Genomic DNA, 288358 nt, shown 5'->3' on the forward strand with positions numbered 1-288358 from the left:
TTTAAATATTATGAGGGGCTGGGAGGTCGCGAAAAAATCTCAGTGATGAAAAGGGGTCGCGACTGAAAAATTTTTAAGAAACCCTGGTTTTAAATTTAATTTGTGTTCCTTGCAGATGGTGAATGGAAAGTTTTCTTATTATATATATAATAAGATATGTATAATATATATATGCTCTCAGAATTTAAATGATATTGTAGATTATTTCGCAGCAATAATTAATGATTTATTTGTAATTCAATTTCATTTAAAATTTATTTAACTTTAAATTTGAATTTTTCCAAATAGAGAATGTTTGTAAAATTTATATATACATATATATAACTACTTGTTATGTAAATGCTTACATAATTGCTATAATAAATTTAAGTTGTAACTTGTTATATAACTGTTTGCTATGTACCTTGTTATATAACTATTCGTTTGTAATTTTTCCTATTGTATTATTTTTTGAACTGAATATTAATTACGCTTTCAGTGAGCAACAGATTGCTAAAAATAACATTAATGGATAAATAATTGAATGTAATAAGTAAGATTAATTAATTGAATGTAATAATTAAATCTAATCTAACTAATTGAATGTAATAAACTAATACTAATTGAATGTAATGCTACAACTAATTGAATGTTATAAGTGAGATTAGTAAAGAATTACGATTTTTCGCGATTACGTGTAAAGTTCTTTATAAAATTATCCTATAAGGTCATGGGTGAAAAACGTGTCTGATTTTAAACAATTTTATTGTAAAAAAGTAGGCAGCTTTTTGCAATGTAAACTTATTGCAGACTGACAAAGTAGGCAGCGTATTGCAAACTACTTTTCAATTAGCTAAGGCAGGTTATTGCAAAGTAAACACGAAAATCCAAATTTCTTACCATATGAATTCAACCCTTTGAACAGTAGCAGGATGTGTATGTTCCAACCATGGCTTCTTTCATTTCAGGGTAGGGGGATACTATCTTACATAGTTATTTTACGTAATGGTGTTTCAAGAACAGTTTATACACAAGGTGTTTCAGCACAGCGGTTATAAACAGGAGAGATAGAGTAAAACCACATAGCAATGCATGGTCGGAAACGCTTTGCTGGCGCGGTAGTGACAGCAAAAAACAGAAGAAAGGAAATACATCAACAGGGTGAGGAAACCTGTTTATTATGCTTAGTACAGCAGAAACCAAGAAATAAGTTTAAAAACAGACAACGTCATCAAAGAAGTTGTTCGAAGTCACAATCACGGACTGTGATGCAGGCCTCACGTCACCGGCGCATGGAAAATACCAGGCAGGATACCAGGAAAATACCATTTTTTGAAACTGAAACCTGAAAAAACATTATAGAAGAAGACTTTACAGAACTTACAGGATGAAAACCATAACCTGGGGACTCTACTTTAAGTTACTTGATGAATCCATCGGGTTAGGTTAACCTCGATGCAAAGATTTTTGGACTTGGAACCTCGATGCAAAGACTTTCGCTGTTAAGGGCACTCGCATTTGATCGATATCCCAGCATATCACAGTTTAAGCAATTTTCGAACATATATGCGTTTCGAAAATTCTATATGTGATAAACTATTAGTGAGAACCACGGACGGAAAGTATGCTGAGATGCACGAGTACATCTCTTGCGGGGGGTGTCATAGTGAAATGAGCCAAACGAGGTAAAATTGGCATAATTTACATGCTGCAAGCCAACTAGGGCACAAAGATACGAGCAAACAGTAGAGGTAAAACGTTCATGTGAATGCATAGTTCATCAACACAAGTCAGGAAAAAGCAAGCAGTAAAACAAATCTAAACATCATCTTGTGCCATGACATTAGGTAATTTTGGAAGCAGGCAAGATGAAAAATTAGCCGGGAATCGAACCACGGACCTCTGGAATACCGGCCCAGCGTGCAGAACCACTACACCACGAAGGCACGCTAAGAAGGCGGGAGAAATACCTTATAATCTTAAGTACAATCATTAGTGTAAAAAGGGTACAAAAAGACCTAGGCCTAACCATAAAACAAATACAAATATAACATCAATGAGATGTGAAAACACGTATGGAAGTATTAAGGAATAATATGACATAACAGGCTAATTTTGAGCCTTAAGTGATTTGGTGCACCAACATCAGTGCCTTTTTGCCCAGCGTAACCAAAATTTTGTCTTCTTGCCCGCTGACCAATGTTTTCTTTCTTAGAAATTCTACTTCTAATTGTAAAAATTGCTTTATTAACTGATTTCAAGTGCATTTGGTTTTTAACAGCATTTTGCTGTATTTTACAATTTTTAATGAAGATGCTTTAAACTTTTATGTATTTTTTCTTTGCTGAATGGTTGAACTGAAATGGTTGAATTAGAAATATATCTCTAATAAAATTCGAGGAGACAAGTTTAAATGAAACGGAGGAAAAAAAAAAAAAATGTGCATAATTTAATAAACCGTACAAGGAAGTCATGTGGTGTCCCTGTCAGGTATTTTCTCTTGAGGAATATTACATTAATAAGTTATTCTCCATTTGATTAAGGACATAAATGACTAGACAACAAATATAAAATGTATATATTAGATTAGTTATGTAATTTCATCGCTACAGAGAAGTCCAGGCTATGGTGTCGTGCACAGGGTTATTGCACGTATATAAGTTCAGTTCTATGGAAGGCAGAATGCAGCTATTATCCAAGTATAAATTTAATGTACGAGATAAAATACAAGAATAAAAAATAAATGCATCTTAAATAATACGCATATGAGAACAGTTCAAATAAAAATATTTAATCTTTTTTGCCACATGATTTTTATTATCGCGCAAGTAAACATAAAGGAGCATATGATCAGGTTGTCTGCTTGGTATCACAAAGGATTTCATATGCACTTCTTATTCACACCTTATCAGCTTCTACACAGGTGATTGAATTCATATACTTGGAATGGTCTGACAAATATCTGTGAAAAACCCTGCATTTGGTGTCAGATGATGTGTAAAGTTGTTGATACGTTATGAACAAAACCAAAATAAGAAACGTACAATAAAGGTTTGAATAAAAGTGTACCTTCTTCTAGATTAATCGATATTGTAGACATTTGAAGTAAATAATCTCGGAATCATGGAAAACTTTTGTTTTATTTTTACATCCTTGTACGAAGTAAAGGAAGTATTGTATTGTAATCGCGAATATTTTCGGGTATCATATTTCAAAGAAAATATCCATTTTGACCGCTATCGAATGCAATTTAAAAATGTTTTTACGTGACATCTGTATGCAAAAATAGAATAAAGGATTCTTTTTCCAAAAATCAGTTGGAAAAAGGATTTAAAATGGATTCAGAAGAAATTTTTTGTGACATCTGTACGTACGTGAACGTATGTATATACCTCGCATAACTCAAAAACGATTAGCCGTAGATCGTTGAAATTTTGTATATAAGGGACTCTTATACCATGCAGTTGCGGACCTCCCTTTTTGGTTGCAATCGGCTGCCAAAAGTAAACATATATATATATATATATATATATATATATCCACTCTGTTACTCGCCCGTGAGCTCAGTTTGATTTTACTCTTATATGTTGGGAAACTGTGCATTTTTTGCTTTAAAAATGATTGAATTATGTTGTTATTATCTTCAGGTTAAGATTTTTATGCCTTTAGTTATTCTGCATGGAATAGTTGTAGAATCATCCACAATTTAAAAGTTGTTTAAATGCGACTAGGCCTAATTTTTACCACAGCAGCCGTATATGTTTACATTTCAAACTTGGCAGAATAGTAAATCAAGCCAGTTTTTGCACCTTCAGTGTCTTTTTGCCGAATGGGACCAAAATTTAACTTTCAGTCTTGTGGACCAAAAAATCTGCCTTCTTGCATGCTGGCCGAATTGCTTGCTTTTGCCTAGAAACTCTAATTTTAATTGTAAAAATCGTTTTTAATTGTTTTAACTGTATTTAGTGTTTTGTATTTTTCTATATTTTTCAATTTTTAGTGAAGATCTTTTGAGATTTTATGTATTTTTACCTTGCCGCGAAGTGAGAACTGAATAAATTGAATGAGAAATATATCTCTAATGAAATTCGAGAAAATAAGTTTAAATGAAATAAAGGAAAGAATGCGTATAACTTAATACTCCGTAAGTTGGGGTCATGTGGTTTATACATCAGATATTTTACTTTAGCTCTGAATACGACTTGCTTGGGCAAAACATTGGGACACAACATTTGGGAATGCTTTTTTTCTACCCTATCAGAGAATTTTAAATTTATTAACACGTCCGGAATAAAGATGGGCAAAACCGCTGTTTCGTGGGATCGGATCAGGCACGTTCACTTACAGAAATGAATCGTCTTTTATTATGACCACCGCTCACTATCAATAGCCTTGATGAAAAAGATCGGGAATGAGGGGTAAGTGACTATTCATTTGGCTAGTGGCGCCAACATTCAGACGATAGAATTTCTGTGAGTGTTACCTTAAACAAATAACTGTATGGAGAATGACGGGAATGACGCCCGAACTTGCTGAACTGTAATATTGATCTGTCAACAATTTAGAGCAATTTCTGGCCCTTTTGAGAAACAACAAGATCGTCTTAGCCTATATGAAAACAGAGATCGCTATCACTATTGATTTGCATCTGATTATGGCAGTAAAATGCGCTATTGACAAATGTTCAATAGGACTGCTTCAATTGACAGATGCCATATAGGATCGCTTGAACTGTTTTTTTAATGTGTATCTTCAGGTCTGCATCAGTGCTTTCTTTTAGTAACATTGTAAACTTTATTACGAGAACATTAAAAAAAAGAAAACCTGAAAGGTTTCAGGTTTTAAATTACGCCCAAAGCGGCGTTTTTTTAACATTTTGTCTGTTATCTTTATTTATTAAATATCACGTTCTTCGCACTTAAACCATAAAATTCAGTTCAAGAGCAATATTCCAAAATACTTTTAAATCGAGCATATCTATAGAATTTCCGATACAGAGTCTCGCGCGCTGGAGATAATTTTTTTTTTTTTTTTTTTTTTTTTTGTACAACGTTGCCCTGGCTCGCTTTGAAATCCTCGAGTTTGTTAATCAAAAATTCGTTAAACTTTTACAAAATATGAAATCGATCATAAAACAAATTCAAATTTCAAATTTGGGCTTCCACGTGCCCATATTCGTAGGAAGATTACGTCATTCAAAATTCGATGGCTCTATGTACCGTTGTTTTATTACAATGCGAGAAATAGAGATACATTTATGCAGATTTTTCATTACTTAATTTCTTCAAATATAATGCAGGAACATTGGGTGCCAACAGTTTGAAAAGTAAAACGGACATTTATAGTGAACCAACGCAAAATCACAAAACGAAAACAGTAATCCTTCAGGGACAAAGCCCTTTCGGACTAATAATAATTTTGTAATAAATGTAAGTACGTCTAATTTCTTTCTACTTATTTATTTACGTATTATTGCTTTTCATGTGGTTTAATCTTTGGTTTCATCATGGTTCAAGTGCGATAGATCACCAGATGGATGGTGGGTCAGCATACTCGGCGCGTGTTCGAGAGGTCCGTGGTTCGAGTCCCGGCGAGGGCATTGCTCATTTTTCATCTCTCCTGCTTCAAAATAACCTAATAAATCTATAGTAGCGCTCGAACTAAAAGGTGGTGAACAATAATTTGTCACCACCAGGACAGGCGACTGGGCAGCTGAATAATACAATGAATTACCAGAGCTTAGCCTTTTTCACAGGCCTTAAAAATTTAATCGTTTTCCCGTTCCATATTTTTATTACCATACGTCGTGACATTTTTTAACACAACTCTATTTCAAACTGCACTGTGTCAGCGTTTACGCCACTTTCTCGAAGATAGCTTTGGTTGTAGTTATTCCATGCGTATTATTCAAATAATTAATTCATCAGTCACATTACTAAAGTAGTTCTCCCGCCTTCTTAGCATGCCTTCGTGGTGTAGCGGTCAGCACACTCGGCGCGTATTGAGACGTCCGAAGTTTGAGTCCCAGCGATGGCATTGCTCATTTTTCATTTCTCTTGTTTCGAAATAAACTAATGTTTCTACAGTGTCGCTCGAAATAAAAATCAGAAGGTGGTGGATGATTATTCTTCACCATCAGGATTTGGCGATTGGGTTCCCTAATCCCTAGTCGCCCTTTAAAAGGGGGAGTATATAAGGTATTAATCCCGCCTTCTTAGCTCACTAAGAAGGCGGTAGCAAGTACTTAGCGGGTAGCACATTCGGTGCGTATTCGAGAGCTCCGTGGTTCGAGTTCCGGCGAGGACATTGTTCATTTTTCTTGGCTCTCGTATTAAAAAAAAAAAAAAAAAAAAAAAAAAAAAAAAAACTGATGTCTCTACAACCTTTGAGACTTTACTTTAAAAAGGAGGAGTCCGCGAGTGTTTAATCTTGTAGATATTTTTCTTTGCCAAAAACTATTTGGCGAAAAAGGAATCGTTTTATCTGTTTTATATCGAATGGTCCACAAACAATATTAACAATAAATTGAACTGTTTGGTGAAAAAGGTATTATTTCGTCTGTTTTATATTGAATGGTCAAATCAATACGATACTGGGAACACAAACAATATTAACAATAAATTAAACAACTGTTTGGCGAAAAAGGTATTGTTTGTTTTATATTGAATGGCGAAATCAATACGCTACAGGAAACACAACAAACAATATAATAATAAAACAATTATTGCACAATTACGAGGCTTGGTTAATGTAAAATTCAATTCAGAGAGAAAAATCTGAAATAGAGATAGACTTATCCGCTGCTGTATATCTGTCGCGTGAACGATTACATCTGGCCTGATGCCAACTGACAAAGAGAAACTGGTGCTCAAGACAAGAACTGTTTCAGCGCATATGAACCTTGCAAGGCAATCTGTCGCGCGAACCAAAACAATTGGCCTGATGCCAACTGGCAAAAGGAAACTCGTGCTCGCCACAAGAACTATGTGAAAGCATATCGCTCAACAACACAAACCAGTTATTCTCGATTGAGTTTTTTCAGATGTATAATGCTGAATTATTTTCAGAAGTCTTTCCAGTAACAAATTTCTCCTGAATTACAGCATATTAATTTCACCATTCAATCAAAAACATCACAAAAATTATTTTTATTGGAGGTTTCATTAGCCCACGTCTTGGCCTTCGGAAAATTTTCATCAACTCAAACAGATGATTACTGTTTTGTTTCACGGTCATAAGCAACGCACCAAGCTTAATTCGCAAGAATAATTTTTTTGATAAGATGGGAATTGTTGTAGCTGTTGTTTCAGGTGACAGGTGACGGAAGACGGGGACGCCTGGTGTTTAACAGTGGTAAACAGGCATATGTCCCACGCCTTTCCCTGTGTAGAAGCAGCAACTTTAAATTAATAAAAGTATTTACAGTGCAACAAGAGCAGATGAGTGATTGTGTTACATTGCAGTTCAGGTTACATTAGCATGTCATAAATAGTCAAGTGCAAGACATAAAGAGAAAGGGTCTTAAATAAAAAATAAAAAAAAAAAAAAATAAAAAAAAAAACACATTAATCACATAAACATAAGGCGTAATTATATGCCAATACTCTTCACTCAATACATAAACTTAAGCATATTGCCAATGCATGATAGTGTTGTATATTGGGAATACTGAGGTATCTAGAGATTCTATACTTACTACAGGGTGTACAGACAGTGAACAAAAGCTTAGTAAAAACATGATACTTGATAAAATACAGGACAAAATACATGATACAATACATGAGACACGGAATACATTGATAAAATACAAGAGACATGAGATACATACTCACAGAACAGCACCATTTCCCGGAACCCACGAACATACCTGCCTTCCACAAGTTTATCCTTAAAAATAAAGCGGCAATCAACACAGTGTGCAAAATCGTTAACACCATTAAGGCCTACGGCCAAGACCTTTGCCTCCCATTATAAAACAGTGCTATTCATAATGGTCTCAGTGACTGCATTCTGCCTTAACAAACTGTGCAACAATACATACTACATGCTGTATACCGCTAGTGTTTCACTTGTGGGTATTGCGTACATTCTGCGCAATGTGCCTAGTACTGCCACTGTAAAGTACTTTCCCTGAAACTATACTGAACTGCCACTATAACTGTGCACCTTATATGTTTTATGTGTTTAATGCAATGTGTGTGTTTAACGTAATGTTTATATATGTTTATGCTGTTTAATGTCGTATTGTGTGTACTTTGTATCATTGTACTGTTATGTTTTGTATATTTTGTGTTGAACTGTGTTTTCTCTATGTATATTTATTTGTCATGTATTTCAAATGTGTGTGCTTAATTATGTATCATATTAATGTGTAATGTGTAGCTGTTGTTTCAAATGGCCGGACACTTGAAACATACCGTATTCGTCAGGAATGGCCAGTACCGAATGGTCATTTAGTTGCTTCATTACCAAGAGCGGGCCCACCAGCGGCCGAGCGGTAAAGTCGCTGAACACTGGTAGTTCGGTCCGAGGTTCGAATACCGCGAACGGGCTGGCTGCATGGGCGTTTTCGTGGTTTTCCCCATGTGTAACGTGTATACGAGCCAGTTTCACTTAGAAAGTCCTCCACGAAGGCATCCCTCCCCTTAGGCAGATAGCCCTAGTGTGCTTTGCCATAATTAAATACACACACACACATTACCAAGAGCATTTACCAAGATTTCTGGTGTAAATCGAGGCAACCGATTTATACCAGCTAGAACGGAAAAAATTCATTCAAAAAATTTAACGAACACTCCAAGGAGCGGGTCTATAAATCTTCCACCTCTATTCCCTCACCACCGAAGTCACAAGAGAGATCTTTCGTTTCGCCAGAATTTTCAAGTCTCCTGATGCCGCACAGACACTATACACTTATAAAATTGAAGCCTTCTCCGAGATTCGAACCCAGACCCTTTGATACGGCAACCAGTATCACTAAACATTGTACTACTAATCAGGGCGACATAAAAATCAGAATTAACATCTGCCGTTTCGAGCAAAACTAGAGACGTGCTATTCGCTTGTGAACTGATTCAAGGAACCGATTCACTTTATTGAGTAAACGATCAGTGATTTACTTAAAAAAGAGTGACGGATCTTTTAGAGTTTTCCCAGCGAGAACTCTTGTTGAAAGCGTGCCAGGAATGATAGATTCCCATTTTAGAAAAGAAGAGAATGTTTATCCTTTCGTGTTAAAATTGATTTAATTTTTATCACTTCTCAATCTGAGAAAATTTTTTGTTTCAAAATTTTATTGTAAGTTTTATTTAAAAAAGAAATCATAGAACTATGTTTGAAAGAAATCAGTGCAGAGAGTTTGTGGTATCATTAAGTTCATTAGTATATTCTCCCCGATCCCACTTCTCGTTCGATTCTTTCTGCTATTCGTTTCAACTTCACATGCCGTTCTTGATTCACTCCCAGTTCCAGATCTTATTCATCAAGTTCGTTGTTAGTGAGCTGTGAGTCGTAGAAAAGAACCGATTCCTTTCAATGACCGAACACTTCTCATCTGATTACGCAAAAGAGTGATTTCGCCCACCTATAATCATATTATTCGTCAGCAGATGTTAGCAAAATCCATGAAAGCAGACGTTCACTAGATGAAAGCAAACGTTTAACAGCATAGAAAATATAGGCGCTTAAGCAGACGATATTTACAGAACAGTAAATTGAGATGTCATAGTAATAAACTCCGTCAATTGTTATTTATCATGATTTGCTGAAATTTGTTAAATCTAGTCCTGAAATTTGTCCTGTATTTAACTTATTGCTTCATTAATCATTTCCTAGATTGAAAATGAATCTTTCCACGTATATACATTGTATGTAATCAGTAATAATATGCGCTACACACATTATAGCACATTTATTCTGCGCACGTGCGCCAAAAGCAGTGCTTGTGAGCGTCAAAAGCGAACTTTGTGATTTACCTGCGATAAGAGTATTGCTGAATAACAAGTCTTTGCCAAAAAATCATTTGTTTTTTAAAGATAAACTAATTTCGAAGGCAGTTTATTTACAAAATTCTTCTTCCGTCTCGAACCACTTGTTGCTATTTATGTTCCAAATTGGAGTGTGAGCACACAATCACCTACATTTATCACAACTTTTATGGAGGCAAAATTAGATATGTTGAATGTCAACGTTTAAAGAGATAAGATATTAAAAAAGATTTTCTCTTTTGACAAAAATAAAGAGATTTCTTTACTTCTTTCTGACTGTTCTGAATTGTTATGCAGAGTTCGCAAATCCTATTCATTCTTTGGAATATCAATTACTGTAATATCATTTTTCTTCCACACACGTATGGAGCTTCCAACAATAACCTGCTGCAGCACGATTTCCATTTTCTTTTGCAAAATGAATGACTTTGCATTTGAAACCAGCAGTTTGTGTCGTTTGTCAGGAGCCATATTTACTATTGAAAGGAACACTAGATCAACTGTATTTCAGCTAAAGGAAACGCGCTTTACTAAAGACGTTCACCTTCGACGTTCACTTCAAAATCACGGCTTCGAATGATTACAAAACGAGAAAATATCTGTTTCCTAATTCTGTTTCGGAAAATTCGGGGTCGGAAGTATATTCGTATCGCACATTACTTCCCCCTCTTCTCTAGTCTGGTTTAATAAGAACCGATTCCTTTCAATGACCGAACACTTCTCATCTGATTACGCAAAAGAGTGATTTCGCCCACCTATAATCATATTATTCGTCAGCAGATGTTAGCAAAATCCAGGAAAGCAGATGTTCACTAGATGAAAGGGATATCGCGCCGGGATATCGCGGATATCGCCGGGATATCACGCAAAACGCGATGTATTCGGCTCTGTGAATAGTTGCCATTAGGGGCCGATGACATAAGACCGTCAGGACCAACGACTAGGATGGATGGTTGAAAGGTCAAAGGTAAAGAGAAGGGAGTGACCGTGCATCACCAAGGCTTGTGAAGCCAAACTACAAGTGAGAAAGAACAATGGAGAGAAGTGCCGCGTCGAGTCTGACAGTTTCTATGAGCTATAACGGAGAAACGCGGAACTTGAAATGCAAGCACAAGTCAAAATTTTGGAATTTCCGATGGCAAGCTATTTACAATATTAATCTATATACAAAATCAAGCTATTTACAACTATATACAAACATTAATACATGTCTAAGTTTGAAAACGTACTGAAAATACCTAAGTGAATCAGTATAGAATCGTGAGAACCTAGGAGATAGATTAGGTCGGGAAGTTTAAATCCCTGGAGAGATGCCCGGCGAAGGGCCTAATATTATAATCTTCTTATAGTACGTAGTAATCAAAGACTTTAAAATATTGCATGTGTGTACAATTTTGAGCCTTGGTGAAGAAATTAGTGTTCATTCTATGCAAATAGTGGTCCACGTATTCAATCTTTAAGTCTTTATGCAGTGTCTCGTTCGAGACATAATAATGGGCACTCAAAATCTTATTTTGCAGGAATTGTAATTTTGACACATCCTTCCTAGTATAGGCATCCCAAGCTGGCGAGGCGTAGGTAAATACAGGCCTAATTATTGCAATATAAATATGTCTTTTCTTGTGCAGATCTAAGCACGAGTACTTCCCAATTAAGGCGTAAGCTGTGTCATAACGCCAACAGCTTTTCACGTTAGTAACTTTTCACGTAACCAACTTCTTTTCACGTTAGTAACGTGATGGGTTCAGGTGAGTCTATTATTAAAGGTAATGCTCAAATATTTGGCTTTTTTGACAATTGGAACTTCTGTTTTAAAAAGTTCTAATCTAGCATTTATAGGAGTTCTGGAGAATTTTCTGTGGACGATTAACAGTTGCGATTTCTGAGCATTTATAACAATGCGCCACAATGCACCGTGTTTCTATCTGTGGCATGAGATCCTGCAGTTTACGGATGACAAGCTCCGCTCTTATAGATTTGACTGCTAGCACGGTATCATCCGCGTAGCAGCCGAGAAAGTGATTATCAGGGAAATAGACCTTAGGAAAGTCCGCCAAATAAAATAAATAGATAAGCGGGCCTAAAATTGATCCTTGCGGGACGCCGGCAGTAATCCTTTTGCTGTCAGAGGTGTCCTTACCGAAACTAAGATATAATTTTCTTATAGTGTTAAATAATCGAGGAAGTAGAATGATTTCTCTGCTGAAATTCAAGTGGATTAGCTTATAAATTAGCCCCTCATGCCAGGCGCGGTCAAAAGCTTTCGCCATGTCTAGCATGAGTAAGGCAACTCATTGTTTATTGTGGATAGCTTCTCCAATAAATTCATTCAGTCTGCCCAACTGTTTAGTGGTCGAAAGTCCTTTTCGGAGCCCGAATCTTTAAGTCTTGGTTTTTAGCATTCAAGTGGCCGGCCAAAATGACAAGCTTATCTGCAGGCAGGAGTCTGGCGAGGAGATTTTCATTTAGCAAGTTTTGCGGCGTATTGTACATACATGTAAAATAAGTGATGCCATAGCTTGGGAGTAAGACAGATGCGGTGACTATTTCATAGCCGTTACCTCTTTCCTGATTAATATGACAAGATTGCAGGGAGTTCTTGACAGAGATCGCTACGCCACCACGGTGAGTTAAATGATCGCACCTGTAGCACCTAAAATTAGGAATTCTGATGCTACTGCTCGGTGTAGCATGCGTTTCCGTGATAAGTGCAATATCTATCTCGTAGGTGTTGAGGAAGTTATGCAGTTCGTGAATTTTGCTTTGAACGCTCCAAGCGTTCCAAACTATGGGAAACTAAACTTGATGGAACTCCAAACAAACTAAACTTGATGGGAGCTCTAATTATTGTGTTTTTTCCCACTAAATGAATTGTTGGAGGAATTATTTTCTTGATTGTTCAGTTGTTTCATCTGTTGCGTGAGCTGGAAGCCAGCGGTTTTAATTACGGTGGCAAGTTCGGCCGAATCGGCGAAAACTTTCTTAGCCTCACTGAGTCTGTCCGAGTAAACGCCGGCGGAAAGCGCCTGTGCGTAGCTCTTATTTTCAATAACTCTATTGGCAAACAATTTAGGTTGGTCAGCCTTTCTTTTAGGAAACTTCTCACACCTCCTAAAACCCTCTTTTCTAAACACTAGAACAGCATTTTTGTGCACATTTGCGTTGTATACAACTCACCCTCTTTGCAGAATTATTGACTCCCTCGAGCATTTTTCCTACAGCATATTGTTTCCTTATCGCTTGTCAGTTCAGTGAACAATTGTTCGAAATCTTGCGAAAAATCTTCGAATGAACGACTTCAGAAGATAACGGAATCGCATATGTATCTTTTAGGTTTCTTCGTAACGAAAAGGGTGCGTGTTATACGGCGAATGTACCTAAAAATTAAAAAGTGTAGTTTGAAATTACATGTGCGCATTATAAGCCAACATGGCAATCCCGGTTAGAAAACATTTGAGGGTGCACAGACAAGCAATGTAAGCTCATATGCTTTTCTAAAGAAAAGTGTCTGGCGCATGTTTTCCATTAACGGAAAATATTCAATAATCAAATTGATAAGAAAAGTTTTGCAATTATGAATTCTTAGTTTTTCTGAAAAAACATATATGAATTTTGTCATCTAGAAATATTGGGTGGTCCGAAAAGTTCTGCGATTTCTCAAACTAAAACCCCTTTTCTTTTAACACTTTGAAGGCCAAAACGCCCAGGATGGCCTTCATTCAAACGAATACAATCGCCCGAAACGGCCGAGATTGCGATGTTGTTTTATTCCCTTCTCTTAAGGTATGCAGTAGCGGGTGCAATTTCCCCAATTGCATAGTATGAGTTTATTGAGCATAACCAGTCCTAAAAGTCTAATGGAAGCTTCTTTATTAGGAAGTAGAAGGGATTTGAAATCTTCACACCTCTTTAGGGAGACTCGCACACCTTAAAACCGATAAGATCTTCGATTTGTGAAAGTTGCAAGAATTGGGATAACTTATTTATTTTAAAATTAATTACTTCCAACTTATTACACCTGACTACATAATATAGCTGCTTTCTGAAACAGTAATCAGAAAGTTTGTGTTGCTACAAATATTTTTTATAATTTAATCCATTTTGTGACAACATTTTTCGTCACGTTTCCATCTTGCGCGCACAGTTTAAAGCATTCTGTTGCATCATCCAATTCCATATTTAATATATAGCTTTTATAACATTTGGAAACTACTGTGAACCAAAAATTCTATGAATTTCGTGTTCAATTTTTATTTTATTTCGAGTTGAGTTTATAAAATGTATTTTATTAAAAACATCTGTAATGATTTCGTGCATCAAAATTTTTAATATTCAAATATTCATCAGATTTTTGGTTCAGTTAGAAAATAGTGCCCATATAAAGAATTCTATCAAATTTCAAGTATGTACCATTAGCCATTTTTAAAAATCATGCGCGCAAGGTGGAAACATGGCGAAAAATTTTGTCACAAAGCGGATTAAATTATAAAAATATTTGTGGCAACACAAACTTTCTGGTTACTAGTTTTCAAAGCAGCCATACTATGTAGTCAAAAATGTTGGAAGTAATTGCTTTTAAAATAAATAAAATATCTCACTTCTTGCAACAGTCACATAATTCAAAGATCATAAGGGTTTTAAGGTGTATGAGCCCTCTTAATGGACTGGGAAGGATGGAAACGGAAGAGACGAGTAATGGACGGGGACGGGCGTTTCGGTATTTTAAGCACACAGGTCAGCGAAGGCTTCGGTTTTCTATGGGTTAATTATTTTGTGAAGTGATGTTGATCGAAGCGCATGTTTAAATACAACCTTTTCTAAACAAATGGAGAATGGAGAGCCCAAGAGTTCATTTTTGTCATATTATGCTCTTTTATTAAAAACAAAAAATTTAAAAAGTACTGAGACTGCTCGTACAATCCGAAATAGTGCAGCACATGATCATTTGTAGAAGACTGGGAATGTAAGTTGCTACGATTCACGACCCAAGCATATTCACATTTATTATTCGTAATAGTTGTGCGTTTATTTAATTCGTATATTTCATTCTAATTATTTGTTACTGCTGATACGAAATGACGTCGATGTTTAAATACATCTTCTCTAGCCTCGTTAAGGATTTCTAGCGTACGTTATACCGAAAACAGTGCCTTTTTTGATGAGATAGTTTGGTTGTGGTTTGCGTTTATTAAGCATGAAAATTTTAGCCTAGAAGATGTTGCTCGCTCTGAGCGGTGATCATTTGTAAACAAGCTACCACAAATGCAAGGATAGCCCATCCTTTAGCATAGCAAAATATGATTGGTTGAGTTTCGGCATGTGATTCTTTGTTTTAAAAAAAATCGAAAAAAAAACTGAAAGCTCTGTTTTATATTGTTACGAATTTGGTATTTAAACAGCTAATGTTAATAAACTTGTAAATTAAATGGTTTTATTTCCCTCGCAGTGCAGCGCGTGACGAATATTAAAAGAAAGCTAAGCCGGAAAACTGAAAATACAAGAGCGCGTGCATGTAACATTTAATAAATATCTCTTTTTGATTTCGAGAAAGTACTAGAAAATTCTAGCGCGCGATTTTAAAATCTTATAAAAGGAGGAAAACCTCTCAGTTCGTGGTAGTTACTTAGTTTGTTGTTGTTTAGAAAACTGCTGTTGTTGACTGTAGCGAATTCGCGGATTAGCTTTCTGTAGCTGTTTTGAATTAAGTTCTCTTGAATGTTTGAGTAGTTAGAAGATAACGACTGTAATATATTGTAATACTGCACGAATATTTGAGGAAATTTAAGCATTTTTTTGTTGTGATAATAGTAAATTTGTTCATTTTTCATCGGACTTGTGCATTCAATTCAAACGAACCCGTACGCACGCAACAATATTAAGCATAAAGTTTTTTTTTTTTTTTTTTTTTTTTTCCAATTACACATACAGACACGTTTTCACAGCATTTGGGCTAATGCAAATTTTGAGCTAAAAATATTTGCAAACTGTATAGCTTCAGAATTTCCGATACAGAGTCTCGCGCGCTGGAGATAAATATATTTTATTTCATACAGTGTGTTGTCACTGCTCGCTTAGAAATCATTGAGTTTCTTAACCAGAAATTCGTTAAAGTTTTTAAAAATGTGACATAATAAAATTAATTCTAAATTCAATATTCGGGCTTCCAGGTGCCTATATTCGGGTGGAGGGCTACGTTATTCAAAATCTGATATCTCTAGGTTGCTTTTTCATAATGCGGGAAACATAACAAACATACGTACAGATTCTTTCTTACTTAATTTCTTTAAATATAATGGAGGACGATAATATTTGGTGAAAGCAATCTGAAAAGTAATACAAACGTTCATGGTGATTCAACTCAAAATGCCTTTTCCAGACTAATAGCCCATCTGTACTATCGCTCCTTTGGGCTAAAAAAAAGAAGCAAGAAGCTCCGTTTTTTAAACGACTCATCACTACATAAGAGAACCAATACTATAATGTTACAAGAAATATCTAATGTGCAAACCACATGATTTCCATGTACGGCCTATTAAATTACTCACATTTATTTCTTTGCTGCCCTTCATTTAAAGTCATTGCCTCGAACTTCATTAGATATATATTTCTCATTCACTCAATTCAGTTCACGCCAAGTAAAAAATACATAAAAACTTCAAACATCTTCATTAAAATTTGTAAAATACAGAAAAACATGAAACATCAAATACAGTTAAAAACAGATAAAAAACAATTTTAAAAATTCAAATCAGAATTTCAACGGCAAAAGAAGCTATTCAGCCAGGGAGCAGGAAAACAGATTTTTCGGTGCACAAAACTGAAAGTTTACTTTTGCTCTCACTCGGTAAAAAGAGACTTTAAGCTCATTTTTCACGTCTTCAGCATCAAAAACCATAAAGGCTCTACAAACAATTTTATTGTTGATAAGTCTACAACTATTGCATGTAGATTAACTAAAAGCTTAAAAATCTTAACTGAAACATAAGAAAAATATAATTCAACCACTTTTAAAACAAAAAATGCACGATTTACCAACATATAAGAAGAGAAATACTGAGATCATTGAACCAGATGACAAGGTCGACATATATATATATATATATATACGTTCGGTGCACAGCTACGCGTTGTAGCAGTCCCCTGCACAAAATTTCAGTGTTCTACGGTTACTCACTTTTGAGTTAAACTAGATACATATTACATGCGTACGGACAGATGTCACTAAATAGTCTATTCTGAGTCCATTTGAAATCCATTCTACAATCCGTTTTGGAAAAAAGGTTTTCCCCCCTGTCCATACGTACATATGTCACGAAAAAAATCATTCAAATTCATTCAAGAGAGGTGAAAATGGATATTTTCTTTGAAATATGATATCCGAAATTTTTTGAGAATGCAGTACTTTCTTTGCTTTGTACAAGAAGGTAAAAAGATCATCAGGTAAACCAAGACAACCTCCTTTAGTAATAACGTGACAGAATTGCATCTCCATAAAGTAATTCTCTGTGCATTATGGGACTGCAAACGAATTGTACAGAATGAATATCTTGTCAAAACTCTCTTTGAATAGTGCCACCATTTCGAGGGCTATACTGTGTTTTTAAAGCTGTATGTAATATTCTCAGCAATACATCCTGGTAGGAAAACAAAAATTACTGAATGATCACGGAGGATATTAAAGAGGCATTTCACATCAAAAATCAAATCTGCTGCAAACCTGCGGACAGTTGATCTACAGACGCCAGTTTCTATTCGTATATTACGAAGTAAACCGCATAAACGGAATATTTACAGCAGAGATACTCAAAAACTGTTGTTTCACAAATAAGTACAATTTACAGATTACAGTAATATCAGGAGTACGAAACATGGACTGTTGATCAATGTAAAGTACTGCTTAATGATGAGCCACTATTCCCAATATTCATACTATCCCTCATCTATAGATAAGTTTACGTTTGGGGCACATCCGGAAATTGCTTGGCCTTTTAGAGTAAAACATGGTGATGGTTCATTTACGCTTTGGGAAGTTATATCGTAGTTGCAGAACATAACAATTATCACGTTATAAAAAGAATAAACATCGTTGACTATGCAATCGTTGATTATATTGATACTAACGGAAGTCCCCGATGAACCCACATAAAAAATTTCGATATATATATAGAATGTTATATATATATATAGATTTTAATCGATCACACTCTTTTAGTAGCACGCACACACGGGTTTTTCTACAGATAACTATATTGTTCAAGATGACAATCAGATTCCTCAGTTGCTACTCGAAAAAAACGAAGAATGTTGAGAATGTTGATCGATGTAAACAAATATTGTAGATGTTTAAGGTCATCAATGTAAACAAGTATTGTTTTAAGATGAGCTATTATTTAAGCTGAGATCATATATGCCCCATCTATGGACATGTTTATGTGTCTGGCACATCAAGAAAATTTCCCATTCAGATTGTTTGTCTGTTTAAAGTCAAACATTGTGGTGATTGTAAGTTCTTGGGATGCAGCTCACTCTTGGTGTTGCTAAAGAAGGTTCTTTTGCTTTACTGCGAGGTCGTTTTCAATGGCTTGAACAATCACCAACTTTAAATGACATTAAAACACTTCTGTCTGTACTGGAAAATAGTGTGATATTCCGTTTTACCTTCAAGGTACTAACGAAATTTCTAATAGAAAAACGGCGTAAAATATCTGATACTACCATTCAAAAATTTTATGCCTTCATTCCGTGTGGTGTTGTTCCCTACACTATATTAAGTAAAAAATTTTTCATATTTTTATGCGCTTCTATTAATAGGGACATTCCTTGCGTTTCAGCTGCAAATATTTTCATAACTTGATTCAATGAAATTCGCATTAAATATTTGCTAATCCCTACCTAAGATAAAATTATGTCAGAAATGAAGTCGACCCATTCTCCAGTTTTATATTCACGAAAACAAGGAAGCGAGGCAAAGCTGTGACAGATTTAACTTTAACCAGAGTGCACTGCGAGGAGGTCTGTCATGTTACAGGCTATCTCCAACAACACGTCACAGGCTAACTCCAACAATTGATCTCCATCAATTAATCTGATCCTGTCAGATTACAGGCTATCTCCAAAAATAAAGTTTTCACTTCCGAACGAATTATGAATGTAAAAAGATGGCTGACTCAACACTCTGGCTGACTGGATTGTCTTGCAATGGATTCCTGCTCATTGTGGCTTCGAGCGAAATAAAAGAGCCGATTTCCTGGCAAAAAAAAAGGAACGACTATTGTACAAACCGCTAGTAATCATATGACATTTAATTCTGTTCAAAGCCAGTTGTTTCAGTATTTCCTCGTTCTGTAGCCGTGGCGTTATTTCGTCTTTTGACTGGGCACGATTGTCTGAATGCCCATCTTTTTAAAATTCGACTCGAAGACTCTTTAGTCTGTACTCATTGTAACTCTGGACAGTCCATGGATAAGGAGCATATTGACGAATGCACTGCATCTTTTAATTCTGTTGTTCTGAAGTATGAGGAAGCAAGATCAAGACTAATGGCTTAGTGGGCCAAATGTCTGGCATTTGTATAAATAAATATTGAAGAAAACTTTGCGTAAATGAAATGAATGTAAGTGACTGCTTAAAGTAAGAAATGATTAAGTAAAATATAAGTACAAGTAAAATATGCAGTATTTTAAGTTTGTATCTGAGATTCAAAACAAATGCAATAATATGCTTCCAAGCAAAGCTGATAAGATGTGTGATAAAAGTTTTTCTTAGTTTTACCCATCAATTATTGATACCTTTTAGAACTTCCAAGATTTATAACAATAAGGTTCAAGTTCCGATACTGATAAAATTAGGAAAGGTAGCAAGCAGCAACAGGAAGATGTATGATAAAAAGAAGCTGTTTTGTTTATCTAATAGGAGAAAACATATTATCATTGCTTTTGGTTGTATCTTTAGAATAAACGTAGAAATGTTAAGCCTAATTAATTAAAATTGTTTATTTACTAAAAATGTAGTAAGCAGGAATATAGATTAGAAAAGGTATGTATTGAGAGTCGAAAGCACGACATGACACCGACAGAAATTACAATCTGAGGGGAAAATAATTCGGTCAGTTTATTTAGATAGATTCCTAAGTTGTAAACTACGCGCATTTTTCTGTGAAAAGTTTATAATAAACTTGAGAAATTTTTTTTAGAACGTTAAGAATAGTCGAGAGATATGGGACGTCAAACTGATAAGGGATAGCTTTTCAGATTGTTATGCAAACGGGCATTAATTTGAGCTGATAAAATAAATCCTATAGGGAAATTTGGGGAGTTGGAAGGTCTGTGCCAGTTATGCACCCAGAATATTGACTCCAGAAGCATAGGGTTAAATGCTCTTAAGAACTACTCGCAATGATAAATGAAGGATAAACGTTTTTAATTATGGCTAGCGAAAGGAGATAAAATGTGGCTGTATAACGAAAAAGGAACCCATACTTTGGAAACACAGGGGATCTTCCTAATCCCACAAATTCAAAACCCAGAAATCTATCAAGAAGAATCTGATACATTGTTTTTTTGTGATGAAGAAGAACAATGCTTATTAATTATATGCCACATATCCCACGATACACGCATGTTCATTACACAAATGTGTTGAATCCACTCATTTGCCTGAGTTATCTCACTTGTCTGACAGTAGCATCAGCACAAGCCCACGAAATTCATCGTGGCAAGAAGTGCAAGACTTCGCCTGTCGTCGGCAAGAGCCTTGACCTCCATACAGGTGACAGTTCGACTTTGCTCCGTTAACCTTGCCCAGCCCGAGGATCAAACCCCGGACCCGTGGTGCCGCTGCGCTACGCGCTAGACACTGCGCCACCGGGACATGGATCCATTCATGTAAGCCATAAATGTAAACCCCCCTAGCTTGAACTCACAGAAGAGTGCTTGCTTTGACTGGCAATTCTGCGACACAGGAGATTCTGATTTTTCAGACTACTATTCATCAACGCGGAGATTTCTGCTTCCTTCCATCTACTGTATTTACAAGACAGGCCACGCGATTTCTCTTTATTTCCAAACCTGAAAGAATATTTGATGGTTCGCGTTACTGCGACTATGATAATTTGAATACTGAAGAAGCTGTAGAGACATTAGGTATTTTTTGGAAGCAGGCAAGATGAAAAATCAGCAATCGCCTTCGCCGGGAATCGAACCACGAACCTCTGGAATAACGGCCCAGCGTGCAGAACCACTACACCACGAAAGCAAGCTAGGAAGGTGGGAGAAATATCTTATAAAGCTACTTAAGAATTGCTTGAAACCTACGTCAAATATATTTTCTTCTATAATCCGACATTCGTTGCGCTAAGTTTGTTGAAAGTAAGTGGAATTATATAGAAAACCAAGAAATAAATTTTTCATATTTATTACTTTCTTGCATGAAGTAAAGGAAGTACTGAAATCGCGGAAAATTTTAGTTATCATATTTTCAACGAAAATATCCATTATCCATTTCCAATTTACGTAGGCGGTAGGAAGAACATCCACCCACCGAGTTAAAATGTCTATGTGCTTCGACTGATTATTCATCTTAGGTTTAGTATTAATTTTACGTTTCTATTTTGAATTGCCGTCAAAAGTATTAGTAAGGGAGGACACTAGTATGTCAACGGTACATACAGTTCTTAAGGAGTGTCAACTGCACATACGATTCTCACAACAGACACAAAATACGATAGCCTTGAATTGTTATAATATTTTGAAGCTTTATAAGTGATCTTCATCTTGTAGAGTCATTAGATTATTTTGAAAGAGCCGTGAAAAATGTGCAATGCCTTCGGCGGGACTCGAACCTGGACCTTTCGAATACGCTCCGAGTGTGCTACCATTACAACAAGAAGGCATGCTGGAAGGAGAGAGGAAATACATTATATACTTACAAAAATTTTATTATACCGAAAATTCTTTATGGTATTGGCGCATGGGGTGATCGAGTAGGGAAACTGGTCAAGACAAGGCAGAAATTAGACTCATTGCAGCGGGCCTGGACACTTGCAATTACAAGATCATTTAGAACAGGCCCGACAGAAGTTACGTACTTACTAGCTGGTGTACCGCCTCTCTCACTACAATTTAAATTTCCTTATGACAAATTTTGTCTGAAATATAATATAAAACAGAAAATACTGTATGAAGATAAAGCAGTTACCAGCGAGGCTCTCTTAGAACATCATCTGAGTTCAAGCTATCTTAGCGAATCTTACGGTATATCCTACGATAAAGACTATATTTCAGCTGGAGAAATTGAAATTTATACAGATGGATCAGGATTAACGGAGAGTGTCGGCTGTGCCTTCGTGGTATTTTCCCACTGTATTGAAACTGATTATAAAAGGTTTATTTTAAAACCAAGAAATTCAGTTTATGAAGCATAATTGTTGGCAATTCAAATGGTTTTATCCTGGATCAAAACATTATCCGTGGGGTATTACATTAATTTATACTCAGATGGCTTATCTGCTCTTATGGCGCTCTAAACGCCCTTTTCAAAAGAATAATATTGTTAATGAAATTAAGCAGATATATTTAGAACTACGAAAGAAGCATATTTTGAATTTACATTGGATCAAAGCTCACGTTCGTCGTTATGGGAATGAGAGAGCGGATGCTCTAGCGAAAGATGCCGCCCTGGGGTTTGGGACCGAAAAGGTTTCTATTCAAGATCCGAAAAAGAAGACACGTACTATAATATATGGCAAGCTTAATGGAGACTGGAAAAATCTGTGGGATCTCTCTAAAAGAAACAAAAACTATCTAAAGTGTTTAAGAATCAGCAAAAAAATGCGAATTTTAGGAGATGCAGATGTCAATCAAATTAGGCGATTCAAATTATTTCGTCGAGAACATTTGCCTGACTGGAAGTGAGAGAGAAAAATATAAATTGTGAAGTTTGAAGATTTATTTAGTAACTCTAAATTGTTTAGAAAATTTGCAAAAGGTATTATGCAAACAGTGAATGAGAATAAGAAGAATACTGGTATCGAGATATAACAAAGCAGAAAATCATTTTGAAAACAGAAATAATTGGAGTAACTTATAAGTTTAAGATGAATTTTGAATATATGAAGAAGATTTGAATAATAAAAACTAATTGAAAGTAAAACTTATAAATATTTTAAACTTAAAAGAAAACACAGAACGATACATTTATTATACTAACTTCACCGAGAGTGTTCGGAAAGTATGTGACCAAAAATGACATATGTGTAAGAAGGAATAAATGTTTCTTGGAGAACATTTATTCCTTCTTGCACATATGTCACTTTTGGTAACAAACTACACTATATTATTTTATTGCGCAGTGTAGACTTCTAAAGACTCCTTCAAAATTCGAAACGATGATTATCTGAATTCTGTTTATAGACAAGCGGATGATGAGACAGTTTTTTTTATCACTATTCCAAGGTGATATCATTGACGTCATATGAAGAGATTCCCGTTCTTTTATCTGCATTTCTGTGTGTGAATCACCTGTTCAAAATCACAAGGTTAAAAGAATGTGTTAGGTACACACAATAAAAGGTATTTTTTTTATTTAGAAAACAATAAATGAGAGTTACTGTTTCCAAATGACGCACTACGTGCTCTAACGTTAATGAATCTTAATAATGTTAATGAAATTATTTGACTTTTCACAGAACTGAAGTATTACATGCGAAAGATGTTTCCAAAGTTCTAGGAATTTGGGAATAATTTTTTTTTTATTTCGTCAGTTTTAATCAAAATTATAATGCAATTAGTCAACAAAATCCCCATTTAACTGGATACCACTGCACTGACTTTCTCGCATACACTTCTTTTATTCAAATATGGATTAAACCCCAAGCATATAGTTGCCACCAGTGCTTGTATATGGGAAATAAATTCAGTTCGTCAAGAGAAAGAAATTTGGAGAAAAAATGACGCTCTCTGTGAATTTAACCACTTGTTCACCAATCATCGTGAAAATGAACAGCGAGTATTGTATTACAGAAGCGGGAGTATTTCAAAAATGCGAGACATGTTTCAAAAGTTCTAGGAAATTCAGGCATATTTCTATTATTTCGCCAGTTTTCACCAATATTACAATGCAGGTTTTCAGTATAATCCCCATATAACCACTGGAACAATAATCAGGAAGTTCAGGGTTTTAATAGCGGTCGCAAGAGAGTAAAGATCTTAGGCAGTTGCATCTAATTTAGCATCACGAAATTTTCTCGTTTAACCCCTTTTCTGAGGAAAATTATCCAGGTCATCTACAGAGATAACGTACAGCTTAGGATATTTCGGGTGAATTGTGTAAGAACAATCATTATACGGCAAAATCAAAATTTGGGTTAGGAGATATTCAGTTGTCGCACTCGAATGGAAAACTAATTTTTTAAGCCTCCTCCAAAGAACCTTTTGAGTGTCTCTTCAATCCACCTGTTAAGTCTCGCTTAGTTCCTTAATCAATTATTTTATGTTTATTCGCTTTTCTGTCCTCCTTATTTCCACTTTCCAGCCAGAACGTGAATTTCTAACTCGCGTGATATTCAGATGAAGTAGAAAAAGAATAGTATTTAGAGGAATGTTATAGAGAGTTAATTAGTTAGTTAGCTCTAAGCACTGGCTCCCGGCCCACCTAGCAGGCGAAACCTGCCCTATGGCTATGAGGGGACAGGCCAAGCCACAAAGGCAATACAACAAAAAAAAAAAAGTAGAGTAGATACATACATTCCAAGCACTCTCGGTGAATTAGTATATAAATGCGTCGTTTCCATTTCTGTCTTTTTTCTGAAGTTTAAAATCTTTAAAAGTTTTACTTTCAATTAGTTATTATTATTCAAATCTTCTTTATATTATCAAAATTCATCTTAAATTTATAAGTTACCTCCATAATTTCTATTTTCAGAATGATTTTCTGCTTTGTTATATCTCGATACCAATATTCTTCTTATTCTCATTCACAGTTTGCATAATATCTCTTGCAAATCTTCTAAACAATTTATAATTACTAAATAAACCCTCAAACTTCGCAAATTTATATTTTTCTCTCACACTTCCAGTCAGGCAACAGTCCTCGACGAAATGCTTTGAATCGCCGAATTGACTGCAAACTTTACATATCATTTCCCTGGAGGTGGAACCTTTTTAAGTAAGCAGGGAACCTTCCATGTGCAGTGAGAATTGGATTAACATCTGCATCTCCTAAAATTCCCATTTTTTTGCTAATTTTTAAACATTTTAGATAGTTTTTGTTTCTTTCAGAGAGATCCCATAAATTTTTCCAGTCTGTAATAAGCTTGTCATAAATTATAGTACATGTCTTCTTTTCCGAATCTTGAATAAAAACCTTTTCGGTCCCAAACCCCGGGGGAGGCTTCTTTCGCTAGAGCATCCGCTCTCTCATTCCCATAATGACCAGCGTGAGCTTTGATCCAATGTAAATTCAAAATATGCTTCTTTCGTAGTTCTAAATATATATGCTTAATTTCATTAACGATATTATTCTTTTGAAAGGGTCGAGAGATCGCCATAAGAGCAGATAAGGCATCTGAATATAAATTGATGTAATACCCCACGGATAATTTCTTAATCCAGGATAAAGCCATTTTAATTGCCAACAATTCTGCTTCATAAACTGAATTTCTTGGTTTTAAAGTAAACGTTTTGTAATCAATTTCAATACCGTGGAAAAATACTACGAAGGCACAGCCGACGTTCTCCGTTAACCCTGATCCGTCTGTATAAATTTCAATTTCTCCAGCTGAAATATAGTCTTTATCGTAGAATATACCGTAATATTCGCTGGGATGGCTTGAAGTCAGATCATGCTCTGAAAAAGCCTCGCTGGTAATTGCTTTATCTTCATACATTATTTTCTGTTTTAATACTATATTTCAGACAAAATTTGTCATAAGTAAATCTAAATTGTAGTGAGAGAGGCGGTACAGCAGCCAGTAAGCACGTAACTTCTGTCGGGACTGTTCTAAATGATCTTCCAATTGTTATGGAGGGTAGATTCACGACATAATTAGAAGCTTTGGTTCAATATACGTGTCGTAAAAATAGACATAATTTTGAAAATTTGCTTAATTTCGCACACTAGTGCATATTTCTTTATTTTGGCTCACCAGTGGCAGAACGATAAATGCCGCTAAATGCTAGTAGTTTGTCAACCTCGAACATCTACTTCACCGACAGCGCATAAAACACAATAGAATAAATGCATTCTTTAAAATTTACTCGGTTTTTTTATTTTTACCATAGCGACACTCTGGCGCTAGGTTCACTTAACAGTATTATATTTCGTTCATATTATAACTCAGAATGCACAAAATTTATATCATTTAAAGAATTATCTAATCGTTGCCACATGTTCTATTCAAATACTATAATAAAGCTAGAACGATGTATAAAAGAATTTAAGCAAACAAAACAAAAAAAGAAACAGTTTTTCACAGTCGATTGAGTATTTCTCATTCAATTGATTCAGTTTTCACTTCGCGACAAGGCAAAAATACATAAAAAGTCAAAATATCTATATTAAAAATTACGAAGTAAATCTTAAACGCTTATTTTCTCGAAAAATTCCAGAAAGAATTGTGATTTAATTGGCAATAATAAATGAAGGCGTTATCTTTATTGTTGCGAAGCTAAGTTTCTCTAGATTGGCAACAAATCCGCTATCCTGCTGTTTCAAATGTAAACAAGAGCAATGGCCGCCATCAAAAAAGTTATTAGGCTTAGCGGCGCTTAAACAACTTTAAAATTGTTGATAATTCTAAACCTATTGCATACAGATTTACTAAAGGCATAAAAACCTTAACCGGAAGATAAGTATAACATAATTCAATCATTTTTAAAGCAAAAAATATACAATTTACAAATATATAAGAGTAAAGAAACGGAGATCACTGAGCCGGGTAATAGAGTGGATATATATATATATATTTATATACGTTTGATGCGGACGATTGCTACCAAAATACGAGGAGCCCATCTACATGTTATAGCAATCCTATATACAAAATTTTAACGTTCTGAGGCTACTCGTTTTCGAATTATGCGAGATACGTACGTACGTACATACGTTCGTACAGACGCGACGAAAAATTCTCTTCAGAATTCATTTTAAAGCAGTTTTATAATTTTTTGGAGAAAAAGAGTCCTTTATTCTGTCCTTACGTGCAAATATCACGCAAAAACATCGTTAAATTGCATTCGATAGCAGTAAAAATGGAAATTTTCGTTGAAAGATGCTGCCTGAAACTTTTCGCGATTAGAATACTTTCTTTTTATTTCGTATAAGAAAGTAAAAATCTAGCTTTTTTACTTCCTTGTATGAAGTAAAAAGGAAGCATTGTAATCGCGAAAAGTTTCAGGCATTATATTTCAACGCAAATATCCATTTTTCACCACTATCGAATGCAATTTAACGATGTTTTTGCTTGACATCTGTTCGTAAGGACATAATAAAGGACTCTTTTCCCCCAAAAAAATTGTAAAACTAATTTAAAATGAATTCTGAAGAGAATTTTTCGTGGCGTCTGTGCGTGCGTACGTATGTATCTCGCATAACTCAAAAACGAGTGGCCTCAGAACGTTGACATTTTTTATATAGGACTGCTATAACATGTAGATGTGCACCCGAGTTGTGTTTCAAATTTTTTTTATTATGTATTTTATATTTTGTATAATTTCAACGAATTTTTTATTAAGAAACACAACGGTTTCAAAGCAAGCAGTGACAACACACTGTGCGGAATAAAATATTTTTATCTCCAACCCGCGAGACTGTCTATCGGAAATTCTGAAGGTATGTTGTTTTTAAATAATTTTAGTTAAAAGGGGCGTTAGCCCAAATGTCTCGAAACATGTACGTATGTGTAAATGAAACAAACGGTATAATATAGAACCTGAAAGATTTCAGATTTTTTTAAATAATTCTTTCTCTTCAATTCAGAGACATAATATTATCTTCCTGAGGAAATTAGATCTATTGTATTTTGGTGGTCACCGATGTAATTTAGTTTATGCTTGAAGCTAAACTCGAATTGAGGTAAAACCTATCAATCATTTCACATTTGCTGCTATATAAGTAAGGAAATTGTTATTAGAACGGAAATAAGAAACATCATAGAAAATCAAACGAAGTGGGAAGGAGAAGGAAAAGGAAAAAATAAAGAAAAACGGCGAGGATAATATTTTCTGTGCTATTCAAGATGGACCGGAAAATATATACTAACAAAAATATTTAATAAAGAAATATCCCGTATGTAGAAATCAATTGTTATAGCGACAGAAAATTTTTGCGAACTATGGTAAACGTAAACCACGCAAATCTGATGAGATTTCGGAAACATGTGATAAGAATTTTGAGTTTTAATAATGTCTTAAAATATTTCATATGACAGACATTTTCATCGAAAACCTAGCTTTCCTAAAAACGAGATGTAACTTTAGATTTTAACGCTGATGAAAAATGTAGAAATTAAATTAATAATGTTAAAGAAAACTTCGGAACATTGGTATCTGCATTACTTTTGTTTTTTATGATTCTGCGTTTTTTTTCGTTTTTTCTGCTGTGTTTTTCTCTTTTATCTGCCTTAAGATTCTCACTGCCTCCAAATTCACCAATCAATTTTCTCCGTTTCAGGAAGTTTTCTACTTGCTAATCTGAATTTTATCTATTATTATTTTTTTATGTTCCCAAAATAAATTCTATGTTATCTGAAAAACCATTATCTATAGTGTAACCCAGAGTTATGAAAAATGACACAAGAGGACTTTAATCGTCTTTTGACGCAAGTATTATAGTTATCAGAAAATTGGCACCTTCACGATTAAAGCGACCACCTTACTCAATCGCCAATATCTGAAGGACTTAGTGCAGACAATCCAAGATTTTTTAACCTACAACTAATTTGATTCTCAGACAATTTTTTGATTGCGAATTGTCCGTGTGATGTCATCGATTCAGTAACTAATTTTTTCTCTAAAATGTAACTTATAATCAATTAGAATAAAAGCAGTAATTTTTTTTGGAAATTTATGATGTGTCACATTTTTTGTTTTCATGCTCACTTTTGACACAGTGATATCCTTCTGTCGTTGATTATTTTTACTTCTTTGTACAAAGTAAAGGACGCATAGTAATCACGAAAAATTCCGGGTATCATATTTCAACAAAAATATCCATTTTACAACTCTGCAATTTAACAATGTTTTTGCGTGACATCTGCACATAATGACAGAGCAAAGGACCTTCTTTTCCTCAAACGGATTATAAAACTTATTTAAAATTGATTGAGAAAGGATTTTTTTTTTGCGACGTATGTACATATATACGTACGTATGTATCTCCCACAACTCAAAAACGAGTAGCCTCAGAACGTTGAAAATTTGTATATAGGACAGCTTTAACATGTAGTTGTTCACCTCCCTTTTTAGTTTCAATCGGCAGCACTAAAAGTATATATGTGTACCCACTCTGTTATTCGGCTCCATGAGCTCAGCTTTTATAATCTTGTATGTTGGCACAAATTGTGCATTTTTTTGCTTTAAAAATGATTGAATTATGTTGTTCATATTTTCCGGTAAGATTTTTAATGCTTAGGGTTTCTTGTGATTAAGGTTTTATTTAGTTAATCTGCATGCAATAATTGTAGATTTATAAAAAATATTAAAAGGTTGCTTAGTTGCGGTTAAGCCTAATTTTTGTTTACAATAGCAGCCGTATTTGTTTACATTTGAAATTAAGCAGTATAGTGAATTAAAACAGTTTGTGGACCTTTAGTGTCTTTTTTGCCGAGTGGGATTAATTTTTTCAAATTTGTGCACCGAAAAATCTGTCTTCTTACCCTAGCGTAATTGTTTGATTTTGCGTAGAAATGCTAATTTTAATTGTGAATTTTTTAAAATTGTTTTAACTATATTTGGTGTTTTATGTTTTTCTATATTTCTCAATTTTTAATAAAGGTACCTTGAGGTTTTATGTATTTTTGCCTTGCCGCGAAGGGAGAACTGAATTAATTGAATGAGATGTATATCTCCAATGGAATTCCAGGAAATAAGTTTAAATGAAATGAAGCGAAAATTAGGTATAATTTAGTGTTCCGTACAAGGAAGCCATGTGGTGGACACATCAGATTTTTAGCCCAAAGGGGTAATTTCCACAGAAGGACTATTAACTTTATTTTGGCATTTTGCGTCGATTCACTGCAAGCGTTGTTTTACTTTTCAAATTGTTGCCACCAAATATTATCGCCCTGTATTGTATTTAAAGAAATTAAATAATGAAGAATCTGCATAAATGTATGTATGTCTCTCGCACTGTGATAAAATAAAGGCACCTAGAGAAATCCAATTTTGAATAACGTAATCCTCCTGCAAATATGGGCATCTAGAAGTCCAAGTTTGAAATTTGGAATTTGTTTTATCATCGATTTCCTATTTTGTAAAGCTTTAACGAATTTTTTAATTAACAAACTCAAGGATTTCAAAACGAGCAGTGGTAACGTTGTACAGAAAAAAGAAACATTTTTATATCCAACACGCGAGACTGTGTATCGGAAATTCTAAAGATATGTTCATTTTAAATATATTTTGCGATATTGCTCTTGAAATGAACTTTATGGTATAAGTGCGAAGAACATGAAATTTAATATATAAAGGTAACACAAAAAACGTTTAAAAAACGCTCTTTTTGACCTAATTAAAATCTGAAATATTTCAAATTTTTTTATTTCATATTTTGTAAATCCTTAACGATTTTTTGATTAACAAACTGAACGATTTCAAAGCAAGCAGTGGTAGCATTTTACGGAATAAAATATTTTTGTCTCCAGGGCGGGTGACTTTCTATCGGAAATTCTAAAAATACGCTGTTTCTAATATTTTGCCACTTCTGGGCTTAGTAATGACGAAAGCCTAAAATGGCTATTGCCCGCCATTAAAAAATATTCTTAGTATACTATTTGCAACTGATCTCTGTCTTACGAGCATGACGATGCAGTAAATGCATCGATAATAAATGACCGATCTTGCTTACTGATAAAAAGAGATAAAAGTTACGAATAAAAGATGTAGGAAGACTGCATTCACTGCGTGGTGTGATTTGAAATGCTCTATGCTCAAAGACCGATAAAAGTTCAAATCCATCTATTATGCAGCAACAGGTGCATATTCTCGAATCGATTTCTCCTTCTGTTCAAAAAGGAAATACACTAGAGTCCCGCAAACTCGGTATAATGTGGACTGAGAGACTGTCGAGATTCCGAAAAGTCAAGTTTTACGAAATAAGGGCTGGGTTTTTCAGAACTCTTAATATTTAATTGTAAATTACTCTAGACATTTGTAGCACATTATTGGACACGGAAAAGTATAGCATACCATTAATTTAATGTTGATTTTTTTATGTGAAGTGCTAGCATAATAGGAGTCATAAAAATAATAAATATCCTAAGATAATTGAGTAAAACACTTACATACAAAAATGAAAGAAAATTATTCGTAGTTGTTGATAAAAAAATATAGTGTGATGGTAGATTGTCTCTCCCCCTCATTACGCAATCGTGCAGATTCATTCCGTAGCCGACGGAGGAACAAAATCTGCATACCAGATGCGCCTTGTTCCTCCACGTAACGGAACATTCCTTCAGTCCTTCCCTATGGATCATCATTAGCTTTTCCGTTGGTTTCAATCTCTTCGTATTCTGACTCATCTTCATTTTATCCACAATGTCTTTTACCATTGCAACTATTTCTTCATGCCCTAAAATTTCATAGTTTTTATCTTGTCCCATCCATTTTTAAACATCGCCATCAGTAACTTCTTCGCAGCCTAGAATTTTCTTAACTATTTCACAATTTCATGTCTCTTCTCTGTTTTCGTGAAATATCATGCGCGCAAGGTGGAAACATGGCGAAATATTTTACCACAAAGAGGATTAAATTACAAAAATATTTGTGTTTCCTGAATGCTAGAGCAACTATTTAAACAAACGAATGGGACTTATCTGCTCGATTTCACTCCAAGAATGAGCTATCCATACAACAACATCCAACATATCTATTTTCTTCAGTTTCTCGATCATATCACACCTTTCCTCCATGGCTAGGATAAGAGATGAAAGAAGTTGACGTCTGTATGTTTTCGTCAATGCGTCCAAAACGCCCTGGTCCATCGCTGACACGCAGAAGTTACGTCAGGAGGCCCATATCTTCGCCTCGTAACTGTTTTGCATCAGGATGGGATGAAGCATTGTCTAAAATGAGAATCGACTTCCTATGGTATATTTTTTTATTTTAAAAACTTTTCTACCGATGGAATGAACTGCTCATGAAATCAATCATTAAATATTGTCCCATTCATCCATGCATTTGACTGATTCCAGAACCAAATAGAAACATCATGGTTGGTTTCGGTTCCATTAGCGCACTTTTTTACGTTTTTAAACGCCCGGGGATTTTTTGATTTCCCTATAAGCACTAGTTTGAGCGTAAAAAATAAAGGAAAATCTGAGAGGTTTTAGATTTTAAATTACGTCCAAAGGGCCGTTTTTTTTTTTTTTTTTTTTTTTTTTTTTTTTTTTTTTTACGTTTCATGTGTTACCTTTATTTATTAAATATCACGTTCTTCGTACTTAAACTGAAAAATTCAGTTCAAGAGCAATATCGGAAAATAGTTTTAAGGGGACTCATACACCTTAAACCCCTCATGATCTTCGAATATGTGACTGTTGCAGGAATTGGAATATTTTATTTATTTTAAAAGAAATTACTTCCAACTTTTTACAGCTGACTACATAATATAGCTGCTTTGGAAACTAGTAACCAGAAAGTTTGTGTTGCCACAAATATTTTTGTAATTTAATCCTCTTTGTGGTAAAATATTTCGCCATGTTTCCACCTTGCGCGCATGATATTTTAAAAATGGCTAATGGTACATACTTGAAATTTGATGGAATTCTTTATATGGGCACTATTTTCTAACTGAACCAACAATCTGTTGAATATTTTAATATTGAAAAATTTTATGGACGAAAACATTAAAAATTTTTTTAATAAAATACATTTTATAAACTCAACTCAAAATAAAATAAAAATTTAACATGAAATTTTTAGAATTTTAGGTTCACAGCAGTTTCCAAATATTATAAAAGCTATATATTAAATATGGAATTAAATTACGAAACAGAATGTTTTAAACTGCGCGCGCAAGTTGGAAACATGACGAAAAATGTTGTCACAAAGCGGATTAAATTATAAAAATATTTGTGGCAACACAAACGTTCTGATTACTATTTCAGAAAGCAGGTATATTATGTTGTCAGCTGTAAAAAGTTGGTAGTAATTGCTTTTAAAATAAATAAGTTAGTCCAATTCTTGCAACAGTCACCTGTTCGAACATGTTATGGGTTTTAAGGTGTATGAGTCCCCTTAAATTGAGCATATCTTTAGAATTTCCGATGCACAGTCTCGCCCGCTGGAGGTAAAAAAGTTTTTCTGTACAACGTTGCCATGTTCGATTTGAAATCCTCGGGTTTGTTAATCAAAAATTCGCTTAAGTTTTACAAAATGTGAAATCGATAATAAGACAAATTCCAAATTCCAAATTTGGGCTTCCAGATGCCCATATTCGCAGTAGGATTACGTCATTCAAAATTCGATGGCTCTAGGTACCGTTGTTTTATCACTAAGCGAGAAATATACATGCATTTATGCAGATTTTTCATTATTTAATTTCTTCAAATATAATGCAAGACTCTAACATTGGGTAGCAACAGTTTGAAAAGTGAAGTGGACATTTATATTGAACCAACCCAAAATCGCAAAGCGAAAACAATATTCGTTGAGAGACAAAGCCCCTTTTGACTAATAAAGTATATGTAATATAGTATGTATGTATGAATTGTTATGATATTTTCACGAACCCGTTTCTTACAAGCACTCGATTATCGAGGTCCCTTCACGCTCGTTATAATCGAGTTCGGCTGAATTTTCAAATCTTCGTGGTCTACCTCATCTAGGAAATAAATTAAAGCTCCGCATTTTCATCAAGTGAAGTTTTATACAGCATTGTATATGTTTTTTTAAACCCTTATCCAACATATCTTCAGCCAATTTACCTCTTCACCATTAGTATTTTTTCGTCGTCTACAAATACGTTTTCTAGTGGTTTCGTCGAAACAAAATTAACTCATTTCATTTCGTGTAAAATAAACTTTTTATGTTTTTGGCATTGTTGTATGATTGTATAATAAACTGAAGGAATATATAGTAAACTTTTTTTTTTACTAAAGTCTCGATATTTCATAACCGACAATCATTTGATAGATAAGAATGTCCAGTGCCAAAATGCCAGTGAAGGAACGAAAATTCTTATGTCATTAATAGTGTTGCCACACGTATAAAAGCAGAGAAATAATGACTCGTAATTTTTAACTAAATGTTATGTCTCATCGGAAAGTAGACGTACGCCACTTTCAAAGTAATTATATCCGTAATTTCATTAACTACGTAAATTTATATTGACAAAACGATGAAAATGTTGAAGAATTTTTGGGAGGAACTGATAAAAATTGTTACTGTTAAAGAAAAGAATCATCGATTAAAAAGCTCATAGCGGATTGCATTAATTATTATCCTTAACTAACTTTTTGTCAAAAATGGACTTGCACAATTTTCAAAGAAAACTGCTTATATTTACAGTCCATTTGTAATGAATGGACAGGCAATGATGATAACAGAAAACATTTCTGCATAGGCATGATCAAGATTTTCCTCCGTTTGACAGGTATTCAGATCAATGCTGAGTTGATTAATGTGTGGTTTCAGGTATCTCTTATGTTTATTGGCTTATTAAAGTCCGTAGATTGTATTTACTCTTCTTCTTATGAATGTGTGTTTTAGTGTAATCAAGATGAAGGAATGGCATTGTGGTTATTGACCCGGACTTTGGAGCACCGATGAGTAAAAATTCGAATCTCGGAGAAAGCAAGAATGTTTGTATGTGTATAGTAGCTGTGCGGTAAGGAGTTCTTAAAATACAAGGTGAGCCAAAAGTTCTTTCCAATGGCTGTGGCAGGAAAAGACAGGTGGAAGACTCTGAGAACCCGCGCTAGAGTATTATCCATCAAAATTGGGGCGAAGCTTAATAGTTCGCCCGCCTCGGAGATACCTAATGTACCTTCGAGAATGAGCAGGTTTTGGCCTTGCTATAGATCTGGAATAAATCTGTCTTCCAGAAAAGTTTCTGATTCTGTTTCGCGTCGATAGGTATGACAAGAATGACTCTAAATTAATGTATTATTCCACCTAATCTCGAAGCGGACTTTCCATCAAATTTTATTTGCTTTATAATTCTTAAAATTTAGTATCTCTTTTCTGATAAGAAATGCTTGGAAGTGATTATAATTCTTATCTGCAACAAAAAATGCAAAATTATCAAAATGTTGCAGTTGTAAATTTTCTCCAAACTGTTTATCTATTTGAGCTATCAAGCAGAGTGCAAAGAGATAATATATGATCTGATTAACGAAAACAATTAAACAATAGTCAGATTTTTTTTTAAAGTAAATTAGCAATAAAGTGTATATATACATATGTATATACATAAATATATATATATATATATGTATGGCGAATGATGACTTTGTATATATATATATGTGTGTGTGTGTGTCTGTGGAATAAGATGGCTTGATGAAAGTAAGTTGCAACTGATTTGGCAATGGTGAGGCTTGACTGTGTAGATAGAAAGATGACATTCGAAAGACAGACTTGCAGGTAAATTCCACACATAATTTTATTGCTTGATAATGCACATCATTACCACAGATGCGCTATGCACCCCACAATTTTATACAGCTTACATTTCTTAACCATGGACGAAATTGGAAAAGTATACTCTGAGACGCTAGCGGAAGGTGACACAGAGAAAAAAAGCAGAAAAGAAGAGCGAAAAGACGGGGAGTTGCGACGCAATTACCTTTTATACCGAATTACATTTCAGATCACATGACAGATTGATGTCCAGATGTTGGATTTCGTCGATAAGTGAGCATCAGAACTGCAGAGAGCTTAGTTACAAAATTATTGCTCTGTTATTTTCAGAATAGAAACGGAAGTTAAAGGTTATTATAAATTTATTATTAAAAAAGTAGATAGTTTATATTATTGTGTGTGTGTAAAATATAAACATTTCCTAACGATTACAATAAGAAAATAAAAGAAAACGAGTCACGGATAAAGCACTGGTAACTATCACAGTATTTCTTCAAAACAAAACTGCATTCCATTAGGAATACATAGTAATATTAGCATTCTAATATCTGACTGTAATTCATCAGAGCGTGATATGTCCAACTCCGTTATCTTGCAAAGTCCCAGGAGCACCTCACGTCAATGAGTGTTGAGCTCATTTCTAAGAGGAACATCGAAAGAACAAAGAAGGTGAAATGGAGCACAGACAGCCAGTTTCTATCCTACTACACCTTGCACAAAAAACAATGGGACAGTTTAATATCTCCCGTTCTACTGGGCCGACTGACGAAATTTAGTTAGCATTTTTCAAATCTCGATAGCGCGATCTGGGATATGTATATGGTAAATTTACATACAGCATTCTTATAACATAGTTGTTTTGAAACAAAATCGAACTTTCTCTGAAATGACATACCGATCTTTCGATGTTTTTTAATATTTCTATCCTACGATTCAAATTATGCCTAGATATCAGGGATGCTTCAAGGCATTGCTTCTTTAAAGCTATTCTAAGGGAAACTGGCTCGTACACACTTAACACATAAGGAAAACTAGGAAAATGCCATGCTGTCAGCCCGTTCACCGGAATTCGAACCTCGAACCAAAATACCAGTGTTCAACGACTTTACCGCTAGACCACCGGTTGGAAGATATTATAGAAAAGAATGTTAAAGAAGATGTTAAAGCAGGCCTCAATTATTCTTCATATTCACATAATTATGCAGCCAATTGAGCCTGTTCCTGCTATGAGGTGATGGTAACGCATGTCAATCGTTGAACTTCATCTTATGCAACTCATCAAAGTTACAACCCTCTCTAAGTTGCAACGAAAGCACAGTACAAAAAAGGAACTATTTTCTCACGCAGCTTACGTCTCGCCTTCTCTTCTTCTTATTCTATCTTCGAAGAAAATCGTAGTCGAACTGAGAGAAAGAGTATTGTTATGGGTCATCCGATAAGTTCAGCGGTTTTTCAAATCGAAGTGCATTTACTTCTAATTATTTTTATTGCTGCTCATAAGGAGTGACCTTGATCGAAGCACATGTTTAAATACAATCTTTTCTGTTTATGTCGTGTAATTCTATCATATATTTAAGCATAATTTTTGTTTCAGTGAAGTGCTAAGAATGGAGAATCCAGAAGTTCGCTCTTTCTGATGGAACAGTTCAAAGGTGGTTTGAGAAGTTTAAGCGTGGAATTCCAGCTTTGAAGATGACGCCCGCTTTGGACGATCATTCTATGTTAACAAGGATCTATTCAAAGAAGCTATAGAAGTTATCTCTGAAAATCTATCCTATACAGTTCGGGAACTATCAGACAGGCTAAACATTTCAAAAAATATAGTACACGACCATTTGATGATGTTTGGATATGTAAGCTGCGTCGATATATATAGGTGCACCATATTTTAAAACAGCAGAATATGCTCATTCGAATTTCGACATGCAGTTTTTTGTTCAAAATAATAAATCTACTTTTTTAAAACGGGTCATTACTGGAGATGGTAAGTGGATACTATGCAATAATGTTATACGAAAAAGGTCATGGGGTAAGCCAAAGGAAACTCATTTAGTAATGGTATAGAGACGGGGCATTTCTATGGTCATACTACAAAGGAATTGTACAGTATAAATTATTGTCACCAAATTAGACTATAAATTCGCAAAAATACTCTTTCCAAATGGCCATTTCAGAAGCAGAAACTGTAGCAAAGCATCCAGAACTGCCCAACTGTAGAAATGCTGTCTTCCTTCACGAAAATATTTGATCCAGGATTGAAATTAATATCAAAAACTTATTGAATATGGCTCGGATATTTTGTGTCACCCCCGCTATATTGACTAGACTTAGCCCCTAGGTTTTAATCCCTTTACGTCACTTCAAATTTTTTCGAATGGTCTGGACTTCATTTCTTTGGAGATTGTCAGACAGAACGTCAATAAATTTTTTTATGACTAGAACTAATGCCTTTTTTAAAAAAATGGAATTTTCCAGCAGCTGGAGTGATGAGAACAAATCGTAGAACAAAACAGTGCTTATGCGATTCCATGATTTTTGTTATGCTTTTAGCAGAACGTTCCGGATGACCCAATAGTTAAGTCCGAGTACATTGCCTACTTTGCCCAATAGTTAAATACTCATCATAGAAATGACTGAACTTCGCTAGTTAATTCCAAGGTATGGGCAACAGAATAGTTCTCACTCATTATCATACCGTATCTGAATAATTTTGTTACCACTCCACTGCAATTTGTGCGCCAAACGATGTTTCGAGGTCTCCCTTCCTTTGTTTCGAGAACTTTCATTACATTTGAAGCACGGCATTACAGCCCATGTCATAAACCTGTTTTATTCTTCCTCTACGAAATTATAAATCGGTTTAAAGTACAATTTCGTTTTCTACCGTATAATTAAAAGAAACTTCTTCATTGACGAAGTGAATAAATTAAGTACTTCTCTACTGTCGAAGTGAATGAATTAGAAGCCCAGCATTAGTTTTAGGCTTGTTAAACCTACACTGGTCATCAAAATTAAAGGATAATGAGAAAAATATGCTCACTAAGTTAATGTTGCAACCAATTTCCAATGCTTTAACTATTTATGTTAATTAAATAAAATTGAGTACAAAACTGCACTTCCGCATTAGTGTCGGAAGTATGCAAATTCTGTGACTGACAACATGAAGTGCTATGGACGCATGTTGGAATTCCCGTCTGTATTGCTGTTTAAAGTGCATGCGGTTTTTGAGAGTGATCAGTATGCAGTAGCATCATTTAAGTAAAGGTCAAAAGTGGCGATTGGTAGAACGAAGGGAGGTCAAACATAAATGGTGTAGAGACGATAGGTATTTTTTGGAAGCAGGCAAGATGAAAAACATGCAACGCCTTCCCCGGGAATCGAACCACGGAGCTCTGGAATACCAGCCCAGCGTGCAGACCACTAAACCACGAATGCACGCTAGGAAAGCCGGAGAAATACCTTATATACTCTCCTTTTTAAAGGACGACTGAGGTTTTTTAGGGGACCCAATCGCCAAATCCTGGGTGTAGAGAATCCTCATCCAACACCCTTTTAGTTCGGGCGCCATTATAGAGATATTAGGTACTTTTTGGAAGCAGGCAATATGAAAAATATGCAACGCCTTCGCCAGGAATCAAACCACGGACCTCTGGAATACCGGCCCAGCGTGCAGACCACTACACCACGAAGGCTCACTAGGAAAGCGGGAGAAATACCTTAGAATGGAGATTCCCCAAGATTTGAATATCCCTAATATAATAAGTGTGAATAATAAGTGTCATATCAAGAGTTTGAAGCCGCTTTCTAAGCACTGGATCAGTTGATAAACACCCTGGTCAAGAGCAACAATTGCATCAGAAGACCATTTTCTCTTGCCGTCTCGAAAAAACCGCCAAGAGACTACAAGAGATTTGGTTTTATACTTTCAGACTACCACAGGAACTGGAGTTAGCCGCTCTACTGCTGCACAAAGGCTTAACAAGGTTTGACTGTATGATAAAAAAACCAATGGTTTGTGTCTCGCTCATTCCAATTTCCGAAGGAACCTGTTTAAACTAGTGTCTTCGTCATCTTAAATGAAGCCATGACACTTTGCCGAGTATTGTTTAATGACGAATCCAGATATAGTCTGGAAAGTGATTCTAGACATGTTTGATCTCGAGAGAGGAAAAACACGCAACTTGCCTTTCCTCCTTGTCCGTGACATATCCCATTTCTGCAAACGCGATTTAATGGTTTGGGGAGGAATCATGACAAACGGCCGTATCAAACTGCATATCTTTCAAGGAGGTTCTGTAGCCTCTCAGAGATATGTGGACGAGGTACTGGAACCCCAAGTTAGACTGTTTAGGGGCGCTGTCGGCCCAGAGTTTCTGCTAATGGATGACAATGCTCGGCTTCATCGAGCATATGTAGCGTCAGAATACTGGCGAACAGAAGATGTCACTCAAATGGATTGGCCTTCTAACTCAACCGACTTGAACCCGATTGAGCATGTGTAGAATGCCTTAGGGCAGCGAATTTCAGCGCTCCAAATTCATCCCCTAACCTCCCAGGAGTTGAAAAGTGCACTTTTAGAAGAAATGCGTGCAATACCATAAGACCTGATCAACACATTGGTAAAGTCTATAAAATGAAGATATGAGGTATGCATATCTGTCTGAGGTGACCATATTAAAGAGAAGATTTTTCCACTAAACGTGACTTAACTTTTCCATTACTTTCCAATTTCTATAAATGTTGTTTTAATTTCAATGTTTCACGAATAATCAACTGGCAAACATTTGTAATTTATATTAATTCAGAGCAAAAAAAAAAAAAAAAAAAAATTATGCCAACCCTACATTTTTCAATGAACTAGCCTGGATGATGTGGAGGGCACGTGATTAAGTAGAAATGGTATTTAACTGCTGCTTGGAGAAGGTAACGAATCATTCTTGCACTTACTTTTGCGAGGGATGGAAAGGCTGCTGATCCAAGCAAATTTGATAGAGGGCAGATTGTAGTGGCCTGAAGACCCGGAACAAGTATTTCTGAAACTGCACGACTGGTAAGGTGTTCACGATCTGCCGTTGTCAGTATTTATGCAAAGTAGATAAATGACGGGGAAATCAGCTCTAGAATCCAAGGTGTTGGATGTCCATGCGTTATCAAAGAAAAAAAGGATTACGGACACTGTTCCGCTTAGTACAGCAAACTCGTAGCCAGACAGTGACTCGGCTGAGAGCCCAATACAATATAATCCAAGTGCTAGTGTTTCGGAACACACAGTTCGTTTTCCAAGCGAACTGTTGCTCCCCTTCTGTACAGCAGGTCATACACAGGCTGGTGTTAGTGGTATGATGCTGGAAGGGACGTTCTCATGGGCGGCTCGAGAACCCTTAGTTGTAGTACAACAGCCCATGAAAGCTGCAGATCAGTTGCCCCCTTACATAGAGTCTACCTTCCCAATTAAAAATGGAATCTTTCAGCAGGACAACGCCCCAAGGCTCTAATTGTGTTGGAATGGTTCGAGGCGCATACGGATGAATTCCAGTTAATGTCCTGGCCACCTGACTCGAGGGATCTTAACTTGATAGAGCACATTTGATATGTCATGGAGCTGCAGCTCACAGCTCATGTCGGAATATCTTGGCTTTAAGTGATCGCTGCCTATACATTTGGTACACCCTGTCTTCAGTCATCTACCAAGAACTTGTGGATCCATGTCAGAACGAGTTGCAGCTATTTTGCAGGCCAAAGTTCGCCGAACACGTTATTGGGTAAGTGGTCATAATGTTTTGGATTTTCAATGTATATTATGAACCTTGCGCATTTATGAAGGTCCTGTATTCTGTAAACCTTGATTGATCAAAATAATTAACGTTGCTCATTTTCACGCTCCGGGTTTTATCCGCCAGGATGGCAATACACTGAAAAGCGTTTACTTAAATGCCAAGTCAGTGGTCATCCCTAGTGGAACACAGTACCTGTTTACAGACAGCTAAAAAGGTAAAAGTGTGCCGTATTGGTGATGCCCCTAAACATCTCATTGCATACATACCAAAGGTGAAAAAAAAAGGATATAATACTATAGAAGTTCTACTGTAAGCAGAAAAACAAGACTACAAATAACCTTGTCTGATACATTCACCTGTAATTTAGATAATGAGTTTTATCACTGTTCAGATAAAGGGACTGGGAGAAAATGTAATCGTTGCCGTCGCTTCATAACGAGTGAAGAAATGCAATAGTGTTTGCATGGAAAGTCTGATTTCTTAAATGTTTGCTGATTTTTTTATAGGTAAGTATGATATTACGACCTTTCTACATTTGATAGAGAAATCCTAAGCAATCATTTGTTCAGGATTAGAAAAATATTTCTTTCTGGTGGTATAACTGTAATCTGTATATAGCTTTTAATTCAGTATATTTGTCAGATGTACATAATTTTCATATGTATACGCTTTCAGATGTAATACCTTCGACCAAATGCATATAATTTTCAAATGTATATAGTTTTGTTCAGGAGCATCCAGTTCAGTATATTTATCATATTAAATAGCTTTTAATGAATGTATAGTTTTCATAAGTATGTAATTTAAGACACGTATACTTTTCAGTTTAATATTATTGTCAAACTGTGTGGTTTTCCCATGTGTGTATATTTAATAAGATTTATGTTTTCAATTCGGTATACTTGTCAGATGCACGTAGTTTAATTTTATAGCATAGTGTATAGTTTCAGATATATGTAGCTTTCGTCATATATATATAGTTTTGATCAGGTGCTTATAGTTTTCCTATTTTCGATATGATTCGATATGATTTTTCAAATTTGTACAGTTTCATATACACAGAGTTTTTGTCATATACAATTAATTTTCATAAGTATATAATTTTGGTCAAGTATACTGTTTTTAAAGTTTGCATATTTACCAGATTTATATAGTTTTCAGAGGTATATGTAGTTTTCATAGATATATGTATATACCTTTGATCAGATGAATATAGTTTTCAATTTATTATAGTTGCCCGATTACTATAGTTTTCAGGTATATAACTTTTATCAGATTTATATAATTTTTCAAGTCGGTATATATGTCAGGTATCCACAGTTCTGATTACATGCAAATAATTTTCATACGCATATAGGATTTATCAGGTGTATGTAGTTTCCCAATTTGGTATATTTTCAGATTTATATGGTTTACAGTTGTATATATAGTTTCCATAAGCATATTGTAGAAACATTAGGATTTTTTTTTTGGAAGCAGACAAGATGAAAAATGCCTTGGCTGGGAATCGAAGCACACCGGACCTCTAGAATACCGGCCCAGTGTGCTGAACACTACACCACGAAGGCACAAAGAGAAGGCGGGAGAAATACCTTATATACTCCCCCTTTTAAAGGGCGACTGGGGTTATTTAGGGAGCCCAATCGCCAAATTCTGGGTGTGGAAAATCCTCACCCAACACCCTTTTATTTCAGGCGCCACTGTAGAGACATTAGGATTTTTTGGAAGCAGGCAAGATGAAAAATGAGCAAACGCCCTCGCCGGAAATCGAACCACGGACCTCTAGAATACTGGCCCAGTGTGCTGGCCACTACACCACGAAGCCACGCTAAGAAAGCAGGAGAAATACCCTATAATATAATTCGAAATGTATATAATTTTGATAAGATAATGCAGTTTTCTATATAGTATATTTGTCAGATTGGTATGATTTTCAAATGCACATAGTTTTTATAAGATTTATATAATTTTCAGTACGGTATATTTTTCAGATGCATATGGCTTTCAGATGCATAAATTTCCAGATGAGGTACACAGTTTATAGTTAAATAGATCTGTCACCGGATTGAAATTTGAATATAGTATAAAGTTCTGTCCTTGTATAGGAAAACATTTTTATATTTCTGCGTTATTTTCCGACACTACTCGAGAATTCTAAGCATTGTTTAGAATTTTGCCTTTCTCACTATGGCAGTAATAGTATATTAGTTTATTTGAAACTGAGATAAAAAACAGCCTTAAGTTAACGTAAACTTTAAAACTCTTGTCGATTTCTGAAGTAAACTATATGATAGGTCCTCCTTCTTTAGAAGGAGAAAAAAAAAAAAGATGGATGTGAAGAATAATGTCATCTAACGAGAAAATAGGAGAAAACAATATTCAAAACGAGAGCGAATTCGGAAAGCATTGCGAAATGTTCGATTATGTACGATTATTACGTAATTGTATTTAGTAAGTTTTTGTTTGAAAATTCAAATAATTAACTAAAAAGATGCTTAGAGGAAATAGCGAATTTCCATTAGCTGACGAAGATTTATGTATTTTCTTTTTCAAAATTTGGATAATAAGTATGAATTTTATTTTGTTGTATTATATATCGAATACTGTTGGCTGTTTCTAGGTTCTTCAATAATGCAAAATCACAGAATTTCGCTCCAAACATTTGACCAATTGTATAATACACAGTACACAGAGTGGTCATAAATAAACTTCCCCGACATATGAACTGATAGCGATCTATCGGCTCAGCTAATTTAAATATAATGTTATTTGAAGACATCAACTTTAAATTGCGATGATTTAAAACAATAGAAATCTCACGGTTACGGTACAGTTAAAAAAATCGAAATTCTCGAATGGCAACATCTATTTTTCTCTGTGTAGATTGATAATTGCATTGAAAAACCATAAATGGTGTTGGAATGATACACATATAACGAAAGTTGCTGACGCAAAACATTTTCGGGTGAATTGACGCACTTTGCGTACTTCTTTGAAGAGATCACTTTCAGAGGTATGGAAACGTGCTTTATGCAAGATGTACAGCTGCATATTTTAATAAGACATTTAAGCCAATGCAAAGAAAATATACCGTTACGAGAGGAAACATTATCAGTTCTTTTGGCGGTTCAGAAATTTCGAATTTATTTTGGGAAGGTCCCCACAAACGGTTATGCAGACCATGTGGCAGTTGTTCGTTTGTATTCTGGGAAAAACTTATTACCGAGACTCATGCAATGGGCCTTTAAATTGCAAGAATACAGTTTAATATTTATACCTACTCTCTAGAAAGAAAATATTGCAGCAGATGTTCTATCAATAACTAAATTAAATGAGAGAATGAGTTGAAATATGCAACGTTAAATTCTAGACGCTCGAGAAATAATTATGTTTGAGCTACAAGCAGACCCGGAGTTTAAAAATATTTATGCGTATTTGAAAGATCCCTACCACTCTGAATACCATATAATAAAATGGGTTTAGAAACAGAGCAACAAATTAGGAAATTATTGACAATCTTTTGTTTTACTCCAAAGCAATAAATAATAATAATGAATTAAGACTGGTTATGGCAGCGATTTAACATTAAGCATTCTTCAGGAACTGCATGATGCGCCAATTTCAGGCCTTCTCTGGATAAGAAAAATAGTTCAGTGAGTAATAGAAGCTGTGTATTTTCCAGAGGTACAAAAATTTGTTACTTAATATGTCAAGTCCTGCAACACCTTCCAGTTACTTAAAAATATTAATGACAGTCCAGGCGGGCACCTAAATAGCATAAAAGCTACTTATGTACTCTCTAATGAATTAATAAGAATTGATCTACTAGGTCCGTATCTACGTGGCGAGAAAAATAAAAATATGTATTTGCTCGTAATTGCTGATCGTTTTTCAAAGTCGATAGAAATAATTCTTCTCAAAACGCTTCCGTAACATTTCTGCAGTCATTGTTAAATGAATTTATATTAAAATATGGAGCTCCAAAATAATATGAAAACAGAAAGCAAATTATTAGTGAAAATTTTGAGACTATATGTACTGTTCTTGGCATACAACATTTCTAAAAACAGTTCCTTATAGGCCTCAGGCAAATATTGCACAGCCGGTGAGCAGTATCAGCAGCTATGTAAAACATTATCACTAAGGATAGCGATGACTGTATCAATGAATTTGTCTTGCGGACGGCTAAGCATCATACTACCATTATGCATGATACTATAATGATACTACCGGCTGAACTTTTTCTTGGCATAAAATTAATTACTCTATATTTTCTCTCTCCTTTCCGCATGCTTTTATGGTGTAACGGTAGCACACTCGCCGATTATTCGAGAGGTTCAGAGAGTCCCGGCGACGAGAGCATTCCTCATTTTTCATGTCTCCTGCTTTAAAAAAAAAAAAACTGTTCATGACTTTAAAGGTAAAACAAACTGAAACTTTATTTGCCAATAGGAACTTAGATGATGAGTAAAATCTGAGCAGTACAAAATCATGGAAACGAAAACACAAAAGAACGAAAATGTTGCGTCACCAGCCTGTTGACGCATCATCTGAACAGAACATTTCGCAAAGAATTTAATGTCGTGAATGTCCTCGCGCTGGAATGACTCTCGCTTGAAGATGCATTAAAGATCCTCGCGCTGGAAATGTCTTAGTTATTGTAAGTTTGGCAAAAAGAAAAGACGTTCGATTTTCGACCAAAATGGCAGAATTCCTTTAAACACTTCACTACAGCATATTAAATCCTGCGCTTAAGTTGGGACACCTCATATTAAACTTGGATAAAAAAAGCAACCTTTGACCGAAGTAAATTTTGAGTAAAACTCAATAGATTTCGAGAGCAATCTGATAAATTTATCTTATCTTCTTAAACAAAAGGAAGTGCCCACGTCCTCCGTCACTCACTCACTCTAGAGACATTAGGTAATATGGAAGCAGTCAAGATGAAAAATGAGCAACCGCCTTCGCCGGGAATCGAACCGTAGACCTCTGGAATACGCGCCTAGTGTGCAGACCACCACACCACGAAGGCATGCCAAGAAGGCGGGAGTAATACCTTATAATATATTCAAAATTTACTTCAATCTGAATCAATTTACTCCATACCAATTGCTTCATTTTATTTTTTAGCTATTATCATTTTGTTAAAAATCAACATGCGTTTAAATCTCTCTTTCCCACGATATGTTTATCGGAAAGCTTAACAACAAACTCTTCCTTTCAGTAGTGACGAATATCTCTGGCCATTTTACATACTCTTACTCAGCGTCTGCTCCTGTAGCTTTTAAAGAGACCCCCCTTTCGCAAAATAATGGAATCAGATGAAGGTGATGATTACAGGCGCGTACATATAGTTTTAAGGAGGTAAGTATGATGATTATATTAACTACTTAATTTAAGGAAAATATGTTTCAAAAAGTCTGAAAATTTTAGAAGTTTCTATTAAGCCCAGAATTCAGATTTTATTTTGCGGGTTTTTTTTTTTTTTTTTTTTTTTTTTTTTTTTTTTTTTTTTTTCCCATTTACAGGCGCATACACATGTCGGGTGCATTTTGGGCTATCGCTTATTGGGGTAGAAATATTTAAAATTATCATATCTTTAAAATTTCCGGCAGTCTGTCTCGCTCGCCTGCTGGAGATAAAAATATTTTATTCCGTACAGTGTTAACACTGCTCGCTTTAAAACTGTTGAGTTTGTTAATCAAAAATTCGTAACAAAATATGAAAAGATGAAATAAGATAAATAAAAAAAATTCCAAATTCGGGCGTCAAAGTGCTCATATTCGGAGGACTGCGTTACTCAAAATAGGATGGCTCTAGGTAAGGCTATTTATTCACAGTTCTAAAATACTTGTTATGAATATTACGTCCTACTTGTCTTCAAATTATCATCTATGCACTTACCTTTTGCATACATATTATGCTAATAAATGAGGAATCTGGTATGTACTGTAAGTTGCTTATTCATTAAAAGGACACTTATATCTTAATTTACATATTAATGGGGGAAAAGGATTTAATAAAAAGTGACTTTTGTCAAAATAAAACGTTTTTTTTTCCTTTAAATTTCGCTACTCAATTTTTACTTTGATGACATTATATCAAAGTAAATAATACGTCATCTCTTCTTACACTTTGGTTGTTTAGTTTCCCACTGACGACATTATGCTATAATAATTTTTTTTTTTTTTAAATTCGGTTTTCTTGAGTAGCTCCATTTCTAGTTGCAGGATATGTTTTCTATTTAGCCCAAAAGGGCTATTAATTTCGTTTTGGCATTTTGCGTTGAAAACTTTAAATGTCGGTTCACTTTTCAAACTGTTGCCACCAAATATTACAAACCTATATTATAGTTAATGAAATTAAATAATGAAGAATCTGCATAAATGTGTGTATGTTTCTCGCATTGGGATAAAACGACGGTACCTAGAGCCACCCAATTTTGAATAACGTACGTTTCCACCCAAATATGGGCATTTGGAAGACCAAATTTGGAATTTGTTTTATTATCTATTTCATATTTTGTAAAACTTTAACGAGTTTTTGATTAACAAACTCAACAATTTCAAAGCGAGCGACGGCAACACTGTACGAAAATAAAAACATTTTTTATTTCCAGGTAACGAAACTGTGTATCGGAAATTCTAAAAATAGACTCATTTTAAAATTATTTTGCGATATTGCTGTTGAACTGTTATGGTTTAAGAGAGAAGAACACAATATTTAATAAATAAAAGTAATACACAAAACGTTAAAACAACTCTCTTTGGGCGTAATGTAAAATCTGAAAGTTTTCAGATTTTTTTTTTTTTTTTTTTTTTCCCCCTGCCTTTGTTTTTAATTTCATTTTCCACTTATTTCTTTAACGTCACGCTGTCGAAATCTTATTTCATTCCTTTCTCATGCAGTAAACAATTATGGCTTCAGGTTACAAATGCCTGTCAATTTTCAAATAAAATTGCAATTAAAAAAGTTATAATTGCTTTGTAAATTATTATTTTTCAAAATTTCCAGAATTATCTGCTTTTTTCTACAACGTCTATTAATAAAACTTACTTGCTTTCATATTATTATAAGTTTTTTTTTATAATTAAATAAAATCTAGTAGGGAAAATAAAACCAGTTTTAAATAAATATACAAAATTTCTTTACTTGTAATGTTACTTAATTAGAATTTCTGTAGAATGAACAATATTGACAATTTAAAAATTCTTTCTCGTCCTTCGGAAACAGTAAATATAAATATTTATGCTAAACCTACGAAAATAACATGCGTAACAGTTGCGATGGTAGACAATTGTAACGATAAATTATTACAGGAGAAATATTTGTATATATATAATTAGAAAACATTTTATATACCATCTCAAAGGAACAGAAATTCAATTACAACCATGAATAATTACAGAAAAAAAGTTTTTTTATTAGTATTTTAAATTAGTATTATAAATTCGAAAATTATATATGTATATATAGTAATTAGTAAAGTATATATCTATATAGTAATTAGTAAATTATGTATATTATATTAGTATTATATATATATACAATAGCATATGAATAAACTATAGTATTAGTATTATATATATTATATTAATAAATTATAGTATTAGTATTATATATATTAATGTATTATTATATAATTATTTTATTAGTATCATATATTAGTATATTATTATTATATATATATATATAATAAAAGCAAAAAAGCTTATTTATATAAAGCCATGTTTTCAGCTGCTCAGTTGAAAATTATACTAGTATGTTACTGAATCTACATATAACAGAATTTAACAATAGTAATCCATGACAAGGTAATCCGTGAACTATACGTCATTGCACTGCACTTGGTAAAGGGAAACAAAAATTTGAAATTAATATTCCACATTACACAGGAATTTTCAACGTTGCGCTAGGAAATACTGCATGAGGTTCTTGCAATTTCATAAAACACAATCTTCGACACTACAACAGAATTAGAGCTTAAAAATGGCGTCTGGAGTGGTGACTTTCCTAAATCACCAGAGTTTTCCAGCGGTTATCGCCACATTCTAAAATTTCTACTCAGAATTGCACATGGACATTTTTATTTATGCTGGTAAACATATAATTTAGATTTTTGAGCTTTTATGAGAACAATTTTCGATACTATTAGAGATTTCCAAAATGGCAACTGGAATGGATGCTTGATAAAATCATCTGAATCACCAGTGTTTTGTAACGGTTGTGCTCAACGTCTGCTGATAAAAACACGATAAGAGCAATTCAAAATCTTGATAAAATTTACACTTACTTTCAAAACAACAGCGTTGCTAATAGAATCCATGAAAAACAGAAGATATAAGGAGGAAGGAAAAACATAAACATTCTTTTAATTTTACAATTTTTGTATTAAAGATTATTAAAGTCTCAGAATCAATAATTTCTTCTGAATAAAGTTTTCTATTGATATAGAATATGATATCACAAAATTATTAAGTCTGGCTTATACAATATAAATACACTTTCTTATCTAATAATCTAATTACAGTAGAATTTCTTTTAACCGGCAACAGCGAGACAGCGCTTCCAGAGAAGAGATTTGTCCGGATAATTGAACATATATTTCTAGAACATACTTGCTCATTCTAGATGATACTATCTATGGAATTCGTCATATACGATGTCCTTCAGCAATTTTTTTATCTATCGTCCTCGATTAAACAAATATTATCGAAAATAGTACAGATCATTTAAAATTAAAAAACATAACATGATTTAATTTTTCTGAAAAACAATTCATAATTAAGTATGTAGGCATTACCATGTTTATTACCACATAAAATTTGAGAATTTGTTAGTACGACGAAATATAACTTCGAATGTCCAGTTACTTGCAAAAATTCTGGCCGTCATTTTAAAATTTCGCTATATAATCAATGAAACTTCATAAGATTATGTACGGATGTAGATGAACTTTTCTCCAGAAATCTTTCAATCCTGCGTCAGCTTCCTTCCACGTAACTTTCATGCTCTGTGGGTGGAGTACATTTTCATCCTCTTCTTCCTCATCATCACCTATCCCTTTTCCCAGTACATGTCGGATTATTTCGTCGCCATCTTGAGAGAATGTGGCAAAAACATAATTGTCTATATCCGTTAGTAGCATGAAAATGACAGTTCTGCGACAGGAGGAGCTGAGGAGCTGAGGGCGTGGTCAATGACATCACAGAGGGCGGGGCCAAAGGCAACGTCATCACACTAGGAGGCGTGGTTTTGAGTGGAGTTGAGGTGTTCGTAGACTGCTGGTTGAGTTGTAGACCTCCTGCTTTTCATTTAAAGTTAGTTTTTTTTAATTTGGCAACGGAGTCATGGCGTCCTCTAGGGACGAAAAAAGAAAATAATGTATTTAGGAATTGCTTATGGCGTCCTCTAGGGACGAAAAAGTGAATTATATGTTTTAGAAATATATTTTTTAAGTCTGGTGTTAAAATTATTCAATGCGCGACTCTGAAAACAATGTAAAAGAAACAAATATAAAAAAGACTTTCCTTTAATGATAGTTCATCATGTCATGAAAATGAAATTACAAGATAATTTGTTTTTATTACTCAATTTTATTCTGATACTTTTATCCTTTCTAGTTTTAAATGAAACTTTAACTTATTTCTTAGGTTTTCTGTTCATAATAACATATTCATTTACTGTCATATTTTTTAATACTTAACACGTTTCTAATTTGTAATATTTATTTAATTTCCACATACTATTTTTTTTCATACCTTTCATAAATTTCAGCATACCCTGATTTTTAACTTATATGTTATATTTCACAAACGTTCCCGCACATGCTGTTTATTTTTGTTACATTACTTAATTTTAGATGCAATTTAACACTTTTTTTAACGTTATAATGTTCAATATATTCTGAATTTTAACTTCATTTACTTTTTTAAACCACTCTAGTATTCTATACACACTTTAACTTAGTGGTATGAAATTGTATTTAAAAAGAAACGTTTATTTTTCGTGATCTTAGTTCTTTTACTAAATTTTCTACAGAATTTCTAATTTCTTTCACGTGTTTAACAATATCTTCCTTACATTACCGAATATTTTTTAAAAAAAACTTAAGTCTATAACTGTTAATTGCTTTTCTTACGTTCATGATTTCCCTTCTGTGTTTATATTTCTTAATTCTAGCTTAACTTATTTATTATAATGTTTTTATTTCTGTCTCATCACTCGTAATTCCAACATTTTATCCCTTTTTATTCATTTTAACGATATGGATTGTTTTCATTTACTCCATATTCAAATATTTCCTTACAATTTTTATAATACTTGTTTTATTCCTCGATCATAATAGATCATCTACAGGTTTTACTCAGAAATTTCCATTCACAACTTTACAGTTTAATACCATTTATATCTAAATGTATTTCTTTCTCATATAGTTTTATGGTCTTCAAAGTTTCTAACATCATATTTAGTTTTAAATCCCGATTACCTTTAAGTGTGTTGATAATTTTCATTTCTAATTTTACAACCACGTTCAGTGTCTCATCCACACATACCAAAATATTTCTTACATTTTCTGATATTTAGTCTATGTCATATTTCAGTACTTCAAATGAATTTACACTGCTCACACTATTATTTTTTCATGTTTTAGAGACACTAACTATACTAATTTTACTATTTTTCCTGCACTAATTGCATCTATGTCAGCACTCATGCTAAACTAGCAATTGTTTTGCATCACATGCATAAAGAAATTCTTAAAACCAACTTTTTCAATATCGTACTCAAATTACTATTTTCCAGATGGGAATTACCAGTATTCTTTGGTTTTACTCTGTTACATCTTTTTAAATTTTAACATCTTACTTTTAATTCTAACATACATCTTTTAAACAGTTTTTTCTTTTAATGATAGCCTTACCTTATTTGTTCAAATTAATTCTTTCATTCACCTTCTTTACTACCTTTCAGTACCTTCATAATTCACTATGCAAACGCAATGTCTTTCACTGACATTCTGTTTAATAATACCACAAGTTTCCTTAATTACAAAACTCTCTTATTAAAAATTACAAAAAGCGAATTATTTCTCATTTCAAAATAGAACTACTATATTTTTGCACAAACATTACCTTTATCCATTCAAGCCACCCCTTAACCTGTAACTGACGTAGCGATAGGAAAGGAGATTCTTATCATATGCTCTTTCGACATTTGAGGTTTCTAGAACTTCTTTGACAAGTATATCAATACCATCAGAAAATATACTTAACACTTTTACCCAGTTTAAAGGCAACATACTGTTATAAGAATGGTTTTAGTTAAATTTATAACACAAATAAACGCATTTTGTGCTAAATAGGCATAAACATTTAGATTCAGAATATTTCTTTTTAATCCGATGTAAGACTTGAATTTCATTCATGATACGGATTGTCTCTTGATTTTCTTTTTGTTTACCTTACACTAATAGAAAATTTTTATTTTACAAGTTCAGCTTTTAATGAAATAGAAATAAAAACTACGATACACCTGCTGTTTTTAAGAAAAGGAACTTTGATATATTTCTGGAAATGTAAATGCTTTTAGAGTTTTCTTTCAATAACGTTGATTTTCATTACTTTACTAACTTCAATAATTCTCTTATTAGCTAATATGAATGAAAGAAGATTGTCAAAAATGTGACACAGTATAATTCTTACGAACATATGTACCTTTACCAGCATACAGATATTACCGATTGAAATGAAGAAAGATACAGATATTTTACTCCAATCTACATTAAATTAAAAAAAAAATATTTAAACTTTCATACATTCCAAAGAATAAACGAAACCTCAATAGATATTGTCATGTTTGTATATATGAGATAAAAATTTTATGAATGGTATCTAAAGTAATGCTTAGAACTTCATAAAAGCGAACATTCACTATGTTAATACACATATCATCAGTTATTTACATTAATCAATGTAATATTAATCATTACATGTACTATATGCATATATATTTAAAGTTTAATTGTCTTACAATTGAATAATTAACTATTGAGAGAAAGAGGTTCATATCTTACACTATTTAATTCACATGGAACAAATTTTTCCATCAACCACATTGAACCACATTTATTAAATTCGCCAAAGCTCTTTTATTTCTGCATTTTCACACTCACGACACATTTTAAATGTAACTATTGATTACCATTTCAAACACCGATATCATAACTCAGTGTAAAACTACATCATAACTCATTTTTCCCTACTAACTACAATTTTATATATTCAAGAAGTACATCTAAGACATGATCATTTTCTATGTTCTAGCAAATCGATTCAATTGCGAACATACTATTAAGACTTGCGATTTTAGAAGACTTGCATGTATTAACGATGTCAACGTTTCTTCGTTTTTGTAAGATTCGTATCAAACCATGTCGCATTCGAATGTGGTGTAAGAGATCACTTTTTCTTTTAAACACTTGTAAACAATGGATACAATTTATAAGAAGAGAAGTATCATGCTGTTTCAAAACATCATCATCAGCATATTTCTGTTTCTTTTGACACCAGCAAAATTTAAAAAAAAAAAAAAAAAAAAAAGGTTCGTGAGATTTTCTTCAAATTCTGTTTTACTTGAAAAAAATGTCCGAACATTCAATACGATGTAAAGATTCATATTGTTTTAAATTCTTATGCTCACTAAATATTTTTTATCACGATTTACTCTTAAAAGTAACTTTATAAGTTTTCATATCCTTTTAACATGAAAAGAACTTGTGATTATTCACTACAAAATTCTAAGACGAGAAGCTTCGCGACTTTTCAAACTACAAACTTAAATTTCTTAGAACATACACTACATCTGATGTTTCTTTCATGAGATTTCGAATATCTCTTCAGATTACTCGTATTCAAGAAACCTTACAAATATATCACATAAGTTCAGCGAATAATCGCTTCATAAACTCTTAAATTTTCAACACGAGTGAATCACTTGAAGCATATACTGCACTGTAAATATACAATACTTAAAAAAATTGTTATAAAAAATAAAAATACATTCATTTCACCAAGAAGCTTTTCTATTTAAATACATTTATTTATTTCCAAAGAACAAGTTTCTGTATTTTACATAAAATATACTTAGAATTTTCTTTCATTAGTTAATATCAAATTAACAACAATATCCATTTACTGATATTTGATATACATGTTTGCTTTAAAATTAAAACTAAAATTTCAATATATTTCTATTAAAAAAACATAATGAAAAAAAAAATACTCATAACATCAACCAAAGACAGAAATTTAAATAGAATAGCTGTACTTATATTAGTGCATTTTTATAATCTTCATAACATTTCGATTCAAAAAACCTATTACAAAATAAATGAAACATTTTTTTCTGCCTTAAAGAATCTCTTATATTTTTAAAATTAATACATAAAAATATATCTTCACCAATATATTTAATTCTGTCCTCAACACTTATTATAATGCAATCATGTCTTGTTTGTGAAGGATGATTTACAATGCAACCTTCGCATTTATACAGCTTTTTTATCACTGAATTTAATTCAGTTTTGATAGAGTTTATGAGTTCTTTAAAAAGTTCATCATCATCACTTACCATATCCGAACAATTGTTTTTACATTTGATTTGCAACGGTAAAATAATTTCAAAAATACTTATTATTAAATATTAGATACATCAGGAATAATTTCTTTCAATTTTTTTAAAATATCACAGTTTACTTTTAGGTATGTAGGTTTTAGTTTAAAAGAATTTTCATCTTGTTTAAAAACTTGTTGAAAAATACACTCACCTTCTTTGTTGAAAACTACCAACTCATTATTGCAAATGATGCTGGCACTCATATAGACAAGATTAAATTCATATATTTTTGAGGAAAATTCTTGCCATGTTGCAGGAGTTATAACAACACCGCGTGTAGTAGGGTATAATATTTTATTTTGTTCCACACATTCACGTAGATAAATGTTCATTCTGTTTTCAAACTGATTTATGGACACAAAATATCCCCAACCAAGAGTCCACTGTGCAATCAACTTCGAACTTTCTTTTTTCTGTTCTCGATTATTCGGCATGAAGATATTTTCAGGAACAGACTTCATATAGTGGGCAAACCAGTCATCCTCTGGAAGTTCATCCTCATTATCTTCCAAGCGTCGTTTTTTAATTTTCGAAATTTTTATGTTTCGGAATGTGATACTAATTCTAGGATCTTTAACGTCAGGTTGAGAGGGTATTCCGTGCATCCAAAATTGATTCGTTGGGTGTTTCATTACAAGGAGAGTTCCATGAGTTAAGTCCACGCTTCGAGATGTGAAATTTCGCCTGGTAAATACCATTTGACGTTTTGCACCTAAACTGATGATAGGTATATCACTTTCAGGTTCGAGACAAGTTTCATTGTCTTTATGCGTTGAAATTTTCGCCACTCCGTCAGGATAATAGTTCAATAAAGCAAAATTATATTTTTTGCCAGTTATCGTTTCAACATAATCTTTTACATTTAGAAGAGTTTGAGTCCATGGTTCTGCACAAATGCTCGTTCCAGAGAATTCGTAACTAAGTCCTTCATCACCAAAACCGAGTACTTTTCTTCGTGGAACATACTGAGTCCCATTAATTTCAAAACTAATATTTTTAAAATCATAATTTGATAGTTCATCTAGCAAAATATCAGCTTCATTTCGTGAATAAAATTCTTCGTATAATTCCACATTTAACTCTGTATCACATATATTCCTCATATTCGCTTTTGAATCTAACGACAATTCTGAATGATATAGAAATACGTAGCATTCTTAAATAGCAAATTTATCTAAAACATACATTAACGAAATGATTTCATCAACACTTATCGTAATACATTCTTGTCATGTCTTGTTTGTGAAGCCAGTCTTTCCGGCGTCATATGTGTAAAACTAATCATGATAGGATAGTGGGAAAGAGTTATAGTGTCCTAATGTTGTTATTCTGAACCTCGATATTACATATATGCATAAGGAGAATCTTAAAAGCATCATCCACTTATCATGATAGAGTAATGGAAAATTTCTAAAACACTGATAATCATACGCGAAAGAATATATTATCTTAAGGTTGTTGTTGCTATTCCAAGTTTGACAATACATACAGAAGTGAAGGAAGATCCTTGATAAGCGTTGTAGACTTCACGTTATGATAAGGGTTAATGGAAGTTGAAATCGTATTCGAAAGAAAGGGTTATCATAATGTTGTTGTTGTCCTGGTTCAGATTATACAAATCTGAAATGTTTCGAGAACATTCTTTAATCCCTATAAAAGGTGTTTCAGAAATGGAAAAAGTCAGTTCTCTTCTCAACCCTGAAAAGAGCAAGTCTTCCTGATTTGATTCACAGAGCTTAATATTTTTTTGCGATGGCTTTTGAACAAGATCACCAATCTGTTTCTTCCAACGTAAGTATTAGAACTGTTATATATTATTTTAATTATTATTTTTTTTTCAGACTAGATGAACTTTTTAAAATGAATTATAATCAATCTATTTTTTAATGCATGATTTATATGTTTGCTTCAAGTATGATTTTAATTAAATAGCCTGCTTTTTACATAGTTTAGAGTTCAAAAAAATTTTTTTAAGCATTTGTAAGAGTCTGAAGGAAATCAGTCGAGTTTGTATATCGTTGCATGATATTTTTAATGCATGAATGAACTATTTTTTATGAGAGAAGATGCTTTTATTTTGAATCTTTATTTTAAAAGTATATTTATTATAAGATAATGAATGAAGTATCAAATACTCTTAAACATTAATCCTTTTTGAATATTCTAAAAAAATATTTTTTATTAACACAGTTTTTTCTCTTTTTTTTTTTTTTCTTAGTTTATCGACTTTGGAATTAAGGAGGAGGAATTCAACTCTCTAACTTCTGAAAGAATGGAACCTCAACCAAGTACAAGAGAGGTAATTTTTTTTTTCTTTTTAATAGTGACTTGCAGATATAGTTATTTATTCAATGGTTCTCTTTCCCTTCAGTCTTTGTTGTATAATGTGTGATTATTAGAAAAAAAAAGTAGTGAGAGAGAGATTTTTAAACTAAACTAAAATTCTTTAAACGTAAAGAGTTAATACTAAATGATTTCTAAAATGAATTATGTAATTAATTTTTTTTTAGTGAGGGATGATTAAAAATGAGTAATTTTATAATGAGGAAAGCATGCATATTGAAAGCCGCTTTTCTATCTTTCACAGGTTTGCGACATATGTGGTAAAAGTTTTAGTAAAAAGAGTAATTTAGTTCGTCATTCGAAAACACATGAGGGAAAAATCTTTCACTGTGAAGAATGTCAGGCTCAGTTTACGAGAGCAGATAATTTACGAAGACACATACAAAATATTCATGTTAAAAAAAATACCTTTTCATGTGAAAAATGCAACGACGTGTTTAGCAGAAAACATGATCTAATGAAACATAACCGTACTCAACATGGTACTGTTCAAAGTATTAAAAGGAAAAGTAATAATCCCCATCCATTAAACAAGCGAATGAAGCATGCAGCGTCGGCCTTCAGTTCTTTTACAATTATCGCCACCAAAGAAATTAATCAAGATCTTGAAATATTTTTAAATAATATCAAATTAAATATTATGTCGAAACTCGAGGAAGAAATCAATGAGAAAAAGGCTTTAAAATGGTACATTATAGTAACAGCACAGTTCTCTAGAATAGGACATGATGGGGAGGAAGAGGTTATTAAACCACATTTTAGATCTACCTGCCTCACAAGTTTAACAATAGAGAATGTTGAAGAACAATTGAATGAGGCCTATAACAAGATAAAAAAATCGTTTGAAGAATTTTTACAAAATGGCTCGGGATGGACATTAGATAAAATTGAAAAATTAGAACTCTGCACAGCTCGATATCATCCCTTAGCCGCTAGTAGTTATATACCTCTTCCCAAAGAACTTGCCATGAAAAAAGCCATTTTAAACATTCAAAATGAGGATCAAAAATGTTTAGTGTGGTGCTTACTTGCACACAAATATGATCTTTCTAGAGAAAATAAACCAGAACGAGTAAATCATTATAAACCCTATGAACATGAAATAAAATTAGGAAATATTGAATGCCCTGTTCCTATTACAAAAATATCATCTATTGAAAAACTAAATAATCTTAGAATAAATGTATTTGGATATGAAGAAAAAGAAGTCTTTCCCATCTACATTTCAAACAGAAAAGAAACTGATTGTATTAATTTACTTTTAATCAGTGATGACAGTAAACAGCATTATTGCTTAATAAGAAATATGTCCCGGTTATTAGGTAACCTCACAAAACATGATGGAAATATGTTCTATTGCATGAGGTGTTTGCATAGATTCACCCGTGAAAACCTGTTAGAAGAACATGTAAAATACTGTCAACATCAAAACATACAGAGAATTAAAATGCCCTCGGAAGAAGAAAAAATATTAGAATATACTAATTATCAATATGAAGAGTCTATTCCGTACATTATTTATGCTGATTTTGAAGCTTTAATTGAAAACATAGACACTTTTACACCTGATGTAGCTACTGCGTCTTTTACAGAAAAAATACATCATCATAAAGCTTGCGGATATGCTTACATAATTGTAGGACCTGATGGGAAAAGCGTTAAACCTGTAACAGTATATAGAGGTCCAAATGCAGTAGACCATTTTATACAAAATATTTTACGGGAAGAAGAAGAAATAGCTGAAAAATTATGTAGTATTGTACCTCTTTCCATGACATCTCAAGATGAACAAAATTTTAAAAATGCAACTCATTGCTACTTATGCAAAAAACATTTGAATAATGATCGTGTAAAAGATCACGATCATCTTACGGGAAAGTATAGAGGAGCTCTGCACAATAAGTGCAATTTGAAATTTAAACTTCAAAAGAAAATTCCTGTCGTATTTCATAATTTAAAACACTATGATGCACATTTAATCATGCAAGGCATCGGCAAAATTCAAAACAGGGAGTTTTATGTTATACCTAATAATATGGAAAAATATATTTCTTTCAGTATTAAAAGAAAATGGAATAATCTAAGAATATCTTTAATTTTTATTGATAGTTTACAGTTTATGAACGCGTCTTTGGAAAAACTTGTATCTAACTTGCCTGAAGAAAAATTTAGGATTTTAAAAGAAAATTTTCCCAATGATCAAAACATAAAATTATTATTACGGAAGAGAATATATCCATATGAATACATCAACTCTTTTGATAAATTTAAAGATACTCAGTTACCATCCATAGAGAACTTTCGAAGTACTTTAACTGGTGAAAGTATATCTTCGGATGATTACATTCATGCTCAAAATGTTTGGCAAGCTTTTCATATTCAAAATTTAGGTGAATATCATGATTTATACGTAAAAAGTGATGTTTTACAAATAGCAGATGTGTTTGAAAATTTTAGACAGCTTTGTAAAACTTACTATAGTTTAGATTGTGCACATTTGATGACTGCACCTGGATTAGCTTGGCAAGCCTGCTTAAAAATGACTGATCAAGCTTTGGAATTATTAACGGATGTTAATATGCATTTATTTATAGAGCAGGGCATTCGTGGAGGTGTGTCCATGATTACCCAGCGTAAGTCTGTAGCAAATAATAAATATCTGAAAAATTTTGATTCAACTAAAGAAAGTAAATATATCTTATACCTTGATGCAAACAATCTCTACGGGTGGGCTATGAGTCAACCCTTACCCTATGGAAGTTTTGAGTGGGTTGAACCTAATAAGAATGTCATAGAAAAGATTTTGACTTTATCAGAAGACAGTTTGGATGGATACATCTTGGAAGTAGACCTCGAATATCCCAAAGAATTTCATAATGCTCATAACGATTATCCCTTAGCTCCAGAAAAAATGAAAATAATAGTTAATCATCTTTCACCTTATGCAGTCAGTGTACTGAAAAATAATAAATTTATCTCGAATACTAAATTAGTTCCTAATTTAAATCCTAAATTTAATTATGTCATCTATCATAAAAATTTACAGTTATATCTCTCTTTAGGTATGAAATTAATGCATGTTCACAAAATTATAAAATTTAAACAAAAAGCTTGGTTACAACCTTATATACAGTTTAATACAAATCAACGTAAAAATGCACAGACAGGATATGAGAAAGATTTTTTTAAACTAATGAACAATAGTGTGTACGGTAAAACTATGGAAAACGTGAGGAAACATGTTGATGTCCAATTAGTCAATACAGAAAAAAGAGCGAAAAAACTGGTAGCTGCAGCAACCTTTCATAATTTCAGAATTTTTGATAACGATTTGGTTGGAGTACAAAGGTTGAAAAACTGTGTTAGTTTAAACAGGCCCATATATGTAGGATTTGTCATACTAGAACTTAGTAAATATCATATGTACAATTTTCATTATAATCATATCAAAAAACAATATGGAGAAAGAGCCAAGCTACTTTTTACTGACACAGACTCTCTCACGTACGAAATTTTAACAGAAGATGTATATCGAGATATGAGTTTTCATACGCATCTGTACGATATGTCAGATTATCCGAAGACTCATGCTTTATACAATATCAATAATAAAAAGAAAATTGGATGCTTCAAAGATGAAATGAATTCCGAACCAATACTGGAGTTTATAGGACTGAGGGCGAAAATGTACTCTCTACTGTTGGATGAAAGTGAGAAGAAAACCGCGAAAGGAGTTAAACAAAGTGTTATTAAAAGGAAACTTAAACATAAAAATTATAGAGATTGTTTAGAGAAATCTATCTTCACCAGAAAATTACAATATAATATTCAGAGTAAGAACCATCATCTTTTTACCATGGCTATAAATAAAATCGCACTTTCAGCTTTTGATGATAAAAGATATATTTTAAAGGATGGAGTGCACTCCTTAGCCTATGGGCATATCAATATAAATAATGTTTAATGGAAAACAAAATGGATTATTTTTAATGTGGTCAATGTGGTCAATTTTAATGTGGAAGGGGGCTGGCACCTGGGTATTCAAAAAAACCCCATGACTGTGAAACTGTGAAGAGAGACCCTCAGGTGTCAGAAAGCTGAGGCTTTCGATAAAAGCCCATGTGTGTGTGTGTGTGTGTGTGTGTGTGTGCGAAATTTTAATGAGTATTATGTTATTCTTTCCAATATTTTTAACAGTTATTTCTTTCCAGAAAAGGAGATATTTTGTTTCACGGTTCGATCCTATATTTTGAATCATAGAACATTTTTTTAATAAAAGAAACTTCTAAAATAGATTATTTTCTTTTTTCATCCCTAGAGGACGCCATAAGCAATTCCTAAATACATTATTTTCTTTATTCGTCCCTAGAGGACGCCATGACTCCGTTGCCAAATTAAAAAAAACTAACTTTAAATGAAAAGCAGGAGGTCTACAACTCAACCAGCAGTCTACGAACACCTCAACTCCACTCGAAACCACGCCTCCTAGTGTGATGACGTTGCCTTTGGCCCCGCCCTCTGTGATGTCATTGACCACGCCCTCAGCTCCTCAGCTCCTCCTGTCGCAGAACTGTCATTTTCATGCTACTTCCGTTTAAGCTTTCGTCTCCCCTTCACTAACGTAACCTTCACGTAGGACTATCAGACTCAATGTTCCGTCTTACTTTCTTTGGGAACATGCACAGACCTGACTCGGAACAGGGAGCTTACTAAAGCTATGTTCAATAAATGTGGGAAGTAGACAAGATACACAAGAAGGGTATACAAAACCCTTTATTTTTCACTCTTTACAATAATTTCCGTACTTCGGAATACAGAGATCAACTACTTGTGGTCTGAACGTAAGAATATAAAAATATAACTAAACTCTAACTTAAATTTGGAATAATAAACGTGGAAGATTGGCCTTATATTAACAGGAAGCCGTATGTAGTACAGAGAATTGTTAACACTACAATACGTTTAAAATTATCACGAGGATTAAACCTCTGGCTTGGAAGGCAACCAGCAACCGAGTAAAACTTCTAAGGTAAGCGGCCTGCTTCGACTAACTCCTTCCTGTCTCTAGCTTGGCAAAAAGCCACAACTTAAGTATTTGGCGTTCGCCAGACAAATTTTGCATAAATAAGTTAACGCTTTTAATTCTGGCCGGAAGTAGAAAATAAGAAGTGATAGTAAAGATTTAAAATAAAATAAACGTTAGTAAAACTTAAGATCCTTACATACTTCCCGCCAGAGTTAATTAGTTTGAAACTGAGGTCCTTGTTGAAAACTTTTAGCTCTAGAATCTAACGCGAGGCCAATCTTTTACAAACATTTCTCACTAGAAACTAGAAATTTAAAAAAAAAATTGTTTTTACAATAGCAGCTCCATAGACACACAATTTTTCATCTGTACTGCATCTAAACAGGAGGTTTTATTCAAATCTGGTTTCTTCCAGAGATCTGGAAGGAAAACTAGTTTAATGAAATGTTACACAATGAAATGGCAAGTAACATGCATATTTATATTTCTCTTAACATTCTTATTTCATTCATGACTATTTTAATTATCTCTCCCCGTGCTCTCTGACATGTGTTGTAAAAGAACACCAAACACTAATGTGTTTATGTATACGTGTTCAACACTGCCTCCTACAATCAAAACACTAACGTGTTAAAATTCAACATGACAAGACCTCGTAACACACCCTATCTTCAACTCTAAACCGTGAGGTACTATTCTGAAAGTGGCTAACTCTGAAGTGTAGCGTCAGAGAGCCTGACTACATTCATTCAACCTTTAACACATATTCACCATAATTTGGTCTTTTTTCAGTCACACGAATAAGTTTTAAATTTTTTTTTGCATTACTTTCACTTTTACCATATCATAGTGTTTCTTAACATTTAAAATAACAGTTCACATTGTATATAAGAACATATTAACATGCCGTTAATTTTACGCATTTTAAAACATACATTAGTAGTACATTGTTAACTTCTATTCTTTTCCCAGCAAGTGCCAATTCTTCTACATTGAAATACTACATTTCAAAAAGTCTTTCAGACTAAAACTTCTTTCTTGCCAGAATGTTTTAAATAAAATTTATACAATAACTTATACAATATTTAAGTATTTACACATTCCTATTATACATCAACTTTAGTTTTACGCGCGAGTAATTGAAAAACATAATACCAAAATCGGTAACAACTCATTTCTCACCTTTTTGGCGATAAAGGTAGACCTCACATGAGGTAAAACTTCTTGAAATCTGCCACTTGCAGTAAGAATGAAAGATTAACTTAAGTTTGCAAAGTAACATAAAATTTTACTTATCTTTGTGATATTCGGACATTCTTTTCTGAGCCCAGTCCTGGAAGGTAGTGCAGATTCTGGTTTGATTTATCCTCCTTCTGCGGGCTCGCCCTTCAGTGCCTTCCTCTAGAAGCTTTCTTTTTCCTCCAGTTTGGTCACCCTTGAATACCTTCTTTTTCGCCTCTGCCTGTGGTCTTGGCCGTTTGATGGCAGCTGGTCTTGGCGCAACCGGGACACTTCTTTCGCGTTCCTGCTTGGACCTCGTTGCTGGCCGTTCAAATTTTCCTTGTAACCTTTCCTCCGCCGCTGGTGGCCCTTCCGCAGTTCGGCGACATTTACTGCGGAGAGTCCTGTCCGATGAGTTGATCTTCCGTTTGGGAGCCGGGTTATAGTTGCCGTCATTTCTCCTGGCTTTCTTTGGATTCGTCGTACTTCTCCCTTCTTCATTCTGGGGGTGTTCGTGAGCTCTCTTTTCTGGACGGTGGAACGGCTTCTTTTTCTTGTTACCTTCAATTTTCCAGCGGGGAAATTTTCTTTTCAATTGCTCCTGCCTTCTAATGGCTTGTCCTTGTGCTTGACGTTGTTCCACCTCTGGAGCTTGTGCCTGCCGTGTCTGCCGTGCCGGATCCTGCAAAAGATCTTTGAAAATTTGCATTTTATTACGATCATAGTAGGGTTTTATTTGATCAATGTTTGCGGAGCACGTTTCACCATTTCTGGCTTTTAACACCACTACAGCGTGAGTTATTTTTTCTATGACATATGGTCCTTCAAATCGTGGAAAAAATTTGGCAGTTTTATTTTCTGGTGCTGAAGAAAGTGAATGCTTAATTTTTAACACCTCATCCCCTACTTTATAAGTTACTCCGTTTCATGTCATAATAAAGTCGTTTCATGTCATAATAAAGCTTCTGTTTTCTCTGTGCTACTTCAGTATTCTTTTTTGCTTCTTTAATTAATTTTTCTATATCACCCATTTTAAATTCTGGGGCTCTTTGTTGCATATAAAATAATTTATCTAACGGCGTTATAATCTTTCTGCCTAAAAATATCTCAGCAGGAGTTTTGCCGTTTTGCCCGTTGTATCATGTTTTGCGGTCCTAAGGGCGAAAGCAAATTCATTGACATAGTTATCCCAGCTTTCATGAAAATTTTTAACATAACTACGGATAATTTTCACTATATTTCTATTGACCCGTTCCGCTATATTTGATTGTGGCCGATACGGGACCATTTTTAAATGACGTATGCCCAGTTTTTGGCACATGTCTTCAAATACATTACTTACAAATTGAGGACCATTACCCGATATAACTTTTAGGGGCGCCCCGTATTTTAAAATATATTTATTTAAAATAGAATCAGTAACTAATTTCGCGGAGGCTCGTTTTAAGGGAACAATTTCGGTCCACTTACTAAAATGATCAACCATAACAAGGAGATAGCGACTTTTATTTAACTGACTTTTTGGGAAAGGGCCCAATAAATCGATGCCAATTATTTCATTTGGAAATTCGGATTTAATACTATTTAGAAACCCGGCCGGGCGGAAATTAATATAATTAACTGTTTGACATGTTGGGCAGGACTGGACATACGCCCTTGTTAACTTTTGCAGTTCAGGAAAATAGACTGCCTCGCGTACGCGTTGGATAGTTTTTCGAATACCAGCATGAGAACCTAAAGGGCTGTCATGCAACTCCTGCAGGATATTTAATCTAAGACTAGCTGGGATAACAGGTCGAAATTCGTTGTTGGAATTCGTAGTTTTTGTATAAAATAATAGACCATCTATTAGTTCGTAATGGGTCGCCCTATTTCTTATCGCCACAATATCTTGGTGGCTAAAATTATCAGGATCCTTCAAATACTCATAAATGTTTCCAAACTCAGGATCCTTACCCAGTTCGGTTATTACAGTTTCTCGGGAATTTATTGTACATGCTGTGAGCATTGCCACCTTTACGGTATTACCTTGTTCGTCTATTTTAATTCTTGATAGGGCATCTGCTACGATATTTTCCTTTCCGGGGGTATGCTTGATTACCAGATTATATTCTTGCAGCTTGAGTGCCCATCTTATTAACCTGGGGGATAAATTTTTCCCTGAGTACAATCTAGTTACCGCCGCATGATCAGAGTACACTATTATCGGCGCCTTTCCAAAATAGACTCGGAACGTTTGCACTGCTAACAGAACTGCAAGTGCCTCTCTCTCGGTCGCGGAATAGTTTCTTTGTGTTTGATTTAAAGTTCGGCTAAAAAATGCCACGGGCTGCTGATTTTGTGAAAGTACCGCTCCTACCGCATAATCCGAAGCATCCGCTGAAATTTCTAAATTCTCATCCTTTTCAGGAAATTTCAACACAGGGGCTTGCGTTAATGCTTGCTTTAATTTTTCGAAGGCACTATTGGCTTCGGCCGTCCACGAGAATCTTGCCTTTTTCCTTTTTAATTTTAACAATGGTTCAGCAATAGCTGCAAAATCTTTTATAGAGGACCTATAATATGAACAAAGTCCTAGAAAAGAAGAGAGCTTCTTCGCTGTGTTTGGAGTCGGATACTTTTGTACAGCAATTATTTTTGATTCGTCTGTCTCCATTCCTTTCTGAGATATTTTGTAACCTAAATATTTTAATTCAGGGGCTGCAAATTTGCACTTTTCGACATTAACTTTTAGACCGGCCTCATTTAATAAAGAAAACACCTGTCTTAAATCCTGTACATGTTGGTCGAGATTATCACTAGTAATAATGATATCGTCTAAATAGATAAATGTGGACTTAACACAATGTCCATACATCGCTGAAATGTTGCCGGTGCCCCTGAAAGGCCAAACGGCATACGCAGAAATGCATAAGTGCCAGACTTGGTTATAAAAGCAGTCTTAGGCACGTCCTCAGGCCTAACCCCTATTTGAAAATAACCAGTCGTTAAGTCTAAAGTCGTCATATATTTGGTCGATGTTATGTTCCTTAGAATTTCTTCAATAATAGGTAATGGATATACCGGATATTTAGTTGTGGAGATTAATTTACGGTAGTCAATCGCGAATCTCCACCTTTTTGGATGTGTCAATGGATAGTCATTATTTTTCTTACATAAAACCACCGGGCTAGCATAACTACTTGAGATGGGCGTTATGATCTTTTTACGTAGCATATCGGTGATATGCCATTCTATAATTTTTTCCTTATTCTTATCATACCGGTATGCTTTGTGGCGAACTGGCATTGAATCTCCGGTGTCAATACTATGGTTAGTAACCTGAGTAAATCCTAGAATATCACTAAATAACGAAGCAAATTCACTTACCACTTGTCGGATTCTTCGTTGCTCTTCATTAGGCAGGTGGTCAAGGTTTAACATCGGCGGTTCAGCCTTTTCTTCTCGAACTGGTTTCATCGTCAGCTTAAAGGACGCTTCAATAAAATCCAGCGTTGCTTGTGCCTCTGAAAGAAAATCTATTCCTAAAATAATATGTGCTTGCAAATTCTTTACTATAAAAAACATAACCTTTACTTCTTCGTCCTTGATACGGATGTATAGTGGTAATTTACCTATGCACTTACATCTTTCTCCTTGCGCCGCTAACACCGTCGTATTATCCGAATTATATATGCGGTATTTCCGAAAATACTTCCTAAAAAAATCTTCTGCCACACAGGAACACTGAGCGCCTGTATCCAGGAGTGCGGTGGCTGGGATATTATTCACCAACACTTCAATCTTCGGAAGAGTGAAATTTTTCACCATTACTGTATTTAACTTGAAAGAAGAGGGGTTTTCTTGGCCTTCGGATTTCCGCACCCTCCCGTCAGCAGAAATCCGTTTTAGTTTAAATCTTTTTTCGTTTCCATGCTTTCCTTCTTTTTCCACTGGCCTTGAGACTTTTTTCCTGGATTGCTATTGAACTGTCGACGTTCGCCGGCTGTTTTTGAATGCTCTGGTTTCCTTGCCCACTGATTCGCTTTGCTTCCGTAGCCGTGTGCTTGACTTTGCTGTGCTCTTGGCGCACCAAATTGGTTTCGTTGTTGATATTGGCGTCTTCTTTCAATGTCCGCCGTTCTTCTACTTTCAAACTGGATTGCTAGCTCAAATAAATTTTCCAGTGTAGTCGGATTCCTTAATTCAATAAAGTCTTGCACATGGGGAAGTAACCTCGGCAAAATCACTTGAATTATCTCAGGATCCGGGCGGTTTCCATACAAGAGTTTGAAGACGTGAATTTTTCTTAAAATAAAGCTTAAGAGATTTTCGATTCTTTGCTGATATATGCTGAAAAGTTCCGTTTCTAATTTCGCACGATCCCTTACGACAGGGAAGGCAGTCTTGAAATTCTCGTAAGTATAGGTGGGACTTCCTGCTTGACCCAAGAGACTTCTGCCTATACATTTGAACCAGTTAAGCGCTTGGCCCCTCAAAGCGCTGGTAGCTAAGGTAACTTTTTGAAATTCGTGCACGGGGTAGAGCATGAAGTGGTCATCCAATTTTTCCAAAAAACTGGTTACCGGTGAGTTTCCATTAAATGTTGCTTCTGGTTTCATCGAAGCGCGCATGGTCTGGACGATGTAACCAAATCCTTCCAGGGCGGCAGCTGGCATTTCTGGATTCTGAGCCGCTTCTGCAGGCAGCACAGGTTCTTCTTGAAACTCGGCCATGGTTATTCTTCTTCGTTGGGCGCCACTATCAGGTTCAATGTTCCGTCTTACTTTCTTTGGGAACATGCACAGACCTGACTCGGAACAGAGAGCTTACTAAAGCTATGTTCAATAAATGTGGGAAGTAGACAAGATACACAAGAAGGGTATACAAAACCCTTTATTTTTCACTCTTTACAATAATTTCCGTACTTCGGAATACAGAGATCAACTACTTGTGGTCTGAACGTAAGAATATAAAAATATAACTAAACTCTAACTTAAATTTGGAATAATAAACGTGGAAGATTGGCCTTATATTAACAGGAAGCCGTATGTAGTACAGAGAACTGTTAACACTACAATACGTTTAAAATTATCAAGAGGATTAAACCTCTGGCCTGGAAGGCAACCAGCAACCGAGTAAAACTTCTAAGGTAAGCGGCCTGCTTCGACTAACTCCTTCCTCTCTCTCGCTTGGCAAAAAGCCACAACTTAAGTACTTGGCGTTCGCCAGACAAATTTTGCATAAATAAGTTAACGCTTTTAATTCTGGCCGGAAGTAGAAAATAAGAAGTGATAGTAAAGATTTAAAATAAAATAAACGTTAGTAAAACTTAAGATCCTTACAGGACTATCTAAGGGAAACTGGCTCGTACAGACATTACACTAGAGGAGAACCACGAAAACGCCCAAATAGCCAGTGCCTGGAACTACCAGTTTTCAGCGATTTTACCGCTCGGCCGCTTTTGGGCCATTTTTGTAGTAGGAGAAAAACAAATGCGCTTCTTTCTTTCAATGATAAAGATTGTTTTTCGCTTGAAATGGACTGATACGTCATAGCGGTCTAAGTGAGGCGGCTCCATTTGTAAAATCATGACCATTAAAGAGCTTACTGAACTATTTACCGAGTTTTACGTAACCCAAGTATAGATAAAAAGAATAACACTGATTAAAACCTTCAGTTCTCATTTACAAAGCAAAGCAGTGCAACATTAATAGAAACATACATTGTCTCTTCCAGTATAATAATTTAATTATAAGCATAGCTTAAAAACGCTAGTTATGCATCAGAAGGATTTTCCTTGAATAGTTTCATAAGAAACCTTCTTTAGGCTGATGCTTGAAGAAAGAGAAAGACTTACGAATTTTTAACAAAACCTAATTTGTAGGGTTCTAATCGTGAAATAATAAGTCAATGTTCTCCTAACCTTACTAGAGTGACAAGCGAATTATCGCTTAGTCTGAATTAAGACGGCAAATTCATACGAAGTTTAAAATAATCTTTTTTTTCAATCTTGAAATTTAAACAGAAGGCACCACTAGAGCGTACAAAACAAAATTCCACCCCTTTCGGGCATTTGGAACAACATAAAATGAATTCGATTTCAAGCTACGTCAAAGACCACACAAAATGGTTTATTTTAGCTTGCTCAAGCAATTAACAGCGCGCTTTTAACGTCGGCAAGCAAAATGGCTAAAGCCGGATTATCTTTGGCACAGCTGGCGATAAGACTTTAATTCCAGGAGACAAGGCTAATAAAAGGCCTCAGGTGTACTTAAGATGTAATTTTAAAGGTGTATATTTTTAAATTCAAATAGAATTTTAGAGCCTGTAACAAAGATGATTGTATTGTTGTAAATTTCTGTAAGTATCTGAGTCTGTTTGATTACATTTGGATTGCTGTTAATCGTCATAATGTTGTGTACTCTTTTTATTCATTTATTTGTATTTTAAGTAATAATTTTATCACATATTTTTGTTTAACCAAATTCGTAGCCGTGTATTTTGCACAGAAGTTCTTGTTTCCTTTACAGGCTCCTTTATGTACATCTTCGTATTTTCAATCCATAAATATTTAAACTGAAAAGAAAATCTTAGACGAAAACTAGGCAGAAACTTTCTTGACTGAAAATTATCGGCGCGTTGCTAACATTGTCGATTTCTTGGCAATCTGGCGACTTTGCGGAAGTTTCTGAAAAACGCCTTTTCGAAGCCGTAGGAGAGTTTTCTCCCCCCCCCCCAGAAACTTCCAGAAAGCCCTACAATCCCATATAAATACGACTCCAAGAGCCAGAAAAACAGTTACTTCAGTTATTAACTTCGTTCAAAGGGTGAATCCTAAATTCAGTACTGTGTTTTAGAGTTTACTCTGCGAGTTATCAGAAATCTTCGATTTTCTAATGCATTAAGAAGAATTTAGCTTATCTCTATGTTCTACCTGAGCTATTTGCAGATGTATATTTTGCTTTTAGTTAATATTTATCTCAATAAAGTATTAATTTATTCCAACTCATCTGTGTAGGTACTGAATGCACGTCCACGAGGCCGTAGTTCCCAATTTTTTACATCAAAGACTTATGAAAACAGTTATGATTCACTATACTTCGGTAATCGGACGAAAGCCGGTACTTTCCACATGATATAGCCGCTGACATGATTCACTATACAATAAATCTAACAGAGATCAAAGCAATAGTATCTACAAAGGAATCTAACCGTTGTAATATTAAGAATCATTGTTGTAATCTAAACATCGAGGCCATAACACAATTTTAAAAGCAATTTTGTTTTTTTCTGTGCTAAATTGCACACTTATAAACAACACAACTTTTATCTAAATACCGTACATTCCGGCGTATAATGCGCACTTTTAATACAAAATAAAACTCGAAAAAAAAAAAAAAAAAAAAAAGGAAAGCTTTCAGATTTTAAATTACACACAAAGAGAGATTTTTTTAACGTTTCCTGTGTTACCGTTATTAAATATTATGTTCTTCGCAATTAAAACATAAAATTCAATTCAACAGCAGTATCCCAAAATAATTTTAAAAGAGCATATCTTTAGAATTCTCGATACACAGTCTCGCGCGCTGGAGATATTTTTTTTTTTCGTACAGTGTTGCCACTGCTCGTTTTGAAATCGTTGAGTTTTTTAATCAAAAACGCATTAAATGTTTACAAATATGAAACAGATAATAAAACAAATCCAAATTTGAGCTTCCAAACGCCCATATTCGAGTGGAGGACTACATTACTCAAAATTAGATATCTCTAAGTACCGTTGTTCTTCACTCCACGAGAAACATACATACATTCATGCAGATACTTCATTATTTAATTTCTTTAAATATAATGCGGGTCTCTAATATTTGGCGACAATTTGAAAAGTGAAACACCGTTTATAGTGAACCAAAGCAAAATGCCAAAACGAATTTATATCCTTTCTGAGCAAATTGCCCCTTTGGTTTTGCTAATAAGATCAACATTTACGGATGCACTTTGTACGTCGGATATAAGAATGATAGATTTAAAAATAAGGAAAAGATCAGCATACAAAAATTATATTTCTGCATGTACTTAAATGCTGTTTGTTTAAATGAAATCACACTCCTTATGAACTTTAAAATATCCTTATCTGATAACAAGAAAATTTCGACGCATTCACCTTCCGTTATATCTTCAGGCACATCATCGAATTCTGTTTCGTCTTCACTACCACCGTTATTCTGGTCTATAAATAAATAATCATCTATCGTTCCATCCACATTCTTAGATACATTACACTTTTTTAAACGACTTTTGATTTATATCGGGTTTAATTTTCTTCCATGCTTTTATAATCGACTCGCACACTATTTTCACACACTATAATTTGATAGATTAGCATGACGCAGTTGGCATTACTTTGGCTTCCTTGCCTTCGATGTTCATTTCTATATTACGGCTTCAAATGACTACAGAAAGAGAAATTTATCTAAACTACTGATTCCGCGACTCCATTCGATTCGGAAGTGTATTCTCACCTACAATAATGTCCCTCTTTCCTTGAAACACTAGAATAACATTCTTGTGCACATCTGCATTAAATACAACGGTCCCGTTTTGCAGAATGTTTTATCCCTCAAGCGTTTCCCTCCACGCAAACATTGTTGCCTTTATCGCTTTATCACTTCAGAATACCGCTGTTCCAAAAGCTGGAAATATTCTTCGAATGAAGGATTTCAAAAGGTAACAGCATTGCATATATATCTTTCAGCTTATTTTCGTGAAAAAGGAGTGTACGTTATTCGGCGAATGTAGCTAAAAACAAAAAAATTTAGTTCGAACCATAATACGATAAATTCATTTTAACATTTGAAATAGATCGCGCAGAAATAGCAAGGTTTAGATAGTTAACAATAAAGTGAATTATCAGTATCATACCTTGTTTCAGTTGATTGTATTTTTAAGGAAGTCATTCAAATTTACAAAGGTAATGTGGGAACGGTAACTGTAACTAAGATTATGTAAGAGCGCCATCTAGATTAGGGTATGGTCAGATGAGATGAGACGTGAACGATAGTGAGGACAGACGTGTCGAAAATGTTTTGACGATTATTCTTTTTGCTTTTCTTTTCATTCTAATGTAAATAAATAAATCCTAATTTAACTTCCTGAGTTGTAGTTGTGCTTATCATCAATCCTTCCCCATATTTTGATGCCAAAAGTGGTTTGTTTCCGATTCCGTGCCTATAGTTGGATTGTGCCAATAAACACGTCTTCAGAAGAAAATTTTGAAAAGTTAAAACGAAAGCGTAGTATTGAAAGAAGCAGTACTACTAAACTAATTTCAAGAATTGATGTTGCTTTAACAGATGAAAATGTTACATGTGATATCTTAAACGAACATCTAGAAGTTTTAATAGAGAAAATGAATAAACTAAAGTGCTTAGATAATCAAATTGAACATTTCATTGATGTAAACTCAATTGAGGAAGAAGTAAAACACTAGTACTGGTTACCAAGAAAAATGTCTCAGGTCTACTAACAAACTTAAACGCTTATTGAAACAGAAAGAGAGTTTTACTAACTCGTCGACATCTGAAAAACTGTTACGTATTCCGAATGATAGTTTAAATTTACCCTCTTCAGTTAAACTTCCTAATAATCAAACCGTATTCAGGAGATCCGAAATTGTGGAATGAATTCTGGAATTCGTTCGAAACCACTATCGATCGAAATGATTCACTTTCGAAAATTGAAAAGTTTGCCTATTTAAAAACATACTTGACTGGAGGAGCTTTAAGTGTAGTATCTGCTTTTCAATTAACTGATAAAAATTACGACAACTATGTAAAGTTACTTAAAGATCGTTTTGGTCGAAAAGATATTATAATTGATTCTTTTATGAGTAAACTTTTAAAATTGTAAAGTGTTAAAAATTCTTCAAATGTTCCAGCTTCGAGAAAGGTATATGATGAGCTCGTCGATAATAAGCATAACTACAATTCGTGAAGTTAAACTAGGATTGATTTATTTACAATAGAATAAGAAAGTGATTTATTTACATTAGAAATTGATTTATTTACATTAGAAAAGTAAAAAGAATAATCGTCAAAACATTTTGGGCACGTCTGTCCTCACTATCGTTCACCTTTCATCTCATCTGACCACACTCTAATCTAGATGACACTCTTACATAATCTTAGTTACAGTTACCAGTTCCCACAGTAATAAATTAATTCTTCCCCTCAAATAAATTCATTACTCTAACGCGTAAAAAAACTTGATGTCTCTTATCAGCTTTTTAATTTGAAAAAATGTAATACAGTACAACTCCATTTATCCGAACTCCGACTACAGGAATCGCTGATTATCCGAATCGCTTTCAGGATTTCAGAATCAACTGATGAAGAGAAGGAAAAGGAGAAAAAGAAGCTCAAGTAAAGGAAAGGGAAGTGACAGAAGATGAGGATGACGTGTCAGTTTGAGGAATTAAGGAACATTCTTTTAAAAATTCATGGATGTTCAGAAGGTCGTGCTGAGGATACAGCAGAATGGATGGTGTGTGATTCGTCAGACCTTGGGTTTCAAATTTTAAATGATGAGCTTATTGAAAGTGTGAGAGAAGAAAGTGTCAAGTAAGAAGATAACCTTCATGTCGAAATTGAAGCAGACACTGGATCATAAGCTAGGGAAGCGTTTGCCGGCCTTGAAACTGCGCTGAAGTGGAGGAAGCTTCAGTCCGAGTGTGACCACATGCAACTTCTGCGGACGCGCGACTTGGCTGTCCGAAAGCGGATGAAGACAGTCAAACAGCTCACTTTGAACGAGATGCTCCGCAGGTAATGTCTTTCAAGCACTTGCAAGTAATGTACAGTAACCTATATAACATGTACGTAAAAGTGTTCGCCTTTCCATTTTAATTAATTAAAACCACTTTTTCTTTAAAAATAGTTTTTCCTTCCATTATCAACATACAATACATACAGTAATTAATTAAAATGTATATAAACCCTTTGTTCGGAAAACATCGAATTATCCGAATTTTTTATTATCCGAATGGGGTCTGGTCCCAGTTGATTCGGATAATTGGAGGTCTACTGTATTTATAAAAATATTTATTTTAATTTATTTCTGTTTTATGAAGTTCTTTTATTAAAATGTGTTTTAAACTTGTTTTTTTATTTTTAAAAAAAATTAGACTGGGGAATATTTTCTCCATTGTGTATGTGGATGAATTCGTGGTAGATCGGGAAGCTAGATTTTATATTACGTCCAAAGGGGGTGTTTTTTAACATTTTATGTGTTACCTTTATTTATTAAATACCATGTTTTTCGCAATTAAAACATAAAATTCAATAGCAATATTACAAAATAATTTAAAAACAGCATATCTTTAGACTGGCCGAAGAATTCATGGTGGATCAAAACAGGCGCGACCATAACCCTGCCGCAGGCGTTCCAGAAGTTGCGGTTCCTGACAACACAGAACACTGCCTGGTAAGTATCACTCGCTTTGATTTGACTCTTATTATTCAGTACAAATTAAATATACTAAATAATCGAACATGGGATCTCTAAACGAGCTCGACGTTCTAACTGTTATATCTTAAGAAACACATAAGAGAAAGGCTTCGTATGTCAGAAATTTTAGCTTAATGGTCATAAACGGCATAAGCTGAACTCCGTTACTAGGCAATAAGGTCTTAGCATGTCACGATAGCTGGTGCAAAGATTTTGCCGAAATGTTCTAATTTTTCAACCTTAAGACGGATGGTAGAGGTAAATGTAAAAGCATCCGATCGTTATAAATTAAGAGGTATACTTCCAACTTTCTTTTCTGATGTAGAGCTGTGTTACTTCCCACCACAGATCCAGCTTCAGCAGCCCATCATGCGCATTCCAGGCAATAAGATCTTAATACCTGGCACTCTGAATGAAAGAAATGCATTATTAAGGATAACAGTAACACACTGAACTAAGTGTACTTGTAGGTATACTTGGTCAATCGCAGAACAGGACACTAGACAGAGGAGACAAACTGACCTAGGCTATGAAAAGCTCTTTACATGGCATCAACCTCAATATCTGGAAGCGATCCACGGAGGCGCCACTCCCATGGTCAACATCCGATGTCAAATATGAACAACGCCAGATCGTGAAATGCAAGAGAAAGGCAATTGGATTCCGGCCGGTCGCCTATAAAGAGAATGTAACTTATTCATTCAACTTATCATGCGCTTAGTATCAAGTATCCTGGCATTAGCATAAATTTATACATCTAGCACCTAGTATCATAAATCTCGCAAAATCTTAGTTATGTAACTTATTCTGGATTCAATATCATGTATCCTGACACCTGCATATATAATCTCGTATCATCCTGTAGCATGTAACATATTCTGCACCATGTATCATGTATCTTGGTATCTGCCTATATTAGTACCTTCTGCACCTTGCATCATATATCTTGCAACATCCTGAAATACGTAACCTATGTTGTAAAATGTAACCCTGTATGTTTTAACAAATATCTCGTATCATCCTGTAATATATATGTCATATTTCTCGTATCATCGTGTAATATGTATCATACATCTTGTATCATCCTTTAATATGTAAGCTATTCTGAACCTTCTGTTCTTAAGAATGTGTATGTCACCTTATGCTTGTCCTTATATGTGTCACCTTACGTATCTTTTGCACCTTGTGTTCTACGTATCATGCATCCTGGCATCTACCAATATTTGTATCTTCTGCACATTGTAACATATATCCCGCATAATTCTGTATCATGCATCTTATTTCGCACTTTCTACCATGTATCCTGGCACTTATATCACTCTGCACCTCGTATCATGCATCTGCAGATATCTGTATCCACAGCATCTTGTATCATATATCTCGCAACATCCTGTAACATGTAACTTATTCTGCACCTATATATCTTATATTCATAAGTATGTGTACGCCACCCAATGTGTGTCATCTTAGATATGTTCTTATGAATGTCCCCTTATACATCTCATGCACCCCATGTTCCTACGTAACATGTATTTAGGTATCTGAATATATATGTATCTTCTGCACAGTCTATCTGTAGCCACTGTATGTTCTTATGTATCATGTATCTAGGCAATAAATAAAGGTGAACTATACCGATTAACCGTATTGGTAGAGGGGTGGTGCCCACGTCCTCCGTCGCATGTCGCCTATAAAGAGAATGAAGAACACAAAGTCAACGTCTGTCACCCAATATGGACCAGCGGAGGCTAAAAACCATGGACAACCTTAGCAATATCAAACATGTAGCGACAGCCCGAGTCAGATTTAATAGTACCAGTATGGTTCCTCCTGAGTCTGTACGAACTACCGAACAGTCGATGGTTCTAGTCCTGTGAAAATCTACTTACTCCAGAAGCCGCATCTGTCTAAGTAGAGATCTTAGCTAGAACGCCGAGGATTGCCCTCCAGTAGATCCCCGGGAGGGGGGATCGATTAATCACAATAAAGTCAGCAAAATAAGCAAGCTGAAGGAACGGGCAAGTAAAGAAGAATGTTAAATACCGTTACTTTGAGTAGTCATTATTTTATGTTTTTTGGCTACAATTCTGTTCAAAACTCTAACATCCTGTTTAGAGAACTTCCTTTTACCATAGCAATTACTCCTGATGAATTTCTTAGTTTATCTAAATATAGACAAATGATCTGCTGTCTTCGTAATAAATACACCGACCCGATGAACGCAAACGATTTGACCTTACTTTTGCGCACGAGAGCGAGCCCGTTTAGCATGTTAGTTCTAAACAGAGAACATCATCTATGGACAAAGGATCCGTGAAAGGTCGTTCTCTTCACAGGATAAGTCCCAATTACCCCTAGCCACTGATTCGGTGCGTATCTTCATCTGGAGAAGGCCGAAGACCTCAAGGAAGGTTCTAAGCATCATTGGAGAATTATTCTCTTTACAGATGCGTTCCGATTCAATCTAAACACTCGTTCAATAATGTACCTTTATCTATAGAGAATCAGGGACCCATCATCCGTCCTGCAACAGCCGAGTAAGAATACTGTTTTGAAGGTGAAGCGAGCGATTTGAAAGTAACAAACACTTAATGGTCAGAGCAGTCATCATGGTGCACGTCTGCACGCAAGACAGCCCGTTTAGTACGTTGCAAAGAACATCTACTTTGGATTTTAAGTGTCAGTGGAGAACTTCTCTCTTCGCAGATGAGTTCCGATTCAGTCTTACTCGTACCTGTCCTCCAAGTTCCAAGAAAGGAATCTCTGCAGAGGACGTTTGATCGTCAGGGAAGACATCATGTTGAACTGGTGCGACATATAGGAAATAAAGCTTTGTGCACGTCTTTTTAGTACTGCAGTTGGCCCTCAATTCATTTTTATGGACGATTACACTCGTTCACGTAGGTCTAATCTAGCTGATGATTTTCTGGGAAGTAATCTTTTCACAGGCTACTACTGTGGATAAAATTCAAAATCTTTCAGTATTTGGAATCAGAAATGCATAAGCTGGCTTGAAATTTGAAGTACTATTTTCTCCAAGCGTTTTAAATTCATTTGACAGCACCTGCTGTTTCTAAAACAACATAAAAAATAAACAAGTTAGTATACATACCCAAATTTCCTGCTATAAATGGCGTTTCGAATGGTAATTTTGTTTTATTAAAAAATGCCTTAATTTTATGTGGCGATTTTTTGACCAACAAGTATTTTTTGTAACAGCAATTATATGTAAAATATTTTTTAAATTTCTGTCTTTTCATTCAGTCTTCAGATAAAATTAATAATAACTACATAAATATATTACTATATAAATATAAACTATACAATTATTACTAATAATAACTATATAAATTTTTCTTTACTTTTTGCATTTTATTTATTTCAGAGTTCTTCGTCAACATATTCCAAACTGGACTTTTGGAAAGACGTTTTTACATTGTATGGGTGGTGTCTTCCATTATTTTATATACTGCAAGTGGCTACGTACATAAACACAGAAAGAAATATTGATTAATTTATTGGTTAAAGCTAAGGACGTCATCTGTTTTAAAATCTACAATACAGGCTATTGACCCTTACTGGCACGCTACCCTTTAAAGTCGGAGTTTTTATTTAAAAAAAAGGTAGGCAGTCTAATTAGGCATAGAGGAGTACACAAGTAAAATTTTGTGAAGATAGCACACATCGTTTTAATTCTATGGGTGTGCCCAAAGTGGCACACTGATTGAATAGAGCTTCAAAAAGAGTGCCAAAACGAGCATTGTTGTCAATGAACTGACCAACGAGATTCGGAGAAACAAGGAATACAGACTCTCAGTTATCCTAGATGATCGGTGAGCCCGGTCTGGGCACACCTAGGGTTCTCTGTATGACTTTAGGCAATATTTCAAGGTAAAAATTTAAAACTAATATAGAATAAGGAGATTAGCATACAGCCAAAAAAGTAACACAGATATTTCATTTCAAACAATTCCTTTTATACCCTAAAAAAATCTGGAAGATTTTTTTGAAAAATGAGGGTCTTATAAAACTAAACATGGGTAAAATATATGGACTGGTTTGTGTTGAGATGCCATCTATTATAACTAAAGAAGGTTCAGAGTAACCTATAGTAACCTATAAATCCTTTTTCATTCAATCTTTCTGTGCGTACAAAAGGAAATTTTTAGGTGTGTTCAGACCAGAAACCCTGTGCCGCAAAGTGTTAACTCAATGTGATTCCTAATTCGCATCTTGCCTTGTAATGTAAATATACATTATCGTCAAAATAAATGCAAAATTTACCTTTAGATAGATGTGGCACTCTGACAAGCATCTTTGAATACATGTATTTTACTCAAAAGTTAAATTTTTATGCAGTACATGATACTTGGAGTACGAATAGTCTAGCGATGGATGAAAGAAATGTTATAAAGTATTATTTAACTTTGGATAAACATAAATAAACTTCGTATGATTACTTTCCAACATCAAACAAATGATAAATGTTTATGTATTTATAATGGATATTTTTATTAAATAATTAAGAATGTTTGGTAAGTTTGCTAATTTTCAATTATTTAAAATATTCAATTTAAAAGAAAAATAAGAAAGAATGCTCTAAATTTTTAGCTTTCCTTTCAGACTACAGTTACCGAATATGAGCAGGACTGCAATGATTTTGAAGAATTCTCAATTTTTAAAAACTTTTCATTTTTATAAATTCTTCAAAATATTTTATTGAGCACTACGATATGTTTTGGTTGCTGAAATATAAAAAAAAAAAATCCTTTTGATACTAAGCACTACCTTTTGTCTGTTGAACTGAAGAGAACTAAAACGTAACTTGACCATAATTTTTTCGGCTGGATGCGTGTATAATTTGTGGTTGCAGGTTGCATTTCGGATTTATAATCCAGGTAATTCGATGTTTTTTCCTTTTTCAAATTTTCATTTTTACTACGTCATATTATTGCTGCATTAGAAGATTTTTCTAATTATTTTTACATTATCATTCAGATCAAAATCTGTTCTTAACCTACTTTCATTACTAGCACATATTAGGACTAATCCTACAATGGACATGTCGAAGTAATTTTTTCATTTCAAAATAATTAGTGCTCTTCTGCACCAGTTGACTATGCAGGAGTAAATATAATGAAATAAAATTATATGAAAATTTCATATGAAATAAAAATATACAAAAATTAATTTAAATGAAATAAATTCAATGCTTAATAAAGCAAAAGTAAAATATGCGCTTTAACTAATATTAAAATTTAAATTAAAAAGTAATCATTTACGAAATATATTTATAATTTACACAGGAAAAAAATTTTTAACTTACTATTGAAATACAAAGAAGAAAGGACAGTAATTCAAAAGAAAAAAGTGGACGCTAATGGTTGGAATCATTGATATTAGAATTAAGACTTTTTCTTTTTATTTTATATTCTACATATGTTTTGGGGCATCAAAATTTCATGTTTTTATCTTTTCATGTGTTAGATTACTTGCGTTTACATGCTTTGTTTCTGGGACTCAGTCTACTTAAAACATTTTTGCTAGATTTGTAAGCTTATTTATGATTTTAATGCCATAATTTTGCAGTTTGCACCCTATCGACTCCGGCCTGTAGGGGTTTCACCAATAAAGACACAAATTACTTTGATTAATTTTCTGAGATTATTTTAAGTAGTTTTTAATTTGTGTGATTATCAGTTTAGAAATAGCTGATGTATTCGCTTTTTTGTTGCATCAACGCCTGATGACGACGTTTTACCACTGTGCTTTTGGTTTCTTATTATTTCATACGGTTTACTCCGAACTGAATATAGAAGGAAATTTAAACGTATTAATTTCATTTATTTTTCTTTATCACCATCTCTTGTTTATTACAATCTTCTCAGCGCGCAATTAGACGATGTTTTTAACTGCTATCTATCTGTGTATATATATATATATATATATATATATATAACTGTAAAGAAAAACAAGTAGAAAAACTTTAAAATTGGTAAATTTTAAAAGGACTTAAAGGAGCTGTATACCTTAGAAACCGAGATTTTAGTAAAAACAAAAACTCCATTTTTCCTTACGCGCGATGAAAGTCTTATTTCTTAAGTTTCCAAAACTGTTTGAATGTTGTTCCTACGTTGATTTAAACCGACGTTATGATACTTTTAATTGACACCTTGTCCTCGAAAAGCATACCAGAAGCGCACAAGACGTCAATATTTAAAAGGCCGAAGTGGGTGTGTCACAGTTGTTTAATTTTATTTTCAGGCTTAAAACTTTATCTAATTGCATTTTAAAGACCAAAAAGTATTTTATGATGGCAACAAAAGAAAGTTCTAGCATATTTTCAAGCTGTGTGTTATGAAATCACTAACGCATTTTCGCTCGTGTTTTGATTCTGTGCTTACATTGCTGATAAGCGCTTTATTTATTTATTAATTTTTATAGGTATAGATAGGTATTGATATAGATTAGGTATATATATTGGTTACTACACTGCAAACGAGTATGAAAGGTTTGATGTTAACCCCGTATCGACAATGCCAAACGACATTCTCTGATTTGGCTTTAAAAAGCAGAGAAAAATGTTAAAACCTGCTAGGAAGAAAAAAAAATGTAAATTCTGAAAATCAAGAGGGCATTAGCTATAAATCAGCAAATTTTAAGTTTACAAACTAATCAAAAGTAGGTAATCGAGTGTTTGAATTCTTTAAATGCGTTTTTCTCGTTTTTCATTTTTGGTGTTTTAATGCTAACATGAAACACAATATCTCTAAAAATTCTGATTTAAATCTTTTGCAAATTGGTATACATACATGTTTAGAACACTTCATGTAAGGAGATAGACTATTTACTAATTGATAAATGCATCTTTTATAAATTTATTATATGTTACACATTCTAGCTTAAAAAATTTTTAAATAACGTCCTAGCTTTAAAATAATAGTCTACTTCCTTGAGAATATCATTATGATGGGTTTGCATTTTACAAAATATGAAAATATATTATACTTTTTTTTAACAGAGTGTTTCTAATTTATTGTAAATATTGTTTTTTCCCTTGTTTTCTTACTTTACTCCAAAAATACAAAATTAATGGTCATTAAATAACTCAGCTTCTTCATTTTTTCATCATTAATTATTTTAAAGCCAAAATTAAATGCAAAACTTAAAAATTAAAAAAAGGTGTTCGAAGGTATACAGCCCCCTTAAAATGTAAAATCCTCCAATATTGGTGCAAAGATAAAATTTTATTTAATAGAGAATAAGTAAATGAAATGTTATCGCGTACGAAATGTAAAATGAAATTAAGTAGTAAAACTCCTAGCTGCAATATTTTGGCAGCAGTAACGTTCCATGCTATCAATTAAAATAACGACCAGACACGGTGTAATCCTTGTTCAAGGTTCATCTAACGACCTTGAAGAGGACTTGAAGAGCAGCAACCTGCCCCCCAAAGTAGTCCCAAAGATGCTTTATCGGATTCAGGTCCAAAGGATTGAGCTGGCCATTCCATCCGCTTCATACCATGACTCTCAAAATATTCTTCAGCAATCCGAGCTCGGTGCGGTCACGTATTGTCGTCTGTCAGAAGAAATCAATAACCAATAGCAGTGGCATATAGGCGGACATTTTGATCAGTTTGGCGCTATCTCACACCAGTCAAAGTTCCTACATGAGCAAGGAGAGAGATCCCAGCCCATATCATCATTCCAACACCTCTGTAACAGTGTCTTTCCACAACGTGGGATCTGTTGTATCTGTTGTGTTTATCCCTCCAGATCAGCTATTGACCTGAATCACTCTCCAGTGTGAACCTGGACTCGTTTGTAAAGAGAACAGACATCCATTGTTGACTGATCCTGGAGACGTGTTCTCTTGCCCAGCATAAGTGGGCACGTCTTGCGCCCTACGGTGACATGAACAGCTAGTCGTCTTGCATACTGATTTGTATTGTTCAGATGTCTGCGCACAGCCCACAACGGAAACGACGGCAACGAGGCAGCTGACCTCCTTGCAAAGGATGCAACGACTAACATCAACAGTGAGGTAATTCAAGTCCCGTGGCCCAAGTCCCATTTAAAATTTACACTGAATGCAATTGTCGACTCAAAGTGGCAAGAAGAGTGGGATTCTGCATTGCAAGGCAGAAGAGTCCACAATTTTTTTCTCAAAAACTAACAAAGAGGCACTACACTATGACCATGTTCTGAATCAGTATATCACAGAGCACGGTCCTTTCCCCACCTACTTCCATGACAGAGGCATGTGCCCCACGGATCTCTGCATATGTGGCGAAAGGGGTGACCCTGATCATTACATTTTTGACTGTAATCTAACAGACGGCAAACATCTGATTAAGCCTAACAACAATCTAATATCATTTAAGAAATATGCAATAAAGAACAGACACATTAGGGCCAAAATCAAAGACGTTCTTATACACATCCAAAGACTCGGACTGGATATTTGTCATATCTAATGCTTATTCATCTTCATATGTTATTAAACTATATTTGTCTTTTTTTATTTCATTTTAATGTTCCAACAGTTTCATTTATCTACTCAATGCTGATGGACGGGAGCTCCAAAGACTTGCTTATTACACCTTCCGCCTTAAAAAAGACATTTGTTCTTACATTAATGCTTTTGGAAGCATCAGTTGTTGAACTTTTCAAGGACAAGGTCTTTTCTCAATATGAGTTGTGTACACTATTAATACCAGAACTCAGTTTATCTCAGAAAGTCCTCTCAAGTGGTTGATGGTAAAAAAAGGGGAGCGAGAGAACCTCAGACCACCCCCGGGGTGTTCTCCCTCAAAATTGGGGTGGAAAGTTTAACAGTTAGCTAGGTTCAGCAATACCTCAATTACCTGTGGTACTACGGAGGTGCTGGCATAGCTTCTACCTGTACCTGTACCTGTAGCAAGTGAGATTCTTGTTCCCGTTGCCACTAAATGATATGCCATAAGCTGACGGACAGTAATGTTGTTCCTCCTTCGGGCCGAAAGAACTAAATAACGGTCTCCCGCAGGTGTTGTGACTTTTGGTCTGCCTGGAATATATCTTCCAGACACAGAATCGTCGGATTCAGACTGATTCCATAGTCGGTGAACTACACTGCGAGAGACATTGAGACGTCTAGCAACATCAGCTTATGACATCCCCATTTCCATCCATGCGATCGGCCGCCACTTCAACGAATTGGGCAAACGACTGCTCCTGTACATTGATAGACTCTTCTAGATACTATCAATGAAAATGCTAATAACAACTGAAGATCAACCTTGTGAATAAACTTACAATTTTTGTATTTTTTCTCCAACTCCTATATAATTATTTATTTCTATAAAATAAAAATGTTAGCTATTGTTTTTTGCATATATTTTCTTAAACTTCGTTACTACATGCATATAAACTCTGAATTTAAATATTACTGACATTTTTGTAATGGTGAGCATGCTGATCCTTAACGTTTGGAGGGAAATGTATATATATATATAGATAGAGACAAATGGAAATAAATTCAGAACTAAATCCACAAAGATATAAAATCCAAAACGAGTAAAATCCCTCAATAAAAATTAAAAAAACACCTCAGTTAACTTTCCAAACCAGAAGCAATTCCGAAACCAACAAAAATATAAAAAAATATATGAAATAGGAAGAGGAGTAAAATTAAAATCTAATACAAAGTTATCGAGAGGAGGTAGATCAGATTCAATTGACTCCCTCTTCCCAGGAAAATCAGTGCATTTCTTTTCATCTAAAATTAGCTCATGAACCATTTTAAATTATTTAATTATAGTAGTTCATTCGAAGAATTCTGAACGCTTCCTCGACGCAGTAGCCCTTCTTTTATATGAAATAAAAATATACAAAAACAAATTTAAATGAAATAAATCCAATGCTTAATAAAGCAAAAGTAAAATATACACTTTTAACTAATATTAAAACGCAAATTAACATGTAATAATTTACGAAATATATTAAAAAATAACCGGGAACAAAAATTTTTGACTTACTGTTGGAAAAACAAAAGAACAATGGACAGTAATTCAAAAGGAAAAAGTAGGCGCTAATGGTTGCCTGTTTGGCGCTATTGGCGTCACTAATTGGCAATGGGAAATAAGAAATCTCCCAAAAGGTGAATTTATAAAATGTAATTTATATTTGAAAAGCATTACAGTAATGCAAGTAGGAAAAGAAAAGAAGAAATAAATGTTAGAAAATAATAAATAAAAGTCCGTTAACATTTAAAAATTCAAAAATTCATGGAATAGCATAGTTAAAGAGGTAAAAATTGACACACATGCTTGAAATGACATACAGTTTTATTGAAAGGGCAAAAAATTAAAAAAAGGGCCAACATATGAGCAGCAAAATATCATTAACTCCGCATAAGAATCGTGTATGAAATGAACTGTTGTGAGAGAGCGAATCTGTCCCTTCATTACTGTCACTTTTCTGTCCTCGCCTCCGAGTGCTGGTCACGCTGTGATGTGGATTTGTCACATCAGTCTTGATCGGACCCTTTTTCTTGGAGAAAATGCGTGGTTCTGCTATTCAAACTGTCAGTGTGAGGTATGCTGATATGCTACAGAACTGCATTACCTCTAGTCTGGGTGATAACAGCTGTGGAAGGTATGACTTTTATGCAAGATGGCACTCCACCTCGTATTGCTACACGTGTGAAAGGTCTCTTGCACACATCGTTTGGTGAGGATCGCGTGCTGAGCCGCTACTTCCTTGATGCTTGGCCTCTCAGGTCTCCAGATCTCAAACAGTGTGATTATTGGTTGTAAAGTTACCTGAAATCCCAAGTCTACATCGCTCATTGGACCTCATTAGAAATGCTAAAACAAAACATCGGACGGCAATTTTTCACCATACCTATAGATATGCTGTACAGCGCTGTTCACAACATTGCCCCTCGACTACAGGCAGTGTTGAAGAATTACGGTCGACATGTTGAACATTTGTTATAAAGAACATAGTCTTTGCTAAAAATCAATTGTTATAATAATTATTCCTTTTGTTTTCATACGAAGCGCCATCTGTTGGCCGTTTTAAGCACTTTTTTTGCTTTCAGTAAAACGTCATGACATTTCAAGCATGTGTGTTAGTGAAATATTGAATTTCCAAATGTTAACGGATTTACAAATATAAAACCTATAAAATATACACACTATAAAGCCTTCTAAAACATCCTGCTTTATCCTTCAAAACCTTTCTCTTAACAGACTGTCAGCTATATATATAAAGAAGAATGTCTGTTTGTGTGTTCGCGATTCAGTCAGTCACTAATATAGCTATCGTCAACAAAAAAAAAAAAAAAAAAAAAAAAAAAAAAAACCCAAAATCAGAGATAATAAATAAAAATTCTGTAAGCGGTAATTTTCGTCCTCTTTTTCCCAGTGGCAACAGTCTCACACGCTGGAGATAAAAATCTGCTTTATTTTCGAGAAGTGTTGCCACTGCTCGCTTTTAAATCGTAGAGTTATCAGGTTCAATGTTCCTTCTAACCTTCTTCGGGAACATACAAGGACCTGACTAGGAACAGAGAGCTTACTAAAGCTATGTTCACTAATTTGTAGTAAGTAGACAGGATACAGACGAAGGGTATACAAAAACCCTTTATTTTTCTCTATATACAATAACTTCCGTACTTCGGAATACAATGACCCGCCACTCGGAGTCTAACGTAAAAGTATAAAAATAAAACTAAACTCTAATTTAACTTTAGAATAATACACGTGGAAGATTGGCCTTATAATAACAGGAAGCGTATGTAGCACAGAGACTGTGAACACTACAATACGTTTAATTTATCAAGAGGATTAAAACCTCTGGCCTGGAAGGCAAACAGCAACTGCGTAACTTCTAAGGTAAGCGGCCTGCTTCGAACTCACTGCTTCCTCTCTTTTTGGCTTGGCAAAAAGGCCACACTTAAATGCTTGGCGTTCGCCAGACAAACTTTGCATAAAAACCTTCACGCTTATAATTCTTACCGGAAGTAGAAAATAAGAAGTGATAGTAAAGATTTAAAATAAAATAAACGTTAGTAAAACTTAAGATCCTTACATACTTCCCGCCAGAGTTAATTAGTTTGAAACTGAGGTCTAAAACGACCTTGTTGAAAACTTTTAGCTCTAGAATCTAACGCGAGGCCAATCTTTTACAAACATAACTTCGCTAGAAACTAGAAATTTAAAAGAAAGAAATTTGTTACAATAGCAGCTCCCAGGATATACAACAATCTTTTTTTCATCTGTACTGCATCTAAACAGGAGCTTTTATTCAATTCTGGTTCCTTCCAGAGATCTGGAAGGAAAACTAGTTTAATGAAATGTTACACAATGACATGGCAAGTAACATATACAATTATACTGCTCTTAACATTCTTATTTCATTCATGACTATTTTAATTATCTCTCCCCGTGCTCTCTGACATGTGTTGTAAAAGAACACCAAATACGAATGTGTTTCTGTCTACGTGTGCCACACTTCCTCCTACAATCAAAACACTAACGTGTTAAAATTCAACATAACGAGACCTCTTAACACACCCTAATTTCAACTCTAAACCCTGAGGTACTATTCTAAAAGTGGCTAACTCTAAAGTGTAGCGTCAGAGAGCCTAACTACATCATTCAACCTTTAACACATATTCGCCATGATTTAGTCTTTACAGTCACACGAATAACAGATTTTTAACATTACTTTCACTTTTACCATATCACGGTATTTCTTAACATTTAAAATAACAGAACATATCAACATGCCGTTAATTTTACAGATTTGAAAACATACATTAGTAGTACATTGTTAACTTCTATTCTTTTCAAAGCAAGTGCCAATTCTTTCTACATTGAAATAATACATTTCAAAAAGTCTTTCAGACTAAAACTTCTCTCTTGCTAGAATGTTTTAAATAAAATTTATACAATAACTTTTTACAATATTTAAGTTTTTACACAACGCTATTATACATCAACTTTAGTTTTACGCACGAGTAAATGAAAAACATAATACGAAAATCGGTCACAACTCATTTCTCGCCCTTTTGGCGATAAAGGTAGACCTCGCATGAGGTAAAACTTCTTGAAATCTGCCACTTGCAGTAAGAATGAAAGATTAACTTAAGTTTGCAAAGTAACATAAAATTTTACTTATCTTTGTAATATTCGGACATCCTTTTCTGGGCCCAGTCTTTAAAGGTACTGCAGATAGTAGCTTGATTTATCCTCCTTCTTGTACGGGCTCGCCCTTCAGTGCTTTCCTCTGGAAGCTTCCGTTTTTCACCAGTTCGGCCACCCTTGAACACCTTCCTTTTCTCCTCTGCTTGTGGTCTTGGCCGTTTGATGGCAGCTGGTCTTGGCGGAACCGGGAAATTTCTTCCGTGTTCTTGCTTGGACCTCGTTGCTGGCCGTTCAAATTTTCCTTGTAACTTTTCCTCCGCCGCTGATGGCCCTTCCGCAGTTCGGCGACTTTTGCTGCGGAGAGTTCTGTCGGATGAGTAGATCTTCCGTTTTAAAGCCGGGTTATAGTTGCCGTCATTTCTCCTGGTCCTCTTCACATACGTCGTCCTTCTCCCTTCTTCATTCTGGGCGTGTTCGTGAACTCTGTTTTCTGGACGGTGGAACGGCTTCTTTTTCTTGTTACCTTCAATTTTTCCTCGGGGCAATTTTCTTTTCACTTGCTTCTGTCTCTCATTGGCTTGCCCTTGTACTTGTCGTTTTTCCACCTCTGGAATTTGTACCTGCGGTGTCTGCCGTGCCGGATCCTGCAAAAGATCTGAAAAGATTTGCATTTTATTACGATCGAAGTAGGGCTTGATTTGATCAATGTTTGCGGAACAGGTTTCACCATTTCTGGCTTTTAACACTACAACAGCGTGAGTTATTTTTTCTATAACATATGGTCCTTCAAATCGTGGAAAAAATTTGGCAGTTTTATCTTCTGGTGCTGAAGAAAGTGAATGCTTAATTTTTAAAACTTCATCCCCTACTTTATAAGTTACTCCCCGTCGTTTCAAATCATAATATAGCTTCTGTTTTCTTTGTGCTACTTCCGTATTCTTTTTTGCTTCTTTTATTAGTTTTTCTATATCACGCATTTTAAATTCTGGGGCTCTTTGTTGCACATAAAATAATTTATCTAACGGTGTTATAATCTTTCTGCCTAGAAATAACTCAGCAGGAGTTTTGCCCGTTGTATCATGTTTTGCGGTCCTAAGGGCGAAAGAAAATTCATTGACATGGTTATCCCAGCTTTTATGAAAATTTTTAACATAACTACGGATAATTTTCACTATATTTCTATTGACCCGTTCCGCTATATTTGATTGCGGCCGATACGGGACCATTTTTAAATGACGTATGCCCAGTTTTTGGCACACGTCTTCAAATATATTACTTACAAATTGAGGACCATTATCCGATATAACTTTTAGGGGCGCCCCGTATTTTAAAATATATTTATTTAAAATAGAATCGGTAACTAATTTCGCGGAGGCTCGTTTTAAGGGAACAATTTCTGTCCATTTACTAAAATGATCAACCATAACAAGGAGATAGCGACTTTTATTTAACTGACTTTTTGGGAAAGGGCCCAATAAATCGATGCCAATTATTTCATTTGGAAATTCGGATTTAATACTATTTAGAAACCCGGCCGGGCAGAAATTAATATAATTAACGGCTTGACATGTTGGGCAGGACTGGACATACGCCCTTGTTAACTTTTGCAGTTCAGGAAAGTAGACTGCCTCGCGTACGCGTTGGATAGTTTTTCGAATACCAGCATGAGAAGCTAAAGGGCTGTCATGGAGCTCCTGCAGGATATTTAATCTAAGACTAGCTGGGATAACAGGTCGAAATTCGTTGTTGGAATTCGTAGTTTTTGTATAAAATAATAGACCATCTATTAGTTCGTAATGGGTCGCCCTATTTCTTATCGCCACAATATCTTGGTGGCTAAAATTATCAGGATCCTTCAAATACTCATAAATGTTTCCAAACTCAGGATCCTTACCCAGTTCGGTTATTACAGTTTCTCGGGAATTTATTGTACATGCTGTGAGCATTGCCACCTTTACGGTATTACCTTGTTCGTCTATTTTAATTCTTGATAGGGCATCTGCTACGATATTTTCCTTTCCGGGGGTATGCTTGATTACCAGATTATATTCTTGCAGCTTGAGTGCCCATCTTATTAACCTTGGGGATAAATTTTTCCCTGAGTACAATCTAGTTACCGCCGCATGATCAGAGTATACTGTTATCGGCGCCTTTCCAAAATAGACTCGGAACTTTTGCACTGCTAACAGAACTGCAAGTGCCTCTCTCTCGGTCGCGGAATAGTTTCTTTGTGTTTGATTTAAAGTTCGGCTAAAAAATGCCACGGGCTGCTGATTTTGCGAAAGTACCGCTCCTACCGCATAATCCGAAGCATCCGCTGAAATTTCTAAATTTTCATCCTTTTCAGGAAATTTCAACACAGGGGCTTGCGTTAATGCTTGTTTTAATTTTTCGAAAGCACTATTGGCTTCGGCCGTCCACGAGAATCTTGCCTTTTTCCTTTTTAATTTTAACAATGGCTCAGCGATAGCCGCAAAATCTTTTATAAAGGACCTATAATATGAACAAAGTCCTAGAAAAGAAGAGAGCTTCTTTGCCGTGTTTGGAGTCGGATACTTTTGTACAGCGATTATTTTTGATTCATCTGTCTCGATCCCTTTTTGAGATATTTTGTAACCTAAATATTTTAATTCAGGGGCTGCAAATTTGCACTTTTCGACATTAACTTTTAGACCGGCCTCATTTAATAAAGAAAACACCTGTCTTAAATCCTGTACATGTTGGTCGAGCTTATCACTAGTAATAATGATATCGTCTAAATAGATAAATGTGGACTTTCCAAGAACAGGTCTTAACACAATGTCCATGCATCGCTGAAATGTTGCTGGGGCCCCTGAAAGGCCAAACGGCATACGCAAAAATGCATAAGTGCCAGACTTGGTTATAAAAGCAGTCTTAGGCACGTCCTCAGGCCTCACCCCTACTTGAAAATAACCAGTCGTTAAGTCTAAAGTCGTCATAAATTTGGTTGATTTTTTGTTCCTTAAAATTTCTTCTATGATCGGTAACGGATATACCGGATATTTCGTTATGGAATTTAATTTACGGTAATCAATAGCGAATCTCCACCTTTTTGGATGCTCCAAAGGATAGTCATTATTTTTCTTACATAAAACCACCGGGCTAGCATAACTACTTGAGATGGGCGTTATGATTTTTTTACGTAGCATATCGGTAATATGCCATTCTATAATTTTTTCCTTATTCTTATCATACCGGTATGGTTTTTGACGAACTGGCAATGCATCTCCGGTGTCAATACTATGGTTAGTAACCTGAGTAAATCCTGGAATATCACTAAATAACGAAGCAAATTCACTTACCACTTGTCGGATTCTATCTTGCTCGTCATTAGGCAGGTGGTCAAGATTTACCATCGGAGGTTCAGCCTTTTCAACACGCACTGGTTTCATTGTCAGCTTAAGGGACGCTTCATTAAAATCCAGTGTAGCTTGTGCGTCTAAAAGAAAATCTATCCCCAAGATTAAATGTGCTTGCAGATTCTTTACTATAAAAAACATCACCTTTATTTGTTCGTCCTTGATACGGATATACAAAGGTACTTTACCTACGCACTTACATTTTTCTCCTTGCGCCGCTAATACTGTTGTATTATCCGCATTATATATGCGGTATTTGCGAAAATACTTCCTAAAAAACTGTTCTGCCACATAGGAACACTGCGCGCCGGTATCCAGGAGTGCGGTGGCCGGGATATTATTCACCAAGACTTCAATCTTCGGAAGAGTCAAATTTTTCACCATTACTGTATTTAACTTGTAGGAAGAGGGGTTTTCGTGGCCTTCGGATTTCCGCACCCTCTCGTCAGCAGAAATCCGTTTTAGTTTAAATTATTTTTCCTTTCCGTGCTTTCCTTCTTTTTCCACTGGCCTTGAGACTTTTTTTCCTGGGTTGCTATTGAACTGTCGACGTTCACCGGCTGTTTTTGAATGCTCGGGTTTCCTTGCCCACTGATTCGCTTTTTCTCCGTAGTCATGTGCTTGAGTTTGCCGTAGTCTTGGCGTACCAAATTGGTTTCGCTGTTGATATTGGCGTCTTCTTTCGACGTCCGCCGTTCTACTACTTTCAAACTGGATTGCTAGCTCAAATAACTTTTCCAGTGTAGTCGGATTTCTTAATTCAATAAAGTCTTGCACTTGGGGCAGTAACCTCGGCAAAATCACTTGAATTATTTCAGGATCCGGACGGTTTCCATACAAGAGCTTGAAAACGTGAATTTTTCTTAAAATAAAGCTCGAGAGGTTTTCGATTCTTTGTTGATATATACTGAAAAGTTCCGTTTCTAATTTCGCACGATCCCTTACAACAGGGAAGGCTTTTAGTAGGGCAATCTTGAAATTTTCGTAAGTATAGGTGGGACTTCCTGCTTGACCCAAGAGACTTCTTCCTATACATTTGAACCAGTTAAGCGCTTGGCCCCTCAAAGCGCTGGTAGCTAAGGTAACTTTTTGAAACTCGTGCACGGGGTAGAGCATGAAGTGGTCATCCAATTTTTCCAAAAAACTGGTTACCGGTGAGTTTCCATTAAACATTGCTTCTGGTTTCATCGAAGCGCGCATGGTCTGGACGATGTAACCGAATCCTTCCAGGGCGGCAGCTGGCATTTCTGGATTCTGAGCCGTTTCTGCAGGCAGCACAGGTTCTTCTTGAAACTCGGCCATGGTTATTCTTCTTCGTTGGGCGCCACTATCAGGTTCAATGTTCCTTCTAACCTTCTTCGGGAACATACAAGGACCTGACTAGGAACAGAGAGCTTACTAAAGCTATGTTCACTAATTTGTAGTAAGTAGACAGGATACAGACGAAGGGTATACAAAAACCCTTTATTTTTCTCTATATACAATAACTTCCGTACTTCGGAATACAATGACCCGCCACTCGGAGTCTAACGTAAAAGTATAAAAATAAAACTAAACTCTAATTTAACTTTAGAATAATACACGTGGAAGATTGGCCTTATAATAACAGGAAGCGTATGTAGCACAGAGACTGTGAACACTACAATACGTTTAATTTATCAAGAGGATTAAAACCTCTGGCCTGGAAGGCAAACAGCAACTGCGTAACTTCTAAGGTAAGCGGCCTGCTTCGAACTCACTGCTTCCTCTCTTTTTGGCTTGGCAAAAAGGCCACACTTAAATGCTTGGCGTTCGCCAGACAAACTTTGCATAAAAACCTTCACGCTTATAATTCTGGCCGGAAGTAGAAAATAAGAAGTGATAGTAAAGATTTAAAATAAAATAAACGTTAGTAAAACTTAAGATCCTTACAGAGTTTGTTCATAAAATATTTCTAAGTTTTACAACGAAATAAAAATAGCATTGCCAAACATTAAATACATTATTCCCGATTTCAAAAATTCATGGGAAGCCATTTCGACTGTTCCATTCCTCGTACGATTTTAATCAGCCGAGATAATAATTATAAACTCTTGAAAACACTAATTTTCGTACTTATTTTTCCTAGTGGCAACAGTCTTGCGCGTTGGAGATGAAAATGCTTTATTTCGAAAAGTGTTGCTACTGCTCGCTTTCACATCGTACAGTTTGCTAATCGTAAATCTGTAAGTTTCACAAAACTTATATACATAAAGAATACCTGTTCGTGTGTTTGTTTGTTTGTTTGCGTTATTGGTTACTGATCAATTAATGATAAATATTTTGCCATATTTAGTCAACTAAAATTGAATATAGGTGAAATATTGAATGGAAATTGAGCTTTTATGACACTTGATTAGAAAAACGAAAATCATTAATAACTGCGTGCCATTGTTGCTGATATGAGGAGAGAGAATTAGTTTATTTTTCTATAAAAAATTTTATGTGGGTTCCATATCGCATCAGACTGAAAAATGTATGACTGTATATAAAGAGGGAGACACAAAAAAGTAAGAAACTCAGAACCTAATTCACAAAGACATGAAAAAATAAAATCAAAACCAGTAAAATCGCAAAATTTCCTAATAAAAAATATCAACTGACTGTTTTCGAGACCATAAGAATTTCTGAAAACAATATAAAAATATAAAAATACAAAAACAAGGAAAGGAATTTAATCTAAATCTGATTGATTTTTGAATTTTTATATTTTTAATTATTAATTTATTCTTTAAATTTCTGTTATACATCGTTTTAGTTTTATTATGATATTTGCATCGAACATGTGGCAACAACTTGATAACTTAACATGATATATATTTTTAGAACATCCTTTTCTGCAATATAATTGAGAAGTTGCATATGCTTTGAGAGTAGCGCCTGAGTGTCGCTACAATAAAATAAACACAGTAAATTTCAGCGAATGATTGCGTTTATTCTACAGTCTGTTTATGTGTACATCGAAAGAGTCAATTCAATTTGGCCTGTTTCATTAATATTCTAAAATGAGCTTTGTTTTACGCATGCGTATACCAATGTCGTATCAAACGAAGTTACTTATACCGGAAAATTACTCAGCTCGAATAACGATTGAGAGTCACCATACGTTTAACTTAAACTCTGGACGATTCCATTTTCGAATTGCCCCACCTTTGGAAACACTCTTCTAACCATCTAATTACAACAATTTTTCAAAATTTAGTAAGAACTCTAGTGCGTGCGTGCGTGTGAGTGAGTGATAATTTTGGACATATTGAAGCATGAAGCAATAATTACAGACGTAATAGAATGATATTTCTTTTATTTTAATTAAATATTTAGCGGCATTAAAAAAATAGCACATTAATCTTGCCTGTTCCAGAACATTAACATTTTTCATATCATTCCAATAAGAAGAAAGCAACGAAGTAGCAACCTAGTTAGGACGAATAATAGAAGAGAAGTGTATTATGTTGAGGATGAAATCTTAATTTGAAAGTTTTGGTTTCAATACCATTTAATAGGATAATTAATAAAGTTCTAAAATTATTATTGGCTGAAGGGTTATACAAGTTGTTTTCGTCGAGTGTTATGTAAAAGTCATATGACGTGGATTAATCTAAAAATGATGCAGGCCAGAAAAAGTTATTATAAGAGTTACTATTTTAGAACAGAGAGGGGAAATACACGAATGAAAACGAAGAAATAAGGATGAATGACGAGTTAAAAATTAAGTTATAATTTTGATTTACATATTTTTTATTTTATATATATATATATATGCAAAATAATATATATATGTGTGGGTTCTTTAGTTTCGAAATCACAATTCATGTTCAAACAAAACACATTTAATAAACATTAATACATCTATAATATAGTTTATCTTTTAATACGACATGTATATCATCTTACATGTATTAATACAACATCTATATCATCTTACATCTATAAAACAACATCTTATATTTCTTCTCATAAAACAAAGTGGCGAGAGTTCTATCAATTTCACTCGTGCTAACAGCTAAAATTTAGACAGCGGGCGAGGAAAAATATTAAGGATTTAAAATTATGGATTTAAAATCCCACATTCGGCCTTCCTGCTATGCGTCGACCTCGACGACATTATTCTACTCTTGGCATCATAAATCATTGGTCATCTTACATCATCGTTGTCTTCGGTAAAAGAACCATCACCATGAATAAGCCGAAACCTGAAAAGAAATACGAAGGGAAAGGGGAAGATTGTGTGCTAAGGACAATATTGAAAGGAAACATCTTAATTGTCCTTCATCTTTGCAACTATAACATCAACAGTCCCTTCTATTTTTCAGAAAATTTCATCTGAAATGAAAAATATCTTCAATCCTTAACATTTTCGAAAATTTGATTTCCTCTTTAACATTAACTGAAAGTCATTATTAGATGAAAAACCACAGTTCGGTTATCAGTTGTATCAATTCAGGTTAAATGTCATAATCAGTATTATTTTATACATCTTCTTCTGCTTGAGTCCATTTTTTTATGTATTCAACGCATGTACTTGTTTCAGTGGGTACTTCATGATCTCCTTCTTTTACATTATCATAGTAATCACTATTCTTTACTTTGATAATCTTATACGGGCCTAAATACCTTGATTTTAACTTAACGTTTGATCCAAATTGCGTTCTTTTGATTGCTACTAAATCCTTAATTTCATAACATTTTGGAAAACGTCTTCGAAGGTTATATGTGTTATACGCCTTCTTATTTCGTTCTTGCATTTTCAGGTTAACATGTTGAACTTCTTTTTCTTTCTCAGACAGGATTTTATCTTTGATTCTTGGCTTGTCTTCCTTCAAGTTTTTCAAACATACCAGGATCCAGTTCTTTAGCTGGAAGTTTCTCTTGCTGTTTACTCTTTTTTGCTATTGATATTTCTGTTTCACCAGCATTATATTCAACTAATTTCTCATATCCTGAATTCTTTCTTTTTCTAGAACTTTTTGGTCCTGAAGTGGGTTTTTTGGTATCATTAATTCTTTCATTACTCGTTTTGACTTGCTGAACATTCTTAGGTGGGTTTTTTCTTCTTCCTTTAGGAATGGAGTTCTTCTCTTCCTCTACATTTTGCAATTTTCCTTGTGCACGTTTAACATCACTTTTCTCTTCCTGAGACACTTCTTCCTTTAATTCATCTAAAGCAGCACTTGTTTCTTCTATAGGGTTATCAGTTCTATTAAGAATATATCTTTGAATTAAGTGTTTAACTTCCGACCTATATGCTTTATTAATATCCGAAGAATTATCTACTCTATTTTCTTGATCAACACTTATATACATTAAATTCGATTCATTTTCGTCTTCCTTTTCATCTTCTGCTACTTTCATTGATATGCCGTTCTTGTTTATAATAATTTCCATTTGCGAAAGCAATTCATTTCCAATAACAGCATTTTCTTTCATTGTTCCTTGAGGCACAACATAAATATTTGATTTAATTTCACAATCATCGATTCGTATGGAACCTTTAAAATAGCCAATAGGTTTTACTTTATTATTACCAAAGCCTACTAGAATCAAACTGGAAGAATTAATGTTAGGTAAACCAATTATTTTGTAAATGTTTTCGGATACTATATTTATATCACTTCCTGTATCAATGAGAGCTTTTACTTCTACATTATCTATCGATGCAATTTTATGCATATCATTTAACTGCTTCTTTACAAATATATGATTCACACTGGCAAGGTCTTTTATATGTGTCTTATTTTTTATACATTCTGCGGCTACGTGACCAAATAAATTACAATGAAAGCATTTTTTGCCCTTGAGCTTATTTTTGCAAAAATTCTCCACGTGACCGAGATTTCCGCAGTTATAGCAACGAATATTTGTTTTTATTTTACTTTCAAAATAGTCGCTTCTTGTTTTAGAATTAGGCTTAGCGGATTTGTTTTTATCATTATCTAATTTAATTTTTTCATATATCTTAAGTTTTTCCTGAAATTCTGCCAAAGTTTTACAACCATAAAGAATAGCTTTATTAAATGTAGAATCGTTTATACCTTTAATAACATATTCAAATAAAGCGTCGTTTTCAATATTACCTTTAGAACACATAGTTTTAATTACCAAAAAATATTCATATAGAGATTCTTTTTCCTGCATTTTACGTTTGATAATAATTCGTGCAATTGAGCAGAGTTATACTGAACACCATATTCATTTACTAAAAGCCTTAACTGCATTCCAAGAATTAATTTTCGTTTCACTTTCAATAAATAATTTTGCTTTACCAGTTAAAGATCTTTTGGCGAATATCAGTTTTTGTAATTCATTTAGTTTTAACAAATTAGATAATCCTCAAAGTTTTCAATAAATTTGTCAACCGAATTATACGGATTACCATCAAATTTAGAAATCAAGCTTTCAATATCATTAAAATTTATATACATATTTGAAAACTGTGAAAACGGAAATTGAACTGATGACTTACTAATATTTTGTTTTAGCTCATGATCTTCATCAGCAGCAGCAAAAGAAGAGTTGTTGAAAATTCGAGCAGAAACAGAAGAAGTATTTCTTCTTTCATCCAATATTGCTTCATATTCCCCTATTTGTTGTTTGTAATTTGATCCCGATTCTGACACCAATTTTGTGGGTTCTTTAGTTTCGAAATCACAATTCATGTTCAAACAAAACACATTTAATAAACATTAATACATCTATAATATAGTTTATCTTTTAATACGACATCTATATCATCTTACATCTATTAATACAACATCTATATCATCTTACATCTATTAATACTACATCTATATCATCTTACATCTGTTAATACAACATCTATATCATCTTACATCTATAAAACAACATCTTATATCTCTTCTCATAAAACAAAGTGGCGAGAGTTCTATCAATTTCACTCGTGCTAACAGCTAAAATTTAGACAGCGCGCGAGGAAAAATATTAAGGATTTAAAATCCCACACACACATATATATATATGACAGCTGCAGAATATAAACGAACTGACGGCGATATGTTATTTGACTCTTGTTTGTTAACTGCGACTGGTTGTCATGGCAATGTATAGTTTGGTTATATGCACTCGGATATGAATACAGGAAAAGATTTGAAAGTTTGTTAGTGTCTCTGCGACATGGAGGCACCCAAAATACTGGCAATTGTCTCGAGTGATTTGGTAGGTATGGAAGAGGGGTTGGAGACCATCGGATCTGCATCCCATCAAAACTGGTACAGAAATTCCCCACTCTTCTGGTTGTAAAATCGAATGTGCAAGTATTCAGAAACAGCAACCTTCAAGGGGAATATACTCTGTTTAAAACTGAACCTAAATCGCAGCATTTTTGCAATACAAGCAAAGGAAAACGATATTCGTAATACATAGCATTTTTGCAATACAAGCAAAGGAAAACGATATTCGTAATACATAGCATTTTTGCAATACAAGCAAAGGAAAACGATATTCGTAATACATAGCATTTTTGCAATACAAGCAAAGGAAAACGATATTCGTATTACATATAGTTCAATACTTCGATCACGTAAATGCGACTTATAAGATTAACATAATTACTCTGTCACACGTATTATTTTTTGTGTCAGACTTTATATATACCTTCTTTATGGATATTTTGATTATCTGAGCAAAATACAAAAAGGGATACAACAGTATGTGGATAAGCGCTACAAGAGCAAGCATATATTCGAAAAATGATATTTAAACATGCGAAATGATTAGATATTTATTCGGTGCAGTAAACAAAAAAAATTTAATGATGCAATTACTTGGATGCAAAATACAGATCTTTTGATAATAGCTCTACATGGAACCAGTTACTCCACGAAAGCACCCAATGAGGGAAGAGAAAATTCTTTAAAAAATATGAGAAATAATATTTTTATTTTCAACAATCATATAAAAGTTGCTTTTTATTTATTTTCTACTATTATTATCTCAAAGGAATTAAAGATTGCCGATCAGAAGAAAACCACATTTAATAAATATAAGTTTTAAGATTTAAAAAAAAAAAAAAAAAAAACCCTAGAGATTGAAACTTTTGCGTCCTGAGAGTTTTAATGGATCAACGGGAATCGGTGAAAAACTTAAATGTGTTTGCATGCTGATGAATATAGAAGAAAGTCAAGTTAAAAGAAGTCCCCAAAAAACTTCTTTTAACTAAAGAATAGAATTTCGTTTTCAAGTATAGTATAATGTATAATTTTATTGCTCAAATTCTCCCATCTAAATCGTTTCTAATGGAAAAAGAAAAAGAAAATCAAAAAATTTTTTAAAGGCGCTATTTTTCAATTTCAGAAAAAGTGCCAAAAGCATTACCACGTTCCTTGATCGGGTAGATGGCACCCTAAATTATATTTCACAAATTTTTACGTTTATAGTTTCAAGTGTCTCCGATAGATGGCAGCAGTGAAATTATCAAAATAAGTTTCGTTATTGGTTCTCACCCGAGGCGTCACCATCGAGATAGATCGTCATTATCGAGATAGATAAGGCCTGAGCTCTGAATCGAAACTGGCTTGTGACGTCACGGTTAAGGGACCCTCAGCAAACTTTTTGTTGGCTTTTATAAGTTGTAATTTTTTATTCATTATGTTTTAAGAAATGAATTTATGTTTACTTTTGACATCTGAAGCATCATCTCTTGTAATAATTACTAACACTAGTAATATAAAAATTTTCAGCAAAATTTATGATTATTTATTTTAATTGAAAACTAATTTTATATGAAATAACTGTCCTAAGGGGTTAAAAGCAGAACAATTATTTCATTACATAATATGTAGAATATCAAATGCAGAGTAAATTTGATTCTTGACAGAGTACTGTGTTCTTAAATTTAAATATCAATGTTTTTTGCAAATCAAAATATAATTTTATCATGATGAAACTTAAATGCATATCTTTAGCTAATATAGCTTCTGTTCACTTTTATATATGTTATTATCATGCAATCAGTTTGTTTAAAATTAGTTATGCAATATAAATCTTTCTGAGAATGATAGAAAAGTTTCTAAAGTAATGTATGTAAGATTCATATTAAGGTAATTAAATTGCGGAAATGCAAAATGAAATTTTTAAAATGTACAGTTATTGAAGAAGCAGTAGTAATTGAATTCATATGTAGACATACTTGTTTTCATTGTATTTCAATTCAATGCAATTTTAAAAACAATTTTTTCTGATTATCTTTCAAATTACAATCTTTAATTTAAGTACGTGGCACCACCAAAAGCTATGTAAGGTAAGTTAAAAAAATTGCTTACATTATGCAGAAAAGTTTTGAGTATGATGTTAGGATTTATATTTTCTTTTCATGTGGATATTAATAGAAAAGATATTTTCAGAACAGACGTAACGTTTATAGTTAAATAGGTATAATGTAAATATTTGCAATAAATTTCAGTTTCTAAAATTTTTTTAAGTATTTCGTATATTTTTAAAATATTTTCAAAAAAATACGTCTTCAGAGCTATGTAATAAACATTATCTCAATTTAACTACAGATTCTGTCGAATAATTATGTAGCATTAAGAGGAAAACATTAACTGTAATACAGATTAACATACAATATGTAAGTAAGAAATAATTTTAAGAATAGGCTATTTAGTAATTTATTACATGCAGAAAAATTTTCGGACTGATATAAGGCATTTAAATGTTAGTCTAAATATTAAGTAGTCTCTTGCATTCATTTGATGTTTTATAATCCTGCTACATTAATATGATAGATATAAAAAAATATGCAATAATTATAGAATGAGAGATAATATGTGTTCCCACTGGCAAAAATTTTGTTAAAGTAGTGGGTGAAACAAAAAAATTTGATGCGGTGGTGAGAATCAACGAGAGACACAAAGACAGTGCAGAAAAATCAAAGTAAAAATTTTTGCTACTTGAATTTTAAAACCAATTTTTCCTTCAAAGAAATGATTTGCTTTTAAAAGCACCACACCATTCTCAAATAATTTTGTTTTGAAAATAAATACCAACAAAAGAAAATGAAAATATTTCATATTCGTATAAGCTTTGTAAAACATTATATTGCCGCTTGTAATTTTGTTTTAGACTGATTTTATAGTATGAGATACCAATTTCATAGAATAGGTTTAGAAAAACGGGTGTTTAGCAAGGAAGCTAAACTGCGCGAAGACCGGTCCCCTAGCAGTGACGTAGTAACTCAGCGCGCAGGCCTTATCTATCCGTCACCATCGAGATAGATAAGGCCTGCGCGCTGAGTTACTACGTCACTGCTAGGGGACCGGTCTTCGCGCAGTTTAGCTTCCTTGCTAAACACCCGTTTTTCTAAACCTATTCTATGAAATTGGTATCTCATACTATAAAATCAGTCTAAAACAAAATTACAAGCGGCAATATAATGTTTTACAAAGCTTATACGAATATGAAATATTTTCATTTTCTTTTGTTGGTATTTATTTTCAAAACAAAATTATTTGAGAATGGTGTGGTGCTTTTAAAAGCAAATCATTTCTTTGAAGGAAAAATTGGTTTTAAAATTCAAGTAGCAAAAATTTTTACTTTGATTTTTCTGCACTGTCTTTGTGTCTCTCGTTGATTCTCACCACCGCATCAAATTTTTTTGTTTCACCCACTACTTTAACAAAATTTTTGCCAGTGGGAACACATATTATCTCTCATTCTATAATTATTGCATATTTTTTTATATCTATCATATTAATGTAGCAGGATTATAAAACATCAAATGAATGCAAGAGACTACTTAATATTTAGACTAACATTTAAATGCCTTATATCAGTCCGAAAATTTTTCTGCATGTAATAAATTACTAAATAGCCTATTCTTAAAATTATTTCTTACTTACATATTGTATGTTAATCTGTATTACAGTTAATGTTTTCCTCTTAATGCTACATAATTATTCGACAGAATCTGTAGTTAAATTGAAATAATGTTTATTACATAGCTCTGAAGACTATCAATATTAAAATTCCAAATAAGACAGGAAAAAAGTTTTTTAAATAAACTTATACACAATTTTTTTGAAAATATTTTAAAAATATACGAAATACTTAAAAAAATTTTAGAAACTGAAATTTATTGCAAATATTTACATTATACCTATTTAACTATAAACGTTACGTCTGTTCTGAAAATATCTTTTCTATTAATATCCACATGAAAAGAAAATATAAATCCTAACATCATACTCAAAACTTTTCTGCATAATGTAAGCAATTTTTTTAACTTACCTTACATAGCTTTTGGTGGTGCCACGTACTTAAATTAAAGATTGTAATTTGAAAGATAATTAGAAAAAAATGTTTTTAAAATTGCATTGAATTGAAATACAATGAAAACAAGTATGTCTACATATGAATTCAATTACTACTGCTTCTTCAATAACTGTACATTTTAAAAATTTCATTTTGCATTTCCGCAATTTAATTACCTTAATATGAATCTTACATACATTACTTTAGAAACTTTTCTATCATTCTCAGAAAGATTTATATTGCATAACTAATTTTAAACAAACTGATTGCATGATAATAACATATATAAAAGTGAACAGAAGCTATATTAGCTAAAGATATGCATTTAAGTTTCATCATGATAAAATTATATTTTGATTCGCAAAAAACATTGATATTTAAATTTAAGAACACAGTACTCTGTCAAGAATCAAATTTACTCTGCATTTGATATTCTACATATTATGTAATGAAATAATTGTTCTGCTTTTAACCCCTTAGGACAGTTATTTCATATAAAATTAGTTTCCAATTAAAATAAATAATCATAAATTTTGCTGAAAATTTTTATATTACTAGTGTTAGTAATTATTACAAGAGATGATGCTTCAGATGTCAAAAGTAAACATAAATTCATTTCTTAAAACATAATGAATAAAAAATTACAACTTATAAAAGCCAACAAAAAGTTTGCTGAGGGTCCCTTAACCGTGACGTCACAAGCCAGTTTCGATTCAGAGCGCAGGCCTTATCTATCTCGATGGTGACGCCCGAGGGCCACATCAATAAATTCACAACGATCCGTGGGCCACATGTCTCTCAGAAAATTTGCATGAAAAAGGGAGGTGTGTTTTGCAAGACTACAATTGATTGTAAACGAAGAGATAGTGTTACATATTTGTATATAAATACATTGGTTCCCAAAAGTCAAAAGGAAATTGAATTAAAATCTTTTGCAACGCTTTTAACTATTAAAAAAAAAGTATAGTGATGATTGTACAGAACGATTTTACAAAATGCGTTTACAATAAAAAAAAAATTACATTTCTGGTGGGAGATGGTAATTACTTTAGTTTTAATGCAAAATTTGGCAATGTCTTCCCTTGATTAAAGCTTCAATATCCGGTTTAATCTGTGTTGTTGCAATTCATAAAGTTTCCTCCAAATGTCTGTCTGTCAGCCGTGTTCTTGTTTTTTTTTTTTTTTTTTTTTTTTTTTTTTTTTAATTTTTATTTTACTAAAATGTTGTTGACATATGTAGGTATTGCCAAAGTTAAAAAACATGAAGAGTGCATGTTATCGAATTCTTGGACACTCTTCTTCGGTCACCGTACTTGGAATAAAAATCAATTAATGTCGGATTTTTAAGAAACTTGCATATTACTGCAGAGTTACACTGTAAATCTATAATTTCATCTCGTTGGCTCAAACATAATTTTCTATAATGAATGATGCCTTTTCTTAGAAAAAATTCTATTGCAGACTTTTCGTCATGGGCAATTCCCAAATTGTTAAATCCTTAGGATATAAAAAAAAAAGGTTTAAAATCAAAAACGGATTTAAAAATTAAACTAGTATTTCAATGGCGTCTTAAGAAATATAGAACTATCTAAACTTGCATGTACGGTAGATTTGGCGCCCTGTTAAATGGGTGAGGTTGCTAGATTTGGCGCTTTTGCGCATAAACTTTCGCTGCAATTTTTTTACGGTGCTCAAAACGGAATAGTACCAATCAAAATTTTTAAAAATTTTCTTTCAAATTCAAATGTGAGGCCACTAAAATGCCTTCAGCGGGCCACTGGTTGAAGACCCTTAGTTTAAAGAATGTTACTAATACATACATGAATACAAACACAAAATCATATTACACAAAATACTTATTTCCATTCCGCTCAGATTATACGATTCGTAAAGTTCTTGCTTAAATAACTTTGATGAAAAATGTGGAAGATTACTTCACGAAGTACTTTATATGAAACGTACTTTACTTGAAATATAATATGCGTCAATGAGTTGAAAAAATTAGAAGGGATGCTGCTGCATTTAACAGGTTTTGCCTCGTATCTTGAGTTTTGTTGGAAATATGTATTATGTTGAAAGTTGGTTTCCTTTCAAATTCTTCACATACTTGAAAATTTATTCGTTAAATGTTTCTAACATCTTGTTCTTGCTTTTATTAATATCTTATTCTCCTTAATGTGATATGGCTTCCCCTTAGTTCGTTTTTTTAATGGTGTTATTGTTCCCAATCGTCCCTTTTATTTTCGATCTTTGTCGGTAGATGGTTCTTTAATTTAGGCCACGGGTTTATGTATTGGTTCAGAACTCGTGGTGCTATGTTGTTCGCATTTAAAATAAAGTAGCATTACAAAAGAAGGGAAAGTTAGATTCTAAAAATTAACAGACTATACATATTTCCCTTTTATATTCTTTCTAAATACTTTTATTAGGAATATCAGTATCTAAATGAACATATTTTATAGAATAATGCAAGCTTTTTCATTAATGGAAGCTGTATTTTTCATCATCTCCACTACTTGGTACCACTTACCGGTATCACTTATATAACCAAGTTTCCTTTCCGTTGAAATGCTGACATCACCTGAACATTCTTTTTAATGATTTCAGTGATCTGCTTTAATTAAGCAATCTATCATTCTCGTAAGTTCATTTTTCATTTGACAAATCTTAGTGAATTTCTTAGCATGAAACGCAGTATTGACAAAATACTGTCTTAACTTTTGTACTTATTCAAGTACAGCGACATATGTTTAAAAAATCGAATTTTATGTAACTTTTGCTAGAGAGTAAGTTTTATGCCTTTCTAAGCATCTTAGAGTGGAATTTGGAACTTCATATACTATTTCATGTAAGCTATCGCTCTTTGAATCAATACTCTGAAGCTCAAATAACATTTGCTGCCACACCAGGCCACTCTACAGGAAACCCTTAACCGGTAACCTTCAGTGCTTGTGACGTAATTGCAAACGTAAAATCTGAAGGACTACGTTTTTCAATTCAGTGTGTCTTTAATATTTTTCTTTTATCCTAGATGGAGCACTAAAAATCTCAAATTTATATTGCCAACAATACTGACTGATTTGCAATATCTGTAACATACTGATTCAACTACAGTTCGGCTATATGTTCGTTGCGCCACCTAAAGGGAACTATTGTCAATTGCGACCATAATGGACTTCGATTGAGCAAACCTTTAGCCAAAAGGCGAGGTTGGGAATAAAAAGAGGTACAGCCGCCCGCAAATAAAATATTACTTTTTAGATATAAAGTGTACGTATCAGGAACGAAGCCAACTTGTGATTGATACCTAGGAAATAGTAATGTTGTGTTTATATTATACTGCCATCGACATGTCTGTTTAAGAAGAATGCGAAGCAGACTCCTGTTTGATATCTACAAAATATTAAACTCGAAAATATTACATATTATAAACATTAAGGTCAGGATCTGTTTTACAAATCAGAAGGCCTGGGGCAAAATATGTTACGGAAGCACCTCTAGATTTTTCAACGCAAGAGATGTCACAGATATAAATCACGTTTCATAAAAACCATATTTCCGAAAACATTAAGCATATTTTCTATTTTTTTATGTGTGTGAAATAACCTAATAATTAAATATTTTTTATTATTAAAGCTATTCAAACAAAAACACCTCCCATTTTTATGCATTTTATTTTTATGGCTACAGTTTAGTATATGTTGTATGAATTATAATATTACACATTTCAAATCAAGATCTTCGCCTTCCCCTTCCCCGCCAAAAAAAGAAACTGGAGAGGAAAATGCAGTAGCTGCAGGTCTTAAACGCCACTGCCTTCCTTAATTTCGCCCCTAAATTCTGCTATCCAGTGTAACCGCATTCTGCCATCTAGTTACACCAGCCCTGGTTGGCGAATCTCATCTTGTTTAAAATTAGTTAAAGAAATTCTAGATGAGAACAATATCAGGCGTTTCCCATGACGCGGTGGGTGTTCCATTGAGTTGGCGAGCTCTTCAATTTATGCTACTGCTTTGTATTTTTAAGCTTGTTAGAACTGTAATATTTGTATGATAAATGAATTTAAATGTACTATATCTAGTATGACTTAGTATTCTTAATTTTGAAGCAAACTAAATGAATAATTAGCGTTTTTTAAGCTGCTTAATTGCTAAGCCTATTTAGGTTTATGATATATGTTTTGCAACAACTCCGAGCTTTTAGCTTATGGGATTTTGGTGCACCTTGATTTTAAGTTTTCAACCTGTCTAACAAAAGACCTGCCTACTTTCTTTGTGCAACTTTCTATAAAACCTTTCTCCTCGCGGGCCGATTCGTGGAAATTTTTTTGTGTTTGTACTTTTGTTTAATGTTATTCTGAAAACACAGTCACAAGATAACATACTCTTCTTTAGCCTGTTATTGTACTTACGGAATTAGATTGCACTACATTCTTGAAAGCCACTTTTTATACATCTGCCATCATACAGGAACTTACGTAAAGCTTCCCGTTCCAAACAGCCTCCCACGCTTGTCAACTAAGACGCCCACGCCACATTACTGCTAAACTTCCATGCGCTGAGGTCGCAAAATATAATAAACAGCTGCCCATTTCACTCTCGAAGCTAAAATAGGACCACTTTCTACTTCTAAGCTCTGAGGATAAAGAAAGATCGCCAGAGCAACTGAGCGCCCAGTGAGCAAAGAGTTTGAATTCAAATACGTTAGGGATATTCAAAAATATCAGAGCTACCCGCTCTAAGAGCTCATGATCATCTGTGGAAGGGAAAAAGATCTAGCTATTCTTCAGCAAGCTCTGAACGACACATCGTCTCCTTATTCCTTTATTCATCAGAAAATTCGCCGATCTAAAAATACCGAGATAACTGTCATCAACAGCAGTAGCAGAGGACATGAAAGATGGTTTTACCTTTCTCCCCAATTGCGAAAACGCGCAAGGTTTTCCGCGAACATCCCTGAGAGAGTCGGAGGACACGATAACTGGTGGTGGATATAAATCTCAGACAACCAGAGCGATCTGAAAGTTTCAGGCAGAATCCTAATATGTTTTAGCCTTTGTTCCGGTAGGAAACGTATCAATTTAATCTTAACGCGGTGCTACAATGGCCAAGGCTTAGGGCATCACAGTTGCCAATGCTATAAACTAGTTTGCTGCTCAGTCTCTACATGTGAACACTCCTGTAGAGACTGCAACTCGGGCTATAAAATGCATGAACTACGTAAAGCACAATGCGCAGAAAGGAGTAACCTACAACATCGATCACGGGACAAAGGAGAAAATCTGACCAGCACGACGATATTCGCTAAAAGAATTACTCAGGAGGAGTATCAGCAGCAGAAGCTCATAAGCGAGGTTCTACAACAAAAGTTCTCAATCTCCGAGGAGCCAGAGCTGCAACAATAATGGTAATATAATTTATGACAGAAAACGAAATTACAGTTACTCTGATACAAGACCCACACCTGTGCATTGGTACTCAAATAGGCCTTCACATGTCCTGGAAAGCTACTTCTCCGAGAAGACAAAGCTGGAATAATTTATCCTGGGCTATCAGATCCGCCTCTTATTTTCTCTTCTCATTATTCAGTAACAAGAGTTCTAGAAGTTCAAAATGCACCCACAAAACTCACCTTCTTCTATTTCCCACCGATTTTAAGCATCGGATTTTAAGCTTACAGCATCAAACAAATGGGTGAAAGATGCAATAATATTATTGCAGGAGACACAAATGCGAAAAGCTCTGTCTCAGAAACTTCTCCGGTTCATTTCTGCCAATGGGCTAGTTTTTCTGAATTCAAAACATTCCTCAACAACATTCGAAATATTACGATCAAAAGACTGACTATATGTCACGCTCATTTCTGGACTTCTGACAAATAATGGGAAGAGCTGTGAAGTCCTCGACTAAATACAAGGGTCGTTCCAAGTTTCACAAACACATTAAAGAAACAGAAAGCAGTCTCACTCTAAAATAGCAGCCAGTCATAATCTAGCCTCTTTTGATGCTATGCAGCTCACAAACTGAAAAACGTTCTGATTAAAAATCACCCACCTGGTGTGCAGAGGAACTTTGCACCCACAATAAAAATTTTAACGCATGTAGGAGTAGCTATCAGGCCAGTCTTGATGAATAACCTCGGAAGCACTATTGCATACTTCTCAAAAGGGGACGCAACAGATAAAAGTTTGCTATGCTAAATGCAAAGAAACGTGCCTGGCGGAACTTTTGCACTAATACAACAGTAAAATTTGTTATAACCTAAAAATGACAAAAAAAAACCAATCTACAGAAGTAACAGCCTTAATGCAAGCAAGTAACTGCAAGCCCTTAGCACCGCCGCAACAGTGAAAATTATTCTCGAGAATCTGTTCCCAAGAAATATCATAGATATGGATACATTTGTCATACAGTAGTAAGAGAACAAATAAGACACGTTACATCCAACCTAGGTAACTTCAAAAGCAATTTTTTTTTTTTACTCAGAAGTGACCAATCTAATAAAAAAGCTCAACCACAATGAGGCTCCAGGACCAGATGGGTTGGAAAACACTATCATAATAGAAATATTTCGAGCAGTCCCTAAACTTGTGATTTCCTTCTTCAATCGCTCCTGGGAAATGGGGTGTTTTCCATCCCGCTTAAAGGATACAGAAGTAGTCCTATTCGTCAACCAAGGCCGCTCAACGACACTACCCTCCTCCTATAGACCGTTCTGCCGCTTGCGTCCTTAGATAACTTGCTTCAAAAACTTTCCTTAGGAAGACTGTAATATAATCTATACAGAGGTGCAAACAAACCCCTTCAGTTTGATTTTAAAGAAGCCAAACTGAAGCGAAGCTTTTAAAGGTATCAAGCGCTGAACAACATTAAAACTATCAGAGAGAGCAATCTTGCAAGGAGTAAGAACGCGGCGGTGATTTCACTTGATATCAAAGGGGCTTTTGATGCCTTCTAATGGCCAGATATACTTATCTCATTGGACCGCCTAGGAGTAAGTAATGATTTCGTCCAAATAACTAGCAGCTATCTCTCACACAGAACATTAACAGTCACCAGCACCTTCAGAAGAGACACAGATAGCCCGTGTGTTGGCCCGATTTTTCGAAACGTCGTGCTTATGAAGCGCTTAATCAACTGAACAGTGGCCATCTTGATTATAGCAGGGGCTTCTAGTATAGAAGAAGATTATCTTCAGACCTGAAGAATTGTGGGAAATGAAAAAAATCTAAATAAAGTTAATTGCATATATTAACCCTAATGTCTATAATATTTAGAACTTTCGCAGAGAATACTTCACCTAACACAAAAATGTCTACTGCGAAGAACATTATTCAGCCTCTCATAACGTTTAATCTGTAAAGTGTATATTTCCTTCACTTTGTCTAAACCGTTATCTTCTTAATAGTATGTAAATATTTCTGTGAATTATTATTTTTGATACTTGCATATATTCCGTAAAAGTTCGCATAATATCTGGCACAGAATGTGAGTCTAGCACAATTCTGTACTGTTCACTTTTAGCAACACAGGATGGAGTATTGGGGATTCAACACACAAGGTTGAGGATCCAATCACAATAATGAGTATAATAGTATAAAATATACAAAGAACCAATCTCAGCACTAATTTTTATTATTCTTCCTTAAAGAAATGTACAGATATATTTATACATCATGCATTGTGTTACAGAAAAAAATGTATTTACATAAAAAGTGAAACAACGATCTATTTGAAAATATAAAATGAAAGAAAGAGTGCTTTGTTTCTATTCATTAGAAAACCCGCTTATAATTCTAAAGCTTATAGTTTAATAGTAGAGATAAAATTAATCTTCTGCAACTAGTTGATTTCAAAAAATTCGTTAAAAGATTGGAAGAGAATATATTTCAGCACTCAATACAATAATAACTTTTAACTGCGAATTAAAATCAGCCTATCTGCAGAAAAACTTCAAAAAATACTATCGTTCTAAACGTCGACAGTTTTTAGAAGCTCTAAAAAATGAAAAGGGCAAAAGTTAGTTTTATGATATTAAATACATAAAACAAAAAAAGTTACAAAGCTCGCTTTTATTGCAGTCAGTATATCAGGGGTGGCCAAACGTCACGTGAATATGAGCATGTTGGAATTCAGGAAAGTTCGACAGCCGCAAGTAGATTTTCCGGAAGCTACAATCCATATTTACATCATTTTAACAGCAGTGAAACTGATTCCACATGAAAAAAAATGTCTGATTCCAAAGAATCTTTCAATGACAATTAGCCATCAACATGCGATGATGCACCGAAGACAGTGCGAAGTTCTGTCACATCTTATTGCACTTCTGTGTTTGTGCTACTTAATTTTCACTGTTTGCTTAAAAGATCGATAACCACCTGTGGTTTACAAGATAAAGTCTCGAAAAATTGAGAATTTATCCCTGATCCTATTACCGAAAACTCAGTAGGCTGGTCACAGGTTGAGGTCATTCATGTTTCACAAATGAGGTTTTTTTTATGTAGAATTACTTTTCCATATTTTTTATAGACTGCACATTTATCGTTCATTTAGGACCATCCCTGGATCTTGCTTATTAATCCAAATTAATTTAATAGCTTCTTATAAAATATGTACAGTTCTGTATTATCTTTTTATATTACATTAAAAGTCCCAAAGTCGTGAGAATAATATCGGAGGAAGAGCATATATAATAGTAAATAAGTCAATGTGGCTTCTAATGGCCTGTATGTTGGCGTTACAGTACTTGAAGCCTCGAGTAAATATTTTCTGCCTGACTGTGCATTCATTACGCCAACAGCTTCTTAAGTTTGAAAGCAGCATGAATGAGGGATGAAAGATGGGTCATATTTAAGAAATCAATGACGAATTAGGACTTGCCATATCTGCATCGCAAGCATTGTGCAAACAGTATTACCCTCAGTAGAAAACCCACGTATCGTCGAAGGGCAAACATGACTTCAACTGGAAAGATCACTCACAGGTTACAGTACCTATAACTGCTGCTGGTTTCAATGCAGGCTCTTCACAAAGCGTCTCGGAAAGGGCAATTCATTGCTGCCTGAAATCTGTGAAATCTGACATCTATACAGACAAGCAATCCCTGTCCCAGAGTTCAGCGATTGGAATGGGCTCGAAGCCAACGAAATTACACAAAAGAATATTATTGTGCTGTTGGGGCAAATCTCACTTGTCTGACCTTATCAGAACAGGCCTGCGAATTTTATCGCGGCAGGGAGTGCAGGCCTACATCTATCGCTGACATGGGCTTGAGCACCATACAGGTAACAGTATGAATTTTCTCAGCTCCGCCCCAGTTTCGAAGGACATCATCCGGGGGACGAGACTAAAGGCATCCCATCCATCTTGTACCACCAAGCCACTTAACAGGACTTAACTCAAAGTATATTTTGAGTGCCGCACAGACACTATTTACAAACATCCATGCCTTTTCCGGTATTCGAACTCGAGCCTTTCGGTACGGCAGTCACTAACTACTATCCCATCCGGGTGACATGCAATTAAAATATAAAGAACAGTGACGTCGAGTGACATGGTCTGATGAGTGCAAGCTCCAGGTATTTCCTGCCGCTGGGTGCAACAAAATTTGGTGTGAGTCCCATGAAGTGCCATGGATCCTGCCTGTATTCGAGGTATAACTTAGCTGAAAACGTTTCAGTGATTGTTTGGAACGAGTTTAAATGATCGAAATCAGACCTTTTAGTTCGCTTCAAGTCTACTCTGATTGGTCTGTGATACGTAAGCAATTACCTGAATTCCATTGTGGTTATCCAATTTCTTGATGGAAGAAATGTTTCATCAGGACAGTGTAGCGTGCCATCAATCTGCGGCAGTAGATAATATAACATTTTGGGATAATTATGGAACTGGTAACTAGCTTATGAACAACAGATCAAGCTGCATCCAGTGTAATGTAATTAAGTTGATACTACAGGATCACTGGATAGAAATTTATGAGTCAATTCGTTTACACCATGCCACTACTGTTCCAAAACCTTCCAAGGACTAGAAGAGGCAACTGGGGATCCTATTCCGACGTTTGGCCTTTTAATCTATTTATATCAATGAAGGATACTTAAATTTGTATATAAACTAAAAGCAGGCTTAATTTTACACAGCCTGAAAAGAAGTAAAGCCACTAAATCAATAAATAATATAAAACTAATCAATCAAGAAATATGGAGAATAACTGCTGTTCCGAATATCTGTAGTCCTGATAACTAGAGTTTTATCAGTTTTTTTTTAATTACCTAGATACCTAGCGTACATATTGGCTGTTTTTATCATACTCAGTAAAATGTGATAGTTGTAGAATGAAGATATCTTGTATTTGCTGATTGATTGCAATATTTGCATTAATGCTTTTTGTTAACATGGCTTTAAGAAATATTTTAAATCATGTAATACGGCACATTGGAATTCCTTATGCACCTGATTCTGATCTGATTTAAATTCTGTCATCGTACACATGCCTAGAAATGGTATTGTCTCAAAACTCATGCCTGCAAGGTTGAAAACCAAACAGGAGCAGCACGTACATTCTGAAGAACCACTACAAAAAAAACCCGATTTTTACAGGAAAAATTCTAAATATATATTTTATAATTTTTCAGTGAATAAAACAGATTTTTATGGAATGTTTATTGCAGCACTGAAGTTATTTTCGTTAAACATAGTGTTTGCCAACTTGTTAAAGATAAATGTTTCTGAAATATATCTTCCTGAAATCAAATTCTTCCTGAAATATATCTACAAAAATCAGCCACTGTTTCCGAAACTAAGATTTTTTAGTATGAGGAAATGAATTTATTTCCTGACTTTCTCGTTTACGTTTTATACAGTTTTAGAGCAAGGAAGTTCTATTAGTTTCAGAAATGAAGTAAGAGAACTGCATGAAAAAAATATGGCAAAGGAATTTAAATCATTCCAAGTGAATTAAAAAAAAATCAAAAATTCAAATACAAAACGGATCAAAATTTAGAACACACATTCTAAGTTGATAGCACGTTTAAGATTATTTTACAAAGCATAATTTAACTTTCAGATATCGTTCGAAAATTATAACTCGTAATATTGCCAGTACCAACATCAAAAATCATTATTTACATATATTATTTTCCCTATATTAAAAAAGATAACAATAGAATAAGGTTGAAGATTATTTTAGCATAAATAAAGTACAAAATATCGTCTTATAAACTGCCCTAGTTAATAACCCTTTGCGGCACAGTGTGTCCATTCTGGACACACCTAACAATTCCCTTCTGTACGCACAGAAAATTGAATGAAAAAGGATTTATAGGTTACTATAGGTTACTCTGAACCTTCTTTATTTATAGTAGACGGCAGCTCTACACAAACCAGTCCATATATTTTAGCCATGTTTAGTTTCTTAAGACCCTCATTTTTCAAAGAAATCTTCCAGATATTTTTAGGGCATAGAAGGAATTGTTTAAAAAGAAATTTCTGTGTTATTTTTTTGGCTGTATGCTAATATCCTTATTCTATATTAGTTTAAAATTTTTACCTTGAAATCTCGCCTAAAATCAAACGGCGAACCCTAAAAACGATAAGTGCTACCTTCACAAAATTTTACTTGTGTACTCCTCTAGGCCTAATTAGACTGCCTAACTTTTTTTTTTTTTTTTTTTTTTTTTTTTTCAAAACTCCAACTTTAACAGGTAGCGTGCCGGAAAGGGTTAATCCATAACTCGAATCAACCGAATGTAATGATAAATATGAATGATTGCGTAACATTTATTAGTAAATATTATTAGAAGCAACTTATTGTATGCAATAAAGTGGCAAGTTGCTTCTAATTGTATCAACTTCGTTTAGTATCTATTTGCAAAAGAATAGCTTTAATTCATTCTGTTGTTCATATTGTCTCTCATAAATTGTATGTGAGATTCTGTTTCTTCAATCAGTCTTGACTACGTTCCACAATATAGCCTCATCTACAGATGTTAATCTTGAGTGGATAGTCATTAATGATTTCACAAAGAACAAAAATGAACTCTCGAAACAGCAAGACAGTAGAATTCTCCTCGAAGTGGGAACCACAAATTCTGTTTTTTGTGCGCTCTTGGGAGTGTTCAAAATTCGTTCGAGATCTTTAGCACTTGAACATATCGCAGAGTAATTTCTCCATGGAAGTATTGCCGATGGTGCGATGGAAGAACATGCCTTCCACCCTGTCGGATGGGACATAGCGCAGAGAAGGAAGCATCAGAAGAAGTCTGCCGAATCTGCAATAAATGAAACTGCAAAGAATTAAAGAAGATCGTTCATGAGGAGCTAAAATTATATTAGTTAACAACAGAATTAAAACTATGCAGCAAATCCTGCGAAATTCTGATTAAATTGATTTTAATATTGATTTTGCTACATAATAAACTTAAAGTACTTCATGAAAAACATAAAGCACTGCCTTCCAAAAGTTCATGCAATGCTAATTAGTAATTTTCGAAAGCGTAGTTAAATGTGAGTGGCTGAAAATCGCTGCGGATGCAGCCAATCAAGATTGATTGTTCGAACATAAGCTAACTAATCAGCCGTTGAAAACAGATTTGGAAGGTTCACTTAAACTCTGATACGAAATGTTTATAAATTTTGTAAGATAATTTTTGTTTCTTTTCGTGTTTCTATGTCTAAAAGAAGATGAATGGCACACAGTGAAAACTGGCGTGTTACCGGAAGCATTGAAAAAGGAAAATCAATCAACGATCAGTGTCCTTTTTTCCATTGGCACTGATACTTTGGTAATTTCTCGAATGTGAAAACAATTCCTAACAAGTCAAACAGACAATATTTACCAGTGCTGTGTGCAGAAGGCTTCACATGAAGATACTGTGCACACGAGTACCAAGTGTTTGCGTACCACTAACGGCCCAGTCCAGAGGGACAAGCTTAAAGCTGTGTCGCCAATATCTCAACTGAATTGTCTTAATCTAGTGGAACATCCTGTTCATGCAAGAGTCCAGATTTGCCCTGGAATGAGATAATAAGCAAATAATGGTCTGAAGAGAACGAGGCACATGGAACCAAGCCAGAACATCAGCGAACATCACGCATCAAGAGCTGGTTTAGCATCATGGTGTAGACTGGAATTTTAATGGAGTACCACATTCATTCGCACATCTTTAAAAACGTTTCTGCGATGCTGCGCAGCATCGAGTTGAAGTTATACATCTAATTTTGAGATTCTTGGCATTGTTTCCTCCGTATGAATGATGATGCCTGTTCGTTTTTAAACAGACGAAACGAGAAGGTTAGACAGAGAGTGATTTCGCTAAGTATAGCCACGTTTGCTATATTTCCTCCAGCTGTTAATCTTAGCTGCGGCTACGTACTCTGGCCGTTTATTAGGTCTATCACCGGTGTAGGTCGTGGAGTCAGTCTGTTAGGTTAAATTAAATTGTGAAGTCTAGCACTACTTCTTATCATTCGAATTTATTGTTAAATTTACAGGAAGTTCTTACCACAAGTAGTCGGTGTTTTTGTGAGCACGAAGTCCGTGCCTTTTTGTTAAACACTCGTGCTAAAGGGCTTTTTAAACCCTTCAGCTGTTGTGTTACTTTTCATGCCTGTGCGAGTCGCTTGGCTAGACTTTGAGATTTAGACACTTTGTATGATAGCAAAGATAAGATCTTACAAAGATAGCAAATAATATTGGTTTCACCATTTATTAAATCACAAGTGCTTCAACATTCTTTACTGCCACACACATATTTTATACGTTCACAAACAAAACAATAAATAAATAAGTAAATAAATGAAAGGAAAATTTAGAAAACGACTGAAAATCCAAAATTTAAAGTCAGGAAGTGTAAGACTAAAAAAAATATGCAAACAAAACCTTTTCAGTTATAAGAAACATTTATGAATTCAAAAAAAAAAAAAAAAAAATCAAGGGGTGTGTAAAGGAAAGATAAGGAAAGCATGAAAAAAATTTAGATAATAACCACCTGTAATATTATCATTAAAATTTCGAAAGTTAAATTATTTAAAAAATTAATATGAGCTTAAACTTAATACGAGCTGTTTAAAATTTTCAAGCCAAATGAGAGGAAAACAATGTGGCAAGGACAGTAGTGCATTGTAAATTAATACCATGCGGCACTTCTGCTCTTTGGGGGGGGGGGAAACTTGATTATTCGAAAGTGCATTTATGCCATTGGACCCCTTGCGCATGAGCCATGAAAATATGAGGGAAAACACTTTCTTTTTTGAGAGTATCCAAAACAAGCGAATAAAAAAAATTAAAAATTTAATAATTTAAAATTAAGCTATTAAATTTTAAATTTTTTCGAATTGCGCTCAAGCTAATATTATGATTCATAACAAATAATTTCGTATCGGTGAGACGTAAATGTTTCACGATTATTAGAAACTCATACTCTGTTTATAATGCTTCTATTGTTCAATATTTCGGAACATTTAAGAATAGAAGCAGCTCTAAAAGAGAAAAAAGATATTAATACAACATATTACTATTATCGAATAAATTCTTAAGCAATACAACTTGATAAATAAAAATGCTTCTCTAAAGCGGTTGAATGCAAAAAGTTGAACATTACTTAAAAAATTAATTTACTTCCTACCTGAAAGGATGGGTGGGGTGTTGAGTCTTTACATGCTGCTGAAGCATCAGTTGAGCCTGATCTTGCAAACCTTCTACCTGATGTGCATCTTTTAAGCCCCGAGCATCTGCAAAGAATATCAAACGAAACAAAGCTAAAACGTGCTTTTCTATGATATTATAATACCTGTAAAAATCTTAAAACATATAGACGGTGAAATTTATGAAATTCATTACTGTCATGTTATAAAATAAATGCTTTCATCCGTAAAAATCCCAATTAGAATTACCTTTATGCCAAAAAATTCCCTATAACAAATCCCTTTCCTCCCCAAAAAAATCCCCTCTTCTCCCAAAATCCCTGTAAAAATACTTTATTCCTCCGAAATCCCTATAAATCTGAGATTTCTATAAGGAATGCTTTCTTCCTCCGAAATCCCTATAAGACATACTTTCTTCCTCCGAAATCCCTATAAGAAATACTTTTATCATCGAAAATCCCTATAAGGAATGCTTTCTTCCTCCGAAATACCTATAAGAAATACTTTTGTCTTTAAAAATCTCTATAAGGAATAATTTTATGTTTCAAAATCCCTATAAGGAATGCTTTTATACTAAAAAATACCTAGTGAAAATTCTTTATCTCCAAAAACACCTACAAAAAAATTTTTACATTAAAAATTCTGATAAGAAATGCTTGTATTTAAAAAATTTCCTACAAGATAAATCTCTGAAAAATCCTCAAAAATGCCTATAAAAGTGCTTTCTTCCCCCCCCCCCAATCCTGGTACGGAATGCTGTCTTCAAAAATCCTTGTAAAACTGCTTTTATACCATTAAAATGCCTATAAGGAATGCTTTTGTACTAAACGTACTTGTAGCTCTGTCACCAACATTATCTATAAGAAATGCTTTTATCCACAAAAATCTCTATAAGAATGTTTTTCTCGTCGAAAAAAAACTCATAAAAATGCTTTTACCTTAAAAATCCCTAAAATAATTATTTTATCAGCGGAACTCTCAATCAGAAATGAGGCGTCTTCTGCAATTTCTGTTTCTTGCATCAGTTGTACAGTAATATATGTGCTTGTTGTTGCCTTGCACCAAAATGCAATTTAAGCAGAGTTTAAATCGCCAGGGAATTGTTTTTTTACAGAAAGCTACGAAAATACGAAAGTAAAGCATTTCGCTCTGAAAGGCGCAGCTCCAGCCAGTTTGCGTATTAAGTGATTGAATTTTATATTTGTTAGTGCAAGGTAGGTTAGAATCCTCATTAGATCAAGCCGTGATAATTAGTTATCGAAAGTTAACTTGTACTGCACTTGTTTAAATATTTCAGTTACGAAAAACCCGCAACTGCGATGGCTAGCATTTATTAGTTTTTAGTAGCAGTGCAAGACATAGTTTTAATAAACCTTTCGGTTAAGTTTTACTTTTGTCTACACTCTTGAAGTTTAAATTTATGTTCATTGAGAAGATGAAAACTCGTGACGGAATTCACGGAAGTGAATAGTAAGGAGTTTAATTATATAACTGTTCCAAATGCTTACCAGCTTTGAAAAGGGCAATGGCTTTGAGGCAAGCGAATTCAGCAGGATCTACGCCCACTGATTTGAACCTGGCCAAGGTCTCCTGCAGGGTGCGGACATCGGCTAATGTGAGAGCTGCCTTGCCATTAGGAAGCCCGGCATTCAAATGTTCGGTGGGAGTGAACAAAGGACTGGATTCGAGCGGCATACACCACTGGATAGCACACAGCAGAAAGAGTTCGGACCATGCCTCCTCTAGTAGAATCACCTAGAAAAGAAAGCAAAATATTAAGAAAGCTGACTCTGTTACACTTCTGATGATAAAACTAAACTGGTGTGCAAAAATTAAGGACGAAGTCGAAAAATTAGCATATCAGCTGAACGAAGAGGCAGAGCGGACAGAAAGACCAATCAGGAGATTAAGTAAGGTGATGTACGGTAGCACATGCGCAGATATGCAGGTAGACGTAATGGGGGAGTGTCTGAGTAGTATAAAGCATGTTGTCGGTGTAAGATCAGTATTTCTGGCAAGGAGATTGCACGCCGTATAGCAGTTAAAATCACACCGAGTTGCTGCCTCAGCGAGAAATGGCGAATAATCAATCTGTTAGACGACATCTGGATGCTTTTACCCGAGGTCGAATCATTGGGAAGTTGGAGGAAGGCCGCAGTGTGACAAGTGTGGCTGCAGAGTTCGGAATTGCTCACAGCATCGTTTCACGACTTTGGAGACAATTTCAAACTACAGGAACAGCTATCCGGGGGTTTAGTAGTGGTCGTCCACGAGGAACCACACCCGCAGATGACCGGTATATTGCCTTACAGGCCAGAAGAAACAGGCGGCAGACAGCGGGAGAAATCGATAGACATACGACACAGGCGACTGGACGACCGATATCGCGTTTTAACGTGGCCAGAAGACTGCACGGTGGTGGTCTGTTTGCACGACGTCCTTGATGGTGTGTACCTCTAACGCTTGCCCATCGGAGAAGACGTTCTCTGTGGTGCCGGGAACACCGGAATTGGAGAGACAATGAATGAGGACGACTACTCTTTACAGATGACAGCAGATTCAGTCTGAGTAGCGATTCTCATCGCATACTCATCTGGAGAGAGCGGGGAAGCCGCAATCATTCCTCGAACATCATTGAAAGGGACAGGTATGGAGATGGCGCTGTTCTCGTTTGGGGAGGCATCATGCTTGGTAGTCGTACAGACCTTCACATCTTCGACGCAGGTTCAGTCAACGGGACCCGTTATTGTAACGAGATTCTTCTTCCATATTTGCGTCTTTTTAGAGGCGCTATGGGTCCGCAGTTCCTTTTCATGGACGACAATGCACCATGTCATCGCACAGTAGCTGCCGAACAGCTCTTAGATAGTGAGGATATTGAACGTATGGATTGGCCCGCACGACCTCCGGATCTCAATCCCATCAAGCATGTATGGGATTTTCTAGGCAGACGCTTGGCAGCTCGTACCTTACCACCAGTAACGATTCCGGAGCTTCGATTGGCGCTGCAAGACGAATGGGCAGCAATGCCTCAACAACTCATTGACACCCTCATTCTCAGCATGGGCAGACGCTGTGAAACCTGCCTAGCAGTCAGGGGAGATCATATCTCCTATTAAAGACCGGATGTTTCTTGCTGGACACCCATCACAGGGATGTTTCGGCCTTCAGTCGCATTGCGCTCCATGCTACTTTTTCAATAAAGCTTCTTTTTATCCCTCTGATTTCTCTTTTAGTAAGTGTTGCTTACATTACTCATGTCCTACGTATTGGGGATCTTACGGTATTAAATGTGTTGATTTGGAAAGCTTTTGTACAAAGTTATATTGAAAAAACCGTCTCGTCCTTAATTTTTGCACACCAGTGTATTTTGATAATCAGCTGAACTGCCCTGATTGTTATAGTGCTTAGTGCTTCTAGCTATCACATCGTTGTGCCTACCTTAGAATCGCAAGAAGGCTTGGATGTTTGAAAACTGAAAGTTCCTTCGAGGCAAGGGAACAATTAAAACGTCAAAAAACTGCATTAAAACGTTATTGAGACAAAACCTCCCCTCAAGGGCCTAGTGGAAGAAAGTGAAGAAGATCAATGAGTACGTTTCTCGTGGAATTGAGGGGAAGCTGGACAAAAGTATCATTTAAAAGGTGTCCAAGGCCATGGAGAACGGAGATATGCAATATCTTCTCCTTCTTGGCCTTCGGTACGATTTTACCTAGTCCCCCCTCCAATTTCATGAGAGAGCACCGCGGGGGGGGGTATGGGTCCGGCAGTCTCCTACCCCTCTTCCTCTACCACCAAAGTACACGAGAGGACTTTCGGCTCGTCATATAGTTAGAGTGCCCCCGTGCCGCAGACACACTATACGTTTACAAACATCCATCCCTTCTCCGAGATTCGAGCCCAGGCCCTTTGGTACGTTAATCACTAACCCGCTTAGGCCCCTCTTATGGGATTTGTACTAACAAAACTTGCACTGTTTACATACCCTGTACTGATTATTACGTCTTTTTTGGAACGAGAAACATGAAAAGACCGTCTTAAGATTCGAAGTATAGATCTTCAACCGACCAGCTGAATGGTCTGATAAATATATCGTAACAGTACACAGGAAAAATTCAATAATATGTAATATTCTTTCTCACTTAGAGGGTGACTGGGAAGAGAAACTGGTTTGTTTGTTTGCTTGAATATGACAAATTATACCCCAAAGCTGTCTACCTAATGGGGTAACGACGCCATTATTGGAGAGCTTTCTAAGAAACAGGCTCGAGACACAGTCGATTAAATGCTGCTGGCAACGACTTATCACCCACCAAATTTTAGTTCCCACGCCAGTTACAATACTATTAGGTTTATCGGAACTGGAAAAAATGGAAAATAAATTCTGCGTGATTCGAACCAAGTATATGCCATCTACATGTGTTCAGCACTTACATTACACGAACACGCACAGAAGACTGCGAATACAATAATTCTTTTAAGCAGAAACATGTAGAGAGATGTATTGTATGGATCTGGTTGTACTTCAGGTTTACTTACATTAAATAAAAACACAAAGATATCTTAATTCTAAACATACTTACAAAATGTTACAGATGCCATAAAGAATTCTTAGAAATCGCATTATACATTTTTATATCCCTTTATAACATCTCTTGATTAAGTTAGCGCTGCCTACTATTATATTTTTTAAATGTAAACTTATTGCTGTGGGGAAAAACAACTTAATATCAGAACTCTGAATTGAGCATTATACAAATGACATTTGCTAGAATTACGACTTGCAACATCAATACGGCGATTGCTTGAGTCCGCTTTATTATTCACATTTGCGATTTGTAGTGACATAGTCAGAGAATGTTCTAAGCTTAGACAATACTGAATTAATATCCAGAATTTCGATACTAGATATTAACATATGGGGGGGGGAGGAAATATTGGATCGATATGTTTTCGTAGGAAATAAGAGAGAGCAAATTAGATTGGTTAAAATTTAATAGGTATAGTCTTAATGAGATAGCTGAACTTGATGGATTGGGATAATTAATAACAGTTGCAGACTATTATGAATTGTTCTGATGCAGGTATCATTTTAGTTTTCTATGTTATTTTCCGTCAGAATTCATGACTCTAACACATTTGAATTAGTATGAAAGAACAAAGTTTCGAAAGTTGTTTTCAGAGTAATTGTTTACACAGAATATATCTTTATAGATTTCGGATAATGTCAGAATTTGTGGTATAAGATATTTCTCCCACGTTTTCAGCATGTCTTCGTGGTGAAGTGGTCAGCACATTCGGCGCGTATTCGAGAGGTCCGTGGTTCGAGTTCCGGCGAGGGCATAGCATATTTTCCAGCTTCTTGATATCAAAAATAACCTAATGACTCTACAGTAGTACCCACAAAATATTATCGGATAATGTTGAGGATAATTTTGTAAAAGCGTAGCTAAAAATATTTTGTCTCTAACGTAGTCGAAGAAGACCACTAATTGTTTCAATTGAAAAAAATCAGTAAATAGTTTAATTACAGAAGGTTACTAAATGGTTTTTTTTAATCGATAAATATTTATAAATTTTATAGATTGAAGATTCTGTCCCAACTCATAATGAATGTGATCTATGTTATTAACTCATGAAGCATTTATATGCATATACATCGAATTTAAAAATAAAAAAGAAGAAGACACTTCTCTGTCTCCTATTCTATTCCACGGAAAACAACTTTTAGTGCCTATTCTGCAGCAATTTTCATAATATATTGACAAATTTAGTAAATGATCACAAATTAAAATTCGATCAGACACGGAAAATAACACGCCAATATAAAACTCAAAATTAATTAAAACAGTAAACTTGTTTTGGTGTAGATTTCGAAGAAAATTCTTTTGATTTCGAAGGTGATCAGATAGAGACTTCTCTTTATCATGAGCAAAAGTAATTCTGCATTTGCAGAGAGAACTTCCATGAAAGCCTGCGCCAAAATAAGTTTGTCGTCTTGACTAAGTTTGTGTAAAAATCGATCAGTGTTTGATTGGAAAATAGCAATTATTGTTGTTAATTTGGCATTTGGCCGATTGAAATATTAATTACTTATGTCTCCGATAATTTTATGCTTGAATGTGTGAATCCTATTATCCCTTAGTAAATTATAATGAACAGTTGACTAACTCTCTCTTCTTTTCTAAATGTACAAATATAAATTTTGTATTAAAAAACCCCTCCTACACCCAGTTCTGAAATGTTTCAGAAAATTAATATTTTATTTTGAGAAACTTAAAGGAAGTGTAGGTTTAATATTTACAGAAATACAATACATAGCTAGGTTTTCCAAACACAGGTCCGTAACACTTAGCCGACGGGATACTTAACCGACACCAGTTAGCCGACAGAACATTTAGCCGACAGGGACATTTAGCCGACAGGGACACTTAACCAACAGGACATTTAGCCTAACCACTAACTAACCACTAGACCGTCTGGGCGGCTATGTGTAACATGTATACGAGCCAGTTTTTCTTAGCAAGTCCTCCACGAAGTTATCCCTCCCGTTACGCAGATAGCCCTCTGGCTTTTCCATAATTACATAAACCAAAACCTACTTCTGGCCGCAGGCCACGAGGTATGAATTCCCATGCCGGAGTACTATCCCAGATTAATAAATATGCGATGCCTAACCTGTAATTGTATAGGGTGTAAATAGCATTTTAGATTTAAAAAAAATAGTTCCAGTGTTGCTAGGATTAGGGCGAATCACTCTACTTCCTGACAGGGAAAGAAAATTTCATTAGTGGGAGGAGCGAAACGACTTTATACGGGAATGAATGTAATGTGATGTGTTGAGCAAAGTAGTAATGAATTGTGAAAGTATTAGAAATCTAAAACCATTGGGAAGAGCGAGACTCATTGTCGGCTTAATGTCGTGTCGGCTAATTCTCCGTGTCGGCGAAGTGTCCTGTCGGCTAAGTGTCCTTGTCGGTTAAGTATCCTGTCGGCTAAGTGTCCATGTCGGCTAAATGTCCTGTCGGCTAACTGTTCTTGTCGGCTAACTGTCCTGTCGGCTAACTGTCCATTTCGGCTAAGTTTCCCTGTCGGCTAAATGTCTTGTCGGCTAACTGGTGTCGGTTAAGTGTCCCGTCGTCTAAGTGGTTGTCGGCTAAGTGTCCGCGACCGTCCAAACACCTAAGTCAACGAAGGTGACAATAGGAAATTATAAAATAAAGACAATAACTTAAAGCAGACTATAAACAGTGAATATGCAAATTTTCGTTTGTATTGTATTTTTCTCAGCTGTCGAAAATGTTACATTCAGCATTTCCAATTTACCATGCCATGATTTGCCAATTTCACACGGCCGGAGATGGTTCATTTTTCTGAAATATTTGGTTAGATTTCATCAGCAAGATTTATTAAATTTTTTAGTTTAACAGACAGTATGAATATTGGAAACTAGTCGATATAACAAACTTTGTTAGAGCCGGAGTTCTTCCTTCATATTTACATTAACAAACTATAGAATTAAACACAAAATACAGGAATACCGTATTTCCTTGCGTGTTTTACCTCCTTTTATTAGCTACCGTATTTCCTTGCGTGTTTTACCTCCTTTTATTAGCTACCGTATATTTTCAAAGGTAAGACTAAGTATTAATTTTCGTCGAAGTTTTACAGTTTTAGGATATACTTTTAGTATAACCTGAACCTCAAATTGTTAATGGCCCATGAATTTAGTTAAGATCAGGATTATCATCTGGAACCAATTTTATTTTCTTGCATCTAAAAGCATTGCCTGCAAAAGCCCGTGACTAATTGCAAACTCACGTGTATCTCTAACAAATTTATTTTATTGCATCTGGCAGTACTGCCCAGGGCCGGATTTAGACTTGATGAGGCACTAAGCTATTTGAAATATGGAGCCCTTTATAAGTCTTTTATACTATATTTTAATACCATATTTATAGTATATTTTTAATTTTGGGGGCCCTAAGCTATAGCTTGTGTAGCTTATACGTAAATCCTGCACTGGTACTGCCTACAGCAGAACGTGCCCAATCACAAACTTACATATACCTGAAACAAGTTTTGTTGTAGGTTGTGTCGTGTGTTCAAGCAATTTTTGAAGTAACGACGATCAATTTCTTCATAAAATCGCATTCGCAGATGAAGCAATAACCGCATTTTTGTAAGGAAAATCGAGCGAAGTAGCTCTTTAGTCGACGTCTGATGAGCACTTTATCAAAACAAAGTGATTGGTCCCTTGTTTGCTTGGAGCCAATAAATTAATTTAGATGATGACTTCTATATGCTGTGACAGATGGTGTTTTTACATTACCTAACTCAATTACAGTCACAGTTGCATAACCATTTCCCAAAATTTATATAGCTAAAACATCACTAACAATCAACACTAAAACTCGTCGAGTTATTGCTAAACTGCGATTTATTTACGTAAATTAAAATGAAAAGAAAAAAAAAAAAGAGTCTACATTTGTCATTGCTTACGTCTTGTCTGCGCGCTCATCTACGTGGCGCTTTTGCATTACCTAAGTTACAGTCACATTTGCGTGGCCATTTCCCATTATGGTATATATATATATATATGCGTTATTTTACCTGGTCACGAAAAGGAAGGTTGGCGAAAGATGGCAGATTTTTGGCCCACTTGACGGCCATGAAAAGAAGACGAGCAGAAGTTTCATAGATAGTCTCCTGGCCTGGAGGCGGGCAGCTGAAGACGGGACCCACTTCTTGAGGACTCACACCTCCATAGCTCACCGCTGGACCACTTGGGCCCACCATCGGAATGCCTTGCCTCTGCTCTAGCATCTCTTCCCTCGACATTTCTGCCATATGGCCATCTAAAGCTGAAAGAAGAAAATAGAGTTAGATACTACAACTTTGAATTCTACAATAAGTACATCTAACCTGGATTGTTTATTGAATTACCTTTGTGAATGATATTTGTAGTGATTTATCTGACTTGTTTGACAACAACGTCAGAACAAGTCTACGATTTTTTTCGGGGAGGAGTGCAGCACTGCGTCTGTTGTTGGTATGACCCTTGGACACAGTACCAGTGACAGTACGACTCTGCCCTGTTAGGTCCAAATTCTGAAACAAAAATCCCCGCGAGGACGAGTTCAAGAACCATCTACTCCTCCACCAAAGCACCCGAAAGGATCTTCGGCTCGCCGTGTATTTTAAATGCCCACATGGTGGTTGACATTTAACCCTTTGTGGCACAGTGTGTCCGCTCCGGACACACCTAAAAATTTCCTTCTGTACGCACAGAAAAATTGAAGGAAAAAGGATTTATAGGTTATTCTGAACTTTCTTTATTTATAGTAGATGGCAGTTCAACATGAACCAGTCCACATATTTTATCCATGTTTAGTTTTTTAAGACCGTCATTTTTCAAAGAAATCTTCCAGATTTTTTAGGGTATAAAAGGAATTGTTTGAAAGGAAATTTCTATGTTATTTTTGGCTGTATGCTAATCTCCTTATTTTATATTAGTTTTAAATTTTTACCTTCAAAATCTTGTCTAAAATCATACGCCGAACCCTAGGTGTGCTCAGACCGGGCTCACCGATCATCTAGAACAACTGAGAGTCTGTATTCTTTCTTTCTCCGCATCTCAGCGGTCAGTTCATTGACAACAATGCATGTTTCAGCACTTTTTTCGAAGCTCTCAGTGTGACCAGTTTGGGCACACCCACAGAATTAAAGCGATAAGTGCTATCTTCACAAAATTTTACTTCTGTACTCTAGGCCTAATTAGACTGCCTACCTTTTTTTTTTTTTTTTTTTTGGTAATCAAAACTTCGACTTTAAAAGGTAGCTTTCTGGAAAGGGTTAAATGTGATATAAAAGCTCTTACCTGTTAACGTATAAGAATCGCAATAACATTTTAAAATTTTTAGAAATGGTACGTCGAAGATTCAAAGATATCCATTGATATATGGGGTTTACGGATAAATATAAATCTCGTAATTCTGAAAGTAATAAGAAATTATCAAATTATCTTCTCTCGAGAAAAGGAAAAATGTTGACTTCTCTGACTAAATATTCATTTTCCTTGACTAAATACTGATTACGTATTTATAAATTTTCAGAAGGTAATAAGCATTATGTTGGTATAAAAATCCAAAAATTCTTCGTATATACTCAAAATATACTTAATGGATACTTTGTACCATTTCTTTTCATTTCTAAAATACTATAATTTAAAATAAAATTAAACAAAAAAATATTAATGTATTTTGACTACTAAGAGTTTAAATATTGTATTTTATATCCCCTTTTGAGCTGAATTCAAATTCGGTATCCCAAATTTCCATACTTTTATGTTAATTTCTTTCAATACCTTCTCGGCCTTCCGTCTACTTTCAACAAAATTCAAATTAGTTTGAATTTAACAAGAAAGCGAAGCTGTAATTTGGGGAGAGAGCAAATCATCCAGAAAATCGTGAGCTTGAAAATCTCGCGAGTATCTAGCCCTCCTGCAGACAGGCAAGTGATTTTATAGCTGTTAAAACCGTTATTTTCTTATATAAATAATAAAAAATCTGATGTGTACACCACATGACTTCCTTGTACGGAATATTAAATTATACACATTTTTCTTGCATTTCGTTTAAAATTATTGGATTGAATTAAATCTATTTCACCGACAGCGCATAAACCACAATAGAATAAATACATTCTTTAAAATTCACTCTATTTGTTTACCATAGCGACACTCTGGCGCTAGGTTAACTTACCAGTATTATATTTCGTTCATATTATAACTCAGAATGCACAAAATTTATATCATTTAAAGAATTATCTAATCGTTGCCACATGTTCTGTTCAAATACTATAATAAAGCTAGAACGATGTATAAAAGAAATTAAGAAAACAAAACAAAAAAGAACAGTTTTTCACAGACGATTGAGTATTTATCATTCAATTAATTCAGTTCTCACTTCGCGACAAAACAAAAATACATAAAAACTCAAAATATCTGTATTAAAAATTATGAAGTAAATCTTAAACGCTTATTTCCTCGAAAAAATTCCAGAAAGGATTAAGCATGATTTAATACACAGTAATAAATGAAGGCGTTATCTTTGTTGTTGCATATAAGAGTAAAGAAACTGAGCTTACTGAGCCGGGTAACAGAGTGGATATATATGTATATACATATATTTATATACGTTTGGTGCGGCCGATTGCAACCAAAATACGAGGTGCCCATCAACGTACGTACATACGTTCGTACAGACGCCATGAAAAATTCTCTTCGGAATTCATTTTAAAGCAGTTTTATAATTTTTTTGGAGGAAAAGAGTCTTTTATTCTGTCCTTACGTACAGATATCACGCAAAAACATCGTTAAATTGCTTTCGATAGCGGTCAAAATGGATATTTTCGTTGAAATATGCTGCCTGAAACTTTACGCGATTACAATACTTCCTTTCTACTTCGTACAAAGGAAGTAAAAACAGTGAGAATCACTTTAGGTTAAAACTCCGATTCATTTTCCTTGTTATTATACTTTATATATTACTCGACTGCTGCTGGGTACAGCCGAGCCCAACAACAGTCGATTGGCATTTTAAGATTCCATTTTTCTTTGCAAAGTTGCCTCGATGTAGTGCATATATCTTGATGGAAGCACTAGTCAAGCTGGTCTCTTATGACTCCTGACTTCTTTGGAGAAAAATCTAAACAGGAGACCAGAAAGTAAACTTAAAAAGACACGTTACACAAGCGCTTTATACATAATTTTATGAAAACTCACTTATTAGTTCTCTGTAGTTCATGATTTTGGTTTCGTAAAATTTTTTAAAGATCTTCTCCACATCAAAATAACTGTTATTCAATATGCCTTCAAATTCAAAACCATTCCTGACTTCTCTAATCTGATGACCAACAAAGGACATCCTTCTTAATTTTGGCTTCACTAATTCTGAAGAATTTTGGTTTAAGGAATGTCCTTCTCTATAAATAACCTTAATAAAACAATTCATTAAATTTAATTTTAAGCGAAGCGATAGCAATTATACTTTCTGAGAACATATTAAAGCCTAAAAATAATTATTTTTTAATCATGATGATTCTTTAAACTGGAAAATTTTAGTGCGTGTTTCTTTTTCTTATCTTATATTTTCTTGTTACACTATATACAGTAATAATTAATGGACCAAGAATTTCAATATTATCAGGAAGTACCTATTTTAAAGTAATAGGCTATAGTAAGATTACTCACTTTAGTTTAAATGAAATTAAAACGTGTTCTTATACGTTAGAATCATATACACCTTGCACAAAAAAAGAAAAAAAAGAGAGAGAGAGGGGGAGGAGAGACAGTTCTGTTCGACAGATTGTCGAAATTCAATTTGTGTTTTCCATGTCTCGAAAGCGCGACTTAGGATATATATTAGATTTATATACAGCATCACTCTAACATGGGTATTTTGACACAAAATCGGACTTTTTCTCAAATAACATGCCGAATTAATTTTTTTTCCGTATTTCGATTCTACGACACAAATTATGCTTAGATATTAAATTTTGTAATTTTGGGTGAGGAATTTATGGAGAAATTTAAAAATTTATCTTGGCGTATTTTTTCAGTTTGCGCCAAGATGGCGAAATTCTTAATTTATAGCAACCTGTTTTTCTTCCCTTTTTTTCGTTGTACACGAGCGGAAAAAAGACCATCGTTCATTACTTTCATATAATTTTCACAATTAATCTTAAATATATTAATAAAGTCTCAACTCGAGATTATTAGTCAAGACTTTTACTCAAGAATGACTCTCTATCAAGAATTTCCAAGAACTTTTCATTCAAGTCATCCTAATTCATTCAAATACTATTTCTCATCAACTTTTATTTAATGACTGCTCTTCATTCTCCATTTTCAAAATTTGTAATGATCTTCTTAAGTATTTACTTACGTATTTATGTTTCATTTACTTACATATTTATTTAGGTATTATATATTTATATATTTAATTTTTTTTTAATTTTTATTATATAATTCTCAAAATTCTAACATTTTATTGTATTTTATATAACAACACCGTTGGTAGATGATTCCATCAGTTGAGCGTAAAAGCTGAATGTCTTAAAGGCGATGTAGCTGCTCATCTGATGGTAAATAAATAAATAAATATAATTTTAACAAAGTACATAAACCACATTTGACATTATTATCGCTTATAACTAATATGTCAAATTTCAAAACGCGCCAATATGTAAATTCACGTGTATCTTAGGAAATTATGAATACAAAACTCTCATTTTTTGCAGGTTTGCTTAGAAATACATCTACTTTAAGATAATGGTAAAAATTTTATAGGTTATAATTCAAATTTTTTTCGAACCATTTATAAAAATTATTTTAAAATACAAATATTAAAAATTAATCATAAAAAGTGGATGAACTTTATATTTGGAGTGAACCTAAATTTCAAATGTGAAAGGAAGAATCACACAAATGTAATAAAAAAATAGATATACATAAATATTGTTACGTTTTTCTTCTGACACCAGTTGTTGCGTTATTGCTTTGGTAGACGGTAGCACGAATTTTGGCGACTTTTTGGCGATTTGCCTTTTGGCGAGTAATACAACTTATGGTAAACCCATTGCTGGATAAGTTATTTATGGTAACCGATACTTTGTTGTCATTTTATTAAAAAAATAATGCGTTTTATTATGCATAACTTCCGTGTTTTAAATATTATTTATGGCTTCTTAATATTAAAAATCAATTTAATTTTACATTTTTATTGGAATAAAAATTTTGTTGTTTATAATATTTTATATAATTTTATGTTGTGGATAATGTAATCAATGACGTCACCTTACTTAAAAAGTAATTGGTTTTATTAATATCCATAAATTTAATCTAATGTTTTAAACATTATTTATGGCTGTTAAATATTAAAATAAAATTTAATTTTGCATTTGTTTTAAAAATGATTTTATTATGAATGATTATTTAAATAATTTTAATTCTATGCGTGATGTAATCAGCACCCTGATTGGTTACTGAATATTTGTACATTACCGCGCCATTTTAAAATTTTATTATTCATCTCTTCGAATTCCTCGGATTTCAAATGGAATGGATATCTCCGTTTTGAAGGCGAATGTTGTTATTGGGAATTACCAAGAATTATTGGTATTGGAATAAAAAAATTGCCCTTTAAGACTTTATTTTGGCCAACCTGTCTTTCCTAATCAAAGATTTATTTATAAATTGTTAATAGCGTCAGAGGAAATTTTGGAGGAAACCTCGCTAATTGCTTCTTCAATGAAGTGCGAGATATTTGGATAACAGATGAAGATGGTTAAAAGATCCGATTCAATTATGATTTCGATTTTTTTGTGGTACTTATCAATAAACAAGAGGTTAAATTACTCAAAAAAATGTAAGTATATATTTTTCTTTTATTTTATAATTGTATACTTCAATTTTTGTTAAAAAATTAATACACTATCTTCAAAAATTGCTGAGATAATTATTGTCACATATGTTTTAATAATAATTATATTTTATATAACGTATTTTAAAGTATTTGAATTTAATAATATTCTAATTCTTTTAAATGTTGGTAGGATGGTTTTTAATTCGATATTCAATTTCAGTAATATTTTAATCTAATTAAACGATGACACAATGTTTTTATAGCGGTGTTTTTATTCTCTTTTTTGCTATATGAAAGTAATAATAGCCTTACTTTAGTACTTTTTATTTATAGTAAATGTATTTATTTACACTTGCCTGCCATCTTAAAAAACGACATTTTCAACAAAAAAATTAATCCATTACTTTTAACGATATTTATTTTTATTTATTTATTTTTTTTTTTAAGTTTCGAATACTTTACTATGCGTAAAAACAGCGTTTTTCAAGATGGCTGACGATTGTAAAAATCGCGCCAACAATTGCGCCAACGTAAATCGCCAAAAATCCGTGCAACCGTCTACCAAAGTAGCACCTTTTCTTCCTTCACGTTCGTACGGGGTTTGTAGATTTGGAGTGAATAACGACAACACTTGATGAAGTATCACAACACACTTTATTATTTACCAATATTAATCAGGACAGCTCCAAAATCACTTTTACAGTCGTCGAACTGTTATAAACACGCTGACACGTTCACCGACACAGCCTTCAGACTGTCAAGCAATAACGGTGGATACTGTAACTTCTTGTGTAGTTTGTTGAACTTAATAACTTCAATACTTTCAAAGTAGACTCAACTAATGAGTATATCTCAAGAATTCAAAATTTTATTATACATTTTTAAGCAGTTCACATGTCATTCAGCTAGCACAGTAACACGTGCATCACAACAACGGAATCGCATAGCATGAGCGCCATTATAGTTATTTACAGTTACAGTTATAGTTGTAGTTATTTTAACATCACAGACATTATTTATACATCACAGAGACAGCTTCACTGCAAAGCACCAGAGTAGAGCTTTCGACTCTACTCGGTCGTTCTCGAAACTCCTCGTACTCTCGAGACTCTCCAAGCTACAACTCGCCATGCATTCGACGACACACAGAGCACAGCTCCCGACTCTTCGGTTCAGTCGTTCCCGGAGCTTAACACACTCTTTCAACGATGCACTAACCACGATACACTAAGAGACTCTTCGATGCACTCGACGACCCACTTGGCACTCGCTGGCAGGCTGTCAACTCGATCGTTTCCGCACGGAGTAACTAGATGAGACACACTGACTCGCATTCTAGACGAGGCACACAGACTAACTGACTGCGGACCAGCAAGGTTTATATAGCTTTCGATTTGTGTTCAAAAACATTCTGGGCTAAACCGGTAAGAATTCGTTCCAGAAGGTTCTCCATCCGTCCATGGCATATCGTCAATTTTGTCGCCAAATTGGCGATTTCTCGCCAAATGTGGCAACCCTGCTTTCTTTTGCCATTTTATGGCAACCCTAAAACTGCTTTGCGGGAAAGCTACGAGACATGGAAAACGCAAGTTAAATTTCGACAATCGTTCCAGTAGAACGGGAGATATAGAACTGTCGCATTTTTTTGTGCAAGGTGCACATATTATGAAATGCTTAGTCTAAATGAAAATAAATATAATCCTTATTTTCTAATATGGATATACTCAAAGTGATGTAGTAGATTTTGCGAACGACACTAAGAGTAGACTTGAGTAAAGAACTGGTAGAGGCACTTCTAAGAAACAAGTTTATCAGCATACTAGATTCAAAAGAAAATTCTGAAGAACAAAATAAAAGGTTATTTGAAGCATTTCAGGAAAAAACACTTATTAAAAAACGTAAGTAATAGTTTGACAACATGGCAAAAAATGTACAGGTTTGGTGTCTTATTAAATCCTAAAAAGTATTCTAATTTAGAACCAGACTATTTGTTAAGAATGATATACTCGAAAATTACTATTTCTTCATACGTAAAATTATGAAATTTTAAATTTTAAAAATTATTTGAGGGGGGGAAAAGGAATTTATGTTATCTGTACCTTAATTTTCAATGGTTTTTTTAACAATAAAAAAGAGACATACAGGGAAGAAAACAGATATTTATTTTGTAAATTCTTATCAGAATTTAGTAGGTGGGAAGGAGGAGGGGACAAAAAACAAGGTATTCGCAGATTTGTATTCAAAAAATTCATTTGAAACTGTTTATCCAAATTCGTTCTAACATATAATCCGTTTCGAGTACATAAAAAAATTATAAAATGAGAATCTTGGGGAAAAAAAAAAAAAAAAAACTGTCTACGTATCTTTTTCAAGACACTTTTTTAGTATTTTTCTTATTATATATTTAAGGTGAGACGATGGAATGTTTTTACTTCATTACGTTGAGTTAACGATACAATCAAAATTGGATTTAATTCAATTGCTTTCTGCTTAAAAATAATTAGGAAAACTTCCGCAAAGAAAAGCAGCTCACCGAACCCTCAACTCTATTAAACCACCAACCGCTCATTCATAAGCGCAATTTTTTTCCCCTAATGCACAGCGAAATAAGTTTGTTTCAATTAGAACCTTAATTTAATACATCTCAGGTAATTTGATTTCTCGAAATGGTTAAAAAAATTTTCCTTTTAGTGGTCTCTGTGCCACGAAATTTTTCTTTTTCCCTCCTTTCTATTATTTTAGGAAGAGAAAAAAGTTAGGAATAAAAAATTGGTGGAATTCGGTACCTCAATTCAATTACCAAACGCAATGATGCAAACATTATGTCAAAAAATGTTCTTATTCCCTCTTGCATACGTCAACGTCTTTTATTCAAAGCTGCAACTAACTTTTTTTTTCACACATGGGAGCCGGTGATTTATGCAAACGCGTGGGGAAAAAAAAACAATTGATGAAAAAAAAAGGCCATAACTTATCCCTATTATACAACGGTATTCATCCTTACCTCGGTTTATTGTTTCATTGTTTTAAGGGATTTAATTTTCCCTTGAACGAAACTAAGAACCGGTTAAAAAAAAACGAGTTTTCTTGCATCCTTAATAAACATTTCTTTTTAGCTCTCTTTTCGTTAATTTCTGTAATCGCCTTTCTCGATATTATCTTTTTAAGTTGTTTTTTTTCCACCGTGACATAACATTTTTTGTCAACTTATTAAAAATGTACACTCTCTTTTCCTGTTAAGTCCTTCCCTTCCTTGTTCTGCGTTTTGAGCTCATTAGCGCGTTACGGATTTTTCACAGCATAAGCATTACGGCACGCATGCGCGAATTCTAGAGTTTTTATACCAGTTAATTGCATTAAAACGTGGCAACACTGTCGTTGTCGTGTTCGGCATTTGTGTAGTCGGAGATGTTAAAAAACTTGTGATTGAAGAAAGGTTGATTATCTTTCTTTCGAATTTTTTTTTATCGCCTGGTAAATAATTTGGCAAAGAGAATTGTGGGATCCACTAACCTGAAGGAAAGAGAGCTGATAAACTAAATAATAAAAAAATATACATAAAAAAATGTTTCTTTAACGAAGAAAGCTTAATTCTCTAGTAAAAGAAATCTATCGTCCACCACTAATATTGTTTAAAAGATTATCGAATGAATTTATAATCTAAATCAATATTTTTATGAAAGGCTTAGTATTTTTTACATTAAAAAGTTTAAAAAAACATTAGGAATTCTAATTTTAACACTTACTTAAGAAAAAAGATATAATTCTAAAAATAACAAAAACCAGAATTTGTAAATTTTGAGCCCAAGTGCCGAATTTTCTCGCGCACTTTTTCCCCTCGGGTATATCCCCCCCAGCCTTTTACCTCTAAGTTTTGAAAATTTTAAATACATCCATATAACTTTCTCCTTCTACTACTAGACATAGGTTTTTCCTCTAAGGCCTAGTTTAGTTTATTGGTACATTGTATTCCCCTGATTATTTTTACTTTTATTCAATATATTAAAATTGTATTTGCACTTTCGTATTAGTAGTTCAGCCATTTTATTTTCCCTTTCATTTATTATTTGAAAAGTATTTTGTGCAGCTTCTTCTTTAAGCTTCTTGAACGTGGCAGGTATTCTCACACTTAAGAAACTTTCCAAACATGTGACTTCACCTTACTTCTGTCATTTACGTTCTAGCTCAATGTAACCTTATCTACTCCTGATGTGTTCGAGCATTCGAAATGCGGGTTTTTTTCTTCGCTTCCTTTCTCCATCGTATCTCTGATGTACCTCCTGGGAAATGTAGTCAAGACTCATTCATGTGAGGTGCACCTGGGGCTTTCTATGTGGTCTTATTGGAATGTAGTTTCTTTTAAATAAATAATATTCTATAGTTACCAGTAGTTTATCCATGACTGCTTTGCATTTGCTATGCTCTGACTGTAACTGCATCCTTCGGAAATTAAATTAGTTATAATTCCCCCCCTCCTCTTTTCGGAAGATAAAACAAGTAATAAAAAAAGGAGAAATATGGTAATTGTTAATGAAAGTGATAGATGAACATACAGAAAACAATAAAAGAAAGTAAAAGACTCGATACTCTACGTTGAACGTCTGCTGACCAAGTTTTAGATCGATTAGAACAACTATTCATTCTGAATTCATGAATTAAAGGTACTTACGTATTAAAGCCACCGCAGCAGAAGTTGCGCTGATGCGCCAATAAAGTTCATAATAAAATAAGTTCATTTGCTGTTTGCAGCTGCTTCGGTAAAACCATCGAAACTAGTCCTGTGAAAATTTTGAAAATATAACTCTGATTATTGTTGTTTGACTTCTGAATTAGTATTTTTTCGGCGTGTTATTGTGTCTTAATATTTTACTCGTGAAAGTTTAACTGAAATTTCATTTCCTCCAAATGCGATACATAAATTTCAAAAGTTCACTAGTATTAATGTGCCCTAGAGAATTTATGCCCACGCTAATGCGAAATCTCAAAGAATTTTTTTTACCTTATTTATGGCACAGCGCAATCAAAATTATCAACAGAAAATTTCTCTGTTGTCAACTTGGAATGCCCTCTCCATAATGAAATTTACTTATTTAAAATTTATATTATTATCATGCTTTACATAAACACTGCGAAAGAAAATAAAAACTAAATTTGGATGATAGCTGAGATAACAATAGATACAATAGGTATTTTTAATTGAACTTCCTTTTAATATACATAGTCTATACACATCGCTCCCATGGAAGAAGCGACGTGTAATGTGAATATAAGCCAGTTTCTTCTAGAAAGTCCTCCACGAAGACGTCCCTTCCCTTAGAAGTTATCCTTTGTGTGCAAATAACCTAACCATTTAGCTTAATTGGGACACATGATGAGCCTAACGTTTTGGCTCAATTAAATGAGCACTCCGATAATTCGAAGCTCAATTGAGAATAAAAAAACATGATTAAAAAGATGTAAGTTATATATAATAGCCTTTCCAAGTAACATGTTACCCAAAAATGCTTTTGTCTAGCACCCTTAAAACAATAGTTTTCAGTACACGCTGGTATTTTACCAATTATTTTAAATTAAACGGAATTCTCTGTCTTTCTTTCCCTTCGCCCAATGACGGGCTCTAGTCATTATAAGGCGCTGGCCACTACTAAGGCCGGAAGCGATGGTCACTTTATTACGGAGGCAATCTAACAGGTGGGCGATCGTTGCTTCCTGTGAAAGGATGGACAAATTACATCCCATGCCTTCTCCAAGATTCGAACCCGGGGCCTTCGGTGCAGAAATCAAAATCTCTAATCACTTTCTTATCTGAACGGCAAAGAAAATCACAGCCATATATTTGTTAGTGTGTTCTATCCAAGAGTAATTATTGGAAGAGTGAAAAGAGCTTGTTCTGTCATTGTATTCTTTTTGATTGTGAATGAAAAAAATTAGCATAAATAACGTATGCAAAATGTGGAACTCCATGCAGTTCTTTCCTTTGTGGGGAACACTCATATCTAATTACATATTTCCTGATATCCTGAAAACACTCATTCAAGTTTTAAGATGTCTTTAACGTTATTATAATCATTTTTACACCTAATTGCGAAACATTTAAGAAAAGCTAAAAAATTATTGCAGACGGATATCCTAAATATCAATTGATTGGCAATAAATTATTTCTTTTAAGTGTTGAATAATAAACTACCAAAATAAAATTATCTCAGTTTAACAGCATGCTGTCTCAAATAAATGAAGAAAATGGTGGTTATATTTTAAAATGAAAATTTGTTCAAATTAAACCAGCCGCTCAATTAACTGAAGGTCTTGCTAACCAGAATCGGTTTACTATTTTTCTTTTTGTTACTGTGTTGTTATAGTACATACAATAAAATAATAATAAAAAAACTTGTAGTGAATAAATATATCATACAAATAAAATAACATGCGATAGTATACCTACTTAAAAATATTTATGTTTTCCTAACAATATTAAATTAATCTAAGTTCTTTTTATTGTTTTCAATTTTAATTTCTCATGCCATTATGTACCAAAATTACTGAAGATTAAAATTCTGAATCGCCAGAGGGGGGGGCGGAGTTTACTACTGAGTGTCTCTAAGAATAACAAAAACTGCGCATCTTGAACTGCAACTGTGACGATGAGCAAGGTAAAGGGAACAATGTCAGATGAAATGGTATACATATAAAACAAAATAAAAAGAAAATATTTAATAAATTAAACAACAGAAAGATAGATATTAACTAAAAAATAAAAAAATATCATAAAAAGTTTCTTATTCAGCACAGTATTTTATACCAGAAAGAAATCTAAAGGATTATATTGGTAGGAAGACGGGAGAAATACCTTATATACTCCCCCTTTTAAAGGGTGATCCCAATCGCCGAATCCTAGGTGAGGAGAATCATCATCCGACACCCTTTTAGTTCGGGCGCCACTGTAGAGACATTAGGTTAATTGAAAAAGCCGGAGAGATGAAAAATGAGCAAACGCCTTCGCCGGGAATCGAACAGCGGACCTCTGGAATACGGGCCCAGTTTGTTGACCACTACACCACGAAGGCACGCCAAGAATGTGGAAGAAATATCTTATAATAGATTCATCATTACTATAGCTTAACCAGTGACAGAGAGGAAAAGATCGTTTGATAATGATAGTTCGACCCAGGTTCGAAACCAAGTAAACGGACTGGTTGCATGTTTGGTTTTGTGGCTTCCACATGTGTAACGTGAACATCAGATAACTTGCTTAGAAGTCCTCCACCAAGGCATCTTTTCCCAAGGCAAATAGCCCTTGTATGGTTTGTCACATTCGAATAAAGTAAACCTAATATTATTGCCGTAGCGTTTTAAAGATTTCATTTTTTTCATTTTATTTCACTAATACATTTCAAAGATTTAGTTGACTTATTAACAGGAAGCGATAATTCTGCATTTAAAATAACTGAAGCACAATATACGTAAACCTGTGATAAGCGTATTATATACATTGATGAAAATACAAAGAATATATACTTAATTCTACATTAATTACTTAATAATCCCGAAGGCAACAAAATTTAGGAAACAAAATCCAGGGTATTTTTTAAACGGGAAAAAGTTTCATTTCAAAATTATTCTTATTTAAAAAATGAAGAAGTCATTTTTGAGACATCATACAAATTGATGATTTATCATCGATATGAAATGAATAGTAAATAATATTGCTTTCCTTAGAAAAATTGCTGGTGGTTTTTCCTCCGCAATAAAATAACTTTTCGTTTTCTAGAAGAATCCCTTAATTGTTTTCCAAGATTCCTTAGTGATTGATATCAGACAATGTTATAAAAAATAGTCTTAATACCTTTCTATGACATTCTGTATCTTTCATACTGCTTTTTAAATAGTGTTAATACAATCATTAAGATATTTCTGTTAAATCTTAAATTATTTTATTAAAATTAAAATTATTTCATTAAAATAATGAAATAATCACTTGCTAAGGTCATGCTGAACCTTTCTGTTCTAAACTTTACAGCAACCTAATACAAGAACTGACCTATCGCAGGAAAGCAAAAACCAAATGACATTTAGTCTACGATTTCGACCAGTCGGCTGCATATTCACCTTCTCTAATTATTTATGCGTGATTGGAGACTTGAGGAATAGCAGAGACAATAATAAGAACGGGCGAGATTCAAGTTACAAGAAATAGAAATGAATGTATCTTATTAGATACTGTACTGTTACCAAATCTATGCATTCTTACTAAAATGTAGCTTTCTTTTAAAGAAACAATATTTGGATATTTAATTGATGTTTATCCATGACTACTTTTTGGTTGTTATGCTGTTTGTCTAACCAGGTCCTTCGAAATTAAATTATTCGCATAATTTAGCCCTTTTGATTTTCGGACGTGAAATAAATGGAGGAATGCGCGATGGACTACGGTATAGCCCATTAAAATGTTTAACTTATGACATTTGTATAAAAGAAACTCGATGGTTAAATAGATAAAAGAAATTTAATAAGCTTGAAATTAATGTATTTTTTAAATAATTAGCCAGCAATACATTGAAAATATTCATATTTCCGATATCTAAAAGTTGGATTTGAAATTCTGGTTAGTCTGATTCTGCTCGATCTCCCTCTTGGAAAAGAAAACATTTCATACAGTTATTAAAATAGACTGATCTTAGATATCGAGTTAGTTCAGCAAAGTGCTCAATAGTAATGCATAACAGCATTGCTCAATTGTCCATGCATTGTTCAATAGCATGCATTGCTCAATAGCAATGCAAACATGTCGCTTGATATTATTTCATTCATTCGTGAAGGATAACTTAAATAGATGAAGGATTATTTTAATGATATTTTTCAGATAAACGAGGCTTCGCCTCTATTTACATTGTTTCCCTTTATGTAGTTTCTATTATTAAATAATAAAGAATTTGTATATATGTAGGTGATAAAGAGGCGGCACATAGAGCCACCAAATTTTGAACACAAATAGTCCTGCACCCAAACATGCATATCTCAAAGCCTGCATTTTGATTTTTTTTATTATTATCTATTTATTTTAAGCTTTGTTCCCAACTTATAGAAAGACTGATTAATAAACTCAAAGATTTAAAAACGAAGTTTTGTTATTCGACAGAAATTAAGATATTTATACTTCAACTTTCATCAGAAAAAACGGAGATTTAAAAGAAATATGTTGCCACTCGGCCCAAAGAGTAAAATATTTGTAGCAGTGTGTTGCCATTCGTCAAAACGTAAGCTATTTAACTTTTCTTTCAAATTAATCTGTCTGTTACTGAGAAATAAACTGTATGATTTAAAAGCAGGAAAGTAATCCATTTTTCATCTCTGTAATTATTAATTAATTGCTGAGAATTATTAATTGCTAAGTATATATATATATTAAGTGGCTATATAATTATTATATTAAGTGGCTATATAATTATTAGCCACCTAAGGTGGCTGGTCGCCCAAGTGGCTAATAATTAAAAAATTAAAAAAAGAAGAAGAGATAAAGCTTGAAAGTAACTGAACATTTTTTTAATTAATTTATTTTTTATTATTTTTATTTATTTATGCATTTATTAATTATTATTTTTTTTGTCAACGGCTCTGTAAGGTCAGCATTAGTTTTCTTTCATATTTATATTCCTTTTATACTTCTTAGTTATGATTTTCTTTCATAGATATGATTTATCTTCCACAGATGCTCATACCTATAAAAGAGATCTTAGATGGTTATTACTACGAAAGATAATTACGGTCTGAATGATAATCACTATAATCAAGTTATCTAATGCGAATGAAGGGTCTAATACCGAATGGAGAAATTACGTAACAAGCTAGTACTTTATATACAATAAGCTCATCAAAATTACAGCTAACAATATTTTTAAAACAGTCGTAAAATTTTATTTGAAAAGCAAAATCTTTAAAATTCTGCATCCTTTACATAGTATTTAAAATTTCAGCTTTATAAAAACACACAAAACAGATGATATTTGTTATTGTAAGCAAACATTAATCTATCTAATCAATAGAAAATATAAATAAAACGGAAATGCTAAAGAAGGTTTCACTTAGCTAGCTCCTGCAAACTGAAAAAAATCAAAATAAAAATGGCCCGCAGCCTTAACTCAGCTTAATGTTAATAAATGCATTATGTTTTTACCATAATAATGAATACTTTTGAAAAGGAAAAAAATAAAACAAAATTATTTTAAAATAAAATAATTTACAGTTCGATTTTCACTGGTCGCGGTCAAACGGAATTTGTTCTTCTTACTCTTTTCAAATTTTCTCATCACTAGCGTTCTTTATACGGTATAAATTTCCGCTATTATTTTTGACTAATTTTACGGAGTTTTATAAATTTGGTGAACATCAGATTTTTTTTGCGAAAATGAAGTAAGTCCGCAAATTTCGAATTTTTTTCACTATTATTTTTCAATTTATGCTACAAGTGTTACATAATTTTTATACTTATTTTCTTTAGAATAGCTATAAAAAGACGGTGCTAAATAATCCTGCTCCAAAACCCAGTTAGAATATTTAATTTTTAATTACTTTAACTTTTGCTGGAATACGAAAAAAAGTCGTTTCTTGAAATTACATAATACCGCCTTTCGTTGCTAATCAAATTCGTGTGTGTACTATCTAAAGCGTAAAACTTCTACTAATTAAGTGGTAATCTAAAACTGAAATAACGATGCTGGATTTCTTTTTTAAGAATGTAATGGGTTTATGGATGTTTATTCAGTTACATACTTTTTTTTTTTTTTTTAACTGCTTGATTTCTGGTACAAATATCCCCCACGACCTACAAAACGCTAATGTAAATTCTTCCTTACAACATCATTGGCCCATTTCCGAAAAATTTTGCGAAAATCCGCTTTTTTTTTTTTTCTTCGCGATAAAATTTATCTTAGCATGCGCCCACCAACGGCCGAGCGGTAAAATCTCTGAACACTGGTAGTTCCGGCTTGGGTTCGATTCTAGGCAAACGGGCTGGTTCCATGGGCGTTTTCGTGGTTTTCCCCATGTGTAACGAGTAACCGAGCCAGTTTTCCCCAGAAAGACCTCCACGAAGGCCTCCCTTTCCTTAGGCAGATAGCTTTAGTGTTCTTTGCTATTAATCAACTAAACCGAAACCGAATTCTCTTTATATATCACTCTTAGAAACGACGAAATGCACAATTTTAATTTTATAAGTTTGGTGTTTGTCAATTTATCATATATACTTAAATATTTATTTTTGTTTTGGCTCATCTGACAGCAGCATCAGAAGAAGTCCATGGATTTCGTTGAGGGGAAAGCGTTGAATTCCATTTGCCGTTGTCATGAGTCTTGGGTGCCATTTAGGCCACAATACGACTTTGTTTCAATTTTGAAAGAGAATCCTCCAGAAGACAAATCGGCAAGTCCCCCACATCTTTTCCCTGCCACCAAACCACTCCAGAGGATTTTCAATTCGCCGTCTATTTTAAATGCCTCCATGTCGCAAAAAAACACAGTACGCTTAAAAAACATCCAAGTTTTTTCTGGAATTTTAACCTGGCCGAATGTAAGCAAACCGTACATTACACGGGCAACCCACCTGAAATTGTTCACTCGCAGACCAGATAAGCATCAGTGTTAACTCCGCCGAAAATGATGATGTCATATTGGTGAACGCTCGTACGTTACGAAGTATATCGGCAAAATATACTACAAACCAGATGGTCATGTATTTCATTTGCCTTTTAACAGGATGCAAAACAAACCGATTTATCCAAAATGTTTCAGTTTGAGTTGTGATGTTTCTTATGGATGGAGTTTCATAGCGCTAGTACTCCAGAATACTTCTAGTAATACCTTGAATGTAAACTAAATTTAGACCTTGTTAAATCACCATTGTGGGCGGAGTTTATAACAATGCTTTTCCGTCTTACTATTGGTCATATTTAAGCGGTTGTCCTAACAATGTACAGTTTGCTTATATGGAATCGTGCCAGACAGCCAACAACGTAAACCGCTATACCAACCACGGCGATCCAAAAAGTTGGCATAACTGTTGTCTTGTGACTTGTCTCTTAGTAAAATCACAACACGTCCACGAATTTGATTAGACGTTAAGCACCAGATCACATGATTAACACACCAGATCACTATCTGTTTGACTGCTCGCACACAGGGAATTCACATCACAAAAAGACCAACTGCAATCAATATGCCGACATGATTCAAGAACGCAATTAAGAATAAATATGCGCTCAGCCGCATTAGAGACTGCACTACCATTGCTAAAAGCATTGCTGGCAGCCTGGAGTGACTTCTTTTCTTGGACACCGTGCCGTCAACAGCCCGCTCTGTACATATATTAATTTACTTATATTACTTATATTATTATTTACTTATATTAATTTAATGTCTTGTGTTTTTTTTCGCTGTTTTTAATTATATTTAATCTAATAATTAATCCAGAACTCATTTAATGTATTCCACAATTTGTAATGTATTTGATCATCTTTACATCTGTACCTGATTATTATAGCACATCAGTAATATAACTGTATGTCTAACATGTACGATAAGAATGAAAAGTGTTCCGCTTACTCTCAGCAGTCCCCGCCATGCACCTTCTTTCCATGTTCTGATTCTTACTTCAATGTTCCTCGTTTCGTGGGCAATCCCCGGACGACACAGTACTAAGCTCTTTATTTATATTTATTCATGTATTTATTTTTAATTCCAGCGACGAGATCCAACAGGCTGAAAAGCACCTAACCCAGTGGGCCAGTTGTTCCGTCGATGGTGAAGAGAAAGAAAGACACTATGCATTAGAATGCTAAGCATTTTATTACGAATTAGACACTAATTACGACGAACGAATTACGATTTTAACGAATTAGACAGTAAGCATTTTATTCACTTTGGTCAGTCTTGTCCCAATTTTGCGGAAAATTCCCTCGGGTTACAGTTCAAAGGACTCCAAGCCCTCTTTCCTTAACACCAAACTCCTCCAGCGAACTTTCAGCCCACCATATATTTTATGTGCCTCCATTCCGCAAAGACATTATACACTTACAAACATCTAAGGCTTCTCCAGAATTCCAGACCATGACGAGTGATACGGTACCAGCAAAGCTAACAACTAATGGTGATCAGGTTGGCTGAACCATTTAACCGATGAATGATAAAAAACTGAAAACGGAGTTCATCCTCAAAATTGGGAAAGATTTGCACAGTTAGTGTGGGGGACTATACCTGTAGGACAATAAAGTTTTGGCGTCTTGCCCACTTCTACCTCTATCTGTACCTGAAGTCAAAAGTAGTTAAAAAAGCATTAAGATGAATATGAAATTCACTAAGAAAAGCGAAAGAAATTTGATTCTTTGCCGTGATTCTGACGACAGAAAACTGCACGACTTCCGAAACTAAAAGTATGCTTTTCTTAGCATCTAAGAATTATAAGATAATGACAAGTAAATTTTGTTAACCAGAAAATTAAGTGATACATAAATGGAAAAAAAAGTGTTTTTCAGCTTTAAAAAATTGTTAATATCACAGATATGTGCTTGTCGCAATCACAATTTTTTTCATTAATGCTTCATGGACGTGATCTCTGCTCTCATAAAATATAAATATAAATTACAGAAATATATTGTATATTCATTTGTCCAATTAACAATGGCAGAAATAAATTAATTTTAGTAAAATTAATTTTTGCGTGCCAGTATTTCTAAAAGACATTTTCAAGAATAACACCAATCCAAAACGGGCATTTTGAGTAGCATTCGTTTTGCCATTTACAATATGAACTTATAAAAATTGGTAGTTTTTCTTACGCTCAATGTGAGACGGCGGAACGAACTGGCTGCATGCAAAGTTGTTAGTCCAAAGGAGCAATTTGCGTCGATTCACTATAAGCTTTGTTTCACTTTTCAAATTGTTGCCACCAAATATTATCGACCAGTATTATATTTAAAGAAATTAAATAATGAAGAATATGCGTAAATGTATGTATGTTTCTCTCACTATGATAAAACAACTGTTCCTAGAGCAACCTAGTTTTGAATAAAGTAATCCTTCTGGCAATATGGGCATCTGGAAGCCCCAATTTGAAATTTGGAATTTATTTTATATTCTATTTAATATTTTGTAAACCTTTAACGAATTTTTGATTAACAAACTCAACTCGAGGATTTCAAAGGGAGCAATGGCAACGTTGTACAGAAAAAAACATTTTTATCTCCAGCGCGCGAGACTGGTGTATCGGAATATTTTTTATTTATTTATTTATTCTTTTTTTTTTTTTTCCCTGATATTTAATGTAAGAACCATCCAGCAGCTACTGTGAAGAATGCCCGAAAGCAAACCCAATGATTATCAGTATATACACATTATTAATTGACTTACCTAGCATAAACTGAAAACTAAATTAAAGTTAAACACAAATCAAAACTAAAGAGCGCGAAATGAAGAGCAGTACATGAATAATGCAAGATTTACTTCAATTTACACGTTATTTCTCATGGTAAATCTTTCCTTCGCTTCTATTGCTCCGTAAACTTACTGCGTAAGAGTAACTAAAAGAAGTGAATTTTAAATAGGTGCCATAAGCTTAGTTTTTGAAAGGAAATAAGCAGTTTTAGCCTGCAAGTTGAAACGTATGTGTCGTTGCCTATTGATGCTGTGAACTAACTGTGACTTTGTTTCAAATTACATTAGTTAGTGGTGTAGAAGAGTTAAGTTATCATGCTTTAAATTTAAAACTTTGTTTTGTAAATAATTGAAATAATTGTTATAATTCATTGAGGCGGTGATTAACTTTGTCAATTGGTTTAGTTCTGCAGTTTCGAGTTTAAGTTCAAAATAAACCCTTTAGCTGTTTTGCATTATTGCACTTACTCACTAATCCGGTACTGAATGGTAGTCTTTACCATTGAGTCCCGGACCACCGAGTAAGTAAAATAATGCAAAGCAATTAAAACGTTTATTTTAAATGATATTCGCCCGGCAACCTCCATTGTTAAATTGGTGTTTAGATGAAGACAAACTGAATTTAACTTTATAAATACAATTGATAAATAAAGTGATATGCATGTGATTTCATGCATTGTATTCATTTATATTGTGTTAATTATCTTAGGTTAACCATTTCCGACACGCTACCTTTTACAGTTGGAGTTTTGATTTATAAAAAAAAAAAAAAAAAAAAAAAAAAAAAAAGGGGGGGGGTAGGCAGTCTAATTAGGCCTAGAAAAGTATACAGCTAAAATTTTGTGAAGATTGCACTTATCGTTTTAATTCTGTAGGTGTGCCCAAAGTGGCACACTCATTGAATAGAGCTTCGAAAAGAGTGCTGAAACGAGCATTGTTGTCAATGAACTGATCTATGAGATGCGGGGGAAAAAAGAATACCTCTCAGTTGTCTTGGATGATCGGTGAGCCCGGTCTGGGCACACCTAGGGTTCGCCGTTTGATTTTCGGCAAGATTTCAAGGTAAAAATTTAAAACTAATATAGAATAAAGACATTAACATAAAGCAAAAAAAATAACATAGAAATTTCTTTTTAAACAATTCCTTTTATACCCTAAAAAAAATCTGGAAGATTTCTCTGAAAAATGAGGGTCTTAAAAAACTAAACATGGCTAAAATATAGGGACTGGTTTGTGTTGAGCTGCGATCTACTATAAATAAAGAAGGTTCAAAGTAACCTATAGTAACCTATAAATCCTTTTTCATTCAATTTTTCTGTGCGTAAAGAAGGAGATTTTTAGCTGTGTCTAGACCGGACACACTGTGCTGCAAAAGGTTAAAAATTTATCGCTGTGAATATTTCTCTGAAATATATTTAACTTCGGGTATTTATACAAAAATCTATTAAAACATATCTGCCCTCCTATTTAAAATAACTTTTTAAACCAAATTTTTTAAACAATGTGTGAAAAATGTGCTTGATATAGATTTGAATTAATCGTTCTATTGTTCTAAAAATAATGCAAATATTTTGTTTCTATTTATTGACAATTCTGGGAATTATAATTTTTCGGTTATCAAAATTACTTATACGGTTATCAATGTTATCAAACGAACGGACGTTATGGAAAATTCCGTTTGAAGCTCTTAAGAACTACAAATATTCACAAAACAGCGAAAGATAAACTTCCAAATAATGTTAAAAGCACCTTTATTACACACTAAACATTAAAATTTCATTTTTCAAGTACTAAAATAACTTTCAAGTGCCAAATAAATGCGTGCATTTTCAATATCTAGCATTCTTCTTTTTAAAATCAGTAAAGAAACTACCTTGTATTTGGCGTAGATTTAGACAAAAAAAAAAAATTAAAAAAATCTGAAATGTTTCAGATTTTAAATTACGTCCAAAGGGGCGATTTTTAACATTTTGTGTGTTACCTTTCTTTATTAAATATCATGTTCCTCGCACTTAAACCATAAGATCCAGTGCAACAGCAATATCGCAAAATAGTTTTAAAACGAGCATATCTTTAGAATTTCCGATACAGAGACTCACGCGCTGGAGTGGAGATAAAAATGTTTTTTATGCACAACGTTGCCATTGCTCGCTTTGAAATCCTTGAGTTTGTTAATCAAAAATTCGTCAAAGTTTTAAAAAATAGGAAATCGATCATAAAACAAATTTCAAATTTCAAATTTGGTCTTCCACATGCTCATATTCGTTGGAGGATTACGTTATTCAAAATTCGATGACTCTATGTACCGTTGTTTTATCACAATACGAGAAATATACATACATTTATGCAGATTTGTCATTATTTAATTTCTTCAAATATAATGCAGGACTCTAACATTTTGGGGCAACAGTTTGAAAAGTGAACCGACATTTATGAGTCCGACGCAAAATGCCAAAACGAAACTAAGAAACTAATAGTCCTTCGGGATTCAAATCCCTTTGGACTTAACTTTGTCTAAATCTACGCTAAAGACAGGGTTGTTTCTTTACTAATTTTAAGTTTCACTTTGGGGGAGTGTTTCTCTCGTGATTTTATTCTACTTCTTCTTACGCTCTACGCCCGAGTTCCAGCCAAGGCTGTTTCAGTCAGCTTCCGTCATCTTGACTCATCCCAACACCACAGTCCTCCACCTATTGACAACCCACCAGCGGCCGAGCGGTAAAGTCACTGAACACTGGTAGTTCGGTGCGAGGTTCGGATCCCGCGAACGGGCTGACTGCATGGGCGTTTCCGTGGTTCTCCATGTGTATACGAGTCAGTTTCCCTTAGAAAGTCCTCCACGAAGGCAAGAAGTTGTCATTTTTATTAATGCATGTAATGAAAAAAGTCACCTAGAACAAAATCAGTTTAATTTATACTTTTTAGAACCATCAGTTTCTATATCTTGCTATTTCAAGATAAAATAATTTCTACGCTCTTAAGTTGAAAAACGAATTCGAGAATATTCTCGTATATTTTATATATTTATGTAATGAAAGCCCAAATTTTGGAAGCACTGCATTGGGAGTTAGTTCCACGCACTTTTTCTGAAGAATTTGCAAAATGAAGTAAGTACCATATTCTGATACCTGATGATATCTAACTTTCGATGATGAACTTGCAGATACTTTTTCCATTGGAATTCTAGGCAGCAGGTACAAAAATGTCATGATATAAAATGAATGATTTGGAGATTGGCGGTGGCGTAACAGATGAGTAGCGAAGAAACTTGTCAAGGCAAACATGTCCGGATTCAAGATAACTTTATTATTGAGGAAAACAAGTCGGGATTCGCAATTTTTGGTTCACATACGGACGAGCGTCTTATGCGCTCTACATTTTTGTTAGATCAGCACATATTCCATGAACAAAGAAGGCAGCCGCAAAGCTTCTGGCCAGGAGGAAAGCTTAAGCGAAAGTGACGCATCAGTTCATAGAAAGAAAGGAGGTAGTTTTTAGTTATGGTTTACAATTCGGTGATTGGTCAAGAGGCATCTGCATTAAGGGTTACGTAAGATCGCATGATTAATTTGAATGACGCAGTTTAGACTTAAGCGCTATTTTTAAGACAGACAGATGAAGTTCCCAAATGAAATAAAAAATAAAAGAGGTTATAGTGAATTAAAGTTCGCTTTCATATTTTTTATCTTACACTTATATATATTAAAAGAAATTTAGCTTGGAAAAGAGCAAATTTGCTTTACACTTTTATTTATCATTTTCCTGCGCCAGTACTCAATTAGTTGATAAATTTTAATGCATATTACCTATAGCAAACTTTTCCGAATGGCGATTTGCGGAACGCGATTTCATATACATGCGCTATGTTAATTGTTTCCATTTAATTATATTTTCAACGCTAGAATTTCATTCATACGTGGTTCACCGTTTATTCAACATCGAATGCTCGCTGGCAGAAGGCAGTGAAGGGCTTGCAGGTATGGAAGAAAGATGAAGGTTGTAATTGAGCCGATATTTCAGTTTGAGTACTACAGCCCTACTAGCGATTTATGGCTACGTCTGAAAATATCATGACCGAGGTGAAACTTGTGAAGGTTAAAACAACCTTTTTATGAAAGTGAACTTTTAAAAGGCACGACTTGTGCTATAAATAAACCACTACTTGTGGCGATATAAATTAATCAATAACAGGCACTCACATTTAAATGTACATAAAACTAGTCTAAGACTACACAGGCAATAAATAAGTTATAATCCGGCTCAACTAACTTTAGCAGCGGGTACGTTTAAAGCAAATGCAAAAGCCGAGATAATACCTTTCAGACAGACATGGCAAAAGTCTTATCAGCCCGGCGTTACTGCCAGCAACTGTCTCTTTCTCTCTAAGACCCAAACACCCAACCTAAATACACTAAAAGCTAATTTTCATTCTGGTGAGGAATACGATAAGATAAAATAAAAGTAAAAATCATAATAACTGGTTAATTAACATAAGAACCTTACAAGAAGAAGTTAAAGAATTAATGGAGAAATGACGAATGAAGAATTGGATAATCTCAAAACACCAGCCGACAGTAAAAAGAGTCGCAAAGAAGAATAACATAACGTGCATTTAATTTACAGGAAGTTAAACCAATTGTTAAAAAACGATAGAAACTGACTGATTTTGCAAGGAAGATTGACTCAAACGAAGAAAGAAGAGGCCACTTTATGAGAGGTACTGAAAAATTCCGAGATTCTTACCGCGAAACATTTAAAGAGTTGCGCCGGTCATTATCCGAAGCAAAATTTGTCAGCTTTCTATTTAAAAATATTTTTCATTCGCACTTATGAAGCAGTAAAAAAGTCGTTTCAATTAATATTCCTTTTTAGCCCAAAGGAACAGTTCAGAAGGGCTATTAATTTCGTTTGGGGACTTTGCGTTTGTTTAACTATAAAAGGTTCAAATTGTTGCCGCCAAATATTAGAGCCCTGCATTGTATTTAAAGAAAAAAAATAATGAAGAATCTGCATGAATGTATGTATGTTTCTCGCACTGTGAAAAACACAACAGTACCTAGAGACATCCAGTTTTGAATAGCGTAGTCCTCCACTCGAATATGGGCATCTGGAAATCTGAATTTGGAATTTATTTTGTTATCTGTTTCATATTTCATAAAACATTTATGAGTTTCTGATTAACAAACTCGACGATTTCAAAGCGAGCAATGGCAACAGTGTGCGGGGATAAAATTATCTCCAATGCGCGAGACTGTGTATCGAAATTGTAAAGATATGCTCTTTTTAAATAATTTTGTAATATTGCTATTGAATTGAATTTTATGGTTTAAGTGCGAATAACATGATATTTAATAAATAAAGGTAACATACAAAACGTTAAAAAAAATACCCCATTGAGCCTAATATAAAATCTGAAAGATTTCAGCTTTTTTGGGGGGGAGGGGGTATTTCCCCCCCCCTTTTTTTTTTCTTTTTAATACCAGCAGTATTTAAATATTTTTTAATTGTACAAACTCTCTTCATCTGAATTATATCTAACACATTTTTTCCATAGAGAGTTAACTTTTGCCGAATGCGATTTTGCAGTGATCTTAATTTATTAACGACTGACCCCCCCCCCGTTTGACAAGGGTTTACTGTATCTCTCAGTTTTTGCTTCATTTATATCGTATATAATAAATGCAACATTATTTTAATCTTCCAGTTTGTTGGCTTTAGAGTTTTAGAGATGTTTATAATATTTGATAATAATGCACTACATCCTCATCAACTGCGATATAAACATGTATACTGCCAGAGTCAAGCTCCTTGCGTGAAAAACTTACAAGGCTGCGGGCTACAGTGCTGAATCAAATTTAAAAAAAAAAAAAAAAAAAAGAAGTAGGGAATAAAACGGGGGAAAAAAGTAACGAAAGAAACTATTTGAATATGAAAGAAAAGAAAAAAAGACTGTGAAGGAAGAGCAGTAGAAAAAGGGAGGGAAAAAAATGAGGCAGTATTGTTCCCCTTACCTTCCTTGTGATCGTGGTCCCGTTCGATCTTGGCACGAGCGGCGTCCGCTAATAGGTGGTGGACGCGATGCGACTGCGGGTAAACTCCGACAGCAGCTACGGTCGCAGCGACGCCGTCTCTCAGCAACCGCTCTGACTCCATTTCAGACAAGCTCTCCGGCCGGATGGTAGCCGTATTCCGCGGCTGCCTCTCGTTCTGCACGGCTGTGGTGTGATAGCAAAGTTAGTCGGAAGTCTTCATTTAGCTTCCATCATGCATGTCCAACAGGTTATTCAAGAAAACACTTTTACACTCACAGAGCAAAAAATACAATCACTCACACAGTTTTTATGCTCACAGAACCTCCTATTTTTACACTCACAAATGAAAAGATCACTGGAACAATCACTGAAATATAAATGGCTGTAACTAAAGCTGAAGAAATTAAGTATATAGTTTATTTTTATAACGGAGCAGCTTACTTTCATTGCATTATTTAGGGCTATGTTTATATATTCCGCATTACTTCACTGCTGCGGAAAAAAAAAAAAAAAAAAAAAAAGAACTCCCACATTCCCTGACATCATCTGTTATAACTGCTGCTAACTCAAGCATTTTTCACTCCTTTTTTGTATTTTCTGTAGACAGTTTTGTTTCACTCTGATGATCTGTGATATTTTTTGAGACGCCCCAGATAATCGGAAGTTAACTATGCATTTAAATTTTAATAAGATATGGAAGGTGCATTATGTAATGAGTATAATTAACATTTTTTATACAGAACATACCTTCTTTTGATAACTGCCCTCTTTTGTATACTTCTATTGATAGCATATATTTTTTGTTTGCAATAGTGAACACGTATACTTAATGGATATTTAATACTTAATGGAACATATATACTTAATGAATAATGTATATTAATTAAACATGTTTACTTGATGTATACTTCTGTATACTTAATACTTAAATAATAAAATTGTAAAAACTTAATCATAGCATGCTTTCTTTTGTATACTTTTGTTGATAGCATGCTTTCTTTTGTATACTTTTGTTGATAGCATGCTTTCTTTTGTATACTTTTGTTGATAGCATGCTTTTTTCTCGTACTTAATGGCGGAACTGTTTTCTGTCATACGGGTATGTATAACATATTTTTAGCTCACTTAAATCATTGAAATGAATTTTTCCTTAAGTATCCTGGACATTCGTCAAAATTTTAAGGAAGGAACCGGCGATAAATAACTATATTATTAATTTTTTATTTAATTCCTTAATTAAGATTTCACAAGTAGATTATAAAATACAATACCGCATCAAAAATATCTGAAAATTTTTATATTTTAAATATTGCCCCAAAAGGGCTTTTTTATAAATATCGTTATCAGTGGAGATTATAGATAAAGATTGCCCAGGTGGAATAGCGAAACATTTTAGAGTACTTTAGATGAATATGCATTTAGACTAACTTAGGAACGTTATGTATCTTCTGTACGTTTAAAAAGCGAAATAAATATATAATGTAATTCCATTAAAATATCGAATGTTTTTAATTAGATATATCATGAATTAAACACATTTATATTGAAATCAATCAAATTAAAAAATTAAAAAATAGTACTTTTAAGAACCTCTTCTATTGTTTTAATTAGTTTTGTTTTGTTAATTAATAACAGACAGATTAAATATGACAGAATAATATCTTACTTTTTCCAAATGGCAACAGACTTGAATGAAAACTGAAACAAAGCATTAAGTGAAACAACGTAAAATCGTGTTTTGTGATTTTAATACCCCTTTTGGGTAATAAAAAATTCATGTATTATGCATATGCCGGGTAGGACACGAGAAACTTTATTTGCTTTGGATTCGAATTATTCTGGGCCCTCCCGGTACTTTACACGCTTCAATACAAAATAAAGACACATTTTTTACTGGATCAAGTTATGCCATCATCGTTTATCAGTACTGCGCAGTAAAAGAAACACTTTTCTCCCAATATATTCAAGCGCTCCACAGAAACACTCCTGCAAAAACGTACATTAGAATACAAGCCAATTAAGAAGATATTTAAATAGCTGCATTTCAAAAAAATAATAATCATCGTCTGTTTGATTTTATAATGTTAAATACATTGTTCTGACGATATTGTTACAGTAAATAAAAATTGCAGTTTTCTACTCCTTTTACTATAAACGTTTGCTACTAAAAGACTACAGTTCTGTCAGAAGTTCTATAACATACTGCTTTATAAATTTAATTCTTAAAAGTAGTATATACTCATGCATTTTTCTATTATAGATTTTTTGATTTCGGCCGAAATATTGGTTTTGATTCAAATTGTAAATAAATGCATACAACTTTAAAATAAAAATTATTAGCCCAAAGGGCGTTAGCCCAGAAGGGCTATTAATTTCATTTCGTTATTTTTGCGTTGATTCACTATAAATGTCGGTTCACTTTTCAAATTGTTGCCACCAAATATTATCCCCCTGTGTTATATTTAAAGAAATTAAATAATGAAAAATCTGCATCAATGTGTGTATGTTTCTCGCATTGTGATAAAAACAACGGTACCTAGAGCCATCGAATTTTGAATAGCGTAATCCTGCGCCGAATAATATGGTCATCTGGAAGCCCTAATTTGGAATTTGTTTTATTATTTATTTCATATTTTGTCAGACATTAAAGAATTTTTGTTTAACAAACTCAACGATTTCAAAGCGAGGAATGGCAACACTGTACGGGAAAAAAAAAAAAAAAAAACTCCAGCGCCCGAAGCTGTGCATCGGGAATTCCAAAGAGATGCTCATTTAAAAATTATTTTACACTATTGCGTTGAACTGAATTTTATAGTTTACGTGGGAAGAACATGATATTTAATAAATAAAGGTAAGACACAAAATGTTAAAGAAACGCCCCTTTGAACGTAATGTAAAATCTGGAAGATTTCAGATTTTTTCAAGTTTTCATTTCACATACCATTAATATTTCTTTATTACAGCCACTTTTAACAAAAAATAATTATATCAGTCTAAAGGTAGGAAAATCGTAAAGAAATAGCAGCTAACTTCATTTTTGAATGTGTTCATTCAGAAAAGATGCATAACGATTGCTAGTTAATGTTCTAGATTAGCTTAGAACCTTCAATTATATGAAATATCTACAATAACAACTTGCTTTCTCTACAAAGCAGTTTGTTTGGGTATTTAATATGAAAACATTGCTATATGAAGAGTAGAAAAAATTATGTTTATTGGTTTTATTTATTTTTTTCCAGGTTTTCAATTCCGTGAAGAAGGGATTCTGAATGAATCATAACTGTAATAATGAACTAACGTAGCTCAGCAGAGATACATTTATTCATCTGCCATGCAGCATCAAAGCTTTAAAAATCTTGATTAAGGTTTATGTTTATCAACCGATGCTGTGTACCGCTGATTCGTTTGTAAACAACAATTGCAAGGCTACTGTTCTGTTATCGGGATCGGATTCAGATATCACTAAAACCTGACGATTTGGCGAAAATACGAAGCATAAAAATATTTACGATACTACCGAGATATTTACCACCACGTTGTTTTTTTTTTTTTTTTTTCCGAAATAAAAATAGACTTTCGTCCAACTTCAACAATATTACCAGTGCGGTCTACATCTTAATGCATGGCCACAGACATCCTTTTATGTAACTGTTCCAGGAGGCAACAGTGCAATGATTCATATCAAGTTCTCATCAAATTCAAGGGATGTTCATTCTAAACACTATGAATAAAAGAAACTCATTCTCGATCTTTCAAAGCAACTTTCAGAATGTAATCCTTCTTTTCCCCCCTCGGCACGTTGGCTCGGTGTTTCCTGCGAATTGAAGTAGATCTTCCTTTTATGGTTTTTCTTGCACTTGTTTTCAGAGTGAATAATTTTTCGTTCCTGAAGAAATTGAATGGAAAATGTTTCTTCATTAAAGAAATCCCGAATTTTCATACTTATGGTAAATACGGTAACAGTAAAAACAAAAGTTACCGTTAAATTTTTAGAATTTGAATTTTTGTTGCCAATTTTGAAAAGACATTCATTTACTTGTTTTAAAAAAGTAAACATTGTAAGGAATTTAAAAATAAACATTGGAGACTTCATATCAACCAATCTTTTGGCGAGTTTAGCAAAACATTTGGCGACCACTCCGGTCCCGTTAACAGAACAGCACCGTTTGGAGGTTCGTTTAATTCAACAAGTAATTATAGACAATCTTGGAATTTTGCAAGGTTATAGCTGACTCTGTGATCAGTTCTCAGAAGATTCATGCATAAACAAATACCTAAAGAACGATCTTTCTTTTCAAAACACTGCTCGTCAAAATCTTCGATAGAATGCCACAGAACTTAAATGGATCTTCTTATACAGAAATGGTAGGCTTCCCTAAGAAGTAGGACTGTACGCCCGTAGGTCACTGATTTGGCCTATAGTTGATGAACAGTCGACGCCGAGCTTGGAAGCAACGAACTATAGAATATAAAGGCTAGAATGGCGAACAGAGGCGATCTGATCTGTTCACAGATGAGCAGAGATTAAACGCACACCCCGATAATCAAGGCATTCCCATCTGGCGCGAGAGAGGAATGCCAAGTAATCCTTTCCTTACACAAGAGCCATCTCCATTTTATGAAGGTGGAATTTTGGTTTCGGGGAAAGACTAAATATTATTGACCAGCATATGGGAAACTATACTGATAACTTAATCACAATTGTTCCAGTAACAGTCACAAAATATAATAAAAAATCTGATGTGTACACCACATGACTTCCTTATACGGAATACTAAATTATGCGCATTTTTTCTTGAATTACATTGAAACTTATTGAACTGAATTAAATCTACTTCGCCGATAGCGCATATAAACCATAACTGAATATATGCACTCTTTCAAATTCACTATATTTGTTTACCATAGCGACACTCTGGCGCTAGGTTCACTCAACAGCGTTATATTTCGTTCATATTATAACTCAGAATGCACAAAATTTATATCATTTGAAGAATTATCTAATCGCTGCCACATGTTCTATTTAAATACTATAATAAATCTAGAAGTATATATAAAAGCAATTAAGCAAACAAAACAAAAAAAGAAACAGTTTTCACAGACGATTGAGTATTTCTCATTCAATTAATTCAGTTCTCACTTCGTGACAAAGCAAAAATACATAAAAACTCAAAATATATGTATTAAAAATTACGAAGTAAATCTTAAACACTTATTTCCTCGAAAAACTTCCAGAAAGGATTAAGCATGATTTGATTCGCAATAATAAATGAAGGCGTTACCTTTGTTGTTGCGAAACTTAGTCTCTCTGGATTGGCAACAAATCTACTATTCTGCTGTTTCAAATGTAAACAAATATGTCCGCCAAGTAATTTAAAAATTAGGCTTAATCGCACTTAAACAGATTTTAAATTGTTGATAATTCTACAAATATTGCTTGCAGATTTACTAAAGGCATAAAAACCTTAACCGGAAGATAAGAACAACATAATTCAATCATTTTTAAAGTAAAAAATGCACAATTTACAAACATATAAGAGTAAAGAAACTGAGCTCAATGAGCCGGGTAACAGAGTGGATATATAAATATATGTACATACGTTTGGTGCGGCAGATTGCAACCAAAATACGAGGTTCATTTCTACATGTTATAGCAGTCCTATATACAAAATTTCAACTTTCTGAGGCTACTCGTTTTTGAGTTATGCGAGATACATACATACGAACGTACAGACACCACGAAACATTCTCTTCAGAATTCATTTCAAAGCAGTTTTATAATTTTTTTGGAGGAAAAGAGTCTTTTATTCTGTCCTTACGTACAGAGATCACGCAAAACATCGTTAAATTGTGTTCGATAGCGGTCAAAATGGATATTTTCGTTGAAATACGCTGCCTGAAACTTTTCGCGATTACAATACTTCCTTTTTACTTCGTACAAGGAAGTAAAAACTTGAGATTTATCTCTCATTTTCTGCTACTGCAGTTTAAAAAAAATTATGAAAGACATTAATAAATGTCGCTACAATGTACAACTGATTGCACATATTCTAAAAGATAAAGATGCAGGATGTGTACACTAGCCCACTTTTCTCCAAATTTAAATCCAACTAAACATGATTGGGATATGATAGGAAGATGAACTGCATGCCGTTGACCAGCACTCTCAATCCCTAATGGCACAGATGATTAAGTTATTTGAATACATCAAAGCACACACGTGTTACCTGCCTAGGGGTGAAATGCCTTCCTGAAGGATTTTTTTTTCAGGAAAACTGTCTCGTATTCGAATTACACATGAAAAAATATCGGAACCCAAACTGTAGCTGGCCTCTTTGTCTATTATTGAAGCCAGGAGGAAATTCAGCAGTCATAACCACTCAAACACTGGTGATGCCCTAATGAGAAGAGAAGTGCTAATGAACGTGTCCTTGAACAGAAATGGGGGAGAATGCTACAAGATCCTTTGAATTACGTCATTTCATTGATGCAAAATATTCCGCGCTTTGAAAGGACTCATAAATTCACTTAAACATTTTGTTTGTTTGTTTTTCGCTACCAGGAGTCTTCAAGGTACTTTTGCTCATTTGAAATATAAATTTTAATAAGTTGAATTTTTACTTCCTTGTACGAAGTAAAGGAAGTACTGTAATTACAAAATATTCCGGGTATCATATTTCCACGAAAGTATCCATTTTAACCGCTATCAAATGCAAGTTAACGATGCTTTATGCTGCTAGCGACAGATTAATTATTTATAATAATATTTATGGTGAATAACTAATTTTGGATTAAATTTATATATTTTATATATTATATAATTTTGGGTTCTTCTTCTTCTTCACAATATATCTGATAGAAGAAAAAAAGAAATATACCGATTAATGAAAGTTAGTACTTTAGTTACAGATATTGAAGAATGTAATTGATATACACAGAAAAAAGTTGTCTAACCACATATCAAAAAAATATATATACACACACACATAATAATAATAATAATAATCTGAAGGCTTTCCGATTTTATATTACGCTCAAATAGGCGCTTTTTTAAGGTTTTGTGTGTTACTTTTATTTATCAAATATCATGTTCTTCGCACTTAAGCCACACAAATTTCAATTCAACAGCAATATCACAAAATAATTTTTAAAAACCATATCTTTAAAATTTACCATACACAGTCTCGAGTGCTAAAGATATTTTTTTCTACGTTCAGTATTGCTTTGCTCGCTTTCAAATCGTTGAGTTCGTTAATCAAAACTTCGTTACAGTTTTACAAAATATGAAATAGATAATAACCCAGATTCCAAATTCGGGGTTCCAGGTGACCATATTCGGGTGGAGGATTACGTTATTCAAAATTGAATGTCTCTAGGTAGTGTTGTTTTTCCACAATGCGAGAAACATACATACATTTATGCAGATTCTTCATTATTTAATTTCTCTAAATATAATGCAAGGCTCTAATATTTGGTGTCGACAATTTGAAATGTGAAACGCCGTTTTATAGTGGACGTCGCAAAATGCCAAATCGAAATGAATAGCCCTTCAGGGCAAATTGCCCCTTTGGGCTAAAAAGGGGAAAAAAAGGGGTAGTTCTTTATCTCTCATTCTACCAGGTCGATTTACGAAATTTAACTTACGATTTCATGTCTCCAAAACGCGACATAATATATATATATGTCGTATTTTAATTGCGTAGAAGGAAACCGGTACTTATAACTTGAGGCTGTAGACAGGTCTGTGTGTAATGATAACAAAACTGGATTTTTACCAATTACCAATCTTTATTTTCGCACATATCAAATGATTTCTTAGTAGATAAGATATTTCTAGATCATAAGCAATTACAATAATTTTATATACACTTTACGCCATCTTAGAATAAGAGCAAAGGAGGACATGGCAGCATAGAGTTGTTGGCATGGCGGAAGTTAGGAAAAGGAATGACGTAGTTGCTTGCGAAGACTATGATGCATAAGTTCAGCTAATCTGTGATGGGCTAATTTTAGGTTGTTATGTAACATGGAAAGATCTCGAATTTGGGAGAACAGATGAACTTGGGGGGGGGGGGGAGACACCAAATTTAGAAAAGTTAATTTTGAGGTTGCCAATCGTTTCTTAAAGCAGCCATCTTGTTTTATTTTATCTTATATGTATATATATACATGTAAGATAAAACATATATATATCAGATTTAGTAAATACATAATGAAATTTTTAACTAATTTTTCACAAAGGCCAAAAATGGAAATTCATAGCCAGTAAATTTCAAAAAATCCTTTAAATATAGAATAAGAATTCTAAAAATGTTAAAATTAATTTAAAATAATCCATTACGAAATTTAAAATAATGCATCATAGGAAAAACCAAGTAAAAAACAAAAAGGAAAATGAAAGAAGGGGAATGAAATTAACTCCGAAATAATCGGAATAAAACATTTTTATCTCCAGCACGCGAAACCATCTATCGGAAATTCTAAAGATATGCTGTTTTTAAATATGCTCTCGACACGTGTATATGTGTGTAAATGAAAAGAAAACGTCGCCCCTTTGTGTGCAATATAAAAACTGAAAGTTTTCATATTTCAGTAAGTTTATTTTCATATTTCAAGACTTTTTTTAATGTAGCCATGATATTTGGGGGAGGGGTGCAGAGTGTACGTATTACAGTATTTAGATGGGGGGGGGGACTAATAAACTTAATAAACTTTTGCAGTTGCACCTAAAATTGCTTGAGGGAATCTATGAAACTGTTCTATATGCAATTGTTTTTCTTATTTAAAACTGCTTTAAAATGAGGCTCTGTCAGCATCATAAAATAATTATGATCGTTTAAACGGTGCTTATAGAAATGAATAACGAGAAGCATATCAGAGGCGGTTTATATAGAATGAGTAGGCTTTCACATTAAGTTCCTACTAGAAGCGAAAATACTACAAAACTAGCATTCGCTTGGTTAAACAACAACAGCAAAGAAAAGTGAAACAGAAAAGTAAGAGAAAATATACCATTCATGAATCTGCTAATTTCTGTAGAGTAATGAGCTGTGGCTTTGGGACAAATTAAAATGCATCTCATTAAGCTAATTCATCGCAGGAAGTAGCAGGTGATGTGGTACACTCTGACGTGCAGGAAATGTCCATTTCCGTTGACAACCTTGCACACTCCCATATGACACTATCTGAGCATTCTGATCAAATGCATCTGCCCGTGCTTGTTGCTCGAAACATCAACAGCTCCTCTATAATTCAATTTCTGCTGAAATGACTGGTGGCCGGCACGTTGGGTCAATTTGCTAGGAGTGCACAATTATGACGAGGATTAAATCTCATTTTCGGCAGCCGTGACAAGAACAAGTGGATTGACGGAAGTATAAACTGAGGCATTCGCTTGTATTCCTTTAAATAGGAATATAGATTTAAACAGTTTATATAGGTGAAAATTTGGAAAAATAACCGTTTTCTGTGATTTATCGATATTTAAAATTAAATACTTTTTGAAAAAGATGCATGTATGTAACCTTTACGGATGTAATTGTTATTTTTTTATTTTATCTGTAATGATCAGTACCGGATAATATTGTTGAGTCATTAGGATTTTTTTTAAGAAGGAGATGCGAAAAATGTGCAATGCTCTTCCCGGGACTCGAACTTGGACCTCTCGTACACGCGCCAAGTGTGCTACCGTGACACCACGAAGGCATGCGGAAAAGAGAGATAAAATACCTTATATACTTCCCTTTTTAAAGGGCGACTACGGATTATGGGATCCAATCTTCAAATCCTGGTGGTGAAGAATCATTATTCACCACCTTTTTTTACTTCGGTGCCACTGTAGTCAATGTTTCAGAGATTTTTTATTAAAATAATTTAATTAAATTTAAAATTTTATTTATTCAATATTTATGAAAACATACACAAACAATAATAATAATGACTCAAAGGGAAAAAATTCCAATTTTTATTTATTCTTTGTCTGAAATCTTAAGATTGGTATCTGCAAGAAATTTCTGTTGATTATATTTTGTAATTTAAAGTACTGACGGCTAAATATTAAATTTACAGACTAATATTCATTTTAAATTTCTTTTAAATAATTATAATATGTTGAATTAACCATATAATAACTTATTTTTAACTTAAACTAAAATTGCAAAAACTTATCAAGTAGAACAAAACTTCAGAATAAATAATGACAACCTATTATCTTTATTAATTTTTTTTGATACATACAGAAAAAATAATGTATTTGTAAATAATTATAAAATTCTTTATTTTGTAGAGTCTCTCCTGATTTTGTAAGACTCCTAACTAAGACTTTCAACGAATAATCGCTAAGTCTTTGAAAATATTACAAAGGGCACTACCAGTGTTTAAAAATCAGCCAGCATTTATGGCGTGAAATCAAAAGTAGAATTTAAAATTAAAAACTAAATCGAAATCTTTATTAGCTAAAGGCTGCGCAGAGATATTTAAACGCACAAGTTGGCTTTAAATCTAAATAAGTTTGCGTGACAGCACAATCTGCAGCAATAAAGCATCGTCGTAGATAGGACAGCTTATCGTAGACTAGCAGCTAATAGCGTGGCTTTCAGCAGGCAGAATACGCTATGATTAAAACAATATTCAAACCCTCACTTAAATACACGCGAGCTAATTTGCCAGAGGAGGAGAAAGTTGACAGTACAGATTCGTAACATAAAAGAACTGGTTAATCGACATAAATTAATTACAATTTCTTACCACAACTTTCAGTTACACCAACCCATGGCGTTTCAATTTTTGTAAAGTTTGTAACTTTAGAGAAACACTAACGAATTGTAGATGCGTATCGGTCAGTCTGGTTCTTCTTTTTTTCAACCCAAAGGGGCTTTGTCCCTGCAGGACTATTGTTTTCGTTTTGCGCTTTTGCGTTTAATCACTATAAACGTCCGTTTCACTTTTCAAACTGTTGCACCCAATGTTAGAGTCTTCAACACAAATCTTCACAAATCAGCCTGCATTTATGGCGTGAAATCAAAAGTAGAATTTTAAATTAAAAACTAAATCTAAATCTTTATTAGCCAAAGGCTACGCAGAGACATTTAAACGCACAAGTTGGCTCTTCACAAAAAATCTACATGAAAAATCTACATAAATGTAGATTTTTCATTATTACTATTTCTCGCATTGTGATAAAACAACTGTACATAGAGCCATTGAATTTTGAATGACGTAATCCTCCTACGAATATGGGCATGTGGAAGAAATTCCAAATTTGAAATTTGGAATTTGTTTTATTATCGATTTCATATTTTGAAAAACTTTAACGAATTTTTGATTAACAAACTCAAGGATTTCAAAGGGAGCAATGGCAACATTCTACGGGGGAAAAAACCGCGCGTAACTGTGTATCGGAAATTCTAAAGATATGCTCATTTTAAAATTATTTTGCGACATTGCTATTGAACTGAATTTTATAGTTTAAGTGCAAAGACCATGATCTTTAATAAATAAAGGTAACACACAAAACGTTAAAAAATGCCCCTTTGGACGTAATTTAAAATCTGAAACCTTTCAGATTTTTTAATTTTATTTATTTATTCTTTTTTTAATCTATTTATTAATTTTCAATTGCAAAAAAAAACTGTTCACATATTCAGAAACAAAGCGATTCTTCTTACTGCAAAAATTCGTAACTGAATGTATTTATTCATCTTAGCCGCCGAGATGGTATAGTGGTTAGGGAAACGTGACTGAGATACCGAAGAGCCTGGGCTCGAATCCCGTAGAAGGCATGGGTGTAACTGTCCGTCCCTCCACAGGAGGCCACCATCGGCCTATAGGTGGGCCACCTATTAGGTGCCTCCACAATAAAGAGACCCTCACATTTGGCCTTGTATAAATTAATGGACTGTGTTACACTGTAACTGTTCACAATCTGCCATTGGAAAAAAACGTATTTATCTTTTGAAAACTGCGAAAAACTCTATAAAATCCGTGTCTTCAAATCTCTGAATAAGATTTGTACCACAGTGTAATTTAATTAGCTCTATCTGTAGGTTTTCTGGGTCGTTACGTTCATTTGGTGATGAAAGCAATGTCAAATTTGACTCAAAATCATTCAAATCTTCAATCTTTCTTCAGATTCTTGCCATAATAAATAATGCACTCTTGCATAATAAACTATAGTAGTTAATTTACAGAAAATGTACTCGCAGCCCATGCAAAACTGCTTTGGGGACCGCATGGTGCCCGCCAGCTGCCAGCTTGTGACCATTGATGTAATCAACAGGTAAAGAATATAAGATTTTATCTTCTTTCATTTCTGATTATCTATTGTTTTTAATTTCTGATTTCTATGGATTTAAAATTGTTTCGCCTCTTAAGCTGAAATCTACTTACAAAGATTAGACGGCAACTTCTTTTCAAACTTGTAATATTTAAATTTTAATTTCTTAAATATTTTCCAATATTGTTGCATTCTTTTGATACATGTGTATTATGAATTTTATTATAATTATTAAAGCGACTGTTAATAATTGATCAGTTTTAAAGAGAAAAAAAAACCTTCAGTAAATATGCCAAATGTGCTTGCTTAATAATCATCAAATAAATAAAATAAAACTTTTTATTCCACTCATTTGTTTGCGAATACTTTTAGCGGCATATATAAACTGTTACAATGTTCCAGCAATTGATTTCTTTAAAATATTAATTTCAAACCTATTAGGTAAACAAGTAATTCGCAGATGCAACTTCCTGTTTAATGAAATAATTTTATGCTTTGTCAAAAAGGCGTAAATTAAAAGATTTTTTTAATGCAGTCACAAATTGGGAAAATAAAAATACCATTCTTCTGCGTTCAAACATCTTGCGATTAAAAACAAAAATTCTCGAACAAATAGTGAAATGAAATTTGCATTTTGCTGCGTTTTTTCTATTTACTCCCTTCAAATTAAAACTCATTTATTCTTTAGCAGGTTCAGTTTATTTTTACTTCAGATAAATATTTTTGCAAATGAGATATTATGTAAAAAAAGGCAATTGTTTTAATTTTTGAGATTTGAACATCATTTCTTTATGTTGACTTTTTAACAATTTTGTATAACAACTGAAATAATTTGATTTTATACTAACGGACTACGGCCAAAACAATATTTATAAGTTCTAGATACTGAAAACACAATGAACTATTAATTTGATGTTCTGTATACAAAGTTGCTAGCTACAACCAAAGCAAAGTTTATGAGTTCTATATACACCTGAATAGGAAGTGCATAAAAACTTTTCAATATGAACGAAATCAGTTTTTCCCAAGCAACAACCAATTCGTAAATAATTTTTGTTGCCAAACCAGGAAACAAAAACTCTGTGCACTTCAGGTTAATACGAATACGCATGACATCATGATTTAAATTTAATGTAATATAACAACTTTTTCTCAATATTAATAAAAGAATTAACATGGCAATAACATATCGAGTCAGTTATACTAACCTGAAACAAAAACGTTGCCAAAACTAACGAAAATTTGAAAATTTTCGACATGCAATGGCGTCACGTGCCATCACGTGCTTTCTTCAACGTCAGAACATGACGTTATATAATAATAATATATTTAATGTTTGGCAATGCTATTTTTATTTCATATTTTGTAAAATATACGAATTTTTGATTAGAAAACTCTACAATTTGAAAACGAGCATTGGCAACACTTTTGGAATTAAAGCATTTTCATCTTTAGCGCGCGAGACGGTTGCCAGTAGAAGAAATAAGGGCGAAAATTAACGTTTTCAGAGTTTTTAATTAATATCTCGGGTAATTAAAGTATTACGAAGATGAGAATGATCGAAATTGGCTTCCCAGTAATTTTTGGAATCCGGGGAGGGGAGGTACTTCTCTCGAAGCTCAACTCTCCGCCGTTCCGGAAGAGATGATGCCACAAACAAACAAACATACACGCACAAATTTTAATAGTATAGATGATTTTACTTACATAGTATTACATGACCTTGTGATTATACTTTATGAGAATATTATTACAATATGTTGTATTGATTACCTTCTAATTAAGGATAATTAAGGATAATACTAATGCCTTTTCATAATTTGTTATCGATTAAGTAACAATCATATCAGTATTTGTAGTCACTAGCAAAAAACATTATCTCACTACTAACGCAATGAATTGTTTTAAGTGCATGTTATGATTTTAATGAGCTGAACAAACATTACTGAAACCAGAAAGTTGTGAATTATTTTTCTTTGTATTCGTATATACGAGTACAAGCGAAGATGAAACTGGAATAAATGCTTTCTAATGATTACATTCTACCACTGATTTGTCACGAAACTCACCTGGTGTTATTAAACATTTATTTACCAAATAGAAGAGAGGTATTTACCATCTTTATTCATTCCCATCTGAAGACACTTTTTCAACCTGCAAGCTTGACACTGATTCCGATGAGCTTTGTCCACAACACAGTTACCAGTTCCTGCTTGGCACCTGTTGTTGAAAATCTTAAATGAAGTCGTTATATTTCTCCAGCATCTGTATAGTGTTCAATCAGTTTAAGACACAGAAAATCAAAAGCACAAAAATTATATTAGGAATGAAACAGCTTCCGGAGCAATATATTACAACTTTCGTACACAGTGGTGTCTCGCGTAACGAAAGCCATCCACATTCCAATATGTAATAAAATAATAAGAGAAATGTTGTAATTTATGTAATAAAAGTTTTAATGTATTAAAATATTTTCGTCGAAAATATACATATGCAGCTTTAAATTTTTTTCCAGCTAAGTTTAGTTTGAATCTATCCAGTCTTTAACTGGAGAGAGAAGATTCAGTTTATTTTGAACCCCTTACATATGTAATGCTTTCGACAGCTGTGGGAAGTCCGTATTTCAAGATAATGCCCAAATCTTATTATCCTTTTCCTTCTCTTCAAGACAGTTCCTGAAGTAGAGAATGGCATTGTCACTGAACAGATCTTCTACTCGGTTCGTATCAGCTTGACTGGAATGTCATTGACAGTGACTGGATTGTCATTGTCGCTGGATCTGTTTTCATTTTTTCAGGAGATGCTGATGATTATTATATGGGCATGGACTCTTTATGCACTCCGTGTCATTGAAAGAAATTTCTCTCAGGGCTTTCACATGTGTGTGATTAAGGAGGACTTGCAGTTCTTCATTGCTAATGTAGTATATACAGTAGTATATACACGCTGGTTAAATGGAAAGTAACACAAACGTAGCCTTGCATTTAATATGTTATTAAAGTGTAATAGTATTCGCTTGCGTCCGTAATGCAGGACCAAGTTCATTACGTAGAATATTTTTCATCCTATACCAGCATTCGTATGCGAGGCACCACTATATACCATATACAACATACACAAAACACGTTATTTTAAATTGACGAAATATTTGCAATTCTTTTGTTGGACTCTGAATGACTGACAAGCGAGTCAACTTAATCTGTACCAACTTCTTTGCTGTCGGGTTTAATAAAGCTATTTATTTGAGTCTTTCCTTTCATTATCAACTTTGATTTTTAAATTCAGTCTTGCTAATAATGCTAGATTATTGATCTCAATTAAATTATCTCACTTAGATAAGGTCTCAATTTTCCGGGTGTTTGGTCTTAGAAGGTCATATTTTTTCTCTTATAAAAATAAAAATTTAGACAACTACAGAAAACCTTATGAATTGTTAAAACTGATATAGCAAAATTAGCCATTCAATCTTACTCTCATTTCTTCTGTAAGCCTTTTTATTTAGATACTGGTGTACATACTCAAGCGCAATCGTTTTCAAGTTTCATTAATTCAAGAAACAGATAAAACTAGATATATGTATGTAGTGAAAACTCTGCCATACTAAAAATGGTAAATTAAAAAAAAAATACTGAAAGTATGTCAATCTTGCGCATGATTTAAGTGCAAAATGAAAAGAAAACAATAATTTTATTTATAAAAACAGATTTATTTCATACTATTTCAGGTAACATTAATACTAGAAATAAAAATGAATATCATTTAACATTTAATAATTTATTTTAGATACTTAGTTTTGCGGTTACGCATGGTATTAAAAATGGCATATTCTTTTGAATATCGATTTTAATTTGAGGAATTCCCTGGAAAAATTTCATTTTGGAGAGCATATAAGATTTATTTTTATATATTTAAAATTACGAGTTTTAGAATTTAGATTATTACGAATTTTAGAATAATTTTTAATTCATAGGATGCCTTATTATTAAGATCTAATTTTGCGTCATGCCTCCTGCAAATTATTTAGATGTCAATTTCAAAATGTTATGTGATGACTGAGCTTTAAGGCATGCGTTGCTTATTTTAGTTACTGTTTACTTCAGTTACTATTTATTGTTACTTTAGTTAATATTTCCAGCGTTAGCAGGGACATCAGCATCTTGGTTAACATGATTCAGAAAGCGAACAGAAGAAAAATGGCAAAGGAGAAAAAATGCGTGCGCGGTGAAGATGCACTCAACTGATCAATGTTTAGATATACAAGTAATGTTTGCGAAAATGAAAGCAATCAAAAAACAACAATATGAGGGAGACCATTGAGCAGTTAAAAACATTTTGGTTTTTGACGTTATAGATTAGTTACTCGATTTCTTAGAGAATTAGGGAGGCTTACTAGTAGTTATATAATATTCTAAACCAAGCTATATAATGTCTATGTAATTACATTAATTGTTTTTGAAAAGTAGTTTTACTTCTAAATAGATGGTTCATAGAATAGTTACATTTCATTACAAAAAACAGCGAACAACTGTAAGATTTATTATTTAAATTATTCAGTTATTTATCATTTAGCCTTTACTACAACTTCTACTTTCCGTTTCTTCGCCAGAATATAAGTAGTCTTAGGAGGCATTTAAGCTGAGGTTTTTGTATTGTAGTACATAGCATGTTTCTGCTCCTCAGGCTTACGTCACGTAGTTACTGTCTGCTCTGATAAGTTTGTAATTATTCGGCTTTGCGTTATTGCTGCCGGCATTTGAATTGTAACACCGATTAGAGTTTCTGAGCCAGCTAATATTTAAATTGAATAGTGTAGTCTTACGCCACGTTTTAAATTCAAATTTGACTGTTAAAGTCAGACAGAGCGATAATTCGCTTTACGTTTGTTAGGAGTTTGAAACTAGTATATGCTGACAATACAAGCTAAAATATATTCAACAACTAATTGGTGGGTGCAGAATAAAACTTGGGCTGATGAAATATGAATATATGTAATAAGATAGGTATGTGTATAGATAAGTATAATATGGGATGGAAAAATATTTTCGACATGAAAACTACACGTTACAGTATTTTCTTCGATTTATTTTCTTACGAGAGACCACTTTTGTTCATTAGTTACTATTTAAAATATAAGTGTTTAATTATTTGAAGAACTGATCTGTATTTTTATTTCCCTGACTTTTCGGAAAACGATTCTGACTTTTCCAGAATTTTGTTTAAGCAAAATAATATTTTTTTTTTCATTTCCCTCACTTCCCTGGAATTTTCCAAATACGTCGAAACTCTGCCTAGTAATCAGGAATGATCTTTTTTTGCTAGTCAGATAATTAATTATATGTGGAAATAACAAGGCTTTTAACAAATCGCCAAAAAATATAATATTTTCTAAAGAATGGCGCTTTTAAATTGGCAACGACCAGAGTTTAGAGTTCTAAAGATGAACCGCTCAGATGTGTTTACATTTCTTTCGCGTGATGGTGCAAAATAAAATATATGTGTTCATTTTAAGCGTACATTTATTTTAAGAAAGCTTTTATTTATGGCAATAACTCAAATAGTCGTCGAACTCACATACATATTATATGCATTTTAAAACACAAATGGTTAATCACAAATACACTGTTTGGAAGAACACACGGTAGCCTCTCACACATAATGTTTCGAATGAAAACAAAAAGGATTTGTATATATAGTCACAGACTTATTAACCGGGGACGAATTAACTAGGCCCTGTCTAGAAAAAGTTAAGTTTGTTTATTTCAGATCTTTTCTAATGGCATTTATCCTTCAGTTATTTACAATATGTTCTTTTCGTTCTGCATAATCATTTAACTTACGGGTTTTTTAGACTAATTTGCCTGAAAATAGAGGTAAAATTTTATAAAATTTAAAAAAATTATATTTTTATTTTCATAACAGGGATTATTTCTCATTCCTGTATTCTTTTACTACCCTTGGAGGAATGGCAGTAGATTAGCCTTGAGGAAGGAGGGCCAGTTCGCCCCGGGCGGCACATTTTTGGGGGCGCATTTTTCGCAAGGATCGTCGAGGTATGGAAAGAGTAATGAGATTATAAACTGCATATTGAAGAAAATAGCTTTTACGTTTGAATTGCATTTTGAAAATAATAGCTAAGGGGAAAAACCACTTTTACTCCAGGTAAAGTATTAAAAAAAATCACCACGAGATTTCAAGAGTTACGTACTCTAGCTATAACTTTTTATTTCGTCGAAATGTTTCAATATCAACTAAATTACTATCACGATGATATTAATAAGTAAAAAAATCTTTGCTAACAGAAAGGTACTGCGAGAGTTTTATTTCCGTTATTACTAGGGAAAAAAATAAAACAGGAGCGTGGAAGGTCGGTCCATTTGAGTTTTTGCGTTTATTCTAAATACAATCTCAAGAACTAAATTCCAAATATTGTATAATATTGCGAACTTTCCTCACAACTGCTGTAGGCGCTGCCGGTTCTGAGAAGAGTTTTCTAATCAAAAAGCATTCAGAAAGCATTTTAGATTTATAAATGTTTATTTTCCGTTTAAGAAGTATTCAGTACTAATTATACTATAAATGCCCTGTATTTAAAATACCTTTCTATACTCTGTACATTGCAGCAAATAGAGCAATCAAGTTGACCCCTAAGAAGTCATATCAAGGGTTTTGAGAACAAAGAAATTTCTGTATATGCCATTTTGATAATCTTTTATCTATTTGTTTGTATATCAAAAGGGGCGGAAATTCAGGGGTCATTCGAAGCGGCAGAATCAGGAACCGCCCCAGGCGGCAAAAGCTCTAGCTACCCTCTGGATTTACCGTGATTATGAGGAAATCATGGACTCCGCCTCCGTTTTTATCCCGGTAAATTCGTACTGAATGTGAAATGGTCTCTCATATAGGACTGTGTTGGATCATGTCTCATATAGGACTGTTTTGGATGAGGAAAAAAACGGCTTGCTTATAAGTTATTCTCTTTTTATAAGGTCGATATACCGAAGATATTTCGTACGAAAGATAATTAAATGCTTGAATATTATACTTTCAGGGAAAATTACATAAATGTGTATTCCTTTAATGCAAAAAAATAAAGGACAAAGAATAAATTATCATACCACGTTTTAAAATACTAAGGCTGCGTACGAAATAAAGACGGATGTAGGCTTAGAAGGGCATTTAAAGGAGGGGAGCCATCGTCTTTAATTGTATGAGATTTAAGATCACATTTTTTTTTTAACTTTGTAGGCATCATCTTATACATAACACTGAGATATATTACAGTAGCCGTATAGATATTTGTACATACCTGTAAATCAGTTTTCTCCTCACACTCCTCTTGAAGAAACCGCTGCAACCGTTGCAGGCGAGGATTCCGTAGTGCTTCCCGCTCGAGGTATCGCCGCAGACGACGCACGTCAGGCCCGGGGAGATCCTCTTGGCAGGGGTGGGGCCCAGCACGTCGGGGGGACTACCCCCTTGGAGACGAGAGGGCGGCAGGGGCGGTGGCGGTGGATAGAACCCGTGCACGGAGACGGTCGGACAATGGGGGTGCAAGGCGGAGGACGAAGACGACGATCCTGCCAAGGGGGGCGGCGGCGGAGGCGAATCTCTCGGGGGCGCTTCAGGCGAATGTCCCCCCACAGTGCTGCCAGGAGATGAAGGCTCTAGGAAAAAGAGGATAGGAAAATGGAGATAGAAATTCAGTTGATTTATGAGTATGTAGTGGGAGGGAAAGGAGGGGTGTAATGCTACGGAGGCACCGGATTGGCGGGGAGTGTTAGGACTAAAGGCAGAGATAGGTTACAGATTCTATTACGTGAGGAGAGGGGTTTATAGAACGAACTCACGAACGCAGTAAATTACGCAGAAGTGACTGCTTAATGGAAAACTAGCAATATGTTTAGATATATACTGTCTACATGAATAATCCACCAGCTCTTAAGTGTCATTTAATGATAATTTGCCTCCATATATAACAACATACCGTCTATCTTCGATTCTAAGACATCATCCATTGTACGACATACCCCTTAGTTTTAATACTCCATCATGAAAAAGATTCAAGAAAATAAAGTAAATAAAATGAAATACTAAACTATGTTCAACAAATATTCTTATTTAAATAGTAATTATCTGGTAATCTGGCATGTTCAGTATTTTAGCGACGCCGGATTATGGAAACTAAAATTGGTCAATGCCATAAAATGATTCTTTTTGCTTTATATTTAGGAATTTTAGGATTATGATATGGAATAGCTATGATATAGATTATGATATGGAATTTTAGGAATGATTTAGAAATTTGCTTCATATTTAAGAATGAGAAAGTTACATATAGTCATCTACAAACCTATTTAATGAGTAAAATTTAGTAGTAAATAAATTTATTCATAGTTTGATTCAGAGATTCCCAACCTTTCTCTTGTATAAACACCTTTTAAAACAATTGTTTCCTCCAAGGAATTTTTGATCACGATAAGCTATATATTTTCTATGTTTTCGTGTACAACGGGAAGAACTTTGACAACTCGATAACGACATCCATATGAAAACATTGACCGCGACCACATTAAGCGGTGCCTATTGTATTGTAAATCATATTGGTGGTTGTATGGTCGAAATTCGGGAGCTTCCAGTCTAAACCGGGAAAGCTGACATCTCTGAAATAATATCAGTTAGATAAATTATTAAAAATTTAAAAATTTAAATGAATCATTAAGTATACTTATTGCTTATAAGTTTCTCACTCTGTTCAAATACAGATGAAACATTGAAAGGAAAAAAAAATCTTAAATGTTTCAGATTTTAATAGCCACCAACAAGGGTTCTTTTGAAGTTTAATGCAGTTTATTAGTAAATTTGGGCCGAGTGGAATAGCGACATATTTACAGGATACTATATGAATATATATTTCGACTAGGAATTCCCAACCCTTTTACTGCATTGATCTCTTTCAAAAGAACTGTGTTCTTCATCGAATCTCTTACATTTTTCTCCATAATATACAGCATGCAACATAATCATAACACAAGTAATTGCACATAATTAAAGCAAATTTATATATTTAAAAAGTATTATTGTTTTTAAATATATTGAATTATATTTGTGGATTCTTTTCCTTATATTTATTTTATATAATTTCTTCCTTACTGCAGTGTAATTTTGTATTAATAAATAATTACTTACCAATTTTAAAACATCAATAATATTTTGTAATCAAAGAGATATTCATATTGCCAATCAATTGCCCATGCATTTTCCGCTATCGACCACTTGATCGCCACTGACCCCCTTTAAAATTTCATCGATCTCCAAGGGAACAATACCGACCCCGTTGGGAAATCCTGGTTTGATTACAAGGTGTTTCACAGAGGACCCCTAACTTTGAAAATAAATAACTCGGAAACGATGACAGATAGATGCATGAAACAGGTGGTAATTTTATTAAATAAACCTATAAGAATCTGATACAAAAACACCTGAAAATGCAACGAGACTTTCTGCAGTTATTGAGCGTCATCCGAATAAATCTGTCTGCAGACTTGGCAGCTGAATCCGGAATCAAGCCATCCAGCACTTACAGAATCCTGTGGAGGACTTTACACATGTTTCCGGACAAGATTCGATGCCAGCACGCTAAACCAGTTCAAGCTGAATGACAAAGAGAGGATTTTGCTCACAAGATGCTCGAGATAATTGATGTTTCTGGCTTTGATGAGGGCCGAGTATGGTTTACACAAAAGGGTCATTTTCATCTGGATGATGTCGTTAGCAGACATTACTTGCGATTTTGGGATACCGAAAATCCACATTTGTCTCACGCACGATCACTACATTGCCCCAAACTTACCGTTTGGACTGCACTCTCCTGCAAAGTCATCATTGGGCTCGTTTTCTTGCGAGAAATGATGACGACTGAGCGATATATTGCGTTTTTGAAACAATTTGTCGCAACTCAACAAGCGCTGGATGATCAACCAGACACGGCATGGTTCATGCAATATGCGTCTCACCGTACACAACATGTTTTTGACTTTCTGCACGAATACTTCTATGATAGAGTTATTGCATTGAAATATTCGACAGTTAAGGGCAAAGGAATCGACTGGTCTTCCTTGTTCACCTGAACTAAACCCCTGCGACTACTTTCTGTGGGATACACTGAAGGATATTGTTTACCGTAACACTCCTTTAACATTGGATGAGCTGGAGGAGGCAATTTGTCAAGCTTGTGTGTCAATTTCCGGTGATATACTACAGACAGTGATTGAGAATTTCATTCTTCGTTTGCGACATGTGTGTTGTGCGGAAAATTCACATTTTGAACCAATTTTGATGTGAATACAATGACAGTTTGCATTAGTCACTTTGCATAGCCTACTTATGGTAATGCCATCCGCAGCGCCATCTATCAGCGCAATTTATAACTAATTTTTTGGGGTTTCTGTATCAGATTCTTATGGTATTTTTAATAAACATACCACTTATTTCGTGCTTCTATCTATCATCGTTTTCGGGCTATTTATTTTTTTAATTTATGGGTTCTTCGTGAAACACCCTGTATATTCTATCTGATTCTCTTCTAATCTTCAATGCCAACACATAAAATCTTTCCAAATAATTTATAAATATTCAGTAATACATTCAAATATAATATATAGATTCCGCTATACTTCAAAATTATTCCATAAAATATGAATATTTATTATTTCTAAGGAAGATATCAAAGGCCGTCAGTCAAAAGGCATTAGGATTCATAGTCTTTTTTCGGGTAATTATTAAATGGTTATTTAATTGACACGTCAAATAGCTGCAATTTGCGCAAAATATCCCTAAAATGCATCAAATATTAGCATTTTAGGACGGTTCCAAAGATTTCTAAGATAGCTAATAGACATAACATAGATTTGTAAGGTTGAACTTAATGGTATGTCTAATTTGCACTTGGTTAAGCCTTCTTGTTTGGACGAATAAACTGTAGGGTTTCCCTTAGTTTTAATAACCAATTATTCTGATTTTTGTTATCTTTTTTAAACTTCTCAATTTCTCCTCGCATTTCCTCGCCAGGTTGCAAATTAAGTGAAGAAGAAGAGTAATTAAACGGACGAAAAGAAAAAGTTAGTTAGAGCGTGATTTCACTAGCATAGCGCACGCTGCGATTTTGTCCTTCCTGCTGTTACTCTGAGTTGCTGATACGCCTTCTGGCTGTTTATTCAAAGGTCGCGGGTGTAGGTTGCTAAATAGGCCTGTTAATTTTAAGTAGTCCAGCACTACTCTTTGCCATTTAAGTTATTTTTAAGTTACAACCGCAAGTAGTCTGTGTTATAGTGAGCACGAAGAACGCGCATTTTTGTTCAGGAGTTTATCAAATAAAAGGGCAATTTAAACACTTTTCCTGTGTTCTATTTCTTCAACGCCTGCGCGAGAAGGCACCTGGCTTGTAGATCGTTGCCTTGCATGATAGCTCAAAGGGTGCGATCTCACAAATCTTCTTTTACAACTAAACAGAACACTAACTAAAAAGCAATAACATAGTCAAAAGTCAAAACTTTGTTAAAACATTTATTAAAATTCCGTTTTTTGAGCATTATGAAAATTACGAATTCTCATATTCTTCGTAGAATTCAAAGAAGAATTTTACTACGAGCTGCGCGTGTTTGCAGAAAAATTAGCTTTAAAGCCTATTTTGCATTTGCGAGGTTTTCCCCCCCCCCCCCAATTCATCTTCATAATGTTAACAAAGAATTTAAAGATAGCATTAGTAAATTTATGTCCAATACCAAGGTGCTGTTTGAGAATCTCCCTCATCCCGTTGATCCTTTGCCAATTTTAAAAATCCCGTTGCAGATAATTTTCCAGTTGTGTGTTACATAGATGGTTAATCGAGCTGGGTTAGCTTGTGTTATGATTCTGAATAAGAAATCATGGTTCTGAACTGGAATGGTTCTTATGGTTCTGAACTATCATCAAGATTCTGAACAAGAAAATTAAGCAGCACTGGATAATTTTGAAGCTGCCTTAAAATGTTGTAAAAAGGGCGAAATGTTTATAATGAGCAGCATATGTCCCATACTATAGGAAACAGAGTACAGTTGGACACTATAGAGTTGGACACTTTTTAGACATATGTTGATTGTATCATACTATAGTTGACCACTTTTTAGACATATGTTGATTGTATCAAAATATGTTTTTAAATAATGTCTGTTTCCTATAGTATAACGTATGCTGCTAAACATTTTAGAATGCTGGACGAATGCAGCATGTTTTCGAAACCGAATTACTGTACATTAGTGAATCCGTTAACCAAATATTTAATCATTATTCGTTAAAGCTTTGCTATTTAAACCAAATACCTAATCATTGTTCGTTAACACTTTGTTATTTAAACCAAATATCTAATCATTGTTCGTTTAAAACGTCGAAACTTTCTTATTTGCACTGTTTCTTGTTCATCCTTATATATTCCCTTATGTATAACTTCTCAGTAATAAATTAATTGTCCCCTTTCATGTGATTCTTAAAGATCTATAAGGTGTTTTTCCCGCCTTCTTAGCATTCCTTCGTAGTGTAGTGCTCAGCACGCTGGGTGCGTATTTCAGAGGTCCGTGGTTCGATTCCCGGCAAAGGTGTTGCTCATTTTTCACTTTTTCCTGCTTCAAAAATAACCTATTGACATTACAGTGGCGCCTGAACTAAAAGGGTGGTGGATGATGATTCTCCATACCCACGATTTGGCGATTGGGTGCCCTAAAACCCCAGTCGCCCCTTAAAAGGGGGAGTATATAAGGTATTTTTCCTGCCTTCTTAGCATGCCTTCGTAGTGTAGTGATCAGCACTCTGGGCGCGTTGTGAGATATGCACACCTTTGTCGAACATGTGCTTTATGAGAAGAACTTCCTGTTTTGTCCAGAGACTAATTGCCAGTTAGAACTTTGAGGAAAGGTGTTGAGGAAATCCCGTGGTGCGGTTTTCGGACATAAAGGGCGCAGTAATTTACCCCATAGCAAGGTATTTCCGACAAGACATTGATTTGATTATTTTACTTAGTATTCAAGAAATTTTTATTGAGTTTTTTAAATAAATATTTAAAAGACAACTGCTCTTTTCTTTCACCCAACACGGGTGTTCAGACGTTACAGCGTATTCCAGAGGTCCGTGGTTCGATTCCCGGCGTAGGCGTTGCTCATTTTTCATCAACGACAATGGGTAAGTCATTCTTCAAGAAACAAAGTTGGATTAAAGCAGTTTTCAAGTGGAATGAATTGTACAGAAATTCTTTTACTGCCAATCTGAGTAAATTATCCTCTCCTCCAATTTCTCATAGACTCAATAATAAAAATGTTTGCTTTGATTTTGAAATTACTAAATGTCTAACTAGGCATGGTAATTTAAATCAGATCTGGAGAGATTTGGGCTATCTCTTACAGACTTGATGTGTTCCTGCATCTTCGGAGAAATGTAAAAGTCGAACATTTGTTGTTTTACCGCTCAAATCTTACAGAAGGAAGAAAAGAACCAATTTCGAAGTTAAATTCGTTAAGCATTAACTTTCCTGCCACTCTCCGTGTGTTTGTTCAAAATAAAATGTCATTATCTTCTTTCCGTATATTTATTTCTTACGTTTCATCCGTGAATTTGTAATTTTATTTTATTTATTGGTGTGTTATTGTATTATTAGTTTTTTACTTATTTCTGTTAACCTTCTATACTACTATGTGGTGCACAAAGAGGTTAAGTATTCTTAAAACAAAAGTAAAAAAAATTACGCCCAAAGGAGACTTTTTTTACGTTTTGTGTGTTAACTTTATTTATTAAATATCAGGTCCTTCACACTTAAACCATAAAATAAAATTCAACAGCAATATCACAAAACACTTAAGAGCATATCTTTAGAATTTCCGATACACAGTCTCGCGCGCTAAAGTTAAAAATGTTTTTTTTTTTTTTCAAACTCATAAATGCTGCACAAAATATGAAATAAATAATAAAAACAAATTCCAAATCTGGGCTTCCAGATGCCCACATTCGGGTGGAGACGTACGTTATTGAAAATTGGATGGCTCTAGGTGCCATTCTTTTATAACAATGCGAGAAACATACATGCGTTTATGCAGATTCTTCCTTATTTAATTTCTTTAAATATAATAAAGGGCTCTAATATTTGGTGGCAACAATTTAAATAGTGATTCGCCGTTTACAGTGAATAAACGCAAAATGCCAAAACTAAAATTAAAAGCATAGCGCTTCGGACTGACGCCCTTTCGGCTAAAAAGTGCTACTTTCGGAACTACAGTAATAATAATAATAATAATAATAATAATAATAATAATACATATATTAAGTTTAACTACCACAGAATTCTGGTTCAGCCAACAGGCACTCTGCGATATGACCAACGCAAAATTCATTCATTAAATAACGCAAGTCGGTTACCTCAACTGTTCATTGACTCAGGCTAAGAATAGCGGTTCATACAGTACTTTCCCTATACAACAAATTCGCTCGATATTTAACTCAACCTTATTCATATTCTAGTGAAGGTTAACGGAATAAGCAGGAGATACAGAAAAGAATTAACGTAAAAACGTGAGCATAAATAAACAAGTTAACTACCAACTGGCAACTTCAGTTCCATTTTTAGAAAGGCGCATTGCATTTTTAGAAAAGCTCTTTTTTTGGAGAGGGGGAAGGACGAAGAGGAGGAAGAGAAGATACGTGCACGTATAAGGTCTTACGTAATCTAAATAAACTTGTTACGTAAAAGTGCTTAACATAGAAAATGTGTTGTTAATGTTGTAGAGTCATTAGATTAATTGGAAGCAGAAAAGATGAAAAATATGCAACCGCCTTCGCCGGGAATCGAACCACGGATCTCTGGAATACCGGCCCAGCGCGCTACCGTTACACCACGAAGGCACGCTAGGAAAGTGGGTGAAATACCTTATATACTTCCCTTTTTAAAGGGCGACTAGGGTTTTAGAGGACCTAGTCGCCAAATCTTGGGTGCGGAGAATCATCATCTACAACCCTTTTACACGGTAAAAAAAAAGTTCGCTCTTTACAGGCAAAAGTTTTGTAAAGTTACAGAAATCAAAAAGTTACAGAAGAATTTCCTGTAATGGTAACAGGTTGAAAGCAAACTGTAGCGGTAACAGCTGATTTGTTTGTAGCATTACAGATAATGTTTCAGTAGCCGCGCGGAAGAATCACGTGACTGACTGGAAATTAGCCAATCAGGAGAAAAGTGTTTGAAAGCTAGTTGCAGAAAAAAAAAACATGGCTGAATGCATGTTGGTTGTATAGCGCAGGTAAGTAAGAAAATGTTTACAATTACTACTAGAAATATTTTAGTTCCTTTTATGCAGATTATTCTCATGCACTTTGCACTGTTATATGTAATGAGAAAGTATTTAAACGTTTAAGCTTTGCGATTAATTAATATCAGTGTTCGTAATGTCTAATGAGTTGAAAGAGTGCAAAATATTTATTCCAAATACAGATCTAATAGTAGTATTTTGTCATTGTGCATCCAATAAATTACGCCTTAAATTGCTCGTATTATTATTTAAAACTAATTATTCCGAAATTTAATCACTGTTTGTGGTATTGAATTGAAATGGTAATGTGGTTGCTGAAAATAAAACTAAGCATGTTAGCGTTCTTTTTCAATTGTCTGACCAAAGAACGTTTGACATCTTTTTCCCGGCAGGCCTTGCGAGAAACGTTTATATAAACATTTAGAATTCTGAATGTAATGTATATATTTTTTTGCTTACTAGGTTTAGTTTATTCTTTTTCTAGGATTATCTAATTAGTTATACCTGGTTTATAATTCAGTCTAATATGTTTATGTACGAGTGTGTTATGAAGTAAAATTACGCGGTCGAGAATCTCGTTTATTCCTTTAGTGTAATAATATTTTTTTCAGTGGTATTAATTTCTTACGAAAATATTATAATTCCAAAATGAAGTAATTATATTGATTAAAAATATGCCGTATCATACTTTTCGTAATGTTTTGTTTTACTAACTAGATGCAACTTAATTATTCCATATATTTTAATATACCAATATCAACAGGGAAAAAAATGGAAATGACCTAAAATATTTTTTTAACAATTCGTTAAACTAATTATAAAACAAAACTAAAATTTTGTGCATTATTTCCAAAAATATCATTTCATTAATATTTTATAAATGACAACATATATTATATTGTATATATAACTACCATTGCATACTTATAAGTTTTTAAACATTTAATGTAGAATTTATGTTGATTTTATTTTGCCCAGTTTTAATACAGTTTGAAGTATGATAGTCTTGTTACTAGGATAGCACAAATCTGCTAATACAAGTTTAATACATTTCTTGACAAATGTTTCTCTTATTCATGTAATATAATATATAAATCATAAAATAAGTTTTCTTAAAAATAAATTATTATTGTTTATTGGAATTTAAAACAATTCTGTATCTGTATGTTGTATTAAAAATAAAATAATAATGAATTTTTAATGAAGCATTGATTTTAGCATTAACAATGTATATATATATATACACATGAATAAATGGAAATGAAAGCTACTTTTCCTTACAAAACCGCCCATGAATATATACTTCCCTTCAGGCTGATAGCCTTTGCATGCTTTGCCATATTCTATCAATCCAAATGATGCAAATATGCAGAAAATTTTACTTTCTTCGAAAGTTAATACCGGAAATAAAATTCAGTGCATTTGTAAACTACATTAGTTCTCTTATAGCTTGGCATTTAATTCCCCAATAATTTACTAGTCCAAACTAAGGCAGAATTCAGATATCGTTCAAATAAAAGAAAATTAATAAGGTCTGATTTTTAGACGTATATATGAAGATTTATTTTTTTAAACATTATTTTAAGTCAACCAAATTAATTTCAAATTTAAGTAAGTATTCATGCCTTTCAGTAGCATTATTTTTGATATCTTAAATTAAATAACTGAATGCAAAATTTCTTGTTAATAAAAGAAGTGGATTTGCAAGTTCTAATTACGAAAGGTCCCATGCTTTAAGGAGTCATTTTTAAAAATACTTAATTAAAAAAAAAATATTTAACGTAAAACTTCCAAACTTCACACATGTGGAATATTAATTCTATATATTTTATCTCATTCTTATTTTATTAATTAATTTCATAGCATTTCGTGTGACACTAGTAGTAATTATTAATTAAATTTTATGCTGTTTCTGATCTATGTTTTGATTTTGTTATTAATTACGTTAGTTTACATAAGATTTAAAATTATGTAAGGTACAAAAACCTTCTGCATCTATTAATATATGCTGAAGTGAATGAAATTATGCCAGTGAATTTTTTTAAAATCAAAAACAAATTTCTGTGGAAAATTAAAGTTATAAATTCTAAATGCAAACAAAGGAGTGAATTTGAAAGTTGTCAAATAAGCCAAAGTGTTGGTCATTTTTTCAGTTTTGCAGAAGAATTTTTATACTTTGTAGAATGGGAATATGATGTTTGGTTTTGTTAGTATTAATTATTACAACTGAATTATTGCAACTTACATTGCAACACGTAATTTAGCTTAAAATTTATTTGAACTTAATTTTCGAATTTATTTTGATCATGTATATTTCATGTGTCATAAGTCTTTGAAATGAACTTAATTCTCATCCTATTTATTTACACAATTTTTTTAAAGAAAAAGTCACATTTGTTTTGCTTAGTTGCACACGAAGATACATGTCTATATATATAGAGAGAGAAAGAGGAGTTATGTTTCCTTGCAGACTTTTTTCCTCCTTTTATATTCTAGTATGAAAATCAAGGGGGAAATTAAGCAATCAATTTAATTTTGAAGGATGTGATTACAATAAGATCATAACCAATCAAAAATATTCATGAATGAACTACTGGTAACTATCATAGTATTATTATTTAAAAGAAACCTTAACCATTTAAGTTATCTGATAAAATTAATTTTCATTCCTACTTCCCTATACCTTGAATTTCACTCTTATTATTGCCCACTGCTACTCCCTAGACCTCAAAGCATTTAATGCATTTGGAACTTCAATTTGTGTCTTCTTCTACAGCATGCAAGTTATCACCGTTTAGTTTGTACTGCCACGAGCAATGATCTTCAGAATTACCGTATTGCGTTGCATATTCCACCCCACCCAGCTTTAGAACCAGATTCTGAAAATTAAAAAAATATTTACATAATTTTCCCCCTTTTAATGCATTCAGAAAATGAATATTCAAAGCTTTTAAAATGGATTTATCAACATAATGATTGTTTTCGTCATACTAACAAAGGCAAACTTTTGCACACTTAAAGCTCCGTTGAATCTTTCTCTTTTAACTGTTGAATATTATGTCAGCCTAATACAAACAATGATCTATGATAGTGAAAGAAAATACCAACTGCCATTCACTGTGCAATTTTGCCATATCAGCTGAATGTTCACCCTAGCAAGCATCGGACCACAACCTTCTCTAATTATTTATGTATGATCTGAGGCCTAAGGATTTGCAAGAACAATTTGCAAGATTTGCAAGATGTTGCAATTATGTGTATTCTTATTGAAATAGAGATTTCTTTTAAATAAATAATATTGTGATAGTAGTAGTTTATCCATGATTCCTTTTCATTTGTTATATTCCTACTGTGACTGTGTCCTTTGGAAATTAAATTATTCGTTTAATTTTTCCCTCTTAATTTTCGGAAGATAAAATTAGTAAAAATAAGTGGGAATATGGCATCAAGAGCATTAGATATCCCCATTTTCTTGAAGCTGTTCACTATTATTGTTTCATCAATGATAGGCCATGCACCCAAATCCCACTAGCAAATCAGTTAGTAAGATGAAAATGACCACTATGCGGACAAAATATTTAGGGTAACTTGTTTTGTGAGCGCCTTAAGGAAGACAAACATTACCTAAATCATTAAAACATATTCAGAATCCTGTGCTAAAAGAAAGCTAGGGGGGAAATGTTGTTCGAGTCCCAGTGATTCCTTTGGACGAATATGTAATATTGTTTTAGAAATTTAAGGTAATGAATATAATATTTTTCGAATGCTAAAACAGTTCGAGAAATTTATTAAGTTCTGAATTCTGAATATAAGTATACTGTATATTATATTTAATAACTATGGTGGCTTCATTTATGAAAATATTTGAATATTGGCTGTTTTTGTATAATGAACCTTCTCTAAGCTAGCTATACGTGATTCCTGAAATTTTTTATCTTTAAATGATAGTGGGCATCCTAGAGAAGTTATGTTTATTAATTAGTTATTTTATGAGGAATGCTGGTTAAATTTAAAAAGTGATTGACTGAGGTAGCTTGTCGTAATGAGACGGTTCACTTTAATCCAATTTTTTAAAGAATTTAAGCTGTTCTTAATTAATTAAGATATTATAAAGAAATATTGTCGCGTAGATGAGGGGATCCTACAAATGAACAGGTAAGTACAAGTCTAAACTCAAGACTTTTTATTAACTAGAACTGAATGAAGAGCTATTTATATACAGCTGGTGAACATGCTGAAACATTCCAGACTTGGAATGTTCTGGAAGAATAAGAAGGAAATTTACATAAATAAGATAACATTAACAACAAGGATATTTACATAAAAACCAATTATCGGGCATCTTGCCGTTGTTGGGTTTCGAACCCGGTACTTTCGGGTTTCGAATCCCGCGCCTTCTCCGCTAAGCTATGAGGAGCTCGGTTGAAAAGAGCGATTTTCGCTACAATATGATTAAAAGTGTTATATAACCACATGTTTAAAACATCTATTAAAATAATTTTTATAAGCTTTTTAAGAGCATGATTATGATTTTAAAAGAAATGTTTATTTCTTTATTTAGGAGACATGGTTTACAAAGAGGGGAAAAACCATTCATTTTTTCCAAGCAGTCGAAACGAATTTTTATGAAATGTTTATTAAATTATATTATGTTATTTTTTAATTAATTCTTTTTTTCAGGTTTTATGTAAAGTTTATGAATTAAGTAATAAATTATTTTTACTTCTGTATTTTAATTAGCATATTATTTGCTTCATAGTGTTTCACAATAAAATTATAAATTCAATAAACTTCTTAATTAACATGCTGTAATATAGAGAGAGCATAAAGTTTGTTTTCTGTTGTCACATGTTTATTTCTCAATTTTGTATGCGAATCTCGAAATTTATAATAACTAGGAATACTTTTTTAGTATCACTTTCGAAATGATAAATATTAAGCTTAGATTTATTACATATTATGTTTGTAAAAAATTATAGGTAAAATTAAAATGCATTAAATTTTAAGCTAAACTGAAGTATTAATTTTAGAAATAAATTTCTTAAAGCATAATTTTATTAAGAATTTTAAGGGAAACAAGGCTTTAAAAATTAAGGTCAGTTGGCAAAGTTTTATGCTTATTCAAAAAGCATGAAATTAGGTTTTTAATGAAAGGCTTCTATCTGTTAATTCAAAGGAAATTATTTGAAGGTAAGTAAAAAAGTTATGCATTATTTCAAACAATAGCAGACTGTTGACAAACACTGAGTGCAGATAAGAATAAAAAGATTAGTTAGACGTTGTAATTCAAGCGTATGAACAAAATTTGAATTCCTTGTAGTAACAAAATGAAGTTCATTGCTATGTTGAATTCTTTAATTTACTGAAAATGTCATTTTTTAGAAGGAGAGAATATATTTTTGAAATATGAAGAACAGCTGTTCTGAGTTCTTCATAGAAATATTTCACAAAATGTCTTTTACTGTAATAATATGATCATATCAACTTGCAACACGTTTACTCATATAAGTTAAATCTAAAGCAACATGTGTCTATTTTAGCTAAAATTACTAAAAAGAAAGTTCTAGAACATATCTTATTAACTGACACTAAAACATGCAAATAAAACATACTATTTTTTTCAGCTATTTTACAGGGCAAATATAAGGAGTAGCATATCAATTTGAACTTTTAAATTAATCAAAATGATAATATGAAAGGCCTTTGAATCATATCAGACATAAGTTTCTCTTCATAAAACAAAAATACTCTGCAACAGACTAATGTTACTTTTTGAAAAAGAACATTGCTGTTGAAAGCACATCTTTTAAATTAATGCTATTCTGAGGTCAAATTGACTAATTTAAAAAGCCAAACTATTATGCTTCACTTGCATATATCTGTATAATGATATACACATGCAGATATTGTTTTACTCAAAACATCTTGATTTCAATATATTTTATTATAATAAGCATCATTTTAGACAAAAAAAATCTATTACTTTTATAGACATATCCTTTAGTATTATCTATGAAAAATATATTCTACACACATAATTACTTAATGGGATATTAGAAGGAAATAATCTGAAACCTTTGCAGATACAACCATTGGAATTTTACGTAAGAAAAGTATCTTCTACTCACATAATAACTTGCTATAATAATACAAGCAAATAACCTGTAACGGTTACAGATATATCTGTTGAGATTTTACATGAGAAAAACATGTTCTTTTTACATAATTATTTGCTGTAATATTACACGCAAATAATCTGTAACCATTACAGATATATCGTTTGGGAATTTACATGAGAAAAATATGTTCTGCTTATATAACTATATGATGTGATATTACAGGAAAAGATCTGTAACCATTACAGGCAAAACTCTTGTAATGTTAGAAAGAAAACACCTGTTTCTGTTACTCAAATAACCCATGGCATCCCAGTTTCCATGAGTTTTTCTTAGTAACCTTACAGATTTTTTTTTTACAGTGATAGTTCGGGCGCCACTTGTAGAGTCATTAGAATTTTTCGGATGCAGAAGAGATGAAAAATTAGCAATGCCTTCGCCGGGAATCGAACCACGTACCTCTGAAATACCGACCCAGCGTGCTACCGTCACACCACGAAGCACGCTAGGGAAGTGGGAAAAATACCTTATAATGTCCCTGATTCCTGTTCGGGCTCCACTGCAGAGTCATTAGGTTATTTTGAAGCAGGAGATGTGAAACATGACGGAAAATTAACACCGAATTTTTCAAATGATAGTTGGATGTGATAATCATCACATGACAACGGTTATGTTAGTCAAAGTACAGTAGCCTATCCGGGTGTGGATTTGAGGATCGTGATTTCGCTTAAACACTGTATCCCAGTTTTTTCCATCTGGTTTGTGCAACGCTAGAATTTTATTCACACGCGATTCAGCACTCATTCATCAATAGCGAATGCTTGCTGAAATAAGTCCTGCCCCAGAAGTTGTCAACAGGTTTAACGAATTTCCCTTGTTTGAAAATGAAACCAAAGAAAACGTACAAATTCCAAAAGCAACTGGCGGCAAAGGAATTTCAGATATGAGAGAAGGAGCACTCAGAGAATTAAATGAGAAATGACGAATGAAAAAATGGGACTTAATCCCGCCAGCCGATAGCGAAAGAACTGATAACGAAGAAAGTAAGAAGCCTTTAACTTGAAGGAGTTGAATGAATTGTTAAAAAAAGAACATGAACTGCATGATTTTGCAATTGGGATTGAACCAAAAAAAGAAGACACTTTATGAGAGATACTGAAAAACTCTGCGCTCCTTTCCGCGAAACTCAACGCGAAGACTTGCATCAGTCACTATCCCAAGCAAAATCACCAATTTTAAAAAAATAAATAAAAAATCTAAAAGCCTTCAAATTTTATAATACGCCCACAGGGGCGGTTTTCCCCCCTCCATTAACACATATACACATGTTTCGAGAGCATTTGAGGTAACGCCCCTTTGGGATAAAAATATTTAAAAACGGCATATCTTCATAATTTCCGATAGACAGTCTCGCGCGCTGGAGATAAAAATATTTTATTCTGCACTTCAAGCTTTGAAATCGTTGAGTTTCTTAATCAAAAATTCGTTAAAGTTTTAAAAAATTGAAATAGATAATAAAACCAATTCGAAATTCAAGATTCCGGCTTCCAAGTGCCCATATGCGGGTGGAGGACCATGTTATTCAGAATTCGATGTCTCTAGGTATCGTTGTTTTTTCACAATGTGGGAAACATGCATACATTCATGCAGATTCTTCATTATTTAATTGCTTTAAATATAATACAGGGCGATAATATTTGGTGGCAACGATTTGAAAAGCCGTTTATATTGATTCGACGCAAAATGCCGTTTTAAGAGTAACAGTTCTTATGCCCTAACGTCCCTTTGGGCTAATAAAAATAATAAAAAAATTTTTAAAAATTATCGTGTGCTTATTAAACAGTAATAAAAGTCCTTTTAATTAGCATTCAACTCCAGTTTTTCTTTTTTAATTACGATAGTATTTAGTTTGTTTAAATTATGCATAATTTCTTAATATGAATTATAACTTAAGTCATTTTTTCCACACATAATTAACTTTGAGGAATCCATTTTGCCGTACGCGCAATGTGTTAATGGGGCAGCCTCCTCATTCGGCAATGGTTTACTGTAATTGCAAACTTAACTCCAATAACTAAACTGAACAAACTCAAAAGATGTTGAGCGAGGGGGGGGGGGGCTTTACGTTGGTTGTTCAAACATAATTTTCTATAATGAATGATGCTTTTTCTTTGAAAAAAATTCTCGGTTAAAGTGCAGAATCGGCCACTTATTTGTTTGCCGCTTTTTACTAAGGTAAAAACAACTGGATTTTTGTCAATTTTCTTTTACGCGTCAAGCAGTAGGTGATTCTGCACTTTACCCAAAATTTTTGTTTAACATCGATACATCGATGGTCTGATTATCGATGTTTAACATCGATAATCAGACCATTATTATTTTCTGCATTAACAAAGTGCATTTAAGCAAGACATGCAATCTGTAAAAATATAAAAGTTAGAATTTCTTACGAAATTACTTTTCAATATCCATTTAAGGGCATAGTGGATGGCGATGAGCTCGGCTTGAAAAACAGAGTTATAGTTTTCAACGCGCAATTTACAGCGATAGATCTCAGTATCAAAATTATATACAACCACACCGCCGTCATAACTCGATCCATCAGTAAAAATTTGGTATTCCAAAGTAAACAAGGATCATTAATATTATAACTGATAGAAATACGATTTGCTGGGTGAATCAAATACGATTTGCTGGGTGAATGAAAGCTAGAAAAGGAATCAGCAAATACTGGAATTTGATCATTGTTAAATAAGTCCGAAATATTGTTTCTTAATATAGCCTTATCATAATAGAACTTGTATATTATCGAGAGAGGCGGAGTGCCCACCGGGACACAAAGCACCTCATTCGAGACTGTCTGAAAACAACGGGTGAGCGTCAGAAATAAGTGAATGGTACTGAGTTTCATACGTAAATGTTGTAACTCCCCTGCCCTGTGACCCCAAGTCATAATTCCATAAGTCCAATGGGAATAAAAACATTAATATAAAATATAAATTTTAAAAATCTGAAAGGTTTTAGATTTTAAATTACGTCTAAAGGGCCGTTTTTTAACATTTTGTGTGTTACGTTTATTTATTAAATATCATGTTCTTTGCACTTAAACCATAAATTCAGTTCAAAAGGAATATTGCAAAATAATCTTAAATTGAGCCTATCTTTAGAATTTCTGATACTCAGTCTTGCACTCTGGAGATAAAAATGTTTTTCCTGTACAACGTTGCCATCGCTCGCTTTGAAATCCTCAAATTTGTTAATCAAAAATTCGTTAAAGTTTTACAAAATATGAAATCAGTAATAAAACAAATTCCAAATTTCAAATTTGGGCTTCCAGATGCCCATATTCGCAGTAGGATTACGTCATTCAAAATTGGATGCCTCTAGGTACCGTTGTTTTATCGCATTTTATCGCTATGTTTAAAAACATAGTATATACTTTATGCAGATTCTTCATTATTTAATTTCTTCAAATATAATACAGGGCTCTGACATCGGGTGGCGTTATTTTGAAAACTGAAACGGATATTCAGAGTTGTTCGATGCAAAATCGTAAAACGAAAACAATAGTTCTTCAGGGACAAAGCCCCTTTGGACTAATAAATAATAAGCTACATAAAATCAATGAATGTGTATATACAAAAAAGCAGTTACATAAAAATACAGTAGTGAGGTTGCGCCGATTGCTAGTAATTAAAGATGCAATTGAAAAAACAGATGAACTCAGTAAATAAAGCAGAGTAGTGATTAAATACAATCATGATAGATACGTAATAATCATGACAGAATATACAGTGAGGATACTATTTTTACAAAGAATAAGATACAAGCAGATGAATTAGATGGAAACCTCATGAAATACTAACTAAAATTTTCGAATTCGAAATTGCCTAGCATAAATCTTAGGCCGAGAGAGCTTCGTGAATTGTTCCGATTTGATTATTGATCGCCGCTTTTCTTTTTTTACTCGCAATGAAATTACTATTTTAGTAATAATTTATACACGCATTCTGAACTACAGCTTGTTAGATCAAAATTCGTGAAATTTACTTTGAGAAGGACATCATCTAAAATTGACGATCAACTAAACAATTCACGTGAAATTAAAGCAAAAACTTTTAGGGGTTGATAAGGAACCGAAACAACCCGAAGATAAGACAGGAACAGATTTGGCAGGAGAACAAAGGTTTGAAAGGTAATCATTTATTGCAACTCAAGCAGGTTAGTATTACATCTGTTTACCAAGATAAATATGAGTGGACCTCTCAGAAGTCAAGATAGATAAAGATTCCTTTCAAGTGCAGTGTTTTACAGAATTTGACTTGTCCTTATCACCGTACAGTACTTATTTCTTCTACATCATAAGAAGCTATAGTTCAAACTTGCATTTATTCGTTCGCTTTTTCTTCAAATAAAACGCATTAGACGAAACGAGTCTCAAATCTTAAAAATTTTTATAGCTATCTGGAAAATTAGTGATATAATTTTATAAGTAATTCAGAGGTATTTTTTGTGACAAAAACTTTCACACTGGCTAAAGTTATTTAAAAAATCGTATTTAAAAAAAAAAAAAAAGAAAAGAAAAAGAACCGTAATCTGGACGGACAGATAAAGAACCCTCAAAACTTTTAACTTTTCTATGATTTTAGTCTACTTGATATGTATTTCAGATAATAAATTTTAAAAATACCTTTCCTTGGCTACAAGAACCTTGGGAAAGAGTCTAGCGACTATTCGTTGGTCTTCTTACAACTAAAGTCGAAAGAAGGGATCAAATACCCTTTTATTCACTCAAAGAAATATTTGATAGACGGCTCCTCTCGGCCTCCACTTCGGCTTTAATTTCAGATGGGAAAAAAAAAAAAAAAAAAAAGAAAAGAAAAGAAACTAAACTAATTCTAACTAAAATTTAGCCGAAGCTGTGCGAGTTGGCCCGTAATTAAATTTCACCGACAAGCATATTTCGTAAGTGCACATCTGTATCGCCACCAAGGGAGTAGCTTGTAAAATGGGCCATGGGCTTCCAGTAGTATTCTGTCATTTCACATGACTTTTGCTGCACTGTAAGTAAGATGCTCGAAAATGTTTTGCCACGAAATTTCATGTAAAAAATAACTAAATCATTGTGCATTTCTTGTGAAAATTTTCAGTGCGAAATTAGTTCAAATATAAGCATAAAAATAAAATGAAAGAAAACCTGAAGGGTTTCAGATTTTAAATTACGTCCAAAGGGGCGTTTTTTAACATTTTGTGTGTTACTTTTATTTATTAAATATCACATTCTTCGCACTTAAAACGTAAAATTCATTTCAAGAGCAATATGGCAAAATAATTTTAAAATGAGCCTATCTTTAGAATTTCAGATACACAGTCTCGCGCGCTAGGGATAATTTTTTTTTATACGTTACCATTGCACGCTTTGGAATCCTGGAGATTGTTAATAACGTGTCTTACGACGTCTAATACATAGTCTAATACATAGTCTTACGACGTGGCCCGAAGGCAGAGCACGCTCTACTGAGAGCTTCTGAGCTCTGCTACGGAGGCGAATGAACTTCCCATTAAATACTGGTTCTACCTCATTTACATAAAACGCGATACTAAAAACTCATTCCGATACGGAATCATAGGTGGGAAACAAGAATTTAAAGAAAAGGATTTCAAAATTAAAAATAACTATTAAAAAATTAAAATAATCCCTACAAGTTGTCCAGCTGAAGCTTTCAGTTTTTTAAGACCCTCATTTTTCAAAGAAATCTTCCAGATTTTTTTAGGGTATAAAAGGAATTGTTTGAAAGGAAATTTCTATGTTATTTTTTTTGGCTATATGCTAATGTCCTTATTCTATATTAGTTTTAAATTTTTACCTCGAAATCTTGTCCAAAATCAAACGACGAACCCTAGGTGTGCCCAGACCGGGCTCACCGATCATCTAGAACAACTGAGAGTCTGTATTCTTTGTTTTTCCTCATCTCATCGGTCAGTTCATTGATAACAATGCTCGTTTCAGCACTCTTTTCGAAGCTCTATTCCATCAGGGTGCCCACTTTGAGCACACCTACAGAATTAAAACGATAAGTGCTATCTTCACAAAATTTTGCTTGTGTACTCCTCTAGGCCTAATTAGACTGCCTACCCCCCCCTCTTTTTTTTTTTTTTTTTTTTTTTATTATTATCATCAAAACTCCAACTTTAAAAGGTAGCGTGCCGGAAAGGGTTAAGGAGAGGGATGGCTACGCTAAGGACTTGTTAAGGGAAACTTTCGTGTTCTTGTTACACATAGGGAAAACCACGAAAACGATCCCCGCAACCAGCCCAATTTGTCTGGAATCTAACGCTCAGTATGCAATGGTCTTAAACACTCCATCATGCTGGTGAGGCGTTTCGAAGTAGGAAACACGAAAATGAACTACGTCTTTGTCAGAATTCAAACTCTGCATCTCCCGATTACTAGCCGGACCTGCTTTCCAATTACATCATGAAGGCCCGCAGTAAGTCCTTACAAACCTTATATAAGAATTATCTTCTTAAAGTCATAAGGCAATCCCGAATGTAATGACTGCTGTTTGCTTCTTCATTTAATTTTCTACCTTTACTCACACATTTTGAAAAAAACCACTTTAAATTGCTTTTTATCCGCCGCCCAGACTGTATAGTGGTTAGAGGAGCCAACTGCGATATCAAAGGGCCTGGGTTCGAATACTTGAGAAAGCATAGGTGTATTTGTCCGTTTCCTCATAGGCGGTGAAGATGGTTCACCTATTAAGTGCCTCCATAATATAGTGGACCACCGCTTCTGGCTTTAGTAGGGGCCAACTTCTGTGGACGGTTTTGGGCCGCCATTGAGGAGGAAAAAACTTTCCATCTCCTATAATAGCTAAAGTTAAATAAATATCTGACCATAAAGAATGTTCCAAAACTTGTAATTATATATTCCCGTAACTCTAACATGCAATTCTACTTGACCTTTTTAAATTCTTTATTAGCAAAACTGCTGACAATTCTCTCTGGAAAGGAGACGTATTGCTCAAAAGATTTACAGATTTCCTGTCAATCATATTACTGCCGCTGATGCTGCAGTGGCCTCATATACAAAATCATTTTATATCAGCTTTTTTCCGTATCAACGCAAAGTATATTTAACATCTAAAGTACCACTCATTCCATTCGATTTTTATAAGATGTTAATGCTTGAAAAACACTTCGACCGTCAGACAAAACTCAGAATAAACTTTTCAATCAATAAAAGCCGATCCAGCAATCCTGAAAGTAAGCAGCAGAACACATCACTAAAATTTCATTCCAGCTTCAAAAGATAATTTTCAATTCAGACAGATCCAGTCCAGTCGTAGATCTCCCTCTCTGGCTCATTCCTGTAATCTTCAGCTGAAACTCGGCCATCCTGGAAATACGTGACAATGGAACGGAAGACGGATTTTGTTGAGAGAATAATGGGCTAGTAAAAGAAAAACGCTCAGAAAAACGTGATTAATGACACTGGTCAACAAAGAGAGGCTTCAGCTCTCTGAAACAATTCTGTGGTTGCCATTTTTCGCTTCCGTGCACTATTAGTCAGTAAGGAGGTAATATGAAAGATTTAGTTTAAGCACTCTAGACTTTAAAAAGGTATTCAGGGATAACTCGCCAAAAAGAATTAAGAATAAAACGATAAAATATCGACAGCTTGCGAATTTGGAAAAACCATCAACTTCTCAAAATAGCACAAAAGAATAAAAATATTAGACAAAAAGAGGATCCAATTTTAAATTAGCCTCCTAGAAACGCTACAGTACGTTAAGTAGAAATGTCTTTTCTATAAGCATAGATCAGCAGTAAGATATAGAAGCAAAGCCATTATTTTCAATAACTGCTGTAGATGCATTGCTTTTTTGTTTGGAATTGAAGTTTTTTATATAACAACGAAAGCCATGCTTGAAATGATCCATGCTTGTTCCTAAAATCAGTTATGGACTTCATTCTCTTCAAAAGAACGTAAAGATAAAAAGATAAAAGAACGTACTTTCCAAACCATCAGCAACTAGCTACTATGTCTTCTATTAAGTACAAAAAGTTTACTACTATGTCTACTATGTCTTCTATTAAGTACAAAAGCAGTGTGCTGATTTACAATCTCTACAATAACAAGAACTGCGACAGATTTAAAATTTATTTCAGTTTTATACCTCCAGATAGAAGTCATTAAAATGGCATTATACTAAAATCAATCATAACCAATTGAATAACGTAAATTGCAACCAAAAAAATAAATCTGAAAGCTTTCAAATTTTATATTAGGGCCAAAGAAGTGTTTGTTTTTTATTTACACATACATAAAACTCCATCGAACAACCCTGGCAGTAAGCAGCAGACCACATCACTAAAATTTCATTCCAGCTTCAAAAGATAATTTTCAATACAGGCAGATCCAGTCCAGTAGTAGATCTAGTTCTCTGGTACATTGTCTTAGTTAGTGTTACGATAGTTTCGACAGCATTTGAGCTAACGCCCCTTTGGGCTAAAAATATTTACAAACAGCATATCTTTAGAGTTTCCGGTACAAGTCTCGCGGGCTAGAAGTAAAGATATTTTATTCCGTACAGTGTGTTTCCACTGCTCGCTTTGAAATCGTTAAGTTTCTTGATAAAAAAATTCGTTAAATTTTACATAATATAAAATAGATAGTAAAACAAATTCGAAATTTAAGATTCGGGCTTCTAGGTGCCCGTATTCGGGTGGAGGACTACGTCAATCAAAACTGGATGGCTAAAGGTGCCGTTGTTGTTTCATAATGCGAGAAACCTGCATATACTCATGCAGATTCTTCATTAGTTAATTTCTTTAAATATAATTCAGGGCGATAATATTGGGTGACAACAACTGAAAAGTGATACAGCCGTTGATAGCGATTCGATGCAAAATGCCGTTTCAAGACAAATAGCCTTTCTGAGCTAACACACACACATCATTAAAATATATATATATATATATATATAACTTTTTCTCCTTATTTTGAATTGGACTGGTTAGATGGACTTTTCTCTCCTCCCCTCTAAGTTTAAATTCGGCCTTTGCCATCAGTATCGGTAAAAAAAAAAAAAAAAAAAAAAAAAAAAAAAACTTTTAAACTTTTCAGTGACTTTGGAGCTGCTATTGCATATTGCATAAGGTTATGTGATCCATCCCCATCTGTAACGTTTTTTATAATTTTATTATGTTATGTCTGTCTCTACGGAAATAATTTAAAGTTACTTGTCGAGTCATTTTTACGGGAGGAAATTCATTTGAATGATACAAAGCTAATTTTTAATGAAGCCCAATTATTTCAGATAACAATAATATAGGATAAGAATCCCATCGATCCCTTTCTAATCCCATAATTCAAACCTAAAGAGGGCTAAAAAATTAAACTGAGGGCAATTTATATCAGCTTAAGTTGAATTTGAGCTTCCTCCAAGTGTACTCTCCTGTAAAATGTGGTTATCACATTCAGTTAACATAAAAAAATGCGAGGTTCGGGCACCGGCAAGACATAGTTGAAAGCTCATGTTTCTGGGTTCAAACAACATTAAAGTCTGCAATTGCGCCCAGATTAAAATGTCGTGGACAATAATTCATTACTGCCTGGATTTTGGTTGGCCGAATCCCTTACTTTTTCCCAGTTGTCTTTTAAGAGTTGGAGCGTGTTCTCATAGAATAAATCATCATTTTGATCTATGCTTTTCTTGGGGGGGATGAAAATTACGGTATTCAGATGTTTATGACTGGTTTCAGCATAACGCCATGAGACACACTCCACCATGTGAACGTCCAGCTGGCAAGTAGATCTACGGTTCAAATCTTCAACTTGCTAGTTAGATATGCTAACCACTTGCGAGCGGCTTGTGGATACTGTGCCCACCCAGCGAGAATGAATCACGTTAATCTCGGGCCGGGGAGGATACAGATGACGTATAATGTTTTCTGCTTCCAAAAACATGCTGTCTCTAGAAAGTAGTGTGTAAAGGACTGGTGGGACTATGCTAAAACTATTTTATATTAACGCTTTCCTGGAAACTTCTGACTGTCATTAAAAAATATTAAAATGAAGGGCATTTTAGATCTTTTGAGAACTTGCTTTGTTGTATTCGAACTTCAACAAGATTCGAAAAAGCTCGAAATGCGCTGGTTCCGATTGAGGAACTAACTAGCCAGCTTTCCGCTGCTTCCACCGAGCTATGTATATAACTAGTGATATTAAGTCATGAGAAATTTTTAATTTCTCTTGCTTCTAGGAAGAATAATTTCAAAAATTAAAGTAATTCTTTCAAATATCCTTGTAGTGTAGCGTAGTCAGCACAATCCATTAGCAAACCGGAATTGACTCGGGCTCAATTCCTGCGGAGAGTACGGTAGATTTTTTTGAAATTCTGGTTCAAAAATGTTTATTGATTCTACAATATTTCGGTCATTTTAGTTTGTGGTCACGAAAGTGTTCTTGGGATGTATCAGAAGGTTCGAAGTAAAATAGGTAGCGATAAAGATTCTGAATGGAAGTTGTAGATGTTACTTCAAGTTTCTAACATTTATTTTAAGTTTAAACATACTTTATTGTCTATTCTGGTTTCCCATCTACCATTCTCTACCACAATGAGGTTTTAGTATCGCGTTTTATGCATATTAGTTACAAGGGGTATTTAAGGAAGGTTCAATTTACTTCGAGAGAGAGAGCTTAGGAGTTCTTAGTGGCGCGTCTTTGCCGTGTGACTACTTCGTTCTTAAATCTACTGCGTACGTCCATTTGTATCTAGCTTCGGCTAAGTCTGTTAGTTTAGTATTAGATTAGTTTCCTATTTTCTTATCCTGATTTAAAAGCCCGAGGGGAGGATTTCCTGTAAGCCCGAGAAGGTGACCATCTGTTATTATTTCTTCAGTGAGTAAAAGAGTATTCTAAGCCTCCTCTAGACTCTGTTGTAAATATTCGAACTCAGCGATAAGTCGCTACTTAGTTCACTAGGTTCCTCTACATTTTAACATAGACAAAATACTGAGGAACATTTTTATTTGTCAAATGCCAGTTACACTGGCCGTTAGGCCATTAAACTCCTTGCTTGCCAATAGCGCTGAAATCTACAAGAAAAAATTTGTCAGTGCTTCACACTCGTCCAAATGTTCCGCCGTCATTGGCCGTCCACTATTACATAAAACACTCAGTGGCGAATCAGCTAGTCCAATGCGAAGTAAATGATTCTGTAGACAGTCATGTTCCGTCAATAATCTAAAAGATGCAACCGAGAAGAAATGAATTGGAATTCATGTCATTAACTAAAGAAGATAAGTTTTGTGAACATGAAAATCTTCACGGATATGTTCACCAACTGAAGAAGCTTTCTGGATTATTTTGCGGAACCAAAACTATGTCAAAAATGTGGTTAAGAGACTATTAGCTATCGAATACTTGTTCATTTACCCGTTTCGAATATTAATAATCGTGTTCCTCGCAACTATTGTAAATTCTACTTATAGTCATATTCTTGTTAAGGTTTCCGCTAAATACAACTGAATATGATCTTTATATAGTATATATATGGTCTTTATATATAATTTATATGGTCTCTATATATAATTTATTTTTATATGGTCTTTATATATAATTTATATGGTCTCTCTATATAATTTATTTTTATATGGTCTTTATATTTAATATGATCTGAATATGGTCTTTATATATAATTTAGTTGTTTTTGTAGTTGGCGGAATTTAATGTATGTAATATATAAGCAGATATAATCACTTCAATTACACTAAAGGCTGATACAATCACTTCGATTACAATATAAAAAGACTTTGTTATATATGCCTAATATAATCATTTTTCAAAGCAGTGGTTTAAAACAGAAGCTAATCCCATGAGAATAATCTCGCTGCGTAGTAACAGCATGAAACAAAGGCTTATACGGGTTTGCCATAAATCACTGAAAGGAAAACAAATGAAGGATATAAAAATCATACACCTCTTAGGCAGCTATCGGCAAATAGATTTCAGGGCTTACGCTTGCCGGGATGTACCGGATAATAGCGGTATATCCCGTATACTCTTTTCCGCCATTTTGCAGAGTTACAAAACGTTCCACGCTGTGGTCGATCACCAAAGGGATAAAAGAGCATTGGGATTTTGGCTTACGACCGCTCACGGCATTGAGGGTCACTGCAGCGTGGGTAATGGGTCTTTTGAGAGCGCCAGGGGGATGAACGGCGGGGGGGGGTTGGTAGATCGCAGCCCTAAATCCCCCCAGAAAAGGATGATCCCGCGGTTCACTTCTCGATGGAGCTCGTGTCAAAATGTCACCCCAGTCAAAGCGCCTTAACGGTTCCAGTCTCGGAGATTGGATCGCTCCTTCGTTCCATTCCCAGAGAAGCTTCCTCGTTCTCTCTATCCCTGGAAATGGGACGGCCACATCGCGAGGGGAAGATTTCGATCCGATTAATCGAAATCGTATCATCCTGTCATCCGGCTTCGCCTCTGCCGCCGAGCGATTTACCTTAATTTGATTCCGCCATCCCTGGCCCCTACCTCCGCCTCTTTCAGCAGTAGTGGCGTTTCAGTTGATGTTATGCCCCATCCACACAGCCTCCTCTACAACAGTGGACAACTCGTGACCGGGGAGGGATAGAGAAATGTGGTGTCCACCCCCTCCCCGCAATTTGATGTTTATTTGTTTGGTCGTAAATGGTAAGGGGGAAGAGGGCAGTGTCTGGTGTCTTCTATTTTTCGCCCACTGGGACCATTTCGAGATCATGATCTGAGTCGTTTGCAATAAAATGTGCTCCAGAGAGGAAGCAGTTTAAGGCTACTTTTTTATCATTTAGGAAAGGACGGAAAGAAACTGCAAAAGGGCTTGTGAGTGTTACCAGGGAAGATCTCCACGCATTTAAAGTAAAAAATTTTGTACTGAATTCAAATAAAATGTCACACAGTTGGCATTGAAATACCGTAACGAAAACCGTTCTCCTTAAGAAAACTCGATACATTAAATTATGTTTATTTGTATTAAGCCTTATTGGAAACTAGTGTTTATTTCATCAGTTTGTAGTCTCACATTTACAGATGAGACGTTTAAATCTCAAAACTTGTGCAAGATTTCATAATCCAAAACGTGCCTTTTCCCTGTCAAATATTTCGAATTTTAACTTAAGAACTCGTCAAAGTTTAAATTCAACACTTGGAAAAGATCAATTTTATTCACGGTAAACAGAAGCTTTCATTACAAAAAAAGTGTTTGTTGCAATTTCATTTGTGTCGTAATTGGTACAAGTATATTTCTGAAAATCATAGTCTTAAATTTGCTTTTCAATAAACTGGGTTTTGAAATCTGGTTTTCATTAAAAGCTTTTAATAATAAAAAACAATTTTTTTTCTTATTATTCTTACGAAAAGAATCCGAAACCCGAAAAGTCTGAGAACAGTTTAGAATTTGGATTCAGATTCGAAAAAATCAAGATTCGGCTTGCCTCTATTTACCTTATGACAGTTTTGTTTAAGTTTTACGAACAAAACGCTCCTTAGTTTACATCTTTTCTGCCTCATTTCGCTGCGAGGTTCGTTGATTCCAGAATGTTATATTATAAAAGAGAAAGAGAAAAAAAATGTAAGTACCGTGAAAGTAGTTTGCTGATCAAAGTTCACGTTTACAAAGTGTTAAGTACTGCCATTCTTTTTTTTAATTATCATTCCCTATATTATTTACACTTGCGATGTAAACTGATGAAAGTATCCGAGTGATGATGATTTACTCCGGATATCTTCACCTGTAAAAACTGTTACTGCTTGGTAAAAAAGTTACTGTTGTAAAAAAGATTTTTTATCAAACATTTGTTCTTCCGGCATGTTTATTCTCGAAGTTTTTACGAACTGTTAACACACAAAGTACTAATTCAGAACTTGAAAACACTGATAATTATTCAAATGTTTAATTTAATGAGTCTTTGTTTTGAAACTGAGGACGGCAATAAATTGTAAAGTTGTTTAAAACAGACTATTGCTCAAGAATGGTAGCACAACCGGTGTAGTCACCAGCCTGACGTACATATTTGCTGTCAAGGCGTGTGGGATAACAAGTGTTTTCCTGCAGCCATAGGAAATTGCTTCCCTGAATACAATTCCTAGTGAACCAATGTGCCTAGGCCACAACAGCTTGGTTCCAAGAGCTCACCTAGCATCCGTCTAAGCAACATACGGCCATCCCTGGCATGACAGGACAGGAATAAGAATACGTGACACCAGGACTTTACCATACGATGACACGGGCACCGTCCCATGATGCTTCTCATCCAAAGAAGCAGAAGAAACTGCTCTCATCCGGAGCATACAACAGATCTCTACTCCGCTCTCCAATGAACACCACCGATTTGACACCACCAAAGTCGCACATGGCGCTGATTTGGAGTTAGTGGTGAGACCGCTACATAGGATCTGGCTCGTATCTATCAATAAAGTAACTTATTTGTCACAGTTTGCTGCGTCACTCTGGTCCAATAAAAGCTCGAATATGTACTGCTGATGCAATGCGATTCGATGCATATATGAGACGAATACGGCAGTCTTCCCTTAGAGTGGTGGCAAGTGTGCGGTCGGACTCGGGCCTTCTAGAGATAGTACCTTCTGTAAGCATTGCTGCCAACATTCATGCACAGTGGATACTCCCCTGACAAGCCTTTCTGTTGCAATGCCGAAAGAAAATCCACCTTATGTTGTTGGCTTGTACACATGTATTTCATGGAAAAATGGTTGCCAAACCTCAAGGAGGTTGCATTTTACTTCCATCCCAATTGTGAGGGACAGCACCCTGGGAGGCGGTCCGAGGGTCTCACACCCGTCTTCCCTTCCACCAAAACACACGAAAGGTCCTTCGGCTAGCCATATACTTAGAGTGTCCCCACGCCGCAAAGACACTATACATTTACAAACATACATGCCTTCTACAGGATTCGAACACGGGCGCTTCAGTACCGCAATAGGCTTCGCTAACCATTACATGTCTGGGCGGCGCAAATCCACCTTATCGTAGACCTATTACAGAAACTCGTTCAAAATCAGTATGCTGCTAATACTGCCTTCTTGATCTCCTTAAAGGCTTTCTTGACTCGAATCTCACTCGCAATACCCAGTTCGGAAACTAAATAAAGCACATGAAGTTTACATTACATATTTAAAGCAAAACGTGATCATATCATCATAGTTACGCTACTAGAGCAAGACTGTTAACCAGAGAACAGGGGCTCCATTACCTAACTGACATGATGTCGCATAGTGAGAAATAATAATAGAAGTCATTTGAGATGTGAAAACATACTTCCAAATTTTGTTTATCCATAAGGTATTTCTCCCGCCTTTTTGGTATGCCTTCGTGGAGTAGTGGTCTGCACGCTGGGCGCGTATTCTAGAGGTCCGTGGTTCGATTCCTGGCGAAAGCGTCGCATATTTTTCATCTTACCTGCTTCAAAAAAATACCTAATGTCTCTAGAGTGGCGCCCGAACTAAAAGAATGTTAGATGATGATTCTCCTCACCCAGGATTTGGCAATTGGGTCCCCTAAAACCCCCAGAAAGGGGGAGTATATAAGGTATTTCTCCCGGCTTCGAGGTGTGGTGGTCTGCACGCTGGGCGCATATTCCAGAGGTCCGTGTTTCGATTCCCGGCGAAGGCGTTGCATATTTTTCATCTTGCCTGCTTCAAAAAAATACCTGATGTCTCTACATATCTAGCATAACTTTTTCTTAGTTTCGTTCTCCATCACAGTAAATGACTCAGAAGTAATTAGAAATGAAATAATAACAAAATCATTCATGTAGAAAGCTCCTTTTGCTGCTGTAATTAATGTAAATAAGTAAAATAAAAATTTTTTTTAATAAAATAAAAACAAAAATCTGAAAGATTTCAGATTTTAAATTACGTCTCCAAAGGGGCGTTTTTTTAACATTTTGTCTGTTACCTTTATTTATTATATATCACGTTTTTCGCACTTAAACCATAAAATTCAGTTCAAGAGCGCTATCGCAAAATAGTTTTAAATTGAGTATATCTTTTTCCGATACAGAGTCTCGTGTGCTGAGATAAAAATATTTTTTCTGTACAACGTTGCCATGGCTCGCTTTGAAATCCTTGAGTTTGTTAATCAAAAATTCGTTAAGTTTTACAAAATATGAAATCGATCATAAAACAAATTCCAGATTTCAAATTGGGTCTTCCACATGCCCATATTCGTAGGAGGATTACGTCATTCAAAATTCGATGGCTCTAGCTACCGTTGTATTATCACAGTGCGAGAAATATACATACATTTATGCAGATTTTTCATTATTTAATTTCTTCAAATAAATTGCAGGACTCTAACATTTGGTGGCAACAGTTTCAAAAGTGAAACGGACATTTATAGTGAGCCAACGCTAAATCGCAAAAAGAAAACAATAGTCTTTCAGCGATAAAGCCCCTTTGGGCTAAAGAAATGATAATCTGTTTAAATCAATTTCAGGAGCCTACTACAGTACCGAAGGGCCGGGCTTCGAATTCCGCAGAAGGCATGGATGTTTGTAAATCGATGTAGCATGGCGGCACTCTAAATAAGCGTCAAGCCGAAAGTCCTCGCATGTGGATTGGTGGGAGAGGTGAGGGGTGGGATACCCCGAATCCCGCCCCTCGGGGTGCTCTCCCTCAAAACTGGCATGGAAAATAGAAGTCCAACCTCTCTTCGGAATAGGCTCTGGCAACCATTGTTCCATGTAATATGGACACAACAACAGCAACATAGTTGGCCTCTTTTCAATGTATCCACAACGTAATTTTTAGAACTACTCTGGTGTATCAAAGTTTTAGTCCCACAGCAATCTGAAATCTTTCATATTATTCATACGAAATCACATGCAATCTTTAATTCAAATGAAACTTCTGAACTTTAGTTAACTTCATTCTATATGTTTGATGCGATTCTGCTAAGTATAATTTTGCTTGAGAAACATTCAGAATTATGTTTCTTCGATACCTTTTATAAGTAAGAAAACTAACGTTTTTCAGAAAAACAAGGGAAATTATTCTTTTGTTATCAATAAGCCTTTGTTCTTATGTTTATTTCAATTCGCAAAGAAACTCATTTTGTCAACAGAACAATGGTTAAAAATACGATAAGCTGATATTCTTTCATTCGAACCTGAAACTGATAAATGATAGAAAATAGAAAAGGAAGAAAGGTACTTCAAATGTTCCACGTTGCGCTATTCTGAATACAGAAAGATAAGAAAATAAATGACCCCAGAAAATGTTGAATTTTTAGCCGAAAAATGGTTGTTAGTCCCGGAACACGATTTTGAATTGACTACTGTAAATGCTGTTTCATATTTCATTTAAATCTGTTGCCATTTGACAGAAAGTAAGAAACTTATCGTTCAAATTGAATATGCCTATTAATGATTAATAAACTAAGTTATTTAAAAGCAATAAACGCAGTTCTGAATAATATTATTTTTTTACTTTTTAATCTCATTGATTTAAATAAAAATGCATTTAATTCATGATGTATCTAATCAAAAACATTCAATATTCTTATAGAATGACTTTATATACATTTTCATTTCTCAAATACAAAGGAGATATATAACGTTCTCATGCTAGTTTCTACGTTTATATTCATCTAATATCCTATAAAATGCTTGGCTATTGCACCTGGGCCATCTGATGACCTCTACTCGTGAACCATATCAAACTTTAAAAGAGCCCTGTTGTGAATTAATAACTTCCACCATTAGATCCTGTCTCCGAGCGTCCTGTCTCTGCAGTTATTCGATAACTTTAGTTTTACAAGAGAGAAGGTGCTAAGTCTAACAATACCGAAGAGTGTGCTAATAATTGCATTTGTTACTATTATATTATATGCAAATAAATTTATGTGTGTGTTTGTTAATAACGAGCAGAATCGCCACTTACCTTTGGATTTAATGCTTGAACAGAAATCTAATGAATGGTAATAAAAATAGTTATAACAAACACTTTTATATGACTATTAAAATCTAAACACTTTCAAATTTTTTCCTTAATATCTTTTTATTTTTATTTTATTTATTCATTTTATTTAATTTTTTATTTAAAAGTGTACATGACTATTTTTGTTCTGTAATTTAAAATGTGTTTTTTAGCATCTTTATTATCATTTAATCATCTTTATTATCATCGAATTTTATTTAAGACAGTAAAAAAATGTTTACTCGTGCAATAAAAATCCTCTTAAATCGACTCACAGAAATATTTAATCATAAATGTATAAATATTTCAAAAGTTTTTCAATTCATTCTTAGTGTATTCAAAAGTAAAATCAACATAAACTGGAGTTCCGTCAGTTATTTTTTTCTACCTATTAAATGTCATCAATAAATATTAGGTTATTTTAAAGTCAAATGTCATTATGTAATTAGGTTATTTTGAAGGAGACGTAAAAAATGTGCAATGCCCTCTCCGCGACTCGAACCCTGGACCATCTCGATACAAGTCGATAACGCTTCCAATTACACTAAGAAGGCAGAAAATGTCTTATAAATAAAATGCAAACAAACTATTATTTTTATATTTATTATATTATCATTTAATTCTACATAAAATTACAATAAAATTTTAATTAAATTCTGAAAGGGCTAGTATTCTAAATACACTCATATATACTAAGCATTTTATCATTTATAAGTTAGTACTGTCATTAAAGAAGTTAAAGTCAGTCAGTTAAAGAAAAGTATGTCAGTTAAAGAAACCATTTGTGATTGTTAACAATACCTTAAAACATACTGAGTTAAATTTTTGGAAGAAAAGTGAAGAATTTAGAAATTTATAGGACACATACGAAAGTGCTTATATATCTGTATGAAAAGTCTGCCCAAAATACGGGAGAAAGTATTTTTGGAAGTGTCATATGCATATAAAAGATGTTTACACAATTTTAGAATGATTTCGATAAAAAAAATTTAAAAACTAAATGTTTCGGAATAAATATTCCTGGCAACAGTTTATTAACTAAAATGAGAAATATAGTCCGCTACTTGTCATATGGAAACAAGCTGTGGATTGAAGGATATGTTTTGGGGCTTTTCGAAGAGAAATAGTCCTATTCCATATTTCAAAAACGTTGAAAAATGCATAATATTAAAATTTCTAAGCATAACATAAGCAACATTATTAATCGGAAAAAGGAAAGGCATCAGTCATTGCTTTTACATAGAAAGAATCCTCCAAAAAAATACCTAAAGCTAACGAGAGAAAATCCTCCGACGCTTGAATCAATCGCAGAGTCTTAATATATCTATAGTAACAATAAATAAAATAATTAACTAAGATTTTCAACTCAAAAAAAGCTAAAAAAAATGTAATGTGCACCAGCTTCTGCCGAGGCATGTGGTTCATTTCAGAACCATTTGTAGAACTCTGCATGAAAATTATTTAGCAGGCGAAAAATATAAATACATTGTGACCCTTGATAAAGCATGCATTTACCTAAATGACTGCATTAAAAAAAAAAGTATATTTATTATCGAAAAGTTTCGGTAAGCGATTTATGATAGTTGCAGGATCCTCTTACAATGGGAAATTAAAAAAAGAAGGGAGGAGAAAAATGTTAAAATCAACTCAATGTACTATCAAGAAAACATTTTACGTCCGATATTTACAGAAAAAAATCTGTTTCTTTATCCCGTGTCTTTCAAAGAGTGAACTTCATCAAGATAAAGCATCAAGTCATACTTCGAAAAGTACCACTACATTACTTCAAAAAGTGAAGACTGATCCAAGTATTGCATATATACCTTTTTAAACGTATTCTTGCTAAATCCCTTGACGTTTCACGCGTGGACTCTTTTGTCTTTGGTCTCGATCTCTTTCTAAGCGCAAACCAATCACGATCGATGGATTATGAAAAGTAATTAGGAGGAATGGAAACCCTTGGAAATTTCACAAAAAGCCCTTCTATCACTGAAATCACGATGCAGAATTTTAGGTCGGAAAAAACGCTATCAGATCGAACATTTAAAAAATTATTTTTTATATTTCAATCACTAATTGAAAAAAACATTCTTTTACGAAAAGGGTTTTCTTTAACTGCTTAATTGAATAGAGTTCATCACAGTCAGCTATCGGTATCCATTTAATAAGCTGGGTTCATCACTTTTCGGGATTTATTCAAAAGCTGATTCTGTAGTCTCTCGACAAAACCGGAATGTCATTTCTTGCAAATATCTTACGAATTTTTAGTGGCCAGTTTCTAACTTTGATGCTATAAAATCCAAAAGCAGGCATGCAATGTATTACGTTATTTTTCCAATTAGAAGTCTCATTATAACTGCATTGACTGAAGACTCTACATTGAACCGCTTCATAACGGTACCCTCATAATAAAAATGCCGTACTTTCATGCAAATTGCCTATTATTCAGAGAGAAAGAAGTTTTCATAAGGGGCTGTCGTAGAAAGGTGCCCGCACTCTTATGATGACCACTTTCTGACTGGTAGAACGCAACCTTCGTAAAGATGCCGGAGCATTGCTATACAGATAATGTTTTAGTTTGGTTAGAGAAGCAAACAGATATTCAACTTGCATTGTGATGTCGAAGGCTGCTTTTTGTAGCTTAGAAACAGAATTTTATAACAGTGCTGGTACTTTTATGTGGGTGTATTCTTATGACGATTTTTGTCTTTTTGAGCAGTGGCCGATTTTCGTGAAGGTGTGGCACTTTTGTGACGGAGTAACATTTTGAAAACGTCCCTTCTGTGTCTGAAGGATTTTCCCATGGCCAGAAGCTTATCTCAATGTGCTGCAGACCTTCATTTCAGGCAGAAGCAATGGCAGGTCGTAAGAAGGTTAAAATAATAAAATAGGTAAAAATAACATGCCGAACAAATATTAATTTAGAAGTCAAACAACAAAACTCAGCGTTATACTTGCAAATTTTCACAGTACTAGTTTCGCTGGACACAAATTCGCAAAGTTCTGTTTGCAAGTTTCGCAAATTTTCACAGGACATCCTCAGCTGCCAAAGAGCAAATGAACGTGATGAGATAAGAATGAATGAACAGTAGTTAAGCTACTGGTGACATCTATTGATGAAACAAGAAAACTAAAACATAATTCCCTTAAAGGCGATAAAGATGGATTGGAATTAGTGTCGTTAATAGAACAGAGACTTTTGGGAATGCAAAAAGCCTCCAGAAAATCCTATTCACTAATGGAAGATGTCTTTTGAATAATTTTGACTACAGAACAATGAAAAGTGTGGTTTCGGACCAACAGTGCTGGGCAACAGAGGATTTCAGTGTTTCCTTTTCCCTAACATATGTTCCACGGCCTTTAGCGCGAAATTTTAGGGCTACTTACCTTATCACTATATCTTATCTTGTTCATGTGCTCTTTAAAGCAACAGCCCCTGGATCAGCCAATGGCTTCGGAAGCGTAAATAGCAAAATGAACGATTAACAGTTCCTGCATTCATACCATTGGATGTTAATTTTAGAACAGCGATACGTTTGTTGATTTTCACAAAATAAGTGGAGGTTTCCATCATCGTCTTAGTTTGAAAAGCATTTCGGGTCTTAAGGAATTTTATGTAAACTCGAATTTATCAAAGTACAGAGCGATCGATGACAGTATTAGAGATGTTAGAAGAATGAAAATTTAATGAATGATATAATGGAATACACTGTTAATCAAAGGCATTTAAGAGTTTATTTTTCATTTCCGTTACACTGTTTATAAAATTTAGTGAATTATGTGGCAACACCAAATGTATTAGTCAGTCATTTACTCTTGACTTTATGAAAAAAGCAATTCAGCTACTAAGTGTCAAGAAAATTCCATCTTCTTTTCTCCAAACATGGACATCTCTAAATAAGTAATGGTTCATTCGCAATAAACAATAAAGTGAGGTTACTATCGGATCACACAATGCAAATTAAAAAAAAATCAGATGTGGCCAGCACATGACCTCTCGCCCGTTCCATGTTAAGGCCCGGAAGCAGCGGAATAGCAACAAGCTTTAAGTATACTTATCACTTCCGGTTGATCGTACGCAAATCAAATCTAATTGGTTTTCAAACGTTATGGCTTAATGTTAATTATAAACACTATTCATTTGCAATTTTTCTATTTCCCCATTCAGTGGGCGGTATTCAAGTATACGTACATAACCGTCTTGATGCTTTGATATGAAAATATCGCATCGATCGTAATCCGCTGGTCATAGTTTCTCAGATTCACAAATGAATGTCTTAACAATCACAAAAATGTTAAAAGCAGTGTACCTCTGGAATTCTTGATAGAGTGTTAAGAGTTGCCAGACATTTTTATATTTGGTACATTATTTTGATTACTATATTGTTTCTTTAAAAATGCCGCCGAAACATGAAAGTGGTTAGTGACTCTTGCTGCTGCACAGAAGGGCTCAGATTCGAATCCCGAAGAAAGCATAGATGTAATTTGTCCGTCTCTTCATACGAAGCAATGGTTCCTCCGTAATAAAGAAACCACCGCTCCCGTCCTTTGTAGTGGCCGAAGGAATATAAATAGCTAAACCACGCCACTGGGAAAAAATTACTTTAAAATTAATACTTAGCGGCATTTGATGGCAGCATCCTTCTATTTAAAAGGTGATTCGACACAAAGTGAAACGAACAACATCAAGGATTGAGGCTAATACATTTAATTACTTTATAACGAAGACTTGTCTTCATAATGAGCTTATTCTCGTTGCATTTCGCATAATTCAAAGAATACATTAATGTTTATAAATGTAATATATAATGCTAAGCTTGAGAAGTTTGGGATTAGGCTTTATGAGAGTTACGGGACCCGATTAAGGTTTACACCATCAGATTATTAGTAATTCGACCTGCCTTGGTTCAGTCCCGCAAATGGGGTGGCTGCGTGGGTCGGTTTTCCAGGTTTTCTCCATCTGTAATGTGAATACGAATCAGTTTCCCTCAGAAAGTCCTCAACGAAGGTATTCTTCTTCTTGAGTAAATAGCCCTTTTGACTTTGCAACATATGATTTTTCCCAGGAGGTTAGATGCCTTTACATTCTCTTACATAATACTTTGATTTCAAAATACCGCTTTATTTTAAGGTACTTATGTTTTTTGGATGTGCTTATTACGTGCTCCACCCTTAGGCACTACACGAAAAGGGAGAGATGCCCCGTGGAGGTCTTTTTAAGGGAAACCGGCTCATATCTACGTTACACATGGGGAAAACAACGAAAACGCCCATTCAGCCAGCCCGTTCGCCGGGACTCGAATCCCGGACCAAACTACCAGTGGTCAGCGGCTTTTACCGCTCGGCCGCTGGTACTTAGATGTTAAGGGAGAAAAAGCTAAAATTCGCCAAGAAAAGAGCGAATAGTTACCAACTTTGGCACCATACTACAAATCAATCGCTAGTACAATCGTATGATGTCACTAAGTTAAGAACGTCTAAGTTAAGAGTCGCAATTTAGTCTAAGTTAAGAGTCGCAATTTAGACTGGAGGCAAGACTGGAGTTAGTTTATAGTTCAGTCATGGGTCTATGAGATTTACTAAGCAATGAAGTACTTTTTTTTATATGTGTGTGTTTTTTATAGATATTACATTAATAAAAATATTAACCGTTATTAACTGCTTGTCGCCTAACTACTTTAAGTGAATTAATTTTTTACTCTCCGATTTACCAGTTGCAGATATTACTTTGTGTCACATTTAATGTAATTCAGACTGAGTTCAAAATTTACTTGCTTAGGTATTGTAACAGAATCATCGTACTTAAAAAGACATGCACATATCAGCCTTTCTGTTCCTGACTAATAAAGTGCAGGAATTCAATTCAACGATTTTGGCAACGGACCGAAATCCTGATTCAAAGCAACACTGCACAAACTAACTGAATTCACTCTGAAGCAGCTGTTTGCCACTGCGATTACGACCTCCCATCACAAATGAATCAAATTAGTAAGCGACGAGAGGAGAACAAACAAGTTTAGGACTGTAATGCCGCCACGCGACCTGAAAGACAACAGGAAAGAGAGAGACGGGAAAGGAAAATTGAACAATGAAAGAGAAGGTTACAGTACTCCCACTGCGTGGCAATAGAAAGGGTTAACACTAATCGTAGAAAGACTTCAAAGATTCAATTGATTCTCAGACTCCTGCCATTAAACAATTACCGTTCTGTTTAACGTAAAAAAGTTTCAATGGATCCAGAAATTTTCTAACTGCACATCTAGCATTTTCTCCTGCATTATTTGTCCTGAAGTCAATATGTACAGGCCATTAAACATATCGGACCGGTACACATGACACATCAACTAAGCTTTCACTAAAATTCGAACCACGGATTTTTAGAGCTGCCAGCTGAATATGCTAACCACTTATACCAAGAGAGTGCGGCGCAAAATGGAATGCAATAAGTCACTTTATGCTCGCAAGAGGGAACAAGTCACTTTATGCTCGCAAGAGGAAACAAGTCACTTTATGCTCGCAAGAGGGAACAGCATAAACACCATAATGTATAAAGCCCATGAACTGAATTCAGGTATTATAGATGAACATATTGCATATCTATAATATATATTACAGAATCGACTATTTTTTATTTAAAACAAAATCATCAAGTTATTTCCTTGCAATATGCCCCTAAAAATTAATCAGTATAGATAAAAATTAAGAACCAAAGTTAGAACAAATTCCTCAAAGACCCAAAGAAGTGAAATTGGAAAAAAAAAGAAAAAAAAAAAAAAAAGATATTTATTGCACGTAAACCGGATGCCATGAAGACAAAATGATTAAATTTGTAAGCATTTTGGGGGTTTACAGGGGTGCGAAATTAGTAGAAACAGCTGCCACCCTTGGCAACTGAAACGGCCCTTACCCCATTAGGCATGGAGCCAAACTGGGCTTGGATGACAGAAATGGGCAACTCATTCCATGCTGCTTAATCTATGCCGCACTTCACCAACCGTATTAACTGGAGAAGAGTGGCGGAACATTCTCTCAGCAACCCGTGACCAGATGTTTTCAGTGCGTGACAGAGCTGGAAAGCGTGGAGTAAGGGCAGCAATCGAATACCCTGTGTATCGAGGAAGGTCAGAACACGACGTGCAGCATGTGGTCTTGCATTATCTTGTTGGAACACGACATTTAGGGGCCTCGGAGATACAGCACAATCACTGGACCTAAGATATCAGAAATGTACTCATCTGCGATCAAATTACCGTCGATCCGTGTACTCAAAGGCGTGTCGTGTACTCAATGGCTGCCCAAACCATCACACCAGGTGCACCCTATGCCGATATCAAATGCAAGCAGGTCACGTGCGGTCTGCTCGAACACTTCAGACACGAATAAGTCCATCAGAATACTGCACGCAGAAGCGGGACCCGTTTGAAAAGGCGATATTGTGCCACTCCTGCACCTAGCTTTGTCATTTGACGCACCAGAGTCGCCGTCTCTTTCTATGTTGCATTGTCAAGAGAAGCCGAAGTAATAATGGTCCCCCTGCTGATAGTCCACGCTGCTGCAAACGTCGACGCACCTTAGGAGCTGATACTGGGCATGATGCAAACATGCCCATTTCCTGACTAATGGTCCGTGATGTGGTGGTACGGTGGTACGTGATGTGGTGGTACCTCACAATATGTCTGTCCTCTCTGGCGTTAGTCATAGAAAGGCGTTGAGAGCCTGCATGCCGTTTAGTATGACCCTCAGTAATAACCCTCCATATTCGCATGACAGTGGTTGGATGTCGACCAGTGCGACCGGCGATATCACGGAACAATAATGTGCACTTTCGATAAGCAACGATCCTGGCTCTATCGAATTTCAAACTTGCTAGTAAGCATTTCCTCTTCTTATTCGAGGCATAACACGATATTCTGAGCAAACTCCAACTTTACAAAGCACTTCCGAATAAGAAATACACTACACAACTTTTCTTTTATGTGGTGCTTCAGATGTTGTTTCTCCCTCCTACGTCATCTAAATGCGCTGAAATACTAATAATTTGCATATCCCAACCTCTTCTTCTTTTCATGTGATTTCGGCATTCGTTAGATCATTCCTTCTTAGTGTTGCAATTTTAATGGCCAGCAGTGTACATTCAAAGGAAAAGGAATGCAATCAATCAAATCTGATATAACATTATCAGGAGAAGGTACGTGAGACTCAGTTGAACCCCCTTTCCTTTGAAAACAACTAAGTTTCTGTTATTCAGAATTAGCTGATGAGCCATTCTAAATTATTTAATTGTAACAGTTCAACATGGACAGAATCCAGGTATTATATATGAACATGAAAAATGAACTAAACTCTCACTGCGATTCGAACCACGGATTTTCCAGCTGATAATTGGAAAGGTTACCACTTATCCACAAGATTACGCACTGGGGCATGCGATAATTCCTTACAAATAATATGATAAATTTAAATATTTAATGGACAGTGTTTTACAATAACTATCGGTACGGGTACAAACATTATAAATTAGCAATATTTTCAATGCCCAGAAATTTCGCAACATTCAAGACAAACTTGTAAGTATAATACAGAGCTTGTAAGTCATAAAATGTTTATACTAAGTATAGTAGAAGGCACAGAGAAAGTTATCCAAAATTTGATCTAAACGCTTCATTGACCTAAACGCTATAAAACCGGCTTTTGTAATATCTTGAATCTAAGAAGGCATTAAACTTGAAGACGCTTTGATGCTGATGGGATTCCGGAACAATGTGTACAAAAAAGAGGGGATTGTTGTGAAGCAAACTTTTAAGAAACTATATTTACTGAATGCTTTTGAGAAAGCTCGGGTAACAAAAATTTAATGCGAAATTGTATGTTTTCGGAATTTGTTATCGTCTTATTTTTAGCTAAGATGTGAAGGAAATCATTTATATTGTTGCATTCTACAGGTTCGTGGATTTGGAGAAATTGACGACAACACAATTTATTCGAATTGATGAAAAATCAAAACACAATTTATTCGCTAGTATGGCATAGGACAGTTCCAAAGACACGTTTACATACGTCGAAAAACTACGACAAACACATTGGAACAATCAGCAACACAAACTTCAGGCTATAATGGTGGAGACAGCTTTACGGCAAAGTACTGAAGTACAGCTCCTGATTCGGTCGATGGCTCTCAAACTAATATCTGAACTCAAGTCACTACTACACAATACTGAATTCAAGATAATCCTACTACTGAACTCATCATACTACTCTTCTACTCTGCGTACAGGCAAGGTATATATAGCTTTAACCTACCTTCGAAAACATTCCCGTGAAAACCGCCAACAATGCGTTCTAGAATGTTCTCGCGCCTTCTATGGCATATCCCCAATTTCGTCTCCAAATGGGTGACTTTGCGCCAAATCTGACAGCCCTGCCTTTCTCTGCCACTTTCTGGCAATCCTAAACCCATCTAAACCATCCAAGCTATCTTACCGCAGCTGGACATTTCACAACAATATTAAAACATAAATTAATATTTTTTATTCTTAAATGCTCTTTCTTGTTAGCTATACTGTAAACATTCTATTAAAATGGATATGAATTATGTTTTTTATATTTTACATGACATCGTTAAATGGCATGATTTATGCGACATAAGTTAAAAAGATATGCAAAACTTTAAAAAACGTATCACTAAGATATGGAAGATGAGTTTGTGCAATATAAATTTGCGGATTTTTTTAAAGTACTTTTTTTCTTTTTTTTTTGGAAAGAAAGAAAAGCTTGTTTATTAACAAGCAATGGAAAAATTGTAGAGTCATTTGGTGGGTGTTTTTCTTAAAGCAAGAGACATGAAAAATGAGCAATGCCTCGCCGATAATCGAACATGGACCTCTCGAATACGTCGAGTGTGCTACCGTTACACCACAAAGCACGCAACGCACGGATAATCCGCAAACTGGATGACCCGCATCCTGATAATCGAGACTACACTGTACATGAAATAATTAATTCAATATTTTAAAATATTTTCTGCTCTTGTTTCTTAAAATTTTAAGCAAGAAAACTGTACAATGTAATATGCGTGTACGAATTTTTCTCTCATATTGTCCCAAATAAAGCAATTTGGAAGGCTACAAAGGAGAATCATTCGACAACCTATTTATTAGTACCAGATTCCATAAATTTCCATATCCACTACCTGTGAAATATTAAAAAAAAAAAAATGCTTATTTTTTGGAGGCTGACCGACATTATTTTTATTTAACTATGAGCGCCAATGGCTCTATTCTCTTGATAGTCCACTTGATAGCCAGTCGAAACATTTCCTGGAATTTTAGTTGCGCAGGCTAAGTTACCATTCTCAGTCAAAAGCTTGAGCTGGATATCAAGTATCTCAGATTCATCTCTCGCATCTCATCTGCCATTTGACAGTAAACTAGAAAGGGAACTAATGTCAGTTACCATAGCCTGCAAGCACTCTTTTTATTTGGCGCAGTTAAATTGCAAGGTTAATTCGAATTAGCTATTAAGCTACTTTATATTTAACTTCCCTTCGCTTTAGACAAATTCTCGTCTTCGTATTTAGAGCCCTTGGAGTTGAAGCTTCACTAAAAGGTTTTATTAAAATCTACGTATTACAGCACAACCGAAATTTAATAAAATTTAGCCACGAATTTCTGGAAGAATAATTCTTAAATTTAAATGTTTCTCATGATTGTTTAGTTAAAACTGTTGTTGCTGTGACTTATCTCACTTGATTGATAGTAACATTAGAGAACAAGCCCACGAAATTCTTCGTGGCAAGGAGTGCAAGATTACGCCTGCCGTTGGCAACAGCCTTGAGCACCAAGTGACAGTACGACTTTGTTCAGTTCCGCTTCCAATTTTGATAGACATCACCCAAGAACTTCCACCGCTTTTCCCCCTCCCACTAACATCTCGAGAAAACTTTCGGCTTGCCGCATAGTTAGAGTGCCCCCATGCCGCACAGACACTATATATTTACAAACATACATACCTTCTCCGGATTCGAACCCGAGCCCTTCGGTATGGCTGTCAGCGTCGCTAACCACTATCTCGGCTGGGTGGCAGTTAAATTTGTTTCAGTTTTTAAACTGGAATTTTCATACGGAAAACTATATTTTTTAAAAAATTTTTAAATACTTTTTTATTTTTTGGAGCTTAATGATAAACTTTTCTAAATGTCAGCTTGTAATATAATGTCTCCAGATTAAAATTAAATATTAGTTATTTAAGAATTATTATCAGAGGTACATAAATAAAATTGCATTGCAACGGTCCCGGGTCTTATACACTGGTCCCCTAGGTGGAAGAATATCATAATTTATTCATGAAACAAGTTTCTTATCGTGTTCTTGGCATTTGTGACTGAGCCAAGCTTACTGAATGCTCTGCTTTTACATCTTTTGAAGTCAGATGTAATAATCTTCTGCAAGTACTTAGGCCGTTCTCAAGAATGAATCCGCAGAAGCTTCTTCATAGTCACTCATACTTCCCATTTCTTTCAGTAAATGGGTCAGTAAAAAATAGTAGCAAGATTAAATGGATAAAACTAAGAAGAAAAACAATTGTTTGACAAGACCTCTTCCAAGAAGATATTTTTCGAGGAAGAATTAGTTTAGCACATGGCTCTTAAAAAACAAAAGAGGTCCACTTTCAGTTTTAACTCTACAAGAAATACCAAATTAAAAAAAAAAAAAAAAGGCTAAGCACTTGCGAAACAATTAGCAGAAAATTAAAGCAATTTGAAAACAACTGCAGTCAAATTTTTAAAATCCATCACCAAGATGGTGCCTTCATATGCAAATGGCGTTATAAGCGTATGACGTCATTTATGGAAGGTACACAAATCCGAAATCTTCTAAAATAGCATATCACATTTCATCAGCCTCATTTTTGCAGAAAACTGAGCAAATTGCATTTGTTTTGCAATAATCGTTGGTTGCATGTACGTGAAATGGATGAGCAATCCTCCAAATATCAGGGTACATCTTGATATTTCCATTTACTTTAAATACATCAATGCAGTTGACCAACGGTAATTTTTTACCATTAACAGATTTCCACTTCTCTTAACTTAGTTTCGAAAAGCTTGTCCCTGTCCATAGATTTGTTCCTCGAACCAACAGCGTGAAACAACCCATCGGAGCATTGAGATGTCCTTTATGGATGACCCCCTTTCTGGGAGCTCGCCCCCACAAGCGGGACTAGGAGCAATCGAAAATTAATTACGTTAACTGGATAGCAGGAGAGGCGTTGATTTCATCATCGGTAATCCCGGGCCAAAGCCTCGACTCGCACTCATTCAATTACTAACCCCCGATCCCGCCCCATTCCGCCCCCCTTACCCATCGCGAGCGAACCTCGTTAAGTACCTGGAATGGAGTGGTGCGCCAGGAAAGGCCTGAGCGCGAGCCAGCTTCATTTACATCCGTGGCGCTGTCCCCCTCATCCCTTCTCCAAGACCCCCGAAGACTCGTCGAGAAGGCTTTTGCACAAATGCGTTCTAATTCAGAAAGCTCGAGATCCTTCATTAGATTCCGTTCTTTGATTCTTTCTTTTCCTCCAACCTTCACTCTCTCGTCTGTCTATCGCCTGGTGTAAAGATTGGAGAAAAGGAGTCGGGAAAAGAAAAGGGGTTTATGAGAGAGAGAGTGTGAGTGGTGGTGGTGGTGGTGGTGGTGGATGGTGTGGGGGAGGAAAAGAAGATTCTGAGGAAGAGGAGTGGCTTACTTTGCATACTGAAGAGGATGGGAATTAAATTTCACAACTCGGGTCCCGGTGCCTTTTATTCCGGACAGATACTTCTCTTCTTTTTACTCTTTTGTGGAACCTAAGAGGGTGCGCTTTAATTTCCCAGGGAATATTTAAATCTTTTTAGACGGGAGGTCGAGAGGATAGCTAAACAAAGGGCGATTTTTTCGCATCCAAAGGTCATCTAAGACCAACAGACCTCTTCAGCAGATGGGGTCTGCTTTTAAACATCACGCTTCATTCATGTTCCCGCACTCCAAAATGCTCAGACGGGGAAAGGGAGAGAAAAGGATGTTTCATAAATGAGATTAGCAGCAAGAGGTCAATGCATCTACCTCAATGTACCTAATCAGTTTAGGCAAAAGAGGGCCGAAACCCAGTTTCTATAAGTTTTAGATGTTGGAATGCGGACAATTGGTATTGATTTTTGTCCTGTTTGTTCAACAATTACTAAAATTTGGATTTGAATGATGCTGCAACGAACATTATGCAACAAATACAAAAGAATGGTTTAGAGCAGAGCGACCATCCATGAGGTGACGTATTTAATTATGATTTGACATTCGAGTGAAACTTCAAATAAATTAAATATTGTAGGATTTTATAGATATTACAGAAGAACTCTAATAAAATAGGTTTGTTAATAACAAAGGATGTTCCAATATAAACAAGAATCTCATGTTTCTTTGTTGTAAGTAATTCATTGTAATCATGACTCATTAGGCAAACACACACAAGTTTTGAACTTGGTAGTGCAAGCTTCTGTTCCCATCATCCCCGTTAGTTCAAATCAATGTGTTGGAGTAGGAAGTTCACAACAGTGTTGAGCAACAAATCGACATTAGATTTTTGTAAAACGATGGTTTCTGATTTATTCAAGATTTAAGAATTAGTTTGGAGATGAGTGTCTTTCTCAATCTATAGTCTAAAACTGATGCAAATCTTTTAAAGGAGGCTGCTTGAGAGATGAAATGAACCTTGTGGTCGTTAACCAAGAGCCTTAACTGAAGACAAGCACATTGCCATTTAATGCTCTCAGTCGGAGTCGATCCATCTATGATCTGAAGAATCACTAAGGAATTTTAAATAAGTGTTAGTAATATGGAAACATCAGTTAAAATTGTCATAAATTGATAAGTTTTAAGAGGGGAAAAATAAATCTAATGAGCAAGTCATTGAAGTTGTGCATGAATAAATCAAAATTTAATTACAAGGCTTTTATTTTTCACTCTGGAAGATTTGTATTTCAGTGGCAAATGCCTACGCAGAAAGACAGTTGTAAGTCGTTTCACTATATTGAATAAACAAATTTAATCTGAAAAACTGCTATTTATATCTGAATGTCCATCATATATTTGTTGTACAGTAATGTTTCTTAACGCAGTGTTGTGGATGGTTCTTAACGCAGTAGTTCACAATGATGTTTGGTCTAGAAGCTTTAGTCAAATGCATTAAACACTTGTGCTCTATCTGAAATTTGCAACCAGAACTCCTTCTTTGAGCAAGCGAGCAACTTTTACTCACTGAACTAAAGAAACCAGATGTTTTCTAGAGCAATCAGTTGTTCTAGAACAGAAATGAGCTGAGTGATGTTAGCGCTTTTAGAACATGAAATCTGAAAGACCAAACCAAATGGTATTTCTACCGCACTTGCTATACCCCACTGATGCCCTTTGACCACAAACATTACGATGACATACAGAATTTTTGATGACCACAAACAGTTGAAACGACATCCAGAATTTTTGATGTCCTTTGACCACAAACAGCTGGAACGACATACAGAATTTTTAAGCATAGTTTACTATTAAAATCTTATAGTTCTATTGTCTTCAATTGTAGCTAGTTTTGTTACTAAAACTTAGCCAATAACGTGAAGCACATTTGTTAAACCTTTGCGGCACTTAAAAATTTCCTTCTGCACAGAAAATTTGAATGAAATAGGATTTATAGGTTACTCTGAACCTTCTTTATTTACAGTAGATGGCAGCTCAACACAAACCAGTCCATACATTTTAGTCATATTTAGTTTTTTTAAGACTTTCATTTTTCAAAGAAATCTTCCAGATTTTTTTAGGGTATAAAAGGAATTGTTTAAAAAGAAATTTTTATGTTATTTTTTCGGCTGTATGCCGAAAATCTCCTTATTCTATATTAGTTTTAAATTTTTACCTTGAAATCTTGCCTAAAATCAAACGGCGAACCCTAGGTGTACCCAGACCGGGCTCACCGATCATCTAGGACAACTGAGAGTCTGTATTCTTTGTTTCTCCGCATCTCATCGGTCAGTTCATTGACAACAATGCTCGTTTCGGCACTCTTTTCGAAGCTCTATTCAATCAGTGTGCCCACTTTGGGCACACACACAGAATTAAAACGATAAGTGCTATCTTCACAAAATTTTATTTGTGTACTCCTCTAAGCCTAATTATACTGCCTACTTTTTTTTAAATCAAAACTCCGACTTTAAAAGGTAGCGTGTCGGAAAGGGTTAAAGTGTTTTAATTTTCGTTAAGATTTCTCGAACTTTATAAATCTGGATCAAAAGTTCAAATTCTCCTTACGACACTGTTGAATACTCTGCAGAAATGCAGCATTAGTTTCAAACAAACTGAAAAGAAATTTAAATTTGAACTAAATAACGGGAAATTTGGAAATTGAAGGTAAGTAGATGCGTAAAGAAAAGGCTTGTAGTCACGGCAGAATTTTATTTATTTATTCCTCCCCCCTCTCATTAAGAGACTTTTTTTACTAGTTAACACATAATTTGGCGCAACAGACGGCTGTTCTTACAGAATTACATTAGCATCGTTCAAATTCTGAAATACATTTGAACCAGCGAGCACATATGTAGCTAGCAAAAGAAGCAGAAAGCTAAGTCGACGTGTCCAAGATGAAATCCTGACTCAGAATGGTCTGGTTTTAGTTCCTATTTAATATTTTGATATGCTTCTATAGACGTCAGCAAGAAGGAGTCACAAAAGCATTTAAAAAATAAGACTGCCTTTTTGGTTCCTGCCCTAGATAAATTTTCATTCATAATTAAATTTCGAAGTAGAAATACTTATATAATTCTTATCAAGAGTTGACATATAAATCTTTGATATTGATTTAATTTTATTTAAACATCAACCGAAACATATCAGATCAATTTTCCTTCTCAGCTTTTTACGTGCATTATGAAAAGTCTTTTTGTAGTCCAAAGGGACAATTTGCCCAGAAGGACTATTAATTTCACATTGGCATTTTGCGATGGTTCACTATAAATGTCGGTTCACTTTTCAAATTGTTGCCACCCAATATTAGACCCCTGTATTATATTTAAAGAAATTAAATAATGAAGAAGCTGCATAAAAGTGTGCATATTTCTCACATTGTGATAAAACAACGGTACCTAGAGACATCCAGTTTTGAATGACGTACGTTTCCACCCGAATATGGGCATCTGGAAGCCCAAATTTGGAATTTGTTTTATTATCTATTTCATATTTTGTAAAACTTTAACGAATTTTTGATTAACAAATTCAACGATTTCAAAACGAGCAATGGCAACATTGTATGAAAAAAAAAAAATTTCTATCTCCAATGCGAGAGACTGTGTATCGGAAATTGTAAAGATATGCTCATTTTAAAATCATTTTGCGATATTGCTGTTGAACTGAATTTTATGGTTTAAGTGCGAAGAACATGATATTTAATAAATAAAGGTAACACACAAGACGCTAAATGTAAAATCTGAAAGCTTTCAGATTTGGAGGGGGTTATTAATTTCTCCCCCCCCTATTTTTAAGTAAAAATTTCCTTTCTGTTGCTCTACGTGGAGTAGAGATTTTGATTTATTTTCTTACATTCCCACCTCCCTTAATTTCTCTCTGTATGTCTCTCTTTCTCTCTCTCTCTCTCTCTCTCTCTATATATATATATATATATGCAGAGAGAGAGAGCCTAGGTCCTTCGGTACGGCAGTCAGAATCATTAACCACTTTCTCGTCTGGGTAGTATCTCCTGAGAATGATTAGGTATGAATTTTCTTTGTAAAATCCTCATAAGGCTGGCGGCCAGCCAATGCGCCGCAATTCCTGCTTACATTAAATAAAAGAATATTTTTTTTTTAATTCTAAAGAGATTGTGAGGACTAAAAATTCAAAACAGTATTCCAGATATGTTTTGAATCCAGATTCTAAAGGGGGAAAAAGTCCTCTCCCCTCCCTTTCTTACAATTTTTCTTCGTATTTGTAAAAACAGAGCTGAATGAGATTCACGACTGGGAAACTTTTAGGCAAAATTAAAATAAAAAAAAGAGCGACATTTCTGGTCAAAGAATTCTCTTCTGTTTTTAAACGAACGTAATAAGAAGGCAATCTGCAAATGAATAAAATTTCAAAATGTTTATTTTAAAATAATGCCATGTTTTTTACGATATTGCTGAGAGAAATCCCCTCTCTGAAACTTTGCAAATACCACAAAGAATTTGACTAAGATACTCTAAAACGTAATACTTAACTGTTAAGACTTTTATACGTAGTTCTTTACATAAACCTGAATAAAAAGTTTCACAGTTAAAAATTTATAAAAAGTTTCACAGTGCTCTAAAAATATTCTCTTAGTCGTCTGAGAAAAACTGGATTCAAGATTTTTCACGAAACTTCGAAAAACGTTTTAGTAATTAAAGCAAAACTTGAAATCGAATACAACCGAAATGTTTTCTGAATTCATGCGAACCGCAAAAAATACAAACTTTTTAAATGGTATAAAAAATTTTGCATGTTTCAGAACTGTCAGAATAGTTAAAAAATATGTTGTTTACAAATTAGAAAATAAAAAAAAATTACACTGCCGCATTATAGAATATTATTATCCACCTTTTTAATTTTTCTTGTTCCTTTCCTAGTAATCTTGCCTGAAAATTCTTCATCAAATTTTCATCAGAATTATCAAAAAGGAAAGTGTAGACAGATGTTAAAAAATATTAATTATCACTTCAAAGATGCTTGCTTTGATTTTTTTTAATGTTTAAAGAATTTTGAAAAAAGTAATTAAAGGAAATTTAAAAAATAAAACAAAATATTCTAGAGATATCAGGATTTGTTACTGTGCAATAAACAGGAAAAAATCATTGATTTTCTCACCGGGGTTCGAAATCAGAACCTCCTGATCCTAGCGTGTTTCCAAAGCACCACGAAAGCACACATCCGGGAAAAAGAAAATTCCTTATACTCACCTGGCACTTAAAGATAACTGGGTAGAAGTGGACCAGTCGCAAAATTCAGGCGGCGACGAATTAATACCTAATACATATTAGTTCGGTAGCTACTTGAAAATTTTTCCTTTTTTTTAGGGGAGGTGTAGGAGAAAATATGAAAAATCAGCACATCTACTGCTAGCCGCATGTGCTTCGGGAAGGAGGGAGGAAATTCTTTGTAATAGTTACCTTCCAAACCCACCTTTTAAATTACTTGTTATCGAATTAGAAAAGAAGTAAAAAAAAATTTTTTTCCATTATAAAAAGAAAAAACTTTCAAATTTAAAATTAACGTTATATTCGAAGATTACCAAAATAATTTTACATTTTTAGTTCAAAGGAGCAATTTTCCCAGAAGGACTATTAATTTCATTTTGACATTTTCTGTCGAAAACTTTAAATGCCGCTTCACTTTTCGCATTGTTGCCACCAAATATTAGAGCCCTGTATTATATTTAAAGAAATTAAATAATGAAGAATCTGCATAAATGTACTATATGTCTCTCGCATTGTGATAAAGCAACGATACCTAGAGCCATCCAATTTTGAATAATGCACGTTTCCACCCGAATATGGGCATCTGGAAGCTCAAATTTGGAATTTATTTTATTATCTATTTCCTATTCAGTAAAATTTTAAGGAATTTTCGATTAACAAACTGAACGATTTCAAAGCGAGCAATGACAACACTGTACGAAAAAAGAAAATTTTTTTATCTCCAGAGCGCGAGACAGTGTATCGGAAATTCTAGAGGTATGCTCACTTCAGAATTATTTTGCGATATTGCTGTTGAACTGAATTTTATGGTTTAAGTGCGGAGAACATGATATTCAATAAATAACGGTAACGCACAAAAACTTTTAAGAAAAGGTCCCTTTAGGCGTAATGTAAAAATCTAAAAAGCGTTCAGATTTTTGTTTTTTAATAATAATAATAATAACGTACGAACTTCAAATGAAAAGGTGTTCAAACCAATTCTTTATTTATGGATGCGAAAAGAAAAGGTATGAATGTAAATGAAAAGTAAATTCCGAACAGACAAAATTCCATACGTATTCCTTTACATTATTTATATAAGTTACTTAATGATCCTTACTTAATAAAATTAAAGATGTATTACTACAATGCATAGCTCCTGTACGACAGAATTTGACAGAGATTGGAAAATTCCAAACTGCAAGTTTTTCAGTTTTTTATGTCATTTTCAACTTGTCTCGAAGGATATCGGTTAATTAAATCAGAATAATTCTAGAAAATAAGAGTTTGAATGAAGTGCAGCTAAAAATGAGCAGTGCCGTTTAAGAAAGTTATATGCCCTTTCATATCAGATTTTTTTTGGAGGGGAGGGTCCTATAAATTTATCAATTATCACACCGTTATATTAGCTTTTAATCAATAAAAGATTCACAGGTGAAACATCGACTCCTTTACAAATATTAAAGAAGTTTGTTTGAGGTATATTCGTGTGGTGGTTAAGTGGTAAAACTGTTGAATTCTTGCAGCTTGACCGGATTCAATAGACTGGGTTTTTCCCGTTAATAACGTAAATGTGAGCTAGTCTCCATTAAAAAGTGTTTCACGAACGCATCCCTGCCCTTAGGCAGACATCCTCGCTTTGCCGTAATCAAAATAATTTAAAAGCGTGTTTATGGTTAATTTTTATGTATCTATCATATGTAACTTGTACAAGACAATGATTGTAATCAACATATCTATGCTTATACACAGGCCTTTTATGCCCATGTAATATTTATATGTATATTTTTACACGGAGGAAATATTCCCTTCTGCCAGGATGACTATTAACACTGTAAGACTTTTACAACAAAGTCAGGTCAGTGGTTATCTCAGGCGGCGCTCAGCATGGTTAATTTTCCACACTGTCATTTCATCGTCATCCTCAGCATCACTGGAAATTTCATTACCTCCCATATTCATGCCGCCAATGATTTCTTCGTCACTCAAAACTTAAAAAATTTGGCTTTCTGTTTTCTACATTTATCCATTCCGATTTTGTTTTTTGAAACATGTTTATGAATTCATTGTCAGTTAGAGTTGCTTTTTTATTTTTAACACAGGTAAATAAAAAATTTTTACGGTAAGCGCATTAGAAAAGCCGTTAAACGACGCATCACTGATAAAAAAACCCAAACCAATCACATAAAATTCGCGAGTATTACCGATTTTAGTTGTACCCTGTATTGTTGCATTGTGACATTTTCCCGGGGATTGCCGACTGAGTTAACACAGACCTCAGTTGATAGTGGCTCGATTAACAAAGGTTTTAGTACATATGTAATTCATTCCGAGAAGAAATGAAACATTACATTAAACAAAATTAAAATCGAATAAATTAGTTAACTACTTGAGAGAATTAATTAACTAAGGTAATGGACTTAATTAATTAAATAGATTAATAAACTTCTTAAATGATGTGTGAGGTGTAAAGTCTTAAAATAATTTTTTCGATCTGTCCCAAATTTAGTTTCTTGATGCCTCAATTTTGATTAAATGCTAATGTAATTGAAGTACGCCATATACTGAAGCCTTATTAATAAAAAATAATCTTTATATTACTGATTTTTATCGGGTAATGATTTCAACTAAAATACTTAATGCTGGACAAATCGATCCCCCACAAAAGAACTAATTATTCGCAGCATTCTTTGCACCTGTACGTATTATGTTTAGTTACGTATGTTACGTAATCTAAAATACATTTTTGAGTGGGGTCTCATAAAATAATTTTAAAAAATGTTAACTCCTCTAATGGGATAAATTTAATGTAATCTATGTGTATTGTTTATACATTATCTATACACCATTAATGCAATCTGTATATTATACATACAACGTATTCTACTGGTATATATTAATTAGTATACTGTGCACTAAATTAAGTACAACATGTTTTATAATACTTAACTACTTATTGCTACTGCAATTATACTGTAACTTTTGAACTTTCGTTATAATTACAATACATAAACACAATATAATACTAAACTAATAAGTACTGTATAGAGCTTGATAGTATAATATTAAGTAAGGTTTTACGCTGTCTACTCACAAGACGATGGATTTAATGATATTTTATTACAGAAAAGTAATAATTAATAGTAAATTACATTACTATTAAGCTATTACAATTAAATTGGATTTCTTAAACCTTTTTCAATTCTTTTCCAACATATTAACCAGTTTTTAATCCATTAGGTATACTAATTATTTAATAATGACTAATTATTAATACATCTTCCTACTCAAAAGTCATACTGCTACGCATTATTTTTTACTTCCTTAATAACCCATTCTACGTTATTCAGACTCAATTATGGCGTGCAAAGTAAAATATAGCTGAGGAAAGGTAATTAGTCATGAATTATAACTGGCTTAAATAGAGATTAAAGTATTATTTAAAAATTACATGAAAAAAATTACTTTCACAAAGGAAGAAGCATCTGCCTGTAATACTTTAAATTATTATTATAGAACAAATAATCAGCATAATTAATAACTTATTTAATGATTATGGCAAATGTATTTTTCCATGCAGTATATCACGTAATGTGTATACATATATATATTGTTTCAAAAGAATAAATTGAGTTTAATTAAAAAAATTAATTTTAAATACATATTTAATTAAATATTCTTTGCGCCATTGCTGCAAGGAATGAAATTTAAATTTAAACAAATTTAAATTCTAAACAAATACGTATAAAAGTAAAAAAGTAGAAAAGCAAATTTAAATTCTAAAAAAAGGAAAAAAGCCAAAATAATTTTAAAATATGCAAACTTGTAAAAGATTCAATTCTCGAACCAATCCACAATATCATTCAAATCCAAAAGCACAAGCAAATCAAGTGCAAAATCCATCCATGAAAACAAATCCACCAATCTAATAAATTAAAATTAAATTAAACAATTTTTTTAAAAAATGCATATGTGAATGATCGTAGAGTAGGCAGGAGGTTTCTGTAGACAAGGATTTCTAAAATACATTGATTTCTAAATTTTTTTATTATTTTATAAAAAATTCATTTTTTAAAAATTTAATTTTTTAAGAAAAAGTTTAATTCTTGACTTTGCTTGATTGTTTTTCAGGGGACTTAATTGGTATTTTCCTTTTTGAACTTCTTAAATGTTAATACTTAAATGTTGATTTCTGGGGGTGCCGCTTTGTTGGAATTACTTTTGGTTTTGACTTTTACCCTTGCCTGCATGAATGACGAAACACGAATTGAATGATTGGGGAGTTAGGTTTGGAGGCAACTTCCCCTTGATAAGTCTGTCTCCTGCCTACTCTACGATCATTCACATATGCATTTTTTAAAAAAAATTGTTTAATTTAATTTTAATTTATTAGATTGGTGGATTTGTTTTCATGGATGGATTTTGCACTTGATTTGCTTGTGCTTCTGGATTTGAATGATATTGTGGATTGGTTCGAGAATTGAATCTTTTATATGTTTGCATATTTTTAAATTATTTTGGCTTTTTTTCCTTTTTTTAGAATTTAAATTTGCTTTTCTACTTTTTCACTTTTATACGTATTTGTTTAGAATTTAAATTTGTTTAAATTTAAATTTAAAATATATATATATATATAGAGAGAGAGAGAGAGAGAGAGAATGATATTTGAAGAATACTTTAACTTTTATATATCATTTCAAACACACTTTAGTTAATTTTATTGTTTACTAATACATAACTCCCCCCTTAAGCTAGACCCCGGGGAAAAAAAAAAAAAAAAAAAAAAAAAAAAAGACCGAAACCGAAAGTAATAACTTTAAATAACATTCTAATAAATTATTTTTGGCACAGCACATTTAAAATACTTCTTTTTAATTATAAAGCCCTTAAACTTGTCGTTGAAGTACATAACAGTATTAATTAAATTTAACCCTCAAATACTGTAGTTACCAGTTCGTCTCTTAGCTTAGTAATTAGTATTTTTTAATAGCTAATAGCTTACTATAGTATCTGACAGACAATTGACGATTCGGGGAAATGTTAGCTTAGTTAAAATATAGCTAAACAGACTGCTGTTATTGTTATTATCATAAAAAATCATTTTACGTTATTTATATAAACTGCAATATTTTTCATAGAGAACACGAAAAAACTATATTTAATGATATACATACAAGATATTTTCATAAAATTTTATGGCAATGTAAAGTAAAAATTGTGCCAATTATCTGTTGAACAATTTTTTTATTTGTGGGTTTTTGGAACTAGTAGTATCTTAACCATTTTAATAAACAGAAGTTTTACAATAATGATTAAAAGCAATTAATTTTTTTATCACAGTCAGCCTAAGAAAATTTTTGCAATAAAAATATTGCTAAACCCCACGCGAAACGAAAATGCTATAAAAAACCACGCGAAAAAAATTCAGAAAAATGATTTATTTATTGAATGATAGCATTGACCTATCAGACTTCCGCTCTGGGGGATTACAAAATTTCAATTTTAAGAGATAAATGCACTAGCCTGTAGCCTAGGTACCGAGGCATGACAATTGTTGTTAAGATACTTTTAATTATTGTTAATATTCTCGACTAGTTATTACCTGTGAAATAATATTAGCATTAAGATTTAAACAATGCAACAGACAAGTTACTGAAACATTACTATTGGTTTAAAATATTATCCTCTTCATTAATGCATATCAAGACATGTTTTCATGTTTTTTTAATACATTAGGCATTCTGTTATCAAACAAATTAGATTTAAAGGTTGCTTTGTTCAAAAGGCTTTAAACAAAAGAGAAGAGAAACAGAAACAAGTAAAATGTAAAATCAGGCTAATCAACAATCTTGTGCTTGGCGTAGATTTTAAAAATCTACTACGTAGGCGTAGTAGATTTTTAAAATCTACGCCAAGCACAAGATTGTTGATTAGCCTGATTTTACATTTTACTTGTTTCTGTTTCTCTTCTCTTTTGCCAAATCTAAGCCAAACACATTGTCGTTGCTTAGTCTGATTTTAAGCCCTTTATTACAATATTTAAGAGAATAATGTTTTAAATATTACTGCTTTGAATATTATGAGAGGATTAAGCTAAAATGAATATTGTGCTACATCAAACAAGTGAAATTTATCCGTGGATATCATATATATTTACATTTTCTAGTGAAGAAATAAACCGGGCTATAAGAAACTACAGTTAAATTAGTTTTGTTTCATATTAAATAACTAATTATACTTGAAGAGTTTTCTTGAAGTTTTTTGATACAATACATGACAATTAATCAAATTATTATCAATCGATAAAATCGGTATTTTTGGTGCTTTAAAGAGGATTTTAAATCATGTAATACTTTTCTCTATGATTCGATGAGTGTGCGTAATCAATTATGATATCTAATGTGAGGTAATTTTTCTTCTAAAGGATATGCTTCTCAAAGAATAAAACCCTAATTATGAGAAATATGATAGAGATTTTTATGATCTACATATTATGTCAAAAATTTGAACACTGTGACCAAACTTCTGTTATTTCTCAACAGCAATAATCTATCGTGTTCAAGAGTGCTTCTATCAAATTTTTTGATTAAACGAAAAATGTCATGTCAACACGAAAACAGACCTCAGTGAAGACGTGTTCGATATTTGTAATTTTCTAATGGTCAAGAAGTCATGATTCTAACACTTAATTAGAGACCAGCAGCGTTTAGTATGTACTTACCATCATCGGTGGTTGAAGATTGTGCTGGACTCACCGTCCTGGGGCGGACATTCTGCACATGACCGCTCGTTTCGGACTCCGACATGGTCCGGCAATCGTACAGGAAGAAGTCAACAGGTCCTCGCTCCCAAGAAGAGTCCGGGCGCCCGTCTGCCCGGCTGAGGTCAAAAGGGAAAGAGTGTCGATTCGAGTCCGGGAGCGCAATCTGATTGGACGGCACCATTCGCCTAGACGTCACGTCAGTTATACTCAGATGGGGGTAAGGGGTCGGGGAAAGCGACAGAAGGCGCTCAAACACGCCCCGCGATCACGGTTCCCGATCCCTCAGCACCGGGACTTTTCATTGGAGGACTGAGAACTCCGCCCCCCGATCTTCTCATTGGCTTCCGGAAGGGTCTCATCATCAGTGACGAGTCACGCACAAGATTCGGAGCAACGAAGTTTTTATTTTTCGGCTTTTTCTGTTTTTTTATTTTTGTTTCTTCTTGTTTTCCCGCTCTTTTTCATTTGCCGTTTATTGATTGTTATGCTCCCCGAACTTGTTTCTGTTTCGGATCGGTATGACAGGAAGAAAGGGAAATGAAGTGTCAAATGAAAGTAGAAGAGTTTCTGACTGTTTTTAAATGGATTTTCAAACGTTTTCGGAAGAATTTCAATATGAAATATTGGTTCATAAACATACCCGTTCGCTGGAAAATGGCGCAAATAATATATTCAACGAAAATGCACTCAACAAAATAATGTTAAAAAGTAGTATTATTCTTGTATTTCGGTATAATTTTGTTTGAATTCTTCAGTTTCTGATATTTCCTTTGCATTACTACGACACAATTTAAGACTTTTCAGAATAACCACGAATTTAAATGATTTTATAACCTTCTATAAACTTTGTTTCGGTGCATAGTGAATAGTTTGTTAAATATTAGTACCCTAAAATTAATTATTGAGGTTCATTTTTTCAGCAGTTTGTTATACATAAAGTTTAAGAACATGTATATTCGAATTAACTAGGATCATGATAGCAAAATCGTAAAACCTTTTTAAATTACATTAAAAAGATAACTGCAATTTTGTACGGTTTTGAAAGATAAAATCCTCTCGCATTCTTTTCAAATGCGCAGATCTTTCAAACTTAAATCACCAGCTTTTGGTAAGTACATCCATCTACTAAATCAACAAACTCAAATTACATGAGAGCCGAATGAACAGTCTAAAAACAACTGAGGGGCCAGACATTTTTTAAATAAAAATTAAAAGTTTTCGTTAAAATAAAAAAATATTTTAAATAAGTTTGAAATTTCGTTCCTAAATATTTATTAACACATATTTAAGCAATAATATAAATATTGCAAAGAGATAAAATTAAAATTTATAATTATTTTCTATCTGAAATTTACAATACCTGTAAGACATTTTAGTTGGTTACACTTTGTCATTCAAATATACTGATAACCAAATATTAAATTTTCAGACTAACATTTATTAAAAATATTTCTACAGTGTTTAATTAATTGTTGAATAGCTTACTTTGATTTAAACTAGAATAATAAAAGAAGTTTGAAAACTTTCTAATTTGTCAGAGAAAACTTTCCGTGTGGGACAAAACCTGAGAGTAATGTGTATATTGCTACCTTTGCAAGATGTTTTCCACATCAAAATCCAAATTAATGAATAGTTTTCAAAACTGGAAATCTATCACTGTAACTGTCAGAACATGAAATCTCAAAGGTAGCTTAGTCATCCATGGTACTTTGTATAAGAGACCTTCATCTTTAAATAAAATCGATTCTGATTTATTGTAACAGACAGAACACGAAAAAGATTATTGAACAAAATGTGCTGAAAAGTATTATATCAACTACAAAATTAGTCTAATAAATCGACTAAAAATGTGTTACCATTTAGACATCATGATGAAATTAAGAACTCGAGTTATTTTACATACTTAGAATACCTCAGTAAATAGAGTATTTGTTTGAAAATGCATCTAGAAAAATACAGCAATCGTCGAGAACCAAGAAATGTAAGTTATTTGTCAAATGATATTTATGAGGAATTCATCAGCATCATTAATAAATATTTAATATCATACATAGCAGAAGAAGTTAAATCAGGAATTTACTACAGCTTTATATTCGACTCTACACCTGATATTTCACGTACTGATCAATTGACATTAGTTATAAAGTGCGTATTGTCAGGTGGTGATGTAAAATAAATGCATCTAGGGCTTATATCGACGGAAGAACATACAGCATCATATTTGGAAAAATAGGTATTGTCCGCGTTAGCAAAATTAGGTATGAGCATTAATTAAACTTTGTCACGGACTCTCGTATGACAATACAGCAAATTTATCAAGGAAATCATCAGGATTAATGGCAAATATTCTTTACTTTAAATTTGTCGTAATTTAGAAAATAAAGAGTGTGTAGAAAAGTTAAAAGAGTTCTAAAAGGTGATGTAAATGTTATACAATTTGATGAAGTAGGTCTGTTTTTATTATTTTGAAAAGAAGATGAAGGTACACTCACTTCTGCGGCGAAACTGTATCATGTGCCGGAGAAATAGCATAACCTTTTTCTAATGTATAAATTATTTTTGATTGATTTATTTTTGACAATTCCAGATTCCAATACATCTGGAGAAGAAAGATTAAATTGTATGGCTATATTATATATGGGACAAGAAGAATTAAATAACATCGGTGCCTCGAAAATAATTAATGAATTTCCTAAAGCGAAGCCAAGGAAAAAATTATCAAACCTTCTACTTAATAGTAAGGATTATATTAATTTATTTAACAGTTAAATTTTGAGTTCAGGAAGACAGGAAGTTTCTTTCCTGTCTTCCTGAATTTCAACTTACAACTTCCGGCCAGAACGTAGTTTTAGAATCGGGTTTGAATGCAAATGAGGAGAAGTATTTAACCGTGAAATTCTATTGACTTCGTTAGAGAGAACCAGTGATTCTGGCTACCACGCATCCGCTTTTTTTTTTTTTTTTTTTTTTTTTTTTTTTTTAAGGCTACTCTCTCGTAAGCTATTATTACGCTCGGCCGTACTTAGGTCCTTGACAGCTTCGCCGTTATTTATTTAGAGCTAAAGACCCGTCCACACGAGTACGCTCGAAACGTAGCTGACGAACGCGCTTTTACGTTACCAGCGTAAAAGCGTCCAAACGAGTACGCTTGCGAAAAGTGGGTTTAACCAATAGAATTATTTTGCGCAAAAATCACGTGACGTTGTAATATAGCATCAACAGAGATCTTATTACTTCGCTGTGCATCTGTATGTTTGCGGCAAGTTGTCCGAATCAGATGACTTATATATATATATATATATTGCTGAAACTTTACTTTTAAGTGCAATTATTAAGCAGAGGCAAAACCGCAAAAAATGGCAAGAATGGGTCCGAAAGATTTATTTAGAGCGACCTGTTCAAAGAAATTTTATTTATTTATTTATTTTTTCCTCTGCCTCGTTTGCGAAATGAATATCCGGAATTATTAAATTCCTACTATTAGCTCACACTCTCCCTATATCTTGTTCAATTTTTCAGTACATAAAATGCTTTTTATTCATCCACTCAAGTTCAAATACAATTTTTTTAATTTGTAGTGAATGACACTTGATGTTAATACAGCTTTTTCACATATTTAAATTTTTTAAATTTAAAAATTCTGTTTGTATTTTTATTTATTTATTTATTTATTGTATTCTTTAAATTTTTCTTTGTGGACCTAAATAGGAATTGACTTTTTTTTTTTTTTTTTTTTTTTTTTTTTTTTTTTTTTTTTGTATACTTGTTTTGTAATTACTTCAGGATGAGTATCGACCAGTTTGACAGACGGGCAGATTCTATATTGTTGTATGAAAATTAGGATTTATAAAAATGGTTTGGAATACAGTATATAAAAAGAATTAAATTACTTAATTCTCTTTGTATACACCATCCACCATATAATAAAACCAACTTCATATTTTTTTAACTCCCCCTCCCTTGGTCTTTTGTTTTTCTTTTATTTATTTTTGAATTTAGAATGAGGTTCAAACTTTGGACAGTTTATGAGAAATTATGTGCATGATAAAATATGCAATAAAGTAAAAATAAAGAGAGAATTTTTAGATGATATATGATAAAGAGATGCAGATATATTATTTACATAAGGGTTTCTATTTGCAATGCACATTTTTAAACTAAATTAAAAACAATAATAATAATGAATAAAATAAGAAATTAAAAACAATAATAATAATGAATAAAATAAGAAATGAAAACAATAATAATAGGTAAAATAAGAATATAATGATTCATGATTAAATATAAGAAACATGTTTTAAAATGAGGAAAGCTAACTGAATACTGTCTACGGGTGAGGTTCGAACTCGCCACCTTTCCATTTGCAAAGCAGGCGCTGACCTCTCAGCTATCTGTGATAACACTGTTAGTGAAAAATAATGTAACAAGTAGAAGTCACTGCAAAGGTAATTTAATTAAACTTCAATAAATGATTGCTCTATGACAAGTTGTAACTTCCCTCCAAAATTTCGTAATTCTATTTTATTGAATACTCTTTCACAGTCAACTGCTTTATTTTAGAAGTTAGTATTGGTGTATTTGGTGTTATATAGCTAATATTTATAATAATTAAGGAGAATGTTGTAAAGCAGAAACTTTGATTTCGTAGAAACTGTAATTTATTTAGGTTCCTATTACCTAAGGTGTTATAAACTCAAGCGATTATTCGCTGATCAGTTCTTAAGATTCTTCAACTTCAAATGTAACTTCAAAGTACACAGCACAGAATCTTACAAGTTATTTAATTTTTTATAATCAATTGATTTAATTTTAAAATATTCCATAAAATGCATTAGTGTAGCGTTATTTTACCGGCTAGCTGACAATTGCAAGTAACTCACAAAATTTAAGTTTGTGTTGTACCTTTAACAAAGCAAATTTAATTAAAACCCAAACACTAAATAAAAAATTACGTGCCAAAATTAATAAAAAGTAACATAAAGAACTTTACTCTGAGACAGCAGGAAAATTATATTCATGCAAAAATGCACCGAACCTTAAGCTAACGGTTCAGTAGTTTAGATGTTTTAAAATCATTTTATTTTAAAACTTTGTCTTACTTTTGCCATTTACCGTTAGGTCACAATAGCTGTTTCGTGTTTATTTTTCTTTCCCGCAGAATATTGAATTTTTTATACGAATTTAATTCTTATGCATTTTAGTCATGATATGCAGTATTTTAGTCTCGATAAAAATATACAAATACTTAGAAAAAAATATTATTCATAATTTCATTAAAATATTAATAATATTAAGTAAAAATGTGTATTTAATTATTTAATATATTTTAGCACTAATTCCATTCAAGCATATAGGTAAGTAAATACCGTATTTGCTTGCGTATAAGACGCACTTTTTTTCTTTGAAAATTGGTCTGAAAAACGGGGTGCGTCTTATACGTCGATACTCAGTTTTTGATTAGATTCATTTCTGAAAATTTCCTCTATTCGGCCGTTATGCGATTTCCCCGCCCCTTGATTCCTTTCCGGGAGAATGAGAATATTACAGTTACGTGGGGTTCAGTGAATGCGCATACGCTGTCATAGACGATCACAGCTGGGTTCGTTTAAACTTCCCAGTTTTTGTTAACAACTTTCAAATGTGTGAAATTTCTACTGTTCATTTTTCTTAAACTTGTTGGCAAGTTATGGTTCAAAAACAACGTCGGTATTGCTATAACATAGCATACAAGCTATGTGTGATAGCGTACGCTAAAGAATTTGGAAACAGGACTGCAGAGAGACATTTCGGGCCACCCCCAGCTGAGAAAATGATAAGAACTGGGCGAAATTATAATGATCAGCAATAAAGTTTTATCCTTCAAAAATGTGTATAAAAAATCTGATGTATTCCTTGCATGGAATATTAAATTATACGCATTTTTTCTTGCATTTCATTTAAACTTATTGAATTGAATTAAATCTATTACGTCGGTAGCGCATAAACCACAATAGAATAAATGCACTCTTTAAAATTCACTATATGTGTTTACCATAGCGACACTAGGTTCACTTAACAGCGCTATATTTCGTTCATATTATAACTCGGAATGCACAAAATTTATATCATTTGAAGAATTATCTAATCGTTGCCACATGTTCTTTTCAAATATTATAATAAATCTAGAACGATGGATAAAAGAAATTAAGCAAACAAAACCAAAAAGAAAGAGTTTTTCACAGATGATTCAATATTTCTCATTCAATTAATTCAGTTCTCAGTTCGCGACAAGGCAAAAATACATAAAATCTCAAAATATCTATATTAAAAATTGCGAAGTAAATCTTAAACACTTATTTCTTTAAAAAAAAAATAATTCTAGACATAATTCGATCAGTTTTAAAGCAAACAATGCACAATTTACAAACACATAAGAGTAAAGAAACTGAGATAACTGAGCCGGGTAACAGAGTGGATATATTTATATATATATACGTTTGATTTATATATGCAATGTAAATTGATGAAGATATCCGTATTCGATACAGATATCGTCAGCGGGCCGAATGTGATCCTTCTAATTGCTTAATCCGGCTCGTTATGACTATCCGGCCCGTATTACCAGTGCAACGGCGTTTTCATCTTTTTCCTACCGGATTTTGTACGAGTGTGCATCTATTATTGCAGCGTATATGTATATATGTATACATATATATGTAATGAAACTGTGGTTCGATGACACGACATGAAAGATTTGATTACGAATGTGGCACAAACTTGCATTAACATTTTCGGTGAAACAGGACTTTTCCCATAATTCACGGTGAACATAGAATAACAAACCCGTGTAGATTTCTTCATAATTAGAACTGGCCGAAGAATGTAATAACAGAAAAATTTTGGAGGCACTGATATAAGAACACTGAGACTAATTGCGTAGATACTTGATGCTTAGAGCATCCGCATCCATTCTGAAGAGGAAGCAGTCGTGCCGGATTAAATTCCTTTTTTATTTCAATTCTGATTTTGTGGCCACAATTCACTTGGCACTCTACTCGTGCCTATTAAAGAACATTTACAATTTTGATATTATTGCCATAGAAGCGAATATAGCAGCACACACATGATTGCAGAAAGACGTCTGGCCAAGAGGAAAGCAGAAGCAAAAGTGACGCATCAGTTCATAGAAAGAAGGGAGGGAGTCAGTTTTTAGTTATGGTTTACATTTTGGTGATTGGTCAAGAGGCATCTGTATTAACGGTTACGTAAGATCGCATGATTAATTTGAATGAGCAGTTTAGACTGACTTACAACGCTATTTTTAGGACAGATAGATGAAGTTCCCAAATGAAATGGAAAATAAAAGAGGTTATACTGAATTAAATTTAGAAGTTTGTTTTCATATTTTTTATCTTACATATATACGTAAGGTTTGTACTTTTTTCGGAAGATGAAAACAATTCACGTTTAGTCATGGCCGAAGAAACTGCACATTATGGCGTAATGGATGATCGGATGGAGTTTTAAAAGCACGACCAGCTTGATAGTTAAACATCATTTATTGTTGAAAGACGAATTGCTTAATACATAACTGCAGAGCACTAGGGGTGCTAAACGCACCCCATAATTTTAAATATGCAATTAGATTTTAATTAAAGGCGTACAGCTAGCAGATACTGAGTGGCAGGCTGTCAGCTGGCAGGCGAAGAGCTATTAGCAAGGCAGAAGATAGCAGAATTAATGACGTAGTTAACTCGCCAGAGGTTTTATACCAAAATAGGTGAAATTCTAGAAACAAGCTATGATTGTTGCCTTTTTCAAGCAATGTCATGTAATATCGAAAGATCTCGAATTTGGGAGAACAGATGAATTCAGGGGGAAAGTACCAAATTTAGAATGTTAATTTTGAGGTCGCCAATTATTTTTAAAAGGCAGCCGTCGTACTTTGTTATATCTTACACATATATATGCATACGACTATATTTGCGATCACTAAGAATACTAGGTATGGTAGAAAGCAAGAGCATCTGCCGAAGAATAGAGTCATATCATATCTAGCAGCTTTAATTTAAAAATTAAACAATGAAATATGAATATTGTGTAGATAACATTACACAATTACAGTGTTTACTCGTAATCGCCCTCGCGTAATAATCGCATCCCACGTTTTGAAGCGGAAAAAATCGTCAAAAGTGTACAATATTGTGTAATAGATTTCCCCGCATAATAGTCGCACCTAGATTTTTCACAATGAAAAATTGGAAACAAAAGTGCGACTATTACGCGAGTAAACACGGTAATCAGAAAAGGGAGATTAAGAATATTTCGTCTCTAAATTTTTATTTAAAAATAGAACAGTATACATGTCAATTATTTCAGATCCCTACTGGTCGTCGAAAGATTGATGACCCTATTTTTGGCGTATTTGTAATTTTTTTAAAAATTCTACTTAAAAACTTTAAGGTGTTTCCTTCACCTCCCTCCTTGAAGCGCATCTTGCAAACAACAGGAATACCGCAAAATGTTGTCACGTGTGTCCTTATTATGCACTCAAAAAGAACTTTTTGGCCCGGGGTTAAAAGTATTTGCCCACTTCTGATGTAGAGCAATTTTTTTAAATCGCGCACTGTAGAAATATATATATAATTAGGAAAGGTGAGAAATCAGCGAGGCTTTTGACAGAATTCGAACACCCCGACTGACAGAAGGACGTGTTTTCAATTACTTCCTGAAGGCATACCGTAAGGAAGCAGAAATTTCTTTTATTTTAGCTGTTCATTAATGATACTAGTAGCGAGTGAATATATAAATTGGAATTATTGGCGAATGCAGGTTTTAGTTATGTTGCAGCGCAAAATTGCGATGCCTGCAATCAAAACCTGTGTTGCACGACATCTGTCATTTGTTTTAACTCATCTTTCGATTTTTAAGCTAATTTAATTATTATGAACGATGAATATTTTTTCTTTTAATTTCATCCGCTGATCGTAATTACTTGTTTTATTCCAGCTGAATATCAACACACTATAAAAATAAGATTAAAAAAAAAGACAGAGTTTTTAAGCCCAAATCGAACATTGATTGTTGATGCATTAAAAAAAAAAAAAAAAAAAGTAAAGGTTTCAGATTTTAAATAACGTCCAAAGGGTCTTTTTTTAACGTTTTCTGTGTTATATTTATTTAATATCATGTTCTTTGCACTTAAACCATAAAATTCAGTTCAATAGCAATGTCGCAAAATAATTTTAAAATGAGCATATCTTTAGAATGTCCGATACACAGCCTCGCGCGCTGGAGATAATTTTTTCCCCGTGCAGTGTTGCCATTGCTCGCTTTGAAATCATTGAGTTTGTTTTAAATTACGTCCAAAAGGGCGTTTTCTAAACATTTTGTCTGTTACCTTTATTTGTTAAACATCATGTTCTGCGCACTTGAACCATAAAACTCGGTTCAAGAGCAATATCGCAAAATAATTTTAAATTGAGCATATCTTTAGAATTTCCAACACACAGTCTCACGCACTGGAGATAAAAATGTTTTTTCTGTACAACGTTGCCATGGCTCGCTTTGAAATCCTTGAGTTTGGTAATCAAAAATTCGTTAAAGTTTTACGAAATATGAAATCGGTAATAAAAGAAATTCCAAATTTCAAATTTGGGCTTCCACATCCCCATATTCGCAGTAGGATTACCTCATTCAAAATTGGATGGCTCTATGCCCTATTTATGCAGATTTTTTATTATTTAATTTCTTCAAATATAATGCAGTACTCTAACATTTTGTGGCAACAGTTTGAAAAGTGAAACGGGCATTTATAGTGAACCAACGCAAAATCGCAAAATGAAAACAGTAGTCCTTCAGAGACAAAGTCGCTTTGGACTAAAAATTGCAGAAAGGTGCAAAACAATTTTTAATGTCCATGTGAAAAACCTGGTAAAGTGCTTCAGAAAATAACTGTCAAGGTGAATTTTACGCTAATGTTGATCCTTTGAAAAAACAAAACTGCGAACGTAAATGCAAAGATATGGAGAAAAACTTGAAAAACCCAGACATGTTCCTCTCAGCAGAACAGGTACCATAGAAACAGTAAACATAATATTTGACAATATGCACGTCTCCCGAAATAAAATAAAATACGTTTCTATCTCTTCAATACGTTATGCTGGAAGCAATGAACAGCGAGGACTCCGATAATTTGACTTATCCAATAAGTAAGAAAAGTAAAGCTTTGCAGCCAAGGGATGCTACCTACACGTTTAAAATGCAGTAACGAAGTATTGAAAAGCCAAGAAACTATCTGAGTAGTCAAAATAAAAATTAGGAATAAAATTTTAAATTTAATGCTTAATTTAATGTTGCTTTCCGATAGTAAATGTTGGCGTCTTTTGCCAACATTTATTTTTGCTACTATTATTATGGATCCAATTAAATTTTTGCTACTTTTATTACGGGTCAAATTAATCCATCAATTACTACTATTATTATGGGACAGAAGGAATACATCTTTTATAAAGGAAATTTACGTAAGTTGAGTTTAATGTACAAAAATACTCATGGCCGAATATATCGATATTACAAACTCTTTGCTCAATTCCGCAGTATTTTTTCAGAATAATAAAGACAGCTTATTTGTATTTATAAAAATACGCACAATAAATAAAATCCTTTACCTTTAGCCCAAAGGGGCAATTCGCCCAGAAATTAGGAATAATATTTTTAAAACTCAAATGAATAACGCCCGTCCTCACCCGACTATGGGTATCTGAAAGCCCAAATTTGGAATTTGCAATTTGTTTCATTATCTATTTCACATTTTGTGAATCATTTTATGAGTTTTTGATTAAGAAACTCAATCATTGCAAAGCGAGCAATTATAACACTGTACGTGGGGGGCGGGGGGGGGGAATTATCTCCAGCGCACGAAAATGTGTATCGGAATTTCTAAACTTATGCTTTTTTAAAATTATTTTGTGATATTGCTGTTGAATTGAATTTTATGTGGTTTAAGTGCGAAGAACAATGATAATTAAAGGTAACACATAAAACGCTTAAAAAAAGGTCCCTTTGGGCATAATATAAAATCTGAAAACCTTCACATTTTTATTTTATTTTATTTATTTGTTTATTCCCAACATTTATCATTTTCAAATCTACATGACAAAAAGGAGGCAGAATCTTCAGAATGGTTGTGTTTAATAGTGAAAATTCGCGAAATTTTCACAATCTGAAATTTACACTAACAATTTCGTAGTGGAGGAGTTGTGGTAGTAAACATTCGGGGAGGCAGATATAAAAAAAATCGAGCATTAATTCAAATAACTATAATGTGTTTAAATAAAAACTATATAACGCCTTTTTAAATTGCAGTTTGTATTTTCAAAGCAAAAGATCATAGCATCTTATGAAATGAAATAAAATTGAAAATGCAAACATATAAATTAAGTTTTTAAAATGGAAACATAACTATTTAAAAATGAAAATACGAAGACAAAGTATACGGAATGAGAAAAGAGCGATTTCAATGCGATGAAATGTTTAAAAAACAAGCATATATTACTGAAATCTTCTACACTTATAACTACTGAAAATAGAGTGATTAACGTTTTTCAACTTACGTATCAGGTAATCAAAACAACTTGAAACAGCAATTTAAAATTTATGCAGTGAAAGTCGAAATTCAGGTTAAAAGCAAAGGAAAAGGATGAGTTAAATAAAAACAAGGGCGAAATGTATAAAAAGAGATAAGATAAATGCGCATAGCCTAAGGAATTGGTAGAGATATATTCCCAAACCATGACAAATATAAAATAACCTAGAACCTCAACAAAAGTGGAGTAAATAGGATGTAACACAATTATATGTTAAGCGCCAGAAAAATAAAGATCGAAGCTTTGGCATAAAAGTCTTTTAACAGGTACCTATCGCGGCTGACTTAACTCCTTCCCTCCCCCATCAGCTCCCTCCGAACACATCCCCTTAAATGACGTTATGCGCTTCACTTCTTCTCTCCCGATTAACGTCAGTAGCGACGAAGGACCCGTCATCCCTTTACGACACCAGCGACAAGAGGGTTACTGAATCAAACTCGCCAACACACCGACACCTACCCAGGGTCTGATTAGACTTTTAAAAAGAGTCTCTTCCACGAAATAAACCGGTCAAAAGGCTGCCTCTCTTTCCTCCCCACCCTCTGCCACCGACAGGAGACGCTGATTGGACTGGCGGGGGGTGGCCAGCTTTTCTTGACAAAACTCGAAGACCCCTCGCCGGGTCGAGGAAATTACGCGCTCGCTGATTCCTTCGTCGCTGTCAGAGGCCAGCGGTGGCAAAGACATGTTTTCCCTTGTTGCTCTCGTGTTTACCCAGAGGGGCACTATGTGATCATTCCCCGCCCCCTGGAGGGGTATTGCATGTGCAGACGCACGCCTCTTGTTGTTATTGTGTAATGGGATCTTGCGGGTGGTGGGACGTTAAGAATAAGGGTTGGTGTCAGCAGCAATTAATTTGCATTACCTACGTTCAGGATAATATGAACTCCTGGGGAGTTGTTTGCCGGTTGTCAGTAAGAATACCTTAGAAATCGGCTTTTGAAACTCTTTCCAGCTAAACACGTATACATAAGAGTTCGTTTCGGCGTAGGTTTCGAAGGACTTGAAATAAATTAAAGCGGACTTCGCAATATTTCACCATTGTCATCAAGGAAAGTGAAAACCCCCATCAAATGATGAATAAAAGGAAATGATTATGATTTTAAAGGTACGGGTAAATTATAGATGTCATTTTTTTAAATACCTACTTAAATATGAAAAAAAAAATCTGTTAAACTGTTGGACTTGTCGGAATGGTGTGCTATAAGCCTAGTCCAAGGTTTGAATCCCGGAAAGGCATGAATGCTTGCCAATATATCGTGTGTTTCCGCATAGGGACACTTGAAATGCTGCCGAGCTTAAATTCTTCTCGAAAGGCTGTGGTAGGAGAAGGGGGGATGCAGACTCCAGAGGATTTTCCATTAAAACGGGGACTATAAGAACAAGGCCTAAGCTAACAACAGGTGCACAGGTTTTGCCTCTTCAGGACAATAAAATTCGCGGCTTGATCTGACGGTGGATCATATGGATCAACAACAACAACAAGCCGTCCGTCGGGTATAGTGCTTAACGATTTTGACTGTCGTACCGATGGACCCTGTTTAAATCCTGGAGTAGGAATGAGTGTTTGTAAACGTATGCAGCATCGGGCACTAAAAATACACGGCGGAATGAAAGTTCTCTCGAGAGGTTGATGGTAGGGAAGAGGGGTGCGGTAGTCTTTGAGAGCTTTCCAGGGTGTTCCCCCTCAAAACTGTGGTGCAAATGCGGCACGACTCAGTATGACAATGATGAAATTCTGATGTCCCACCCACTTAAAACCATGTTTGATAGTATATGCGTCTACAATTAAACGAATATGAATGTCTAATTCGAAACGCTAGTCAATAAACAGAAAATGTTTACGGTTAAAAAAACTACACAAGTTAAAATAAAAAAGAATCTTTTTTTAAAAAAATTCAAAATTTACAGCATTTTTATCATGAACCTCTGCTTTGATAGCCTCAGGTTCCTTAAAATGTCTCTTTCTTTGCATTTGAAAATTGAAATAACGCAATCTATCTGGAAGAAAATTATATATACAATTCGATTCGGATTAATTTTATAAGTTAGCTCAAAGCTTACTAATGCTGACCCACTAAAAATCGTAGTGTTTACTACCCGTAAACATTACAATTTTTAGTAGCTTTTTCCGCATTCTAGAAGTCCCGCAAAACATGGAGGAGTTTAAAATTATATATCTTTTTGTATATTGTATAGTAACACAACACTGCTTCGATTTTTTTCAGAAATTTTAGAAAAAAGTAGAATAAAAGTTACTCAGCTATAGAACTTATAATAGAAATTTTAAAAAATAAAAGGAAGAATTTCGTAATTTTGGGATTCGTTCAATACTTTCAGGGGAAGAGGAAAAAAAAAAAAAACTTAAAAAAAAAAAAAAAACATTCTGAAAGCTTTCAAATTTTATATTTCGTCCAAAGAGGCATTTTTTTTTAAAGTCCGAAGGGGCGTTAGGCCCAAAAGGCTATTACTATCAAAACAGCATTTAGCTTTGGCGATAATATGTGATGGCAACAGTTGAGTTGCCATCACATATTATCGCCCTGCATTATTTTTAAAGAAATTATATAATAAAGCGTCTGCATAAATGCATAAATGTTTCTCGCATTGTAAAAAAACAACGGTACCTAGAGTCATCAAATTTTCAATAACATAGTCCTCCAACCGAATTGGGCTCTTGGAATCCCAAATTTTAAATTTCGAATTCGTTTTACTATCTATTTCATTTTTTTTAAACTTTAAAGAATTTTTTATTAACAAATTCAGCGATTTCAAAGCGAGCAATGGCAACACTATTCAGAAAAAAAAAAAAAAAAAAAAAACACTTTTATCTCCAGCCAGCGGGACAGTGTATCGGAAATTCTAAAGATATGCTGTTTTTAAATATTTTGTGATATTGCTATTGAATTGAATTTTATGTGGTTTAAATGCGAAGAACATAATATTTAATAAATAAAGGTAACACACAAAACGTTAAGAAAACACCCTTTTGAGCGTAATATAAAATTTGAAAGCTTTTAGATTTTTTTTCCTTCCCCCATTTACACAAACATGCACGTTTCGAAGGAATTTGGGCTAAAAATATTTTAAAAAAGCATATCTTTAGAATTCCGATACACAGTCTCGCGCGCTGGAGATAAAAATGCTTTACTCCGTACGGTGTTGCCAATGTTCACTTTGAAATCGTTGAGTTTGCTAATCAAAAATTTGTTAGTTTTACAAAATATGAAATGGGTAATAAAACAAATTCGAAATTAAAAATTCGGGCTACCAAGTGCCTCTGTTCATGCGGAGGACTCTGTTATTCAAAATTTGATGGTTCTAGGCATCGCTGTTTTTGCACAATAAAAGAAACATACACATATTCATGCAGGTTCTTCATTATTTAATTTCTATAAATACAATGCAGGGCGTTAATATTTAGTGGCAACAATTTGAAAAGTGATTTAACGCTTTTAGTGATTCGACGTAAAATGCCGCCTCCAGACTATATTCATTCTGGGCTAAAAAAACCTGATATTTATAAAACCTTAGAAAGTTCCCTGTAATAAGTATCGTGATATTTTTTTTCTTACTTAGAGCGCATCTCTATCTTACTACATGTACAAACTCAAAGTAATTGCGAACTAAACAAACTAGCGGTATTCATGAATCGACTACCGTGGTGGAGCGTACTAAAACATGAATTTTTTATAGGAATGTACGGTCTAAAGTGGCGGGTTAAGGCAGGAACGCCAAAAAACGACACGAGAGGAAAATGTGTTTATGTACGAAATCAATGCAAAGTGCTTCTTTGTAGCAATACAGTATTCACAATAAATGTTCAAAATTGCAACCACCAGCAGTAATACATGCTTGGTAACGTCGCAGAAGGGGTTGAAAAACATTTTGAAAAACGACAGGCATTTCGTGCACGCTTGCAGCCGCAATGGATAGTCGTGCAACGGGAGTCTCATAAATGATGCTCTTCAGATGGTCCCATAAAAAAATCCAAGTTGGATAAATCTGGCGAACGGGGTGGCCATCGAACGGGTCCACCAATCCCGGCCAATCCATCGGCCCGGAAATGTCTCATCCAAGTAATTGCGGACCCGCACGTGGTTATGGGCTGGTGCACCATCATGCTGGAACCACATGTGATCACGAACGGCAGCCGGAGCATCCTGCAGCAATTCCGGTATCACCTCTTGCAGAAAAATATGATAACATAAGCCATTTGTACGTGCAGGTAAGAGGTATGGGCCTATGAGGTAGTCATTAACAATACCCGCACACACATTTACGGAGAAGCGGGTTTGGAATGCATGTGGACGTTTGCCGCGTGGATTATGAGTTGCCCACACGTGCATGTTATGGCTATTGAAGATGCTGTCCTGTGAGAAAGTTGCCTCGTCCGTGAATAGCACATCCGATGGGAAATCCGCCTGCGCTGCACACTGCTTCAAGAACCAATGACAGAAATGAAATCGAAGAGGGCAATCTGTCTCTTGCAAGGCTTGGACTCTCTGCAAATGGTATGGGTGCAAACCATTTTCATGCAATACTCTCCGAACGGTGGAATGACTCAGCTGCAGACGACATGCAACAGCTCTTGTACTTCTCTGAGGTGATTCATGCACAATCTTCAAGATGGATTCTTCAATGCGAGGTTGTCGTGCACTTCTTCTTCCACTCCTAGTGTCAGAGGTGGCTTCAAATGACCCGTTTTCACACAGAGACAGATGCAACATCTCGAACATTGCGTGCTTCGGCATACGCCTGTTCGGAAACCGATCCTGGTACAACCGTAGTGCTGTTCTGCCGTTCCCATTAAGAGCACCATACATGAGATGCATGTCAGCTTTTTCCCTGTGCGTAAACTCACTCATCACGCTCGACATCAGAGTTGCAAATGATCCTCTGATGCATCGGATCGTGGTTTGTCCGGCTCACTACCGCCCTCTACCGCTCAATTGCCACCGAATCACAGCTGTAGTTCCTATTACTGTTAGTGTTCCCTTTTTTGAACATGTGAATACTGTATTGCTGCAAAGAAGCACTTTGCGTTGATTTTGTACATAAACATATTTTCCTCTCGTGTCGTTTTTTTGCGTTCCTGCCTTAACCCGTCACTTTAGACCCTACATTAGTATAAAAAAAATCCTGTTTTAGTACGCTCCACCACCCCTCGAAGTTTGTCGCATGATCTATGAAACACCCCGTATTTTAAATATACTGCATTATCTTCTTTGCGTATTACCTGATTGCAGAGGTTTCAGATTTTGACGGCCCCCCAAAAAGGTTTGTTAAGGTATTTTACGCTCTTTCTGAGCTCGCAGTTCTATCAGTCTGTTGTTACACTCACTCCTACTAACCCATTTTTTTATCTTTTTAGATTTATTATTAAGCACCATTTTCTTCGCACTTAAGCCATATACAATTCAACAGGAAAATTACAAAAAAAAAAAAAAAAAAAAAAAAAAAAATTTAAGAACAGCATAGCAGTATACGTTTAGAATTCCCGATGCAGCGTTAAGTTGTTGGCATACATTTTTCTGTCTTTCTTCCCCCCCCCAGGCCTTCCTCAGTTCATCCTATTTTTGCTTCGTAATAAACTGAATGCTAAAAATCTGATAAAAAGTTAATAAAATATATTTTCATCACAAGAAATAAAACAAAATGCTGGAATGTTTTCTCAGAGATATTCGTACGATGTCACAATATCGCAATATAATCGCTATCCTTTAAATTACTAAAAACGTTAGGATACAACGCAATCCTCAGCGCTGAGAAAACTAATCCGATCAACAAACTTATAGCAGCTAAGTAAACAACAACTGAGCTGAGATGCTCTCTCTCTCTGGGGTTTTTATAGCTTTTAAGTCGGCCGCGCGAGATAGTTCTAGCAATTTCTGGAAAGCAAAAAGATTAGAATTACGGTTACAGTTAAATTAAAGATAAACTTTTAGTCAAAGTTAAATGCACGTGCTCTTATATTTTTACTTTTTCGGAGTAGCTTTCTCTTCAAATTTATCACGCGCTGCATTGCACGGGGAAATAAAACACTTTTAATTATAATTTACTAAATATATCTAACTAAATACAAAATTCGTAACAATATCAATGTTCAGTTTTCTTACTAAGATGGTTGTGCCAAACATTTTTTGTCTTATTAATATTATTAATGTTGTAAGATTCTATCTGAATTTCATTCACTCAATCGGTTCTCCAGGGGGGAAAAAAGGCATTTACAATGAAAAGAAAGCAGGCCATCCACCTAAGTAATCAAAATAAAACAGACAATTCACCTCAGCAAGAAATAAAAAGTGCGTTTACACAACCTTGGAAATGCTTGCGATATCTCCTCCCACCTTCTGATTTTTGATGGGTGGAACGTAAATTAAAATTTCAATACTTAACAAGGCGAGTAAACAACAATATACTTAGTACAATAACGTAAACAATTAGTCATAACGTGAAGGTTTTACAATTGTCTTACCACACGTAATTTTAACTGTCTTATGAGGAACCTTAAAGTTAATGCCTTTGCATGAACATTAAACTATCATCCATCTCCTCTGAAAGATACAATTGTTGAACAGCATGAATCTTTTCACAAGCAGCTGTTTTTAGTTTTGCAACTTTAACGCAATTATCTTGGCTCTGAAGCAGGTCAATAACTCGGAGCGAATGGTTAGTCAAACCTAAGTAATCAAACAAAGCCAGGCAATCCACCTAAGTAATCACAAATAGGCAGCAAGCAATCCACCTACGTAATCAAATAAAGCAGGCAATCCACCTCAATAGTCAAATAAAACAGGCAGCACGCAATTTACCTAAGTAATCAAATAAAACAATCCGCAACCAATGTACCTACGTAAAGCAGGCACATTCAGCAGGCAATCCACCTAAGTAAAGCAAACAGTAGGCAATCTACCTAAATAAAACAGGCAATCCACCTAAATCAAATAAAACAAGCAGCATGCAATCTGCCTAAATAAAGTAGGTAGCAAGCAATCTAACTAAGTAGTTAAATAAAACAAGCAGCAGGCAATCCGTCTAACTAATGCAGGCGGCAGACAATCCACCTGAGAGTAATGAAATAGATCAGGTAGCAGGCAATCCACTTAAGTAAAAAAAAAATAAAGTAGGCAGTAATTAATCCACTTCAGTAATCAAATAAAACGGGCAGCAGGCAATTTACATCAGTAATCAAATAAAACACACAGTCCACCTCAGTATAAAAACATTTTTCACAACTTAATGATCAGAAGGTAGAAACATACGACATGCGAATTCATCAGTATCTTCTCTTTGAAGGATTCATCTTCAGTCTCATTACACATTCTTCATCAGTGAATTACACCTTCCTCATCAGATAATTCAACTTCAATTTTTATAGCTTCTTGTTGAAAGATTCTAAGATTCTTTTCTGAACAACAAAAGGCTTACAATTGTATCAACTGTTTCTAATGGATTATTTCCATTGAATTCTGCAAAACACGGGTAGAAGTTATTTGAACCTTTTAAAGATGTTTAAGTGAAACCCTGGAATTAGCTCAAAATTGTAAATGAATTTGGTTGAATATTTCCAGGTTTTAAGAATTATTTTCGAAAATACATGCATATAATGAGAGCATTTTGATAATTATTACTGGATTGTTTCGCTGTACTATTTAAGTTACAGAAGCTGTGGGTTTAAAAAGAATTCCAAGCACTTGTTGGACTGATGTTTCAACCGTTTTATTTTCAATCTAGATTAATTGTTTCTATTTCCTGAACAATTGCTTCTATTTCCTGAACAGATAATTCTTCTTTCATTTTGTAATTTGGATTTCTAGAATTTCGAAAGAATCGCAGTATCCGTCAGGAGTAGTTGAGGTAATTAAGACTATTGTTCCCCCCCTCTTTTCTTCTTTAGAAACTTCTTCTACATTTAATTGAATCTCAGGAACAGGCCAGTTTTCTTCAAACTGTCTAAACCATGCTAAGCCCTTCCACAATCTATATCTGAGCAAAACTTCCGCGGTTCTAGAAGAGAGGTCAGGTGGATTGTGGCTTGCACGATACGCTACAACTGCTTCTTTTGACGATAAACTTCACAATTCTTTCAGTCAGTTATTAACAGATGCTTTCTAGTGATCCTCATTCTAGATTGAAAATAAAACGGTTGAAACATCAGTCCAACAAGTGCTTGGAATTCTTTCTAAACCCACAGCTTCTTTAACTTAAATAGTACAGCGAAACAATCCAGTAATAATTATCAAAATTTTCTCCTTATATGCATGTATTTTCGAATATAATTCTTAAAACCTGGAAATATTCAACCAAATTCCTTTACAATTTTTAGCTAATTCCAGGTTTTCACGGAAACATATTTAAAAGGTGCAAATAACTTCTACCCGTGTTTTGCAGAATTCAATGGAAATAATCCATTAGAAACAGTTGATACAGTTGTATTGTAGCTCTTTAGAAAACTTTGAATCTTTAGAAACTTTAGAAAACGTTCATAGCGGCGAACGTTTTCAACATCAACAAACTCGACGAAAAGAGGAAGAAATTCTAAGCACGATAGTTTTGTAAATGAAGTTATTCATACTCAACAACAAATTTATGATCGACAGCTTTGCCAAGAGTCCTAATCAAAGCTGATTCTTATAACTAAAATCGGAATTCTGACTTTAAACGAATACTTTACAACGAAATAGAAGTAGGTGATAATAATCGTCTTCCTATATTCTTTTGTATTAGGTCCAAAAGCAAGCCAGTCTTTGATTGGCGATTCTTTTTTGACGCCAAGATCGGCGCCAGGAAGGCACAATTTCAAGATGGTCGCTACACGGAACCAAAATAAGAATTGCACAAACTCGGTATCGATGTATACATCGATCTATTTTCGCTTAAAAAACAGCAGAGAATTGCACAAACTCGGCATTGCGCACTGCTTTGTCCATGTACACATCGATCGCTTAAAAATTCAGGAAGTTAAAAACCAAGTTAAAACTATCATGGTAACCAGAAATGGAGTTTCATCGCCAAAACTGAACAAAATTTGCGGTCAACCCAAGGAACACCCAATTCTACACTATAGCTAACTTTCATTTTTGAACAATCAGAGAATTAACGAAATTTTGTGCTTCAAAAATTCTGTTAAAATACATTTTTTTGTTCACTTCTGCTTTTATGAAATTTGCATTATATTCTTCTATTATTGCGTACATTTTGATAATTTTGTCATCTTAATAAAGAACTTATTTCATTATCTATTTCAGTTTGCTGAGAAAAAATTATACGTTTCTTATTAATATTCTAAACTTCTTTCTTATTAATATTCTAAACATAAACTAAAATACAGTGTTGCCAAAGCATCAAAACTTTAAGAAAAAAGTGCGTTTACACAACCGTTGAGTTTTTCGCAACAATTAATGTTTTGTGAATTTACTGTATTTATTAAATATCACGTTTTGGCGCTGACGCCACATAAAGTTCGATTCAACAACAAAATCACAAAATATTTAAAAATTGCTATCTTTAGAATTTAATATAGACAGCCTCGCTCGCTGGAGATAAAAATATTTTATAGTGTTGTCACTACTTGCTTTGAAATCGTTGATTTTGTTAATAAAAAAATCGTTAAATTTTTACAAAATATGAAACTGATAATAAAACAAGTTCTAAACTCAAAATTCGGGCTTAATAATAAATCTAAAAAAGACAAAAAAGGGGGAGGCTGGTGGGAATGAGTGCAAGCTCAGCAAGAGCGTAAAACACTTTAACAAATCCTTTTGTGTGACCGCAAAAATCTGAAACCTTCCAATCTTTTTTGTTTATTTGTCTGTTTATTTTTTATTGTTTTTATTGCACCTAATTTTACATTTTAAATTTCCGTTTTTTTATCTCCATTTTCTTTTTCATATACTTCACATGCTTTTATTCGATATATGCATTTTTCACATTATTACACTTCTTTTTTTATTTTGTTAACAGTGTTACAAACATTGACATAGCATTTAAGCATTTATTTCCCAACTCAAAGTGTACCACTCCCCGCTGCGTTCTCGGGGCGGTGGGAATCACGCCTGGGTGTTAGTTTTCTTACGTAGTTACCTTTGAGGCAAAGAAACAACATTTACAGGAACTAATGGCTTCGTTTCCGAATTGGAGTCCCCATACAATTTTTAATGGGTTGCGAAAGCTCTTCAAGCTTTGAATTGTATAATTTTATACAATTATTTAAGAGTATTCATTAATTTGAAATTATTTAAATAATTGTTTAACTACGCATATTTTTTATTAAAACATTATTATAATATTTTCTTTCACCCTTTCTCTTCTTTCTGTTTTCTCCTTTCTTAAGTGCAACTGCAGTCCGTTCATCTAGAAGAGCGATCAGAAGCAAGTGAAAGATCTGAAACATTCTCACCAAAGCACGCCATTTTTATACTAATATTATTTCCCTAAACTGGCGATTTTGTTTGAAAAAATGAAAAAAATTTCGTTATAAATTTACCAACAGTTGTTTTCGCAAAATAAAGTTAATGTCCATAAGATTTTGATCATTATTTATTTTACGCACTCGCATTAGAGAAATAGTTGTCGTTATAATTTAGAATTGTAAATATTAAATAACGTGTTTTTCTATTTTAAAATTTCAGTGACATAATTCACTCTATTAAATATCTGTATAGATGATGTAATTTAAAGTATTATATATTTCTAAGGAGATATAACTTAAAGAATTGCAAAAACGTTCAGATTTAAAGCACAATATCTGCTTGATGTATTTGTGCCGTGATGTCACAGGTAATGAGGAGGATAAGCTTGCCGATTCTTGCAGAGCTGTTGGGTGTATGTTCGTCAGAAGCACCACAGTCATAGTACTTTAAATCCCACTTTTGCTGCTGAGACTAGAAAGGAATGTCATAGATACGGAAACCGTAGTAAATTTCATAAAATATTAGCTTGGGAGAAAAATTGATACACGATTGCCATGCGTTATTTCCAAATTCTGAGGTTTTCAGCTATAGTAAAGTAAACTTAGCTAATTTAAATTTTATTCCCTCTGAAAATCTACGAAGACTACAATGGGAGGCTTCGAGGACTACTACTAGTTCGCTGACCACAGACTGGGAAGCTCTGCTTTAAGGCTTTCTTTTCGATAAACGGATTATATATGAAAGTAGATGACGAAAAAATGCAATCATTTGCATGTGTATCACGATTAATCGCAGTTAAATGCAGTTGAGTTATGATGTTAAGAGTTTGGGTAATGCACTTCTCTAAAACGTACACGGAAATTTTGTGATTGAAAAATATAAACAGCCAGTTAAAGATTTGGTACCTTAAGTTTCTGTGTGTCGTTGTTGCTACTATCCTCATGGTTAGATCTCATTCAGATCACGTTCACGAATTTTTCTTGGTCGCACAAGAGGTAGTGTCTCCCATTAGCTAACGGCTTGGGCACCAATACGAATTCGCTGAACTCCGTCCCAGAGTTCGTCTGAAATTATCAAGAACATCCCAGGGGAATGGATTCAAGGGTCCAGAGTTCGTCTGAATTGATCGAGATCATGCCGGGGGATGGATGCCAAGGTCTTCTGTTCCTTCTTCTTCACATACAAACAACCTTTGAAGGAGAATTTTATTTAGAAGTTGTGTTATTTAGAAGTTGTTTTAAGTGCCCTCATGCCACAAAGACATTTATTATTATTAGCGCATAGCATTATTAGTGCATTCATTAGCGCCACCAAACAGTATAGTAGTGTTTAGTGACGTTGACTGCCGTACCAATGGATTCGGGTACGAATCCCGAAGTAAGCATAGATATTTGTAAAAATATAGTGTCTGTGCGGCATGGATACACTCAAGATACACGGCAAGCAGAATGCCTTCTGGAATGGTATGATGGAAGGGAAAGAGGGGTAGGAATCTCTCGAACCTGTCCTCCTGGGATTCTGTCCTTTAAGACAGGGGCGGAAGTGGGTGAAGTCGTACTATGTTGCTCAAGGTTCATGCCAATATCAGATGCAGTCTTGCAGTCCTTACCACTATAAAATTTATAAGCTTCTTCTAATTAGATAAGGCAAGTGAGATTAGACACAACACCAAGCAGAATATTAACAATAAGACATTCATAAGCATTTATGCCTTTCCTGTGATTCAAGTCTGGGGTCAACGATATGGCCGGTGATACTTCCAACCACGATAGCGATCAGAGTACCATGTTTCTACATATGGGAGAACATTAATAATCAGAATTAAACTTTGTAGAGTCTTTATTATTTGATAACATACACTAAGCCAAGACTCCCAAGAGTGTCAGCGACTTACCGCTAAGTCTTGGAAAGTGTAACAGAGACGTGCTAAGGGTGTAAAAGACAGTTTTAACAGAACATTCAGGGTGCTTATGAATCCGCCAGCATTTATGGCGTGAACTCAAAGCAGAATTTTAAATTAAAAACTAAATCTAAGTCAAAGACTACGCAGAGACATTTAAACGCGAAATTTGGCTCTTAACCTACACCAGCGTGACAGCACTATCTACAAGAATAAAGCAACACCGTGGACACGAATGCTTATCGTATAATAACGACTAGTAACGTGGCCTTCAGCAGGCAGAACACGCTCTGAATAAAACAATCTCAACCCCAACTTCAGTTAAATGCATGCGAGCTAATTCACACTTTGGCAAGGAAATCGGAAAGAAAAAAAATGACTGTATAGATTTGGAACATAAAATAACTGGTTAATTAACCTAAATACCTTACAATATTATACTATGTTAGAATTTATTCATGGATAATACAAATTTAAAAACACGCATTAGAAATTTTTGCTTAGTCAACCTCCATTTGATTTCAACCGCAACGAAAATTTGCCCTCTAAAAAGTTTGCATTTTCTTGCGTGGATTGCTTTGAAATAAGTTTTTTTTTTTTTTTTTTACGATTATTTTATATTTTGCATTGCAAAAAGCACTAGGAGAATTTTCATGTGGTGTGCAGGAAAATTTCTTGTTTGCTTCAGAACCTTGAATATTAATTATTTGTCCGGTGCTGAAGTAACTGCTTACAGTTAGAACAAAACCAAAGTCAAGCAACAGTTACATGTGAATTAGTTTATTCTCCCGCCTTCTTAGCGTGCCTTCGTGGTGTGGTGGTCTGCACGCTCAATTGAGAGGTCCATGGTTCGATTCCCGGTGAAGGCGTTGCATATTTTTCATCTTGCCTGCTTCCAAAAAATACCTAATATCTCTACAGTGGCACCCGAACTAAAAGGGTGGTGGATGATGATTTCTCGCATCCAGGATTTGGCAATTGGGTCGCCTAAAATCCCAGTTGCCCTTTAAAAAGGGGGAGTATATAAGGTATTTCTCCCGCCTTCTTAGCGTGCCTTCGTGGAGTGGTGGTCTGCATGCTCAGCGCGTACCTGAGAGGTCGGTGGTTCGATTCCCGGAGAAGGCGTTGCATAATTTTCATCTTGCCTGCTTCCAAAAAATACCTAATATCTCTACAAGTTAAAAAAAAATAACAGAAAAATTGTATAGGCAAGAAATTTTGTTTCTTGAATTAGAAACAACTTTTGTTTGCATATTAATGATATAAAGCTTTATAAAAATGATCATATTTCCTCATGTATTTTGTCCTCAAGTCTTTTGACGCCAGAGGTAAAGCTCCCCAAAATTTTAAAACGGATTCATCCATGCAGTAAAGCTCAATGCTCTAGGACTAGGCCTATGTCAAGTCACTCCTTAGGACCGAAAACGTAAAAGCAGGAAGAGCAATGACTAGGATACAACCCCCAATAACTGATTCCTAGCAACATCAACAACTTTAATGATTCTTCCGAACACCACACGTACTAAGCTAAGCCCATGAATTATGAATTTTATATATATAGAGAGAGAGAGAGCAGGAAATGTGAAAAATGTGCGAGGCCCTCGTCGGGACTCGAACTTAGACCTCTCGAATACGTGCCGAGAGTACTACAGTTACACCACGAAGGCATGCGAAAAGGAGGGAGAAACTATCTCTCTTTTAAAGGGCAGCTAGGAATTAGGGGACACAGTCGCCAAATCCTTGTGGTGAAGAATCATCATCCACCACCTTTTTAATTTAAAACTGGGTGAAGTTGGGTAAAGTCATACTGTCTCCGATATGGTGCTCAAGGTTCATGCCAACATCAGATGGAGTCTTGCACTCTTAACCACTATAAAATTCACGTACTTCTTCTGATTAGGTCAGAGAAGTGAGATTAGCCACAATAACGTAAAAACATTATGTCTTTTTTTTTTTTAAGCAGGAGACGTGAAAAATGTGCAGTGGCCTCGACGGGACTCGAACCTGGAGCTCTCGAATACGTGCCGAGTGTGCTACCGTTGCACCACAATGGCATGCGCAAAGAAGGGAGAAAATACCTTAAGAAGACTGCGGATTAGGGGACCCAATTGTTAAATTTTGACGGTGACGAATTATTGTCCACTACCTTGTAGAGTTCCTCACTTTGTAAAGGCTAAGTTGCTGTTGAACGTGAAGAATCTTAAGAACTAATAAGCGAATAATCGCTTGAGTTCGTGCAACAAGAAACAACAAGACGGAAGGGTAAATAACCCTTTATTATTCAGATACGATTTAACAGAACTCCGTCTTGGAGTGTACAATAAAGCCGACACTTCGGCTTAAGAGGCTAATAAGTAAACTAAAACTAATCTAAACTAAACAGATATAGCCGAAGCTATCAAGATTCTAACACAGTTGGTCCCTTAACGCTAATTGACTGCGAAGCTATCAAGGGCCTGAGTATGGCCGAGCGTAATAACAGCTTTGAGAGAAAGTAGCCAAAACGGCGGACGCGTGCTAATCAGAAACTCTGATTCTCTCTCAATCAGCAAGTAGAACTTCGCGGTTAAATACCGCTCCTCCTCATTATATATTCAGACGTGCATCCAAAACTACGTGCTGGCCGGAAGTAGTAAGTTGAAGTTAAGAATTTGATAGGGAAGAAGTTTAACTCAAAATTTAACTGTTAATAAAATTAACATAATCCTTACAACCTTTTAGTTCGAGCTCCACTGTAGACTCATTATATTATTTTGAAGCTGAAGACGTGAAAAAGAAGCAATGCCTTCATCGGAACTCGAACCTAAACCTCTCGTATACGTGCCGAGTGTGTTACTGTTAAAAAACGAAGGGATGCAGATAGGAGAGAGAAAATACCTTATATTGTAATAAATAAAATTAAACTAAAAACCAGGTAAAAAAAAGAAGAAATTTAGCAGCTCCAAAATAAACATTTTTTAAAGTAATCACTCACCAATGTACTGTAAATATTTATTGTTTCTAATTTCTAAAAGTTAATTTAATGTACTGGATTTCTTATTAATCCAGATTGCACGAGACATGTACCTTGGTAATCTCGTGAGCTTTTAAAACTATGATCAGCAATGCACTTAACTTTACTTAACTACACTACTTGTAGTCAGTGGCATTTTGATTCAGGAACGTTGCCTGGAGACCCAACGAGTAGAAAGGCAGCACATTTTGGCAAATTTATTGTTATTGTTCAGAAAACTGGTACGAGTACGGACCCAAAAATACTACGATAGCCTAAGAGCTTGTGACTTTGCTTACGATGATGAAATTTATCCGTTCGAAGTAATACGTTGTCTCTGAAAGCAATGCAATGCATATTTTCCTAAAACTGGTAACGTAAATTTGCTGTATTGTGATATCAAAGATAACGGAAATTTGGGCTAAACATTCCATGAACCGAAATGTGACGCAGGAAGAATTAGGATTACCTCACTAAACATGTTTGTGACATCAAATGTATATCTTGACGTAAAAGAATGACGCAACAGAATCGAAAACCAGAGAATGAAATGTTTTCCATTCGGGAATCTGCTCAAGAATTTTTCCAAAGAAAGTTTGGTCGGATTTAATTTTTGATCAATAAAAACAAGAAACTTCGGGACGCAATTCATTTCGATTTCTAGCCCTGCTCTCTCGCGGAAAGGAATAATGGAACAATAACAAAACGATATAGTCGAAGTTCTCTTTCAAGTCAACAACAAACGAAAAGAAGAAAAAAAACAAAAGAATAAGAGGAAGAAATCTCGACGTGAAAGACGACATTTGAGAATGAAGAAGCGTTTCGCTCGCACAGCGCAAAATGGGAAAAATGTGGGAGGGAGGGTGGCAGGAAAGGATAAAAACGTGTCTCAAGAAGGGGGGATAGAAGGAATCGTGGGCGGATCAAAATGATAAAAGAAAACACTCCAATCTGAAAAGGACAGAGAAGCGCACTGTAGTGGTGGGGATGGTTCGAGGGAATGAGGGGGCGACAGCGCGACGCTGCTGCGGCAGACAAGTGATACCGAGAAGCGAAAACTGGAGTTTATGCGCGAATGGAGGATTTAGAGGAACACAAAACTGAAAAATGAAAGCTATGCTCTTTTCCTGTCTTCTTTCTCTTCTTCTTCTCCAGATTTTATTTTTTTAATGCGTCGCATTTTATTCCGCCAGGATCCAGTGTCTCCGGTACTGCCCCTCGGGATCGCGCGACACAGATGTGACCCGTCGCAGGTGGCACTTTCTGGCCCTGGGATTAGCGGGGATCGGCTCGACAGACGTCCTCCGCCCGCGCCCCCATCTGGAACTTCATTACGGATACTCCTCCTCTCCCCCAATACTGTTGCAGCCCCCTCTGGCCTTCCTCATTCCATGCATAATGGCCCGGCGATCTCGCTCTCTTGTCCTTGTAGATCCTTTTTGGAGTGGGGGCAGGGGGTTGGTGGAAGGGATTCTTGGTCGAACGCGGTGTTTAATTCCTTCCATGTTCTCCTTCCTCCTCATTTTCGTTTATTGATTTGCGGAAACTCTCACAACTTTGTTCCCCCATCCCCTCTTCTTCGACGACCAAAATATGATAAATTGGAGGTAATGGAGATTAAGGATTTACCGCTATGTAATTAAAAGTCAGACTGAAAAGAGAAGGATATTTAAATATGGAGTGATAATCGTTAGGATGATTCCGGAAAATTATTGCTCAATATCAAAAAAATTAAGAGAATTGTTTTATTTAATTAAGCTTGTATATGATTCTGTTTATATATCTGTTGAAAAAGATAAAGGTAACAAAATTATACACATATGTGCATAAGTAGATAGATAGACAGAGAAACACATAAACACGGTGATTTAAACAGCAAATCAGTTGAAAATCAGCTACGAAGAGATAGTGCAATTGAGAAAAAATTAACTATAATAACAAAATAAAGCATAAAACGTATAACTAATTAAATTCCATACATAAATACATCCCACCAGTATTTGGAACTAGTAACTATTAAGAGTTACGGCTAATATATGGAATAGGTTAATATATAAAGTAGGAATACGAACAGTGAACCCTCTGGGGATGACCAGGTTGAAAGGGACCACTGTTTCTGAGAATAATAGTAAACATCGGTATAAAAAACCACTTTTCTGAGACAAAAAACCTTCACAGAAGACCAAAATCATCTGGAACCTTGACTGGTAGTCTTGAAGTGAGTTATAAAATTTTAATTTGCAATAGGCACTTAAGACTCCTTTTGGTTAGCCCTTCTTTCTATTCTAAGAAATGTAAAAATGTTTTATAGTAAATCTTTCTGAAGTGCATCATTCCAAAATTAATGCATATCACAGCGGGAGACACATGTGACAAAAAGTGAAAGTCTTTTATCCAATAGTATTGAAACCGACTCTTCATAAACCGATAATAATAAGGTGACAATATGTCCCTCTACTTTTAATCTAAGAGCTATAACGTAATATTGCTTTTCTCATGTCTGCTTTAATCTGTAAGTGGCAGTCAAATGGAAACGAGACAGATGAGAAAAAAATAAGTAAACAGTTTATTATTTCAAAAGTAATCGCCATAACTGTTAATACATTTATTCCACTGTGAGACGGTAAATGACATCATAGAAAACTGTTTTCGGTTGCCTAAGGAACCATGATTGTACCCAGGCGTACACCTCTTCGTCCAAGTATCAGTTTTGTATGTCGGTATCGATATTATAAAATTCTAAAAATCCTAAAAATCATAATTTATCAAACTGTTTGCTTCTTAAGTATAAGCAGTTCTAATTAGAGACCTACTCTATGCAATATCAATGTCAATTGTACGCCATTGTCTATCCTATGCAGGTATCTATTCCATGCAGTGCCTATCATACGCCAAACTGATCTTAGCCGTGTCGATTCAACGCCGTGTCGATTCTATGCAGTGTCTATCCTACGCCGAATCGATCTTGTGCCTTGTCTATCCTATACAGATATCCATTCTATGCAGTGCCTATACTGTGCCAAATTGATCTTACGCCTTATCGATTCTATACAGATATCCTTTCTATGGAGTGTCTATCCTACGCCAAATTTATCTTAGCCGTGTCGATCCCATGTCGGTATCCATTCTATGCAAAATCTAGCTTACGTTGAATCGATCTTACGCCTTGTCGATCCTATACCAATGCCTATTCTATGCAGCATCTATCCTACGCCGAATCGATCTTACGTCTTGTCGATCCCGTACTGGTATCCGTATACTATGCAATGTTCACCCTCTGCCAGTGTCGATCTAGCATCGAAGCCTCTGAGGATTCTGCGCAAGTGAAAAATATGCATTAATCTTCATAAGCATTATAGCATCATTATGAAAATTTTTCCTCTCTACTGTCGATGGTATGCCTGTAACTCATATCTGTAGTATGCCAGTATCGATTTTGCGTTGGCGTCGATTTCACACTTTGTCGATGTTAATCATCGTGGACCCTACATAATATTTATCCTATGCAGCGTCGATTCTAAGCAGTATCGATCACATGACTGTAAGCACATTAGAATTATTCTAGAATTCTCTGCTTAGTTTGTCTATAAGTTGAAGAATGCATATTTAATTAGCTTGTAAATGTGAACGATGCTTGTTTATATGTTAAAATTTTGTATACAGTTTGTGCATTTATTTAAATCCAGGGTTCTTAAATAACAATGAAAATTGTATGTACCATCACGAACCGTTATGTACCGATATGTGTATCAAGAGGCCACTTAACATTCATTCTTACATTTATCAAATTGTGCCATCAAGCAATGCAATGTACTATTAGTAGCACATTTACCACAGCCTGGCCTTTATTTCAGCTCTTCAGATCTGTCTTCAGTTAATCACTGAACACAGGAAAGTATGGAAATTGAAAGTCATTGTTTTAATGAAAAATAAAAAAAACTCTGCAAGTTAAAAAAAAAAAAAAAAAAAAAACATCACATTTAAAAGTAAAAAAAAAAAAAAAAAATCTGAACGCTTTCAGATTTTAAATTACGCCCAAAGGAGCATTTAAAAAAAATTACGCACACATACACGTTTCAAAAGCATTCGGGCTAACGTTCGTTAGGGGTAAAAATATTTAAAACAGCATATCTTTAGAATTTCCGATAGACAGACTCGCGCGCTGAAGTTAAAAATATTTTATTCCGCACATTGCATTACTACTGCTCGCTTTAAAATCATTGAGATTCTTAATTAAAAATTCGCTAAAGTTTAAAAAATATGAAATAGATAATAAAACAAATTCGAAATTCAAGATTCGGGGTTCTAGGTGTCCATATTCAGGTGGAGGACTACGTTATTCAGAATTTGGTGACTTTAGGTATCACTCTTTTCCCACACTGCGAGAAACATACGTACATACATTGTAGAGACATTAGGTATTTTTAAAGCAGGAGATATGAAAAATGAGCAATGCTCTCGCCGGGACTCGAACCACGGACTCTCGAATACTCGTCGAGCGTGCTGACCACTACACCACGAAGGCATGGTAAGAAAGCGAGAGAAATACCTTATAACATACGTCGAGATTGTTAATTATTTAATTTCTTTAAATATAATACAGGACGGTAATATTTGGTGGTAACAATCTGATAAGTGATACAGCCATTTATAGTGATTCGAAGCAAAATGCCGTTTTCAGAATAATAGCCCTTCTGGGCTAACGCCCTTTTGGACTAATAGTGCGAAAACGCTGTTCAATATGCTATATATTTCTGTAACAACTAAACGGGTAAATAAATACCAATTCAGAGGAATTTAGAAAAAGAATAGGTAAATTCAACGATTCATTTTTGGGTTATTAGTCTTTTAACAGTGCAAGTAAATTATTAAAATGAAAACACAGAAAATGACACTGGAACAATAAAATTGAAAACTTCGAAAGCTTTCTGGAATAAAAACTAAATTAAATTAATGCTTAATTTCTCCAACTTTGTGATTGAGTTCCCCCATTGCCGAGCTTCTTCTGATGCTTTCTTTAGCCACATTTTTTTAAAAACGCTATTTCAATCTGTTAATAAGCATTTAAATTTAAAACTTTCTGCAAAGTTCCGAACTTGCGCAATGCTGGAAGTTAACAACACTTCTTTTACGTAAATATACGAAGGACAGTTCTGCTAATGGTAAAGAATGCATACCTACATCGATTACCATTCCCTAAATGGCAGCCAAAGTACTTAACACTAAGGCAAACCCGAATGCCTTGGCAAAATCAAACGAGTCCTACATTCGCGTGTCCGCTTACCCTCATTATGCTCAAAGATTCACCATGTCCATTTAAAACTTTCCATAAAAGATATCGGTGATCAATACTGACGCTGTACCCCCTCCAAGGCACAATGAAGCGTGGTAATAGTTGGTTGTTAAACTTTATCGACGCTTCATCTTCCCGGTTTTTTATCCCAGTTTTTCCCCTCATCCCCTCTTTCAAAAAGTGTTAATTGAGTCCTTACGTTTCAACGAACGTCTCTCGAAAGAAATGTTCAGCAGTGCCCGGAAATGGGAACGAGAGGCACGGCTGAAGGTACGCATGCGTACGTATGGAACCTCTGCTTTCCGGACGAAAAGGCTGCTTATCAAATCAGCATGTTGGCAGGCGGGGTGGGTGGGATTTTGCCGGTTCTTGGAGTCCCGCGGGGAGAAGGGGTGACCGTGGCAAATAGCCTATCCATCTGTCCGGCTTGCATTTGCGTAAGGCTCGTTAATCAATGAGCACGAAGTGCAAAGACCTGTCAACTTATTCTCTCAAACAGCTTCATCAGAAATTGAATTTGTAGGAAAAGGATCAAAGCTGCAACTGACCCTTGAACAACGCAGATTGGAGCTGTGTTGTAAAATGAAAGCTTCCTGCAGGGACTTTTAAAATACACTAGGCGCCGCTTAATGGGATCACCTTTGTTCACGGCTATTTTGATTATATTAACCGTATGATAACATTAAGCGACAAGAAAAATACCATTCAAAACAGCAATGGAATCTAATTCATTTAATGTAAATGTAACTAGAAACATACAAATAGGTACTTCACAGCATTTTAATTAGGACGTAGATTTCCTCTCCCCTTGTCTAATATGAAACGTCGAGGAACCTAGTGAACTTATCGCTGAGTTCAAACAGCTAAAGACTTAGACTCGAGAAGGGTTAAAATACCCTTTATTTCACTCAAATAAGAATAACAGTTGGGCCCCTTCTCGGGCTTACAGGAAAGCCTCTACTCCGGCATCAACTCAGAATAAGCTATAAGCAACTAAACTATAATTAAAGAAACGAGACTTGGCCGAAGCTAGACACAATTACCTAACGTAGTTGGCCCTTAAATCACACTAGTCGGCGAATATCAGTAGACACGTATAATACGGCCGAACGTAACAGCTTCAAGAGTGACTTAGCCTGAAGGCAAACACGTGCGACTAAGGACTCCTAGCGCTTTCTATCGAAGTTAGTTGAACCTTCCTTAAATACTTCTTCTAAGGCATTTGCATTCAACGCGATTATAAAAACTCATTCTGGTAGGGAGTTATAAGTGGAAAGAAGAATTAAAAGGAAAGGGTTTCAAAATTAAAATAACTATTATAAAATTAAAATATACCTTACAAGGAAAATATAAAAGTTCGCACATGAACTTCATTAAAGCTTTGGAAATTTTGAATAAAAAATCTGATGTGTACACCACATGACTTCCTCGTACGGAATATCAAATTACATGCACTTTTTCTTGCATTTCATTTAAACTTATTCGAGTGAATTAAATTTATTTCGTCATTAGCGATCATAAACCGCGATAGAATAAATGTACTCTTTAAAATTCACTATATTTGTTTACCATAGCGATACTCTGGCCCTAGGTTCGCTTAATAACATTAAATTTCATTCATTTTTTTACCTCAGAATGCACAACATTAATACCATCTTAAGAGTTATCTAATCGCTGACATGTTATCTATTCAAATACTATAATATATCTAAAATGATGTATAAAAGAAATTAAGCAAACAACAACAAAAAAAAAAAGTTTTTACAGACGATTCAGTATTTCTCATTCAATTTATTTAGTTTTTACTTTGCGACAAGGCAAGAATACATAAAAACTCAAAATATCTGTATTAAAAATTATGAAGTAAATCTTAAACACTTATTTCCTCGAATAAATTCCACAATGGATAAAGCATGATTTAATTCATAATAATAAAAGAAGGCGTTATCTTTGTTTTTGCGAAGCTTAGTCTCTCTAGATTGGCAACGAATCTACTATTCTCCTGCTTCAAATGTAAACAAATATGCCAGAAATGTTATTTAACAATTAGGTTTAACCGCACTTAAACAGCTTTTAAATTGTTGATAATTCTACAAATAGTGCTTGCAGATTTCTTAAAGGCATAAAAACCTTAAGCGGAAATAAGAATAACATAATTCAATGATTTTTAAAGCAAAAAATGCACAATTTATAAACATATAAGAGTAAAGAAACTGAGCTTACTGAGCCGGATAACAGAGTGGATATAGTATATATAAATAAATTTCTATACGTTTGGTGCGGCCGATTGCAACCAAAATACGAGGTGCATATCTCGTATTTGTTATAGCAGTCCTATATACGAAATTTCAACGTATTTGAGGCTACTCGTTTTAGAGTTATGCGAGATACATGCCTACGTCGTACAGACACCACGAAAAATTCTCTTCAGAATTGAAGCAGTTTTATAATTTTTTGGGAGGAAAAGAGTCTTTTATGCTGTCCTTACGTACAGATGTCATGCAAAAACATCGTTTAAATTTCATTCGATAGCGGTCAAAATGGATATTTTCGTTGAAATATGCTGCCTGAAACTTCTCGCATATACAATACTTCTTTTTACTTCGTACAAGGAAGTAAAAACCCTAATGTTTTGCAAATATGTCTAGAAATACATCTACTTTAAGATGATGGTAAATATTTTACAGATTATAATCCAATTTTTTTTTCAAAAAATTTGTAAAAATTACTAAAAAATACAAACTTAAAAAATCAATTTAAAAAATGGGCAAATTGTATTTGGAATGAATCTAAATTTCGAACTCTGGAAGAAGGAATCAAGTAAGTTTAATAAAAAAAGAGATGTAAGGGAGCTAAAATTTTGAGACCTAATTTTTTAAAAACTACTCGTGCGATTTTTAAAAAACTTGGCAGTTTGGCATAATATGAGCCAAAAATCGAAATCTGGAAAAAAATTGGCATGGCATCTCAGAAAAAGTACGATATTGGGTCAAAATACCTATATTAGAAAAATGCTATATATAAATCTAATACATATCCTAAGTCGAGCTTTCGAGACAAGAAAACGCAAATTGAATTTCGTCAATTGGTCCAGCAGAACGGGAGATATAGAACTGTCCTTTTTTTACTGCGCAGTGTACATTTATATGTAGACTCTACCCTTCGTGGTGGTGGAGGCTGTCGTATAATAGATTTTTCACCAAGCAGGCATTATTCCGTTTGGTTTTTCACCTTAGGACGGAAGCCTCCTCGGTGGCGTTACGGGGTACTCTCCGTCAGTGTATATAGTGTCTATATAGTGTCTGTGCGGCATAGGGACACTCTAAATACTCGGCAAGCCGATAGTTTTCTCGAGATGTAAGTAGGAGGAGAAAAGGGATGGAACACCCTCGGACACGCCTTACCGGGGCTGATGTCTCAAAATTGGGAGCGGAACTGAACAAAATCGTACTGTCACCTGTATGATGCCCAAGGATCTTGCCAATGACAGGCGCAATCTTCCTCCTTATTACAATGAATTTCGTGGGTTTGGTCTGATATCAGACAAGCAAGATTCGTCACAGCAACAAAAGCAACTATAGCTAGTTTAAGAAAAATCTAAGATATATTATCGAAAAAATAGGCTATGTGATGGCTATGATAAAAGGCATTAAATTCAAATAAATTTGCGCATATTCCTAATAAGATCTTTGTGAAAAACGTCAAGCATTTCATATTAAAAAATCTGATGTGTAAACCACATTACTTTCTTGTACACTCTGGCGCTAAGATAACACTTACAGATAACACACTTTTTAAGATAACACAGCGTTACATATCATTCATTTTATAACTCAGAATGCACAAAATTTATATCATCTGAAGAATTATCTAATTGTTGCCACATGTTCTATTCAAATACTACAATAAATAATAATAAATCTAAAACGATGTATAAAACGAAATTAAAGAAACAAAATATTAAAAAAACTGAAAGGTTTCAGATTTTAAATTACGTCCAAAGGGGCGTTTTTTAACGTTTTGTGTGTTACCCTTATTTATTAAATATCATGTTCTTTTCACTTAAATCATAAAATTCAGTTCAGTAGCAATGTCGCAAAATAATTTTAAAATGAGCATATCTTTAGAACGTCCGATACACAGTTCCGCGCCCGCTGGAGATAAAAAGGTTTTTTCCCCCGCCGTAGAGTGTTACCATCGCTCGCTTTTAAATAGCTGTTACTCAAAAATTCGTTAAAGTTTTGCAAAATATGAAATCGATCATAAAATAAATTCCAAATTTCAAATTTAGTCTTCCACATTCGTAGGAGGATTACGTCATTCAAAATTCGATGGCTCTGTGCACCGTTGTTTTTATCACAATGCGAGAAATATACATACATTTATGCATATTTTTTATTATTTAATTTCTTCAAGTATAATGCAAGACTCCAACATTTGGTGACAACAGATTGAAAATTGAAACGGACATTTCTAGTGATTCAACGTAAAATCGCAAAACGAAAATAGTCCTTCAGGGACAAAGCCCTTTTAATTTTAAAAAAATTAAATTAAATTTTAAAAAAATAAAGAAACAGTTTTCTACAGACGATTCAGTATTACTCATTCAATTAATTAAGTCCTCACTTCGAGACAAGGCAAAAATACATAATAACTCAAAATATCTATATTAAAAACTACGAAGTAAACTTAAACACTTATTTTCTCGAATAAATTCCTTAAACATGATTTAATTCGCAATAATAAAAGTAGGCGTTAATCTTTCTTTTTTGTGAAGCTTAGTTTCTCTAAACTGGCAACAAGTCACTATTCTGCTAAGTTTTAAATATAAACAAACATGGCTGCTTTAGTAAAAATAATTAAGCTTAGCCGCATTTAAACAACTTTTAAATTCTTGATAATTCTACAAATATTGCATGCATATTTACTAAAGGCATAAAAAACTTAAACGGAAGATAAGAATAATATAATTCAATAATTTTTAATGCAAAAAATGCACAATTTTAAGACATATAAGAATAAAGAAACTCAGATCATTGAGCCGAGTAACAAAGTGGATATATATATATATTTATATACTTTTGGTGAGGCCGATTGCAACCAAAATACGAGGTGCACATCTACATGTTATAGCAGTCCTATATACAAAATTTCAACATTATGAGGCTACTCGTTTTTGAGTTATGCCAGATGCATACATACATACGTGCGTACGTACGCACAGACGCAACGAAAAATTCTCTTCGGAAATAATTTTAATCAGTTTTATAATTTTTTGGAGGAAAAGGATGTCCTTTATTTTGACCATACGTACGCAAAAACATCGTTAAATTGCATTCGATAGCGGTCAAAATGGATATTTTCGTTGAAATATGATACTCGGAATTTTTCGCGATTACGGTACTTTCTTTTTACTTCGTACAAGGCATTAAAAAAGACAAAGGAAAAAAAAGTGTATGTGCACTGGATGCAGTCAGCTTGTAGGGTTTATATTTATTTTAACTAACATTTATTTTAAGTTTAAACTATCTTTCCTGTCAAGCCTTACTTTCCCCTGGAACTGCCAATGCCAGAATATGTAAATTTGAGTAGAACGCGCAAGCATTCAAATTATCAGCGGAAATAGTATGATTTAAATAGAAGGAAACAAGTTCGGTGAGAGAGAATTATTCTTACTTAGCGAGCGCGGAGGTAGTTAGCGAGAATTGAAGAACCCCGCGTTGCGGCCTATGTGCTTGGCGGGAAGTAGTGGTCATCGTTCCAGTGAGCTTCAAGTCTGCTGAATTAGCAGCGGTATTGTAAAACGCGGTGAGTTAGTTACTTTAGAGAGCCTCGTAGTTAGAATCTTGTCTTTATTTTCTTTTCAGGTTATTATTTTTATTTGACTGCCAAGTGGGCACAGTCTGTAAGCGTCAAGAGAACGCAATTGTAATTTATTACGTTGAATAAAAAGGGACTTAAACCCTTCACAAGTTTCTATCTTTTATACAAGTTTTCACAGTCACCTCTTGGTTGCGTACAAGTTGTAGGCGCGCAACGTTATATTGGCGCCCGAACACTTATCGAACTGAAATGGCCGAAAACTGGATGGAAGCCGCTGGACAACACCAAGAAATGACAACGCAGTTAGAAGGATTTGGATACCTGGTCCAGACTTTGAGAGCATCAATCAAGCCAAACGTCTATTTCGACGGAAAAAATTCGGTGTCCGTATTTTTAGAAGGTATAGAAAACCACTTTCAGCTCTACCCTGTGCCTGAAAGACAAAAAGTTGCCATCGCCACATCAGCACTAAGAAGACAGGCCGCGCTATGGTGGAAAAATATAGGCAAATTTCTTCTAGGTGAATTTGGAAGCCCGACGTATACATTTGAAAATTTCAAAAAATCGTTAGTAAAGCCTTCCCCATAGTGAAAGATCGCGCACGGCTGGAAGCCGAGCTATATAGTTTCTATCAACGGGATACAGCAGATTTGACGGACTTTATTTTACGAAAAATCAAGCTAACGGATATGCTGTATGGGAAAAAACCCGATGCGGAGATTATTGAAATAATATTACCAAGATTGTTACCCGCTGTCCAAGACTACTTTGAAATTAGAAACCCAAACACATTGCAGGAACTTTTCGAATTGGCGGTGAAGTTTCAAAATCGTAGAATAGCGGAAAAAGCGAGAGGGGAAACATATTGTCAACATACTCGAAGGAAGGAGGAAACCAGAAATGGAAATCGCTCATATGGGGGAAAGAACTATCAAGCTAACGCATCGAAACTCGAAGGTCAAGGCCCAAAAAGAAAATTTGAAAATAAGCATCCGCGTACCCAGAAGACACAGATTGAAAGGAAAGCTTTAAAGGACTAGAGGGGCCTGTGAAAGGGAGGGTCCAGACCCCGGAAGTTTAAAAAAAACCCTCAAATAGACATTTAAATACAGTCATCGTAAAAAACTCACAGCTACCAATTATACAAGTCCTGGTTGGCGATGTACCAGTAGAAGCCCTCATCGATACAGGAGCAGAAGGAAATTTCATGAGTGAAAAGTTCTTCAAAAAGAATTTTTATAGGATACGACTCTTTAAAACCAGAAATACGGAAATTATAGCGGCGCAAGGAAAAACATGTCACTGCATCGGGAAAGTATCATTAAACGTACAGGTAAAAGAGGAAAATCAAAGTATTAATTTTTGTGGTGAAACACCTGCAACACTCTCTTATTTTAGGTATGGACTTTTTAAGGGCCGCGAGGGCCAAATTAAATTTTCAAGATAGTTCCGTGGTGCTGGAGATGGACCAGAGGGTGGTGGAACCTGTGGAGACACCTGAATTGGACCTTAGCCATTTGAATGACCAGGAAAGTAAAGCAATACAGCAAGTGGTGAGTAATTTTTCTCATTTGTTTTCAGAAAAACCAGGAAACTGTCAAATCGTGACTCACAAGATTCAATTAAATGCCGAAAAACCTTGTAGGACTAAACCGTATCGCTATGATAAACAAAAAGACTTAATCATCGAAGAACATATTCAGGAGGTGTTAAAGAATAAAATAATAACGCCCATAAAGAGTGAGTACGCGAGTCCAGTCGTACTATGTAGGAAAAAGAACGAGTTTCCTCCTTCAGATAAAAGGGCTTGGAGGTTTGCTATTGATTACAGAAAACTAAATAGTATAACTAAATTTCCAGTTTACCCTTTGCCGGTTATAGACGAGATCATTAGACAGATCAAATCGACAAGATATATGTCTACTTTGGACTTAACGTCTGGCTACTATCAAATAGCTATGAGACCCGAAGATGTACACAAAACCGCGTTTATAACAAAATCGGGCACTTATGCATTTTTACGCATGCCCTTTGGGTTGTGTGGGGCCCCATCAACATTCCAGAGAGCTATGGACATTGTTCTAAAGCCTGTCCTAGGAAAATCAACTTTAATTTATCTAGATGATATAATTATAACGAGTAGTACGTTGGAACAACACATTAATGACCTCGAACAAGTTTTTAAATTATTAAAAGAGGCCGGTCTTACAATTAACGCCTCAAAATGCAAGTTCGCAACTAAAGAACTTAAATATCTAGGTTATAAAATTTCGCAAAAGGGTATAGAAACGCAAGATTCAAAAATAAAAGCTATTAAGAATTTCCCACCGCCCAACACCGCCAAGAAACTTTCGTCTTTCCTTGGATTATGTTCTTACTATCGATCTTTCATAAAAGATTTCGCTAATATTGTTGAACCACTCTTAGTAATCAAAAGAAAAAAGAGTAAATTTACGTGGACAGCGGAAGCTAACACAGCTTTTGAAAGATTAAAAGAAGCGTTTATTAATGCCCCTGTTTTAAAATTCCCTGAGGGGGACGAAAACCTGGAAATTGCGGCAGATGCGTCAGACTATGCGGTGGGTGCGGTTCTTATGCGAAATAACCATCCCCTGGCATTTTTTAGTAAAACATTGAATCAGACACAAAGGAATTATACAGCTACAGAAAGAGAAACATTAGCCGTATTAATGGCTGTACACAAATTTCGAGTTTATTTCGGCAAATCGCCAGTAACAGTCTTTTCGGATCATGCGGCTGTTGGTAGACTTTACTCGGGAAAAAACCTAACGCCCAGGTTAATAAGATGGGCTTTAAAACTCCAAGAATATAATATCACAATAAAATATAAACCGGGTAAGGAAAACAATGTAGCTGACGCACTTTCTCGTATAAAACTGGACGATGAAGGAAATGAACTTAAATGCGCTGTGTTGACTTCAAAAATTTTAAATTCTAGAGATACGATTATTACTGAACTGAAAGCTGATCCTGAATTTGGAAATATCTATGCATATTTGAAAGACCCCGAAAGCTTTGAGCACACAGATATCGATGCGATAAGAAATAGAGCAGAAAACTATGAAATAATAGTTAATTTATTATTTTATACGAAAACAACAAACGAAAATCTTGAGTACAAACCAGTCATCCCAGCCTCGCTTCGATTAAGCATTTTGAAGGAATTACACGACGCGAAAACAGCGGGTCATTTAGGGGTCAGAAAGACTTTAAAAAGGGTACGCGAGGCGGTATATTTCCCGCAATTATACAAAATAGTAACGGCGTATGTCAGGTCCTGCAATCAATGTCAGTTAATAAATGATATTAATTACAACCCGGCCGGGTACTTAAATAGCATTCGCGCTACATTTCCGAATGAAATTTTAGGAATAGATCTCCTTGGTCCCTTCCCCCAGAGCGAGTTAAATAAAAATCGTTTTCTTTTAGTAATAGTAGATCATTTTTCAAAATGGATAGAAATTGTTCCTCTTAAACGCGCGTCAGCCAAAACAGTCGCAGATGCATTCTTACACAGATACATTTTAAAATACGTTGCACCGATAAAAGTCATTAGCGATAACGGAAAACAATTCATTAGTCAAGTATTTGAAAACATATGCAATGGACTTGGCATACGCCATATCAAAATGGTTCCGTATAGACCACAGGCTAACATAGCAGAAAGAGTTAATAAAAACATAGTAAAAATAATTCGCAGTTACGTGAGCACACATCACAAGCGCTGGGATGGCTACATAAATGAATTAGCTTATGCTTTAAGAACAGCACATCATGATACTACGGGAAAAACTCCAGCAGAATTATTTTTAGGCAGAAAGTTAATTACGCCTTTAGATAAATTATTCTTTGTGCAACAAAGAGAGCAGGAGTTTAAACAACAAGATGTGCAAAAGTTGATTGATCAGGCGCTTAAAACCTCGGATACGGCAAGAAATAGACAAAAGTTATATTATGAAAGAAAACGCCGTGAAGCAGATTTTAAAGTTGGGGATAAAGTATTGAAGCGGAAATTTTCTTTATCAAGTGCCCCAGACAATTTTATGGCAAAGCTAGCTCCAAAGTTTGAAGGCCCCTATGTAATTCAGGAAATCAAAGGGGTAGTATTATATCTTAAGAACGACAGAGGGGAAATCTGTAAAGCAAGTCCCGACCAGGTAAAAAAATACTATAATCCAAATGATTTTGAAATCCTTAAATTTTCTTGCAGGACTCAAGTCTAAACGAAATAGAAGGGCCAGAGACTGCAACAACTATTCCACCACCCAAGAAACGGAGAACTGAAGAGAGACCTAGCACTTCTACAACCCGGACGTCGGTATCAAAAAGAAAAAATGATTTTCAAACTCCGGCGTTAAAGAAAAACAAAAATACAGATGAACCGGGTAAAGAAACCGTGGTAAAGACGAAAACACCACCTACAAAGGATGGCAGGAGAAATTACACATCAAGGAGAACGCGCACACGGCCACAGAGTCAGGTGCCAGCAAGGCCGCCGTTCCGGAAACTGAAACGACAACAGGAGGCACAAAAATACGACGAACAGAAGAAATTCGAGAAGGACTCCAGACCGGAGGACGTCAAGACCAGCCGTCCCAGGCAGAAACGCAAAGGCCAACAACCAGACGATTACTCCGTCAAGAGGCCAGCATGTAGAGGACGCAAAAGAAAAAGCAACGGGGACGACACTCGGAGATCAATAAGGAGAAGATTGACATCCATGAAACCTCTAACTTGGGATCAATTTTGCCAAAAACGGATGACGGAATTTCAAGCATCGAAAACTCAAAGATAAATTAAAACCTTCTATAAATTTTTCTTTCTGTTTTGTTCCGAAATGTTATGCATAAGTACGAAGTTCTATGTTTTGACGAAAGTCAATATGTCTCGGTTGAGACTTAGTTTTGTTTTACTTTATTTAGCTAAGGCAAAAGTATTATTTTCTTTAAGTGTAAAAGCTAAAAACAAGCATTTTCTGTTGGTCGAAAGACTAATTCTGTTATGTTAAAGCCAAAATTTGGCCGAAGATAAAAATAACTTCGTAGTCTTGTATTAATAAGAATTTTAGTTTCAGTGCCGCCAGCTTGGCGAAGAATGAGTAAAGTAAAAATTTAGTTTCTCTTATTCATTTTATGGTAAATTGTAAAAAGCATATGTATTAAACTTTTGTAAATGTATGTAAATACTTGAAGGTTATGTAAAAGTAGAATTTAGTCTAGAAGCATAAAATTGTAGATGCTAAAAGTGAATGCTTAAAAGCAATGAAGTCAAAATTTAAGTAGTAAATTGTAGATAAAGTCATGCTTTAGAGCGAAAGCCTGCATGTTTAAAGATGAATGAGGGGGAAGTTAGAATGAATGTGTTTTGTAGGGTTCTCCACCTACATTTGAATTTTTAAGAATATTAAAGTAGCTCATTGAGTTGTAGAATGTCGAGTAAAGGTGTGTCTATTTGGTCGTTGAATTCTAACAAATCATGGTGGTTAGGGGAAGTGTTGTAAGACTAAAACACGAATATTCCCGTTTGACACCACACACGGTGGAGAGCCAGGGTAAAGTTAAATTAATGCTTGAAAAATTGAATGAATGTGAAGTAAGCAATAACTAAGAAAAACGAATCGTTTAAAAACAAAAATTTATTGTGTCAAGAAAGTGTAAATTATAATGTATGTAGAAAGATACTGATACTTATTCCTTCCAGATGCTGGAAGGAAAGACCAAGATTGATTGATGAAGTCCAGGAAAAGTTGCTGTAAGAAGAAAGCTTTGTAACGAGCAAAAGAAATTTAGTATATAATTGTTACATAAGATTTTTTTTTTTTTTTTTTTTTTTTTTTTTTTTTTTTGTGTGTGTGTAAACGAGGCTTTCGCCAGTTAGTTCAGAATTAGATAAACTTACAACAGGTCGTTTGTAGGACCTGCTTCCAAATTTTCCAAATTCTGGCAGCGGCAAATGTAGGGTTTATATTTATTTTAAGTTTAAACTATCTTTCCTGTCAAGCCTTACTTTCCCCTGGAACTGCCAATGCCAGAATATGTAAATTTGAGTAGAACGCGCAAGCATTCAAATTATCAGCGGAAGTATTCTGATTTAAATAGAGAGGAAACAAGTTCGGTATGAGATTCTCTTACTTAGCGAGCGCGGAGGCAGTTAGCGAGAATTGAAGAACCCCGCGTTGCGGCCTATGTGCTTGGCGGGAAGTAGTGGTCATCGTTCCAGTGAGCTTCAAGTCTGCTGAATTAGCAGCGGTATTGTAAAACGCGGTGAGTTAGTTACTTTAGAGAGCCTCGTAGTTAGAATCTTGTCTTTATTTTCTTTTCAGGTTATTATTTTTATTTGACTGCCAAGTGGGCACAGTCTGTAAGCGTCGAGAGAACGCAATTGTAATTTATTACGTTGAATAAAAAGGGACTTAAACCCTTCACAAGCTTCTATCTTTTATACAAGTTTTCACAGTCACCTCTTGGTTGCGTGCAAGTTGTAGGCGCGCAACGTTATAAGCTGATCAATGTTCACGTTTACAGAGCATTCAGTATTGCCATACTTTTTTTTGTAATCGGTATATCATTTGTATTTGGGATGCAAACTGATCAAAGTACCCGGATGATTAAGATATCTGGATTTGATCCGGACATCTTCACGTGTAAAAATAGTTACTGGAGTTTTAAAAAAGGTCTAAATCTTTGGGGTTTTTTTCCTCTCTTCTGTTATGTTTATTTACGAAGTTTATATAAACTGTTAATATATAAATATACTAACTCAATATTTGAAAACATTGGGAAATATCATAATGCTTAATTTAATTATTTTTATTTCCAAGTTGAGGACGGCAACGGTTAGTAAAGCAATTTAAAACGAAATCCTAAGTTTTAAAGCTTTGTTTTAGAAACAATGTGCGACGTTATCTTTACAGAATTAAAACTGTAAGTTTTAAAATTCCATTGATACAATCAATAGAATGTTATAAGCTTTTTTTTTATGATTTAAGTTTATGATATGAATTCTGCGAACTATTTAGATGTTAGCTCTAAGAATTTATTAGAAGAATGAGCTTTGCGGCATGAGTTGCCTACTTTAGTTATTGTTTCCAGCGTTAACAACGATATCAGCATTTTGGTTAATATGATTAAAAAAGGCAAAGAAAATGTAGGGCGAAGAGAAAAAAATGTATGTGTCATGGACGTACTCAGCTGATCTTTTCGAAAATGAGAGTAATCAAAAACCACTTAGAGATCACTGATCAGTTAAACAAAATTTAGCTTTATTCCCGTGCACTCGACTAATTAGCGTCAATACTGGGCAGTTAGAAAATTAATCCATGAGTTAAAATTAATCAATGAGTTAGAAAATTAATACAAAAAATCCTCCATGAGTTAACATCAGTATTAACACATCAAAAAATTATTCATTGAGGATTGAAAACAAGGGTTAATATTTGGAGAGGACACAGGTACGTCGGTTGAGCATTTTAATTTAAACATTATTCAATTCGTAAGAGAATCGGGGGGGGCTTAGTCTAAAATGTATGAGCCGTGTAATAATCGAACTATTCTTTGTATATTAACACAACCATAAGTTTAATTAATTGTATAATTATTTTTATGAGAATAGAACCATAAGTCATTCTTCTTAAGTAAAATAAAAGAAGCATTCTTTGCCCAAGATAAATAGAAAAATGGCTTCTTATTCATTTTAAACTAAAGCAACTTGTTTACGAATAATAAGTTCTAGCCCATTAATTCTTAACCCTTTTTGTCGCGGTACACTTTTAACGATTTCGAAATTTGGCGGCACACAAAGAAAAAGGTAAGTTTAAAAGTTGTTTACTTACATATAAATACACTATGTAAAATAGTTTACGATAATAATTTTGAATGTAAAATAAAACCATATGTACTACAAAAACAGCAGTACGTTTATTAAGGGATTTAATAATAAGAAAACTTTTAATGAGAAATTTGAGCTTGATGTTTTTTGATAATTTCATTTATATTTGGTCGTAAAAATGGCAATGCTACTCTCATATCGTTTTCTACATTTAACAGTCACGACCATTTTTTCGTTTTTATGTTGGTTAATACTGAAAATCCGAATTCACACAAATAAGATGTAGAAAACTGTAATAATATTTTTAAAGTTTTTTGCCCATCATGGAATAATCGCATCTAATGTTAATCCAAAACGAATTAATTGATTCTTCCGAATATTTTAAAATTAAATTTCGATTATTAGAAATTGAAATTAGTTCTTCCTCTTCGTTCAAAGTTAATTCAAATACGGAAGTTTTCCGCAGCAAAATCGGCTTGGAAATCACAATTGGCTCGCTTATTAATGTCTTAAAAAACGAATTTCGCCAATTCTTGTGTACCGTATACTAGAATTAAACCCATTATAATTGTTATTATATACATTTCTAAAATTTGGCGGCACGTAGAAGTGCCGCGGCACAGTGGTTGAGAATCACTGTTCTAGCCTATCAAAACGGTCGCTTTAGACAGATGTCACGTATGTGGTAATAAAGAAAATCCACAACTTTAAAACAGAATGCATGTGTTAAGAATTGATGGAGAATTTCTAAATTTAATTCCTAAGATAATCTGGTGATATTTAATAGCTAGATACAGTATCTAATGGTATGCCAAGTGGAAGAACCGTCTGTTGCGAAAGAGATAACCATGCTTCGTTCTTCTTCCAGAAGCGCGAACATCGTGCATTCTCCCATCCCCCAGGAAGCATTAATTGCCGGAAAACAATTTTTCACTGGATGCAATCGGGACAACGCTTCCCTTAGGCAAAAGGAGGTCTTTCGTTGCGAAATTGACGGATGGACGACATAACCTCCAGTTGCAGGACCTTTGACAGGAAGACGCTGAGCAACAAGATGAATGGATTCCACCCTTCTTACCACCGGAATTAGGGGCCCGGGGCCCGAGAAATTAATTGTCCGCAGACGACTAACCGGGGGGAATCGGATGGCGAATCGCACGTCTCCGTGTCAGCTTTCGGAATGATCGATGACCACCCATGAGATCGGTACTCTCGAATGAATTCATAAACTTAGCTCGATCACGGATCGATCCCATGAAGGAATGGATGGATGGATCTTGGCGCGTCGCCTTCTTCTTCTGCCGCTGCTTCTTGTTTATTGTTGTAGCAGTTCTTCCTCCTCTTCTTTTCGCGCCAAGCGGCGTCAAATGGTTTGCGTGTAATTATGTTGGCCCGCCTTGTTGTTGGAGAACGGTTTTCCGATGTCATTATTTTTCATCCCGCCCAGTTGGGACTACTCGAGAGGCTCCGGGAGCTGAAGTAACAGCTCCAAAAGAAGCGTCTGATGGTAAAGGCAAATTTCAATTACGCATCCATTCGTACAGAAAGAATACAAACCCGCTTCCCTTTTAACCTGCCATTCGTATTCAAGACTTTTTGAAGTGTCTATAATCATTAAAAAAATCGATCCTATATTCTATGCCAAGTGTCATGTTGAAGAGTTCAAAGATATTAAAAGCTGATTTGTGGTATTCAGCCTGTTAATGCGCCTGTAATATTAAAGATGAAAAACTTCAAGTAGCTCTTTGAATTTTTTTCAGAACGAGAAACAAAATATTTAATTTTAGCTGATAAATTACTTTGCTTTCTTAAAAATCAATCTAGTTTTAATTTAACTCTTTTCCTCAGTGCGTGATGGATGTTCTTAGATTAACATTAAATGGAACAAACATACTTAAGAGGACTACATTTCGAACTGGTCTGACATTTTTAAATTTTACACGGACAAATTTTAATGCAATAATAAGTAGTATGCGCAAGCCTTTCTAACATTTAATGATAGAATATTAAATTGAAGGTTATAAATTTTACAAGAAATTAGTATGCAATAGTAGGTAGGTTATAAATTTTACAAGAGCTTTCGAAGGTTATAAATTTTACAAAAACAAATTTGTATGCAATGGTACAATTATTTAACATTAGTATTTTCGATTACTTTAAGATTTTCTCAAATGAAGTGCATGATGCGCAAAACCAAAAGTGCAAAACCTAGAAAGTGTTTAAAGAGCCTTTTTATAATAAAAAGGGGGGAATCATTGAATTTTTATTACATGAAAATTTTCATTATATGTATGGCCTAAATAAATAAATAAATAAAAATAAGCGTGTAACCTAAGTTTTCGATTTTAATCCCATTTTCAAATCATTTAAACTTTTTTTTTTTCTTTTCTTTATGATACATTTCTCTCCTAACTCCCTAATATATTATATCCCTTACATAATGACCATTGGTTTAGGTAGTTTTCCCCAAGTGTAATGTGAATGATTTTACTTTAGAAAGTCCTTTACGAAGGCGTCCCTCCCCAAATACCCCCTTGTGTGCTTTGTCATATTCAAATGGCCTAATATAACCATACTAGAACAGAGTGAAGTAGCAGTTTCTACATCTTATAATACAATGAGCTTTGAATTTTCTCTCCGAAATTTCATTTAAGGGAGACATAAGGAAATGCTTGCAAACGCTCAAGTCAGGTGAAAAAAAAAAAAATGAAAATCACTTCAAAGCTCTCAGTCTAATCAACACTGAATTTATTAATTGAATATTAAAGTTATAAATCTGAGTTGAACTTTTGATTAAATTCCTTGGGCAGTTGTGCAGTGGGGTAGCCAGAAAGGGCGGAAGAAGCGATTTGCTCCAGGTGGCACATTCTTGGGAGCGACATATTTCGTGTGAAACATTGTTTTATAGGGGTTATCATGTGAATCGTTGAGTCACGTAAAAAATGAGATCTTGAACTGCGTTCCGAATTAAAATGTGAATTAAAACTGTAAATGAAAAAATGTGAAATCATCTGAATCGTTGAATTAAAACTGAAAATAAAAAAATGTGGATTCGTGTGAATCGTTGAGGCACGTTAAAAATGAAATTCTGAATTGCGCCCCGAATTAAAGTAAGGAGTAAAAATAATTTTTATTCAAGATAAAGTATTCAAAGAGATCACTACAAAACTTCGTCAGCTACATACCCTTGTTATATCTTGTTTTATTCCGTCAAAACATTTGAATTAAAAATTACGAATATCAGTTAAATTATGATCACTGACATTAATAATGAAGGATTCTTCGTTAAGAGCGAAGTTTTTCATGAATTTTATTTCCGTTATTCCTAGATAAAACGAAACAGGAAAAGTGGAAGGGCATTCCTTTTGAATTTTTTCTATTTATTCTAAAATACAGTCTCAAGAAAAAAGCTCCAAATATTGTAATATTACTGCGAACTTTCTTCATATTTGTTAAGCACTGCTGGTTTTGAGAAGACTTTTCTAAATAAAAACCATTTAGAAAATATATTAGAAGTATAAACGTTTATTTCGCGTTTAAGAAATCTTTCTATACTGTATACACTACAACAACTAGAGGAATCATTCACAGGTGTTAGTCTGTACAGACATTAGGATTTTTTCGGAAGCAAGAGAGATTGAAAAATTAGCAACGCCTTCGCCAGGAATCGAACCGCGGACTTCTGGAATACGCGCCCAGCGTGCAGACCACTACAACACGAAGGCAGGCCAAGAAGGCGGAAGAAATACCTTATATACTCCATCTTTTAAAGGGCGACTGGGGATTTTAGGGGGCCCAATCGCCAAATCCTGGATGAGGAGAATCATCATCCAACACTCTTTTAGTTCGGGCACTACTGTAGAGACATTAAGATTTTTTTCCGAAGCAAGAGAAATTCAAAAATTAGCAAGGCCTTCGCCGGGAATCGAACCGTGGACTTCTGGAATACGCGCCCAGTGTGCAGACCACTACACCACGAAGGCACGCCAAGAAAGCGGTAGAAAAACCTTATAAGTCTATCAACAGATACGGCAAATTCAAGGAACTGCCCAGGCGGCAAAAGCTCTAGCTACGCCACTGCAGTAGTCTGAAAGTCAAATTGCAAGAGGACCGACTGCAAGATCTGAAAGCAGCAGATGGGATGCAATCTTTTTAACAAAATAAAAATAATTAAATTTAATTTTAAATTTCATTTACTTAATACTTATCAAAATGTACACTCCGCAAAAAAGTTAAAAAAAAACGGGGGGCAGTTTTATATCTTCCGTTCTGCTGGGGTGATTGGCGAAATTCAAATTGCGTTTTTTATGTCTCGAAAGCGCGACATAGGATATATATTAGATTTATATATAGCATTGTTCTAATATAGGTATTTTCACAAAAAATCAAACTTTTTCGGAAAGGACATGCCAATTTTTTTCCATATTTCGATTCTACGACTCATATTATGTCTAACTATTAAATTTTGTAAAATTTAGTGCGAAATTTAGGGAGAAATTCAAAAATTTATCTTGGCGCATTTTATTCAGTTTGCGGCAAGAATAATTTACGTGGCGAAATTTTTAATTTATAGCAACCTATTTTTCTTTTGTCTTCGTGCGCTAGCGGGAAAAAAGGTCCATCATTCATACTATCAAATAATTTTAAAAAGCGCGTAACGCATATTTGTCGTTATTATTTCGTACATAGGTGCATCTACACAAGAGCCAGTGCGCCTCGAAGCGAATTTTTGAAAATTCGAAAGAGAATTTTTTTAATTTTATGTTTTTTGATGAAATCACATCAAATCAGTAATTTTCTCTCATTGTATCAGCAACAATAGCACGCAGCCATTGTTGCTGATATCAGCACTGTCGCCTCTCGAAAAAATGAGGACAATAATTTTGTGCAGTTTCTAATTTAATATTTTTCTTGGATACTGGACGTTTGTCGAGAGAAGGCAACGGGAAGTTGGTTAATTTATTTATGAGGAAATTAATATTTGTACTAAGAGATACTGCTTATTTCATTGGTTTTTTTTTTTTTTTTTTTTTTTTTTTTTTTGATAAAGAAGTTTTTCAGAGTAAAATTCTGTGCAGTTTTTAAATTTAACTTTTGGTGTTCCCTTTAGGCATTTTTCTTTTCCGGTACATTTAAAAGCCAGACAATTTTGAATAAAAGAACTCTAAATGTTTGCACGTATACTTATAAATACATCTACTTTAAGATGATGGTAAATATTTTGTAGATTATAATAAAAAAGCTTTTTCATAAAAATTATAAAAAATATTTAAAAATACAAATTTTAGAAATAACTCATACAAAATGTGCGAATTATATTTGGATTAAGCCTAAATTTCGAATTCAAGAAAAAATCAAGTAAGTTTAATTGAACAAAAAAGATATTAATAAATAAACATCAAATTCAATTAACTTTGAGGAGCAAAAATTTTGAGAGCTAATTTTTTTAAAAACTCGTGCGATTTTTACGAAACTTGGCAGTTTGGCATAATTGGAGTCGTAGAATCGAAATCTGGAAAAAAATTGGCATGTCATTTTAGGAAAAGTCAGATTTTGTGTCAAAATACCTGTATTAGAGCAATGCTACATATAAATCTAATATATATCCCAAGTCACGCTTTCGAAACATGAAAAACGTAAGTTTAATGTCGCCAATCGGCCTAGTAAAGCGGGAGATATAGAACTGCCCCCTTCTATTTTTTTCTCAGCATACATAAACAATAATGATAATAATACAAAGGAAACTTCAAATTCATATTTATTTTCTATCTGAAATCTAATTCAGACGTACTGAAAGCTAAATACTACATTTTTAGACTATATTTATTTCAAATAATTTAAGATATAATAATAAACTTCTTTATTTCTTTCTATAACTTAACACTGAATGGATTTCGGTACTGGTAATGTTTGCAGGTTCGGAGCAAAAAAAACATAATATTTTTTTTAATTTTTACAAATAAAATATGCAATTTTATTGCACATAATATCATCAAAGGTACACAATTCTCCATTTATATTGAAACGACGTTGTTTTCCGAGCCTATGGTTTAGCTCTGGACCCTAATCTTGTAAATCGGTCTTTGGTGTGATGCTTCTTTCTAATACCTCATATCTTTAGTTGTTTTAGTAACCGCATTGAGCCCATCAACGGAGAAAAACCTTAAATTTACATAAGAAGTAACCATTCGCGTGCCAGTTAAATATTTTCTTGCCAAAGTGGCACCTGTTTTATATGATATTTGTAAAACCACTCTTTTCATAGGAAATCCTGTTTTAGAAAATCCACATTTCTCATTCTATCAGAAGAACTCAAATTTTAAATTCTAAAACGTTCAGCGAATCCGATGCTAATGCTTGACGCAATTCTTGTGCATTTTTCTGCCCCCCCCCCAACAGCATACTCCCAACTATAAAAAATAAAAAACAGAATCTGTCCTCTTTATTCCTTTCTCAAATGGGCTCCTTCTGTTGTTATTATTTTCGGAACTTTGCGCACATCTCAAAAACTATTTGTATACTTTATGCATTCGAAGTTTTTTTCTGTGACAAATGGAAGTCGCGAGGGGACGAGATATCTTTCTGTTTTGATTTGTTTGTTCGTAAAAAGAAGGGATTCGAGAGCTGTGCATGTTTGTTTCTGTGCGTCTGAGTGTGTAGTGAGAAACAAGAAGAGTTTACGATTCATATTTCCTCTACCGTAAACTAGAATGCTTCTAGCGAATTTGCTTCTGACGGAATCAATTTTACGTTCTCTTAAAGAATAGAAGTTTTAAAATTCTATTTTCCTTAGCTTACTACGATTATGCAAGCGTGTTTGTCCAAATATGAGGAAAAGAAAAAATTGTAAACTTCGCACGAATGGGCTGAAGTATTGCTTAAGTTTTTGTAATACCAAACCATTAAATAATTTGTCTACTTATTGTAAAATTTATTAAAAATAATTACATCCATTTAATTTCTAAAATTGATATTAAACACGTAGAATCAGTCATTAAGGTTAAGTTGATGCTGGAGAAGTAGAAAATGAGCAAGGCCCTCGCTGAGACTCGAACCTGGACCTCTCGAATACGCACCGAGTGTGCTACCATTACACAACGAAGGCATGCGGAAAGGAGGGAGAAAATATCTTATTTACTCCCCCTTTTAAAAGGCGACTGGGGATTAGGGATACCCAATCGCCAAATCCTGGTGGTGAAGAATCATCATCCACCACCTTTTACTTCGGGCGCCACTGTAGAGTCATTAACCTTCTAAAACCGGGCCGAAATTCTCATAATATAGCCTTCAGACCGGCGCGATCCCAAACAGTTTTGCCCCCTCTTTGACATTTTCCTAATGAGAAAAATCCTTGGTCCCCCTCCATGGATGCAGTAAAATTTTCATGTTTGTCGGACGCCATCCCATAGTAGATAGGTTGCTACATTTGTGATTTTTTCGGCGATTATTTTGCTTTCATTTAAATAAAGTTTTAAATAAATAGTGCACTTGATGCATATCCAGTGGACTATTCATTTAGAACAAAATGTATGCAATGTTTATATTTCACTCACTATTTCTGATCAATCTCGGCAAAAATTTGTGAATTTTATAACTTCGTTTTCACACTTCATTTATATTCGCGTATTTTCGTGTTAGAAATTAGAAAACAGGAACAAAATTTTACAAAATATAATAAATACGAACTAGCTTTGTAAGTCTGCAGGTTGGAATGCGATTTTTAATAACATATTTTCATTAACAAAATAATGGTAATGACTAATTTAATGAAATAATAATAATAATATTTATTACCATTAGATGATTAGAATGAGATTCAATACAATTAGATTTTGAGATGAACTTACAGCAATAATAAAGCTTTACATAGCAATAACAGAGCTTTAAATCTGCTTTTTTCGATAATTTTGTTATTATAATATAAAAAAGAAACTCCGACGTACATTGGTTGCGTTTCATCATCTAACTTTAACAAATATTACATTGGACTATCAGGCAAAGGAGGTATATCTTTAACGAGAATTTTTCTTTGTAAAATTGGCTTTTGTTTATGTTAGCAGAGAAAAACAAATCTGTGAGCTATACATGCAATCATCAAAAGTATTTTTCAAAACAGTTTTAAATGTTCATGAAGAATTAATTATACGTCAATTTCTTTTCATAGGTAGAAATTTCGTCTAAAACCATCGTTATATCCAAAGGTTGAAGTATTTCATTTTCAACGAATATTCTATTTGCACACAGTATATTTTTCTATTTATTTTAGAAAGAGTAATCTTTTACGTTTTCAAAAGAATAAGGACATACTGAGTGTTGACACTTACAATGTAGTAAATCTGTTTTTCATATTTCTTCCAGTAATGAAAACGATTACCCTGGAATATTTTCAAAGCAAAATTAAGAAAACTGTTTACGCCAAATTTTGCATAAAGTATCTTCTCGTGTATTTTGTTATGCAAAGTGTGAAATTTTCTCTTTGAAAAAATAAAAAATCATGAACGGAGCAAAATTAATTCATGAGAAATAACTTTGAAATTCCATCGTAATATGAAATAGTGGATTAAAGTGCAATTTAAAAATGCAATTATTTGTGAAAAAAACAGTTTATTTATTCACAAATAATCCCCTCATATATGTAATTTATGTACCGTCGATTGAGAAATATAGGTTAGTAAATTAAACCGGTTATTTCAATACTTTTTCTTTATCAATGATTTTACGGGCCCTTCAGTAGAGTGGTAAAGGTGGCTGAACACTTGTAACTCGCTCGGGTTTGAATCCCGGCTAAATGGTTGGATTTATGGTTTTTGTGTAACATAAACGTAAGACAGCTTCCTTAGAAAGTCCTCCACGAAGGCATCGCTTCCCTTATACAAGTAGTTGTTGTGTGCTTTGATGTAATTCAGTAAGCGAACGAAATTAATTCACACAAACCCGAAGAAGGGGTTGATTACATGTGCAGTTTTTCACCAGGAACGTAAATGCGAGCAATTTTCTCTTAAGAAGGTTTACAAGAAAGCATCTATCCCCTCAAGCAGATAGCGTTCGCGTGCTTTTCCGTAATTCAATCCTAATTCTCATACATTTAATAGTAAGTTGACATACATCTTATTACAGATAAAATAACAACCTTTTTTAAAGATATTTTTTTTTTACTAACTTGTCTGAATTCCTTTTATCTCTTGAGGAGTATAAGAATTTCAGCAAATAAAACTGGCCGAAATTTTATACAATGTAAATGATGTTTTGATTCAATTTAGAAGTAACGTGAGCTTTACTGATATTTAAATACGTTTTGGCAGATCTCATCCTAAAAGAGGGTCCAAAGATAAATTGATTTTATTTAATTTACAATCAATGAAAATCATTGAAAGCAATCATTGAATGAAATTACTGAATGAATAAAAATCACAAAAACAATTTTGCATACAATTGTCTCTTATTTATATCCTGATAAATCAGGCAAAATTGCCTACATAATAGAAGCACTTTGAAAGAGTTTGCAGTTCTTAAGGGTTTTATGCCCTTCAAAAAAAAAAAAAAAAAAAAAAAAAAAAAACTTATTATTCATAAGTATAAAAACGAAGTAAACGATAAAAGCGGTTTTACCTATTTTCTAGAAGGGCATTAAATCTAAAATATTAATCTATTCTTATTTGCTATGATTAAAGTAAGTTTCAAGCAAGTTAATTTGATTTTGCGCACGTAAATCCGTGAACTTTGACCTTTTCGCCAACCCAACAATCGACCGGATATCAGCTACCCTTCCCCCTCCGTCGCTTTCGAATGTCGCCTGTCAACAAAGAGTTAACATTAGCAAGCCGAGTATCGTTTCATCTGCGATTAAGCTCGAAATAATTAAGCGACAAAAACAGTTTTACCACCAATGTTCCTATCATTCAGAGTACAACAGAAGTTTCTAAATTTCGAGAAATTTGGATAATTAGACCAAAAGTTATAATTTTTATCACCAATTTATTGGACCCACACGGGAAGACCTAAGAAAAAATCCCTAATGTCGCTACTGAGTCTCATTCAAATTAGTGATTTTGGAGTTTTTAATTAATATTTCAGCTTATTAAAGTCGTACAAAGATGAGAATGGTATCGATGGATTCCGACGAATTTTTGGAATTAGGGATTATGTGTCTCGAAATTCAACTAACCGCCGTTCCATAGATATTTGTGAAAAAAATAATTGGCGCGTAGCCAAATCCCTTTAATAGGGAAAAACCCAACAAAGTAAGTGAAAAATGTAGGGGAAAAGTAGTTTTTAATTAATATCTCGTCTAATTGAAGTCGTGTTAGCCGTTGGGCTAACATACATTTATTTAAATAATTTCCTTACCTTTGATTTAAGCCTGTTCTTTGTAAACACAAGTAGTGCTTTCTGATAACTTTTATTTGAGGATCCTTTACACTCTTTCTCAGTCTCTGTGATATTTTACAAGACATAATGATAATTCATATAAGGTCTTAGAATTTCCGTACATTTGACGTTACAAAATAAGACGAAACTTTACAGTATCAATATTCTACGTGCATTTCGAAGACATTCATTTTTTCTAAAATATTGTTTTTCATATCAATTTAATCTTATTTGTTTTAATATATCGTTTACGTTTTGTATGTTGAATTCTATTTCTCAATGTTTTTACGTATTGCGCTGATATGTATTACCCCCTTTATAAATTCATTCAAATAAAACTAGAAAATCAACATTTCCTTTTTGACGCCATCCTACAGTGCTCAGTTATAACTAATAATAATAGGTAACATAGTAACTATGCCTTAAATTCATAAATAGCTAGTCAAACAGATGAAATTAAAAAAAAACCCTAATGATAATTGACTTTCTCGCATACACTTCTGTTATCAAAATGTGCATCAAACCTTATGCACACAGCTGTCTCCTGTGCTTATATATGCAGAGTCAGTTCTGTTGTTTAAGAAAATGGAATCTGGAAAGAAACTGAAGCACTGTATGATTTTAACCACTTGGTAACCAATTACCGTAAAGATGAACAACGAGTATTGTATTACGAAAGTGAGGGTATTTTAGAAAAAAAAAACATTTTTTTTAAAGAGAAAATCCGAAAGCTTTCGGATTTTTTTAATACGCCCTAAAGGACTTTTTTTCAATGTTTTGTGTTTTATTTATTAAATATCATATTCTTCGCAATTAAACCACATAGAATTCAATTAAACAGCAATATCACGAAATATTTAAAAACAGCAAAACAACATATCTTTAGAATTCCCGACACAGTCTCGAGCGCTGGAGATAATTTTTTTTTTTTTTTTTTTTTTTTTTTTCCCCGTACAGTGTTGCCCTTGCTTCTTTGACATCGTTGAGTTTGTTGATCAAAAATTCGTTAGTTTTACAAAATTTGAAACAGATAATAAAACAAATTCCAAAATCCAAATTCGGGCTTCCAAGTGCCCATGTTCGGTTGGAGAACTATGTTATTCAAAACTGAATGGCTCCAGGTACCGTTGCTTTTTATCAGTGCCAGAAACATTCATGCATTCATGCAGATTCTTCATTATTTAGTTTCTTTAAATATAATACACGGTGATAATTAGTTTAATACAAGACGATAATTAAATTATATACTTACAAAGAATGTTTTTGAAAAACTTAATATTCATTTATTACATCCTTCCAATAGATTTGGTTTTGTTTTTGATAAAAGTAATCCAACTGTTGATGTGTTTGATATTTATACAGATGGTTCTGGGGTCGGAGGGAGCGTAGGAGCTGCCTTTGTTGTTTTTTTATTATGGAACTGTGGTGGATTATAGAATGTTTAAATTGAACATATATAATTCAGTTTTCAAAGGAGAAAGTGAAGCGTTCAAACAAGCCTTATTATGGATTAAAAATACCTTGTTTATACCCACGTCTGCAAATATTTACACTGACTGCCTGTCACTTCTCCATGCGCTCACCCTCCCAGAAAATTTCAATTCATTAATTGTCGAAATTAAGATCATTTAGAAACTTTGAGTTCATATTTAAATATTAAGTTACATTGGGTTAAAGCCCATATAGGCTTTATTGGTAATGAGAGGGCCGACAGCCTGGCCAAGCAGGCGGTCTCAAATGTCAGTCAATGGATATTGAAGTAACAGGGTTCGAGGAGAATTTCTATTCGAAGAATGAAAGAATTTTACGTTAACAAAAGGAAAATACAGTGGTTCTCTTCGCCTAAAAACAAAGGACTTATGGAACTAATTAAAATCACGAATAAAATGAAATATATGAACAATATTGATGTTAATCACGTTTTAACCGGACATGGTAGGTTTCCGTTCTATTTCATTCGATTTAATCTGTAGGAAAATAAACTATGTAATAGTTGTCAGGTTGATGGTGATGCTAGGCATTTTGTGGTTGATTATTGTTTAACAGCCGCTATTAGACAGATGTTTAACATTACTGATTTTAATGTACGTGTCATTAATTTTAAAGTTTTTAAATCATATTCTATTGCTCTAATGAAGTTAGTCAATGAAAATAGGGCGCTGGTAGGAATCTTCTGTTAAAATTTAGTTCTGTATTTATATGGGTTTTAGATATCTGTGGTGTGAATTTGTGTTCATGGATTTTTTTTGTTTGTTTGTTTGTTTGTTTGTTGGTCTATAATTTTGTGTTAGATGTGCTTACTTATTTGTGATTTAGTATTTTTGTTTGTTGTTTGGGGAAGGCTAGGTTACTGGCTGCCCTCGTTTGTGGAGATACGGCGCATCTTCTTTTGAGCTACGGGAACATTCGTGTCCAGGTGGGCTGAAGGGAGCCTCCAATTCTTACAATTCCTACACGGCGATAATATTTGGTGTCAACAGTTTGAAAAATGAACCAACGCAGAAAGTGAAACGACGCAAAATGCCGTTTGGAGAGTAATAGCCCTTTGGAGTCTAACGCCTCTTTGGGCTAAGAAACTGAAATATTTTAACGATCGCACAAAAGAGTTTGTTAAGGTTTTTTATGCCCTTGCTGAACTCGAATTCTACCAGTCTGCTCTTGCCCTCATCCGTCCTACCAACTTTTTTGTCTTTTTAAGATTTATTATTAAGCATAGTTTTCTTTACACTTACGCCTTATATAGCTCAAAATGACAAAATTTTTAAGAGTTCCATATGAACATATGTTTAGAACTCCCGATGCAGTGTTAAGTGTTTACAAACATTTTGATTTTTTTTTTTTTTTTTTCCCAGCCTTTTCTCAGTTCATCATTTCAATACTCAGTTTCCTAAATAAGGCTAACAAAATTTCTTTTGCCTTTTTTGTGTTAACTTTATTTATTAAATATTACGTTCTTCGCACTTAACGTCACATAAATTTCAGTTCAACAGCAAAACAATAAAGCAAATTTGAAATTTAAAATTCAGGCTTCCA

At 34.2% G+C, this 288358-nt stretch overlaps 2 protein-coding genes across 4 annotated transcripts; one reads left to right on the forward strand and one right to left on the reverse strand.

Annotated features, from left to right (window-relative positions):
• Nucleotides 1-58198: 58198 nt before the first annotated feature.
• On the forward strand, nt 58199-84659 carry LOC118201052 (uncharacterized). The gene is made up of 4 exons (XM_085809586.1): nt 58199-58630; nt 58997-61391; nt 75166-75265; nt 83838-84659. The coding sequence occupies exons 1-4, from the start codon at nt 58199-58201 to the stop codon at nt 83953-83955; spliced, it is 3045 nt and encodes a 1014-aa protein (XP_085665712.1). The 3' UTR covers nt 83956-84659.
• A 26050-nt stretch (nt 84660-110709) lies between these two features.
• Hr51 (photoreceptor-specific nuclear hormone receptor 51) lies at nt 110710-229485 on the reverse strand. Of its 3 annotated transcripts, none has more exons than XM_035369389.2 (8): nt 229018-229485; nt 172195-172552; nt 167005-167108; nt 152594-152797; nt 126349-126599; nt 119244-119490; nt 117717-117822; nt 110710-115361 (listed from the first exon to the last, which is right to left on the reverse strand). In XM_035369389.2, exons 1-8 carry the CDS (start codon nt 229238-229240, stop codon nt 115229-115231), a joined length of 1626 nt encoding a protein of 541 aa, XP_035225280.2. In that variant the 5' UTR covers nt 229241-229485; the 3' UTR covers nt 110710-115228. The 3 variants fall into 3 exon arrangements, with proteins under 3 accessions (XP_035225280.2, XP_035225279.2, XP_035225281.2); XM_035369388.2 differs by having other exon boundaries at nt 110710-115376; XM_035369390.2 differs by lacking the exon at nt 152594-152797 and having other exon boundaries at nt 110710-115376.
• Nucleotides 229486-288358: the final 58873 nt, after the last annotated feature.

Source organism: Stegodyphus dumicola, chromosome 2 (assembly GCF_044657685.1).
Source record: "Stegodyphus dumicola isolate Sdum_Otavi_A_Nest chromosome 2, ASM4465768v1".
NCBI classification, from domain to species: Eukaryota; Metazoa; Arthropoda; class Arachnida; order Araneae; family Eresidae; genus Stegodyphus; species Stegodyphus dumicola.

Coding starts and splice junctions, on each gene's coding strand:
- Hr51 (XM_035369388.2), bottom strand. CDS start 229,240: ATGGTGCCGTCCAATCAGATTGCGCTCCCGGACTCGAATCGACACTCT. Junction 117,823..119,243: donor CATTGCCCTTTTCAAAGCTG/GTAAGCATTTGG, acceptor TATTCTTTGCAG/ATGCTCGGGGCTTAAAAGAT. Junction 115,377..117,716: donor CACCCCACCCATCCTTTCAG/GTAGGAAGTAAA, acceptor AATTCTTTGCAG/TTTCATTTATTGCAGATTCG.
- LOC118201052 (XM_085809586.1), top strand. CDS start 58,199: ATGTCGAAACTCGAGGAAGAAATCAATGAGAAAAAGGCTTTAAAATGG. Junction 58,631..58,996: donor GAGAAAATAAACCAGAACGA/GTAAATCATTAT, acceptor CAAAACATACAG/AGAATTAAAATGCCCTCGGA. Junction 61,392..75,165: donor ATTACAATATAATATTCAGA/GTAAGAACCATC, acceptor GCATATCTTTAG/ACTGGCCGAAGAATTCATGG.